Source organism: Siniperca chuatsi, linkage group LG16 (genome assembly GCF_020085105.1).
Source record: "Siniperca chuatsi isolate FFG_IHB_CAS linkage group LG16, ASM2008510v1, whole genome shotgun sequence".
NCBI lineage: Eukaryota > Metazoa > Chordata > Actinopteri > Centrarchiformes > Sinipercidae > Siniperca > Siniperca chuatsi.
Genome location: NC_058057.1, coordinates 20,055,211 through 20,292,697, shown reverse-complemented (window position 1 = coordinate 20,292,697; position 237,487 = coordinate 20,055,211). Strand labels below are relative to the sequence as shown.

Here is a 237,487-nt window from a genome sequence, read left to right as displayed (position 1 = left end):
ACCAGGGCCATGAAACACCAAGAAGGCCAGAGGGACATCATATACAGCAGATCATGTTTTTACTTAATAATTGTTCACTTAATTTATTTAAATCATCACACTAAAAGCCAATATTGTAATAAAAAGCATCTTTCCATTTATTATTAAATAGACCCGCATAGAGGATAAATAGCACTTTATTTGGGTTCCCCATAAACAACCCTGCCTTTGAGCTAAAGTCCCACATGACTTTTCTACGTTGTGGTACAGCTGCATCACTGCACCCCGGTACTTAAAGAGAAAAATTAAAGCGCTCTCTCACATCCATGCTGTTTTCTTCAAAAAGTTTAATTTGCATAATTATTTACAACAGATGGTTGATAGCAGTACTTTGAAGAGGCAAAATATACTGAACCACATTGATAAAGCAGGAAAATAATAAAATTATATAAATTGTTGAAACCATTTCAAAATCTTGCATTTAGAAAAGAAAGTTTACAATTCATTTATAGATAAACAAATCTAGAAATGAAATATTCAGCTTAAATTAATCTTACAAACACAAACTGATCTGTAGAATGCTGTAATACTGAGCAGCAATGAAACACTAAATAATACATTCATTTTCACTATCCTGCATGCTATCTGAAGATCTTATAAAATAATGTTGACAAAGGAACGTTAAACAACAAAAACATGGTCAAGAGCGGAAAATAGTTCCATTTAAATTAGGCATATATTATATATTTATATATGTATATTTCTGTACAAATACTGAATATTTGGCATTATATTTATCCTCATTATTGATATATCTAACAATTCAAAATAGTTTTAAGCTAACCACAAACCTTTTATACTATCAAAATTTTCTCATGTCACATTCAAAAACCCATAAGAGGCCTTCTGTTATTTCTACCCACAGCCACAACACAAGACATTTCTCCACCAAAGGCAAACAAAATTGTGACTGCTCTCTCCCCTCATAAAACATTGAAACATAAAGAACAGCACAGAAACATTTTTCCTCCCAGTTATACAGTAGCACGCAATTCAAAATAAATATGCAAATGTGGACAACATATGCCTGTATATTCTGGTTGAACTGTGATCCTATGTCCAAGAATTGGTGCAGAGATGAGCAGTGGTATTCTTCAGAGGAAATGTAGATTGATCACACTGACACAGACCCATAACACTGTAGATGGGTACTGAGTTCAAAATTAAAAAAAATAAAAAATCATAAAATCAACCTTAATAATTTACTTACAGAGGACTTACAGAAATCAAGTATGAGAAAATGTTAGATGTAAGCATCTACATTGTCTAAACAAATTCTCATTTAACGTCACCTAAGCAAAACGTTCGCCTGTTTAAAGGAATAATTTGACTTTTTGGGAAATATGCTTATTTGCTTTCTTGGAGAGATGAAAAGATTGATACTACTCTCATGTCTGTACAATAAATATGAAACTACATACAGGTGAGGGTTAGCTTAGCTCAGCATAAAGACTGGAACTGGGGAAACAGCTAGCCTGGTAACAAAATCTGCCTACCAGCATCTCTAAAGCTCCCTAATTAACATGTTATGTCCTGTTTGTTTATTCCATACAAAAATCCAGGAAAAGCACAGGTGCCAACCTGTAACCAATAACATTAAAGATGGCTAAAGTTCCACTGAAGTGTCCCAAGAAGCAATACCAGTGCCCTGAACAATTTGTGGTTTTATGATGGTCTATTTGGCAGACCAGCGTTTTCACTCTGGATAGCTAGGCTAGGCAATTAGAGGTGCTTTTAGGCAGGTTTTGTTACCTTTGGACTGAGCCAAGCTAGCTGTTTCTCCCTGCCTTCATGCTCAGTTACACTAGTCGACTGCTGGCTGTACCTTCATGTTTAACGTGAAGAAATGAGAATGGTATCGATCGACTTAGGTAACTCTCACCAAGAAAGCAAATATGCCTATTTCCCAAAATATCAGACTGTTACTTTAAGTAGCTCAACAACCACCTAAACAGTACTGTAACATCCCTCAGATTTAGGTTTGTCACAAGTCTAAAGATCAGGATGAAAGCCAACCTCAATATCTAAATTAGGCTTATTGCTTGAGGAGCAGATACACTCTCATACAGCCCAGCATTAATGCAAGCATGACATCAAAAATATGGACCATAATTACTCACTTGACTGCTGTTTGGCCTGACAACAGGCGGAACTCTGATCTATGGCATCAAAAGTCACATGATTTATGAGAAGAGAGAGCAAGCAATAGAAAGACATCTTTGCAGTGCATTTGTATCAGAACCAAGGAGAAAAGCTTTCAATGAAAACTGAATGGAGCCTCACTTGAAAAGACTGTAAAGCGTTCCTCAAGATGGTATAAGGGAAACTCAGGGCTCTTTCTTGAGGATATGACACTGCTGTTGTTGTGTGTATGTGTGTGCATTTGATGCTTTTGGTGTGTGCTGATTGTCAGAATAAACAAAAGAAAGCTAATTTAGGAAAAGTACAAGGAGAGAAGTTGGTTGATTCAGCACCTATACAGACTTCTCTGAGGTTTATCTTCAGGACAACTATTAAACGATATTAGTCTAAAATAAGGTGCGAACTGTGTTGTACAAAGCAATAAGATGTCTTGAGCAGTGACTTAACAGGGCAAAGTGACCCTGGCAAAGGAACTCTAACTTATCACATTCATGTGATCATTTTAGAGTATTACTGACAGTTAGCTGACTTTTTCTATACACTAGATATCTTGTTTTTTAAATCAGCACAAAGTAAATTGTAACTAAGTGATCATGGATGAGCTGTATAGGACTGAGTGCTGGATGACAATGACAGCACACGTTTTTGCTCCTGTAAGTGTGTAGCACAATGGACTGCGTGCTTGCAGGAGTGAAAGGTGATCTGCATCGGGGCCTGCAAGCTCTGCCGCCCCACAGAAGTACTGCTGCATAGTACACAGGCATGACAAAATGTTCCTGTGGAGATCACAACTACTCCTAATATACCATGTTCGCTAAAAACACTTAACCGTGAGGTAAATAGCTGTAGGTGAGCCTGCCCGTCGTTGTATGAAAACACTATTGCACTTTTTGGCTGGTCAAGTTTTGTCAGTCTCTAGATTCTGTAGATGTAGACGCCAAAAAAGGCAAAAACATCATAAGATTACAATATCACAGCTAGGAGAAAAAATAGAGAAACACCTTTAAATAAATGATCTTTTAAGATTTGCTGAAATGGATGTGACATCCACTCTGAGATGTTTACACCGTCATTTCCACTCACAGAAATCCAATGATTTCCTACAATTCACTTTGTTTTCAATGGATCTTTATCCGCTGTCATAACATCTAAATTCAGTTCTAAAAATGTAACTGCATCATGGTGAATCATAGCAGAACCTCTATGTGATCTAAACCAAATATAAAAAAAAAAGAAGAGGAAAACAAATGTTAGCAAATCCTCCTTTGATATCCTCTAGACCGCATTGTGCTGAAGTTTATTACAGTAGGACGTTTGGATTAGTCAAATATAAATGTAAATTAGTTTTAAATTCTGCAGTACGACCCAGCCCAGTTTCCAGCCCTTTGTTAATGGTATTACGGACAAACCTGCACTTTAAGAGGTGTTGCAGTCCTTTCATGTATCTCGACCCAAAACATTCACCCACAGAGTCCTATGAGAATCAAACTGTAAGGCACCTGAGGATTTGTAATGTACATAATTGCCACACTCCTAAGCCCCTCATAGCATGGTGGGTAAAAATATGTGACACAGACGCAAAAAAAAATGTGCGTTTCATCAGAGATGACGAGTGATATACAGCAACAGGAAAATGGTACCATGATTATAGAATAGCCCCGCATGATACCACAAAAACACATATGCTTAGTATCTATAATTCTGTCATCATGTGTATTTCATGTCACACATACTGTAATAGTGTATATCACTCGCAGCAGCTGGTGTCCCTGTGACTTTTGAGGACATCTTTGTGTCTGATATCAGTCTTACTGATAGGTGATTGGTGCAAAAACAGCTGAAGTGACATCATTTTTCACTCAAGCCAGTGACGGTGAGGTCGGGAGGTCTGGTTCCTGTTAATCTTCGCCCCTGTTCTGTCCCTTTTACTCTCTCCCACTTGGTTTGACAAGCTGATCAAGCAGGAAAGGTAATTTAGTTTTCTATGTGCTAAACCAACCTCATTACCTACTATCAACACTTTGACTTTGTAGATTTTACTCATGCCTACTGGTTGGAAAGTGAAATTGATTCAAACAATTTGCAAGGAAATTCCAGAAATTACGAACCTGAAGCTACAAAAAGACAAAAAGCTCTGTTTGAACAGTTTTTGTTTGTTTTAAAGGAAACCCTGTAATGATGATAATGAGTACCAGATCATCAAGTACTACACATGATGGAATCACAGTATGCAGTCTGCAGGAAGTAGACTTGATTTGCATGACTTTCAGTCAGGTGGAAGAGCAGTTGGATTGTTAAAGTAGCCCATCAGCTGTAATGTCATAATTAAAAGAGGCTGTTGTTAGTCCCTCTGAGGGCAAAACTTAGGTGAAATAAATGAGGACTTTAATATTTCAAAGCTAACAGTATCCTACATCAAGCCAAAAGATGAGTGAATATGCTGATATTTATAGACTTACAAGGGAGATAGAAGATAGCATGACAAAGATAGCCAAAGAAAACAGACGTTTGTTCTTGTCAACCAAAACAGTGGCACTACACATTCTACTCTGGTTAACATCTGTTTAATGACTACCACAGTGGCTATATATCAGTGTTTAGCAAAGCCAGCCTTGATTTACTCTTAACCATGTTTAGCTGGATTAGATAATAATGTATAAACTTCCGTTTATCAGTCCTCTCTAAGCCTTTCATATATTAGTTCCCCTTTAAAATTTGCATGGGCACAATAGAAGAATAAATTATTATTTATTTATAAATAATAATATAAAAAAACCTCTCCCTCCTAGTTAGAGGTATTCCAAATAATCTAATTGTGACTAGTTGACCAAGCAGGGCCAAGAGAAGGTTAGCAGGTAAATTCTATGTTGTAGAAAAAGTACTGAATGTGTTACTTCCCTATACTCTATCTCTACACCAAATTGTAATGGAATAAGTGGGCATCCTTGGTATCTTGACACATTTTGAGAGGAGAGAAATAGACTGAAACACTGACACAGACACTCATAGGAAATGAATTGCCAATTTGTTCTTCAGAGTGAATTTGAACAGGAAAAGGCTTAATACGATGAAATGACATCAAACAATTTTGGTTCCTGTTTAAAGAGGGTAATTAAACGGAATCAGCCACAATCTGTGGGGTCCTCCTTTGAAATACTCTATGAATGGTGTGTTAATGTTGGAGGTAAAGCCCCTTAATGGAAGAAGATTCTGTATTTTTAAACAAATTAGAGAATTCATTGAACTTAAAAGTAAGCCCTTGTCATCTTATCAGCTTCTGTAATTATATAATGCACTTGATTTTTCGAGCAAATTATTCTTCCCTTCACTTGCTAGTCCTTCAGTCTATACTGGGGCACAGTGTATATACAGTACAGAGATATACAGTTAAACTAAATTACTCGACTTGAATATGGTTTAAAGAATGTGAGTTACAAAGGAAGCTGGAAAATGTCTTGTAAATATATTTATTGATGTATATAAATCTAAACTAAGAAAATTAGTGAATTTACTAATTCTTACAGTCTATAGACCTCTCTGTGTAAACGTATCAGGAAATATGGTTCATAGTTTATACACTGCATGAGGACCTTCGCACAGCCTATTCTTTTATCTGTACTTGAATTGTGACTACAAGGACTTGTAAATATAAATGGGCCAGCACTGCCTTTTTTAATTATAATCAATTTATTGTATTATTTCTTGGAAGCTGCACGAATTGATCCTACTAGGACTCCAGTTTTTATATGTGTTGAAACGAGAGAATCTATTCTGAGAGATACATGTTTGTGTTTGTGTACTTCCTGTGAAAATCGGAGAGATAACTTTTAAGATGCAGTGAACCTGAAATCAGTGTGAAATGATGTATTGCCCTTGGTGACCTGGCATTTCGTCTTCTATTATTTTTGTGCCCTTTCATATGTCATCTTAAAACCAATCAAATAAATTAGAAAAAAAAGTTAATTGAGTTTAATAAAAAATTAAATAAAAAGTTTGGGAGTGACTTCTCTCCTGATTTTCCAGTATCTGCTCATCTCCTGGGTCATTTTTTTGCATCGTTAGGGGCTCTACATTCATGAGTGTTTTAGTTAAGGCCGTCTGGTAAGGTAAGGGTTTCAGATTTAGCACTGATGTAGACATGTCACGACGTAAACTACTTCCGCTATTGGTCAGACAAATGCAAGCAAAATATACCCCATTATAATCCCTCCCGACAAATACGACTCACTGCCTCACACAGTATTTACAGTACACAGACTGTTCTCCCCTTCTGAGTGCTATTCTCATTACAATAAAATGGGACACATTAAACACTGTACTGCAGCATAATTCTAGTGGCCCTATATTGACATTTGTTTTAATTATCTGGGGTTACATTGGCAAATGAGGATGAATGGGCATGTATTGCAAAATGTTAGGGAAACATTGTTGGTGTTTTATAAAATATGGACGGGTACAATACAGTATGTTCAGCTAGCCATAGCAGTATGCCCTTGGCTCAGGGTGGGCATAATAGATTTTACTTTAAGGTTGGTGGAATGTCAAAGCCTGTAATCTCTCCCATCTGATAAATAAATATCCCTGACCTCTTTGCATGTTAGAAAGGAAGTTAAACCATAAAACCTTCTCCTCATTTACATCACTGAGGGCAAGAGCATTGCAAAGATGATCTTTTCTAAAGTCACAATCTACCACAAGTCATCGGAGAGACAACGGGCACCATATTAATAAATCTCTGTTTAAAAAGTCCTTGAGTGTGTGTGTGCGTGCACATAGGACTGGGTAAAGGACAACAGTTTTAGAGTAAAAAGCAGCACCATTTACTATAGTAACTGAATATTGTTAAAGTGTCATTTGCACCTGTCTTTCCTAGACTACATGAGCAGATCAAAATTACAACAGAAGTGTTTTCATTATGCCCCACTTGGAACAAAAGGTTGGATGCAGTGTGTTATGAGATATGGTTTCTGTTAGCTGAGAAACACCCCTTAATAAGCAAGACAAACGCACTGTCAAATCAACCCACAACTGTTTCAACTATAAATACTAAATGTATACTGTAGATTGTGATGTTGGTCATATGATAGATACTGTAAGTATAATTAAGTGTTAGAATCACAATATTGTAGTTACGAGAGGCCTGAATGCCATCAGAAAGAAATGAAACCAAAACAACACAAGGTGCAGTTTATATGACCTATAGAGTAACATGAAATTCTGTAGTAAATTTTCCATATCTGTCCTTGCAATTCAACTGCAACAATATCACATGAGCTTCATAAACTACATTTCCCTTGGAAATACAAACATGAATATTATAAGGTGCAAAATGCATTGTTTGATACAGTCACCTCTTCCAGGCTGCGCAAAACTGTCTTTTGTTAATAATTCATATTTGTTCTGCAATGGAAATGCATCCAGCAGCAAATAACGTACATAGCTTAAAATTGTCTAGTCCTAAGAGGGGATGGTATTACATGAGTGAAAATGAATAATTGCTGAAGTGATGGTCTAGGAGTTTTAGCCTTATTTTCAGATCTCATTCAGCAACACTGGTCAACAGCTGCAGCATGCCTGGTTAAAGATGGATAGATGATACATAGCTAGAAAGATAGTATAGAGTACAGCTGTGCAGCACCTCAGACATGCTGTCGAACATTTTTAACACCGTTCTATTTTGACTTTTTGAGAAATCGATCAACCAAGGTACCAGGTTTTACCCACCTACGTATAAAAGGCTGGGTGTGAAGTTTAAACCTCATCAAAAAGAATCTTATTTGCATTCTTTTCAGCAGTTCCACAATAATCTACATATTTTTTAAGGCCTTTTCACCTTGCTGAGACACATCACTGTGGGAAACATCAATCTCTGCTGCCGCTGTTCCTTCACACAGGGTGCTTTAGCCCAAGACCATTGTTGCTGGTGAGAAACTCTAGAAAAGTTGCACTTTGTGTTTCCCTTTGAATGTGGCAAGTATAGCATTACTCTTACTCACAGCGGGGCAATGGCAACAATGGAGAAGACTGGAGATTTAACAATAATGGCTATGACCAAATAAATCACTTGACTTAATGTTGCTCAAAAAAATACCCTTGTGGGTTTAAAGCTACACTAGGCAACTTCATATGTTAGTGGCTCATGTTTACAAATCTAGTTGGCCTGTGTTCAGTTTTAACCAAAGAATACCAAAACGTCAAGAACGTCAAATGGTCTAACGCTGGTGTGTCCAGATTTCTCAGTTTCATTTGAAATGTTTAATTTATTACTTTCTGTGGGAAAAGACCGTCCACACCTGACTCAACTGATTCACCTGACTTCTCACTCAGGGAAGATGGGGCGTTCTTCCCTTTGGCAGTGCCACATTGTCAATTAAGCTGATAAAAAAAAGGATGTATTTCAACTGAAATCTTGCCTAGTGTAGCTTCAGTAAGTGAATGGCAACAGATGATGAAAAAGTGTGCGAGCAGTGATAGATGATGACAGCAGGAGGAGGCTGGATGTGACGCAACGAGCTGGTGTTGGGTGGAGGTGGACAAGGGGAGCTGAGGATGAATCCGTGGACCTCAAAGCCGTGTCTGGGCTTCAGGGATGTAGATCTCGATGCTGTCTGCCCTCTCTGTGGCTGAGTTCTGTCTGAAAGAAGCTGCTCGTTTGGCAGCCATGAGGCGTCTGCGGGCTTCCTGTCGCTGGCGGTCCTGAAGGTCCAGAGAGCGTTCTCGCATCATACCGCCACGTCCCTTGGCCGGCCGCTTTGGCATAGGTGGTGGCCACTTCCGTTCCTAAGGATACAGAATGACATGATTAAACAAGGTAAAGGCTTATTACAATAGCAATGTGTGTAAAACAATGTATCTAATGTATGTTAGGAGTGTCGATGGATGCTGGATAATATAAATTATAGACCAATTTTTTTGAAAGCCCTTAAACCTTAAACCTCCTAAATGGATTATGAATAGTCAATGGACAACCGGAATATTTTTTTCATTCTAGTGATGGTAATTTTATATTGCTTTATTAAGTTTGGTCATTGTAGATCATCTCTTTATGGAAAAACAAGAGAAACTATTTATTCAGCTCAGTACAAGAACTCATAATTGAGGGTTATGAGGAAAAAAAGCAATATTAACCAGCAGACGAAACACTGCCAGAGTGGCTTTTCATAAGGAATAATTTCATGAGGAAATCGGGCAGAAAATGCTAAATGTTTAATCAGTGCAGATAAATTAAATGCTAATAGGAGCTTTATTCACTATTGAGTGTGTGGTTTTGGATAAATTTGGCTATAAGCCTTCAATATATGGACTCTTGGTATCTTGGGTACACGTGTGTATCATGGACAGACCCAGATCCAACTTTGTTATCAGAGGTTGTGAGAACAGAAATGGCTAAAAGATATTTCCACCAGCAGCAGAGGCCACAATATGAGAAATCAGAATTCTCACTGTTGCTGAGGTGCTGTATATTTATGCAGCAGAAAGACATTGTATGAACAAAACCTGCCTTATGTGATCCAGAAGCTGTTTGCTTAGCAACTAGAAACACTACAGAAACTGCTGTTATTGATTATGTAGCCAGAACATTAACCTTACAAAACCTGTTTGCAAATGGTACAACATTTACTGGTGAAGGCCATAAATCTGAACACACTAATCTACAATAACTTTTGAATGCAAGGCAACCTTTTCTGACTGCTTGGCAAGCTGGTGTTGATGTAAAACTGTGCCTGCCTTGAAGGAGAGAAGCCCAATAGAGAGCATCTGTGTCACTGTTAGGGCTCGGCTTCATGGAGCTTGCAATGTGCCCATTAACTGCTGGAGGTAAATAACTCCCTTACAACTACAACTGTAGCATGAAGATAATTATCCAAGTGCCCTGAAGGATCTTGTCTATCTCTAAAAACACATAACCATCTAAATGTGCTTCTTACAAATTCAGCTCCCTTATCTATAAGCACCACTCTTACAAATGTGCTTTTATTTCAGCTCTTGGGTATTGGATCTTTTATTTTCTGATTATTAATATTTGTACATTTCATCTAACAATAATCTAATCATGTTTTTAATTTTTACTTTGTACAGTGACATACTTTGAAGAATTCCAAGTATGTCAAAAGTTACTGAACTTTCATGTATAACTGCCTTTTTGACATAACATTGAATGTTTCAAGCCAGCAAATAGCACAAATAGCCAGTGCAAATGTAGTGTAACAATTAAAGGCAAGGTTTTGTATATGTTTAAACGCTGTGCAAAAATGTATTATCGCTGCAAAGATAGTCCCCTGTTTTTTTCTTTTTCTTCACCCATTAGTTAGTCTGTTAACAAGGAATCTCAAAATAATACTGTGCATGAATTTCCATTAAGTACAATTGGTTTGACATCACTTGATGCTGGTACAAAGCAGGCTTAAACACCATTGTTCACTACTTTACCTTACAGTACCGCAGACCAAAAGCAGGTGATGAGTTACGATGACAATATGGATCAGACAGATAAAACAAGTCCCACATTATTCTATAGACTCAACTGATGATTTTAACAGGAAAACATTTTAGAGGATGCTACTAGCTGTTTACGCTGAACTGATGTTGCCTCCTAACATTGTCCCTGCAGTGTTCTGATAAGAATGATTAACCTCCTGCTGGTCACAAGCTTAAAAAAGGAAGGCAAATGTTGTCACTGTGTTAAAAGCTGAGCAAGTTCATCTGGAACCCATTAAGACTAATTATTATGAGTGTGTGGATCCCTGGGCAAACAGCTACCAGTTTTACCTTCTTCTCTGGGCTCTCCACCAGCTGCCACTGGTTGCTCTTGATCTGCTGCAGCTCATCAAACTTGGCAGTGACGTCATCGATGGAAAGCTGCAAGAGGTCCCAGAATCCAGCCAGGTCCTGAGATGTGGGTCTGGGCATGGCACTGGGGTCCTGTAGAGACAGTGGAGTACAAAATATAGTGGGTTTTTTGTATTTAAGTGAACTGATTTGAAATAAGAACATATTTCAGTACAACTATCAAATCTATGTTCGCAACTACAACTTACTTTCCGGACATATTGCTACTCATAGCCACCACTGTGTGGCAGTACAGCACCAACATTGGTTCATAACCTCAACTGACAGTCCCTAGGAACATGCCTCTATTTGCATCTTTTCAACAGCAGAGTTGGTCTTATGTGTGCTGTAGCAACTACGATGATTAATGATTATCAAAGGTTACTTTTATCAATTTCGCTCAAATCAAGCATCATATGTACTGTATGTGCCCTCTTAAGAATTTTCTTTCTTTTCCAACACGTGTGCTCAAATTACTGTCAGCACAGGTGTTTTAGCAGAATAAAAAAAATATTATTCTACTGTAATTTTTGCGAAATTATCACTATTCTGTGAAATTGAAATTGAAAAATCTGGTGCTCATTGTTTCTGCATTTCTGTGGTGCATTGCTGTTGATGATACCTAATGTGTCTACTGCAACTCAATCAGGCAGCCACATACAGCCATGTGCTCATTACCACAGACAGCAAACACAGAATGAGTGTGATCTCAGACCAAGGAAAGGTCAAGTCAAGGTATTAAGTCAAAATTGAAAGCATGTTCAGAGCTTTTCATAGGCACATTGTGCAGTTCCTCCTTCGTCCAGCAGGGAAACGGAGTCGTTGTCTCATTCAGACCATAGATTCAGACACGTCTGAAAGCTCAGGGCAATCTAAGGCTTGTCACTACCAATGTTAGACTTAATTCATCATCCCATTATCTTTCGGGAGAGAGGGAGAGAGCATGGCCCAAAACCATCCAAAAGAGAGCAACACACCGAGTTAAGACACACACAAACGCACAAAAAATAAAATAACACAAGGCAGTGAGAAAGCAGGCAGATTTCAACCACCTCCACAAGGTTTTGCATTTCATTAAAAAATGTAGCTACGCTTTAGTAAGGTGTGATTAAGTGCCTGCCTGCCTCTTTCACTGTCTCTCTCTACTATATCTGTAGAAACATTCCCACTTATGACACTATCATCTTCTAATATATGCTGACTCTGTGGATAGTTAGCATTAGAAAAGGTATGAGTTTCCAGTCGACGTGACATGAGGGCTAAACAGTGAGACAGTGTGGCAGTCCATTATTCAAACTCTGAGATCCCATTCAAACTGCTGCCTCTGTGCTGTAATGGATCGCCTCAACACAGGTGCTGCTTCCTATTGGAATTCCCCTTTCGTTTCCTGTAGGATCAATAGCGGCAAAGGGACTGCTTCACTATTGATCTCTGTGTTCCATTTCTGGAAGGCGCACAAGTGCAGCGTCAGGCCGAACACCTTCAAGACAAGCCTATCAACAATTTTCCTCTTGATCTTTTGTGTTGTTCTATGTAACAGATTAACAGTATGTAGGTCGATACACTGTTCTTGTTCACAAACACATACTACTCACCAGATTCTGCTGACATAGCCAGTAAAACTGCTGAAACTTTTGAGACATTAGTAGCTGAGCACTTCCTACTGCACTCCGGATTTTTCCTAGGACTGATGGACACACACACACACACACACACACATACATACACAGAGAGAGAAAGAGAGAGATTCTGGTTTTATCACTGACATGTTGGCAAAGGCCAATATCTTTCAGGCAGTCATTCACAAGGATCCAATCTGCTCACAAAACGCCAATCACGATTCTGTGTTTTCATAGTCAACATGACAGCTAATACTGTGAATGTTCACTTTGGTTATATTCATACTGCAAAACAAGCGTGAATTCACAATAGCTGCGATCATGTACGTGCATGCATCCACGCTCACGTTCATGCATTCACACACACACACACAACCTCACGAGTGTACCACAAACAGTTCATGAGTTATGAAAGGGGGTGTGGCTAACATGTAGGGGCGGGGCAAACCATCACCAATGAAAACGGAACTCTGTTTAGTCCAATGATGCTTCCCACAAGTGTCTACGACAACCAGTTCCTGAGTTATGAAAGGGAACGTTGCAAAATGGTGTGTGTATTTGTATGTCTGTCTATCTGTGTGTGTGTGTGTGTTGTATAAAGACACACACACACACACACACACACACAGATAAACAGACGTACAAATACACACAAGTTTGGTCATGTTACGTGAATCCGTTTAGAAGTTATGCGCCTTTTTGTTATAGGCCACTCCCACTGCCACACCCCCTTTTTGCTAATTGCTGGCGTAAACAGGTGCAAGCAGAGCCCCACACACACACACACACACACACACACACACTTGACCTCCATGCCAAATTTCAGCCTAGGGCGAAAACTGTGTGTGGGGAAATTTTTGTGGACCGACCGACAGACTGTTATAGAGCTGCTGGTCGCAGCTAAAAAGAATAGAGCACATATCATGAAAGCATTAACCTCAGACAACAAAAACAGCACCTGCTTTGACAAGAATGTAGCTTCCCTCAGGACACTCACTCTCCTCTGACAGGTCATGCTCCTCTGCTTCTCTCTCCATCTCTTTGCACCATCCCTCCAGCCGCTTGGTTTCATTGTGAAGGAGCTGCATAAACCAGCTGCCGTCCCTGCGAAGGGGGGACACTCGGCCTGCGTCGGTGCTCTCCAGACTGGGTTCAACCAGCCAAGGTTCAGGCTGCGGGCTGGAGGGCCCACTGGAAGGCCTGTAGTCCTCCCTGTAACTGAACAGACCCTGTGTGCGCACCGTACGGATGGCCCCATACTGCGTGGGTGTGCTGGGCTCAGAGTGGCGACCGAAGCCACCACCAAACTGCAGGCCCTTGTCCTCCATGGAGGGAAAGCCCTCCAACTCCATGTCTGCTTGTACTGCAGTGGTCACGCTGTTGGAGCGCTTGAACCTCCCATGCCTAAAAATGCATGAGTTACAAGAACAATGCTTGCAAATGCAACTTTAAATGTACTAAACTTTGACTATGGACACTGTTTCTTCTGTCTGAGCCACATACCGTTTTTGATCCTCCACCTGGATCCCTATTGAATGGAACTGAGGAAGGCCTTTACTTTCAGTCTCAGAGTCTGTCACAGTTTCCACCTGGTAAATACAGACAATCATCATTCACAGCTGAAATGTGCAGACACACCAAAGTACATACACACGCAAAAGGACAGCTTCACATTTAGACAATTCTTACTTATTACTGTACAGGTGTCTTTTTGGTGCTAAACAAGAACCATAAGATGCTCAGCAGAAGGAGGTGGTGAACATATAGCCAGGGCAACTGTAGGAAACCAGCACTTGTAAGTGAGAATCACAGACAAGACCATTCTGTAATGATACACAATGATACATGGTCTGGAGGATAAAATGTAGTGCTCTCCAAGGTTCTCAAAAAAATGAAAAAGTAACATCATGTACAATTGTAGTGTGGCTACTTGCATGGATGTCACCAGAATAAGTTCAGCTTCATCCAGGATTTTGGTACTAAGGAAACTGAAAATAGAAAGTTGGCAATGGAATCATCAACTAGCTGAAATCTGGGTCAGGACTGGCACAGTGTCCACTCTAAACAGCTACATTTGCCAGAGGACCATCAATTGTTTTGGACAACATACTCAGTATTGCCCACAAGAAACGTCTGTGGGCAACATGCAGGTACAACATGGTCCATGCAGACAGCCACCTCCAAAGTTAGAGCTAACAACTGAGGACACTTGCCTCCAGGACATGCAGCGGCTACTTAAGTTAGTCAGACAGTTAGCACATAAAGCAGAATCTTGAGGTGGAACTACTTGTTCAGGTATGGGCTATTATATGATCTGGCCAATGCAATCAGCTAGCTCAAGAAGAACTTAACAGGTTAAGAACCCAAATCACAAACTAGAACAAAGAGAGTAAGAGAGATCCTCAATGTGCTCTTATTATCTCATTAGTGCTGCCTTTGAATAAGCCCTGTCCATGTAATTGTACAGCCTGACACGTGTAAAGGTCAACAAGACTCCAAAACCTTATGGAGTACTTCACACAGATTGGTACATTTGGGAATTTGTAATATGCAAAAAAATGACAAGATTGACTAATTTGCATGTGTAGTTTTATTACCAGTTTGAAGTCTGCCTGGAGATGTGGACATAGAGTAAGTCTTCAATAAAGAAACCAAATTCTCTTGCCATGTAATAATCCAGTGGTGCAATGCTGCAATGCAACTGAAACAACTACCTACAGTACATAAAAAATGTGCCTGTTGTGTTCTTCTTTGGTAATAAAAAAAGTGTATTTGGTTGATTTAAGTGATTTTACTGAGAACCCTGAGAGATGGTTTTACTGTGACTGGATTTTACAGGACAGCTCTCGTACATATTAACACTGAATATCAAAATGACAAAAAAAGGAATTGTCCTTTCAGCCAGGACTAGATAGAAGAAGACAGATGAGATTGGTGTAATTAGCATGAAGGCTGGATAGTGAGTGTGGTGGCTGAGAAGAGAGCCGAGTGACATCGTCAGATACCTGTATCCCAATAGAGGAACGTGGGGTTTTGAGGTACTCCTCGGCCTTGGACACCAGCACTGCTTTGTCACACGTCTGGACAGAGCTGTGGCTGCCCAAAGATGCATGCCTCTTGCCTGCTGCTGACTCCATGGCCATGGTGACTGCCTTGGTGCTGTCCAGGCTGTCCGTGGAGCTGTAGATGGGACGACCAAGGCTATCTGTGGTCCACAGACCGCCCCGTGGATGCCTGCCCTCATGGTAGGCATCTTGAGTGGACTCTGTACTGCTCTGGGCTGTCACAGAGATAAGAGGCTTGGTGGTGGTGCGCGGGGGCACAGGAGGTGGAGTCTTCTTGTAACTGGGAGGGTATGATACCGCTGGATAGCACAAGCAGGATGAGAGGACGAGGACAAGGCAAGACAAGGGTAGAGGATAAAATAAAACATGAGAATGAAAAATGTGGCCAAAAGCTGACAAGGGCCAAGTGCTGCAGTTCACCTGTATCACACAGTGTGTGATAGAAGAGCGTCATAGCATGATGGGAGATTAGGCATCAGGGCACTTAAAGCAAGTGAAATGTCAGTAAGGTGAAAAGCAACAGCAGCTTTGTAATATGTCTGTGTTTACTGGGGATATGCAATGAAGGATTACAGGGGAAATTAGCTCTTTCAAGTGCAAATGAGAATCTGATGGTAATCCATCCAGATGGACCTCACAGCAGAGTTGGAAATGTACCAACTTCACTTGCTGGATATTTTTTCAAAGCTATGATAAAATACTGACTTAATATGTAGTTGATCAGCATACACATTTTCAAAATAATTTTCATGGATTTTTTTTATTTTTATGGAAAAGATAATCACATTCTAGGAAATCCGTGGGTAAATAAGTCATGGAAAAACCTACTGAACTTTGTTAGATTTTGAGTAGGGTGTTTATTTTATTTGGTGCACAAAGCAAGAATGAACTGAACTGGCTATGAACTGGATATATCTTGTTTGTTTTTCTGACTATTAAGTTATGAAAGGTTACCAAACCTCCTAGATTATGGGAGGAACTACTGAATGAGCGGCGCTTGTACAGTAGATGATTCCATTGTATGAATGTGGATAATAAGGTGCTTGAAACTCAATGAGTGCAGACACGATGGATCCATTTGCAGACAGTACTTTGACTGACATGAGACTTATTTTTGAAAAGAACTTGACTGTTAAACTAGTTTAGCTGAATTTATGAGTAAATGCAAATATTTCTCTTTTAAGAGATTGCAATACATAAAGTAAATTTGCTCCATTCATTTTAAAGAAAATAGCATCCATTTTCATTCCAAACAATGTTCCTTCACATCTTGAGCATAATCGCTAATGTCCAACATGAGGGTGAATATCCATAATCCCCATTCAAGAGTTTATGTCAAATTTTAACCTTAAAAAAATCTGCATGAATCTCAGACAAGAATGATACTGTTAGAAACATAATAGGTCACACTTTCTTTACAAGTATAAGCTGAATCAAGACGCACCTATAATGGCCCTGATGAGGAGTCACTCATTCACCCCTACAGTGCTTCTGATCAGTTAATTTAGTCATCCACTTGTGATGTCTCCTATTCTCATTTATTATTTACATAAGTTTATATAGTAAAATATTCAGCATACTGAGTTCATTACTTGATACTGCAAGATTGTTGTGCTTTGCCTACTCAAACACATGCTGTATGCTGGCGTAAACAGGTGCAGGCAGAGCCCCACACACACACAAACCATTTTGGATTACAGGTAATTAAGTGCAATAAGAAATAAGAAACCACAGGGAACTCTGTTAAGCTAAATCCAGTCACAGACTTGACTTCCTTCCAACTTGAACGGGCTGCAGTTCTGCAAGACACAGTGGGTGGATACCAAAATGAAAAGAGCACAGTGACTCAGGCAGCATGCAACTCCACACATTCTATTTTTACACGTTCTACCCATTTGACTCATTTTCAAAACTGAAAATGTTACAGATTGCTTGGTACCAGATACAAATTGAGTGACATAAACCTCTGCATTTCCCGTAAATTCAGGATCTGTATTCCTTGTGGTTAGGCTGCATTTCTCTGCCAATACAACACATTAAAATCACTAATTAGATTTTTGTCATAATTATCATGTGTAGGACAACCATCAACATGTTATAAGTCTATTTCCATGTCCACGGCTTTTCTATAACATGCTCACTTATCGGGTTTTTAAATATTTTTAACAAATAACAAATTAGCATGATCTGATTTGAATCTGAAAAATATGGTCATAAAATGTAGTAGTACTGTAGCAGTAAATGAAATGATATTAACATTAGCTTAAACTCTCACTTCCTCATAATCGTTTTAAAGACTTCCCTCCTGGTCCTCAGTTAAAATATATATTACATATACAGTACAGTATATTCATTCCGATATTTTATCTATAAAGTATGGCTGAGTTGCTCCCCCTGGCAGTTCAAATGAAAGTGATGAATTGAGTTTCTTGTATACTTAGGAGAGATGAAACACTGTACAGTAGGAAAAGCTAATGTGTCAATGAAAATCTTACAGTAAAGTTTGAACTTTTGTTGGCACTATAGTTGAAAACTCATGGGGTCACCAAACAACAAGGTTTCTCCCCTGGACAGCAAATACTGTGTGTTTACAACCAGTGAGTCAGGAGATGTAATTGTTTCAGAACTGCAAATTTGATACGAAAGGTCATATGGTCTCCCACATTCTCTTGATAGCAGGAATGTGCACTAAGTTGGTAAGAAACAAATAAACAATTGAACAGTCATACAACCTCCTTTACAGAAGTAGGCCTAATGAATGTGACTGTACTCCTCAATAGGGTAATGATAATTAGCCTAAATTAGCCTATCATCAGACGAGTTGAGTCATCGCTACACCACTCTTCTGCAGTTCATTGATATACTTTATGCTTGCTTAAATGGACTGACATTTGGAAACACATTTGTTGCCTTATACGCCTACATTTATGTGCTGGGCATAATTATACGATTATTTGCTTAGGTTAATGTTGTTTAGTGAAGGCATTTAATTTGCTGACTCCTCCTGGGCTGGCATATCATCACATAACAGGCGTCTGAGAGAATTGCCCTACTCAATCTGAAAAAAAAAAAAAAGACAAATCACAATGTCTTGCAATAACATTGACTGGACAGCAGATGTCCTCCTATAGACTGTACATAGTCCCCTTAAAGATCTGCCTGGGCAATGGTGGATTTTGTCAGTGGATTAAGATAAGGAATTTCACTACAACTGTTCAGGGTGTCTTCACATGTGTCTATGCCATTTGTGTATTAACATCCTTATATCTATTGTAGTTTATAATATCAGGATCTTAAACTGAAACAGCTGAGGGAAAAGGAAGAATCCATTGAGCAGGAATTGTACAGGGTAAAGGGTCAAAAGTATGTCTATTGAAGTTGATTTGAGCAGTGGTTGAATGTATCTCGGTACATTTACTCAAGCACCATACTTAGTATGGTACTTGTATTTGAGTATTACGATTTTATGTTTCTCTATATTTCTACTTGATTACATTTTAAAGGAAAATATTGTACTTTTTACTCTACGTCATTTATTTGACGGCTACAGTTACCAGTGAATTTGAAGATTTAGATTTTACATACAAAACCTATGATCATCTTAATTAATATATTGCAGGGTTATAGATTAAACTACCAAACATTTTCTAAAGTGGTTCAAAGGGAAGTTTTGCATCTTAACAAGCTACAATGCTGCTTACACAATTATAGAGCAGTAATAATAGTAATAATAGTGATCCAATGATATGTAATAATAAAAAACTCAGCAGGGCCATTCTGCTGGGCATTTCACTGATAATTATAGTGTACTACTACGTTTGTACAAATTTGAATTCAGGACCTTTATTTGAAACTGAGTATTTTAACATAGTGGCATTGCTACCTTTTAAGAGGTCTTCATCCACTACTGAATTTGGGATCTTCAACAGAAAGTGTTCTAGTGCAAATAGTCCCAGACAAAAATATATTAACATATATATATATATATATTAATAATAGACAAGTTAGCGAGCAAATGTACTGGAACAAATGTCAGACTACAGTGGCCAGTCACTGTGTACTATGTGACAAAGCTGCGACTGCGCTGAATAAAGGAACCTCTGCAATTGTCTTAACTTCTCCTACACAAGTGTCGGGCATGGACTGAGGAGTGTCTCGAGCTTCCAATAAGAATCTAATTCAAATCAGAGTCAAAAATCTTATTTAGTACAAATCTTGTGTTTGCCTCAAAGAAAAAAACCTTTCCCAATTCACTTTAACACTGTTTAAACAACAGATACTATGAATGGGGTTTACATGTCTGGGTCCAGGCAAGATATTGTAAAATTATGTTGCGATATTTCCAGAACAGTCACTGTCCTGAAGGTGGTGTGACTCATTAACAGCCAGGAAAGAACAGCCTAAAGCCTTAAAACGTTGTGGTAAAGAGTATCAGTTCCTTAGGATCAAAGTTTGAGGTATTTTGTCTAGACTTAACATTTTGCACTGACATTCAAAGTATTGAGACAGTACAACATCAATAAACGATAATGCCATGCAGTTACAAGACCTGTCCCACTCTCTCCACCTACACTCACAGTTTAAGCAGATGCTAAATGATGTTCAGCATACACTAGGAGCCCTTGAACACAATAAATCGCTAACTGAGAAGATGTAGAAAAGGCAAGTTGGGGAAAAATGTTTATCAACAGACTAAATTTGCAGAGCTACTGTACAGCACATTTTCCTTTTAAGTACTACAGCCTTAGTTGAAAGTTTGGCTAATATAGTCCAGGGAAGCATCCTGTCCTTTGTGTAGTCAGTTGTGCCTGGCTGTGTTTGAATTTGATTGTTTGGCTTAGCACTGCTGCACTGGGCAGTTCAGTAAACAGACCCACACACTGGAGGCGCAGCCAAGACTAAATGGATCTGAATGTCATGCTATAAAATTGCATTGCTGCTCTGCTTAAATGTATTTGTAGTATTAAAAGTAAACAGTTAGGACCTGAGTAGTTTATGCCTTCTAAATGTTTGACATATTGACATATCGTGAGCCCCATGCAGTTAGAAGCAGGCTATGTTCAATTTATCCTCATGTGATCTCCTTCCTGTCCTGACTATCCAGTCTAATTACTTTGTGTTAAACAATTAGTCTAATTTATCGATTGGTTGGAAGTTGGTAATTGACAACATTTTTGATAATCAATGAATAGTTTAAGTTAGGCTATATGAAGTACAAATGTCTAACATACTTTGGATCAAAATGTGAGGATTTGCAGCTTTTCTCTGTTTTATATCATTGTAAGTTGAATATATTTGAGCTTTGGACTGTCAGTTGGACAAAACAAGACATTTGAAGATGTCACCTTGGGCTCTGGGATCTTGTGATGTGTTATTTTTTAATCATTTTCTGATGTTTCATACACTACACAATGAAAGATTTTGAATCAATTACTCGAAAAAAAAAATATGGTCAGATTAATCCAAGGAAAATAAAACCATTATTCGGGGGTGGAAGTAACAAATTAGATTTACTCTCGTTACTGTTTTTTGAGCTGTAAACTAAATTATATGACTGTACTGTGGTGAAACAGTGCTGGTGTTAATACTGACATTCTTACCAAATTTATAAAAATCTGCATTTCATGGGTTGAAAATGGCTCAACACACCATCTACTGTTTTATATCACCCTGAACCTTGCAAGGCCAATGCTGACACAGAGTCGACCGTTTGGCACTAATTTACGTCATCACACGTGGACACGGAGAGTCTGACAGCAGCCGCTCATCATGGCTGGTTGGCTGTCTGTCGCTCACTCTGGTCAGTGTCTCCTTACCTGCCGCGACAACACGAGGCCACGCCCCCTACAGTGTTGCCCTGCAGTCCTCTGCTGCATTTTTAAAAAATATGCTGGGAGGGAGGGAGGCAGCTGGCAGAATTTGGGGGTGAAGTTACACTTTAAGTATTTTTTTATTTCAAAGATTGTACTTGGCTACTTTTCAAGTCGCATCCGTCCAAGAGTGAGAACAAAAGTCACATGATAAAGTCATAATGAACTGAATGTCCAGAGAGGTGACACTGGAAAACGCACATATTCCCTGGCCGAGTGTCAGATTTGGGGCTGGGCTTAGCAGTTTGTGAACAGTACAAAAAATGCACAACAATGCAATAAAATTAAGGATGGCGTCATTGTGGGTTATCTAAAGATTAGCATTACCTCTGCATAGGTTAAAAAAAAAGGTTAATGCACCACCCAGCGATCATGCTTAGTGACCCAAATCAAACACACCCACAATGTTGCATGATCAACAGGTGCATGCTCGGTCTAGCTAAAATACTAGATGCTAATATGTTAACGGTGGATCCTCCAGAAGTGACTGAGAAACATCTACTTTCGGAGCGGTGTGTGTGAGGTCTTTCTGCTGTTTTTGTCTGTTAATCCCGGTCACAGTTGTGACTGCGGAGCGCTCATTCGTCTTAAAACTGTTTTGGGAGTGGGACTAGAGAGTTGACTGGTTATATTATGCTTTGAGAATGAATGAGCAGAGAAGTTGAACCTAGAGCCGATTGTGGAGGACACAAGACTCACAGAATGCCGTTTAGACAGGTGAGCACAACAACAAACTCTGTTAATATGTTACAAATACACTCATATTTTCACGATATGTACATATGGCTAAATACACAGCTTCCGGTCAACCGGCGGTCTTTGGCGCTCGTGACCAACGTCAAGCCAACGGTTGCAGACAACAAAACGACGTTAGCGGTGCTGAAGAGTAGCGAGCACATCCATACAAGCGGTAATCAATATCAGCGACAAACAGAAGCTGCATTTTGTAATATTGGACGAAATACGAGTGTTTGGAACATACCGAGCTTAGAAATGGGCAGAGAAGTGCCGCTGGAGTGTTTTTTATGTATGTTTTGATATATTAACATTCTAACTGTAAAACCGTTAAAATCCGAAACGACGCAAATAACTGCGCAAAGTTAACATACGTTAGCGACAAACATAACCTGTGTATTTTAGCTCTATTTTGTAGTATTGTAGAAAACATCTGTTTGAAATGTACCGAGGTTATAGGAACGGACAGAGAAATGTTGCTGACGTGGTTTGAAAAGTTTTATGGACGTTTCGATAAATCTTTTTGGGACGGTTAAACTATCATAGGTATCCATTTTTAACATTGACTAGCTGCGAATCAAGTTGACAGGTACAACTGCCATCCTACCTCCACAAACGACTTTGATTTTCATAGCCACCTGTCAAGGGTGTCACCTCATACAGGGTGAGTGTTTCATTTTCACAGCATAGGTTTTCGGAATAGCCCATTTTCAGTTCATTTTTGAAGGAGGCAATATGAAAAGAAAAGTGAAACGTTAAAAATGCATAAACAAAAGCCTTTGTGAAAAAAGCCCTTGCATTAACATTAGCTTATTAAAGTTGTATAGCCCAACTATTTATCAGGATTCATTTGATATACTTTCTTTATTTCTTTTTTGTTAGCACAAATAGCAGGACCCCCTTAGCTACACCCATGGATGTATGACTGCAACTGAAACGTAGTTTGCAAAGATAAGTGCTAGTATGGAGGAAGGGAGAAGAGATGGAGACAGACTGGTACCTGGAGGTGGCTGAGCACGGTCCACACTGCAGGAAGTAGGGAGACGAAACTGAATCCCTGCAAGGAGCAAGCAACACCAGTTAGAAAGGACAGATGCAGGTATTGAACACACTAATGCACACCTACAGAAAATACCTACCACAACTAACTCCAAGAGGTCTAAAGCTCATTAAAAATATTTACAGGGTTTTTTTCCTTTGCTTATCCAGTTAAGTCGGTCAGTAACAGGCAAGGAGAGAGAGAAACACGGATATGCTCAATTTACAGTGTTTAGAAATGGGTCATGTTGAATGTGCACAGCTGACTGCATTTGGAGAAAGAGCATTTGGACTATAATGATTTCATATGAGTGAGTTACATTTACAGTCCTACTGTAACAAATACTGCTTGACCACATAAAGAAAAAAAATCAGGGGAAATACTGATTTCTGGGTACCACACATTATCCAGCATTTGCTGTGTTTCTGTCTCAAAATGCAGATGGGCAATGCTCATAGGCAACAGTTCTTCAGGAGGTACCTCAACTTTGTTTAAGTGTCTGATAACAAGGTTCTTAATGCCAGGGACATTTGTATATGTATTTGTCTAGGCTTTGTACTTGATCCCATTTGCCTCTGTTGCAGCTGCCAGTATTGTCCAAAAATGTCTTATTGCATTATAAAACCAACAACAGGCTCACAATAAAAACAAATGGCAAAAGATGATCCAAAGTGGACCAAACTATATTGTCATTAGCAAAAATAAAGGCTAAAACCTTTTGAAGAATCAATGTTTGTCAAGTTTGTCAGGAATTTTGCCCATCTGCATTGCCCTAATATGTTGACCATGTAACATGATCTGAAGATCAGTCTCTACTTATCAGGCTTGGCTCAATTGGTAAGCCAGTAATACACTAAAACATACAGCATAAAATAACATACCTCAACTGAATCTGAAAACAGACAACTACACCTTTTATCATATATTATCTATCTATCTATCTATCTATCTATCTATCTATCTATCTATCTATCTATCTATCTATCTATCTATCTAACTATCTAACTATATATATATATATATATATATATATGTGTGTATATATATGTATGTATATATATATATATATATATATATATATATATATATATATATATATATATATATATATATATATATATATATATATGACACAAAGCACAAATCATTAAAACATAAATATGAAAATAAAGTAACATTTTAAAATTCAGGATTTAATAGAACCTATTTAAATTATTCCAATTAACAGTTATAAATGGCGAGATTGTTAATTTTTTCCCGATCTTTGGATATTAGACAAAACAAAAAAACTAAATTGAACTTGGTTTATTAGCAGCACAGTGAGTCTCTTGAGAGAAGCACAGAACATTGCAGTTTTTGGAGTATAAGGCCAACAAAAAACGTCATGTACAGACAAAGACTTGAGAAGAAAAGACGAACATTATAATCAACTACTGAATTAGCCAATCCACAAGTGTAGGAAAATGCCACAAACATGAGCTTGAATTGGAAAATTTCAGTCTCTGTCAAGTGGCATTTTTGTAGAGCTAACAAATAAGGTTTAGGCAGTAAGGAAAAAACAGAAAAGCAGACAAAATGTTCTGAGAATCCCAGACAAAGAATGTTTTTTTTTTTTTAACTGAAAGCAAGACAGTCTATTTTTCTCTCTTTTTTTAATTTCTGGACTGCCTCTGGTGATGCAACAATATAGTATATTGAAAAGCGTTGCATGCTGTACTGCAGCATGTGGAGCTTCTTGAAGTTTCACTTTTTATATTCCCATTTTCCAAATGTTATACTGAATGTGTATGACCACCCCACTTAATATCTCTCACCAGTTTACTGCATTTAAATCCCTGTGTATTTTGTTGCATGAGCTTAAGCCATACTTTACATGAAGTGCAAGTACACGGCTGTACTTATATATTTACAATATGGGTAATTACTTAAAAATGAAATTGCAATCACTTATTGTGTTCACACATTGCCGTTTACAGCTGACAATCCAGATTGATTACGTAGGTACTATTAAAAACTATGGTACTTACATGGACTTTATGTAAAGTGTGACCTCATATCATTTCATAATAGTTTTGGTGCAGAGAATATGTAACAGACCTTCACTCTCGTGCTTTTTCAACAAAGCCCCTCAAACCTTTTGCTCCTTTGTGGTCAACACTTAAATTTCAGAAAAGTTCTCACAGCGTCTCCTCTCCGTCCGACTCCCTCCATTTGTGCCAGAGCCCGTTCTTGCCATAGTTGTGGACTCAGACTGGCAAAGAGGCTGGTGATATGCTGTTCTTACTCAGATCAGGGTAGATTGTGGCTTAATGGCGTGCAATGACTGACGAGCTGCGTACATGAGCATGGGGGCTGAAGATGTAACGAAGTGAATGTGAACTCTCTCAGATCTTAATGTAACGCTATGTTTTGTTTGACTCTAGACTGTATTAACCATGGAAACGTTGTTACTATCTAGTTTCATTCCATTTTAGCAAGGGCACAGAAAAAAACATGTATTTCTTTTATCTGAGTAATTATATTGCAAAATCATTGTAGTCCAAAGCCTAAAAATGACAGCTTTAACTAGTTGCAGTATAATCATTATCTCTCTCTTTAACAATTTGCTGTACTGGCTGTCTGAACAGTGGGTGCATAGTGTATATGGACAAACAAGTTGAAAGCATTACTTCTATTTTACATAATTGCATAAATGTAGCATGTAGCCTACTCCAACTTGAAGCCATGTAGTTTGTTTATTGCTATGTAAAAATAACTGAGAAAGAACGTATACACTAGATGATTACTGTACATATTACACTGCATTGGTAAAAATGTAAAGTATTAAGGACAAAGTAAATTTTAATTTACTACAGAAATAGTCTTAAATAGCCTTTTATTTTGAAAATCTTTTGTTCAAAGAAATCCCTCCTGTAAATTAGTATTTTCCTGCTCATCTAAATGTGTGCATAAAAGACACATATTGCCACTGGCAAAATAAATGTGTTTAATAAAAAGAACTGTGTGCTTTGCAAAAAAGAGCATTGACTAAGAGGTATTTATTAATTTTTTTCTGTCAATATTGCTATACCTGACCCAACCATTCTGAAGATATTTCCCTGGCCTAGGACTGAGGTTGAGTATGGCAGTGGTGGTTTGCGAAGATGGATGAGTGAATGGATCAATGAATGAATGGATTGACGATTTGACATAGGACGACTAGCAGGACTTTAGGGTGTGTATAGGTCAGTAATTCCAGCTGATTCTGCTGGATTTGCACAATTTAAAAAGAAGGTTTGTGTAGCCCTTTTTTTAAGAGCTATACAATAAAACAAGCATGTTGTTCATAGCCACATACATATATACATACAGTGGTGATGCCCCCATGGATGCAAGGTGGATTAACCTTTTTTATGTATGATATATCACAACAAACCAATACAAATCAATGGCAGTATCATTTCATCATACTCTCTTTTCATTGCCTTTGCCCCAGTGATGAGGTAGTGGTTAGTGTCCCAAATACATCCGCGAAAAAGTTAACCCTCTCCAGCCTTCACAGATTAAAAAAAAAAAAAAAAAAGTTAAAGTAACTTAAAAAAAAAGCCCCACTAGCAGCCCCACAGAAGCTGTAAAGTTCATTGTACCCTATAATCACAAGTGTTGGACAAAACAAAGAACATATTGACCGTTTTGCTATTGTTACAGCTTTACCAGTAGTACAGGTTAAAAAGATAAGTTTTTCTTGAATGTGGCACTACAAGAAAAACTAATACTAATTTTAAAAAGTTAAAATTATTAAACAAGGAGATTCCCTCTTGAAAAATTGAATCTACTGAGCAAATTTGAGTGTAAGCTGCCTGTTAGATTAAAATATTTTGTGTTTGCACAGTTCATTCAATTGTGGAGTGTGCATGTGCTCAGACAATTTCAAGCAAATCTGCTCATTCCAGGTGTACACATGGAAACTTTGGCCTGATGGTGGCACTAGAGGAAAGGTCATGGGTTCACCAAAAACTTTAGGATTCATCCTTTGGGGATGTGAATCTCAACAAATCTTTAATATGTTGCTTTAAACTAAGGTATTGGACAGACAAAACAACTGACCGACCATTGGATATCACCATTCATGGGCTCTGCTGCTAGTGGGGCTATTAAATTGGGTTTGCTACAGTACAGCAGTGGCAGCTGAACTTTGCCACCAAATTTAAACATTTCATTAGACCCTTTTTAAATATAATTTTAGCCCACACAAAGCAATGTAGTTTGTGAGAAGATTGAATTTAAGACAAGCTGTGTAAGACCTCTCATGGAACCAATAACTGCCATATATAATACTTTACCTACTCAATATATCTGACTACAAGTATAATACTATATGTAGGATTTTGCGTAGACTGCATGAAAAGTTTCACTTTTCAATGACTTTAAACATAGAGATAACACTTTCCAGTATGCCAGAATCTGCAACCATGTGATAATTTTGAATATTAAATCCATCACACGCCACCTTTTTAAAATTAAGTTTGAGTATTATTAGTACCTATCCTTCCCTTAAAACTGTTAGAAGAGTAAACTGAATCAGTGTCAAAACCACAACTACTAAAAGCAACTGACTTACACAGATCAGAAAAGGTCTTTTTATACATGAACAACTGTAGCTTGTCTACAATTTGAGTATGAAAACTCTTTTGATATCAACTAAATGCAGCATTGATTTGTGCTGGTTTGTAGAACAAAGCTGTTATGTTGGTCATAACCTGCCTTGCTGCGTGCCAGGACAATTAAATTAAAGACACACTACTGTGTGCTGATTTTATTCCCCTCTGTTCGCTTAAAGAAAATGTCTACAATGGTTAAAGCAAGAGGGTGAATCACTGCTAATACCAATGAATTTGAACAGAACTGTAATATTAAAACATAACAAATAAAAATAAACCAAATAAATAATTTAATGGATTGTGTAAAAGGCTTCATGCACATCTCAGTTAAGGTATGTTCCAATTGTGCAGAAGAGATTTTAAGTGGAACTGTTATGTCTCACTCTGTTCAAATGCAGTAGCTATTGTACAAAAATTCCAGTGTGCTAACACAAGGCCAACATGTAGGACAGTAGTCAGCAGTTTTGTTAGCTTTGTTGATTTGGTTTGTTGAACTTTATCCAGTACTAGTACATAATCTGGAAAATTCCACTGGATTCAATGTGGAAAGAGATGAAAACATTTAAATGTATTATACATACTTAGTGAGTATGACGGCATTTTCAACTTATGATATATCTTATTTTAGTGAAAAATGTTAATGAGTGAGACAAAATGTATGAAAAACTGTATTAACAACATATAAAAAAAGAGATAAAGCGTTTCCCTACCAGACCTACCGTACTCTCTACGCCCCCCAGCTAAGCTACGGGCGCCTAAAATGGGGGGGGGGGAAAGGAAAAGAAAACAAACAAACAAAAACAAAAGGTGATAGCTTAGTAGAAAAGCAGTGCATATTGAGAGGGTCAACGTAAAAGACACTGTGCCTGGCCCATGCTGTGTATTCGTGGTGTGTTAAAGTGTGTAGACTACTCACTATGGTCACAAAAATGACTATGCTATGAATCAGTTTCATCTTTTGATGCCATTGTAAAGCTATGACCCCCATTTTGCCATTTAAATTAACATAAACATCAAACATTTTAATCCATTGTTTTATATCAATTTATGAAAAATACATAAGGCCAATAAAAGTTGTAAATGAAAATTCACAAGAAACACCACAATAATCAAAAAGAAAACAAAAGTATCACATACTGGTTTCATTCTTTAACAAAATAAGCAAAAGCTAACAAATGCAGGCTAAAGGTTTTCAAAAGGATGTTTTTATAAGTTTGACAAAATCTGATTCACTAAACAATGCAGTCTGAGATCCCTGAAAATTGCAACATGATTGATGCAAAACAGAGTAGCATGTTTTCTCCAAGAAACCTTGAATAAATGCAGGAAGAGAACACGGGGGTAGAAAAGGATTTATATTCAAGCAGTGTTACAGGTTCAGGTGAGATCAGTTTCAATCCAAAAACCTTTGTCCTAATAGCTGGACGTCACAGAGTTGGCACAGTTGTTGCATCAGATCTCTGGATGACAACAAAATGTAAACAAAAACTGATGGGGTAATTGACTACATACTGTAACATATTAGATAGACGATTCAGAATTTCTTACAAATAATTATATACTTCATTACACAAAATATGGTTGCATGGTTAGAAAATAATTGTAAATACCCTTTGTCTATTTCGTCTTCAGTCTCTGTTAAATGTACATATTTCATGTATATATTTTTAAAATAATATTTAGATCAATATCTGTATTTTTGCTACATTTCAACTTGTTTTAAGGAAAGGGTCATTTCTTTGGGCTAAATGATGAAATGATAATGAAACACTGGATTAAACCTATTTATAGCATGGGTGAGTTCCCTGGTATCAATCAATCACCAGTTAGCAGTTCAATTGGATATAAATTTAGAAGAATGTTAAGCATTTGTACAGCATTTCCAATTATATTATCACAGGCTTTGTTTTCTAATTTTGCTGTTGTGCGTAAATAGATTGTCAACGTGTGATGCACTTATGATTGTTCATTTCTTATGATGTTACAAAGCACACGGACGCTACTACTAAGCAGGAATCTCACCAACAAAGTCTTTGATTCTAGTACACATATGAGCTAAAACTGGTGAAATGTGAATGGAACAACTGTTTTGCAGGAAACACTAAAACAACCTTTAGTGTGGCTCATGCAGAAATAACTAAATAAAATATATATTTATATATATATTGTTTTTTTTTTAAAGAGCCACCAATATTTTCTGAAAACATCATTCCATTCCCAGCATTGATGACTTGCATGGAGGCATAACATAAACACCTAATATCTATAACCGCAAATATTTAGATGACGTATAAATACAACAAAGGACTTGCATAGAATGAATGAATGTAGATTGGAGACATCATGATTGGCCAGTCTTCAGCACCGTTTAAATTAGTTTGCATTCCCCAAATAATGGGAAAATATATAAGTAAGGAATGCCACTGCAATCCCTCTCAATCATTCAAAAAGCAAAAATATGAATACAAGCCTTTCCAAAGTTTTTTTTAAATATAATGTGTATATATGTATATATTAAAATGGTTATAGACCAAAAGTTGTCACAGTCATATGCCTTTCACTGAAATAATTTATGATTTATGCTAACCCTGCCTTCAGCCGGTTTGTAATGAACAACTCAAAATTCTTTTGTTTGGGTTTATAACAACAATAAATAGGCTATAAGCTTTTATAAATTCTTATTCTGTATTGCAAATAGTTGAGAATGGCAACAATACATTTTAACTTATTCTTTACCTATTATCCTTTGTAGCAAAACATGAAATTTCGAGTTATGGAGTTGCTGCTAAAAATTTCCAGAAAAACATGCCTTAATATAGTGTTCCTTTTGTAACACATATTAGATTATGAAGGCAAATGAATATTTTAGCTGGGCATTTAAGCTCAGGTTTAACGAGTTACTGTAACAGGTATGTGGGGTGGAGCTACTGCAATAACTCAAAAGGAAATGTCTGCCTTTTTTTCTTTTGTGGCTTCAACTTTAATTTTGATCTTACTTCTAGTACAACCTTTGTATAAGTATCATCTTTTCAAAATGCCACTTTTTCTGCAAGTATTGTCTTTTGGTCGTGCAAAGGGGGAAGAAGATCCACTCTCCTTATAAAGTGAGAGATGATGCCTCTCTTTAAGTCCTTTTTTTGAAAGGTTCACATTTCAGTCAGGGGTCTGATACATACAGGCTTCCATGGTCCTGTGCTGCAGTGGTCGTCCAAAGATAAGTGCTGTCAAGCTTGGAGTTGTTTGTTGTTGGCCTCAGTTCCATGGGCCTCAGTATTGACTTTGGTACGCCATGTTGATACAGTGGGACAATGGAGTAGATGAGTGGTTGAGGGGAATGCCAGTGGCAAATGAGCAACTATTTTTTTATGAGTAACAGACAAAATGAGCAATTAGCCAAATATAGCAGATGATTCAGGGCTCCTACCCATTAAGGTTTGACAGGAGCCCAGCTAAGCCATCACTAGTGAGGCGGTATATGTACATTCAGTGGTACTATACTGCACCTCTGGGGACATGTTGGAGAGGTAGAGGCCCTCAGCGGTTCTGATTGTCTACTTATAAGGACCAATGTTTCTCTGTTATCTTTCAGCAGTGATGAACCACTCCCGCATGAAAAACTCCACCATTACTAGAGAAATGTGGCATTTAAAAAAGGTGAATATGGTAGAATTTAGTCCAAATCTCTGAACATAATTTACCAAAACAATAAATCCAATTTAGTATTTGTTGGACACTTTCCCCTAAAATAAAAATGAATGGATAGGTAAGAAACTTAACCAAACATTTAAGAACCTCCAGTCACCACTGCACAAAAAACAATAGGCAATACACTGGTAGGAACTATCAACTTCATTATGAGGTGCACAAACAGCTGGATAATGAACATGATGAAATAAATGGAGACAGACCTCGAAGACTGGAAAAAGTGCTGTGTTTGGTTTAGAACCACAATTACTACTATACCCCCTCTCAGCGCTGTCAGAAACCGGTATGTTTATAACTGCAAACAGTACAAGTACAAGTTTGTCTATATACAAAATGGTACATTTATATACATATAGAGTTTGAACATGAATGCAGTTTGTGCAGGAATTAACTAAAGCCAATACATTCATACTTCATGATCACTGGGAATCTCCCTTTCTGTTTTCCTCTCCATGAATCATGAATTCATCGTAAACAATTTTAGCCAGGGACTAAGTCCACAAAGCCTTGAGACAGTGTCATCCATACAGTATTCCAGAGAATTAGGCTTTTACAAATGTTATAGGGATTATTATAAGTTGTTGTCAGCACTATCTACTGTTTATTAAATGATTACAGTTACTTCTTTACGCTGTATGGTTCGCCATTGAGAAAAATTTTGTAAGGTGGAAATTTTCTAAATGCCCATTTCAACTGGAACTGGCTACAAAATGGATGAAGGCCATGGCAAGGGAATGCTTTGATTTAAATAACTAATAAGTAAATCATATATCAATATATTCATAAATGTATTCATCTTTGATGGATTGATTTAAAAAAACTAGGGTTTATAAAGTTATTCACAGTATTTTTTCAGTATACTCAGGTGCTTAAGAGAATGTTTCTACATGAAGAGAAACTGGAATGAACATGAGCTATTCAGATTCATTTGCAGAAGCAGACCAACTTATGCCTCACCTCACAATAGCTGATTAATGAGTTTTATCATTAAATGACCCTCAGATTTCCAATTTACTTACTGAATTAACTTTTTCTCTGAAGGTTGGGTATTTAAGACAGCGGAGGGAAGATGATGCTGCACTTGTTGGCACTTGAGGATCAGAACATCAGCCGCATTCTCTCTCTCACATTCTTGTCACCTCATTCAGGTGTAAAACAAAATCATTCTCTTATTCCATGGCTAAGCAAGACACTTGTTAAAAGATTGCTTGAACAACATTGTAACCTGTTCAAGAGATGACAGACTCTGTGTCTGTATAGAGTAAAGGGACTTCTAACAACAGCACTGCCCTGCCTTTCTTGGTAAATGTCAGGTTTTTACCCTGGCTTCCTCATCTCATTTTACAGTATGCGTAGAATGGGAATGATTAGAATGACATAGACAGATATGACATGGGTCCACTGGTGTACTTCCTGCTCCACAGTTCTAGACTGGCGCTTCTGTGACCACCTGTGTGGCCACCTATGTCTGGCTGCTTATGAGCCTTTTGCTTTTTGTTGATCTCCCATGGGAAGTCCTCTATTGGAAGTGGGCTGGCAGGGCTGCCTGACCCCTCTGGCGTGCTCTCAGGGGTTCCCTCTATAATTTCAATTCGGGGTGGGTCCATGAAATCCATAATGCTGAATGGTGCTGGCTCTGGTTGGCACATCACTGACTTGTCCTCTGTATTCTGTCGAACGGACCAACTTGAGCCTGCTTGAATTCCTATGGACACTCTGTCATCTGTTTGTGTGGTGCTGTCGCTGCAAGGCTCCCGGCACAAAGTCCACATGTTGTAGCACTGAGTAAAGTTGAAGAAGTTGCTGTTGAAAGTCTTTAATTCCCCACAGACATCTCTACGCAGCTCCGCCAGCTCATAGCGCATTGCCGATATTTCATCCTTCCACTGCATGTTGAAGGCAGCAACCATGTTAGCAGACTCTTTAAAGGCCTGAATGGCCTGAGGGACCGGCGGCTCAGAAGTAGCTATAGGTGAGGCAGAAGGGACCCTGTATGAAGGTGGGGATGCCGGTGGAACAGAGATTGCTGTTACGGTGGAGCTAGTACTGTGGTGGCTGCGAGCTGCAGCAGTCTCTCTCTCCAGCCTCTCCAGCTCTGCATAGGCAGAGGAGCTAGCACCGTCATCATCCTCTATCATGTCGTCATTTAGTAAAGAGGTTCCATCCACAACATCATATCCCTCTGGAAGAAAAATTTGAATATGCAAACAGAAGGACATTCAAAGTGAAAGGAACAGCTGGAGTGTGATTTGATTTGGATTCTGAACTAGAAAATAAACACATATCTATGGAAAACATACAGTATGTGAGTGGCAAGTAATTCCAAAGACAGAAGATCAGACCCAATGATTTCCCATTTGGTTCTAAAGATTAAAGGGTTAAATCAGGGATGAGCACCCACCATAGGCTGGTGTGCTGTTAAAATGTGACTATGTCGGCACCAAAGTTGTATAAAACCAAGAAGTAACTGAGTAGTGTCATAAAATCACAAAATTACAATTGTGAAGCAACCATCTGTCCATTTTTGATCAATGTATATGTATATTGTTAGTGGAATTCATAACGACATGTTTTTGGAAGTTGCACATCAGTAAAAGTTTCGGATAAATGCCTTTAATATGTTTACTTGAACTTTCTAGTGTTGAAGTATGGGTTTTTATGAAAAATGGCGTAGAGGATCAGCTCCAAGTAATAGAGCTACTTCCTGCCAAAGCTGGTACAGAATATGCAGCACTTTTTTTGGAAATGGGTTCTGAATGCCTTAACTAAGACAATAATGATTGTCATTAAACTCACATACTGTAGGCTTTTCACAATGTTTTTACACTGCCTTCTCAGTCATCTCAAGGCTTCTTTCCATCTTTTCACTGCACAGCACAGCAAAGAGTGGAATTAAACAAGAAATACATCAATCATTATCAAATCATGAATCCATTTTCTGGGAACCCTTTTCTTAAAACATATCAAAATGTTTCTGAGTGACTTGAAATTTGTGCCATTTTGTGCAAAAGAAAAGATGTAAAGGGAGTAGAAGAATCACAACCCACTGGGCCAAGAAGCAGATATGAACCCTATTGAACATATCAGGTCCAAGGTGGCTGATTAGACCATGTGGAGTAAGTAACCCAGTGAGGGGAGGGATCACTCCCCCCTTCAGGGCTTCACCTGGGAGAGGCCGCAATCCCACAGTCAAAGACAGCTGACAGACTCAATGCCAAGGGTTAGACTTTGCCACACGTGGCCTTTTTAAAAGAAGTCAGATTTTCATGGAAAGAAAAAATAAAGTTCACACATGTACAGCAGACAGATGCTGCTCATACAAATGATTGGAGACAGTGGCAATGCGATAACATTCAGTGCTATTTTTTTATGGTTACGATATGAAAACATTCGAAAAGTTTGGGAAGTACATCTCTCATACATTTACACTTAAAATGTGATCTAAGCACACTTAAAATAGAGACATGGTAAACAACTCGCAAAAGCCAGCATCACATTCATCACTGTAATCAATATTCAGAGGTATCAAGGTTTTAAGAATTCAAAGTGTCTGAGGTTTTGTGAGTTGTTTGGAACCGTGTTTACTATTTAGGATAACATAATGAGATAATGCTACCAACTATATATATATATAAACTCTATGTATCTATTATTTTTACTGAGAAGGCAGTGCAAAAACACACATATACATAGATATATGTATGCGTGTCAACATTAAAATACCTGCAACAATCATCACTGATGCCTCCAGTTGTTCTTTCCCCCTGGTTATCCTTCAAGAGATGGATGGTCAAATGGAGAGGGGTTTGCTGCTGGTCTGCCCTATGGAGCATCATGGGATCCCTTCCCCACTCAGGGGCCCACTAGCCTCACGCAGGGTTTGGTTCATAATCCGCTTACAATTCAATCATACACTAGTAATGAATACTAACATAAAAACATGATTCTAAGAATCGATGTTTTTCTTAGCCAAGATAGGCTGGATAAGTTACTTTTATTCAATTTTAAGGCCACTATTCCATCAGAACAGTGCAAAGAATACACCAAAGGAGAAATATTATTTACAGTATGGCTTAACTGGGAGGTGACAGTCCTGTATATAACTAATCACCATTCAGGGAACCCTTCCTCTGGGTTGCTATAACCTTATCTGATATTATAATTGATGCATCATGCCAGTCTTCAAAATGCAACTTCACAACATATTGTACAGTCAACTGCTTGTTTTAGTCCATATAAAGCTGACAGATTTGGAGCAGAGAGCTAAATGAATAGAGTTCAGCAATTAAGACAGTGGGATTGGAGAACACTCTTTTATCCTCAGTACTTGTGTCACATCGAAGAAATCGTGGATGGAAACCCAATTGAAGATGAAAGGATTCCAAAAACAAAAGTCCAGATTGCACAAGAAAACAAAGCCCACAAAATGAGTAAAAGTGCAAATGTCTCCAGTATTAAATTGACAGAAAAGTGTACAAAAACAATAAAAATCCAGGTCATAATAATTAAAAATGCACTTAATTAAAGAAAAATGTTTCAATAGGGTTCATAGCTTTACTCTTGCAGGTAAACACCAAATGCGCTTAGTGAGGGAGTTACTGCAAAGACTGCTTGCACAAAGAACCTGAAATGCTAATTTATATATAATATATTGCTCGCACGGTGTCGCACAAAACCTTGAAGTCTTTGTATGTTGTATTAAAAAAGCAGCATGTAGTATAAATAGATACGCGAGAGTCCATAAACAAAATGTGCTGTTTTCAGAAAATCTGTTTTAAAATGTGTCATATAGTAATTGTAGCTAACAATGAAATATGACCAATAAAATTAAGTTTGCTTAATTGGAAACTTGGAGTTGAAGACGACAGTGATTAAGAAACTTAAGGAAGTCCTGCAATAAACTTTACATACCATTCATTTATTATTTTGGCTGAGACTGCTGCTCAAAGGCTTGAGTTTCATGCAACACAATAGAACAATACTTCAAATAATCGAAGGTTGTACTTCTCAAACTGGATGAGTATACCATCAGGGGACAGTTCCTTTGTGCAACCAGCCTGTGTGTGTGTGTGTGTGTGTGTGTGTGTGTGCATGTGGTCTAGTCTCTAGAGGTTGTTGACTTACCTTAAATTGGTTACAAGATTAGGTTTTTTAATTTTATGAGGTCAATTACAATGTTGGTTACAAAGTATATGCTAATGTGTTGGTGCAACAGAGCAGGGGGAGGACAGGCGGAAGGCTTGTCCAGTGTATCCTTTCAACACAAATATGACAACAACGTACCGCTCCCCTACCCCTGGCCCGTTTTGGTCTTCACTCCTCCCTAAGTAACTCACACGCTTCGTACAACACATATATAACACCACAGTTGAACATGCTTAGGGTAGGGCCTGTTCCTCTTAGGCATGCCATGTAATGTGGCTGTGCTGTGTTGTGATATTGTGTACCGTGAGCGTGTGTTGCCATCTGAGTGTAAATGTGACCCTCCCACCCATATCCTAGTCTACAGCTTGGCAACACCACAAGTGACCAACTAGAAGCTTGGCTAATGATGCATGAATCGTGCAAAGTAACACACAAGCAAATCCATCTAAACAATCGGGAGTATGCAGAGGCAAAAACAAACACACGCACACCATAGCTTCCAAAAAAAAAAAAAAACTGAAATCATTCAGCCCGGCATCTCTGAAGCTCAAGGGTTCCCCACTGTACATATGTAGGTATGTCAAGTTTGTGCGCATGTATAGGATGCATGAGGATATGTAGTCTAAGCCCTCTCTCATTTAGGGGGGGAATTGTTTTACCTGTTGTGGATCTGAGAGTTGAAGTGACAGTGGAGGATGTCATTGAAGGCAAGCAGTCGTCATCTTGGGAATAACCAGCCTGAATAGCACGGAGGTAACTGTGGCTTCGAGTGCGGAACGAACCAGGCAGGTCCAAGGCCTCCATGGCCTGGGATTCTACTTCACTAAAAACGGACTCGCATACTGACTCAAACTGGCCATTGACCTCAGTCTCACTCACCTGAGAGACAAAAACAGGAATAGCAGTCCTTAATTTTTCCTCTTCCTTTCTCTTTCTCACTTTGATTCTTCCCCTTTGCACAGCAAATATGAAGGAGTGTTAGCATAAGGAAATGCCACTGTCAATTCCGACCTTAAACTGAATAAATGTCAAGATCAAATGAAAAAAAAAGCAGATGACAACAAAAAACAATCAGAAAAACATTCAGTTTGTGTTATAAAGCATTCTATCACCACATACCCCGAAACAAAGATGTACTGTAGCCTACTGTAAACTGTATGTTACTACATGGAAAACAAGAAAAACACACTGCAGTCTCAATTCTTTATCTTGTAGCTCTAGCAAGTATCTTATAAATATTCTAAATTCTTCTAGCTGACACAAGATGAATTCATTTGTTGTCAAGATCATGCAACACAATCATGTCACTATAAAAAGGAGCTATCTGTCCAATTATCTTCTATCCTGTCATGTCCCCTCCTGTCCTCTGTCCACATAATCTCTTGTCTTATTACTTCAGTGTTTAACATATTAAATTATATTACGCCAGAGAGCTGGGTTTTACTATTATTCAAGACCTTTTTCTGTTGTTATTATTATTTATTTATTATTATTAAACTGTATGTTAGCTCCTGTAGCAGAAAGCTGATTGTACAACCCTTCTTTTGGACAAAATCTCTTCTCTTGTTACTCCTTCTCCATATGGAGTCTTTCTTGCTGTGTCACAGATCTTCTCAGCAACCACGTCTTGTGCCACCATGGAGGTCCAAAACAGACTTGAACAATTGATCCAACTGTATAGATTCATAGCAGTGCATGAAAAAGGGAGAAACCTGAAAAGGTTGGTGTGTGATGTTAGGTTAGACCTTACGTTGCTGTGTCTCTAGCCCTAGTCTCTACTTCTAAACAGTAGTTGTAGTTTGAGAAAAATAAGTTAATCAAAACAAAGCTTTTGTCGTTGTTAGCTAGCTAAATAGCTGACATGCCACAACAACAGGAGAGTGATAAATTGTTTAAAAGTGACCTACTCCAGACGTCCTTGGGCCAAGTCAGGATACATGCTCTCTGATGTGAAACTGATGTCTTCTCAATTATGTACTCTATGTATTTCATGTTTCTTTATCACTCTAGACACTTGAAGAAAACAAACTGTAAACAAAATTAGACTGTATCTGGAGATTATTCAGAGCTTGTCCCTATCGGTTAGAGCATCAATTCCTAGTACAAAAACACAAATTAGTTAGCACAAATTAGTTATGCCTATTGACTTCATTTGAGACAGCCAAGGCTATGTCTACTAAACAATCAGCTGTGGACCTCCAATATGGACACCTGTGGATGTTTTTATGTCTCTGTAATGCCCTCTACACAACGCTACTTCATACAATAACATAGCATAAGCTCTAATTCATGTCTCCAGGTGTTGCCTCTGTGCCATGTATGTGTTTGAGACTCACCTGGCTGACGCAGCTAGCCTGACTGAGGGTGCTGACGGCGCGCATGTAGCTCTGGTTGCGAGAGCGGAAGGGTGGGGGATGAAAGGTGGCAGGGTCCAGCGTGACACTAGGGTGGGGCCGCATATCTCTTGTGGTTTGCAAGTGGTAGCCCTGGCTGAACAAGGACAGGGGGTAGGGATAGATACGATTGCACAGTTCAAAAGCCAAACATGGGACATCACTGGATGATAACAAATCTACTGGCTAGCATCTATAGGCATTGTGTCTTCTGTCTGGTATAATTCATGATTGAGTATTTCTATCCAAAATGAATATCAGCCACTTGAATGACTCATCTCCTCACAACAGTATCTGAACTGTTGGGATCAACATTGAGCTATTTTTAATGACTTGAGTTGTTAGCTTCTAGTCTATCTCCAAGTATCCTATGAGAAAACAGTAAGTCTTCCATCCCAAAACTATAGAGAGCATGTGTACGGCTTGTCTCTGGCTCTTATTAGAGAAACAATGAGAGGTAGGAGCTGCAATAATAAGAGATTATTACATTCTCCACCAGAGGCGAAAAAACGAGGGCTGATTTGTTTGTGGACAAAAGCTGAAGTGATCAGAACCCCGCTGAGATGTTGGTAACAAAAATAGCACAGAGCACTGAGTGGCAGTAGGGATGACGGATGCATGACGCCTCCCCAGGTTCACAGAATTTGGCTATATCTGAAAGCCTCACTGCCTGAAAACAAACAGTCACAGAGAACAATAAGCTGAGTTAATTAAGCTGAGCAACAATAAGCTTAGTAGGAATGTGAAGGTGAAGCAATAGCATCCTCTGGATTACAAATACACTTAATGCAATATTAGGTAGTTTGTGCTGGTTTACTTTAGATTTGATTAGGAAATGATTAAAGAGTAACTTAACACCCCCTGAAAATCTTGTCTTTGCTGACCTTCAGTGGTTTAACTTTTCACCTTGCTGCTGTGAAGTACAGGTGGACTCCACAAACCTGTGACTTTACTATTGTGTGTGGTTACAGGTTCAACAGAGCACACTAGGTGAAAAGTACTTGAAACTGTCAGCTGAAGCAGGCAGATAAACACTGCTTTTTAGCCTAATAACCCCAGTAAAGGTAGTGCAGAAGAAGTCAAATTTGTTTTTGAAAAACAGGAACTATTGATCTACAATGTGGTGGCCACCAACTGTCTATATTGTGACACTGTATTTAAGGCTTCTGAATAATTATTCCCTATTGTTTCACACTCTACTTGACTAGTGCAGAGACTCTTGCAACACATTATTTACACTGATTATTATTGATAAATAATGTACAACTCATTTATATAAATGACTGTAGAATATATATCAGCCCCACAAACTACAGCCTCCAAAACGACCATAACGTTGAATCAACACCTCTCTTAAACAGTTTCAACAAAAACTGAGTATTGTAATCTTCATAAAAGTAGGATTTATTGCAAGGCTGTTGTATTAAATTGCATTAGTTTTAGTTAGATGTACCTAATAAACTGGCGTTTATTTCCATGATTTCTTTTTTTAATGCAAAACAAACAAAAAAACATTTGTTTGGGAATAAGAAATATATTCAACACTTTGCTGTATTACCAATCTCTCCTACCTTAAGTTCCTCATTTTACAGTATACAGTACCTTAACACAATAGTCAGTAACTTTTGACATATACCTTTCTGTGTGTCAACGATTCCCCCATCCAGTAAGCCCAGGCAAATTTAAGCTTGCTCTCTTGACTCTGATATTGAATAAATTTGACACTTTTACTACAGACTTGTCAACAACACTGTGATAAGATGAGGCACATTGCCTGTGTAAGATGTTGAGCAAATATTGGAACTAGCAGACGACAAAGGTCATAAACACATAACCCATTTGGTACTGCAACATTCAGCAGAGCACTACTTTACCTGATCTCATGAAACAGTTGTGGATCAAATACTTATCCAACAATGCTCAAGAGCAAGTTAATAATGTGGTTATAAACCAAGCCAACAAGTAAGTACAGCCCAACTCTAAATAGCAGGCATGCATAAAATGATGTAAGAAACAATAACAAAAACCCATCCTCTCATTTTGTTGCCAAGAAACTTCACTTGAAATCACCAAAAAATGTAAAATGTCTTCAAATCTCTCAGGGACAGCTGAGCATAAAGCAGCATCAGCAAATAGTTTTACTTAGACAGCATATAGACAAAGCAGTGTATTTGTGTTTAGATGGTTCAGATTTATAGAAACAAAAAGGGAGAGGCTGTGAGTTAAAACATTTATTGAAAGCAAGGTTTAGAATTTATACAAACCAATTTGATTCTTGGAATCCCTACTTAAACATTCAATATGTTTTTACCACAGAGTTTTTGTTTCAGGGACACAGCAGCATGTAGTTAGCAGTTTAAGTACAAGTCAGTTGTGTATGAAACTCTCGTTTATTTCTCTCAAGTTTGCATTCTGGTCATTTCCCAAAAGTTGTTACTTATTCCTTAAAATACTACAGCTATAGAAGTGTATGGAGTAGTTTGCAAACAATGCTGAAAGAAAGGTTTTGTTGCAGTACTGACATGAACTATCATTGCTCACTATAATTATGGGTGCTTATCAAAGGCTCGGAAAATTTTGATGCAGCATTGGTGAAGTCACTCACAAGTTTCTGACTGTATTAAAGCTTGAGAAAGCCACAGCTGTGCCAACACCCTGCATGACCGCTCCACCACCATAACTTTTTGAGTGTGTGTTTGTGTGCATGGGTAAATGTGCCACACTGTGAAGTCTAACCCTAACCATTTGTACTCAACTCATGGTACAGTCTATGTACCGCTATCTTTGTCATTTACTGGAGTCAACAGTCCAGTTACTGCCTCTTCAGAGTTGAGAAGACACACACTGCAACACAGTCCAAGCCCTTGTATGTAATAATTAATAATACCCTAAAGCAACCACCAATTCTTGAGCTATTCCTCTTTATAATAATATATTTTAAATAATGCCAGTTTCATGAGGAAAATTTCTAAAACGTTGAGAGTGGAAAGCAAGGCATCCTTTTGCCTTATTTTCAGCATACCCTCTGAGCATCCATTAATCATTTTTAATGGTTCCATGAAAAGAATTGAAATACATTGAAATCAATGCATAGCTTTGGTATGGACATATTGGGCTAAGCAGCCAGGCCTACCTTTGGGAGTCTAAATGGGGTCTCTGCATGGCTGATTTGAGAACGAGAGCATCAGGACGAATGGCCTTCTGTGGGGAAGTCTTAGGGCTGGTGTCAGAGTCACCACTTTCATCATCCACCTCTCCCATTGCTTTGACATAGCTACTGCTGCGCATCCGCCGACATGGAATCTCGTCATCCTTCTCGCCTGGGTATCCACTCCACTCATCCTGGGGCACCTGTGGGAGATAACACATTTGTATTGAATGCTACAAACACATTCACGTCCATAAGGTTATAATACTCTAAGATATTACTTGTTTATTTGAGCCAGTATCTGTGCTGACTCATTAAACCATAGTGGAGTACAGATATAACAGTGAGTTGGCTTGCTCCGAGATGAAAGATCAGGCTAGTGCAGTGAACTACACCAGAAATATTATTTGCAAGTACAATGGGGCCCAATTAGCCAAACGAGTGTGAGAACTGTATCAGACAAGTCGTCGGATAAGCTCTGGCTGGTTTTTCCCTAAACTGTAAAAATTAAGCTGATTCACATCCCTGGTTTCAAGCTCCGCCTCCACTTCATTCCCTCAATGCTTAACTATACTCCACCCATGAGAATTAGATCCAGTGGGTTTGTCTAAGCTAAGTTCCTATCTGTAACCATGAACATTTGGTAACCATGAAATTAGCACTAAAACCAAAGTACAGCTGAAGCTAATGGGAAATGTGCTGACGTGCTGAGGTAAGCATATTGTCTCATTTCCGGTGTTTATTGGTAGCGTATTTTTGCTGCTCTAGCTCATTACAGTTAATTGTATTCGATTCTTCAGTACAGTGACTAATTATCTGCTATACATTTAAACGTACACTAGTTCTGCTCAAGCACTCATAGCTCTTTCCTTCTTTTAGTGACTTTCTCTCTAGTCCCACAGTTTACACGCTATTCAGTTTAGCTAGCTACCGTTCTTTAGCTTAGCAGCTAGCGATGCCTCGCTCCCTCTCCTGCTCTCTCTTGATCTGTGTGTCAAATTTGTTCAGTCTGCCGTGAACTGTCGAGGTGTCCAGCAAACGATGTGGGCTTAGTAGATAATTGGTGTACTCTCTGGGGATGACCTGGTCTGATTAGGAGAGACGGCATTCATCCCACTTTGGATGTAGCAGCTCTCATATCTAGAAATCTGGCCGAGTTTATTAGTGGACCAAAACCATGACAACCCAGAGTTGAGACCAGGAGGCAGAGTTGTAGTCCTACACTCTTCTCTGCGCTTCCATTAGAGCAGTTACTCACCCACAACTCCTTAGTGACGGTGTCTGCCCCTCGACCACTTAAATTAATCAAATCAAAAATTATACATACAAACAGAAGAGGAGTTATAAATAAAATCCTAAACAAAATTACCACAGCTGAAATAGCACAACAAAATAGGAGAATTAAATGTGGATTCTTAAACATCAGATCTCTGTCATCTAAAGCTTTACTAGTGAACGCTTTAATATCAGATTATTAAATTGACTTATTTTGTCTTACTGAAACCTGGCTGGGTGATGAAGAATATGTTGCACGTCCTGCCCTCAACAGGTACCGATTTATCTTCAAACACAGGAACCTTAGAAGCAGCTGTAAAGCCTGATATACATTTAGACTGCTTTGCTCCTATCGACCTTCTTCAACTAACTTCAACGATTTCTTCATCTAAGCCATCAACCTGTCTCTTAGACCCCATTCCAACTAGGCTGCTTGAAGACGTTTTACCCTTAGTTGGCACTTCTTTGCTAGATATGATCAATATCTCTTTATTAACAGGCTGTAATTAAACCTAAAAGCCCACTCTTTATCCAGGGGTTTTATCCAGCTATAGACCTATATTTAACCTTCCATTTCTCTTTAAGATCCTTGAGAAAGCAGTTGCCAATCATGTGTGTGACTTTCTAAATAACAATAGTTTAATAGGATTTTCAGTCAGGATTTAGAGTGCATCATAGCACACAGACAACACTGGTGAAAATTACAAACAACATTTTAATTGCATCAGAGAATGGACTTGTCTCTCTACTCGTCTTGTTAGATCTTAGTACTGCATTCGACACCATTGACCATCACATCCTATTACACAGACTGGAACATTTAATTGGAATTAAAGGAACTGCACTAAGCTGGTTTAGATTGATCTGAGTTTGTACATGTTAACGATGAATCCTCCGTGCACGCCAAAGTTAGCCACAGAGTTCCGCAAGGTTCTGTGCTTGGGCCGATTCTATTCACCTTTATATATGCTTCCTTTAGGCAGTATTATTAGGAAACACTCCATAAACTTTCATTGTTATGCGGATGATACCCAATTATATCTATCAAGACAGATGAAACTAATCCGTTAGCTATACTTCAAGTATGCTTTAAGGACATAAAAACCTGGATGACCTGCAATTTTCTCATCTTAAACTCTGACAAAACTGACACGTTAGTTATAGATATAGTTACTCTAGATGACATTGCCCTGGTCTCCAGCACCACTGTTATCTTTGATCAGGATTTATCCTTTAACTCCCACATGAAACAAACTTCAAGGACTGTCTTTTTTCACCTACATAACATTGCAAAAATCAGGCACATCCTGTCCCAAAATGATGTTACTTCTAGGCTGGATTATTGCAATTCCTTATCATCCTTATCAGGCTGCCTGAATAAGTCCCTTCAGACTCCGCTCTCAGAATGCAGTGTTACTTGTGGTTCCTAAAGTCTCCAAAAGTAGAATGGGAGCCAGAGCCTTCAGTTATCAAGCTCCTCTCCTGTGGAATCAGGTCCCAGTTTGGGTTCGGGAGGCAGACACCATCTCCACATTTAAGAGTAGGCTTTCTTCTTAAAGCTTATAGTTAGGGCTGGGTCAGGTGAGTCCTAAATCATCCTTTAGTTATGCTGCTATAGGCCTAGACTGCCGGGAGACTTCCCATGATGCACTGAGCTCCTTATTCCTCTCTCCTCCTGTCCCTCTCCATCTGTATGCATTCTTATCCCATTAACGCATGTTACTAACTTGACATCATCTTTCTCCCGTAGTTTTGTGCTTTCTCGTCTCTCTCTTCTCTCTTTCTGTCGCTTTCAGCAGATATGCAGATTTACACCTGCTGTTCCCCCGGTTGACAACCACTGCTACAATTATTATTATTAGGCTTATTACTATTATTATCATTATTGTTCCTATCACTATCATTCCTGTTATTATTATTATTTTATTAATATTACCACTACCATTACATTATTAAAAATTATATGAAAAACATTATGGTATGAAAAACATCAACTATTGTTGGCAAAATGGCTTAAACCAAAGCAACTATGGAACTTGACAACTAAAGTGGCTGATGTCTACAAGAGCCACAACATGTGTGCACCTCAAGTGTTGGAAGTAAAGCATTACAGAGTAACATGTTACTGTATTTATATTGCTTTTTCCAGCAATGCAGTAGTGAAACACACAACAGTTTAACTTTCAGTAATTACATTAAGCTTATTGGTGAAAATTGTAGATTTTAAAACTCGTTAAATACTTAGATTTAAAGCAATTGAACTTTATTACTTTAAATCAGATTCTTATATATTTTATGCTTTTTGAAAATAAAACATATATTTTTCTCTTAGTTTTATTCAAACAGAAGTGTTTTGCAGGAATAACGAAACAGGTAAACTTGAGAATAATTCTGTAATTGTTTGCCTGTCGATATTATTGTCATTACTGCATGTGGCCCCTGGATAGCCATAGTCATAATATATTAATATATTAACATAATATATTAATTACACTATATGTTGCAATACAATAACTGAAGATAAATCATAACATCTAAGTAACTAAAGGGAAAAATGTGTCCACAATGGCAAACAGGAATCTAACCTATAGTGTGTTTATTCACTGTATTTACTGACTTTTATCGACTGTTGAGATGAGTGTAATTAAGGCGTACAGAATCTCAACTTTTATAACACACATATAGTAACATTACAGTAACACATACACTGTCACTATACACATCATTTAAATACTAAACAGATATTAACTTAGAAAAGGCTAAAGTGCAAGAAGGCAGAGAGTTCGAATTTATGCAGCAAATGAAGAACCCTGATTTTAAATTGATTTTCAGGTTTGGCCGTTTCTATTTTCATATTGTTCAATCGTGGTTAGTCGAGATCGCTGATCCGATTGCTAGGGGGCGGAATGCCAGCATGGATGACTTTAGTGTCTTAGTGTCGAAGAAAAACTAACATCTTGTATTTGGAGATATTATGGGTTTTACCCAGATGCTAGAGGTGAGCCTAAGGATATTACACAGCCTATCTGAAAGCTTTGTAAAAGATATGTGCCAGTGAAGGACCATTTTAAAAGTCTGTGTGTCTGTACCTGTTGCGACACTATCACAGCATCATGTTTCTTTTAACATTATTCTCCGATTCTTACTTCGGGGCTAACACCCTTCACTTTTCCAGCAGTTGGGAAGCAACAGATGAGACTTTTCATGGTCTTGAGAAGCTGCAGCATTTATTAACTGACACACTGAACCTATACTGTACATTTACTGGCAGATTGACAACTTACTGCTAACCTTTTCCTCTCCTCCGCTCGCATTCACCTTCACTTTTTTGCCGCTGGCTCTCTCACTCGCTCAACTGCACACTTGCTATGCACACACCTTACGCACTGCCCTATTCCTTAAAGGAGCTACACTACTCTTATAACACTATGAAGAACGGAGATGTGCGATGTCAGATCCATGGAAAAGAGATGGCAAATTGATTTGTAATTGAGGATTTAAAATTCACTCATCACTCGTGCTGATTAATGTGGCTCAGCGGGCGGACATGCTGCTCCACCAGAAACATCTCTAAATGCACAGTAGGGCGCAGATTTTAAATTTGTCGATTATCGATCATCCCTTCAATCATCCCTTCAATCATATATATACGATCCGATCGCCAGTCAGCATAAGTCTATTTTAAACACCGCAATTGTTTGACTTTTTTTTAAAAATTACTTATTTTCAAGTTGCCTGAATGAAAAAGTCATTCGTATGTTAAGGCACAATTGACTTTATTGTTGTCATGAAGTGAAAACTAAAAGCAGAATTATGCAAATGTGGCTTCCCTTTTCTTCAAGAAGCTCTGAGTTTAATTTGCACCTGATATGTCAGCATTCAAATGCAATGCATTCTGGAACAAATTTGAAGCCTCTTAAGGGGGAAAAGAGTAAAATAATCGTTGGTAGATATTTTTGGCCTTGTTCAGACTGCCAGCCCAAATCTGTTTTTTGGCATATCTAGATTGTATCCAGATTGATTTTGTCTGGACAGCAAGAAACCACTTGAAATTTGATTTTTGCAAATCAGATTTCTACAGATGCGTCTGGATGCTCAAATCGGATTTCAGAGTGTCTTTTGCGCCACTCGCAACGTGACACACAAAGACGGTGTCAAATCCAGAGTGACGGAAGTGCATCAAAGTCGCTGAGCAGAATCCATGCTGCTACTGGCAGAGTAGTATGGACAGACCGCACCATGTCTTGACAGCGCGATTGTTTGGAGGGTGAGATGATGGATCACCATTTCTCGTGCTTCTGCGTTGGAAAGCTGCAACAGGTCAGAACTGCAGTCTGAACAAAGTTAGAATGTGCAGAATCTTCATGTGACAGTGATTGAAGCCAGCCCCAGTTCATTACAGCTCCTTCATTTGCTGTTCCAAACACATTTTGTCATCTAGGTCTTTCTCGGCAAAAACCTCTGCTACACTAAGAGCAGTGGGTTGTACACTTCCGACAGCAGCAACTGCAGTTTGTCTAGAATAAACACAAAAACTGGCTGGAAGTGTGTGGGGGAGTGTAAGTGAAGGCTCTGTCCCATCTGTATTCATTTGACTAGTGGGTGGTAATAACAAGGAGCACTGCATCCTGTGAGGGAATTGGTCATGCACTGTGGATTTAATATACACAGAGAGATGCAGTACATCGATATTGCTGTGGATTATAAGCAGGACCTTGGCAGCAAGGCATATGTTATATGTATGTTTTTGCTATGTTTGCATGTTTCCCCCAGATGTTCAGGTTTCTTTGCACAGTCCAAACATCTTGGTAACTGTCAAAGTAGACCCACTGGTGGATCCATCATTTAAATGCATTGTAGTAAGTAAAATGTCAGTAAGTGTAGTAAGTCAGAGCATTTATTAGATTCTAATCAATATCAAGTTGTCCAGTTTTACCAATTGCTGTATGTCAGCAGTGTGTCAGCATTTCAACAACTATGTAAATTTAATAATGTCCACAATCTACTCTTCCATTAATTAATAATAAATAACACAAACCATGTTTGTGGTTTGGAAGAAAATGTATCTAAAGTACCAGGTGAGATTCATCAGCACATTTCTAGAAGGAGCTCGAATGCTACTTTACATCTGCAGGATCATCAAACCAGTTGAATTGGAAGGGTAAAACAACCTTTGAGAATAGCACTTATATTGCAAATGAAAACATGGGCATACTTAATTCAAGAAGTTGTAGAAAAAGATTAATTGAATTTGCTGCACACTCTTGGTGATGATGTAGTTTCTGTAGTTTTATGCTTACACAGCAAATGCTGACAATCATACCCCTGAGGCTAGGGCTGTAACTTTTAAATCAGCACACTGTCATTAATGGCACAGCATCATTGCTAATACAAAAAACATATGAGCTCTTCACTTAGCTTTGACTGACAGCACAACATATGTTTTTGACATACTGTGGCTTGAAATCAATTTGTAAGGAGAATGTGATCAAAAACTTCAGAAATCAACATTAAAATACATATGATCACAGCCATGACTAGGCCTATCACAATTATTACATAATCTCCTGATTGTGATTATTTGAGATGACTGCAATCATTTTTCATTATCGTTAGAATTGTTTCCATTCACCTATAAAAACAGCTGAATGAAACTAACAGAAATGTCATATTTCCATCACGTGTCGTTTTCCACCATTTGAGGTTTGACTGGCGCACTTTTGATGACGTCATCTTGTTGCACCCCCTTCTTCTGCTATGGCACTTAAGTGGAGAATTAGCACCACCAACTGTTTATTTCACGGTGCTTAACTTATAATATTCGCATAATGGTAGTGGATGGAAACACACATTACTTTGCATTTTCTTTCGGTGCCAATAACGGGTCTCTTTCATCATTGATCACTTCCATACTGTCCTCTGCTGCTTAATTTCAGTGTGTTTAAACCCAGTTTAGAATTGTTGTGCAATGTAATCGGACCAAACAGCTGATCTGTCATGTATTCACTACATCATTATTTATTCTCTTTATCGACTTTATTAACAGTTTAAAGCCTTTTTAGCTATATATATTGTAGTCGTTTTGACTAATTTTGTAGCTTCCATCCAGCTTTTCTAATTAAATAATTAGCATTAAAATGGTTATATGCTTGCATATTAACTTCTGAAAATAAAACCAGCTCTTCTTCATAAGGTGTATATATTTTTTATATTTATATACTATTAGGCTTATACGATAATAGTGACATAAAGAGAAAAAGACAATTAAATCGAAATTATTTGTAAACAATTAATCGTCAACTAAAATTGCCTGATTGAGACAGCCCTAGCCAAGACATCATGTAGCATAAATAGCTTTTCTTGTTTAGTCTTGATAACTGTAAACAGTGACTGTTCTTAACATCACAGCATCAGGATTAACATAGTGATTAAGTGAATGTGTGCTAATTACTGTATACTGTGTGGTGTTCTACAACAACGTCTACACATACCCAAGGTACTCATGTACTGAAAAGCAGTAGGTTTTGACTAGATTTTGATGCGATAGAAACCAAGGAGAGAGTACATCCAGTTTGACTCTTAAAAAGCAATTACCCTTAATATTTTTGATTGTCATATTGAATATACCATTTACATTTTAGCTCACCTGGTGTTCCTGAAGATGGCGATTTATGATACTGTAGCAATGTGTCACACACTACATGCTCCGGCACAATATTGATCAGGCATGTGCTAAGTACAGTACTGTGTCAGTGTGTGGTGCAGCTGTAGTGGTTGTGTCAGTGCACAGGACAGCTATTAAAATAACAGCCCCAGGCGCAGGGCTGTCCCTAATGATCTGCCTGTTACTCACTTTACCCAATCATATAACTGTTACTCTGCCACAATCGCTGAACTGTTCTCACAGAAAGAGTGGCTGAGAACCCCCTTTTAACCCTTTCTCTGTCACTTCTGTTCTCACTTTCTGTTCTTTTTGGCCATCTGTCCCCCTCTCAGTCTTTCCTTTAACACCAATATCCTCTCTGACTTGACGGCCCAATTCAGCAGGACAGACAGGTAAAGGGCTAGACAGCATAAGGCACTTACGTGAAAGTTCTGAACATTTTTCTCCTCTATGGTAGGTGGCAAATGGGAAAACGTAGAAAAATTTAGAGATGCTAAAATAGCCCCCATTGCTTTTCACCATCATTAATCTAGCATATTTATCTCAGATTTTTCCCCCCAATTTTTTTGTAGTCAAGATAAAAAGGGTTCTGAAGCATTTAGACCATATGCTACTAAAACTCTCCTTTGAATCCAAAACAAATGGACTTCTTTTGGGGAGCATGGCTCACTGCCTCAGCACTGAACACCACATTTCAGTATGCAACAGCAGAGTAGGAAAACTAATGATTATAAATTACTTTGTTAATATTGTGATAGTAGGCACCATCTTTGTGTGTCATCTGCTTAAAAAGTACTTTCCAAGCCTGTCTAACTTGGGAAGGTAACGTGAAAATTAGCTGACCTGCTTCTGTCTTCCTTCAAAGACCTATCCGTAAAATTATCATGCACACTAATCTGCTATGCATACATTGATCCTCTCCCATATGAGTGGAATAAAATGCAGCAATTGTCTGGAAACTAAATTAATCAGGGTTAAAGACAGCAATAAAGTAAAAGAATAATTTTCCTCTTAATGCACGACCATTGATCGTCTGGGGCTGTGGTTAACAAGGCAGCCATCACTCATGGAAGCATTGCGCTAGCTCATTAGCGTTACCTTATTTCTGTGCTCATTTGATGCTACACCTGAAAGAGCATGTTCAGCTGTGCCTCTGAGGCAGCTAGACAGGCAAGCTGCTTTACACCATCATTAGTTACTACTAAACACTGAGAATACTTTGTATAAAAATAACCTTGGGATAAAACATCTACTCTTTGCAGAGGGTGATTTTGTAAGACCACCTAGTAGACATTAACGTGTGTCTAGCACAAAAAACACTGACCTGTAAGAACTGAACAATTTGTAAAGTGTATGAGTCTTTCTTCCCACAGTGTGCTGGTTAGTAATGGGTTGTTGGTAAGATATTTGATTTGTGACAGTGAATGCAATCTACTGAATTCTGAAGTAAGGTTTTGACAGCTTAGTCACCTGCTTGCTGTAACTGCAGTAAGTAAGTACAGGATGTCAAACTCCCTTTGACAGGAGTGCAGAGCGCAGACTATCACCCAAATCTGTCTCCATAATTTTACCTGGAGCATGCACTTAAAGGTAAATGTGCTGTTGGTTTATTTGGGCATACAGTACCACACTCTGTAAATGCAGGGTGCCCCAAGAGACATCATATGTTGCAATGGCCACTGTCTATCATAAGGAGGACACCAGCTCAACCTTTAGGGATGTTACAGTAGATAATCTAATAGAGACATCAAGAAGAGACAAAGTTCCTCCCCAGATAATCTTTTCAAATTCCCTGCCATCGGCTGAGAGATTTCATTGTTGCACTAAAGCACTGCACTGACTACATTTCAGACGAGGAAGGGCAAGAACATGTGATTGATTAAAGCCAGATGATTGATAGAGTACTGCAGAAACCTTGTACAGTTTGCCTTTACTGCACATTAAATACTGTTTCTCACCTTCAAAACATGCTTCAAGATCTTGGGACCAGGCCAAACCGTTTTTGTAAACCATTTATTTACACTTTGTTTACCCAGCTTAATCTGGTTAAAATTAAGTATTTGTCTTACATGGGAGACCTGGCCAAGTTAGTGATAGAAGACATCTCATAATTAGTAAAAGCCAGTCTTAGAAATGTTGAATAAAATTACTTGAAAGTAAGTAATACAAATACAAAAAGAGAGTAGAAAGAAAATGTTTTCTCATGTCTGCTTTTTAGACTCCAAGTGATTGATAGCAGGCATGCCAATTTCATAATTTTATTCAGTCTACTTATGAAGTCAGTTATCAGTTTTTGAACACAATAGTTCAAATACTAATTTGTAAAATCACTATAGAGCATTGTCACAATGCACAGTATCACTGCATTGAGCCTCATTTAGAGCTTACAAATTATGCTTTATTGCTGTAAATTATTACAGAATTATTTATCCTTCACTGGAAGGCTAATTTATGTACCTTTTCTGATGATTGTCTGTTGATGTTTCATGATGATCTTTAAGATTTTCACAATAATCTTTAGTTATTTTTTATTCACCATATTAACAGTAATTTTGTTTCACATAAGCTTAACCCTACAACAAGGGTTATTAGTTTAGGAGACTAGCCTAAGGACTTGGCGCCTGCTGAAACAAGATTATGTCAACAACTTGCCCAAAGCAGACCTGTCCTCCTCATCACAAGTGAACGCAGACCCAAAGGATCCAGACACATCAAACAGATAAAAGCCGATGAGCACACAGAGTGTTGACCACGACGCCTGTGTACAGATCTCCCCTCACTTATTCCACTAAATAAGGCTCTCAATGGGGACATGCTCAGTGCAGAATGTGCCCATGTGGCAGCTGCAGGGTCTCTGCCTGCTGACACATAAGCTTGTCAAATACTAGTGAGAGCCTCTGTATGACAGTCTTTCGGTCTCCATGTAACCCAAACAACTGCAGTTTGTGTCTTTGTGTAATTGTGCACTCCACATAGCATCAAAGTGCATGCACTGGGCCAAGATTCAACCTCTTCTCCCTCTCCAAACATAAACAGGAATCTAGAACCTAAGAAAACTATTTATGGGTTTATATGAGTGCAGCACCGTTCAAATCCACTGTCATTAGTAAAAAGTAAACAGACAGTAAAAGTTGATTACATTGCATGCATATAACTGTTTTAAATTTTCCTGAAATTAGGTGCAAGTTTGGCCAAGAGTGATGCACGGTTCGGCCCACAACTCGTGGGTTGACCTGCGGATCGGGCAGGTTTGGGTAAGCTTACTAGAAAATATCATGGTTCGGGCGAGTGGACGGGTCAAAAAATGACAAAGCAGCGTTCTGAGTAAGTTATTAATAACTTAGAGAAACATTGCATGCAATAGTTCACCTTCCACCTTCTCGTCCCCTCTCTCTGTCACTCTTTCTCAAATACACACACACACACCCACCCTCCCTTTTGGAGGTATCACCGTTACACATAACCTCTTCTCTCCATGCTGGCTATGGCGGTGCTGTGCATTCCAGCAACAAGCCCATCCAGTAAGTTTACTTTCAGCTCAGTTGGTTGCATGTTCAAAGCACCTCGAAATAGGTTAAATCCTGGAACTGTGGACTCCATTCTTTTTCTACACAGTGCAGCCAAACGCTAGGCTAAAAAAAGACAGTATAGACCTACACATGTAGGCTACTATTTTGTTAAAATTCACTGTTAAGATATGAAGAATGCATTGTGTGTGTGTGTGTGTGTGTGTGTGTGTGTGTGTGTGTGTGTGTGTGTGAGAGAGAGAAAGAGACAGAGTTCTTGTCTTGAAGGGTTACTTGTATTTAGGGCTGTAACAATTCCTCAAGTAATTCGATTACTAAAAATCATTGATTCAAATCGCAAAACACGCTTACGCTGTGTGTGATCAGAGACGGTTCAGAGCGTCTTTGGTGTGATTTGACAGTGGATTACAAAGAGGAAGAAGAGAGAGAAAATAGCGAAGGGTGCAAAGAGGAGACAGGCCAGAGAAAGCGACAGAAAGTGTCCACGAAATGGTGAACTAGCCTACCACAATAGCACAACGTCTTTGCTTTAGCTTCTCAGCAGAAAGCATAACGTTATAGTCTCTACATCAAGTCCACAGAGCAGACCTGACACAAGGTATATGAAGGCTAGTAAAGAATGTAGGCTAAGTTAATTATGGCTATACTGTATGTAATGGCTAGTTAACGTAAATCAATGTCGTGTCTAGTTATGATGTCCCTAAGTTAGCTACGTTTTGTTCATGATATTAACCACAGAAAATAAAATGCTACAGTCAATTTGTGCCTGCAGCCTGAGCTTCATTCATGTTATTTCCTCCTACAAATGCCACAAAGAAGACAGTAAAGGCTTACGATATGCCTGAGCTGTAGCTAGGTTGAAACTTGTAGTTCTGAAACTTATATATATATATATATACCTTTTTTTCCCCCTTTTTTTTAAAGCAAAGGTGTTTGTTTTTGCATTTCAGAACATGTTTTCTTTAAAACCCAGAATGAAATATGGGACTTTAATGCACTAAATGGTAGTATGCAATTTAAGCAATAAAAATGTAGATTTTTCTAAAAAGGAAACCAGTTAGTTGTTCATTTTAGGAGATCTGTCTTATTTTTTCTTCTGCATACTTACTATTGCTCTTTAATAAAGCAAAAGTATTTCTTATCCGATTACTTGATTAATTGATGGAATAATCAGTAGAATACTCGATTAGTAAAATAATTGATAGATGCAGCCCTGCTTGTTTTGCTGCTATTCAAAAATAAAGAACGTTGTTTAGAACAATTTGTCTGTTTATTTATCCTAGATCTTCCCACTACTGTGGGTGGGGGAGAAAGAGAGCACTCCCAGCTCCCAGCAGCAGGATCAGCAACTTGAAGAACACTGCAGCGCTCAGTCATGACATTGTGGAACTATTAAGCATAAAGTTGGCGGTTTGCGGGTCGGGTTTGAGTTGTTGATTAATGCATATTTTTGCGGGTTGGCTCTCATAACGGGTCGGGTGGGTGTGAATATTAAAAAACCCTGACCCGAGCATCACTAGTGGCCGACAAATTTTTGCATATTTGGTAATTGTTTGAGTCCAGACCAACTTCTCCTAAGAGAAACCTGTTCTTGGGAGGTTGTTCCAAAGCACAAATATACAGCTAGCCCCCTAAATATGTTATTTAGGCCTGATGATGCCCATTTTTTTAGTTGAATTCACATTTCAGAAGGCCCTGAAATCCCTGTCACCATGTTGCCATTATTTGTACATCTTAAATCACCTTCATGTTAAGCTATTTGAAACTGGAATTTAAGCTTACAGTATACAATGCTGCACTCACTGTTGACTCATGATAACTGCAATATTGCAGTACCGTGGTAATTACAAGCCAACCACAGGGTATGGCAAGCGACCGCCACAACTGCTATGTTTAATGCGTGTGTATTGAGAACAAGAGTTAAGAGTGCTGCTGAGTTTCGGTCTTTGTATTTTAAGATGGGAATAGCAGCTGCTCTGGTCACAAAACCAAATTTAACTTCACCAGTTTGGGAACATTTCTGCTTTCAACCGAATGAAAAGAGATAGCCAGCCAATTTAGACTAGGTGATATGCACAATCTGCACTAGGTCCCTGTAAAATGGGGAAATACATAGAAGCACCAAGTCGCAGAGCAGCTGGGCATCTCAGGCTAGTGCCAGCCGACAGGAGTGGCTGAAGCCTTTGCGCGAGTTGCCAAATACAGCCGTGAAAGTAACAGGCATAAATGCCTTACAGCTGCTGTTACGCAATATCTGGTTGAGTTCCATTTAGCAAGGTGAAGAAACCTGCATTCAAGTCAATGCTTCAAAAATTTGACAAGCAATACGAGTTGCCCTGCAAAAACTACTTCTCAGAGACTGCTGTCCTGAAAATGTACAACACAGTAAAGGCATCGGTCAAAAGCGAGCTCAAGAATGTTGACTGCTTCTCTGCCACAACTGATAAGCGGTCAAGTGTCAGTGTGACTCCTTACCTGCGTCTAACGGTGCATTATCAGACCATGGACTAGGCTCTTAAATCATGTTGCCACAAAACAGTGTTTATGCCCCAGAACCACAAGTTTCTCGGAAGCTCTCTGCAGTGACAGTTAATATGGCATTGCAGTCTCTAAGCTATATGCCTATATACTATTGCTGGCTTGCTGGGATGATTTACGTGTATTTTTTTGTTTAATAAAAAAATATGCAAGTACATGTGCATTTGTGCAACAAGCACACCATCAGAGTTTTTAATGCAGCCAGGAACATTGTTACCCCTCTCCAATCCTCTCTGAAACCACAAACGGTGAACATGTTGGTTTTCTCTAACGTGCAACAAGGACATGACAGTCCAGGTCTAAATTTTATAGACTTTATTCTTTATGCTAAAGGAAAGGAATAATTCCTTTTCTACATTTATATGTAGCCTAGGTTAGAGGCTAGGCTTAATCCTTTTTTTCCTTCATAAATGAGAAAAGGCGTGTAGCCTACCTTGCATTCTTATTGCGCCTCATTGCCCTTCTGTGTTCTGCATTTAACAATAAACAAGTATTTAATTTGTTTTAAAACTGCCATTTTTGTCATTTAAAAAGCAACAATATAACTAATAATAGCCTAACAATAAAACGTATTTATATAGCAATAAAAAGGATAAATGAAGTAATTTGCAAAAAAAGCCACCCTAAATCACAGCAGGGGAAATTCCTTCACCATGACAGCCCTACTCACTGTAAGTCTCTCTGGATGAGAGCATTTTCTAAGTGCTGAATATTAAAAAGAAAAGAAATTGAATCATATAGCCAAAACCCCAAACACTTGGCTTTTGACTATATTTTTGAAGCCAGTACCTGTGGCTAAACTAGTTAAGTCTCTTCATGTGTCAGTGGGATAGCAAAGACAGAGGCCTAAAAAGCTCTGTATAACATCATTTATTTCTATTTTAGTGCGCAACCTCCTACATTAGCTCTGACTGAACAATATATATATTTTGTAAAGATGCCAAACCTGTGTGTGTTTTCTACATTGCAGCTAGACTGCAGTGTAATGTGTGTATTCTCAGCAATGTGTGTATTCTCAGTGTCTTCCACCATGACATTGATTCACTCAATTGATCTCTACATCTTAATAGACAATAGCTCCCTGAGGTGACTGACTACACAAAGGGGAATCCTGGTTAAAAATATTGGCTTCTCACACTGGACACTGTAATTGCCCTCAGGAGAGTAACAGGAAGAAATGTGGAATCTGAAAGACCTCCCTGGCAGGATTTCTAATCAATACATCAATCACTGCATTTTACTCAGACGGGCCTCTATGGGGATGGATGGATATTGATCTCAATTAATGTTTGTGATATTTTCAGATAGGTGATGTACAGGTTTTCTATGCATTCACTGCCCTCTCAAAAACCACTAAAATTCAGCCTTGAAATACTGTCTGTTAGCTCTTTCAAAAGTGATCGATATTCAACAATGTCAAGAATGCCAGTTAATGGCTTGGAAGAAGGCTACATATTTTAACTTTCGAACAAAGAGCTGCACCATTACTGTATCTGTATGTTAAGGTTGCATTGACAATAAAGTGCATATAGTAATTGGAATAACTAAAATCAACGTTCCAAAGTCCGTCTTTCATTTCTTAAACTGCTTAAATGGTCATAAATGAAACCAAGATTTTTATACCTAGTTATTGTATTCACTTATTGTATACTAGTGCTTTTTTTGATTTTATGATGTCTTGATAGATTGCTGCTTCTTAACTCCTTGAATTCTTTGAAAGGCACCTTTTAAATAAAATGCATTATTATTACATGGACTCAATGATATCCCCATTAACAGTAAATATGATTGACAGGTTGTCAAACACAGACAGGTGCTCCCTCTCAAATTAAGTAAAAAAGAATAATAACAAGCTGTTAATTTTATTACCAAAATCCTAATTTAATGTGAAATAAATAACCAGTGTTTAAGATCTATACCAGGAGTAGCATATAAACAGATGCACACATAAACATTAATTTCAGTAGCTTCAGACACTAAGCCTACCATCCACATACAGTATAACATATTAAGCTTTTGATATATTAATATTTTAATATATTAATATTCAATCTTTCTTCTGTCTTTTCTATTTTGGTCCATTTCTGTCCCTTTAAAACATAAATTAAGTAAAGTACCACTCACCTGCAGGTAGTGACATGTCCGCGATGAAGGCTTGAGGTCCGTGTGCATCATGGGTTTCTCTAGATTAAGCGATGACTTCCTATAGGCCTCCTTGGCCTGGCTGACTGTCAGTGTCGACCAGGAGCTCCTCTTCATGAATTTGCCCTCGGGCGCCATGGCCATGGTCTCACAGGCTGAGCACTTGACATCATTGTTACTATTAGATGTCTTGAGTGACAGGTCTCCAAAGTGGTGGCTGTGCATGGAATCTGGGTAGCAGTGGCTGACATGTTCCCCGTGGTGCCGCGACATGACACTGGGTGTGCGGTAGGTGCTGTCACTATCCAGGTTGTCGTCGGAGCTCCACCAGCCGCCAGAGCGGTGCTTACGTTCTTTGCTCTTGCTCCTCTTGCTACCATGTTTGGTGGAGTGGTGGCCATGATGGTGATAACCTCCTCCTCCTCCACCTCCTACAATATCACCTTTTGTGCCATTCATCTTGGATGATCCCTCCAGGGAGTGGGACTTGGTGAAGAGCTTCTGGACAGAATGAACAAGGTGTCTGATGCGGCCAGGACTCTCGCTGCGTTGCTCAGTGGTGGTGGAGGTGCGCTGGTACTGTAATGTGTGGAAGCCATCGCGGTGTAGTGGCAGTTGTTTCTCAAACTGGTCTAGTAGGTTAGCAGGAAGGCGGTTGCTCTTAGTGCCGGCGAGATGGGAGGAGGCGGCTGCCGCTGCTGCTGCAGCAGCAACAGCTGGGGAGGTGGCAGAGGCTGTGATGGCAGCGCAGTCGTCCCGTGTGGCTGAGTCATAATACTGAGAGCTGTAGTGCATTCTGGGGAAGGTGCTGCTGGAGATGTGGTCAGGCGCAGCAGCTGGGGGCATCATGACGGGGGACATCATCATGCAATCAGAGTGGATGGAGCTGCGCGGCGAGTAGCGGTGGTGGAAGTCCATGGGACAGCTCTCTGTGGGGCTGAGCAGGTAGGACGAGTGGCGGGAATCAGAGCCATGGTGAGCGTGGAGGTCATGGACATGGGGGTCATAGTCCAAGCCATAGGGTAAAGGGATCTGGTGCTGGGAGTGGCTGCCCGATAAGCCCTTCATGTTCCTGGCTGGAGGGAGGCGTCTGCCTTCATTGAACTTTCGAGAAGGGGACCAAGGTGAAAACTTCTGGTCTGTTTCAGAGATGGGGAAAGACAGAAGAAAAGAGAGAAATAAGACACAAGCGACTTGGAGAGAGAATTGCTCTAAACAATTATGATATTCTGTTTTCAGTTCAAATCCCCAAATAAGTTGAAATTGCTATTGTGGTTCTCCTTACAATTACAAGCAAGAACATGACAGATAAATATGCATTCATCCAACATTCTCAATGACAAGAAATCTCTTTACCTCAGAGACACTGACATCTTATGTGCATGTACATGTGAGTGTATGTAAATATTTCATTCTCCCACTTTATGCTGTTTCCAGCACAGTATACACGAAAGGACATATAATGCGAGTGAACACTCTTGCAAAGGAGAGACCATGTTAAGCGTGAAGTTATTACAGTATTACAGTACATATGGAAGTATAATGATTTCTAACTGAGAATGACAATTCCTAATTACAGAGCTTTAAAGTTAACTTAAGTTGTTAACCTCTAATGAAGTCAGAAATATTAGTTAACCTGCAGTATAAAAAAGACAAACACAACAACAATCTTTTGTGTACAATATAGTACAGAGGCACAGATATATTTGTCAAGAGATATATTTCTCTTGAGTCAGGTAGAAATCCTTTCTCTTCTACAGGCAAAGGTACTTTTATTTAATGGCACACTGTCAAATCTCATCTGAAAAGAAGTAGTTCTACTTCTGCCCTCAATACAGCTTGAAGGTTTTAAAGCTCAGTGAGATCGATCTTACAACTAATGTATAATTTGTCATAGATTACTGATTATCTCCTTCAAGCTACTTGAATAATCTATTGGAATATTGTTTTTGCACACAACTGATTTTATTGTTTTCTGTAAGGGTAGAAGATTGCTGGAGAGTTTCTTCTCTATATGCATAGGCCAATAAAGAGAACACTATACAGGAGAAAAATACAGGAAGACAACAGGTATATACTGTAGATATTTATTAGTAAGACACTAATGAGCATGAATGAAAAATGCTATTAATATTTGCATATTGATAGATTGCCCTAGTTGAGATAAATTGTCGATAACAAAGAAGAACAGGAATGAGTTGACAAAATGATCAAAGTAGATGAGAATGGTGAGTCAGTTGCTAACAATGGAGGCTGGATGAAATTTGTTTCTGAGTACAGAAGTAAGGCTGCATCAAAAGGCTTTACTTTTATGACTTTAATAATCAACTTTTCTGGCAGCAAAATTCCAAAATTACAGAACATAGGAGTCTCACCTGGTGCCCGCAAACACTGTGCCAACTAGCTGTATTGGACCAGTCACACTTATTAGGCTACCCCTTTTAAAAAGCAAAACTCCAGTTTGCTTTAATTCATCCAAAATATTTCTTCATAGGAAGACCAGGTTCCTAAACCTATCCCACAGCAATCTTGTAAGTAGGGAGCTGATTCTCAACAAATTGAGCTAACTCTTCTGGAATCTGTGATAAAAGTATTATTTCTCAAGCCCTGCGGTGGTGAACCAGTTGTTATTAGCTGTATGCCTAATTATTTTGAGAAGAGCTGCGCACATCACTGGGCGGTGATCACAAATAGCAACAAATTTTGTACTACTTCAAAGAGACTTTAGGATGAGAGAATTTAGTAGCTTCTATTTGAGGGGTTAAAAAGTTCAGCATAAACTTATTATTTTGCTCTGCCAATCTCTGGAAGGCGCTCAATGATAAATGCTGTTCAGGCTCCAATGAGTTTTTCTATATTATGTTCATACAATGCTGAAACAGTATGCACATAGCAAGCTCATAGTTTGTTATATCCAACATTTATTCTACTCAACATTAAAAAATGAAAAGAATATATGTTAAAAATGCAAACACTTTCACAAATTCCCTTCCATTCATTCCACTCCTCATTATATTATGATATCATTTCTAATTGTGTTACCACTGAAGGAGGAGACTATATAGTTGTATAGAATGGGAGTACAATTCTCCAATTTCTCTGATTAATACTGTGGGCACTATAATCTGTGATAAATGAACAGACCTGCACTTCCAGTTACAAAGCTTTGAGCACACAGTGTCTGCATGTTTTATAATTAGTATTTGAGAGATACTGTGAGTCAATAGGATCAGTTCTTTGTTTCTGCTTCGGCTGGTAATACCTCATTGGTAATATTCTGAAACTCAAACTACTAATGAATAAGTAAGCTCATTGGAGTGTTCTGTTTGAATACAAGCAAAATCTGTCTTTAATTGTAATTTACAGATTTATTGAAGTTAGCACTGCAGGTGCTGTATTTGTGACCTTAACCACAGGAAACCACTTTATTGGATGGCGGTGTAGTCCCTCATTCGTCCAGGAGTGTTCTATCGTAGAAAAGGTTTCAGTCGTAGTCATCTGGACACTGTTTTCAGAATCAAGAAGTTTCGGCTTTATTGACATTCTTAAAAACTGAGGTTAAAGATGTTTCCAATTTTAAGTAAAAAAAAAGATTACTTCCAAAAACAAAATACACATTTTGACAAGTTTTTTCTAAATTAGATGATCTTGAAATGGAATTGTGTAATCAAGTGTAAATTATGTTTGACTATACTTGGATAAGGGCATTTGATTATCCGACAAGTGATTAGCTACTTATTTAAATCCCAACTTGATGCCACAGTTGCCAGTTAGTCCTGTAATCCCATTAAAGTGAATCCATTATTCCCCAGCCCTGTTTTTTTAAATAAATGTACCATAGTCAAAGGCACTTCCCATATTTATTATTATTTTCCTCCCCCTCTGACTGATGCACAAGTCTTGATCATGATTTCTGTTCTTCTTTGATGAAGATCTTCCACACTATACAACATCTAAAACAGACAGAACTTTTCAACAAAATGTGTCAAAACGAGCAGCGTTATTAAAAACATCTGTCATCATGATTATCCTCCTGCATAACAATTACAGCCTACATCTTGCCAGTATGTGATAAAAGCTATAAGGTAAACAGGGAGACAGTGCTGAAGCGCCTTGAGTGTCTGCCATTCCCCTGTAATTAATTACTTTAAGTTCTCTGCAGCAGGAAACCCCAGTCTGGAACAGTGCACATCGCCTTACATAACATTTAGGATGTCTGATCTCACACACCATTTCAAAGGAGCCAGAAATAAAATGCACAGTTGTCATGGCAACCACTGCTGAAAACCCAGGAACTGTAATAGGATTTTCAAGGTTGTTTGGGGTGGATCCCGGTCTCAAAAAAGGGGGAAAAAAGAAATACAGTATGTAATTGATACAGACACTTGAGCTTGATTTGCAATATGGGCTGTTGTGTTTGGTGCAGCATTATAAATTATGCTGCATTTTGTAGAGTTCAAACGAATTATGAATTTAAGCACCGGCTTGGCGACACACAACGAACTCAGACTTAACTGCACATTTGATCATTTTAAATATGTCTTATAATATGGCTTTCAGCATTTAAATGTCTCTCAACCAGGGATACCCAGACTCACATGACCTCCCTTTTGAAATTAATACAAATTGCGCTAAAAAAAAACTCACAACCCTTAAAATCCACCATCAGTGGGATTTGTTGTGCTGCAGGTTTTTACCAACAGCTTTCTTTGAACATCACTGAGTGAATGTAATTATTGTTTTCACTTGATTTATGTCCTTGCCCTGCTTTGATTTTTGGTTTAACTATAGTAGAAGAATATTAAAACCCACTTTTACTCATTAGAGGGTGTGATGAACCATATTATGTGAATCCTTTTCACATTTAATTTCTTCCTTATTGTAGCAGAGGTTGTACATTTTTGGTTAATATTAAAACACTGTGTGTGACTGTAGGAAGCACTAGATGTAGTGTAGTGAGCTTAATTTTAATAACTGTACAGTGAATATAGTACCATCCTTCTGTGTTAATCCCTTTATCTCGTTTCTATCATCATATTGAAGTAGATGACATTGACCGGTTGCTTAGGCAACAAAAATACATACATTCACATGACAGGTTATGTGCAGTATAATGTAGACCAAATGTGTACGTCTAAACATACAGTGATTCGGTCATCAGCCAATGTGTCAGTATGCTTGTGGAAACATACAATATATGCTCCATTCACCGGAGCAGCTGAGCATCCCTCAACATATTGTTCAAATGCAGTTTCACTGATACAGTGAGGTCAGAACCAATTAAAAATGTATCATGTTGCTTATAGTTAACAATAACTAGAGCTGACCAATTTTATGTTTAGCATTTCGCATTATCTGGTTGGATGAAGCTGTGTAATTTTGATAATTCACAATACAGTTAGACATTAAAGACATAAGCTTTAAACCCTGGGTTTCCAGTTAGGGGATGCTCTTAATATTTCAATACCTGATTGAGACCCATTCTTTTTTCTCTCAAGACAATAATCTGTCTTTCCTCCCTCTATATTAAATAATTTGGGTAGTACTAGATGTTACTGGGTTAGAGAATTGTAATTGAAATTGGTTGTTCGAGTGACTCTTCGCACAGTCTTCAGTCTTCTCCAGCAGTTTCGTCTGAATGCCATGGCCCGCTCAGTAGTCCAGCCACCATGCCTGCTCATCTAACTCCACTAGTCTTACAAATAGCCAACATTAAATCAGAAACTTCTCCACCCCATTCTCTGACCTAATGCACCTTTAAACTTTAATCATAATCTCGCCCAAGAACAGATACAGTTCTCAGCTGTTTAATCAGGCCTTATATCTACATTGTATCTGCTTAAGCCAAACTACATTGACATGGCTGGCCCAACTGGCTTGGTAGGCAGTTTCATCTGAATGCCATTGCCTGCTAAATTGTCCAGCCACCATCACTGTATAACTGGTTCCACAGTCTTACAAATAGTTCCTAATTAGCAACCCCATTAGTATGAGAAACTTTTCTATGCATGAATCAGGTCCCTTGATCGATCTTACCAAACAAAAAAGAAAATGATAGATAGAAATTAAAAATTATACAGTCTAATATAATCCAATACAATAATCCTGAAATAAATACAGTATCGCCCTTTTGTGAAGCATGTTTAACTTTTAGAAACTTTCAGAGGTGATGGTGTGGAACGTTTTGAGGCCACAGGGATTTAGCTTGCACAATATTGTACAGATGCTCACCTTATAGTATCAATCCCCTGTTTATACCAGTCGGAATCAGACAAATTCAGTGGTCGTGTATTGCTACATGGCAACATGAATATTATGAAATCCGAAGTACACATTCAGAAGACACAAAACATCTGTTTGCTCCCACAGAGTAATGTCTGTATCACTGTCAGCCTGATCTGCATTTTCTCTACAATCACCCCAGCATTCTGATTACATACACTCTCTTGAGGTGGTTTGATTACCCCAAAATCAGCTGTTTAGAGACTAATCTTTCAACCCAGATTGGTCTCTTTAGCTATCAACCAATTAATTTCAAGTAGAGTCAATTTTACATTAATCATTTTCCAGAGAGATACAGAAGGAAGAAAATAAACTGCCAAGAAGGTGCTAAAATGGTTTCATGTTATGAATCAATCATTAAGCAGAGGTAGATTATAGCTGCAGTGTAATTATCTACGGATACTTTAGCATTGCAGATACACCCAGCCACTGCTGCAAAAAAATACCTTTATTACTTATCTTTAGTATCATACATATTTGGTATTATTAGAATGAAAACATTGATTTTCTAACAATTTTGCCTCATGAACACAATTTCGAAAACCAGCACAACTTACCTAATGTCAAGGATATCAAAAAATTTACATTGAGGTTTCTTTCACCAACAATCAAAGCAAAATCTGGGGTTTGGTTGTATGTGTGTACTTAATTTAAATGGAAAGTTTGTCTCTGTGTTTTCACATGGTGACTTCAAAGGGGAAGGTGAAGGGAGCTAAATAAAGTAGAAGGTGAGCACATCCAAAACACTTTTACAGGTGCTTAATCAAAAACTCAAACTAAAAGCACAAACCAGACAAAGGATCTATATACCGTGATAATAGCACTCAATAGATTTAGAGCAACATTTTGAGATATTAATCAGGCTTTGTCAACACTTGGCAAATTGATTGATGCTTTATACCTGAGAACATTCTGACTGGCTACTTCCCTAACATTTTAAGATAACTTAACCTCTGGGGGCAATTTCATCCCCAAGGTGAATGTGAATGAGCCTGAGCTGAGTTGACAACTCCTCTGTAGTTTTAATTCTCTGCATTGTAGAACAAAAATGCACCATAAAATGTTGTGTTTAAACTCAATCTCATGTCAAGCCACTTTAAACTGTATTGAACACTACTCTTCATATTGAATGTTAGTGAAATGAAGTAGCCTGTAGCAGATTTCCCCAGCAGAGCAGGAGGCCAGTGACACCTGTCACCAATCCATAGTGAGGATCTGAAGGTGGTGCAGTCAAGGTATGGGAGTTCATATCATATAACAACTCGATCCGGTATGACACACTGAGTGTCTGCCCGAGGAGGCTTGTGTCATCCAATATTTGCAACAGACTGCTCTGTAACTTCTACTAATACATAGTGGCCAGTGCACTCTCTGTGTGCGGAGGAGGTGACATCAAGGCAGGGAATGCCGGCAGGCACAACAAACAGGTCAAAAAAAAAAAATGCTGTGTCATAGGGCTTAGTCTGGATACCCTGCAGGCAGCAGCAGTGTTCCTTAGCTCTATCTTGGACAATACCACCCACTCTCCTTACGATGAGCTGATGCAACTATGGAGCACCTTTAACCTCCAGCTCATCTGCCTGAGGTGAACCATTGAGTATTTCAAGTGCTTATTTGAACAGACTTCCATGTGGCCACACAACTCTTACGTCTGATTCTACAATAGCACCAGTCAGCAGAGGAGTGCTGAAGCCTGGTCGCCGGCAAAACTCCATGAGCTTACCTGGACTGGACTAATTGGCACATCTTCTGTCAGCCAGTAGTTTTGAACACATTTCTGCACTGATTTCATCTGTAAATCTGCAGTAACGCCAGTTCAAAACCTGGAAGAATAAGTCTGTCACTACCACCACTGAGGTGCCTTTGAGCAAACACTTAACCCCAAACTGCTCAGTGGCCAACAGATTGTTGTACTTGGCAGCTCCAGGTGTGAGTGTGTGAATGTGAAGCGGGGCATTTGTTGAAAAGAGCAGTTGTGCTCAGATAAATATAGGTTAAAAAAGCGAATCATGCACATCTGTGAGCACGTGCATCTACTGACAATATAATCTGATTAACTTGCAAGATGAGAGGAGAGCTAAAACTAGAAGAAAAGGAGAAAAAAAGGACATGGAGTGGGAGAGATTGATGGACCTCGGAGGGGAGAGAATTAAGCTCTTTTGAGAAAAGCAAGCTTGCTTGTTTCCATTCTAGGGTAAAGGGAACATTTCAGACGATTACATTTATAGTTGAAGATTACATGCAGCCATGGTGTGAATGTAAATAAAACTGTGTAAGTTGATATACTGTAGGCAAAAATTAGAGATTTTACAAAACATTTTTATTAAGGTGACAATCAATGCTGTAGATAACATACTGAATGAAAATGCTTTTAGTTGCCATGATTGATTTTTATTTTTCTTCAACCAGACAATAGGTTCTATGAATGCAAATACTCCCTCTTGGCTCTGTAAGACCTCATATTGCAAGTCCATGAAACATTGATGAGAGCTTTCCTGTATCACAGCTTATGCAACAGCTATTGTGGTGCATGATCAACAGGCTGTTTCCTCTCTACCTTAAATGTGCTTCTGTCAGCACCTGATGCAGCCTGTAAAACCTTTTTTCCTGACAAAGATGCCACACACTGAGGGGGGAGAGATTAGGGCTAGTGCGGCAGAGAAAAAAAGACAGAGGGGAAAGCCTCTCTGCTTGCTCTGCTCTCTGGGAAACCAGTGTGCTGTTGGCGCTAAGTTAAAGCTCTGCCGCTATGCTACAATCAGCGCCTGGCCAGCATTTCCCAAGATGGTTGCATAACTTGGAATAAATGAGGCCTTCCTCCTCCACACCAATGCACAGCTAGCTAATGCCACAGGGAAGAACGGAGCAACAGGCAGCCAAACTGTAGAGCATGAATCACACTGTTGAAAAGTAACATCCTTGAGATAATTTATCAATCACTGTTGAGCAAAAACATCAGTTCTTAATCAATCGGTATTAGTCGCCCGGATTGTTTCCTAGCCCTGACCTCTAAACTAAAGATTGAACTCAGATGTTTGGTGAGAAAAACAAGCCACCATTCACTTGGAAACAAACCAAATCAAATCAGTTCAGTTACAGAGTTGTCAGATGATTCACTTTCAAACTGTCTAAAGGTTTACAATGATACTGAAGGGCCAAAACAAGCAGGGAGCTGATAAGAATATAATGAGCAGGGGCTGCCAGCTTTTATCATCCTCATTCTCTCACAGTCTTGAATAGTAAAACCAAGCAAAGTAATTTTGTGTTGAATATGTATTGAGTAAAGTAACTGGTACTGGCCAAGAGTGTATTGTTATCATTGATGGCTTAATCAGAAAAAAAAACAAAGCTGGTGATAAACCAACCTCAAAATGGAAATGTGAAGGGAGCTTTAGGGTTACTAGCCAACCACCTTAAAAGAGTAAACATAATTTACGACAATGTGAGAAGTGAAACACAGATGAAGTGTAGTACTAACATAGTTGGCTACCTTTACAAGCACAGAGTAACACTGCTGTTGGCCACACTCCATTTAATGTCTTATTCAAGTTAAGCTGTTTATATGTTATTTTCATAGCCTGTTATTTTGGTCTCCCTGTTGCCATAAATAAATCTAATTAACAAAATATTCCTGTATACCTGAGGTGTCCTGCCCAAGGCTAAAACAACCTGTCAAAAAGAAATCATGAAGGCATTCAACACCCTCTTCTTTTTTGACAAAATAATAGTATTCAGCAATTTTCTTTGCCCACTAATTGTTAGTCAGGGTCACAGGAGTCTAGATCATATCCCAGCGTGCACTGGATGGAAGGCAGGCAGACACTTTTGTACAGGTAGCCTGTGCATTGGTACAGTCACTCACTGACATTTAAACCTGTAGTCAATTTAGAGTGTAGGGATTGTGGGAGGAAACTGCACGTCCTGAAGACTGAACTGATGAAGCCTCTTAGATTAGTGGTGATGTACAGTATTGTCTAAAAATAAAACAGAAATTCAGGTTGCCTTCAGCATTGAAGGTGTGACTTCTAGATATGAGAAGGAACTGAAGATCCCACCAGCAGGAATGACACACAGTGGCCGCTCCCAACCGAAGGCCTCTTGGCTGCCAACTGACTGGGAACCAGTTCCCAGCCAACTCCCAGCCATTGGGAGTCTCCTCCCCTCCTGTTTCCTGACCCGGCATGTCTAGATTCCACCGTAAACACGCCCATTCATTCAATTGCAGGGTGTCACCAGAAACCTTTTCTACATTATACCAATATAATATAATATATACCAATGTGTGACGACCCACAGTACACTGCAGTCACTTTTCTTTGTTTAGGCCATAGTTTGTACACTATGTTCTCCAGACTTACTGTTTACTGACTATCTCGTTGTCAATAATTTTATTATTCACATTATTAACAGCATAAACTGTGATTTTACCCTCACATTTCAAGTTAATGACTTTGAAGTTCAGTGCATCATTTTAGACACACTTCCCCAAAATTCAGCAATATTATCATCAATATTATTCCCAACTCCCAGTATTTTTTTTTTTTTGAGTGAAGATCACATTGAATTGTTGTATTTTGTCATTTATATTGTATTAACATTGGCAGTGAAATGTTTGTGTATCTGCTTGGGCTAAGAGGTTGGCTGTGGCTCTGAAATATTCTGAATACCATTATGTTTGGGGGGTTTAGATTTTATGTTTGATTTTAAGGTCATGTTTTGATGTGCCTTCAAAGTCAGGTGACGTAGTATAAATGGTGAGAAAATTCCTCTCAGGGACGAGGTTGGGGTGGTGGGATGGGTTAAACACAGGACTTTCACCCCGGAGACTGCTGTTTCCCATGTGAAACCAATAGTCAACTTCTTTTTAACTAACGTACTTATTTTAACCCAAACCATGACATTTTCCTAAACGTAACCAAATAGTTTTGGTGCCTAAACCTAACCAAACTGTGACCAATTTGCAATGTTAACTATGTGTTTATTATTGTTACCATAACGACGAAGGTCACCTGACTTCATCCTTTCCTGCACGTCCAAAACTCATAAAATGTGAAATGTTTCTGGGTTACTTACTGTTTATCAGTGGTAATAATAGATTATATGCACCTTCTGGCCTACTGGTAAGTGTAGTTTGCACCGTCTGAAGCATTATAATGGTTGTGGTAACAACTGATAAATAACTGTGTGGTGTGCACAGCACAGAATCTGTCCAGCTGACTTTATGTGCTGCTATGTGGGCAGCATTTCACAAAGTTTAGAGTATGTCTGTATAGAGTATGTTTACATGTGCATGAGTATCCTGGTTATGATCAGGTTTTTGGAATATCCTGGCTATGCGTTGCACATGTAAATGCCATATCCTGCTTTTGAGAAACCTGAATATACTAGCAGGAGTATTCCGCTAGAAACTAGAAAACACCCTGAATGGCCAGGTGTGTGGATGTGAGAAACTAGCCACACTTTGATCAAGCGTTTTTTATTCTTGGCACAACTATTTCCTTATCACTTTTTGTGGTAAAAACACCATAAATGTCTTTAAGGAAAGTGTGATAATTATCTCTATTTGAATAATTATTGCGTCTCCCCCCTCTCTACGATGACAGGCTCTTCAACCCATCTTTAAGCGTTACTGTTCAGAACAGCTATAAACATGGACAGCAGTGAACATTATATAAGTGGAAAGCATGTTAGACCTTGCAACTGAGACACAATCATATTCAATTGTATGTAGCTTTGCAGCAGAGGCTGCATTTCACCTTTTGATATATCCGCCCACTCCCTCCCACTGCTGCTGCTCTCTCCTCTGCAGGCAGACACTGGCTGATGTTGTAGTGATGCCACACACCCTGGACACAGCCTCAGTCTTTTCTCTACGGCCTTCAGTGGAAGAAAACGCCAAATAGGGAGCTTATGGTCCATCAATGATCAATGTGCAGCAGCCTGTAAGGCCTTTCACACTACATTGATTTAACACAAAAGATAAGGTCCTATAGTTGTAACATACGATTCCCTCAGGGTTTATGTGTATCTCTGTATACATGTATAGATGTGTATAAATATTACATAATTTAAGTTACATTGCAGAACATTCAAAACAAGAGCAAAATTATCAAATTGGGTGTAAAATAAGTTATAAGGACCTCATGATCTTAGGTCAGATGCACAGACAATGTCCCCCTTTGAGTCTGTGAGCTCCAGTTTAAATCTAAGTCAGCCATGTGAGATGATCACAAATGGTGTAATCCCTTCCACATTAAGTCTGCCCCTTTTCATCAAGCACTAATCCTAACCGTCCTGTAGTTTCAGGCAGTATACTGAAGTATATCACTGCTGATGATACAATATGGAAGAGAAAAAAAAGCTAAAATCCAGGTTTAGACAGCTTAAGTTTGGCATCTTGCCTCTCCTCATTCATGTCTTGCAGCAAATGTTGATACATTTCCATGGAAACAGTTCATATGTACAGTATTTAGCCATCGCAGAAGTTTTTAGCCTTCTTAGTTGAGTAGGATGTTTAAGCCTCTGCCTACAAAATGTTTACCTCAACATATTGCTCTGAAACACTGACACATGGAGAATATTGCTTTATTCTTCATGTGTTGTGTTGGCTACAATGAATAACAGACAGTTTAACTACTGACCCATGTGCTTGTTTGGTGTTCAAAGTATTAAACTGTAGGTAACAGCAGCTGAGTTTGTGTTGTACACATTTAGTTTTTGTATTTTAAAAAAGTAGACACATATCCTAATTAGAACTACACACATTTAATTGCAAACCGCTGGGAAAGGAAAAACTGTCCGCTTTGTGTCGGGTGGTTTTCTGCCTCTACATCATGTATTACAATCGTTGAATATACACCTCATCTGCAGTTATAGCAAACCAAATACACAAACACACACAGTCCAGATGGACCTTTTGTGAGAGTTATGGTGAATTACAGGCAGTAAGGGACTCCATGGTTCACCAGAGTTAGCAAGTTTAAAATTCTGCTGGTAGTAGTTGCAATATACTTACATCACTTTTAAATCTGCAAAATGTATCTCTGCAATTTCTCAATAATATAGTAAATAAATGCATGTATTTCTGCATTATCAGTCTGTGTTTGAATTCCCCAGCGTACATAAAACTGTTATGGCTTTCAGGACATTTCAGAGAATATACCATCTGTTGTGGCTAGAGACACTAGCTCAGATGTGGATATCAAGTGCAGGGAAGTCGCACTGTAGCAACAACAACACTGACAGAAAATAGCCAGAAAAGCACAAACAGTCAAGATAGATGTGTGTCAGACAAGACACATTAAAAACTGAAGTTGGGAAACAGCATTGCTATTTGCATTACAGGTTAAATGTGTTGATGTTGTCCATATAATATAACAAATGTATCCTCACATATTTAAAATTGTTGCTAATGCTAAACAAAAACTGATGGGGAAACAATGGCAGCAAAAAATTTACATTGGTGGTTGGCTATTGTTAGCACCCTTGTTTGTAAATTTATTGAAACACAATTTAATTTAATATACTGTATAAACTTACAGTAAGACACAGACACAAATGTACCATAATGAGCAGTATAAATGTAATACAATATCTTTCTAAATGTGTAGAAAGTGTTATTAAGCCTGTAATTAATACTATTGACTAATACTATTTGGGCAGACTGACTGTAATAATGTTTTGTTTGATGCAATACATTATGCCATTGATCGCTAGTTATTACAATAAAAGTGATGTAACATCTTTCTGTGCACAGAGAGAAAAGTACAAAAAGAAAAAAATCACATAAAAGCAAAGGTCATTCCAAATGTATTGTACTATTTGATGATTTTTTTAGTATGAGGAAACAATATGAAATGAAAAATAAGTGTCTTCCAAAAACTGTCCTAATATCTGCACATCTACAACAATCATGTTTTAACTGATGTTTAATTCAGAATGCCTGCTTTGACCCAATACTTTGTTAGGCTTAATTACAGCAATAGAAAAGCCATGCTCTTGCAATATATCTCATACATACAGCTTAACTAAGAAGAATCTGTTAAAGTGATAGACATATCACTTTAGATAGATAGTATGTGGAAAGACATCAGCATGGTGCAACTTGCTCTGGCCTGCAGTGAGTACCTCTGCACAAAAACACACTACCCCCTGTGTGTTGCACGCTGGCCTTTATAGCCACACACAAGGACTAAAGTGAAACAATCCCTGTAACGCTCTGCAAGCCTTTTGCATTTAGTCTAGCAGCAACATCATCACTGACAATGACTGACTGACATTCCCACACATATGGCACAGACATACAACGTGACACTTTAACTATTATTTTTATCATTGTTATATTTTAACCCTTAATAATATGATTTTTTTTATAATACTCATAGATGTTATTATAGTATCTAACAACTCTAATTGTTTGGAGCTAATTGTATCATTAAACCCCTACAGGAAGACATATTATTACTTTGACAAATTATCATCCCACAGTTTACTTACTACATTATCAGTTGCTAGATAGTCTTTGGCAAAATTGTGTTTTTAGTAGTACGTTTTATTTGACCATAAAAATGCATGTCTATATACCTTACAAAACAGCTGCTTAGTGTTTGTGTCTATGGAACTACTTCACTATATTTGAGGCTTTCTCCACTCTTATTTTTCTTCACTAAAAGGACGTTTTTCTTATTGGACACAGGCATTAGTCGCTAATGCATACAGTACAGGGCATAATACAAAATACACAGGGGGGTATTTAAATACAAGTTTCACACAGCATTGCATAGAGCGCTTCCTTACAACATCACAGATATTAGTGCTGTGAGAGTAATACAGATACTATGTGTACACTAGAATTTGGTGTTTTCTTCTACAATAACTGGAGACAGCCAACCCTTAAATATAAACACTGAAGATATTATTAGGTTATTGGGTTTAAAGTGTCCTCCAGATTGTTTAATATTTGTCTGTGTGAATATTGCCGTAAGGAAAACAGAGATCTATTTAAAGCTTTTGAGCTGCTGACTTTTGGCATCAACATTAAAATTGAACAAAATGCTTACTAGAGTGATACAAAATAGCCGGAATAGCAGAGCGGCTTCAGATGGAATGTGTCACATCAAGCAATGGTAAGAAGTAGCTTTACCAAGTATTCTAAATAAAACTGGAACATTTTCACTTTACATTTTTATTGATTGCACACTCGTGTAGGGCTGCAACTAATTACTATTTTCATTAACGATCACGCTGACAAATGTTTTCTCGATTAATTGATTAAGCATATAAAATATCTGTCTCAATATTCCAGAGCCAAAGGGGACATCTTCAGATTGCTTTGTCTGACCAAAAGCCCAGGGATATCCAATTTACTCTAATGCAAGACAAGAAAACCTCACATTTGTGGAAGCTGAATGATCACATATTTGGCATTCTTGCATGAAAAATTACTTAAATTATGAATTGACTTTTGAAATAGTTGCAAATTAAATTTCTGTCGATTGACTAATTAATCAGTCGACTAATTGTTACAGCTCTACACTCATACCTTATTTCAGTGGCAAAGACGAAGGTATATATTATATCTAGTGAAGTCAAAGTGAGCAGCTTTTTAATCCATTAACTAAAGTACCAGGAGCTGTATTTTTTTCCCAAGCTGCCCAAATAAGCGATATATCTTCAGCGGGGACCTCCATGTCAAAGAAAGACTACAACTCTCTTGGCGTGAAGGTCTAACAATTTGCCATTTTTTGATCCATGTCTAAATCATCTTCATCTCGTAAATGTATTCAGCCATGTAGCTCATTATTTTTCATTTATTTTCATGTTGTCATTCTATGTTGACTGCAGGTGACGTGCCATAGAAACTGCACATTTTAATGGACTATTTGTTACACGCTCTTTTGCGAGGCTTCCAGGTAGTAAAAGCATAGCACTTTGAGGACAAAGATGGATGATGCAAATTGAAATATGGTTTTCTTCTTTCCTTGCTGCCAACATGTTCTGTCACGGTACTGGAGAGTGTTTCCACGTGTGGGAATTGAGAGGTGTAGCACTCTCTTAATTAGGCTGTTTTGTCATGTACCGCTCCATCTGTCTTGAGCCTACTGCAGCAGAGAGAGAGAGGAAGAGAGAGACAGAGAAAGGATGAAGGGTGGGGTGGAGAACAACTCCTCCCACAATACCTGTACAGCCTGCACCAGATTGTCAAAAGGCCAGTGTGAAAAGTTGAGCTTTAATGATGGCTAACCAAATGCGAAGCACATGAAATATAGAGGACAGGCCCTCCCTGTGATGGCTGCGCTGAAGACAGATTAAAAGATCCTGCATGTTGCTCAAGCAGAGGCAGAGAGACTCTGCCATGAGAGGAGACTATATAAATAAGCTATATAAATGAGGGTAATACTTGGCAGCAAACCTAAACAGCAGGATTGCCCCACCCAGCAATGCTTGTGAAGGTAAACAATAGAAAAGGAGTCTTCTGAAATTTAAAATCATTTCCTAAAAGGAAAGCCTGTTTACAGGAGAGTAAGATTATTGCAGTTTTTACTCAATTATTTGTAAATTAGTCCCAAACAGTCAACATTGGCCTTGCAAGGTTCAGGGTGATTTAAAACAGTAGATGGCGTGTTGAGCCATTTTCAACCCATGAAATGCAATTTTCATAAATTTGGTAAGAATGTCAGTATTAACACCAGCATTGATATGTTTCATCACAGTACAGTCATATAATTTAGTTTACAGCTCAAAAAACACATTTAAGTGTGCAGTACCTCTTACATTTTCAATGCAGGGCTTTAATTGTACCAGAGTATTTTTACAGTGTGGTATTAGTACTTTTACTTGAGTAAAGGTCTGAATACTTCCTCCACCTGTTCACAGGTATCATAAATAAAAATAAGTGAATAATGTGTGCTCTCACACTAGGCTTAATTTAGTTAAAATACTTTGTTCTTATTAGTGTAAATTATTCAGAATCATTGAAGTTGCAGCAGGGCGTTGAGATGTCCAGGCCAAGTCACGCCATTTGTCTAACACTCAAGAGATAGTATAGGGTAAAGGCTTGTTGCTGTGGCAACCATCTATCTCTTGACACATGGATGAAAGGCTGCTTTGTGAAGCCAAACACAATGACAAAAAAAAGAATTCCGACATGTTAACATGACAAATTAAGTTCAAAGCTTCACTGTAAGTGTAATCTTAGAGTATTTCTTTTCATTTCATTTAAGAGTTTGCCAGGGATCATGCCCACTAATCAACAGAAAAAACTGTCAAGAAGCCAGGCTAATTTTCATCTGTAAAGACTGACTAAATAATGTAAATCAGTTACCACTTTTCTGAAAGAAAGAGAAAAAATTCCCTGGATCAGTTTTGACCCAGTTTTGATCTGTCTGTCATATGCAATATCAGATATCATCCAGCACATTTTTGACACAGCTTGGGGGAATGATGCATCTCGCTAGGCAAAGTTTTTCGGCCATTGTAGGAATAAGTCATGTTGTCAGTTGTGTCGTGAGAGTTGTCTTATTTTCAAATCCTTGATTTAATTTTTGGGTAAAGTGTTCTTGCATATTTTTGCAGATTTTGGTTTGCTAAGCTCCCAAGACAAAAAAGGAATTAACGTGGGGTGTATTGGTCATAAAACTATTGATGTGTGACACACATGTCTGTCAATCAGTAAATCTGAATTGACACGTTTGTTGAAGTAGAAACTGATCTGTTCAGTGACTCTAATTGCTGTACAGTGTTTGCACTGTGGCTGACTGGATCTAGCTCTCAAAAGTGTGGCTAAGCTTTAAAAGAGAGTAGTGATGAAAAAAAGATGTAATCACTGTGCCAAAATAATTTCATGCAAGGCAAGTCTGTCTTACATGAAGATGCTTTTCCTGCAGCTTGGTATAAGAATGCAGATTTTTGATGTCTGCTGTTATAATTCTTCAAAATCCGTTAATACTAGTGCTTCCAATTTTAATAAAGTGTAAAACAGTAAACATTGAAGTTATGCATGGCAAGACAGAGAATATTTGTCAGGGTTCGACAGGGTTTGATTGTTCCCCCTCAGCTTGTCCCTCCAACCTAAATCTCAGGCAATAAATAATCACCACTTGCTACAAGTCTTTCAGTATCCAGTAAACAATAACAACTCCAGGTCTCTTGACGCAAACTGTGCCAAGCAGCAAGAAAATTAACTGTTCTGTGTTGTTGTTGTCTATTAATTTATTTAGTCTGTTAAATTATTCACATATCCATTCATTGATTTGTTAATTCATTGTTTCACATTTAATGTGGGGTTGAATTATGAGCTCAGTCTAACAGCCAAATAAGTAAACTTCTTTTCTGGGTATTTTTATTTTACAGAATAGTTCCTTATTAACCTTAGGGTAATATTACATTATGCCGTATGCCCAGCAAGCCAAATATCTCTGCTACTGTGTCAGTGTCTGCAGTCCTTAGCATCACTGTGCACCGCCTGCCAGTAGAAAATCTCATTTATTGATTGGCAGTGTCGTCTTAAGACAGGCTGGGGTATAAATATGCATTCTCTGTAGGAGGCAGAGCTCATACATTGATTGAATTTACCTGGGATCTAAATAAAAATACAGGCTACAGTCCAGAGCCCACTTCAAAGAGGTAACTGAGTTCATGTCCATCTATGATGAAGAGTGATTTTTGATGTGGTGTCACTTGTCAAACAGTATTGTGACATTCTCAGTATTGTAATGTTAGTTAGTGATTAACAGTTGTGAAACCCAGTTGACAAACGAATCTAAATGTCTGTGTGAGACAAACTCTTGTAAAAGTTCAAACCTAAAAAAGAAAGAAAAAAACAATCTTTAACCTGCAATCCAAAGATGTCCATCCATGTGTCACAAAATCTCTCACATCGAGTTCAAGTTTAGCCTCAAGGCTCCTTAAACTTGACAATATTTCTAGAAATATTCACTGCAGATTAATTGTATCCTATTTAGTAATTAATGAGGGTTAATGAGAGTTTAGAAGAACATTAATTATGACTACAAGTTGCAAACCCCAGTGCCCATCTCTCTGCTTATGTAAGTGATTATAGCTGAAGTCTCAACCTGCCAGTGGTGAGAGAAAAAACACTGAAATACTGGAAATCCCCTTTGGACTTTCTTCCTTTGACTACAGAAACACCTGCATGACTGTCAGCGAGGTGCCTTTTAAATCTTCAGACAGCTGTTAACAACTCTGAGAGGTTCCTTGTGAGGCTTACTGCATTAGACAATTACACGGTACATGCTAACTTCTACCACCCAAATGTAAAAGAGAATGTCAGATGAGTCATACTGTAACTATAGAGTACTTTACCATACAAATTTGAATAAAAATGTCTGTCTTGTGGCAAAAACTTCAATAACTGCACAATAATGATTCATTAATAATGATTGTCTGAAGCCTTATTCACTTGGAAATAGTATTTGTGTAACTGATGAATTATCCCTCAAATGGTAAATGGCTACATTTATATAGCGCTTTTATCCAAAGCGCTTTACAAGGTTTTTGCCACTCATCAGAACCAGAATCAGAAATACTTTATTGATCCCCGAGGGGAAACTCTTTCGTTACAGCTGCTCACTATCACGTCAGTGCACACTTGAGAATAGAAGGAATAGAAGTACTAAGCAAATCAAAATATAATACACTATAATACAGGTTAGATAAATTAAGTACAAAGTGGATATAAAGTATAAAAGCTAAAATAAGTGTAAGTACCAAAGTGGATTTAGATGTTGATAAGTATGTACGGTATAATAAAATGTAATAATTATTATGTAATAATAAATAAGTAATAAGTAATAGTGCAATAATGAGCACTGTCAAGTTAAGTGTAGCTTATTAGATGATTATGAGATGGTGGATATTACACAGTAGTAATAGAAGTATGAAAAAATATCAATAAATTCAACTGAAAACAGAATATATTGCACCGGATTATTAAACAGAGAATATTGCACAATTATTACAAGTATTACAGTGATGTTAATGATCCAATGTCCAGTTTACTGACCTAGGGCCACACTTAGAGGGAGGAGTTAAAGAGTTTGATGGCCACACGCAGGAATGACTTCCTGTGACGCTCTGTGGTGCATTTTAGGGGGATGAGTCTTTCGCTGAAGGTACTCCCATTCATCCATTCACGCACACCCTCACACGCCGATGGCAGCGAGCTACCACGCAGGGTGCTGGCCAACAATCGGGAGCAATTTGGAGTTCAGTGTCTTGACCAAGGACACTTCCACATGTGGACAGGAGGAGGTGGTGATTGAACCGCCAAACCTGTGATCAGTGGATGACCCGCTATACCTCCTGAGCCGCCCCAAAGGCAACAAAGACATTAGAGCTGTAATGATTAGTTGATTAATCGATTAGTTGATCTACAGAAATAATCTGCAACTATTTTGATAATCGAGTAATTGTTTAATTCAAAAACAAAAAAACATCTGTGGTGCTTTTGTTTGTGTTATATAGTATATATAGATAGTAAAATTGTGGTCATTTTTTTTTCTTTTCACTAATTTGTGATATTTTATTGCCAAATGATTAATTGATGAATTACAGAAGATCAGCAGATTACTCAATAATGGAAGTTAGTTAGTTGCAGCCTAAAAAAAAAGATTTACATAAGGTAATTAAATTTGCAAAAATCACAAATCCCCTGGAGAGGTCAAAATTACACACCTGTCACGTTTTGGTTAATCAAACCACAAATTGAAGCTTGTACTTTAAAATGCACTCAAAAATAGAATATGGTACACTACTGCCTCTATGTTACATGACATGCATGAAAATTAAAAAGAGGAGAAAGAAATTGCATGCCAAATACAAATAATGACTGCTATTATTAAGAATGTAATCAACAAGTTACTTTTCAAATTATATTTACAAGGGATTTAAATTGCCAGTAATATATGTACTGTATGGTCACAAATCCCTGAAGTCCCAGGTTAATATTGGTCCTGTGCAAGGACATTAGTTACACAGAGTAACATGAGACTAAAGCTGATAGCTGCCAAAATGTGAAGGATTTTGCTTGCTTTCCTTTTATGGTGCTAGTTTTCACTCAATTTCCCAGGGACCCTATAACCAGGAAGGAAGCCTTGAGCTTCTTTGCTAATTAGGTTCAGTTACCTCTAATTAATCAAAAGGGTATATAGTCTTTCCGCTCAACTATGTTACTTTTTCTTATGAATGCCCCCCCCCCATTTTTTCATTTTGTGTGTGTGTGTGTGTGTGTGTGTGTGTGTGTGTGTTTTTCCCATAACCATTTGGTATGGGAAACGTTCAAAATGGTGCAAAAGAAAAATAATCTGGAGGTAGCACTACATCCATTATTGATTTTTTTTTTCTTTGCAATCTCTTTCCAGTAAGCTTACAAAGAAAGCTTGTAGATTATTTATTAGCATTATCTATTTGTCATGAAACTATTCCCAGTTGTGCCTGAAATAATGGCGACAGAAATACTGCAAATGTGACAAATGCAAAGAAAAGCTCTTAGAGGGGGTTTCACTCTCAGTTCATTTGATGACATTTTTTTTTTGTCTGTGTTGACTTCTCAAGGCTGTGAGTGACGCAAGAGAATGGAAAAACATTTTTTGTTAGTGAGTGGGAGGGGGTGTGGTCAGTTTTTAAGGAGCGGGGGTTTAAACATCTCCTCATGTTGCATTATAGGTGATGACAATGTGATGCTGCATAGTGTGATGCTGAGATGTTGGGGAGTCCCCTGGATAACAGTTTCACCACTGTGGTGCAGTGGAGTCAACAAGAGCAGATCCTTGAGGAGAGAAACAGTATGTTTTATTAGCAGACTACTGTGTGTGGCATTTACTTTTAATGTTTTACTGTCCCTTCTCACTCATGTTTCCTGATATTCTGTACTGTGCTATCCAATAACACTGGGATATTTTGAATTAAAGCATGTGCAAATTTGGTTATTAATTTATGCATAAATTAGCAAGTATCTCTGTCATCATACTCATTGTCACATAAAAGTGGGCAGTAATAATATAACCACTTTACAACTATCCTAAAGGATAAAGGAATTACTGTAGGGTAGGGTTTTTTTTATATTAACATGTAAAAGTACATTTATTTGCATAATTTTCATTAATCAAGGCGCATGGAGAAAAGTACACAAATCTCAGTACACACAGGGCGTGGCAGCTGACATTTTGCATATCAAATAAGCACCCTGACTATAAATTTAGTCCTCGCCACCACAATGTCCTGACAGTTTTGCAGTGGAGAGGAGAGTGAAGATGCTTCTCCTAAAAGTGTCTTTACAGTGTGCGATTTTGGGCTGTCCTAGACAAAAGGTCACAAATATGAGAGAAACGTGGTGAAAAGACACAGACTACACTGGTGAGCTAGTGTAATATTTGACCTCAAACTCAGATTTGGCATTCCATGTAGCCCCCCCTTCCGTGGCCACAACCGGCTCCTCAGCGCTATGTACTACGGCTATGGCCAAAACTTTTATTGTTTTGCTGCATTTTTAAAACATGAGAACGATTGATGACATGTTTTGATCTGTTTTTTTTTTCTATGTACATTGTAGTGCTATAATTCAACAGCCTACACCTGACTACCACTCATCATTACACCATCTCACATGCCTTAAAATATCATATAGTCTGAGACTTTATTAGACCCATCTCATCAAATGCATTTTCCCACATAACCCTAGTGGTATCTAGCAATGCAAACATTTGAGTTTCATGTACAGATTTTCGTCAGCCATGGGGTGGATGGAATGTAATCAATGTGTCCAGAAACAATGCCCAGGTTCCCAACAAAACAATTTTTATTGAATCTATTTTTCATTGATGTAATAGATTACAAAAAAGTATCTGAAGCAGCATTAAAATATTGTCAAGTGCAGCTTTAAACTGTTTCTCAGGTGTCATGGCATTTTCTTGTTTAATTACAACTGAAAATTGTTTCAAATCCCCTGATGCAATTTGTCCCTACAGTCTCACATGCTGACCTAAGTCAGCTAGAATCTCATGTTCTGTTTAATGATTAATTGACGCCAAAGTGTGAGGTTAGGACTAACTTAATTACAGAAATAAACAAACAACCTGTAACATCTTGTGCATTATTGATACTGTGCATTTCGGTCTTTGAGAGGGAAAACACAGCTTCTATATCTGGGGCATTATCTTGGTTTGTTTTGGACTGAAGTGTTGTGTGTGCCACACATTGATTTTACCGCAGAGAAAGTGATTTATCAGAATTACTCAAGGATGCTGGACACCATGTGCATAAATTATAAGGCAATGCAGCCCTCATTTAATCCGGCAGATCTCCTCTCTTTGCCTTTAAGACTGCATATACACTCACTCATTTACAGACAAGTATCAGTAAGTGATTCCTCTCGTGTCCTCCCCTCTTGTCCCTTCACTCTTTCTTTCACACACGTATAGCTTCTACTCTAGGGATGAGTGGATTTGCACAACCCATTTGTGATAAAGAACTCCGGAAATAAAACCGAATGAAGAGAGGATCAAGATGGCTGAAAAATGACTGAGACTGATGCCATAAAGTACCTGCAGTATGTGAATAATCCTCACAGGAAACTAAATGTAGAAAGATTGAACATAAGAAAAAAAGCCAAAAAGTCCATACAATGATGAACAAATGCCCTAGGTTCTTTTAAATGTCTTTCATTTTTTAAACAAAAAACATTAATGGTTTCATAATTAAGACAAATTAGTTCTCTGCAGTGGCAAACCCAGGTCTCATAGTTCAAGTCCAAAAAAATGTCAACTATTCCTCCATAATTACGTCATTAGATAAACAATGTCCCTGCAAATGGTGAGTTTTACAGGCTATGAAAGGTAATGAGCTGCTGGAAAAAATATTTCACATATTGTAGTAATGGAGCCACCTTGAATTTAGTCCAAGTTTGTTTTCTTTCATGCCCTTTTAATTAAGCTGCTAACTGAGTGGGATGTTGCACACATGTTTCAATGGTATTTAGCTTGTTTCAAGACCAAAGCAGTGATTCACAATAATGTCTTTTATATTCCTAAACCAAGACAAAAATTAAATTAAACAAGCAACATTTGCTGACATTATATATTTTATCTTGTCTGTCAATGGATCTTGCAATGCACAGTATGAGATTCTACCAAAAACCTCAGATTAAAGGATTCCCATATCTTGTCTTTCAATACTCTCCTCCAGAGAAAAGACACACAACACAGTTTTCACTATTTTTTCACTATTTCAGTTGTTGGGCTTTTCCATAATAAACTGGATATTTCTCTCCAGGAGAGTTGGGACAGTTCCAGAGTCTTAATTTGTTCTCATTTGCCTGTCTCACAGTTAGTGCGCTATGGAGGCAGGCCGCTAATGAAATTAAAAGCAGGATGTGGAGATAATTACAGTTACAGGCAGATCAGCTGCTGTTCTGAATCCATTACCATGTCATTTGGCTGTGATGGTGACTTTTTGCAAATTTTCCTCATGACAAATAACGAAGTTATCAATATGGCAGCCATATGTTATCCACAGTGCTGTGTACTGTAGGTGTTCTTACTTTGGTTGCATAAAATAGTTTTTAACAATGACTGTAAGTCAATGGGCCAATAGACAAACACAAACAATAGACTGCACTACAAAAATGTCTGATATATTTGAATTAATTCAGAAATAGTGTTTCCATTACAGTTGACAAGTTTATTTTTTTATTACTGTAAAATGTCATGCCCTTTTAAAAAAACTAATTTAAAGGTTCTGTATATGAGATTCTGAACATTGATATAGCAGCAAATGACTATTTGCTATGTAAAGATATAGTGGAGTAATGGTATCCTGAGCAGAGCATGACATCACACTCTCTCTGTGCGTGTTGAGCTTCTCTGTTCTTTGTTTTGGTAACCTGTCCAGCTGCGTGCATGTTAGTGCATGTGAGTCCCTCCATGTGAAACTGTTGGCTTTGAGGAGAGCGATATAAAAGCTGTTTCTTTTCTCATCTAACCCAGTGAATTAAGTTTTTATTTCGACCAAACCAGAGCTGGTGATTGTTGGAACATTGGAAAGACTAACACTCCAACTAACTTGGAAAGGTTTTGGTGAGTTTTATTTTGTTTCTGTCCAGTTTGAATGAAGTGTGTTTAACGAAGATCTGCAAGGTAAAATTATTGTTTTGAGTCTGGTGGGCAGTAGCCCCCATTTGTTTTGAGATCAGATGCTGGTGCTCTAGTGTGACATTTAGTGGCAGTGAATGTCGCATACAGCTCCTTTAAGAGATACTTATCAAAAATGTTTATGTGTTAAAAAATAATAATAGTATATCAGCCTACACATCTTTAACTCTAATATTGATATCGTAAACTCTTTTTGAGATTAATTTCCGTTAAATGTTATTTAAATTGCTATTTTCACTACCGATTACCGATTAATGTGAAATCAATCTGTGCCAAATTTGGGTACATGATTGCACATCTGGGTGAGAGAGAAAGAGAGAGAGCAAGACTATGTCACCCCTGCTGCTTGTTCAAGTCACAGGGACACACATATGTGCATAGTGAGTGTGTGGTTGGACAAAAAAGAGCAAGCGGCAGAGAGTGATGGTAAATGCGAGCGGTGCAGAGGAAAAGGTGAGCAGTGAAGCTGTCAATCTGGCTGCAGCTTCTCAAGACCAAAGTAAAGCTCCCGTGTGTTGTTTCCCAACTGCTGGCAGCATTGCGGGATCTCTGTGTTAAAAAAAACACAGAGAAAAAAAAGGGCTACTGAGTCAGAGCAATGGTGAGCTAAAAGCAGTCGCAAGTGTGGTAACACTTTTCAAAACTCGAGGAGGACAATACTCACTGCATAAGCTGGCCAGGGCAACACATCTAACCTGAGGAAACACCTGGTCAAACACAAAATATATCTAAATGCTGAAGAGGGTGCCGTGTTTGATAGTATGAAAGCCAAGTACCCCGCAGCAGCTGCAGCTAATGTTAGAATGCCTGCAGCCAGCAGGAAGAAGTTAACCTAACCCTCCATGGATGACTAAACTTTAAGTGAGGCAGTAAGGTAAAATATTCTAAATTCTAACAATGTTGAAATTGAGAAGTTTGGACTTAATTTTTACAACTGAAATTACGTTTTTGTTATTACAGATTGAGTAAAGTACCGAAAAAAGGTACTGTTGGGTACTGGTACTGAATTCCAGGTACCGGTACCCAACCCTATATGTGCTTCCTGCATACTTTAGAGATAAAACCTGTGTTCTAACCTGCAGCGATTCCAACAAGCTCTTGCAAGCAACAATGCAAGCCAAGACAGCAAATGACCTTTCAGTTACACAGCATCCATTTGATTCCATTTAACTATGCACTCTATTTTCAAGCCACCCTTAAGGCATTATAGCCTATTGATCTCACACACAAAGTTTAACTATAACTCTAACTGTGTGTAATCTCTTGCTGTACTTTTGCTTTTTCTCTGCAGCCAATGAGAAAAAAAGTTTGCAGCCTTCTTGAAAACTCCGGTGCCAGGATGTTGGCTCAAGAATAGCACTGCGATGCTCCTCCTGGTGTTTGGTGAGAAACATAATGTATTCAGTATTCAAACACCCACAGTAGGAGTTCAAGGAACTTAGCCTTCACTGTGCCTTTTTTTGAATACGGGTATAAGGGTATCCTTGACAAAAATGCTAAGTGGTTGCCAGGCAACACTAGATATGTCAGTGGGAGATGGTTTGCAAGGTAGGGCTCACTTACAACTTTGCATTTATCCTAATAGGAGAACGATGCACCCATAAATTAAGAAGAGAGTGAAAGAGATACATACAACTCAAAGCATATTAGAGCAATACATTAACTGTAAATTTTACAGCTTGCAAAAACAAAATATATCCAGTAAGAGGAGCACATGTCCAAATCAGTCATCTTGACAGATTACCCAGTTCCTCCTGATAATTAAACCACATGCTGCTGCGGTGTTCACTGAGCCGTCTGGCACATTAATGAGCCATAAGAAGAAGCTAAATGCGCCATAAAGGGTGACACAGACGTTTATGATCAAACACACCTCACTGTACATCATATCTTCATTCATTCTTACAACTGCCTTTAACTTTTGACATCCACATTTCGTGCATGCTCTCCATCCTGGTTAGGATTTGTCAGAAGAACTAAGCATTAGTTCTTTTTTCCCCCAAACATCAAACAGCATCTCCTTTTGGATTTGGGATTTGATTGTCGGTACCTCAAACCCAACGGTGTGTCTTTTTGCTCTCGCTGTAAGTTACTCTACAGGCCTCGTTTTCAGGATTTTTGAAAGTACAAGCATGTGACAGCACTAGCCCAGACAAAAACAAGTGCGGTGACCTCGGCTGTCAGCTGAGCAGCCCTCCTCTCCCCCCGAGAAGGGAAAAATAGACACTGTGGAAGCTCACAGACAGCAGCAATGGACACTAGGATTACTCACAGCACTATCAAAACACCTTAGATGTAATGCAGCTGTTTGCTAAGGTGACACCAATTTTTTTAAGGTGTTTCTGCTTTATTAGACAGTACAGTGAGGAGAAAGAGAGGAGATGGAAAGGGATGATATATAACTGTTTGTGTGGGCCTGGAGTATCAATACAGCAATGTGCGTGACTGCCTAAAAAAACCTCAAGTGTCTCTGCTTCCACAGTATAAAATGTGCCTTCAGGCACTGTGTTATGTGAGACTTTTACCCCAGGCAGTAAATAAATCAAAAGACACACACACACACAGTCACACATATATACAGACTGTACATACAACCATAGGCCTGTACACTTGCTCATAAATGCGACAATACACAACCACATATGTATGGTAGTTTGCTCAAAAACAAATCTCATAGTGATCAGAAGCAAATGTCATCTTTCGAGGTGACATTCAGCCGTCTCATGACAACATTTCTACCATTTGAAAGGGAAGCTAAAAAAGAATTTGCGCCCTTTACCCCTAATTCCCCTGTCTATACTGGGTTTTTAACTGCTCACCTATGACTAAGTGACCACCATCGCAACACAGCTGCAATGGCTAATAATTCAAGCAAAAGCAACTGTCAGAGCACTTTAATTATTCCTGTATTTAGCATGGTGATATATTACCTTTTCAGTGGTTTCTGTTGGATCTCTGCTGTAATTAGCTACCTTACCCACCTCTATTGTGCAAATGTGACTTGACTTTATTGTTAGTGTCAAGCACAGGACACTCTGGCTGAAGAGAATGGGAGCAGAGGAAGAGGCTTTTTCAGAGACTAGTCCAGGAGAAGTAATGTTCTGCCAGCGCTGTCGCAATTCCCACAGGTCTAATCGAGGTAGCTAGATTAGATAATGTCCCTCTAAACTGTCCATCTTTGAATAACATTCAAGACTTAATTGCACCTCCAGTGTGTCAAGGCAGAAGCCCTGTGCGATCAATCAGCTACACCTGTGTAAACATAATGTGATACGAATCAATCAATCAATCAGTGCAATGTTATGTGGTATTTTAAGAGCCATGCTGGCAGTAGGAGGGTAGCTTTATGATTTTAAATGTAAAATGAGACGTGGAGCCCCTCACACTAACCATCATCTTCAACGATGATTGCAGTTTGCAATAAATGTGTGTAACAGGCTCTACTTTTAGTTTGGAAACCAGCACAGATCCTCCGAACATGACAGTGTCAAAAATGTCAGACTTTACTGCCGTCACATTGAAAATGGCTAAATTTAAAGTCTACTGGAGACTCAGAGGACTGAGCCATCAATTGTGCCTTTTTAACATTGCAGCTAATCTGCTCCATCTCTTGTTCTCTGTGCCACACACTGCCTAATGAGGCAGAAACCAGTTAAAATGCTTTTTTAGCAACGAAAATGCATGATAGCCAATCTAGCAGCCAAATCTACAGTAGATGCAGCATAAGCAAGGCATCACTGACTCATCACAGTGTTTCTCCAGAAATAATGGACAGCTGGCAGCAAGAGACCATGTCATGCAGACAGGCCCAGCCAGTCCGGCCTCCCCCCAAGGTCACAGCCAGTCTCTCGCAGAGCACTGGCATCAGAGCAGCAGATGGTGGTGAAATGATCAAATCACATCAATATTTTTTACAAAGCACATTTAAAAACAACCAGAGCTAAAAAAAAAATTTAAAAAAAGTGCTGTACAATAGAAAACATAGAAAGAATAAAATCACATAACGTGGAAGCATAGAAACCCTATCGCATTCACAAAATAAATTGGGGAATTTTTTAAAACATAGAGGACTAAAAGTGATGCATAAAACTATTAAGGGCATTCAAAGGCCTGAGAAAACAAGTGGGTCGTAAGTTTAGCCTTAAAAGTGTCTACAGAGGAGGAACACTTAATTGAAAATAGTAAATTGTTCCAAAGCTTTGGGGGCGGGTACTGCAAACGCACAATCACCCTTACACCTTAGCCTTGAACGTGGGACAGTCAAGAGCAGCTGGTCTGAGGAAATGATGGCCTATCATTACTCATCCAGCAGAGAAGATGGCTGTCCTGTCTGCGGGTTTTGGGAATTCTGCTATTTGCTGGTATAAGGTAATACTTGTTTTATCTCAAAGGTCCATTTAAGTTTTGACAACATATGGGATAAGGAGGTATTACATATGGAAATATATTAGATAAGATAAAAACAAGATAGAATGGTATTACAATAAAAATTGAATAAGATAAGTAGGTATTATCATTATTATTTAAAAGGGAATAATATGATAAAAATATTGATTCTATGATTAAAAATGTACCCATTAACCACACATGTTTTACTTGTTAACCACACACTTTAAACCTAACTAAAAGCTTGCAAAAAAAGCTATGTTTTTAGTCTGCTTTTGAAGGAAGATACTGTTGTAGCAGACCTTTGTTCATGTGGTAGAGAATTCCAGAGAGTAGGACCATAATGACTGAAGGCACCATAAGCTGATTTAGAATTGATTCTAGGTATAGTGAGGAGACCTTTACTTGATGATCTAAGGGATCTGATCGGTGTGTATTTAGTGAGCATGTCAGCGACGTAGGAAGGAGCTAAGCAATTCATAGCTTTAAAAAAAAATAAGAAGAATTTTAAAATCAATTCTTTGTTTTACTGGAAGCCAGTGAAGAAAAGTTAAAATAGGAGTAATATGTTCAAACCTTTTGGTTTTAGATAAAAATCTGGCTGTAGCATTTTGAATAAGCTGGACAGTCCAGCAAAAAGTGTATTACAGTAATCACGTCTACTGGAAATAAAAGCATGAACCAGCTTTTCAGAATCTGATTGTGACAGGAAGCATCTAACTTTAGATATATTTCTAAGATGATAAAAGGCAGTCTTGGAGATATTAGATATGTGCTTCACGAAGTTAACATCAGCATCTAAACTTGCATGTGAGCATGCCAAAGTTTTTGGCATGCTCACATGCAACCAACAGAGGAGATAACAAAAAGCGAATCTGGTGCCTCAAAGCCTTGGGACCTACTAAATAAATCTCTTATCTTTCTTTGTTCTTATTTAGTTGTAAAAGGTTTTTGGCCATCCAATACTTGATATCAGCAATGCACTGGATGAGGTCATTCACTTGGCTAAGGTAGATAAACAGATATGTATAACTGTATATCATCAGCATATAAGTGATATGAAATTATATGGACCCAAGTGGGACCCAAGTTAAACAGCTGTGGACCTAGAATTGACCCTTGTGAGACTCCATATGGAATGCCAACTTCATCTGATTCAAAGTTGCCAATAGATATAGAGAACGTTCTACAAGTATGGTAAGAAATAAGCCAGTTCAGAACTGTGCCTCTCAGGCTTAAACAGTGTTCAACACGCTGAAGGAGAATTAAATGGTCAACAGTATCGAAGGCTGCACTGAGGTCAACAAGTACGAGAATAGAGACTTTATGGTTGTCTGAGCTAATTTTAAGGTCATTAACAACTCTGACCAGGGCAGTCTCTGTACTGTGGTTAACTCTAAAACCAGATTGGTAAACATTAAATAAATTGTTAAATGACAGATACATATGTAATTGTTGGTAAACAACCACTTCAAGGAATGGAAAGTTTGAGATTGGTCTATAGTTCTCAAAAACAAGATTACTCTTTTTCAACAGTGGTGTAACAATAGCATGTTTGAAGACTCCAGAGAGTAGGGAGGCATTAACAAAATGAAGGACATCATCAACCAAAGGGCTGAGAACAGTCTTTTCTCCCAGGATGACCATGGACGCTGAAGCCTTGACTGGCTGGTCTTGCCCGACTAGCAGGTCCTCACATCTTCGAAAATGTCGTAGCAAATTTTCAAGTACTATTATTTTTAAATAGACCACATATTCTAAACAGTTAATTTCCTGCATAAAAAAACCTACAAACTCAGTTTGGTGAAACCGTAACCGCTGTAGAACGAAAATTATATCAGTTGTGAGTCTGGCTCATATCATCCGCCATCACCGCTGGTTGGTTAAATTGGTAGAGCAGGAAAATTTCCGTTGAACATACTTGGCTAAATGCAGACTGTGAATCAGAACAGTACTTGGGTTTGTGACCGAAGTCCACAAGAGCACAAGTACAGACAAGGACGCAGATTGAGAACTCCCCTCAGAGTACAAGGCCCTTTTCAGTTGTCATCCATGGCATCCATGCAGTTTAAAGGCACAAAAAGTTTCAGTTTTAAGAACTGTATTGCTATAGCAACCAGTGGATTGAATTTGGCTATGTTGGGCTAAAAACAGAATGGAGATGCACTTAATGCAACACTGTTACAGAAGCAGAGGCTTAGTCATCACCTCCCTCCCTAGTGCGTGCGCACACAAACACATACACACAGACAAACATAGTGACCTGCATCTCAGCAGGCGATTGGAGTTCCCTTTCTAGCTGTAGGAAGTCTGTGCGAGTGAAGGGCGGAAGGAGAACAAGAGGAATACAGAAGTGTGTGAAGGGTTAATGAGTTTGTTGCTAGTGGATATTTTGCATCCTTAAAGTGCTAATGTTATGTACAAAGATGAGGCATAACAAGTTTAAGCAACAACACCCCGGGGGGCATCCAAGAAAATGATATAATGAGAGAATCTCTTTTTTTAACAGACTAGACAGTGAGTGTGTACTGTATGGAGTCATTAAATGTTTGATGCTTTTAGATGTAATGTGTTTGAGGCAGACGCTTACAGAGATTTGAATTTTTTTTAAAGTTACGATAATGTCTTTTTCATTTTGTAGTTTTTTTGGGGGGACACACTGGCTCCAAAAGTGAACAGCAGCGAGGCCAAAACCCTTTTGCTCTGACTGACTCAAACAGTCCGGAGGGTCTTGGTGACAGAGACAGCAAGACCTGGCTGAGTGTTTTCTCTGCTGTCTCCCTGTATCTAGGCAACAGCAAACCACCACGATTATTACATCATCTGGCAGAGTGGGCCTCCCATGTATTAATCTCAAAGCAACACTTAGCTGAGCTTAGTGAGCGGTGAGCGAGAGCAAAGGGTGCTTCACATGTAGAGAGGGAAGGATGGAGAACAGGGCAGAGGGTTGTGGCACGAAAAGGTTTGTTGTGTGTGTGTGTGTGTGTGTGTGTGTGTGTGTGTGTGTGTGTTGAGGCCATCCACATCTTCATCTGAGGCATTTCACACAGTAGCACCAGGGAGATATTATACTTCACATGCTTTTGCAGAATAGTGACGGAAACAGTACTGCTTCAATGGTTTATGACCTCTACCGGGGACCTGTAGTAACTGCAACAACATTGGCCAAACTGGGTAGAGTGGGTTTTTGTTCCAAAACACAGCATGAGCCAGGGAGTGAGTTTTGAAGGCCAGAGATCTCAGTACTGAGTATGTAATCGTTGAGTCAGTGGTGCAGATCAACATCTTGTCAAGAGTTATTTTTGTGCTATATGGCATTTAAACTCTTACTCACCACCCCTTTAAAGCAAAAGCGATATTGTATATTTTTCAACAAATCTAATTAATAGACCAAAACCAACAATGTATTGCCTGTGTAATATCGCTTATTCATTGTTGTCCAAAAACCACTACAAACATAGGCCACACTGTTGCACTGGGAAATATGTTCCTTCATTACCATGAACTTGGGCCTGTAGTTTATTTTGAACCAATCCCACATACGCAATCCTGCTGCCATGAATACTCACTAGAATACCAAATGTGTATTAATCTGCAGCTGAAAATTGCCCCCCCGAAAAGCACTATTTACTCGAGTAATGTTTGCCAAAAACTACAGTATGCAGTTGTTTAAGAAAATTACATAGCTTTTTTTTTAGCTCAATTATATATTTGTGCACTTTTTTCAAGATTCATGTCTTCAGTAGGAACGAATGAGCATGGGGCTCAGTGCCACAGACATTGTAGGAAGTCAGAAAATACTGAAAGATGGAAAAATGTATTGTTGGTTTTGGTCTTCTCATGGGATTTGTTGAATATAGAATAACACCATATATTATATGACAAAACCTCTTCAAAAAAAGCAAATTATTTAGGGGACTGGTTCTGTAGCAACATTGTGTGCAAACAAACAGGATGCCATACTCTCTCCTCCTACTTGCTTGCACCCGCACACCACACTGTATGAATAATACATTTAATGCATCAAACAGGCTAATAACTAATACAGTTTGTCATGCCACCAAATGACTATTAGCTGTGTTTACTAACTTCTTAATCAGTTTCCAGAAACAAGTGTCTTATCATATGCACAAGATGTCTTCTTCAGCCACCCTTGGCCTCTTGAAGTAACCAGATGTCTACATTATGTAGCCAATCAGTGCTCAAGTTTTAAAGTGTGTCTGTATGGCTGTATGTGTGGGTATTGTTTAAGCCCACATGGAGCTTTGACCATGCAGTTTTATTTGTACTGAAATCAATAATACTGATAATCATTAGGTATAACAACATGCTTCTGAGCTGCTGAGTCATTCATCTTAGCTGCTGTATTAGTGGGAAAATGACAAAAACAAGTATAGTAATATATAGTCTACAAAACATGTAATAGTGATATGTTTGTAGGTCATGTGATTTCACTGTACAGTTCACAGTGTCCTGTTCTGCGTTTTACTGAACTCTGTCCCCCTCAACTTTTAAAAGGGCAATAAGGAAGATTTGTGCTGTCCTATATTGCACAAAATCACCTTAATATATCTGTGGGAGGTTGATAGGATTATTGATAAATACCAATGACTCAGAGGTTACTTGGTCAGGTGCTGAGATTTGTAGCTTTCAAAACTTTCTGGCTTGTGCTTTGTGTTGGAGGAAATCCTCCTTACTTGGCTAATATACAGTATTTTTACATTTCTTTACTAGATTGCCACTCAAAGGCATTTTATTTATTTTTTTAATGGATGAGCACACTGGCGTTTTGTTCTGTACATTGTGTCATTCTCTTAGCATGTCCCTAACTCTTGGAAAGCAATCCTACAGCAGAAAGTACATTTATATAATACTAATTGTTTTTGTCAATTGCCTGGATTATATTACCTGGCAGAGTTTTTCACAGGGAGGTGGTCGAGGTGGGTGCTGAGCATACAAAGCTCAGGACTTTGCGAATGAATCATGACGTAGATGAAACATGTGACTTAAATGTCCACTGAAGTGTACGCTCTACTGAAGAGATGAAATATGTCAGCAGACGAAAACATCAGAGTTGTGTGGAGCGATGAGTATACTTTAAAGCTCCTCAGATTAATACATGAAACAAACATAAATGCCAAATGCCATACATTTTTCACCCCACCATTTGAGGTTTGATTGGTGCTGTTTTAATTACATCATCTCGTTGCACCCGCTTCTTCTACAATGGTATAATGGCACCTAACTGCAGCATTAGCGCCACCTACTGCTTATCTCGATGAACCAGCGCCTAATATTCATATAATGGTAGTGGATGGAAACACGCATAAATTCGCAATGTCTGTCTGTTTGGATGGAAACCTGGCTAGTGGCCGGGGTTCACATCCTGAGCCCAGCATGTAGTTAGGTTTAAGCAAAAAATAACCACTATGATTAAGGTTATGAAAAGATTGTGGTTTTGGTGTTTAAATGTTTAATGTTCAAAAAGTTGTATCTCGTGCTTCAAGTCACTTTTGACTTTTGCAATATTAAACCAAAACTACCATCTTTCCCTAACCTTAACCAAGGGCTGGGAGCGGCTAAACATAACCATAAAAAAGTTTAATCATGTTTTAGTGGCTGCAAGTGGATACTATAGTTCACAAGGTTGCACTGAGTAAATGTGTTTTTATAGTCAAGATTCTTACCAGAAATGCAGTAAAGAAATTGAAACTATAGTCTTGTCTTAACAACTAAAATAATTTTCTTTTTCTGTCAAAAGTGAGTTTGTTTGTTTTTTGCATGGCTCCAGACTGCACAGGCTGAATTCTGCAGCCAGGTGACTGACAGACTGTTACCTGTTTTGCTTTCAGCTTAATATGGCTGCTGGCTACATCTCAGTATTTCCAACACTGTATGAGTAAGTCTACCTACAGATTCCCAGGTAGGAACCTGTAACTGGAAGAGAAGGTGCTTTGTCAATCAGATCAATCAGATGTTGAACTTTGAAATTTCCTGCTTGTTGTTTGTTTGTTTGTCTGTAATATCGATATTATTTATCAATGACTTGAGTTTAGTCAGTAAACTCAAGCCACCGTATCCTTTTATGGGCCAAAACACTGCTCTTCCTGATATAAACATTGAGATTTTGGATATAATTTTTCAAGTTCCCATTTACATTTAGTTGAAAGTTTTTAGCTCTTTGACCTCTTTTTAGTTTCTCTCACTTTGTTCTTAGATTTGTGACCATTTTGATGTCCTGCTGAGGTGTTTCCATCAGCTGTGTTTTGCTGCACACAAGCAGCAATGTGGCTCTCGCACTCGAGTGTGATTTGTCAAAGCAGTCTGACATTCAACAGAAGCTGTCTCTTCTTAAGACACCAAGAGACACACTGCAGTGACAGAATATTTTAATAAAGATGCTGCTGAGGGAGATTACACAAGCACAAACTGGGTATTTCACACAGCAATATTTCTTATTTTGCCCATCTGCAGTCACAATAGCAAGCTTTTGTCCTGGTTTCAGAGCGCCTTGGGTGGTAGCGTTGCTGTTGTGAAGGGTTTTGTGTGGGGATAACAGCCTAAATGGATAGCCGGTCCAGAGGCAAATATGATAGAACTAAAATCTAATCAGAGCCCTTCGGGGCATTAAGTGATTCATCTAAATTATTTTTTGCAAGTATAAGATACAAACTATTTGGTAATGTGATTTTCAGTAAAAGCATGCAAGGTAAAGCCACAGGGCTGGTTGCTTTTTTCATGCGAACAAAATTTAACAGCAGCTCATATGACAGATCCAGATAAGATTTTGTTAAGATCACCTGCTCAAGCATTTTCATTTCCCTTTTACAAACAAATACTACAATAGAAACTGAGCTTGAAATGTGGACCACCTCCAGTGAAGAGTATCTGACATCGATACAGTATGTCTACACATACAACTGTACCTTAATTGTGTTTCTAGGAGAGTGATTCATTACTGGAAAGCACTCAAGGAGCACCTACCTCCACCATGGCTGAGCAAACCTCCAGATGGCATGCTGATTGGCTGATGAGGGCCATGATCTTTTGACAATACTCAAATTCTGTCTATGAATATTGAGACTTTGTTAAGGAGGTATTGTATATTGTATTGTATATGTATTTGCAGCATCAGCTGGAGTCTATACATGCATGTTTTGTCTAAATTTGGTTGCAGTTGCATAGTGCATTAAAGGGTTATGGAAGCGTATCTCAAAAAGGCCATTTTATCATCAGTCATTCATCATAACATGTTATGTGCCACATTTTATGAGACCTGAATGGAACTTGAATGGAAAAATACACACTTAAATGGCAGAAAATCGCAATTTTGCTTCTGTGCCTATCTATTCAGGAGTAATGTTTAAACATGGAGTGCTTTGTAAATGGTAGAGATGCACCAATCCAACTCTCTCAATACTGATTCCTATACTTCAAGTCAGGGTATCTGTTGATACTGAGTTCCAATCTGATTTCAGTGCTCTCTTTTCACAAATTAAAAAATCTGTGTACCTCATTTGAATGTTTTTTTTATGTACTGTAAGGTAACATAAGGCCAGCGATTGCTGTGGCGCTAAAAACAACCAAAAGAAAATGTATTTTAAAGTGGTCGCCGCATGTCCGATACCCAGTCCATCAGCACCAGCGCTAATATCAAATGACATCGTATCAGATGAGTGTATACTGAACTGACTGCATGGTGGCGATCTCTACACCAAAAACATAGTAGTTATAGGAGGTAATAAACTGGATGCTTTCAAACTGGCTGGCTGTGTGTGACACTTCCCGACTCGACATGTTGCACTTGAGAATCCTGAATGGGACTGTGGGATATTGGTACTCTTCACCAAAACACCAATAGTTGATTCAAAAGCGCAGCGAGCTTTGATTTTTGGTTTTAATGGATTGGCAGAATAATGGCTTGGAGAGGAGAGGTGTGTGCTTTATTCTTCTTCTCAGCACACAGCACACACACATGCTCCACATACTTTACAGTGGTTAAAATCTGGTCAGTGATGATATGAATAAAGATTGTTCGACAGTACGAACCACTGAAAGGCGTATGTCAACACTTTTCACCTCATGCAGACTCCTTTTGAGGAAATCAAGACAAGCTCCAGAATTTTCCATAATTAGTTTTGAATTAAACTGTCACCATCAGCGGGGGGGCCAGACTGTGTTGTCACTGCTTTCACCTCTGTGTGCCATGACACATCAGGCCACAATCTTTAAGCCTCTTGTGTTTCTGGGGTGACAAACACAATCTATCTAATCCCACGTAATTAGAATGATTAGCGAATGCTGAGGCTGCTAAAAGGCCTCAAACTAAATGATTGGATTTCATTCATGTGCCAGAACACATCTGGAATTTAAGTTTGGGCATTTCAAACTAAAATTTACATCGCCACATTGCTGTAAAGTCCATTTTACCAAACCTCATCAGAGCAGCAAAAATGATACAGGAAAAGCAGTCCTGTATTTATTCAAATTGTTTTTTCTTAAAAGGATTACAGTTTGAAAATTAACCAAACTGCTAAATAGACTCAAAAGGGAACTCAAGACCATCCATGAGAGGCTTGATGGATCCCTATTGAGTGAAATATCCAACATTATTAATATTCCACTTCCATGCTCAAGTTGTGCTGATGAGCCAAGGGTTTGCTGTTCAGGCCAGGCTGAGGGTGCTGTATGCCAGCAGCCTGCTAGAGTTAAGTAAAAATCTCTTACACAGGCTGTTTCCAAGTAGGAAGAGCCTTCTGATTAGAAACTAGTTAGGGATTTGCCAAAATGATTTGAAAGTTGAAAGAAGGGTTGAAGAGTGGAAAGTCAATTTTTGTTTGAAATATAAAAGAAGTTGGAAACACTGTTAATGCAAGGCTGTTCTGTTCTTACTGTCAATGCAGGACAGCAACCTAGAATAAAGCTCCACCTTATCATTGAAGTGAAAAACTTTGGACAACAAAATACAGTTATTTTGATGAAAGCGAATGTCAAACCAGTTGTTGTTTGTTCTTTTCGAACACCTGCATTTCACAGGTGTTTTGACTGAACACCTACAAAGTGCTTTCCTGGAGACGACTTTCTGTCTGTCGCTGTGCATGTGTGCTCACATGTTTACGTACATGATACAGAGCATGTGAGCTTCCAGCGGAGTAAACCAGCTAAGCGGTGCCCCCTGCTTTGCCCTGCTGGTGTTTCATCCTGTCGGTGGAGCACAGGCTTCCCCCCCTTTGTCTGACTGGACACTGGTTTAACACATTAGCATTAGCACTCTGAATTCCCCGTGTGGACATGTACCACCTGGCAGGCATCGCTGCCCTACGTGAGTCAGAACACCCTGGCCATTAACGCACGGCAGGTACCATGGCACTGGCGAAGGATCAAGCCCATGTGGTAATGTTAACCTTAGTGTCCACACACACACAAACACAGCTTTTATTCGGCCCCAACTCGTACTGATCCTATAAGTGCTCCCCAGAGTGCGATAGACTGAGATGACTGCTACCACCCAGCTTCTTTACAGGCTAACTCTGCACACAGATTATCCTATTATCAGCTATGGAGATGTTCACTATGGATGCTGCCAGGGAGAACACACACACAAATCAATTTCACGCATGATGGCATACCGATTAAAACTACATAGGTCGATGAAGCTGATTCTGATCTCTCTTTTTTTTTTTTTCTTATGGTATGAATTTCAAATGTAAAATCAAAGACCAAATCAAGAACATATTTGTTTCATGTATCCATTTTCTGTTTTTATGTCATATCTGCTTTTTTATTTGTTTGGGGATGTTTGTTTATTGTAGGCAGGGCCTGTTGCCACAGTTTTAATACTGAGGTCATTCACCTAGATGCACATCCACCTAAAATCTTTTTTAACAAGCCACCAACCAAACTCTGATGGATTTGTAAATAGGCAACTGTTTACTAACATGTAGAGCTAAAACAATCAGTCAATTCATCAATTAGTCAAGCGTCAGAAAATTAATCAGAAACTATTTTGATTTCATTAATTTTTTTAAGCAAAACTGCCAAAAATTCACTGGCTCGAGCTTCCACTATGTGAATATTTTAGGTTCTCTTAGTCCTTTATGAAAGTAAAGTATCTTTGGGTTTTAGCAGCAGTTTGGACAAGCAATTTAAGTAAGTAACCAAATTAAAATTCATCTGAAGAGCTTACACAGGGTATAGTTTAATTACATGCCCTTCTGACAAAACCAGGCAGCACCCAAAAAACTACCAGATTCGGTTGATGAATCAAAGGGCGGATCTTCCCTTCAAACAGATGCAGGCTGCATATTGACAGGGCAGAGCTTCAGGATTAGAAGTGCTACAGGGATTGCCCTGGCCTTCATACAGCAGGGACCCTCTGTTCAGGTCTGCATTGCATCATTCTGCCCAGACAGAAAGATCCTTTTCGATGCTATTTTCGACACGCTCCGTCCCCCTGGTGGCCTCTTTGTCTGGCCAGGAATCACTTGTCACCTTTGTCACCTTGTAAGTAAGAACCACAGAAGCCGGAGAAGGCTTTACAGCCCTAAGGGGTTACATATACAGTGACTACACACAAAACGGCACACATGTGGCTGTCAGTGCAGCAGGATTTTTTTTTCAATGAGATTACATTGTTCACGGTTTACAGAACCATCATTTTCTGCATTTGTTAGATCATCATGTCTTTTCACCTTCTGTTTCTCTCCCCCTCTCACTCTCCTGATATCACTCTTCTCTCCCACTTTTTCTGTAACTCTGACTCACTATTTCATGTACACAACGTGCACACTCACACGGGGACACACACACTCTGTCAATGACCACTCAGAGTATCACGCACGCCTGATAATTCAGCCTCCGTAACACACTATGACATACGCGAACACATTCACACTTGGACATTCGCTACAGCAGAGCTTCAGGATTAGCAGCTACTACTAGCATGACACACCAGGAGAGAGAGTACAACACACAGACATACACTGTGCAGTCACACTACTGGAGGTACTGAGCTGCAACACACACACTTGCACATTCACTGCCTAGAGAGCTTAATACTACCACAATAGCATAAGCATATCCGTCAATGGCACGATACGTGTTTGTGTGGCTGTTAACACACCGTTATATCTCACACACACACATGCACACCCTGGCCCAGATCCCTCTCATGAAGCAGCACGGTTTGGTAGAATGTACAGCAGAAGGGACGGGGGGCGCTACAGCTCCTGAGTATCTCCATGGAAACAGGCTGGAGAGCAGCATATTCCACTCGGCGTACTGTCAGAGACTGAGGATGAATCCAGTCCTCATTAGGGAAGCCACACCACACACCAGGCGGTTGATTCCATTATTAATTGCAACAGATTTTTCACCCAAAAAACAAAACACACACACACACCTGGATGAGGGGTTTCCTCATGCTCAGAGTAGTCGATACACTCCAACCAGCTTATTGGACTTTGACAAAAGATTCTCTCCTCAGGCTGATCAATGCAGATTGTATGATTTACACGCACGCTAATGCAGTCTCGTCCTTGCTTGAGTTTCCTGCAAACACCTCACATCTATTTTACCTCCTGGATTTTGTACAGTAACTGACAGCTTACATGGAAAGTGGAAATGATTCTTGACTCAGAAGCGTTGATGGCACACTGATAAAAATACACAAAAACAGGGGGAATGGATTTAAAAAAAAACTCCCTGAATTTCTAAGAATTTGTTGTTGATGCTGCTTCAAAATCCCACAGAGCTAAAAAGCTTGAGAGTAGGCCAGAGTGGCTCTCACTGTAGGTCATGTGCTACAAGATGTAGTGTAGTGCGGAGAAGCCTTTCACTGCTTCAAACCGATATTTAGTGACAATGAGTGCGCTCACATTTGCCATGAAATTAACAGTGCAGAGAGAAATTCAAGGTTGACACTCACCATTCAACTTCATCTCCTGATATTTATGTAATTCACAGTTATCAACTTAGATCAAATGTGAACAGGAGAGTGCGTGTTTCTACATGTTCTTAGTATAAAACAATAAATTGTATCAATTGTGCTTTCTGCTGCCAATATCCGGCTCACTCCTCTGAATGCTCTCTATATACAAACTCATATTCACTCTTCCACTCACCCATACACCCACACAGCTTTTCTCGCTACCTAACATGGTATTGTACCAAGCACCACTAGGAAGGATCAAAACAGGCAACTAGGATTCTGGTTATTTCCATCCAGCTTCTCTTAGTTTTTTGCTACAGGACTGAACATCAGGTGCCCAGGAAACATTAAGATAACAGAACTGAGATGAAACTTTAATGATTCCTCTGGGGGGTCTCAGGTCATTGCAGCAGCAAAAGATTAAGAGTATATTCTGTAGACAAGAATACAACAGATGCTGAGTTAAAATTGGATATCTGATTAAGTCACTTTTCAAGCAAACGTGCCAGATATCCCTGTGGTTCCAGCTTCTCAAATGTGAGGATTTGCTGCTTTTCTCTGTTTTATATAATTGCAAATAGAATATTCTTGGGTTTTGGACCATCTGTTGGACAAAGGCATGACATTTTTCACAATATACTGACATTTTATAGACCAAATGATTAGTCATGAATTGAGAAAATAATCAGGTAATTAATTGATAATGAAAAGTGAACACGAATGAAAATAGCAGTCCAAACAATAACAGTTTACAGTGAGAGTAAGTACGTGTGTGTTATGTGCAAATATTGGCTATACATTGAAGATATGCAGGTGTGCATTGTTAACTGTTAATATGATATGCCATATTTACAGTCAAATGTCAAGATAGAAATGTGTCAGACAAACTGACATACTGTTTTTAAACTGAAACTATAGTATTTTCTGTTTGCATTTTATCTTGAACTGGAAGTATATCAGCTGCTCGTTTTTTTAAAGGGCTGAATAAAATGTCTGTCAAATTTTACCTTTTGCATTGTAGACACTGACATGAAGCAGAAGAAAAGGCCAAGGTGTCACTAGCAAGATGCAAGATGGTGACAAGACAGAGAAAAGATGTGTAAGTTGTAACAGTTTGAGATCTAAATAGGTAAGCTGCTAAAAGAAACTTAAATCATTAAAATGTAGTTAATTGCAGGAAAGTGTCTTTCCCTGACGTGGTTGTCATCAACACCCTAACTTGTTATTGTTATAGAAAAACTCTTACTGATTTATTTCCAATGTTGCAAGCGAGTAAAAGTCAAGGGGGAAACAGTAATTTTGTGCAGCTCAGTAGACAGACTCACGTAATAATCTGCCAAATTTTGCAGTTTGGAATTAATACTAGGTTCTGTGGTTAACATGCACAGTCATCACCATCATGAATGAAGAGACAAAGAAAATGGTGCCACCCACAGAAAATCAAGCTTCAACAGAAAATATGAGTAAGAGGTCATTCCAGTAGTGCCAGTGTGACTTTCAGGTGATGTCTTGATCATGCAGTGCAGCTGCACCGCTGCAATGACTCTTTAACGCCGTGGATAAGACAACATAAAAGCTATATTAAAAATGATCCTGTGGATTATAACTTAAAATTCAACAGAACTCACTGGTATTTCTATTGTCGTCGCTCTGCACCCAGCAATGAATCAGCTCAGTTAATGGCTGGTTAATCATTCCATCCTGACCTCCAAACCCCCGCAGCAAACAAAGACAAAATATGCCATGAACAGCCAGATGTACTGCAGCTTTTAATCCTAAAAACAAACACACACACATACTCTGTGAGTAAAACTAAGAGCGTATATGAACAAATTAGCCATTTTATAAACTGTGTCAAATGACTGATTCGCCCATTCTCAAAGGACACAAAAAGCAAACCCGTGGTGTCCTACGGAGGTTCTTGAACATGACATCTAAAATAATCTCCGTCATGCAGAGGATGTTTCATCCAACCTGAACCACCGTCAAATCCACTGCCAAGTGTCAGCAATGAAGGAGGAGTCTGGCTCTTTGGCCCAGAGCTCAACAACTCCTGGCCAGATTGCCACATTTGATTAGGATATTCATGGTCCTCAGAGGATGACCCCATTGTACTGTAGATATTAATGTGCTGCAGAGGATGAATCTCAATGTTTTTGACCGTTTGACCTTTCTTCTTCTACTATCCTCAGGCAAAAACTTTGCATCAACTTGGGATATCTCATAATGTAACAGGCAGATTACCATGAAATTTGATAAACACATTCATGCTCCCAAATGAATAAACTATTTTAAAGTCATTGACCAGATTATCATTTCCTTGACTAACCCCTTCATGTTTTTAAAGAAATAGTTTGACATTTGGGGAAATTAGTTTAGCATAGCTTAGTAGAAAGACTGGAAACAGGGGGAAACAGCGAGCCTGGCTCTGTCCAAAGGTAACAAAATCCGCCTACCAGCATCTCTAAAACTCACTATTTAACACGTTATATTGTTTGTTTAATCTGTACAAAAACCAAAGTGTTGCCAGGCAACCAGCAAAGACTCCTGGAAGTCACTGGTCCCAGCCAAGAAATAGGCACATAACCCCCAGTAAAACGGCAAGTTGTCGTTTCTACATTTGGTTCCAGCCTTTGTACTAAGCTAAGCTAACCGGCTGCTGGTTCCAGCTACATATTTACTGTACAGACAGGAGAGTGGCATCAATCTTCTCATGTAACTCTTGGCAAGAAAGCGAATACAAGCATATTTCCCAAAATATTGAACTATTCTTTAACCATCGTAGCAGTAAGCCTCCAGCAAAATCAGTCAGTCAGTATCTTGGCCATTTCGTCCAACATTTCCGTGTTGTTGTGTGTAATAAACATTGCAGCCTCTAGGGGCTGCTGGCGGGGTTGCTACTCTTATTCTTTTTGGGAGCTCCAAGCTTTTTGCAGGGAACTGCTTAAATTAGGCATTTCAGGATGTCATTGTATCTGCTGGAGAATCAGAGCAGTACAAAAAGCAGCCTGGGAGATGTGAGGAGCTGAGACTGCTCCTCTGAGACCCTCCTCTGCATCCTAATGCCACATTTGACAAACGACCACCTCAGCCAGACACATTGCTACACATGAAAGCAGACTGATTCAGTCTACACAGCTGTACTAGTGTGCCTGTATGTATGAATATAGGTGTGCCTTGAGCTCACTGTATGTACAGTGAATTAAGAGATGGAGCTTGTTGCAAGGGGAAACGCTGTATGTACAGTTTGTGTGTGTGCCTGCATGTGTCAAGACACAAGGATAGTGATAAATAGTATCTGTCAATCCTCTGCTGCATCACAGGACAGTTATGAAAGAGCCTAGCCTACTATCTGATCTGTATGCAAACGTGAATGAACGCGAATGTACGTAAAATTTTAAGCCAAAACAGGTTTATGGTGGTGTTTTTTTTTTCTTTTTCAGGTCATAACCAACACATTTGTGCTTTTCTGGGCAAATGAATACAGGAGCTACAAGGAGCGCAAGACACTGTCAAAGGTTTCAACTCACACACACACACACACACATGAAAAAGCCCTAAAGCCCTGTCAAACAGCAGAATGCAGGATTTGGATATTGCTGCAGCACCAGCTAGTCTCCATCTCTTATTATGGCATTAGGAAGAGTGTGTGTGTGTGTGGAGGGTGAAAGCGATGAACCCTCATTAGGTCACTTACAGGTTCAGGCTTTGAGGCTTCAGACCCAATATGTGATTGAGAGATTGAAGGATTTAAGAGGGATCGCAGTGTTCAGCTGTTGGCCAGCAGGTTTTACGAAATCACAGAGTGATGGAGTAAGTTCTCCTACAACCCCCCTCCTCATGCCCCTGTCCCCATCTACCTGCTGTCGTTATCCTTATCTCCACCTTTGTTTCCTCTCTTCAACTTGATTTCCCTCTGTCTATGACAAATATGGCATGAAGACAAACACATAAATTGTCAAGAAGAGGGTTTTTTCTCTCTACAACCAAACAGAATTGATAAAAATGATTACATAATGATTAACTACTGGTTCCATTAAAGAAGACAGCCTGCCAGTTATTTTGAAGCCAGAGATTCTGCCGACGTCAGTGGCCATGAGAAGATTGATAGAAGGCTGTTTGGTCACATTGTCAAAATGAAAATCCCCTTGTTGCCCATCGAGAAGCCCGGTGAGGAGCAATCCCTCCCACCCTGCTGGATTCTGTTACACACACATACATATGAACACACACACACACCTGCACGGATCGCTGTGTTTGAGGGGGAGAAGAGATGCTTGTCCTCCAAAACCGAAGACAGATGTATTTTGTCATATCCAACAAAAGATCTATCTCTGAGAGCTTTTTTCAATTTCTATCCATTGCAAGGAATACTAATTACGTGATCTACTGTGGCAACTTCTTATCTACCTGTTAAATTCACACACACACACACACACAAGGCTGTAACAGTTCCACAGAAAATGTCTCAAGAAAAAAGAAAAAAAAAAGCTGAATGCTAGAAATGTTTTTCTGGATAAGTCCAAGTCTTCTTACCTTGCAGCGAGTCTATGTTCCGGAGACATTGGAGCACATATGCGGCGCGTCTTCACACGATGACAGGGAAGCGGTGGACAGTCATGCAGAGGTGTTTCACATCTGAGAACGGAGGGGGAAAGCAGGATTTCTCCTTTGTTTTTCTGTTCTTTTCTTGTAATTTTTTTCAAAGCCCTCAGAGGAATGGAGCACTGACAGAGGAGGACGAGGAGGAGGAGGAAGAGGAGGAGGTGGAGGAGGAAGAGGAGGAGGTGGAGGAGGAGGAGGAGGAGGAGGAGGAGAGGGAAGGCTAAGGAGGGAGCAGTCTGTCGGGCTGGGCTGCTGTGGATCACCTGGAGCAGTGTTGGGCTCCGCATTTACTCCTCCACTGCAGCAGTGCAAGGCAGCGGCACAAGCTGCATGTTGCTCCCACAGATCACTGCAAAACAAGGACACGGAGTCTCCATCTGCTGGATTCAGGATTCTGCAGCTCTGTAGCTCCACACGCTCCTATCCCCATCAGCATGCACACTCATGCTGTCCCTCTTCCCCTCTGGGTTTCTATCTCCATCTCTGTCTCTCCGTGTGCCTTTGCCTCACACTCCTTTTCCCTCTCAGGGGGGTTTATAACAAGTCACAAACGTGTTCCCATGTTATTTGGCGCTCACTTTTCCTGGTCGTGTGTCCTCGTACTGACTGGTACATGTGGTCATACGTCTGGCGCTCTTGGTAAGAAAACGTCAAGCTCAATAAAGCCTCAGCCAACCTCACGCTCTCCCTGCGATGACATCACTCCTCCAACCGAAAAAGGAGGGAGTCGTTTCCTGGTCTTGTCGGGACCCTGCTGACGTCACAGAGATCAGACACGTTGCTCAGGCCATGTGCAGGTGTTTAAATGGCATACAATCCATAAAGAAAGTTACACAAAACTGAACAACAGGATGCACAGAGAAGCACGCCAAAGGTGATGGTTCCACTTCAGGTACACACCGCACCAGATCCACGCAAATTACATCACAAGACTTAAACACATTTCCTGTCTCTCAAAGTCCTGAGACTACCTCTAACCCAAACTGGAACCGCAAATTCCATCAAACAGCAGAACACTTGATCTCCAAGTCCGACCGCCCTCACATTCCCCTCACCTCCTCCCTCCTTCACCAGCCTCTTCTCTGTCCTACAGCACAGCAGAGCTTCTAAGGTTGAGAGACAATCTGAGAGAGGAATAAATACAGATTTGGAAAGGATCATATTGATTTTAAGCCTAATGTAAGACTTATTGGTATTCTGAAGAAGAAGAGGGGCTACTCAAGAGAAATATGAGTGCTCCACTAGATGAAAGACATATCAGCAATAGCTGATGCAGATGGAAAAGAAGGGCCGCTTAAATAAGGAAACGGAAACACAAAGATGTAAAACCTTGTGTGTGTAAGAGCTCAAACCTAGATGCCTTGATAAGTGGAAAAAGAAAGATTTTCTACACTTCTTCTGTGCAGGTGAATGTTTGGAAAGAGACAAAGGTTTTCAACCCACAATCCTCTTTTGCCAACTGTTAAACGGTCGTGATGGATCTGTAATACTTTGAGTTCTTGTGTTGTGGGAGTCATTACATGTGTAGACAATGTTGCAGTTAAAGAATATGAGGACCAGGTGTGCCCTAAAGAACAATCATTGTTTTCTTGAAAAACTGTACCAGCATTTCAAGGTAATGTCTCCATTGTCTCTCCAACCAAAAGAACTGCTGGTTTTCTATTATTCCACTATGTACAGTTGTGTATGACAGAAGATCAAAGGGGACTGAAACCAGCCCTCTTTAGGTGGTTGATTACAGTATATATTGTTGTTAGATGTTCCAATGTTATTTAGTCAAACTCCTCCAGATTTTAATAGGCACCAAGATACATTTTAAAGTTTTGAAATAAGTCGCCTTCTTTGAAACTGTTACAAGACCTCTGTTCCCATTCTCTAAACTGCCCAGTCTCAAATAAAACCAAAACAATAATTATATATATATATCACTGTCTCACTTTGGTAAAACATTGTGGACTAGATTAACTAGAATTATAGGGGAGGCATAGATGCAACAGTGAGAAAATGATTTAAATATAAAGACCAAAGCTCTCTAGATTACAAGTGATCCCACACTTTGAGCTTTTACCCTCAGGGAGACACTATAGACACGTAAAAGCCATCAGAAATGTGTGCAGCGAGTCACTCTTGCGAAATGCAATTAGAATACAATACTGAATGCAGCCTCCTTATGATGTGAGAAACACTTTCATTTTAAGAGCATAATATAAAAATGAAAATGGGAAGATATTTAATTCTATAGTGGGATATAACACTTCTCCGGTAGTTATTTCACCTAATAGCCATCATGAATAATGAGACTGTAGGGCCAACACAAGAGCTGCTACTGTACTGAAATTATTGTGATAGTTTGCATATAACTATAAAAAGATTTCTTATATAAAGCCTTTCATTTTATTGAGGAAATTTCCAACAGCAGAGAGACACAATATAATATGTGTACTGTTGTGATTCTTTTGCATTTAGTCCTAACAAATTTGCCATTTCACTGCTGCTGACACAAACTGTTGAGCAGCATAAGAAAGCCTAACTAAGTAAATACATTTTTCCAAAGTAACACAGCACACAGTCTGCAGTGGATTCTCAAATGGCCAGTTTTTAAAATACACCAGCGTCATGGCAGCATTTCGATGTTACCAAGTAAACAGTCCCACCTAGTGGTGTAAAACTGATCTGAAGTGCTTCAGGAAATTTGAAAGATTTACACATTTGTGCTATAATTCTGTTCTAGATTAAAAACCATAGAACAGAAATGACAAATCGTCATCGTGCTCATTTTTAAAGCTTAAGCTCTTGCACACAAAGTCATAAACAGCATCACTGCTCCTTCTACGTGGCCTGCTTGCTTTATATTCCCTAAAATGATCCAGTCCACACAGTCATTAACATTCTGCCTCAACCTTGAGAAAGTGATGAGTAAGGTATGATCAAGAGCAAGTTCTGCGGATGGCTGATAAAGAAAGAAAAAAACTCGAACAATTCTTTAGGTTATGCACATCAAACAAGCAGAGATGTTCCCGTATCCACGTTCACTTCATCTGGAGCCTTTGTGCTGACAAAGCCTGTAAAAGTACAGTAGGACCCTACACACGATTAACTCACAGATAATCTCTGATGTGTGGTTGGGCTGAAACTCCACTGTCAGCCCATTCGTAAAGCTTAAAAAGACATTTTCAGAATGCAATTAACACATATATGACCATTTGAGCACAGCAAATGCTGTCAAACTTGAGTTTAGTCAGTCTTTATCTAAGGATGGTGTTATGATTTATAACGATACTGCAACACTTCAGACACAAGCTAAAAATTAGTGTTGGGCTAAATGTGCAAACTGTAGCTGAGATATTAATGAGCAGAACAAAAAGGTGAAGCAAACCTGACCTCAAAATGTTTGTTCATTTGTGAATTATACACCAACAAGTCATGGGAATCATGAGAAGACTTGCTTTTGTGTCTGTGGTATTTGTAACCTAGTGAATTAAAATTTACAAAATAAGAATTTAAGATTACTCGTTCATGATCTTGTCTTGGCCTTTGGCTTCAAAAGCAATCATAGTGATAGTGATAGTATTTGAGGTTTGTGCTGATGCGAGCCAGCATTTGATCAACTATGATGCCCAAAAAATGCCAAGAGAAAGGCAGCGGACCCCTGCAGTGCTTTTTCCTTGGATGGTTCTCAGTGCTCTGACCTCTGCTGAGAGAAGGAGTCATGCAGAGTTTAACTAATTAACAACTATCTCCTTTATGCTCTGTGCCCAAATTCTCCACACATCACAAGAGCCAATACCTCCACCTCAGAGGCTGATTTGCTGTCTTTACCTGCGTGGTCTGTCTTTTTAAGGGTCTTGGTATAGGGTCAAGCCTTTCCCATCATGCACTAGGCAGATGGATCTCTCAGATCACATGTAGCATGAACTTACACAGAAAGAAAAGTAGGAGTCTTTCTTTGTCACTGTGAGGGGAGAGTGCAAACTTATCCAAAGGCCAGTTGACTTGCACTAATTTAACAATGGATGAAATGACTATGTGTATGTGAAAGGTGTGAATTATCACCCAACTCCGCAGTTCTCCTCAAATCTGCGGAGCATTTTAGCATCTTAGAGCTTGATGTTTACGACCCGTAACTTAACTGTTTTGGTTCTGATTCACTGCTCTTATCAGCGTAGTTTCCAACCTCAATAGGCAGCGGTTTACAGTGAAAAAAGCTCTGATAGACCCGCTGTACACTTCCTGCACAGCACCAAATGGCAGGTTAGCAACTAGCTGGTCAACATAGTGGAGAATTTAGCAACTAAAGAGCCAGATAGTTCTCTCAGGAGTTGGTGGAGAGAAAAACTAAAATTAGCTAAAAGTTGGACTCAAACACAACTCCAAAGGAATGCTAATGTTTCTCCGTGTCTGCTGGTTGTGTAAATAGGCAACTGTCTGCTAACATGTTCGCCATATCAACTTAATAGGTGATAATATGTCAGTGTTTACAGCTTGTTGTACTATTGCCACCAAGTGGCCAAAAACATCTATTAAAGCAAATTCAAGTTTCAGTTGAAACACATCTAAAGTAATAATAAGGCTGGAATTATTCTATATTTTTCTTATTGTCGACAAGTCCCATGAAAAGACCAAAACCAACAATGTGTTTCTTAATACTCTTTGACTTCCCAAGCCCATTGGTTCCTACTGAAGAAGTAAACAGGTCACAAATATATAGTTGTTGTTTTTTAAGGCTATATTATTTCATAAAACAGCTGGAAACTGTAGTATTTAGCAAAAATTATTCAAAAATGATTTGTATGATTGTTGGGAACTATATTCAGCTGCTGACTTTATGGCACCGGGATGGTGTATGTAGGATTGACTCAAATTAAACTGTGTTATCACATCTTATGTGTTCTGATATCACTGAAGTTCCTACAATAGTTGTATGTATATTTTAAATAGTGAATTATATGTGGACTGTGCTAAAGTTATGTTTATATTTAGTATTATTTCCTTGTGTGCTAGAATATGGGTACATATATTTTTGTTGGACAGGTGATAGTGCTGTAAGGTGGTCTAGTGCACATGTGTACATACAAGTATAGGAAAAACATGGTGCTAGTTAAGATGTAGAAAAGTCTGCAATTTTGAAACAAGCTTTTGACTGTTTAATAGCTTGAATACAGAATAGAACATAAAGTTGGTAAAGGATCGGTCTGAGGTGTAACGTCTTGTTTGGATAGATTCACCTGCCCTGATGTTGTGGCTCATTAATGTGTTTTTAATCATTTTTGAACAGATATTGAGGTCTATGGCAGGTAGCAATGAGATATATACCAGGCTTTGGCTACAAAGGCAAAACTTATTATGAGCAGTCTGGTCTTTTTGTGGGATTTGTTGACAATAAGAAAATTATAGAATATCACCAGACGTATCTCTTGTGGTTTCTGAATAAAGTTTACACTATTACCAAACACCAAGTATGCAAACATGGTCAACAGGCCAAAATGGTCTGATCCTACTCGTGAAAACTCATCTCTTAAAAAGAACGAGTAAGCTGCCACCACTAACACGTCATTCCTTCAGATGCCTGCTACCATAAAGCCATTATATAAACAAAACAACTGCCTGTTAGCTGAATGACATCTCCTCATTAAGTTTGAATTAATCACCCCTCCCACCTCTTACCTGAGTCCTTCTCAAAGAAAAGACAGCAGTGAGTCTGTAGTAGCCATGGTAACACCTGTGACAGATGAAAAGATGGATGACAGATATACACTAGTACAATACAGCTGAGTCACTCCAGACACACAAACACACACACACATATATTGACTGAATGGAGGGGAGCAGCACAATGGGAACATGTGGGCATTTAGAGACAGAAGAAACTTGAGGGAGAAGCTGTGGGTCCCCTCCATTCACAATGGCTTTTTCCCCAAGGGAAAAAAAAAATCCCACATACACCTCCACCCTCCCTCCACCTCCAAACACGTACTCTAACTCTCACCTCACCCACACATCATGCATCATTCAGTGTAATTGATTGATGGGTGCAGGAAACACCCCGACAAGTGAAAAATAATTCAGTGAGTGACTCATTCGTGCTCTGCAGAACTTCTGGCAGTTTCTGACATTTACACTTTCACTCTGACCAGGTGCGATGCCCTGGCTCCAGCCGGTCAAGCCTCCGTCAGACCTCATGTAGGTGCACCTGAGATATAACAGTCAATAATAACAATAACAGGCTGCGCTGCAGGCTCGGTTCATACACAAGTACGACACTGTGCATCCTTCCTTCCAGTTCCTACCTTTTTCAGCGCTGACATCTTCCTCCTCAGAGCAGGTCACTTCTTCTAAGATAGTAAACGGGCGATAAATAAGTGAAAGGCGATCATGTCCCCTGGTATCCGTGAAAATGTTCATTGCGTTGTTCGTTAGAAACATCTGCAGCAAAGCGGCCGTAGTTTCCCATGATGACGGCGGCTTGTATGTGTTTTCTTGTCCATCGCAAGTCGTGATGCAGCGGCAGACTCCATTCTCTGGAGATGAATTATAATGCACTGATGTTGTTGTGGTCACTGATAGCACAGCTCCTCTTATGAAGGCAGCCAATATCAGACGCCATTTTCACAAAGTCCGCACCTACAGTAGCCTACTTGTATTGATATAATCGAACAGAAATAACGTAACTTCTCAACACCCTAACACACAGACTTAAACAGAAAAAAATATATTTAAAAGTAAAAGCACACCTTTCTAATTGATGTTAGTTTACATTAGATAATGATGACGTAGGCTACATAATTCAAAGTGAAAATACTGAAAATAAAGGACAGTTATGTCAATTTATTTATATTTCCCAATATCACAAACCATCAGTGATGTGTGGTTGAATTACTGGTGAATAATAATAAACGTGGCTTTTTCAATGAAAAACAAAACACCAAGCTTTATCTTATGAGCTAAACTTGAAAAACAGGCAACAAAAAATAGTAACATAACAGTAACATCATTTTCATTTTTCATATCATTTCATATGGTCTTTACCCTGTCAGTTTATTTCATTTTCCTTATTATTCAGTATTGATAATAATAACTTTGTTTACATTGCACTTTTCATAAACAAAGTTACAAAGTGCTTTACAGTAAAACAAGGAGTAAAAAGTAAATAAAATAAGATTAAAATGATAATTAAAACAATTGTAATAATTTATAATTAATTAAGAGAAAGCTTAAGATTAAAAGATTAAAAATTAGTTTTAAGAAGGGATTTATTACCGACTTTGCTTGTGCAGCCTGATGATTAAAATAACAGAAAATGTACCTGTGAAGCTCTTACTGAAATAACTTTTGAAGGATGTAATTGAATGAAAAACACTGTGCTGTCCTGGGCAGGGCACTTTACTCCAGCACAGCTTCATGACAGGCCAGTGCTGGTTGACTGCTGTGTCTCTGGGCAGCTCCTGCAGGGTTTGGTGTCAGCAGTGTCATCAAAGCACAAGCTCAGCATATATTTCCTCAAAAAGAGTCCTCATAATTGACATCCAGGATGGACGTTACACTTAAGAGGCACCTTTACAGCCAATCTCCTCCTATACACTCTAATCCCCTGTACCCCTGTTTTGGTCTTTTACTTGCACACAGAGGAGTAAGACTTCAGCCCAGAACTCAGAGCCAAAGACTCTTTTTTTTGTGAAGGTTTCTACTTGTGAAACACAGTTTGCAACTAGTTTTGTTTTGAAGAGCCTTAAGCTTTGGAGACAAAGTTTATGTAAATAAAAGTCAGTGGAATTAGTGTGAAGAAACATGGTGAGATTGATTTCTAATGCTAGGAAACTGATTTTGCAGCGTGGTGTGTAGGTCACTGAGAAATCATGTGGGTACAGTGCATAAAACAGCCAGAAGCTGAAAACATCTCTTAACCTTTGCTCACTCTGCAGAGACAGAGAGAGATTTTACACAGTGCAAATCAGTCTGCACTTACAACATTACCAAACAATGATAACATAACCTTGGCAACAATAAACCACACACATACACAGTGTTCACTGTTATGGATAACCTCAGTCAAAAAATGTCAAGTTTCTGCAAGTAGATTTTAGTTAAATGGAAGGAAAATGATATCTGTCTGGAAGATAAAAGAAACAAAGTCAAAAATCTGCAACATGTGTTGAAAAACAGCAATATGTTTTGTATAAATAGGAAAATAACTCACCAAAACACTGTTATTGTGCATGAAGCTTACAAAACTCACACAAAGTTGTGATTTTGAAGTTCTACTGTATGCAGTATTAAAAATCCCAATGACACAACTCCCCGTTGACCCACAGAGAATAACGTCAAAGAGTTAAGAAAAATGCTCAAACTCAAACCTTTAAAGCCCCACAATGTATACTTACACTAAGTAACAAAAGCCTCTTTGTTTTATTAGCATACAATTTAGATTGTATGTTCTTGTTTTATTATTTATTGATTTAGAATTACCTAATGGTTCTTGTATTTTACAGAAATAATGAGACAGACAGACTTAAGAATAAATCTGAATATTATTGCCTCTTTCATTATTCCTGTCAGTACTGGGTTTGGTCACTGGAGGGCGCCAGAGACAGTCTTCTTCACTGTGCTCTGTCCATGGTGCTGAACCATTCTAATTACATGCTGCATAATAATAATGATAATAAACAACATTGTGCAGTCTCACTCTGTCCCTCTCCATGGTGCTGAAACAGCACAGACTATAGCTGTTGAAACGCACATATATAGTGTTAGATATAGCTGTTTTCACTGCACCCTTTTAATGTGTTTGTATTCAAATTGTATTGGTCAGAATATGACAAATAAGCCAAGACCTAATCTGAATATCTTTATATTATTTTTTTTACCATGCTTCCTTGGCAGCATACAGTACACTTCTATCATCTCTCTATTACAGCTTTCCCCACATAGTATTTCCTCCATCCTCTTTATCTTTGTCCTGACACTTTTTCATTTGATGACTCATCCAGCAGTTTTCCTGCCCTACTATGCTGTCGTCAACTTGTACAGTAATTATTTGACTTAACTGTGTGACGTGTCAAAAGCAAATAAAAGGAAAACTATATCTCAGGAAAGATTTTAACTTTACTTTAACACTTGTTTTCTTCACACCATTGCCTCTTAAAGTGTTCCCTATGTATTTAAATATATTTAATGAAGGGTCTGAGACCATTTGCACTGCTGAAAGGCAGGCTACTGTGTGAGTGCGCTAAAGGGGTAAAGGCCCATTGTCAGTCTCATCTGTAATGTGGATAAATTCCTTTGAATTGCGATGTTAAAAGTACCCAACTCTTTATACAGTTTATGACAAGGATGAACACCAATGCTAGACTTCTATGTCTCCCTTGTGTGATTTTATTAGTTTAAAGTTTGGTATACTTGCTTGTTTAATTTTGTAGCTGTATTTGGATTTCCATTCAAGGTGTCATTATGAAATTCAGTGATTAAATGATCTTCTTGCTTCAGTGATATTAGCTCTGGCTGTGCAAAATTATAAAACAGAGAGGATATCTGTCAGCCTTAGTGATGCTCTTCAGCCTGTGAAACCTGTTGCGTACATCTAATTTCCACTCCAGACTTAATATTACTTTGCTTTGCATTCAGTATTGGTGTAGTTAGAGCTTCTGACCAGTATGAACCAGGACAATACAGGTGGATCCACTGGAACCTCTTCAATGACTCTTGGAAATCCCAGACTCAAACTTTTGGACCTGTTTACCGGGATTTAGTGAAGTTATGTCTGCTGAAGATTACTCGGGTTGTTTAGCTTTTTTATTTTCACATCTTGTGAACTATGACAGATGCAATGTGACGTAATGCATCTCCAGACCGTGTGAAGCTGTAACCTGTTACCTGCGTGCCACCACACCTGCATTTAAAGATAATTAGCTTACAGCCGGTCTAACTGCTTCCTTGTGCTGCTTTCCCAGCATTTGATTCTATAGACTACACATTATTTCTTCTTTTGAACCGTTACTTTGCGTGAAAACATTTTCAAACGTTGCTCTAAACAATGTCATTAACATCACTCATGTCGTCGATTCAACGTGCAGCTGCTACGCAATCAGTTTGTTTCTGCCTCCTCTGTTTTTTTTGTCGCATTGGATTTAAAGGCGAAGCAGAGTTGGATATTTCTGGGAATTGGACCCAAGTTATAGATGGTGGCTGTCTTGCTACAGCTGTGTGGTGAATATGGGATATCGGGAAAACATGACTGTCAGTGACACGAACAGTGGCCTCCGGTGAATTTGGGAGACGGGACGCAGAAAACCCCGACAGGGAGATCGAGATACCCGGAGAAGAAACCTGCCGGACAGCCGGGGACACAAACTGGAAGGCGTCCAGCTGGCAGGCTGAGCAGGTAGGATGAATGAAACTGGAGGGTAACGGTGTATGCAGTGTCGTTGGTTGGATGCAACGTATGTCACAGCCAAAATAGTGTCACAAAATAACATCACCTGCCCCGATACGGATTGTTCTTTTTGAACAAACGTGACTCCAAACTTCATTCACCAACCGGGCAGTTTAATGTTGCGTGCCTCATTTGGAAACGGGACTGTGTAGCACAGCAAATTTTCAAGATAGTTTAGAGATTGATAGAAAGGACTCGTTAATACGGCATACAATTAACTAAGCAACAGTTTGATTTAGTCATAGTTTTGTTTTTAGAGGTAGTTCTCCTGGTAGCCTAATCAACTCCGTTAAATTATCTGTGGAGGCCAGAAGTCAGCAGTGTGTATAAAAAAAAAATAAATGAAATTATTTTTAGATTTAGTGCTTTGTAGAAAACCATGAGCATGCCGAATTTCCCTGGGGATTCTCCCAATATCTTACAGAGGTTATTTATGACGTTTAATGGATATGTCTTTTCTCAATAACCATGGAAACCTTAAATCACTAGATTATTCAATGGAGTTTGGTTAATTCTTCATAGAGAGTCGGCCATGTGTTACACACGATATAACTCAACAGCACTGCAGAGGAGCCTGTGTATACGTTGTTAGAAAGGATGTTCTCATTTTAACACATCTGTGGCGCTTTGTTGCTCAACACATTTGTTACTTTATGTGAAATGTATGTAACCCTTTATAACTGTCAGCTCTTAATTCTTGAGGCTTATCAGACAGCTATTGTGAGCTGGTCAAACTGCAGACAGGTGACACACTTGACACTGTCTTTTTTATATTGTCCAAAACCCATTGGTAGTAGTATGTTCTATAATGAGAAAAAACAATTTTATAAAACCCCATTGTCATATTATGTAAAATGTTTGGGCTCCAACCTCCAAGCTTAGAAGATTCTGCATTTCTAAAGTCTTGTATGGCTGTTTTCTTGACATGTTGCACTTGGCAGTGAGTTGTACTCATTGAAAGATTTATATTTATTCCCTTCCATCCTGACAGCAGTGGGCCTCACAATACAGAGGACGCAGTGAAGGACACTGGGGTAGCCTATCCAGACACCCACCCCTGCTGGATCATGGGTAACCATACTGGCAAAGACAGCCATGGCACTACAGGTACCTGAGGTCAAAGGCAAACAACACAAGCAATGGTTTTGTCTTGAAACACTATGTAAAATTTCTTATTTTTTTAATTATTTAATTTTATAATTTTTTTTTTTTTTTTTTTTTTTTTTTTTTTTTACTGTTTTCAAAATAAAAGTGATTTGAGAAGTTGCTGCACTGCACCTGGCCAGTTTTCTCACACATACTTGAACTGACACCTTTCTTCTGGTCATTATACTGTAAGACTGACTGTACTTAGACTATTGTCTTCAGTGTTTGTCCAGCCTCTCCCCCCCCCCGCAGAGGAGTAACAGTTGCCTGTAAACTCAAGGAAGACATCAGCTTTCTGCTTGTTACTCTTCTGCATTACGAAAGAATAAAAATGCAGAAAACAGACAGAAAATTAGAAGAGGACTATTGTGTTAACCAGTTTATTTACAGTTGGAATAGCAGATTTTGCTGGCTTTAACACACCAGGTAAACAAGGATGAGCGCTGTAATTCTTCGTTAAATCCCCCTAATTCCTAGTCCATTCATCATATCCTTTTGTTTACCCAAAGCACACTGATATAGTGCAAAGGCAGCACAAAGCATGGTTTCAGCATCTGAACTGAAGTATGCCACTAAACATAATAAGAAAATACTGATATAAGAAAGCCAAAATGTTTAATTCAACCAAGTCAAACAAAATTCTTTTTACAAGATTTTTGTGTAAATGTATGGCTGCTGTAGAAGTGAGCATCACATTTCCACTGATTGTCACTCTATAGATGTACTCTGTCTAAATGAAATTCTGGTTTCAGAGAATTTCTTGGCACACGGGAAGTGATGAATCAGAAGTTTGCAGTGAAATACAAACTGTATCCCAGAGGATTTGGCGAAAGTTGGATTCAGCAACGTCAGATCTTTTAGCCTCTCTCATGCCTTCAGTATCCTTCAGTTCAAAGCCAGCTGTCATTTGGCTCAGCTAATGTGTGAAATTGCCTCGTGCCGCCTTACACGTCTTGTTTTCTAACTGAAGACACTGAGCCGGCCGCTCGCTCGGTTTAATTCTCACTTACAGCTGTTTAAAATGCTGCTCCTTGTTCTGCTCTCTTGGCTGTCAGTATGCAGAAAGTAGGCTCAGGCTAGAGGATGAGAATAACTCCCCAGCTGTAGCTGAGCAGACTACATCACGCTGCTACCAGCAAAATGATGAGTCTGCAGAATCCTGCAGTACAACACAAGGACAAGGAGGGGAAGCAGGAAAAGATCTGAGTCAAAGCAGGTGGAGATCCCTGTAGCCTGCCAAAATCTCCACAAGTTTATAACCAATGCACACTGTAAACAGCATACAATCACATAGCTCTAACATTATTTCTCAGTGACAGGTGACACTTTTTAAATGATGTTTCATAATAAACCAAGACAAACTGCTAAAAAAATATATGAATTCACTCTAAATTCCTTGAAAAAAGGAAGGTGCATGGTTTATGCAGAATGCCAGCAGCATTAATGATGGATGTAATCGCAGTGAGAGCAGCTGTTAGATAGTAGATCAGGATAAAATCGCCTCTCTTCCTGCATCTTGCCACATGGGGGAACAGTGTGTAAGTGTTTGCCTGCCAAGACATTGGCAGGAGAGGCTTTTTGCTGCATCAGTCAGCCCGGGACAGTAAATAAAGGAGCGGACACTGGGTGCTTACATCTGCATCGAGGAAAAGACGAAAGGGGCTTTGCATTCAGCACACTTTTCATCTTATATTAGATGATTTTAAGGTTCAGGACAGTTCTCTGATGTTCTCTTCTTTTGCTCCCCATCTGATATACAATTTATTTCTCCCTTTTTTTTAGGTTCTCCTTTAGATTTCTTCCACACGCCTCCTACCACGCCCTCAGAGGCAGATCTGACTGCCATGGCCTTATCCTCCTCAGCTTCCTCTAATAAGGCACAGACGCCATCACCAGTCGGCAGCACCACCCCCTCCACCGTCTCTCCAATCGCAGAGTGGACACAGAAGCTGTCTGCTCCCTCAGAATGGGCTGTGATAAGCGTAGACAGCATCGGCTACTCAGAGACAAATGTGAGCGATGCAGCAGCGAGGCACGGGCAGGAGGAGCTCAGCCCGGGCAGCCCGGCGTCCCTGCCTTCAGAGCAGAGCTGGCAGGAGCGGGATAGTGGATTAGAGCCGCAGGCTGCCGCAGAGAGAGCGGGAGAGGAGATGAACCTGGTTTTACTCAGTCTGATGGAGCACTACAGGGCCTCACTAGGCCTGACCCCCAACACTGACGTTACCACAGGTGCAGTGGGTAGGTCCTTGTTTTGTTTTCTTAAACACACTTTAAGTAAACTGTTGTCGACAGTTTTGCACTACTGAATTACTTCAGCATATGGATAAAGTAAATGGACAAGATGGAGGGAAAAAAACCTAGAGGTACTTCAGTGATTTAGTATTTTCCTTTTGCAAGAGACAAATTAAGGAAAGAATGGTCAAAATTTTCCCATAATGCAACTCAATAGCATCTTTTGTAATACCACCCTGACCTGGTAAATGCCTACATCTTTCCAATGTCAATGCCTAATCTAGTCTTCAAACCCATAACGAGATAACTCTGATGACATCACTATGACATCATAAAGGTTACTTTATCAGACTTTAGAAAGCTCCTCCAGAGCCACAGAATGAGTTCCCCCTTTTAAGCACAAAAAAACACTTTTTGTGATTTAACTGGCAAGTAAAATTATTACTTCATTTTCCTTCACTATAAAGTCAAGACTGTTCTCACAGATGACATTTTTACTTTTCAACCAATAATGCTGACAATTACCGCATACAATTTAGCTATACCAGTGCCAGGGCCCTTGAATATAGCATACTGGCTCATTTGGATGGCGAAATGCAACAGAGCCACTATTAATGTTATGAGTTTTGTCCTTTTTCCTATTTTGTGAAAAAGTTCATGAAACTGTGCTATATGTTGCTCTCAAATAAATAATGAATGAATAACCCATCCTGATTGCAGTTGTCAGACTTTTAAATATATTTTAAAAACTTTTTTTTTTGTTCAACCCGTCTGTCAGAGCTGCTCAGGCGCTTGATAACAGAGAAAGATGAGCTGCTTGAGGAGGTGGACACACTGAGGGAGACACTGAGGGTGAGTTGGAACTGCATGACACCCTTAGGCCATAAAAATGTCCTGAAACCTCATAAACATTTGCTGTGAAATAGAGACTTTTGGACACTTGTATGTATGTATATATATATATATATATATATATATATATATATATACACACAATCTTTTTTTTTGGAATCTTGAAAAATCTTAATTTAATTTACTTTTTCTTTGGTATTTTAGTCTTATGATTATAATGTCATGTGACATCACTGCAGCATACATATTCCAATAGCCCAGGTGGAAAAAGTTATTACTTGCCTTAGAGTACTGAATTTATTAAATATTTTATATGGTAAGAGATCAGAGGCCATAGTAATATCCAGAACTCCAGAAGACACTAAGAGCCTTATGGAGAACAAGATTACACTGTTTCTTTTCCATTTGGTCCTCTTTCTTTTGTCCTCCATGGCAGACAGAGAGGTTGGAGTGGCATCAGTTCCAGTGTGACCTGCAGGTCGCGGTGTCTGTGGCCGACCGGCTGCGGGTCGAGTCGGAGCAGGCTCTGGGTTTGCTCCAGGAGAGCCACAGGGCTGTGGAGGCGCAGTTGGCTCAGTCCCTCAGCAGACAGAAGGAGAAGGACGGAGAGCTGGAGAGTCTGAGAGCCGAGCACAGAGACGTCTGCCTCAAACTAGCTGAACTCACTCTGCAGCAGCAGCAGGAGCGGGCCGAGCTGGACGCTCTGAGGACGGCATGCAGGGTGAAAGACATAACAGATTGTGATGAAAAGGCAGATAGACAAGACTCTGAGGAGGGGCAGGGGGAGGAAATACCCAGGGAAGTTGAAGCTGACACTGAAGCTAAAAATATTGAAAAGGATGAGAATGAAACAAATCAAGACGTGGATGCTGAAGTTGTGGTTCACAATCCTGAAGAGGCAAATGGATCAGGGAGCATGCAGCTGACAGGGAAAGGGGTGGCGGAGGGATACCTTCGCAGTTTGGCTGCCCTGGAGAAGAAGAAAGAAGGGGGACGTGGGCAGAGAGATCCAAGGAGGATTGTGATGCTGTCTGAAAGATCTTGGTGAGTCTACGTGAACGCTCACAACATAGTCACCCCTATCAATAGAAGACAGTTTTATAAAACGTGTAAAAACATGTCTTTTAGGAGTCTCTCTCGTCTCCCACTCCCAACTGACTCCTCTGGTGAAAATGGGACCTCAAAAAACGTGAGCACAACATTGCCGCTATGCAAGGTATAAATAACACTTGTTGAATTGAAATGAAATGTTCTTTAAACTATCATGATTATACAGATGAATATCTGAATGATTAGGGGGTGGGAAACACTTTGTAATGGCATTTGTAGAATAAGTCCATGGTGTCATCTCGAAACTTTTCCAGAAAGAAGAGCCACCAAAACAGAGAAGGATGGACCGTATTTTACAGCGGCAGGACAGCTGGTCCAGCTTTTATACAGGTGAACTTAAATCTACAGTACTAAACCAAAAAATGTTCTTTTAGACAGATTAGTAAGTGTACAGCTGTATGATGGAGGCTACATTTGTGCCTTTCAGGAAAACAGGATGAGGACCAAAGCTCTGATTCCATCAAGTAAGTAATGATTAGGCCCTCTTCTTGGTTGACACCGACATCTCAACCGACACTGACGTTTGTGTGTAAAAGAGACGGAGAGGCTGATAAATGTTCAGCATTAAATGAGTCATTTTCAAATCAACTATGATGTCACAATCTCGGGTTGAACCTTTTGCACACTTGAATCTGCAGAAAAAGCTCTTCTTGCAGTTCCCAAGACTCGATTTGACACACAAACTGTAGACAATTTGCACCGCTGCTTCTGGTTTTTTTTGGTTTTTTTTAAATGTCAGCTAAAAACGCAACTGTTAAAATTGACTTGAAACTGACTATTTTTTTATTACTGTGGCTAATGTTCTTTGTTTAAGCATTGTGTAACTATGTTAAGAAAAAGGCAACAAGTTATTCTTAAAACTGTGGTGAAATGTTTTCTTGCCTTCCTCAGACCTCAGGATGGTTTCAGTGCTCTGCTGAGGCGTCATGGTGGCTCCAGAAGAAACTCCCTGCTGCGTTGGTGCCAGAGTCGTACCCAAGGTTATAAGGTTAGAGAGGAGACTGTCACCATTATTGAAATATTTTGAAATTCGTCACAATCTGTAAAATTAAGAGGAATTCAGGGTGTGCATCAAAAATACCTTTTTACCAGTTATATATATCTTGTCTTCATCGAGTATGTTTTGTGGCAGAATATTGAGATCACAAACTTCAGCAGCAGCTGGGAGGACGGCTTGGCGTTCTGTGCTGTTTATCACACATATTTACCGACTTACATCCCGTACGAGACCCTCTACCCGGCAGACAAGGTAAAACTATTGCTGTTGATTCTCAAAACAAAAGAAATGCATGCACTAAGCTGATTATGTAATAGCCGCAATTAAATTCTAATTATTTCAAAAGCCTTTACAGAGACAGATATCAGCTATCCAGTCACAAATATTGATAATCTGTTTTATGATTTTAGAGATTAACTATCAAGTCCACGGCAACTTCATAACTCACTGCAAGATTCTTGCACACTGTCGATCACTTGTACTCTCTTTATTAACAAAGGTCTGAGGACCAAAACATCGTTAATAGTGAGTACAAGTGAACGTGATTTTTTTTTTTTTTCTTTTACAAGAACCCATGACTGAAAGGTATGTCTGTGAAACTGTGTACTTGATTTTTTTTATAAAAGCTGCGTCTGACTCAAATGTTTTTACAGAAGGAAAATCTGGACCTTGCTTTTAAGACAGGCGAGAGTGTGGGAATCACAGCCACACTGGTGAGACATTTTACACAGTGCACTTCTGATGTTGGGTACAGGTTGTTACAAAACATATTTGGAAAGTTACTTAAAACTAACCGTGTCCACTACTCTTACATGCTCTTACATGTTGTGACAGACAGCGGAGGAGATGCTGAAGGCAGAAGGCCCGGACTGGCAGAAGGTCCTGGGTTATGTCGAAAGCATTTTCCGTCATTTTGAGATGTGAAGTCGTTTTCTCTCGTCTTGCTTCTCTGCCTGGTTCTTTTCCATTGTTGTGACTGGAGCTGAAGGACTTAAACACTGCTCACCACAAGAGGAAGCTCTAGTCACAATGAACTTGCCAGCCAGGATTTAAAAAGTGTCAGCAATATTAGACTGTATGACCATGTATGATTTTATGTATCCGTACAATGTCCTTCACACAGAAACGATTGTTTGCTGACACCCAGATGGAAGAAACTAAACCTGGGAGTATTTTTATATTTCTACATACCATCTATTCAGATCCAAATAGCTGCTGGGTGATTAATGCACAAGACACAAAAAGAATCAGTACGGTCACTAAGTCCATAATATAAACACCTGCTCAGTAATTACTTTCACATTTGTTACTGGGTGCTGGGCGCACTGGGTTTGCACAGTTTGCCTTTTTAAAAATATTGAGCACTTTATGATTAAACTTGTGTTGTATTTGTTAAGTGGATGGTTTCAGAATCTGGGGCACTTTAGTTTTATTTATCTCTGCTAATAGTTATTTTTTATCATGAACCTCTCCGGCCACGATAGTGTTATCATGTCTGCATGCACCCAAACCTAAAACAAAGGAAGGGCGCAGACATGAACCCAGATTTTATGTTGGAATAGTGATGTTTTAACCTTAAATACTACAGTGTCTGTTTAAAGGAAAGTTGCCTTGGAGGAAATGTATATATGTAAATGTGTGTAAGCACTTTACTATGTTTTTGAAAAATACTGAACATATAAAGATGTTGTTGTCTAAGCCTTATTACAATAATAAAGTTATGTATATGGAAGTTATCGTTTCCCCCCCAACATTTTTTCCATTAATACCACACAGATTCACAGAAAGCATTTTAATATATAACAAAAGAATGACATTTGATACATCCGACAGCATATAAAAATGGTATAGTTAAAATGATTAAAAAAAAGATGGCATTAAGGAAATGTTTAAGGATCAATGACAAGAAAATGGTCATAGTGTAACATGTAACAAATACTGAAACATTTGAAAAGCAATAATTTAACATGTTTTTGCAAGGATGCTTTATATGAAACCATAATGTAGATAAGATTTGAGTTTCATCTTTGTTGGAATGTATTTTTTGTATTATTTCACAAGAAAAAGTAGATGATAGACAAGATCTTGGAATTAGAGTATGTTCATGTTGCTCCAAAGCATTAGATGAAAGTAACCTTGCAGTCGAAATAACTCCTATGAAGCTGGAATGGCGCCTCCTATAGGTGGTGTTGACAGTGGTGGCAGGAGGAGAGACTTCAGCTTAACTGACATGGCTGCAATTTCAGGGTCCTGGGTTTCATACATCTTCACCAATCTGGCAAATTTTAGGACACCTGAAAGTGAAGCAGAGCCAAGATCAATGTGATGAAATGTGTCATCTACCCTGAAGCACATACCGCCTTTGTGGGTAGAAAAGTATGGAAATTATGACAAAATACAGAACCTAAATATCTATATTGTTGGGTTGACTCTTGTCACTTTCAGATGATATTCATGCACACTAACATTTAGAGAAATTAAATGACTAGTAATTATCAAATAACATTACAATAACCAAATCTCAGACGATATTACATTTCAAATCATGACATGAATGTAATATCAATATATGGCCCAGCTCTCGTGAATACCATGATGAATTCTGGTCTGAAGAGTTCAAAAAAAGTTCAATCCTGTGGTGCAATGTTCCCCTTTACAGGACAGTGCTTTGGCTCTGAATTTATGAATTATCTTGTTTGGTGCCAGAGTTTATTGATCCAATGCACACAGAGTACATCTGTATGGCTCTCACCAGTAAAATCCAGGAAACTGTCAACTATATGCATATACAGTGTATTTGTGCTCAAAGGTCCTTTCTGCATGACACAGCAGCACCTAGTCAAAGAACTTTAGGGCTAGAAAATGCTGCCTAATGCTCACCCTCTCCTTCATTGTTGAAGCCGTAGGCTTTGATGACCTCTTGTTGAATCATTGTGGCCACAGGGAGCACAAGCTGCAGCATCTTGCCCATGTCGTTGCAGGCACTTTCTCGAGCCTCCTCCATCCTCGCAGCGTTTTCTGGTACTGAGAAGGCCTGGATCACCTCGCTCAGTACCACTGTGAAAAAAGCAAAACATCAGTAATATATATGACTGTAAGGTGAGTAGATATATATTTATACAGCACATAACGATGGGATCTTGTCATTTACAAGATCCCATCGTTATGTAAACTAAACGCGCTTTTCATTACAATACATGTGTTACAAACATGGACAGACACAAACAAACACACAGTAACTAACTATATAACCCTGAGGAAATGGAAAAGTGTCCAGCGTGCGTTTAAACGTGGACACAGTTGTGACAGATCTCAGGTCATCAGGCAGTGTGACACACTGGAAGTGTTTGTCTGCTATTTATTTAGCATTAATGATGTAGGGCAACTAATGAAAGGCCAGAAAATACAAACTTTATAGAAAATAAGCTCCTCTCACCTCTGGTCTGCTCAACAGTGAGGGTGGGCTGCTGTGCCGGAGCTGAGGCCATGTCTGGAGAGGAAAGAGAGAACAGCCTATACTCTGATATTTACAGTGAACAAAACCAACAGGAAAGAAAGAAACTAGACGGTTTTACTTTTCCAGACGCAATTCAATACTTTAAGTAATTATAACACAATGGCATCACCTTCTGGGTAGCTTAAAGAAAATGAAGTAACCTTGTTTGTAGATCTGAATCGTTTAATCGATAGACATATCTTTTCATCTTTTAATCGTGTTACATGATTATATCTTTGGGTTTTAGACTGTTAGTCGGACAATACAAGCAATCTTAAGACGTCTGAGAAATTGTAATTGACACGATTTAAAAAATAATAATTTCTAAATTAAACGATTAATGATTAATCGAGAATGAAATTGATTGCATCCCTACTTGGTTGTTTTATTCACGAGACTGAAAGCGAGATGATAGAAATCAAGACGTTTATCCTGATGTAACACAAATTGACCATATACCAATAAATGTCTGTTTCTAACGTTGGATTTATAAACAGTGATGTAAGACAGTGAGGTAGGTGTTGGCATAATGGTCCTAAACTTAAATACAATACGTAAACCTGCTGCTGTAAGACGATGCTTTCTTTATCGTTTAAGTCTCACTACAGTTAGTTAACCTAACGCTAACTTCCACAATGACACGCCAACATGAAGACAGCTTAAACTGGACGTCGGCTAAATGTCGGAACCACCGACCGTTTAGTTTCTCTCTATCGATAGCTTAGGAGGCAACGTAAGCTACCGTTAGCTCAGGAGAAGGTCGCCAATAGCAACAACAGCTAAAACACATATATTCACGAAAGGATTAACCACTGAACATTAAAGTGCTTACGTTTGGAAACTCACCACTAATAAAAACAACCTAGCTTGTAGCAGACCTGCGAAAAGTTGCCAAAAAACGACACCTTTTACGACAATTGACTGCTTTTTTTTTACGACATGACTTACGTCTTTCAGATAGACGCGGATGTAAAAGGTAAACAAACGTCTTGCTAAGCTAGTAGCATGGTGAAATCTCTAAAATGTAGTTAAAGTGGAAGTTGAAGTGAATGACAGTCGACATAATTGTATCGGACGTTGTATGAAGCTTTATTGAAACAAAGTTTTGAATGAGCTGTACTAGCAGCTGTTTTGCCACGTACACCTAATAACGTTAGTGCAAAGGAGCTGGTTGCGTGTGTCGATGGAGCAGAAGCTTGCAGAGTTCAGAGCCAGGCGACAGGCTGAAAATGCTGTTAAAAAGGATGAGAGTGCTGGCCCGCAGTGCAGAGCACAGACAGTAGCGGACACAGCTGCTCAGACCGATACAACATCAACAGCTGACGGTCAACAGACAGAGGAGAGGACAGGAACAAGCAGAGATTCAACCCAGAGCTCTGAAAGGAAGGTGAGACATCACTCAAGTTGCTGTGACAGCTGGATTTCTGTTTAGACTATGAATCAAGTCAGAAATGCATTAACTTTCCGATTAAATGTTTTCTGAATTATTGCTTATTTGAGTTTTCACTGCAGCTGGCTGTGTCAAATGTTTTCTGAATTTTATTTTATTTATGGATCACATGATGCCAAATCCAAGATACGTGAACCACATGTCCCAAATATGTTAAAAGACAGACACAAAACATGTCACTTAGGCTACAACTAACTAACGAATATTGTCATTATCGAGTCATCTGTTTTTGGTATTATTCTTTTAACTGATCAATCATTTGGTCTATAAAATGTCAGAAAATGGCCATCATAATTACCCAGAACCCAAAGTGATATCTTCAATTTGTTTGTTTTGTCTGACCAACACTCCAAAAACCACATGTATTACATTTAAAGTAATATAACACATAGAAAAGCAGAAAATCCTCGCATTTGAGAAGCTGTGAATGTTTTTGCTTGATAAATGATTAATCGATTATTGATTTGACTATAGGTTATAAGTTGCTAACAATTAATCATTTCAGTAACTTCTTCTTTCAGCTCTACATGTAACAAGATTAACCAATAATGCCTTTAAATGCCAATTTATATAAGTACTAACTAAACCAGAAAATAAACATCCACAATAAATCCACATTGAAATACAACAGTATAAAAAAAGTAGCATCTGGCCAGACTGCAGTGCTTCTGGAGAGCTCTTCTAAATACTAGTCTGTCTATAATGGGTGTAGTTTGAAGTGTATCAAACTACAGTACTCTAGTAAGTAACAAGTCATCTGCTCTTAACTGAAAATGCCTAAATGCTCCTATCATGTGGACACCCAGCAGGTAGAGGCCTATTTTGTGCCCAGACCCACTGTAAGCCGTATACATGGTGGTGTTGAAAATGCATTGAACCTCCCGTTGTGTCTTCTCTGCAGGACCAGCGTGACTGGCTGCTGGACAGCGCTCTTGGAAGATGGCTGGCTTCAAGACAATTTGTCTTCTCAAACCTTACTTTGCTTAAAGTGCTGCTGTGGCTGGTGCTGCTTGGTCTGTTTGTAGAACTGGGGTTTGGCCTGCCTTTCTTCCTCATCTCCCTCTTCTACTGGCTCTATGAAGGACTCCGTAGCCCAGCTGCCCGCGAGCCTGGAGAACTGAGCGCCTATTCTGTCTTCAATCCAGACTGTCAGCCTCTGCTGGGCTCTCTCACTGCAGAGCAGCTGGAGGGAGAGATGGGTTACAGACCTCTGGCTAACAGATGAATTGCTTGTGATTTACATTTATATCAAATAATCTGATCTTTTTGTCTGTTCAAAAATGTTAATTATAATATTCAGGAATATGCAGGGATACAATAGTAATTTAGATTTAATATTTCTGTATACCACATTAAATTGAGATTGGTCTACTTAACAGTTTTATTCCTGTTTCTGTCTCTTCTTTGAAGCAGTTTAATGGTGTCACATATACTGGCCATCACTTAAGGTTGTGGAAGAGGCAAATGCCATATCAAATAATCATCACCATTTCTTAGTACACAGTAAAATGAGGAGTGAAATGGGGGAGAAAACAAAGGGGCAAGCTGCTTTTAATTTATATGAGAATAATTTTGTTCAATCTAAATAAATGGCTTACATTTAATAAAGAATGTAGAAGCATGTCAAGCAGCATTGCATCTTGTCTCTGGGCCTTGATATCACAAATTACAAAGCTTTGCAACACAGGATGCTGCAGATTTTGTTTTGGTAGTGTTTTTTTTTTAACAATCTTTTATACAATTTGAGTTGGATTTAAGAATTGTTAATATAAAATTGGCAAAGGGACTTTTTTTTTTTTTTTACTAAAAGTAATGAGATTTGAGCGCAAGAGGAAAGCTTGTCAGACAAAATGTCAAGCAAGTATCTCTATAAGGATGTTTGGAGCCCTCAGTCCTTCTCTTTCCCTCATATGAAACATGGCGGACACTTGGACCCATCACTGACATCACGACTTTTACCAAAGCGAGATGCTGCACTCTTATCTGCTTCCGTATTTGCTTAAAAAGACGTTAAGCCAACGGCAGATTTGATCGTTTCTGTGTTCAGCTAGGACCAAAACGACTGACACACCCTCTTTTTTTTTTTTTTTTTTTTTTAGATCACTACTATATTTAAGTCGGTATTAGCGTCCTCTTTATGCGTGTGAAACGTATCATTAGTTAGCAGATGTTACGGAACGTCATGACAAGTTAGCTTGCTAGCTGCGATAGCTCACTATGTGTCTCTTGGGTGGCCGGGTAATTATCTTGACACATCTTTGGGTCGAAGGTCTTCCTATATCTCCCAGGTTGTCGAAGCCGTGAAACTGTGGCTACCTGTCTGTGTTCGCATCAGTAAGTATTAACATCACTACTGGATATTTAACTTGATATTCTTGTATTAATATATCTGATATAGCTAGCTATCAACTGTAGCATGTTAGCTAATGAGCCGAACTTGCAGGGGTTTACTGCTTATTCTGACTGTGTACAAGCTCTTTTTAGTTAGCTAGCTAACCTAATTGCTCTAAAAAAATAAATATAAAAATAAAAGGCGATGAGTATGAAAGTAGAAAATATTATGTTAGTTAATGAGAAAACTAGCGCCGAGATCGAAAACTGGCTGATGGTAGTGGTTCAGTCGCTGGGCTGGTTTAAAGTGGCATGCCGCTTGAAAGTGGTAGGCCACTGTCACATCAAATCAATATATATATATTTTTTCTGTCTTTATTGACAATGTATATATCTCAGTTTTGGTCTTGCCTGTTGTTGAAGCCACAATCAGCAGTTGGATGCAACAGACAACACAACCTCTCTGTGTTTACCCAAAGCCAGTAAATTCCAGCAAACCCAAAGTTTTCACTGAAATGGAGGAAGTACTCAGAAGTATTACCAGCAAAATGTACCTAAAGTATCAAAAGTAAAAGTACTCATTATACAGACTGGCCCATTTCAGAGAGTAAAATGATTGAGCCCCAAAGGTCGTGTGTGTGTGTGTGTGTGTGTGTGTGTGTGTGTGTGTCTACCTGCAGGAGATGTGCTTTCCTTTACAGGTAATATCTTCCACATCTCCTGAGGCAGCATTTAAAACCACACCCTCAGTCTCCTACATCCTTGCTTTCAGGTGTCTCCGGGAGATTCACTGTAGACAGTGATGCATCTAAGAATCACAGATTTCTCTTCCCTCGTTCCTTTAGCCTTTTCTTAATTTTCATAGGCAAGTAAAATTAATAGAACTGTTAAAAGACTTTCTGATTTGCTGTCACCAGGACTCTTGATGATGGCATTAGGCTATCTGGTGCCAGCTCTTGCAGTTTGTAATCTCCTTGAGCCTCTTTGCCTGGCTGGAGTTACTGCACATTCTGTGCAGAGGCAGACAGAGTGAAGACGCACCTGCCGTTAGGAAACGTATGTGCAGGTGGAACACGAGTGGCATACCATCAGCCCCTTTCCGATCTCCGCGTCAATGAGAAGGGGCTGCATATCAATTTTTTGAATATGTCCTCAGCATTTTGGACATAGTGTATGCTCATCATCTCCGCTTCATGCTTAAGTCTAGAGGCTATAGATTTAGGTATTGGTCATGATTTTGAATGTGTCCACTAACAAAGATGTGCTGTCTGCTCTGTCTACCAGCAATGTCTCGAAGTCCTGCTGTGGTCATGCGGCTGGTGGCCTCTGCCCACACTGTGGCTGAAAAGGCCGGGGCCATTGTGAGGAAGGTCCTTCACAGTGGTGAACTTGGCATTGTGGAAAAAGTGGGACCAATTTATTTTTGGTATTTAAATCCCAGAACAAGTAAAAATGCTAATATCTTGTCAAAGATGGACATGGGAATAGACTGAGATGAATTGTTTTAATCTTTTCTGCTTCCTCCATGTATCCCCGCACAGACCGGAGCTAATGATCTGCAGACACTGGCAGACAGACTGGCACAGCAGAGCATTTGCGCATCACTGTCCAGATGTTTCCCCAAAATCACCATCATTGGAGAGGAGGTGAGCACATTAGAGACTTTGTTTAGTGTGTTGGTAAAGTGAGGTCCATGGACACACACCCCTACGTGATTATTTTAGTATTAGGCTTTATAAAAGATGATCATGAGTATCACTTGTTTATTAGGAGCTTCCAGAGGAGGAGATAAGGGAAGATCTGATTGAGAATGGCCACTCAGAGGAAATCCTTCAGAAGACATGTCCTGCAGAATATAGGGGGCTGAAAGAGGAGGAGGTAACTATCAATAGAATCAGAAATACAATTAATAGTTATTAGGTTTCTCTTACTGATGGCACATATTTCTTCAGAGTGTTTCTTTCTGTATCTCAGCTAGTTGTGTGGGTTGACCCCCTCGATGGCACAAAGGAGTATACTGAAGGTAAGCTCTTCAAATATGCTTCTTTAAAAAATCTGCCTCCACTTATTCATATTGAAATGGTGTGCGCTACAAATGCTTTTGCCTTCAGTGCAATGCAGGCTGAGACATTATTGTGAGCTATCCAGTTCTTGGTCAAGAAACACACTAAACAAATACATTTATCACTAAAGTGACTGCACGTGCATGTACTGAAGGCATTAAAGAACACATGCAGCAGCTAACACATTCTGGCTTTGCAGCATGTTGCAACCTGAACCTTGCTTATTAAAGGTTCTGTATGTAACTTTCAGAAAACCCTTGTTAATAATGACGCCTTTGGCCATTAAACAATGTTTGTTCCTGAAATACAAATTTACAGGCAGCTGCTAAACAAGCAGAAAGTATCTTCTGTGGCCATTGTAGAATGTGATGAAAGTAAGCAGTGAACATAACCACTGTTGCTATAATTGAAATCTTTGTTTTAATTTTATTCAATTTTGTTCTTCTTCCTTATTTGGCTGTAAAATGCTTTCTGTGCACCACCTTTGTTGGGTTGCTTTCTTGCTCTCGGCTCTGAGCTTCACTATCACTTTTCCCTTTTTCTTTTCCTTCCCTGTGTATCCCTGCTTCTGCTGTTTACCTGTCTCTCTCTCTGCTGACCCCAGCGTCAAAGTGTCTCCGTCACCAAACTGAGGCCCAGATACCACACAAAGGGTCGGACACCTCTCAGCCTCACAGCACAGCTCTCTGTATGGGAAGGCAACAGCAGGAAACTGATAGAAAGATTCACTCTGGCAGTGAATAATATAAATTATTCTGCACCAACACTGAAGCGATCTTTCATTATTAAAAATTCTCAATAACATACTGTCCTCTTCTTTCTGTACAGTATTTAATTGCCATAATGACACTTACATGTAACTGGCCATATCACAAATATTTGCTTATGAGTTCAAGTGCAGTAAAACTGATGGCTTTAAGACGCCTCTAGCTAACATCCTGCTATTTTCTGATTTAAGGGCTCCTGGATAATGTGACGGTGCTTATTGGTATTGCATATGGAGGCAGAGCTATTGCAGGTGTCATCAACCAGCCTTTCTACAACTACCAGGTACAGATCACACTAAATGATCTTATGTCCTAAAAGCTGTCACTCTGATTAATTTAAACTTTTTCCACGTCAGCTCGGCGCAGGAGCAGATTTAGGAAGAACCATGTGGGGAATGCTGGGATTGGGTGCCTTTGGATTTCAGCTGCAGGAAGTTCCAGGTGATAGGCGTATCATCACCACCACACGTTCCCACAGCAACAAGCTGGTAACGGATTGTGTAGATGCCATGGAGCCTCATGAAGTTATAAGAGTGGGTGGCGCTGGAAACAAGGTGAGATGGATTTAGAATTAACACAGTGAGATTGTTAAACTGTAAACTGGGATTTTACTTCTCCTTTACAGTCTGTGTAGGGACAACTTGTACATAAAGCACCAAGCCTTGCCATGTTGTCTGATCCTGATCTGAAATTATTGAAAGCTAACTTTAAGCTGAAAGTTGAACTTTTACTACTCCCAACATCTGAAAGCTTTAGATCAGTATGTGCTGGTAAAGTAAGACCCTGTGTTTTGTGGCAAACTTTCTGCCAAATTTGACCCATGCAAAGTAAAATGCAGCGTAGAGACGGGCAGATGCTGCCAATCTTCTCCTTGATGTTCTTTCTGTGTTTATAGTAACCACGGCATCTTATTGCCTCAAAATCAATGCGGTGATGGTGTAAAATGTCACTTGTAGCTCTTAGGTGATTGAATAAACAAGTGTGCCATCATTCTTATTCCCTCAGTGATAAACATTAGTTAGACCAACACAAAGGATGTAAGTCATCTGAACAGTTTGGGGTTTTTTTTTTTTTTTTTTGGACATCTTAAATGTTTAAAAACCTTATCCAGAGCGTTGATAGAAAATGTATTGTGTCCTATTTGGCTTCTCACTGACCATTAACCCACAGCTAAGTGACCTTTGTCCTATGGCTGCAAATGTTAAATGCCTAGCTAGCTAGGGGATTTAGTGTTTTTATTGAGCCCAAACTGTCAGCCAAAGTGGGCTGGGAATGTGGAGTGCATGACAAGAAATAGATGTTTTAGCTTTGACACTACCAGCACATCAGTAAAAGAGCCTGTTGATGTGTAAAGAGTGTTTGTTTATCGAATTATCTCTCTGCAGATAATCCAGCTTGTTGAAGGAAAGGCTTCTGCTTATGTCTTCGCCAGTCCAGGGTGCAAGAAGTGGGACACCTGCGCTCCTGAAGCCATTCTGCATGCTGTTGGAGGTAAAAACCATCAATTCTGCAGAGGATGTTTGGAGTATTAAAATGCTAAATAATTGTCTCCCTGTGAATTTTTAAACCAAAGTAGCAGTATATTATTTAGCCATACATCTTTAGGTTAACATTTTAAATAGTTTTCTAGTCTTTGAATCAGTGTTTAAAATGTTTAATTTTTTTTTTTACTCATTTATTCCTTTTCTCGTGCAGGTAAACTGACTGACATGCATGGGAATGCATACCGCTATAATGCTAATGTAAAGCACATGAATTCTGCTGGCGTTCTTGCTACACTACGCAACCACGAGTACTACGTCAGCAGAGTACCACAGTCAGTGCTGCAAGCCCTCAAGTCACATTGAGGTTTGTCTTTATCAGACTTCACACTAATGTCCCTCTGTGGATCAGAGATTCAACACTTAAAATCCACAGAGTTCCTGGACACACATGCAGGAACCTTCTGTGTGTGAAAATGTTGTAAAATCTATGTTGTACAAAGTCACATTGGACCTACTGATCTACCATGGTTACCATGGTCATTCAGCATTACTCACCACTCAGTTAACCCGAAACAAACAGAGAGCAGGCTCAACAGCACTTCCATTTATTTCAGTCGTTTTGAAAGAAACTTGTACAAATCTCAGAACGTCTTAACATACTGTTTCCAACTTGAAGACCAATAGATTTACAAGGCGAAAGGCAAGATTGAAATAAAAATAAATCAGTTAAATGTTCATTAGTGAGTTGGAAATGATTTACTTCATTCAATAACCACTAAGTGGGAACAATGTTATATAACTAGCATAATGCCAACAACAAAAAAACGCCATTGTCTCCACTTGATGATTTTGACCTCTTTACAATGTCATGCAATGACTGGAAGTTCAACGATGTTCAGTGTGGGAGGTCGACATCTACTGCTGTGAACAATAAACAGCTTTTTTCGAGCTGCAACAACTTAACAAAAAATTAATCTACTGTTAACTATTTTTTTTAATCCTGTCCTGTATGTCTGTTTCTGCCGTGGTGTTCACATTTCTTTTCTACACCTTTTGTCTTCCACCGGCATATCCGTGTCTACTTTTCTACACATCTACTGTACTTACCAGAATAATGGACACAAACTCAACGTGCTCACTGATGTTTGGTTCCCACATTCCACATACACTGAATTTACGTCAGAAGTGAAAATGAAACTTTTACGCTATTGCATTACTCAATGCCTTCAGTGATGTGAGAGACACAAAAGTTTCAGAGTTTGGTGTTTGCATCTAATGTATATCAATGCCCTAGTACAGCATAGTTTGGCTGTGTTCTTTATTAAAGTTCAAATAGGCTTTAATGGCCTTTACAAATGTTAATACTTGCATATGGCAAGATTTTAGCAATACTGATTGCACTGATATAATCAAACATGGGGAGAAAAACATTCGCGTCGAAAGGGAAAGTCAGCAATGTCTAACGGGCGATTCTTAAAGTAAAAATTCAACATTTTGGGACATATGCTTAGTTGCTTTCTTTCCGAGAGTTAGATGTGAAGATCGATACTTCATGTCTGTCTGTTTAAATATGATGCTACAGCCAGCAGCCTGTTAACTTAGCTTAGCATAAAGACTGGAAACAGGAAATGGGTAACCTGGCTCTGTCCAAAGATAACAAAATCCACCTACCAGAACTTCTAAAGCTCATTAATTAACACATTATAACTTGTTTGTTTAATCCATACAAAACAAAGTGTAAAAACAACAGTTTTACAGAGGTTATGTGCCTGACTATTTCTTGGTTGGGACCGGTAACTTCTTGGAGTTTCTGCTGGTTGCCTTGCAATGGGTCCTGGGTCGGAACACAAAAACGCCTGTAAAATGTAGGCTTGTTGTTTTTACACTTTGTTTAATCCATAAAAAAAAAAAAATTAAACAAGATACTTCATATTAATGAAAGAGCCAGTAGGTGGATTTTGTTACCGTTGAACCAGGCAAGCTGTTTCCCCCGTTTCCAGTCTTTGTGCTAAGCTAAGTTAGCCGGCTGCTGGTGGTAGTTGCATATTTGACAGACATGAGTGGTATTCTCATCTAACTCCCAGAATGTCTAACTATTCCTTTAAGCAGGGTACTACTTCAGCCTATATAGAAGGGGGGCAATGGCAGTAATTAGGTTAATTACATGAACATTAGACAAATCAAGGTGAGACAAGAAACAATTGGCCCTGTTGTCTGGGAGAATTTATGGATTTTACATTGGCTTGTGTGTCTCAATCTCACCAGCGTGCATGCATTCACTATGGAAATTGTTAATCTGAAGGCAGAGAAGCATCTTTTCTTAACATCCACAAGAGTTTGGTTTTAATATTAGTAGAAGTGAGGGCTGAGTTAATACATACCATAGCATAAAAAAAAGAGGAAAAAATACCACTCACATGTTCATAAAAAATACCCACAGAACAAGCAAAAAACACTCCTGGAGTTTTTGTTTACACATGAACAAGCTGACTGAGAGAAGGCTGGAGTGTTTGAGGCAGCCTGCAGGGACGTGGGCCAGCCGGGGGGGAGGAGAGTCAGGGCCAGCCGCTCACCTCTTTTTCGGTGCCTGAGTGGTGCGAGGCGGAGTGACAGGGCGTCCTGCATTCACCCCTCCATACTGGTACTTTGCTTTTTTTTCTGACGGCTTCAGGATCTGAAAGACAGGACAATGGTAGTGATAAATCCGTCTAAAAGCACATAAATCGGAATTCATGTTACGATACAACAACAAGTTTGTTTCAGTTCTGCACCTGAAAGGAGCACATAAGGGACTCGTCCACACTCATCATGCCGCCTGCGTTGTCAAACTCCCCGCAGTAGTTGGGGGCGGAAAACAGCGTCACCAGTTGTCGTTTGGCAAAGAACTCATAGCCGTCTTCAACAACCTGTAAGGTAGCAGGATTAGAGCTGAAACAATTAGTCGATCGACAGAAAACTATAGTGGAGTGGAAGTCAGCTCTGTTATAGGTGATTTAAAGGGTTGATTCTTAATGTAAACATTAATATTTTTAATAATGCACCAGGTTAGAAGGTTTCTTATACAATTTACAGCATTAGTTCTGAGAATCTCAAATCAGTGGTGATACCCAGCTCTAAGTATAAGTAGTAAATGTACTTAGTTACATTCCACTGCTCTCTACTAAACCACATATTCTCTAACTTACTCTATCAAGCCATAAGATTCATGCTACAGCTTTGTTGCAGTTCTGGACCGTTATTTCTACGGATTGAACTCCAATCAGAAACGCTGTTTATTTGCTAATCAAAACATGTCATCTGTAGTAATATTTTGTTGCTAATATAACGGTCACAAACATTAACTCATGGTTCACTGCTGCCAAGGCAAGAGATAAACAAACAGCACCTCTGCTATAAATGTTTAATCCGGTGAAAAAAAACAGGCTTCTGACGTTATTTATTTACTTTCCAGGATTGCATCTCACCAACTCGGTAACAACGTAGCGTGAAGTCAACACTCAACAGACTCAAACCACCACCGCACCATCGTCTGCTGAGCTGCAGAATGATGACGACGATTTCCTTTCAATCTGCTACTGACTGACAAACTATAGCTGGCAAGCTACCTCGCTAACCTAAACAGTTGTGATAAGCATGCGTGTCGTGACGGTTGTCAGGGACAGGGTTATACTGAAAGGGGAAAATGATGGGTTTATTGTTTAACTTTCCTGGAATGTATTTCACAAACTAGCTAGTGAACACTGTGACTCCACTATGTCTGCTCAGCTGTGCACACGGCACTCTACTACCTGTGCTGCACGTTGCTGAGAGTACTGTAGCCATAGCAACGGCCCACATTTCCCAACATGCACTGCCTAGTGCTGAAAGCAGTTAAGTTAGCTGCCTACTGTTCCAAAATGCAAATGTTTGAACCATTAGTCAGGTGGCTGTTACATACACTGTGTGCCATTATAGTGACAGTGCACTCTGCTGGATAAACATTGTAGTGAGCTTTTCTTTCTGCCTAATATACTGAAAAGCAAACAGTTTTATTTCAGCTCATGTCGGATAACGTATACACGGATATATCTGCAATAGGCCAATATCGGGCTCTAATTGTGACATTTTAAACATTCTCTGCACAGTCCTGTGAATTTGTAAAATAAAGTTGTTCCAGTTTATTTGCCATAATAAAGTTTAAGTCTTCATGGTAATAAGACGGCGTAGTCCCTCATTCGTCCAGGAGTGTTCTATCGTAGAAAAGGTTTCAGTTGTAGTCATCTGGACACTGTTTTCAGAATCACAGAATCACTGTTGATTCTGAAAACAGTGTCCAGATGACTGAAACCTTTTCTACGTCTTCATGGTAATATTTTGAATGTAGCCCTTAATCACAAAGCAGCATAAGTGTTACCTGATGTGCCCGGCAGATGAGATCCAGGTCGTGACGGTTGAGAAACTTGCTGACCACATCGGCCCCAAAGGTGAAGGAAACTCCTCGATCATTCTCCCCCCAGCCCTGGACGTCTTTGTCTGGGTCGGACCACAGCAGGTCACACAGCAAGCCTGGCACACAAAAAAAGCATTAAGCAGCCAGAAACACAAGCAGTGAAGTCAAGCAGTCAGTCACTAATGAAAGTGTATTAAGACCATGTTCTGGTAATACTCATAGACCCACTTGTGAACCTGCTACACGCCAAAGTATCTTGGTAGGGAATAGTATAGAGCAGGCCTAATCAATTGGCGGCCCGCGGGCCACATCCAGCCCAGAAGCAACCTCCGAGTGGCCCAGCATACATAAATCGGATGTATGACAAAATAAGTAAACTACATATATAGTGTATGGAAGTAGCTAATGAGTGAGCCATCTCGCTTCCCTCTCATCTCTGTTGAGAGTTCCACATGCGCAGTACCGTTCGGGCAGGATGTTTACAGATGTAGTGACACTACCAATCATATCTTTCACAAATCAATGTTTTCTCGTTTGAGTTCCGACCACGCTTAGTAGCTTTTCAAAACATCTGGCTAACGACAGTCACAAGTAGGGAAGTGCTTTACTGAAAATGTGTCTCTGTCAACCCTGAAATGTAAATTTGACAATGAAAACCGTCAGTTTAACCCTGCCTGGACTGGCAAGTATTTGTTTATTTTACTGCCATCTCCAAACGCCTGCTATTTTTCATTACATCAATTTGCATATTTAAAAAATTGGTCATTACCAAAAACTTTTAAAAAAAAAAGAAAAAAAAAGAAGGTTTTAAATAGGCTGCTGAAAATGTCTGTCCCATCTACATTTCCTGGTCATTTTCATTTATTTTATACTGTAGGTCTTGTGAAGCCCCGAGACTACAGAATGGTCAAGGAGTACAGACAAAACAAATATATTAAAAATATGTCTGAATTACCAGCTATATCAGTTTAGGTCTAGAAAAAGGATTGATTTTATTTTTACCAAAACTAATAGTTTAACTATTTCATAGAAATAATGCTAATTATTTTTCATTCCACTTTTTAAGTATGGTTCTCTCCAATAATTAACTGGCACATTTGGTACATTGGTACATTTTTCCCATTGGCACTAATTATAAGCAGTTAATGAACAATTAGCATTATAGTTGAGCAGTGCAGATATACAGTATATGCATAAACATCTAGTGCTTTTCCAAAGACAGCTTGTGAGAGATGCAATAAGTTGATCAAGATTTTTTCTTCTTTTGGTTCAGTAACACAAACACATACTGTAGGACAACAGACCTGTGTCTGGGACATCAGTGGGTCTCATAATGCGGCGAATTTGTTCCATGGACTGTAGATCAGGTGAGAGCCCTGAGAAGAACAGATGATTGTATTATAAGTGACACACACTACAAGAAATCCTATGTGAATCAGAATGTACATGGAAAAAAAATCAAGTTGACTTTTATTCATCCTAAAGCAAAATGACAATGTGTTGACTTACAGGTAATGTACTGATGAGATACAATTGTCCTGAATTGATTGAAAAGTACATTTCCAATAGGACCACAATGTAATGAATGGTTAAATGCTGATAAATGTATAATTTTTATGTTACATAATCAGCTACTTTAAACCCATGTACAAGCACAGTGAAATTACACAGGCACAAGTGTATATCCAATGAGTATCCATCATTCAGTGGTACATTACTGGCTGCTACATAACAGAGATGCTTCACAAACCTCCATGGCAGCAGAAAATCTTCTCGTCAATAATCGCAGCAATGGGCAGACAATTAAAACAGTCGGTAAAGGTCTTCCAGAGCTTTATGTTGAACCTGCGCTTGCCTGAAGAAAAAATTAATGTAGCAAACAAAGAATAAATCAGGCAAGGAAGAATTGTAAATGAGGCTTTTAACTAAATAATACTGGATTTCTACATCCTCTGCTTTGTCAAACATAAACTAAAGGCTGTAAATATAAATCATAAGAGTCTTGAATCTCAGTTTTAGAACTGAGGAAGAGTTGTTCATGTTTGCAAAAAGCTCTCTTTGGCCAAATACAAAACATGCAGTAGGCCAACTCACAATTAACACAACATACAGTGAACAGTATGCACATGTAGCCAGTGCACAACAAACAGGTGTGTTTTCCAACTTACACTCATCATAGAATCCGTAGATGCGATTGATGGAGGCACACTCGTGGTTCCCCCTGAGCAAGAAGAAGTTTTCTGGGTATTTGATCTTGTAGGCGAGCAGCAGGCAGATGGTCTCCAGCGACTGCTTCCCTCTGTCCACGTAATCCCCCAGGAACAGATAGTTGGCCTCTGGAGGAAAGCCTCCATACTCGAATAGCCTCAGCAAGTCTGTATACTGTCCATGGATATCACCTGGAAGTAAATGTTCATCTCATTTTTCATTGGTATCACAATATTGTAATTAACATCACAATCTCAATTAATAATGTGCAATTAATGAACAGATTATATAAAGTTGGATTAAATATAGAATATCTTTAAAATTGCTTTGTAATAGGGCCCTGGTAGAAATTGATGAGCTTTTAGTTTATATTTGCACATGGCTCTGACAGAAACCACAAGTGCATTTTTTCAGCTCCAGTATGTAAACTGTGACTCTTTAGCTGCACAATTGTGTAGTAATTGAGTCTAGAGAGCAGCTTCATTCAACATTAATTATTTGGTGAAAACATTTATTCAAAGCACCTTACAGTGCAGTGATTGTGTGTGTTTTTACGATGTAGAAAAATGGTGAACCCCAGCCAAGAGTAAGGGACGTATCCTGGTGGGCTCACGGGGCTTAAGAAACCATGTACACTTTGTATATACAAAACAAAAAGAAAGTGGTGGCTGTTGATAGGTGCTGTTCTCACCGCAGATTTTGAGTGGAGCCTCTAGTTCTAGCAGGATCGGCTGACTGAGGAAAATCTCTCTGGACTTGATGCAGAGCCCCCGCACCTCCGCCTCTGTCATCTGTACGACCTTCCCTGGACGACATCCTCGCACTGCATGTCAAAAAGAGGTACGGTCAACATGGGCTGATCCTTAAACAGGGATGAATAAGTATTAGACACACCAGATATTAGGACAATTAAGCATTAAGTAACTTGACACAGTGATCAGAACTAATATGCATCACATTAAACATAATGATAATGGGCCGGGTAGCTAAATTTTCAAATTGTAGGCTAAATCAGTACTGTTCTGTCCATAAAAAATTGTCAGTACATATAGCTAAAAATAAACATTATCTGTGTTTCAGGCCTGTTTCACACTTATGTTTACAAGCATTACAAACAAATGTGTTTAATAAATCTCAAAATCTTACAAAGACTTAGATTTAGCTTTAAAGTCTAAGTATTAAAATGGCTACCAATTACTCTGAGAGTGATAGCATGTTTCAATCACGTGTTTTTCTTTCTGCAGTGGGGTTAGCTACCTTTTTGTTTACATTTGCATCACAGTGTGCCATTAAAGACAGCTGACCATGGCATTTGCTTTGCTACTGGCCAGACATGCCATTTACTCCAGTCAACACAGGTTGTTATGACCTGGCAAGTACAGGAATGAACAGCTTGTTGGCTCAGCTGGAAGTGTGTGAGTGAGTGAGTGAGTGAGTGAGTGAGTGAGGGTGGTGTGGTCCAGCTTCATGTATAAAGAATAAACAACATGCTTCTTTAGTAATGTCTTACAATTGGCTATATCTGCATGTTGGTGGCTGAAGTTGTTTAGTTTTTTTTACACACAGCAATTCAGTATCACCATGGCAGACCTTTGACAAAAAAATAAACAACAAAACAAAAACATTCAAGAAGAAAATTATTAATTTCAAAGAAGTAAATTAAATACATAAACTAATACTAACAATATATACAGTACAACACAATACAATAATAATATTCAAAATAAATAAAAGTAAATTGGTCTTCAATTTAAAATGAAAAGGGCTAGTATGCTCAGGCTCTGTTGATTTGTAAAGTTTTGTACATCTTTCAGGGGTTTGCAGTACAACAGGAATTCGTTATGAAAAGCATTAAAAATAGGTGGTGTTTTCATAAATTTGGTTTTGTGCAAATTATATATTCCCATTATCATAATTGTGTTAATGAGCAAATGTTCCATTTTATCATTTATTACCAGTCCAAACATTACACGCATGCGATTTGAGTCTTCCATTTGCTTCCAAAATAGTTAGTTCGGGAGCAACAAGAAAAGAAATATGTTCGTGGCTTTAATTAGCCTGGGAACCAGACGAATCAGTGAGCTTATGTTATATTTGCTCTGGCAGATGCCAAATCTCATTCGCATTTGCGAATTGGTCTGGCGATGTCAGGCTGTGTTTTAACATCTGTTTTAAGAACAAACTTTAGTGCCAAAACTGAATCGTAGTCTAAGAAGTTCGCCGGATGGGTACATATTATAGATGAATCTGAAATAGCAGGCTGAAGTGATTGCCTACGTGAGGGGGCGGGGTGTGTCCGGGAGGTAGCCGACTTGCTAGCTACCTTCCTTGCCAACGAGAACACTTAACGTTACTTAGCAACCACGTAATTACACGGTTCTTTCTCGTTCCACTGCATTCCGTGAGAAAATACGTACTTTCCCTTACTCTGCTGCTCGGCTAGTTTAGCTGTTACCACGTCAAGTTATATCACTAGTTAACATAGTTAGCTCTCTATCTGGCTGAATTGTTCCCTTTTTAATCAGACCAACATTAACTAACAATCCAACATTAGCGATTAGTTAGCTACTAGGGACTGTGACATCATAATAACGTTTACATTACTCCTGGAGCTTTAAACCCACTCGTTAGCTTACGGGTTGCCGATGAACAACACAGATAGCTAAGGCTGCAAGACGATAAAATTATTATTAACATATTTGTGAAGTTACTGGTTACAAACAAGACAGTCATTTTCTTGATAAAAGGACGCAGAAAGACAACATATCACAGTGCTAACCTACCTTCCAGTAATCGAGAGATGATGCTGTCAACGTTCAACTCGCTTTCCGCCATGTTTCTGATACTCACACAGACAGAGTCCTGGGTAAAATTGGCCCTGAATACTGACTTGCAGGCTCAAACCAGTACAACCCTTCCCAGGCATGCACACAGATATTATGGATAACTTATCAGCAGTTGTGGAATGTAACTGAGTACATTTCCTCGAGCATTGCACTTTAGTACAGTTTGGATGTACTAGTTTTTATAGCAATGCTTCCATTTTATGTTACTTATACTTCTACTCCACTACATTTTTGAGGAATATGTTGTAGGTAGTTATAGTTACTAATTATAATATCTAATAGTTTATCATTCAGTCATTCAGTGTTGATAGTTAGGGAAATGCAATTTCCAGAAAGAGTTTAAAGAATAACTCTGGTGTTATTCTATATTTTTCTTATTTCCCATGAAATCCCATGAAAAGACCAAAACCAACCAATATGTTTGTCTTTCGCTCAATACTTTCTGTCTTTCCCTGTCTGTGGCACTCAGCACCAAGCCCATTTGTTCCTACTGAAGAAATAAATCTTGGGTCACAGATCTTCAGTTTAGACTTAGAGTCTATAGCCACGCTATGTAAGGCTGTACTTTTGCACACCAGTGTTTGAGCTAAATGCTAACGTCAACATGCTAACGTGCTGATGTTTAGCAGGTATAACATTCCTGAACCATCGTCACCATATTAGTTTAGCTTGTTAGCATGCTAACATTGTCTAAATACTACTAAACACAAAGCACAGCTGAGGACAAATTAAAATCATCACCTGATGATGGTGCTGGATGAGTTATTATTAAGTTATTACAATTCCTCCTGAGAGGAACATGAATGTCCAAAATAAAAATGTAATGGCAATCCATCCAATAGTTTTCAAGACATTTAACTCAAAATCACAAATGTCAACCTCATGGTGGCGCTATAAGAAAAGTCAGGGGATCACCAAAGTCACATTGTGTGGGAACCACAAATGTCTGTACAAAATGTGATGGAAATCCATCACTCCGCTGCTAGCAGAGTTTATTTAGATGGGAGACATCAGAGATCAGGAAACACCTGATAGTGCAGGACTTCTGGACGTTTCAGTGGTATGGAACTATTGTTTGCAAAGTACATCAACTATGACTCGAATATTGTAGGAATTTTATTTCATCAATAAATAAAGTAAATGTACAAAACTTCTGGATTTAACGAGGTCAGTCAGTTACATGTGGAATATTTTGCTATTTCTGTATAGTATAAAAATTTGAAATATTTTACATACTTGTAGCACCATTAAGTAATAAGAGTATTAAGTAATTGATACTAACATTTAATCATCTCTAAACGTAAACAGGCTACTAGTACTGCAACTCCAACTGAGGATCTACATCTCAGTCTGCAGGTGTATACAGCTCTCAGCTCATTATTTAGTTTTTTTGGTCCTAGAGGCACATGATTTTGTCAAGACCCTCAAATAAAATGGTAATCAGCTGCTGTTTACAACTGCTTACTTACTGTTTACTACCTTCCTCAAATGAAACAGCAGAAAGTCAAACACCTCACAAAACAAACAGACCCAGATAGAATTGACGGATTAAACAGGGCTACAATGCAATTGAATATTGAACTTGCATTCAACAGGTTGTTGTTTCTACTGGATGTTTCTTCTGGAGTCTACTTTCTGCCCTCTAGTGGCCAACAATTGCTTGATTCTGCTTTAAGACTTAAATATACTGTTGAAAATAAACAAAGCTTGATAAGAACAACTGCATTAAAAAACAGTTCCTTTCATTTCTACTGCTTTCTCCACTTTGTTTTTCCGACGCTGACTGCAAGAGAGAATTAGCCAGGCAACAGTAATGCCAGCCAGTAAACTGAAGAGTCCCACAATCACTGGCACCCACACAGGTACAGAGGAGGGACACTTGGGCAGAGGGATGGTTGGTGCAGGACTGGAGCTGCTGGTAGTAGTGGTGGTGGTGTTGATGGTGGAGCCTGAGACAGTTGCACCAGTCGTGGTGGTCACTAGTGGACTTGGTAGGCTGTTGATCTTAGTGAAGATGAAGGGATTGACCTATAGGAAACATAAAATAGCTCAGAGCAGAAATTTAAGAAATTAAGAAAGAATCTTTGAGCAGTTGTGCCCAAATATACTCAAGACCCACATTTCTATTCAGGGATTATGAGTTGAGTTGAGTAATATGGAGACCTAAAATGTTCAATATTAAATAAATAAGACATTTATGAAATAGATAATCGTATGAATAAAAATAGACATAATATAAAACCATAAAATTGTGGAATGATCCTATACATTTTAAAAATGTCATTATTATAAAAATGTCATTTCATCCTGCTTTTTCCCCAATAACAGAGTAAAGTCATTTTTATTTCACTTCAGTAGTTTTTAGTTCAAGCCATTTTCCCCAGTGACCTTCCTAAAAATGACCTTCTATAAACTCTGTTATTGGGAAAAGAAGCAGAATGAAAGTAGTCATAATATCTTAGAATGGTTTGGTTTTATTCTGTCATAAAACAACATTCACATTACGCACTTTTCCACATATTCACCAAACAAACAAAAGCATACAGATTCACTCTAACGTAAAACATGGACATGAAGAAACATAAAACAAACAAACTATAAACGACATATAAAATAAGTGTTTTGCATAAAATTGAAGCATGACACATGATACACTAAAAGTTAAAATAACTTATTTTCATAATGGTCCCATTATATATTTCATAATATTTCAGCTTATTTTAAAAAAGGTATTGGATTATTTTACAAGTTAATGGTTATATTATATTTTTTGTCTGTATGTAGTTATATAGAGTATTTATTTCATTATGTCTCAATTATTTATTTTATATTGGACACTTTTGGTGACTGAACGATTAGAACGTTAAAATTAAACTCTAATTGATAAATAAATACATATAGTTTGGTGATACAATAATAACATGAGTTTTGAGCAGTGGGATTTCTCTCCAGAAATCTCCACACATACCTCAGAGGGACAGTGAATCTTAGAGCGGTCATATGTGAAGTTGTTGTAGGCCTGCTTTCTGCCTACGGGCTCCAACTGTCAACACAGAAAGAGAAATTCTGTAAGACCTAAAAACACTTGGAAACACTAGTTATTCTGCTGCAGTTTGATCCATTATTGCTCCTTGCTCACCATGTTATTCCACAGTGCAATGGCCATCTCAGCATGAGCTCGCTCACTGATGTGGAAACAGTCCACAGAGAAGAAACTCGAGTCAGCCTCACCCACCTGGTGAAAAGATTAGATTTTCAGCTTGGGTACATTTCATTCATTTTGTGTGGATGCCTGTTTGGATACATTTGTATATCTCTGTAACTTACTCCAATATGAGGGATGAAGGAATTGTGTAAAAAGGGTTGAAGGACGACAGCAAAGTCTTCTCTTCTGTCATAGCGATTTCCAGAAATAAGATACTGGATCTCAGCCTGGGAGGAAAAAAGAAAATTGGAGGAATGGCAGAGGGAACCCCATTTTTTGAAAATATTTAAATGGCTAAAAGAGCTTTTTGCTTTTACCTGATACTCGTGATTGATTCGTTTCATCTCTTCAAGCTCTGGGGAGTTTTCAGCTGGGTTGATAACACAGGGACAGCTGGTCCTGTAAAAAACAGATTCCCGTTTATTCTCCTTTTGCTAAAATGAGGAAGGAGCTGATCCCAAATCAAAGAATCTTTGCACTGAGTCATCGATTTGGGATCAGATCCTTCCATTTCCATGCCAAAATCCTTGAATTCCAAATTAAATCCTTGACTGATCAAGTGAAAATAGATGGTTCTAGAGGTTTGCAGTTGTAAGGACTGTAATTGTAACAAAACAACTCAAATGTTCCCAGAAACACCAGGGACATCTGCTTTATGTAAAGCTCTTGTGTTAGCTTCAAGTGGACATGAAAAATATTAGGCTATGATTTCGTGTTAATTCCAAAATAACGATACGTCTGAGTACCAAGAGATCAACACAAATATCGCTGAATAATCTAATCTGTAGCGCTTTACTAACTTCTGTTTTTCCAATTTGGAAAACTTGTCTCTTTTAATTCTCACATCTGCTTTTATAAAATCTTCATATTACTAACATGCTTAATGAATAATCTTTGTCTTGACTAGATTTTAATCTTTCAGGGGAAACTACACCACTGGAATGACCAACCTTAATTTTTGGAGGTTTAAACCTGCATCGACTGATTATTTATTTTTTTTGGACCAGTTGGGGGCAGCAGAAACAAGCTTTAAACAAAGCGCTGACACCTTTTAAGTTGATACTGCAAACCTGTTAACAGTTGCTTATTTAAACATCCAGTAGACACAAACCAACATTATCATTCATTTTGAGTCTTGTTTCTGTCCACTTGTCAAATGTAAATCCATGGTGCTGAGCAGTTAACGTACAATGGGTTTTTAGAGCTTTTTCACTAAAAACAGCTACCTGCTGCGGCTGAAAACAACACTTATGGAAGCAGAGTGAAGCAAAACAGTAAAGTTTCAGGCCAAAAAACCAAAACAATGAGCTGATACGGTCTGTAGAGCTGAGGGGAACTGCGGAGTCTGGTGATAAATCTCTGCAGGTTCATTACTATGAGCGACACCTTTTACATTACACGTAGTCATGTGTTTGTTAATATGAAAATATTGATTAAAGGCACTTTAAAATCATGTGACTTCTAATGTTCTACATGACATCTGAGAAGATGATGAAACAGACAGAAAAACAGACTAGAAACAACAAAACAAACCTCTGCAAGAAGGTACAGCCAAGCGTGTTCCTCTTAACAGATTTCAATGGATTTATCTGCAAGAGCTCCACAACATTAACCAACAGCCTTGGTACCTAAAGATGCAAAGAGAGAGAAGAGCAGGGCAGAATAAACATGACCTACTTGTACTCACGAGAACAGCAGATGACAATAACGTGTAGCTGTTAATATCTCACCTCTTTGTAAAACATGTCCAAACTCAGCATAAGATTGTGGCTATAGTTCTTGGGTGACAGATTATTCTGCAGAGATATGTAAAGCATGGCTTTTACTGCAGTTCCATAACATACACAAATGCATCCTTATTTACAGTATGTATAATGCATGAATTTTGAGGAACACTTACTTGGTCTGTGCAGTAATTGCAAAGATCATTTCCCCCAACAAATATTGTCACAAGTTTCCAGTCCTTTTCAAAATTCACCTCCTGTGTAGCATATGTACAGAACATGAGCATGAAAGTGGTAGACACTATTAGAGCCACCATATTAATTACTTAGTTTTGGGGAAGTCTTACCTTATTTTCTCTCATGGCCTTGATGAGAGCTTGGACTTGCCCCGGGATATCTCTGGAACAGAACAAATACAGGCAGTATGCGTTAGAGAGATGACAATGGGTTGTTCAAAAGTTTTACTCAGGTGGAGATACTAAGCAAATATGCACATACGAGGTCTTAGCTCCAGCTACAGCCATGTTGAAGCCCTTCTGTCTTGAGCCCTGGCCTCTGGAGAAGCCCTTTAAGGAGGGGTTGAACTTCTTCAAGATGTCTGAGGAGATACAGAGGGAAAATGATTGAGTACCAGCTGAGAAGTAGTGCACTGCTGGTTTCTTTCACTCTAGCAGCTGGGTAAAAAAGTGAATGAGTAAAAGCCTGCTACATTACAGCTCTTCAACCGGTCAACTGACAACCAGTGAAGGCTGTGGTTATAGTAGCTCCCAGTTAGGAATGTCACACTGTATGTGTGTCTAAGAAACAGCAGACATCAGGCCTCATGCAAGAACATTTTCTATTCTTATCTTAAACTTCTGCTTGTACAAGCCAGTTCACCAAACCCTCTTTACTACACAACCTTGTTTCAACCTGATGAATGCCACCTGAACATGAGTAGGTGCAACGTTAGTGAGATTCAAGCATTAGCAAATCAGTGCCCCCACATTGCTTTATAAGGCTACCTGTTCCAATCCATTTGTGGGCAAGTGTCATTCATAAAAATGTCACCTAAGAGCTGAGCTTTAAATCCTGATGTCAGAAATCAGCAGCCCAAAACAGAAATTTAGCAGTGTCTGCAGTCATATTAGAGGACCTGAAACAATTGGAAAATATGAATAATTAACAGCTTCCAACTGTTGTGTCATCAGACATGAAGTTATGTAAACCCCAAATTCATTCAGATTAAGGCATTATAATTCTTAAGTCCAACAAGTGTTTTCCACCCGTGGAGAAAGGCAGACTGTACATGACTTGTATGACAGATCTGGACCTAAAAGAAAATCCTATAAATTAGGAAATTGGTGAATGCAACAAATTCTTATAAATCACTCCTTCATGCCACTTAAGAACGAATCTGTTTGTGCAAGTGGTTCTTGCATGAGACCCATCATTTAGAAACTGCCCCACAGTAAGGTTAAAAATGTTTCCAATACTAAAAAGACTGCTCCTCTGCAGATTACAAACACACATTCCCAGCATTAAGTTGGAGATATTGTCATTCCTGTCAGATATAGATAGAGAAACAATTTTTTGCCAAACAAGTGGTATAAACTCACTTGGTAGTGTTGTGACAGACTCCAGAGTCTTATCCCCTCCAATGCTGCAAGAAAAAGCCCACATACATCAGCGTGGTTCATAAAATATGATGGTTAATGTAAACCTCATTAACACAGGAGGCATATCGTACCTCCATGACACTCCTGTATAGTCTGTATTGAGGCCAAACAGGTTCTTTGCTTTGGCACCAGTGCCTGCCTGTGAACAGAGAACACACAAGCCACATATATAAAGACACCGGAACATAAAAGGGAGTATCATCACCAGGGCAAGCTATCTGGCTGATAACAAATTGATTAGAGAGTTCATAGTTCAATAATACTAAATAGCTGATATCAACAGGTTCACAGTTGGTGCTAAATTACAATTGAATATTTCCCTTCAACACACACACGCACACACAAGACAAATGAAAACATAATATGGTATTTATGTAAAAAAAAAAAAAAAAAAAATCATTACCTGTCAAATACTTATTGTCTGTTGCTGCTTAAGTTTGGTAATAAATGTGTGATTTTCTAATATGTGTCCAGCTGTTTTGTACATTATATCTCCTTCTTTGTACTTTCTCATTGAAAAGAATAAACTGGATATCATTGTGTTGTGACACTAACCGTTGAAGAGTCTCCCAGTGCTGCCACCACCTTAATGTCTGCTGGTCTCAGCATGTGAACTACAGATAAAAGACATAAAAGAGATTCAACCTACTGACATCAAGATAAACCACAAACATCCCTGTGCATGTAATATTTAGCACTTAATCAGCTCCTATTTTCAGCATTTGAAGAACTTTTCTTTTGTCTCTGCTTCCTGCAGCCATTTTCCTCTCAGTTTAAAGCCACTATGTGTATAAGTTATCTGTGATTAGATTAGATTTAATTTATCTTGACAGCACACGTTTTTGTTCGTAGAAATTTGAAATGATCCAAGTGACAATTGGTGCAGTTTATTTCAGCCCTTTCATTCTCAGTGTCACTGGTGGTGTGCCTAGCTTTACACCACAGTGTCTTTGTTTCAGTTTATTAATTGTAGATAAAAGAGGAATCTCACATCAACTGTCTGCTGATAATCCAGAGACAACTGTCCATCTCACCTGAAGTTGGCACAGTGTCAGATGGAGCAAGGTCCACACAGGAGAAGTCACTTCCCCAGTTCTGGGGAAAAAGAAACATCAAAATGTGTAAAATGACTTCATCCTGAAATGTTGCTTGATTATGTTTTCCTCGACTGTGTCTGTTCTTTACCCTGGAGAAATTTGGTTTAGGCAGTAATTTCATTAAATGGATGAAGGTTCTTTATAATTGTCCGATGGCAGCACTCTTGACCAATGGGGTTAGATCGGGAAATTTTGAGGTTCTGAGAGTGAACAGGTAGGGGTGTTCACTGTCCCCACTGCTATTTGCGTTGGTGATTGAGCCGTTATTGAAGGGAATTTGGACGACCCTGGAATATCTGCACTGGTTGTTGGACAGATACTGTATCTCGTAAAATTGCTTTATATGCTGATGATGTTTTATTATTTATGTCTAACCCTGCTGTATCAGTTCACCGCCTAATACAAAATATCACTCAATTTAGTGCTTTCTCTGGATAAAAAATACATTTTTTCAAATCTGACGCTATGCCTCTAGGTGATCGGCTTCAGGTCACTAGTTCTCCTTTTCCCTCTCCTTTTAGATGGTCCCCTACAGGATTTGTGTATTTGGCAATTACGTTTGAACTCTCTCCCTAGATCCTGGCTAGGCAGAGTTTCACTTCTGAAAATGAATGTTCTCCCTCCTTTGCTTTATCCAATGAGAATTATTCCCATTTAATTCACGCATAAAATAATTACAAAGATAAATGGATGGTTTGGCTCTTTTATTTGGCGTAGACCTCACATAATGATGAAGTTTTTCTTGTTTCTTCTATTTTTCTTTATTGTCTATGCGGAGCTGAACAGTGTTACGTTTTAGGTTGTTGTTATCCCTTTCTGTCTTTCTTTTGTGAAATGGAAAACGGAAAACGCATTTGGGAAAGCAAGTCTCAAAATAGAGAAAAATGCCCATAACAAGTTCCCAGAGCCCAATGTGATGTCTTTATACTGCTTATTTTGAACTGCTTATTTTGTACAACAAAATACAAAACCCAAAGATGTTCAATTTATGATCAGAGAAAACCAGCAAACCGAGAATTTTCCTTGATAAATTACTTAAAAAATATTAATCAATTATCAAATTAGTTGATGATTTCTTTTCCATTGATAAACTTATCAATTAATCAACTAATTGTTTCAACACCATTTTAGTTTCTGTGAAATGTTAGCCTTATTCAGGTCTTTAGTTGTTAGACATTACATATTTTATTTGTACTAGATGTCACTTCTCAGCCTCTCAGACTGAGATTACTTCCTTACTGTGATAGGTCCAGGTGTTGGAGAGACACCAGCATATATGTAATCGCTGTTGTTATATGTCCGGATGTATGGTGAAGTCTGCAGACAAAGGAAAGATTGTGCATTACATGACGGCAGTCAGTGACTTTGCAGCCTCTAAATTCAGAAAAATGACATACATTTAAAAACATTATATACTTTTATAACAGAAGCTTGGGGAATTAATTTAGAGCATTTTGTTTCCTCACAGGATTGAGCCATCTCAGAATTTACAAAAAAAAACACATTCACCAGCATTTATAGCACTGACTCTCTATTTAAACACAATTTCCTACCTTGGTTGGACATTTCAGGTTAATGTCTGCAGTAAAATCCTGTGTGGAAGTCTTATTGCCCAGTGGTTCCAGCTGGAAAACAGAGTCAGAGTGACAGCTGAGTATCATTCAGTACATCACTCAGTTTGAAATACACAGTTACATTAAAGGTCATATCATAACAAAAGCACTTCATCATGTTTATAGTCTCTGTGTTTTAAGGTGGTAGTGAGTTGTGTTACTATTCTGCCACCAGCAGTTGGTTTCAGTTAAACATTCTGTTGCTACCGGCAACCACCACTGACAGATCCATAGCAGTTTAACTGACATTGTTACATCCGCCATTTTGTGAGATCTGTGACCAAGCAGGCATCTTTTATCAACTCCCCAAATGCCTGTTTGAAGCTAACGTGTTGCTAATACAACATTCTAGCTAAGTTTAAATTTACTGTTGAGCTAGCTGTTCAGTATTTTAGTCTTTACTGTTACTCTTGTGTACTCTATGCATATGTTTATTAGATTAATTAGTCTGTTGTACTTCTTATGGGGACTTAATGTTGATCTTTCATTGGTGATACCTATTTTCTTCCATGGGTCCACAGTTATGCCGCGTTCATGTCATATGGGCAGGATGGTAAAGAAGTAATTACATTGAACTACGGTCTTTGGCATCCATATTTGTTTGGTTTTCAGGCACTTTCGTGTTAGTAAGTGCCAAGTCGGATATAGTCAGAGCTATCAGAAAAATCTTAGTTTCCCAGTTGCAATTACGACTTGGAAGTTGACGTGGACGCTGTTTACAAATCAGAAACTTCTAATTACAATTACTCTGTATGACATGAACATGGCATTCTATACTTTTGTGCATCAAGTTTCCTTGTTACTAGACCAGTTAATTTTTACAATACCTATGTCTAACTCTTGTTAATGGTGGCTTAGCTTTATCTGATTTGTAATCACTATGCTTGAATTTGTTATTTTCACCGTTTCACAGTTGCTTCCAATGAAAACATCGAAGGCCCACTCCTGTCTTCAACCTTTATTGGAAATATGTTGAGCTTACTGGATTACAGTGCACCTATACGCATAGTGAGGGCAAAAGAGTGACAGTTGTGGTGATCTTGAACTAACACCTCCATTAATAATTTCATGATGCAGACCAATATCCCCTGGGAGATAGTAATTTACTGACAATTCATTCAGTTATATGCATCCACAAAAATGACACAAAACACTCTAAAAGCTTCTTCTTGCCTGTCAGATACTTACCATGTTGTTCCAGAGGGAGCGAGCCATCTGCGTCTGGGCCTTCTGGCTGAGATGGAAGCAGTCAGCACTGAAGAAGGAGCGATCAGCACGGCCATCCTGTGGAAAAGGTAAGGTAAACTTATGAACTTGACTATTTTTTATCGATCAGAGCAGTAAAATATAGGACTACCACTATTCGGTTTGGCCAATGCAATTTGATGCAGGCTACAGAAAAAGTAACTACTAGAAAATGTTTAAAAGAGAGCAAATTAAAATCGGTAGTTGATATAAGCCTGGATGACTGTGTGGCAATCACTACACAACTTTTAAAGCTTGTGACCTAAAATCCAGTTCTTCATAATAGCTTTTATGCTGATCCCCGAAACATCTGTAACTGCATGACCACAAAGGGGAAAAAAAGCTATCTTCTCCCAAGAAATACAAAGTAAATAGATTTTTTTTTCATAGGAAGTTAGGCTCTCAAATTTAACATTTGTTTATATTGACTAGTTAATGTCGAAGGAATAGTTCAACATTTTGAGAAATACAGAACTAATATATTCGCTTTCTTGCATAGAGTTAGATAAGAGGGTTGAAACCACTCTTATGTCTGTATGTAAATATGAAGCTTCTGCCAGCAGCCAGTTAGCTTAGCATAAAGACTGGAAACGGGGAAAATAGTTAGCCTGAAACAGAGCTTTGTTACTGACTGGCAGTCTGGGGACGATGACTTCTCTGAAGAAAGGCTGGATGACCACAGTGAAGTCTGAGCGAGTGTCATACCGGCTTGACTCCACAACCTCATGCAGTAAACGCTTAAAGAAAGAAAGAGAAGGTGTCAGTGCCTGAGGATGAACTGGACTGTTATTTTAATCATAGGACGGTTTCTTTGGTCTTTCCTACCTGATAGCTTCTATTGAGGTCCTCCAACATTTGAAGAGCTTCAGAGTTGGCCTTTGGCAAGATAACGCAAGGACACAGAATACTGGCAAAGGAGAGATAACAAGGTACCACTGTTTGATTTTATTTTTTAAAATGATAATTCTGGGGAAATGGAGTCATGAGCACATGAGCTGGAATCAAAGTTCATGGCCCACATCACATCACATAACTGCTGTGCAATAATAAAACTTCTAAGTGAGAATAAAGTGGAGAGAAAAGTGATACTCACTTTACCAGCCAAGTTGGGCATTTAAGTGAAGTGTCCATGTGCATTTCTCTCAGTGGGGTAATATGGAGAGGCTCTATTAAGTTCACCAGAGCGCGGGGCACCTGACAGAGACAAGCTCAATTAATGCTAACAAACAATCAATCAGACCAACATATATTTGGAAATGTAGCAGCATGTCGTAAGCATGTCTGTTGATTTTACCTCTTTGTGTAGATAATCCAGGCTGTCGCGAACATTACGAACATAATTCTCCGCAGAATACAGCAGCTGTAAAGAAAAGGAAAACATTTTCAAGTTGTGTCTTTAAAGTGTGACTTTTAGCCCCTCCAAGAAATGACTTGTGAATTGTTACTCCACATTAGTACTCACAGAATTGTAGCAGTGTTCACAGATATCATTTCCACCAATAAAAACGGTGATCATCTTCCAGTCAGATTCAAAATTGATTCTCTGTACAAGAAAGAAGAATGTGAGGGAACGTAAGTAGTATGTAGTGGTGTTTTTTGTCCCAGTCTATGTAACATCTTATATATACATATATATATATACATATATACATATATACATATGTATATATGTTTGTAAGTGCAAGAGGATTTTATAGTGGAGTTGGTAAATTTAATAGGTCAAGAATAAATATGAACTTATAAACTTACAGAGTCATTCTTCATCCTTGCCACCAGGGCTCGCACCTGTGATGGTATGTTCCTTAATACAAACAAAATAAAATATCAAAATGGATGCACTTATGTATATGACAGTTTTCATCATTTTATAAAGCTTTCTTTTCCTTTTTATGTTAAAACAAAAGTATATGTAAATATGATAAAATTGCAGAAATAATGCAATGTAAAGAATCGGAAATTTCTCTTGCAATTAAATATAAAAAAAGGAATGAACTTTCACACTCAATTAATAGTATACTTCCTTTAGATCGTAAGGTGTGTCTTTTTAAAAATAATTTAATCATTTCATTAAGCTGTATTTAAAAATACAAGTTTCTTAAGTCAGCTTAATTCTTATAACATAAGCAGGTATTCTGTGATTAAAAACTGGCGAGAGGCTGCTGAAAAGGCCTCTGACTCACTTGCTCTTAGCTCCTGCTACAGCCTGGTTGAGGAAAGCCTGAGGAGTCTGCTGCTTGCCCATGCCAACAGAGTAGCCCGTCAGGTTGTGGTTAAAATGTTTTAAGATGTCTGTTATAAGAAAGGGATAAAAGAAAGATTTCAGTGTGAACAGTGGCAATGCCCATCCCACAACAACAAAAACTGTCTTTAACATTTTATTTGAACTATATATAAGTCAGGAAGACTCACTGGGCAGCGTGGTGACAGTCGTGAGGTTTTCATCTCCACCAATACTGCAAAAAAACAAAACAAACACATAATATGGTGTTAAAATAATAATCTAAAATTGCTTTCCAACTAAAGAAATAGATGGTCATAGAACAACATTTATACCAACACTGCAACACATATAACATATTCTTTATGCTGCAATGTGATAGTTATGTTGAAAAGTCTTGACTTACCTCCAGGACAAACCTCTGTACTGACTCAGGACGTCCAGGACGTTGCCAGGGCTGGATGCAATACCGTTCCCTGCCTGACAATTAGAATAGGACAGTGTTTCAGTAACATGATGAAAAAAGACAGAAGTTCTCAATATTTTATAATGTTTATATGACCTTACCCAAATATACACCAGTATATCAGGCTCTTTCTCTACTGCAGATATTAAAAATGTGATTCCATTATACTGTTATACCACTGTCCTTTGGTCATCTTTCCATTTCTCTAATGTAAGTATCCTATATAAGTACATGGTCTAAATGATGGAGATCTTTGGACTGTTCACAGTGGAGGCAAAGACTTACTGTTATGTAATTAAGTCTGACTATTTTCATATTGATTAATCTACTGATTATCTTTTCAGTTAATCAAATAAAGGTCTGTCTTAATAAATCTAACAAATTGCAGTAACTAGAAATTCAAATTTTATCCTGCAGCATCTGGTTCAGAAATAAATGTCAGGTCATTCAGGTAACTGTAATGTTTATAAACATTCATACATATCATCTATTAAATTACAAATCCATCTGTATCTTTGCAATTCTATCTGCTATTCTTACTATTCTCTTCATTTACCTCTTCTTGTGGGTGTAAATAAATCTTACGTACAGTTCTATTTTAATATCCAAGCACAATCCTTCATCTTACTGTACAGAATATAACGTTAAGAGCTACTAATGTACAGTATTTTACTGAGCACTGTCATTGTATAGTGTATATTTAGTTTATGTTAGAGTTAAAGATTACGGTCCTATTTTAGGATCTATTCTTTTTATTTATTATATTAAATTCTATTTGATATTTTAAATTATACGGATTGTCTTTTTGTTCAGATCTTTGTCTTTGTTGTTCTATCTACTTAAAAGAATGACAAAATGACTCACTGTCAGAGAGTCGCCCACAGCAGCCACCACTTTGATATCTCCAGGCCTGAGTTCATGGACTTGAGAAACACAGAAGACACAAAACTTAATTAATTACACAGCACAGGACTTTCAGAGAGACTGTACAGTAATATAATACTCATAATACATGTAATTATAATAATATAGCAATAAAACTAGCTATAAATACTTTATAGTAGGATTCAAATAAAGTACTATTTGAAAGAATTTTAATGATACAAAGATGAGTCAAATAAAAATAAACAATATAAAATGTGTTAGTTTATGAGCTGAAGTCTGTACAATATCAGATTAAATATTTTGTATGTCAATGTGGCACTGTAGTTTTGTATTTTGTGTTCATGTGTGTCATATACATTGATATTTGAAGTCAAAAAGAAAGACAATATCTCATCAATCAACTTCAATATGCTGGTTTTGCAACATAAAAAGAGCCTAAACATGAAAAACAACACATGAATATATGAATAAAATCTGCCTGACCTTTATTGTGAGAAGTCCCAGAAAAGCATTATTTGACTAGTCAACTGAAAGGCACCCTGGTGCCTGATAAATGCCTAACATGTAAGTGTAAACCATCTTACCTGAGGTGGGTGTGGAGGCCGAGGGGCTGAGGTCCTCACAGGGCATCTCTGTGCCTGTAAACTGACCGGACACACAGAGCACATCCACAGTCAGGACTAAACAGGAGACGTACAACGCTACCACAACCTCCATTTGGCTCAGCACACAGACAGTACTCACTGAGTGAAGGAGAGGAGAGGCATCGCTGTGGTGATATGAAGGAGAGTTTCCCTCCGTCCTCAGGAAGGGTCGGTCCTTGGGGAGGGAGGCAGATAGCCGGAGAGGGGAGGAGGAATAAGAAAAAAGAGGTGGGTGGGGAAAGAAGAAGGGTAGAATATTAATATGGCACACAGAAACCTATTTTCAAGTACAGTGCGTCTAATGACACACTTTAACATGCTGATTTAACTGCACGTGTGTGAACTTTTAGCTCAGTTGCTCACCTCAGTTGGACATGGCAATGTGATAATCTTTCCATTGTCTTCTGTGTCATGTTGGTCACTTGTGGGCTGAAGCTGAAAGACAGAAAACTCATTGTCTTCATGTTTGCGACACAGAGAACAACGACTTGTTTGATGTTTGTGTATATGTGTGTCTGCATGATTTAAAGAGATTGCTTAGATTGCGTTTTGGCCTCACCAGGTTTGTCCACATCTGCACCATCAGTTTATCAGTTTGTTGTGATGCTTGTGACTCGGAGAGAGGCTTTCCTCTCTGTTCAAAAAGAGAACATCAACAACATTGTGCTGTATGTTAGATACAGAAAGTACATATTCAGTTCCTCCTGCGCTAAGATAACCAGGACTCTCTATCTGTTACTGTCACAAACAGACATGGACTATCATCATCTCACAAAATAAAGACTTTTGGTCTTGAATTTGACATCTATATTTTTTTCTTTTTTGGCATTTAAGCTTTTAATTTTACTTTATTGTCTTTATTCATTTTAAAGAATATGTTTGGTACATAGTAACTTCACAGGAGAAGATACTACTAAAAGACATGTAGAAAACAGACTCGTCAGTGGCTCTGGGACTGGGCAGGATTATTAGATTATTTTGTTACACACATACTGAGCACCATTACAAGTAAGAACTGGGTGTTGTTAGCACAGTAGGTATATGAGTGGTTGCTTCCTTTATTTGGTTTTGTTTTAATTTTAGTTTTGATTAGCCAGCATGGTAGTTGCTGTGATCCTGAGTTAATAGGAAGTTAGTTTTGTTATATTTATTTCTTTGATTTCTTTTCTTTTGTTGTTTGCCTCAGTTCTATTTACCGGCATTTTTAAACCCAATCGTCTGCTTCTAAACAATAAATGCTGTTAAATGCCTTACAGTAGCGTTATATTGCTTCCCTGTCCCCTAGTTTTACTGGGTTGTACTACAAATAGATAAATAAAAAGAAAGTTATAAAAACTATAAACTAAGGAACTATAAGATTCAGCCTGTGACTTACAGCGACAGATGAAGGGTCTGTGATGAAAGGTGTGTCCTGCACAAGGACGGTGAAGTCTTCTCTGTCACCATACCAGCGCTTCTTTACCATGAGCTCATCCAAGGACTCCTGGTTGGTGAAACAGAGTTGAGAAAATGTAACCATAAAGAGGTCACATTAGCTTGTATTAACTGAGCAAACAGCAAACTCCACCACCTCAGGTCAGTTTCACAGCAGCTAAAACAACCATAGGACTGAATGTAGCTAATAGATATTTTGATATGAATAACAGACAAACCTGCAGAGCTTGACTCAGCATGGCCTTCAGAAGTCTGACTTCTCCTTCACTGTTTGTCTCCATGCATCGACACATTCTGTCAGCGAAAAAGATTTACAAATTAAAACTTAAAAGATTAGGGAGACGTTCTGCACTGTCATGCTGCTTCATCATCACTTCAGTTAAACTCGGTTTAACACAGTGTCTTACGCTTTATCACTAAATTGGATGGAATTCCATTGGCAAGAAGAAATAATCATGTCATGATATTGATCTATGATGCTCTACTATTAAACCACCTCACAGATCTTCTCTCAGTTAAATCTTGTAACTACAGTACTTAATCTAATAACTTCTTCACCTTCAATATCCCATATGTTGCGCTAGCCTTGGCAGAACTACTGTAGTTTCAGGTACTTTGGTAATGGTTTTTATTTTATTTGACACTTGATTGTCACTTGTCTGGCTTTATGTGTTTTTTTTTTTTGTATGCTGGTTGTGTAGTTGTTTGACTACGAATCTATCTTGTTCCCAGGTTTCCTCTTGAAGAGATTTTACCTCATTAAATGGATGCAATTACTAAACTACAGTTATTTTACAGACTCATAACACATGTAAAACATCTGTTTAGATGTCACAACATAAAAGTCTTGATGTGAGACATGTAAACATGTCACAATACATGTAACTGACATACTTTATACATTAAGGCAGAGATGAGGAAACAGTGTATCATCAGAAAAAGTGTAATTTTACATATGAACTTACTTGTTGTGGAAACTGTCATTCTCTCCATCCCACAATGCAACACTGACGATGGTCCGGTTCAGCTGCAACACAGTGAGGTGAAACAAAATGTAAAACCTGTGAATATTGTCAATACAGCAATAGAGACTGAATGGAAAATACTGTATATAATCTGAAATATACCTGAGAGTGCAGCAACTGCAGTGCATCATCCACCTCGTCAACCACTGCTTTGATGGCAGACTGAACCTGCACACAAACACAACAGTCTGAGACAACAATAACATTTTTATTCATCTCTCAAATGTTTTCTTACAAATGGAACAAATTGCCAACTTCTCCACAGTCAGTCTTGGTATTACTACTAATTGCTGTGAGGTACTAAGGATGCTCACAGTTTCAATGTCAGGTAATAATTTGTATATAAGAGAAAACATATAAGGAAGGTATAAGGAAGAAGTATTTCATTAATTACTTCCCTGCCTCTGCACAGTAGTTTTAGCTCTTATTGCCATTTTAGAAGCTGTTGGTCATTCTGTAAATCAAATTACAGCTAATGCTAAATACCTGAAATAAAATATAGAATGTAACTTTTTAATGGTTTAAAAGGTTTCTGTAGGACAAACTTCATCGGCTTGTATTGAGGAAAGTCTGTAGCGCATGAGTCTGACGCTAATAAGATTAAAATACTTGGACCCTGTAACTTCAGTTTTTGAGACAACAAAGTTTAAAGAAACAGAACGAGTGATTCAGCGTCTTGGTTTTTAACACACAATATATGTAGTTTTTCCTTAACAATAATTTCATTGATATTGAGGTCTATCGCTATTTACCTGCTGCTGCTCACAGGCACAGAGCTGATCCACCTGAACAAACAGTAGGACCAGCTTCCAATCTCTATCCACATCAATGACCTGTGAGGTCAGAAACACAATTAACCACTTTAAAGCTGAGATACAGATCTAGATGTAAAAGAGGCCAAGGTGAAAAGATAAATATCCTTTAACATGAGAGTGCAGACACTGGAGCACCTACCTGATTATTTTGGATGTAGAGGGACACTTCCTTTGCCTGCTCCACCAGTGTGCTACAAACCAAACAAAACAAGGAGACAACAACTTCAAAGCACTGGAAGCAGCCAGAGTGGTTGGTAGCATATTTCTCATGCGTCACAAAGTGCTGTCTGTACCTGTGTTGAACAAGCTGAGGGGCGTACAAGTTTGTTTCATCTGAGAGAAGACTGATCAGTGCAGGACTGAACAGGGTCATCAGCTCTGATGGAGGGATATTAACACAAGTTTAACACCAAAACCCAGAGCTTCTTTTCCCATGTGGCTTGTCGGTGTAAAAACAGTAGAGCTTAAATGACAATTGAATGAAAATTAATCTGCAACAATTTTGATATTTGATTAATCGTTTTACGTAAAATATACTGGTTCTAACTTCTCATATTTAAATATTTGCTGGTTTTCTTACTCTTATATGATAACAACAATAGAATATCTTCAGGGTTTGGACTGTTGGTCAGACAAAACAAGCATTTTGAATATGTGATCTTGGGCTTTAGGTAATTGTGTTGGACATTTTTTTTTACTATTTTATGACATTTCATAGACCAAACAATGAATGAATCAAGAAAAAATAATAATCAGCAGATTAATTGATAATGAAAATAACTAAAATAGTTGGATTTGACCGTGAAAGTAGTGTTTTTTTAGTTTCATAATAATTCAGAATACTTGTAGTACTTATAGCTTTCAAACATTAGCAACATCCAAACAATTTTAACACCCTTACATATGTAATAATTCATTATAAGCCACCACATAGTTAGTCTATTAATGAAATACTAATTTGACCATGAAATACAGTAAAGCAATGTTAAAGTACACTTCGATTAACAACTGTGACCTTCCTGCTTTGTGTCACTCAATATTTTATCTCTATTAAGTACTCGCAGTACTTATATTTCATGAATGGCTTTCAAAAAAGATAACAGACCACAGGCCAGGTACATGACAAGTGTATTGGGGTTCAGTATTTCAAATTATCACAGTTAGTGTAGATATCAGTGTAGTAAAGATAGCGCACGGTAGTGTAATAGAAGCTCATATCAACCTCTTCAGATTAATTACATTGTGTATTTAGACTGTAGGCCAGTTCTAGTGAAAGTTACATTTTTATTTATTTATTTAGCACCAGCAAAGATACTGGAGCTTTCACATCAAGTCTTTTTTATGGCAACGGGGAAAAAATAAGAGTGAAGAGTGAGGCATGCATGGACATCTCAAGAGTGCAGTAATTAACTTTTAAAAAGATTTATGTAAATTATTTAAGGCACATTTGGCTTTAGGCTCCGTAAACAACAAACAACAAAATAAAACTTGGAATCTTACCTCTGAGTCTTGATATCACTGTGGACAGCTCAGTGCTGCCGGAAAAGAAAAGACCACAGTGTGATTATGTCTCTACACTGTTGAATTTTAGACCTTGTGGTGCAAATATCACTTCATTGTGATCCTGTGCTCACCTATGCATGTGAAGTCCAATGGAGGACAGCACAGCTACATCTGAGGGCTTAACACTGTTAACTTGACAGAAAAAATAAGCATTTAAATTGAATCTCAGCACTGAGATACAGGAGGATGTGCGTTGTTGCAAATTAGAAATAAAATGCTTCGAGGGTAGATTAAAAAACGGCTGATATTTACTGTATGAATCAATCAGTGGTGAAAGAAGTATTCAGTAGAAATGTGTCATTAAGAAAATACTCCATTACAAGTAAAAGTCCTGCATTCATAATTTAACTTAAGTAAAAGAACAGAAGCATTATCAGTCCTGTACTTCAAGTATCAAACGAAAAAGTACTCATTTTGCAGAACGGCCTTTTTCAGAGTGATTTATTATTACTATTATATTACCGGATTCTTATTACTTAACATGTAAGCAGCATTTTAATGTTGGAGCTGGATTTAAGCTCTTTGTATACTGTGGGGTAGTTCAATCTATAACAATGCATCATATTTTATAAGCTGATTGCATGTTTTAAAAGAAAAGTTTGATCAGCAAGGTAACTAGTAACTAAACAGCAAAATATTACCCTCTGAAATGTAGTGCAGTTGAAGTGCAAAGTGGCATGAAAAGGAAATACTCAACTAAAGTAAAGTACTATCAAAAGTACCTCAAAATCAATAAAGAACATTTTGTAAATCAAATGTTGCATCATTTTTATATGATGTACACATTCCCATCAACAGTGACAGTTAAGGAAATCAATTGAACCTATAGCCATTAATGTAAGTCGGCTCTAATAAACTTGGTCTCTATCTGACTCACCATTTGAAGGGGTCGGCTGAGAGGGGAACATCTGAGTGCAAGGTAGTCCAGTTACTGAAACCAGAGATAGATAACAACAAATACACTATTATATATATATATATATATATATATATATATATATATATAGCACACAAATTACTATTCTGTATAGCTATTCTTCTTCTTCTGGTTCTTCCAACTTGACCATTGCACTTTTTGCAATGTAAAACACATCAAAACGTGTGTGTCTCCATGGGGATTGGTGTGTTTGTGGAAGTGATCTCACATACAATTTTCATACAAATTGTGAAAAAGTCATTGGAAATCTTTAGAGGCACACCAATATGTTACACTATGATATTAGTATGCTACATTAGTGGATCAAATATCACTCAAAGCTCACTCGTCACTTTTAACAACATGAGGAGCCATGCAGAATTTTTTAATTCATACCTTTTTGTTGTCATAGAATTTGTGGAGTAGCAAAGGCACACAGCAGAAAGAAGATCTATACATTCAATAATGGTTCTGTCAAATCAAAAAGGGATTCCAAAAAATAAAAACTAAATATGATTCTAAATTTCATGAGTTAAATACAAAACAACCATGGGTGTAAGCCGAAAAAACATATTTTTCTGAATGTATTTTAATATACTTGTCTTTACTCTGCTGATGAGATGTGATGTCAAATGTTATCCAGAACCATACAATCCAACTTCATCCCACAAAAATGAGGATCCTTCACAAGTTTACTACACGATTTATAATGTTTATACCCTCTATGGCAGTTAAAAACAGTGAGTATCAGTTTCTCCTATGTAAGATTTTAAAAAACGGTAGCATTAAATTAAGCAAACGGTGGAAACCTGTCGTCCATGTGAGCCCCAGGACTGTGATCACAACCAGCTGTGGAAGCATCATCTCTCTGATTTTCTCTGATTTTGTCCTCATGGATCTTTTCTGCAGCCTTCCTTCCTCTCTGCTCTCTGTGTTTGGCGGTCAGTCGTCTTTCTATGTCATTATCAGTTACACCTGTCCAGTAAACTATACGCATCATAAATATGAACAGAGGGGAGGGGCTGGCCTACTTGTCCAAAGGACACGGCCATAAGGTTTTATAATGAAACAATGACACAAATTAAACTTTTATTGTAATAGTGAGTGCAAGTGAACTTCAGGGTGTTAATGTGATTCTATCTAAATCTCTTTGCTAAATTTATTTTCGCTTTATACTTTATTGTTCATTTGGTTACCATAAATAAAAACGACTATATATATCAGAATCTAAGATATGATAAAACATTATAACATTACTGAAACATGACTCTATGTTCTTCTTTAACTACAGAAAATCTGCAGTTAGACTGTAATATACTACTACTACTGGACTGGGATGACAGTCATAATCAAAACATTTAGAGTTGCAAAAGGAAGTAACTTCAAGGTTCTCGCATTTCTCTGATAAAAGAGCAATACATTATCTGTTCTGCAGTTAGATAAGAGAAGAGGTTAATGTCTTTCTCTATTAGTTTAACAAGCTACATAAAACACAATCACACTATTAATCTGTTTGTAGTCATGATAAAAATCTGCACATCTGCAGCTACACAGCATGACTTTAGTTATATAAGCCTTGTTTTGTCTTCTGTGTCAGAACTGTGTAATTGTGACAATGATTTGAGTCACACATTTTTTTATATCAAGAGGCCGTGCATCTAGTTTATTCTATGGATGCTGAAACAGGGTAATCAGCTACGGATGCTTAGATTGTTTTGCTCAATATATCACCATCTTGAAGGCGGGCAGATTAACTGCAGTCAAACATGTGATTGAAGATTGCTTTAAAGCTTAATGAAAATTTCAATCAGATTATTTCTGCTAATTTAGGCTCGACACACATTTCACACATCCACTCTCACATCTGTACAGTAAAGATGTAGCTGGAGCAAGCAGCCGGTTAGCTTATTTATTTATTGGTTTATTTAACAGGAACATTGCACATTAATAAACATTGCTGTAAATGCGGCAGAGTTACCCAAAAGGCTATTTTTCATCTGTAGTCCCTGGACAGATGTTATAAAGTCACCCTGCCATCATCTTGCCTCGAGTCGGCTAGAACACCTACTCAGTGCTTTTAATGCTTTGATGCTAAGATTAGCTTAGCATAAAGATTGGTAACAGCTAGCCTGGCTCTGTAACAAAATCCGCCTACCAGCATATTCTTTGGATACCATCCGAACAAAAACTGAAGTTGTTTTACGTGTTACGTGTTTTTTTACTGGACTGTTTCTTCCTGCTGGTTGCCTGTCAACCTCACAGTGACAAGACGACTCCAGGAAGTCACTTTGGGGGTGCTGGTGGCTTGTAGGCACATTTTGTTACTTTTGGGCAGAGCCAGGTTAGCTGTAATCCTTCAGTCTTTATGCAAAGTGCATTTCCCAAAATTATAAGTTATTCCTTGGCATTTAAATTTGACCTCTCCACTACAATATAAGGTCAGGAATGACGCCACTTTGTAGGCTGGCTGTTTAACTGTGTTACCCTGTAACCACAGATATATGGTGTGACAGGGCAAAACGCCCCCGCTGCAAGGGGGAAAAGATTATCTTGGTTATTATCACAAATAGTTGTAGCTGTCTCCTTTTTATCTATAGATTTTATGAGTATAATGAGGAAAAACAACAATCTTTCCACTGATCATGCTTGGCTTCATGTCAGATGAGTTACATACATTTGGAATAAATGGACTAAAGTTTACACACTTTGATTTTTGAAGAGAAGGGCCTGCCAGGACCAGTGACAGGATTAGAAAAAAGCATTTAGTGTAATGTTGGGAACAAAGTTGAGTTTATGAGTACAGTATATTTCAGAAGAGGGTGGAGAGTGGGTGTCCAGTGAGCTGCTTTTGTGACTCCTTTCTGAACCTTCTGGGGGTTGTTTCAATGAAACATTTGTATTTACGTCCACTTAATTATTTGGAAACAGTGGAGGAGACCTGAAAAACTTCTGCTCAAAGTGTTACTGTGCATGGAGATGATGTATTGCTTAATATCTTTATATTGTCATCACGACAACATAGGTAGAGAACTGTGTTCTTTTTTACACAACAGTGATGCATCAGTGTTGTAATGCTTGACTATCTCTTATCTCTCCTCTGATTAGAGATGTGATAGATGGCCAGAAGGGCAAAGAAGTTCAGAAACTAACTAAACAGATTTTTTTCTACTACTGTCCTTATGCCGTGATTTACAGACACTAATACTGCCTCTAATCCTGCCTACATTAGTACTGTATTAAATCACTTGGGCAGTTGTACACATACACATAGAAACACATACACATTTAGATGAGGTTCATTCTGTTCTGAAAAATGTACAGTCATGATCTCTCTATTGTGTCCTTCCAGCAGATCTTGAATGCTGCAGAATTATGAACAATGTCATCATGATTTCCATAATCCAGATATGAGGTCAAACTGCCTTTACAGTCTGTTATCTTCCGTCAAGGACATTAACTCTGCTGATGCATGGCTTTTATCGCCCCGATTTATGCTAATCTTTGAACAGGCTTAGTTGGGCAGAACAGTTTGTCCTGCAGTTACACTTCTGCATATGCAACAACACCATGATAGTCATCCTCACTGTCTGTACAAACAATTAAAAACTGACTTGACGTGGGATTAAAGCACAATCTCCCTTCTTTGTCTCAAGAAAAGGTGCAACAGACAGGATTTCATTAAAGATCTTAAAACATTTGACCACAAACAAGGCTGGTACTTGTTTAGAAGCCTGAAACAGAGAAAAATATTTTTCATGTAAGCTCCTGTAGCTGGAAAAGGGTGAGGAGAAGATGCATGAGAAAAGTGCTCAGCTATTTATCAAACTGCTAAAAGTAAAGTCCTTCACTTGTATTCCTTCTCCCAAACTTAAGAATCAAAGCTATTTATCAAATTTCTTACAACTTAAAAATGCTCTGAAATTTAAGAAAATTTTCAATTTCATCCCTATTTTTAAATGTATATACTATAAATATATTAGAGATATTTTAAGGATTTAACAAAAATTAAATGTTACATATGTTTTTGCTGATTTCTTTCAAAGAATGAATAATATGGCAGATGAGGGGAAATCCTTGTATGTGATGGAAAGAGTACTCCACTGATTTAGCATTGCACTTCTGTAACGGAGTCACAATGGACAGGTTAAAGAAAGTACCAGAATCAAAATCGATGCAGCAAAACCAGAGATATCGTCTTTTTTATTCCACACATTCATCCTTGTCAAAACCTGGTGCAGACATTACCCACAATGCAACTTGACTGCTGTCATTGCTAGTAACGGCTAACATAGCCTCGAGCTGCTAGCCTCAAACAGATATGAGGAGCTATAGAGGGGTGGTGAGCTAACATCTTTCTAACTCCAAACCTCCAGATTTTTTTTCAAACTTGTAGTCTTCAGACACAACCGACACTGACTTAAGTGACATCACTTGAGGCAATTTATCAGATTTAGCGGCAATTCCTCTGAAGCCACAAAAGGCTTCATATAACTTTTTTCACACACAGTAGTACACCCAAAGACCTGTGAACTGACTTTAATGTGTAAAATCAGTGGAGTTCCCCTTTAAAAGTTACTCTTACACATTGCTGTAAGTAGGATTAAGTTGCTTGATAAGTGTGTCTTATTTTTCACACCCAGTAAAGAATTGTTTTTGCTCTAAATTGGCACTTTGGAGCATTCTTAAGTGAATTCTTGGAAGTTTGATCAATTTGGTCCCTGGAGTAAAATGGCTAGTGGAAGGAGTGAATGAGATGCTTCAGTAATAAATCTGACAGGGAGACGTCAAAAAAAGATGCTTAATAATCAGTTACATTTAGAAAGCAGGAGGAGATTGTCAGACTTATGAAGTAATGGAGAAAGCAGTCAAGACTTTGAAGGAGCCTCTGCATGGAAATGTGAAGAATCAACTGGCAGCTTTGAGAAGAGCAGGAAGTCTTCTGAAAAACAGCAGAATTAAAGAAAGAGTTGGCGTAGCTTTCTACAAAGATTGACTGAGGTTCATCCCTCAGTCAGTCTTAGTGGCCCCTCTTTATTAAAGTGAAGTATCAAAGGGGGAAATAGAAGAAACAAGAAGAAAGGGTGTAGGGAGAGAGCACTGCCTTCATATCCCACCAACTGGAGCAATAGACCACCAGATGGATGTAACTGATCACTGCTTTTCTGGCTGCTCAGCGCGCACAAAGAGAGATCTCTATGTGGTATTTTGGGACATTGCTAATGCCTTTGGCTCACTGTCACATAACTTAAGGTGGGAGGATTTGAGGGTTTTGAGCAATCTGGTGAAGACATATTGTACGCCATGGGAGGATACAGTGTATGAGGCATTCAGTATGAAGGCAGAAAGCTTACTGAGCTGGTAGAGGTGGAGAAGGACATTATGTGAGTTTGGATTAAAAGGGTTTGTCGTCAAGCCTTTAGGATTTTCTAGTACACCTGTCTTTTATTTGGATACATGCCAAATATCACCAGGTAAATCACAATCTTGATTTTGTTAATCTTATCCGCAAGGTTAATCTGTTACTTGATTGTAGCATTTTTTATAGGACATGATGATAAGTACCTGACTGTATATTGATGTCTGGGTAGCACAACTGAAAGTGTGGCCTCTGGTAGCCTTGATCAATGCTAAATTGGTCTATAATATTTGATAACTAGCGCAGTATGTGCGCTTTCTCCTGCTTTCTTTCTCTTCTTCCCAACAGGCTGTTGAATCTGGAGAAGTCACCATGGCTGTAATGTGTTTATCTCTCTGCAACATTAAATTAATTAAACACACATGAATATTCAACATCTGACAAACCAGGGACTGATCTTAAAGGATAAGGCTGGCATTGTTCCATATATATTCCTATTGACAAGAAATCCCATAAAAAAGACCAAAACCAACAATGTGTTGGTCCATCTCTCAGTACTCTCTGACATCCAAAACTTTTTCTTCTCTTCTTTAGGGTGGTTCCATACCGAAATCTCAGTCAACAGGTCAGTTCAAATCAACTGACTTATTTTATCAGGAAATTCCACTCATTGCTTTCAAGGGAGTCCTGGGTGCATAATGAGGGTATCTTGGAATTAATTTAACAATACAGGTGCATGTATGATGAGAGGTAACCATCCTGGGAATTATAAATCCACCATTTGTGAGTTAGTACACCAATGTTTTTAAAAAATAAGCACAAAGTTATTGCAACATCTAGTCCTATGGATCAACTCCTTGGTGTGTGTACGGGCGTGCTCTGCTGCTCTCTTGTGGTCATTTAGAGCTGCATTAAGCTACCAGAGATACACGGAAATACTGGGGAGACTCAGTATTCAAAATAAAAGCAGACTTTGTAATTGAAAAGAAAAGCTGGTTGCAAGCATGTAGGTGTGGACTCTAGTCTTCAGTACAGACTCTACAAGTTTAAGATGATGACCATTATGATTATAATAATTATTATTAGGTTGTTAACATTTAAAACGGCCTTGACGCAATAAATGTTTATAGCGGAGATTTACTTTGAAGGTTTCAAGCGGAAGATGTCGTTCTCATTGTCGCTAGCTTGATTAAAGCAAACGCCATTGTAACAGGCTGCATCGACTGCTCTCCTCTGAGTCGAGTTTAACAACAATAACAGAGGAAACGGGGAGCTAATCACTCGAGAGTAAAGACATACTGGTGAATAAAGACACCTCAAAGAGAAAAATCTACGTTTCTTCTCCGAACTGCTGTTCCGCTAGCTAGCTAACGGTATTACGAGGTGAGAAATTTGGCTAGGACTAAGCCGTTATTTGGCCTATTAAGTTAGCTGTTATGGATACCTTTGACATTTTTCCTAACAGAGCTTTTGTTTTCTGACAGGCTATCAAGCAGACTAGTGTTGCTTTTTTGATTTCATAAAACTTACAGCTTTTGCTAGTTTATGACAGGAAGCTATCCCACAGTGACATTTTGTCGTTGTCTTTTGTTTAACCTCGTTATTGACATACCTGGCCTTAGTTAATGATGCCTATAAATCCCAGTTATTTGAGTGTGAAAGTCTTAAATGGTACTATTTTCTTTATAGCAAAATTAATGTATGGTTAGTTTGTGTTGCAGAGGCAATATGACATGCATTTCTGAACAGATAATGGCTGTAAATACCTAACATTTCAACAATGAATGCAAATAAAACAGTACCCTCAACAATAATTATTTAGCATTACATAGAATGCAAAATCATTATAATACATTACTTTGACTATACATTTTTTACAAGCTGACATGGTCTGTCTCGTTTTTTTCCCTCACTCCTTAAATGTCACACTTTTTAGAAATTGGGTGTCATAGAAAAAAAGAAGTGGATATGGATAAAATCCTGTGTCACGGTGTATGTAATTTTATGTCCCTATATCGATATATATTTGGATGTTATTAACTTTCTGGAAAACCAATTGAGATTTTGTTAAAAGGGTTAATGGAAAAAATTATCAGACTGGAATGTCTTTGGCAAATCCAGCAAATTAGATACCTGAAAAAACAAGGTACTTTATCACAATGATGCAAAACGCATGTAAAAATTCAATATTACCATAAATCAGCCCTGGTAATTGATTTTGCAACATGGCTCAAAATGGACTAATACAACCAGAGATATTAAAGGGAGAGCTAACACAGTATAAATGATCTAGCAAAGTCATCTCACAGTATACATCATCGTATTGCTCACCCATAAAAAGAAAATACAATTTTCTGTTTTTGTATTTACTTGGTTGGGTCGTACAGTGCCTTCAGTTGCTTCAGAAATGTGTGTTACATCATCTAGCAAGGCTAAACCTGCTGGTGGTTAAGACGAAATGGGGCGGATCTTCTTGGATCACATTGGTGGGACTCGCCTCTTCTCCTGTGCCAACTGTGACACGATCCTGACTAACCGGGCTGAACTCATCTCCACACGCTTCACTGGAGCCACCGGCCGAGCTTTCCTGTTTAACAAGGTACCTGCACATCACTTCCTTCACCTGGATCATGGATAACAACAGTGTTGCACGTGTTAGTTTAACTGATCGGATCATGGTTAAAATACTTTAACAGACATCTCAGGATGATAAAGGATCACCCAGAGTCAGATAGCAATTTCCACTGTAGTAACACTGTGATGTATGTATAGCTCTGCTGATATTAACCAAATTGTGTTATCCACATAGTGATCAGTTTCTCATTAACAGATAGTAAGACATTTCCTCATTTGCTGTTCTGTGCTAGTAAGCATTTCAAAAGCAAGTGGCCAAGTTTCATGCCAACACAGACAAGCACACAATAGTCCTGATTAATGATTGATGATGTTATTGGATTTAAGAATTAGCATTAACATAACTTTGGAAAATGTTTTAAACAAAAATAAGAGAGATAAATTGGTCCTAATTTCAACAATACAAATAGCATTTATGGATGGATGACTGTGGACGTCATTAGAGCTGATACAATTAATATATTAATCGATTAGTTCATTGATTATTTTGATAGTAGATTAATAGTTGCAGTAATTTTTCAAGCATTGAATTTCTTTGGGTACATTTCAGACTAAACAATTATCAATATATCAATAAATGTAAATAATTGTAGTTGCTGCCCTAAATGTCATTTAAATTAATTCATTTTGTAACTACTGGGCCTCACCTATCAGACTTTGAAATGTTTTCTAAAATGTGCTTCTAAAATGCTAAAACTTGCTGAAATTTGCTTGGAAAAACCTAAAAATCCTAAATCCTAGAAAAGCAACTAACTGTTACGGTGACAGATATGTGACTGCTGCCCTCCAGGTTGTGAATCTGCAGCACAGCGAGGTGCAAGACAGAGTCATGCTGACGGGAAGACACATGGTGCGGGACGTCAGCTGCAAGAACTGCAACAGCAAGCTAGGTTGGATGTACGAGTTCGCAACGGAGGAAAGCCAGCGCTACAAGGAGGGCCGTGTCATCCTGGAGAGGGCGCTGGTGAGGGAGAGCGAAGGCTTCGAGCACCTTCCCTCTGACAACTCCTGAGTTCACTTCTGTTGCCGTTACGATGCTCAACCCGTGCATACTACAGCTTTTCCTCCAGCAGCAGTGCATGGACTTGCATGGACAGTGTGCCATTTGTGAGTAGACCTACACCAAAATAATATCACAGGATGGGTCTTTGTGGGAAGTTTAAACAAGAAGTGGTGGACATTTTCCCATAACTTTAAACATCTAAGAATTTCTTCTATGATGGGTAATAATACCATTGCTTCTCTACCCATTTAAAATCGCCAGCAGTTTCAATATGTGCCCAGCAGGCTGTGATGTCCGTAAAAATGTGTTGGTGTGGTGGGATTTTGGCTGCTGTCAGAGGGAGAGAGGATTCACTCCTGCTGCCCAACAAGAAGCTCAGACAGATAAACAGATTGTTACGTAGAGGTTCGAATAGTCATTAACGGCATTGGTGAATTCTGACCAGTTAAGACTGTTGATTCTGATTTAGTGAAATTAAATCTGTTTGCATAAAGAGTTAGTCACTAAGCAGTATGCTGCAATACGTTCCTGTCCTGATAAGTGTTCAGTGTGACACTATGCCAGAAATCCTTTATTTCAAATAAGTATTAAGTTACTTTTCTTTAATGTTAGATGCACCGAAGTATTCCCTAGAATAAAAGAGCATTATCAAAGTAAAAAATCCTGTAATATTAATGTTTATCATCTTGATCATTTTCTTGATGTTATTATCACTGAACCAGGTATCAGTTTTGACCTGTTTTGATATATGATGATAAAGGTGATCAGAACATGTTTCACAGTGATGGGAAAAAAGGCAACTTTTGTCTTTCGCATTTCAATACACTGTTGCTGCAAAAGTTCATTTTTAGCCATTTAATTTAACAGATTCACAGTGATTTCTTCTCAATTACTCAAATATTGAAATTGACTGGTGGCAATTGGAAAATTATTTGAACGAAACAAATTATTTGAACATGTTGATTTGTTTTCTGTCAAAAATAAATACATTCAAAGAGTATTTATTCATTTAATCTGTTTTCTTGCTGTATATGTCTGTCCATATTCAGATTTAAATACTGTGTGCTGCCTGAACTATTGCAAAATATATATTTTTATTTATTAGTTGATTTTTCAGTGCATGTTAAAGGAATGTGAGATCTGATGAGTCTGCCTTACTTCTATGCCGCTCACCAGTATTTGTATTGTTAGCCTATTTATTTGTTGGTACTACTGGCCTATACTGTGTTTTTATTAAAGACCTAACCCGTATCATGGACCTCCGGTGTCAGGGAGGTCACACCGTTCTAGTGATGGGAATTACAGCTTTTTGAAGGAAGCCGGATCTTATGGCTCTGTTCCTTTCCGAGAGCCGGCTCTTTCGGCTCCCAAACGGCTCCTCATTTAGTACCACTTCTGCAGGTCACTGCCTAAGTTACTTTCTTATTTATTGCAAGAAATAAATGTGCATGATTCTTCATTTGCAATACATTGAAACATTCTGTCATATTGATGGTTAAAAAGTGGGAAAGACTATTTATTGTAGCCTATAACAAAAATAATACCCTACTAATGAAATAGTATGGTTAATAAATAATTACACAACTCTATATAGACACAGACAGTATACTTCAATTTAATTTGGATGATATAATATGAAACAAAAAATATATAATACAAATGTAATTTGTTCATCTTTATCACAGTCTATTGTCTTCATGCATTTCTTTTCCCGCAATTTAAATGTGCTCCAAGGTTGGGGGGGCTGGCTCCCATCGTTCACCAAACCAAAAACGCTACCTGTGATTAAGTAGAGGATTACATCTTCAATGGTGTTTTTAGTGACCTACAGATGTCTACCATCTGTCCGGGATGGTAAAACGTTTGCAAAACTAATGTTAAAATCCAACATTTCCGCCGAATGTGCCGCTCCACGCAAACATTTTATCATTCCGGGCAAACGTTTTATCATTCGGGGCAAACAGTTATCATTCCAGATAAATAGTAGATATATGTGGGACCACTTGACTTTTAAAATACAACTCGCTGTTTGATATCAAGTAAAACTAATGTTTTCATTCTTCCCCTAAAGTTTGCGTGGGGAACGTTATGTGACCGAATCGTAGAGTAACATGCAGAGTGGTGATGTCACAATAGACATTCAGCAAACCGACGGAATTTTGAGGCGCTGAAAACAAACACACAGTCCGAGAGGATCTTTTGGTTAAGGTTAATATGGTCTTATTAAATCTACAGCAACTAGGTATAGATGTTAATTTCTGCTGGATAACCAGCACATGTTGGAATAGAGGAGAATGAGATTGCAGATAGGCTTGCTAAAAATGCATTGAACAAAAATGATAACGACATTTTGGAAATTTGTTTTGGGAGATCCAAAGCAAAATCTCTAACTCATCAGGGAATAATGACATCTTGGCAGGAAATCTGGAATAATGACATTATGGGTAGAGAAAACTATAAAATCTGTCAGTCAGAAATAATCAAGGTAAATGTAGGAAAGATGTTGTGTTTTCTAGGTTAAGATTAGGACATACAGGACTCAATGCTACCTTGAAAATGTAAGTGCAAGGAAACTGAAGGGCAGAGAGTGGAGCATCAAAGGTCTGTTAGAGACAGGGGAGAAACAGGTTCAGACGGCTTTATTCAAATATTTAAAAGAAACAGGTTCAATATCTAGAATATAAATTCTTTATAGTAGATTTTGGGTAAAGTCGTGACGTCAAACACTCCGATACAGTAGGTGGCGGCAGGCACCTTTAATGTTGGTTTGTAGCCCGCCAGTAAATCAAACCAGCAGCAGCAGCAGCAGAAGAAGAAGAAGAAGAAGAAGGAGGAGGAGGAGGAGGAGGAAGAGGAGAAGAAGAAGAAGAAGAAGAAGAAGAAGAGGATAGGACCGGACCGTGTAGCCAGACCAGACTCGTTTTTTAATGTGTCGCTGGTCGGGCAGCATTCCTTAATCCACAATGGATACGCCTGTTAGTTTTGATGGCATGTAACGTAAGCAGGATACTACTTCCTTGCCAATCGGACGGACACAAACCAGAGCAGCGATGGCCGGCGGTGAGTTTAACCAGTGGATACAAAAGCTAGCATGGTAGGCTAATGTTAGCTGTCGGTTAGAGGACCACCAGTAACGTTTGTTGAAAGGAGCAGAAATCAAAACTGAGCTGTTTTAAAGACTAGTTATAGTGTCGTTTTCAGCTAACAGAAGTGGCAACACGTGTTGTGACTGCTAAGTAGCTAATAAAGTTGCCTATTTCATGTGTAGCGTTATACTTACCACTGGACATGTAAGGCGATGACAGTTTGCTACATCAATAATTATAATAATAACAACTTTATCTATACAGCGCCTTTCCAAACAGAGTTACAAAGTGCTTTACAGACAGGGTATACGGTTAAAACAGTAAGAGAAAGCAGGGTCACACAGTGCATTTATATAGCAATAGGGGAATAAAGTAAAAACTAGTGGAAAAGAAATAGACAGAATACATAGATATGATATGTTCACTATAAGACGGCTTTCACTTAAAAAATAAGCTTTAAGTTGCTATTGTCACTACATTTTCTCCCTTCTCTCTCATCAGAAAATGTGAGTGTGATTTTCAAAGTGTACTGCCTGACAGTGATGACACTGGTGGCAGCTACATACACGGTGGCACTACGGTACACAAGGACCATCTCAACAGGAGATCTGTACTTCTCCACAACTGCAGTGTGTATCACTGAGGTCATTAAATTAATACTGAGTCTGGGGATGCTTTCAAAGTAAGTGTGTGTCACCGCTACCTGCTCTATTACATGTCTGACCACAGGAGTATACATGAACATATTACCTGCTACTGCCAGCAAACTTAATGCTGTGTAACTAACATTAATGAGTACATTTGATGACTTAACAACTCTTCTCTATTTGTGCTCCTTTTTACATGACATTTTAACATGTCACAGATAAACATGATGTCTTTGAACAGTTAATCAACTATCAAAATAGCTGCTGTCAAAATTCTGTCATTTCAGCTCTACACTGTTGACCACAGGACTCTTAATTGATTTGTTTGAAAGTAATTTTCAAGCAAAAATGCCAAGGTTTCCTCAGTTACTGATTCTAAATTGGGAGGACTTGTTGCTTTTCTTTGTTTTATGTGATAGTAAACCAAATATCTTTGGTGTTTGGAGTGTCTGTCGGACAAAACGAGCAATACGAAGAAGTCACCTTGGGCTTAAGGAAATTGTGGCTGGCACATTTCACTATTTTCTTGCATTTTATAGACCAAATGATTAATCCATTAAGAATAATTGGCAGATGAATTGATAATTTACACATATCACATAAGACAGGCAGGAGGTAGAGGGATGTAATTTGTTCTCAATGAGAGCAAGTATTATTGGTCAGGTGGGATGTAACAACAGGGACCAGAATCACATGAATTGCTTCTATTCCCCTAAACCTATAATTAAAATAACATAAACAAGGCTTTAAAACATCAAAGACAAGAGGTAAGTTTTAAGTATCCATTTGAAAATGTCAACAGTTTCAGCAATTCTCAGATATTTGGGAAAGAAAGCAGCCTTGCTTTTTTTTTGTAACTTTGGAATAACAACAAAATTTGGGTCAGAGGGCCTGAGCTTTGCAAGCATGCCAGACAGTGTTCTCAGTCGTCTGTGCTTCAGATTCAAGAACAGTGAGTCAACGACTTGGAGTGGAATTCATGTATATTTAAGTGAATCATCCAAAGTATTTACACTTTTTTCTCCTCTCCCAGAGAAACAGGAAGCCCTGTCAGACTGAAGAACGTCATAGTGGAACATATATTCTGCAGCCCAAAAGAGCTGCTGAAGCTGAGCGTGCCCTCGGTAGTGTATGCAGTTCAGAATAACATGGCCTTTCTTGCCTTGAGTAACCTCGATGCAGCCGTTTATCAGGTATGAATCCTGTTTTTTTTTCCTTATGTTCAAACACAATACTTGGTTGTGGATTGTTGGTAAACCTGTTGTCTGCTGCACCCACAACTAAATACTAGAGGTGAAATTAACGAATATTTTCATTATCAGTTAAACTGCTGATTTATTTATTTTAATCATTTAGTCTGTAAAATGCCAGAAAATGTTGGAAATGTTCACACAATGCTAACAATATAGAGCACATTTACAGAAACTAAACTTCCAATACAGGAACATTGACCCCTCCAATGTGTGAAAGTTCATTGTGAAAACAAATAGTTGCCCAGTGTCTAATAGTAGTGGTTATTTTCAGCAGTTCCCCTAATATCTACAGTATGTGGGGAGCTGTATCATTGTGAAAAGGAATGCTCCGTCCACCTTTCCTCTATAAATAGGGGGGGAAAAATCAATAGATATTAGACCTAACTTGTGTTTTCCTGTGTAGGTGACCTATCAGCTGAAGATCCCGTGCACGGCCTTGTGTACAGTCCTCATGCTGAGCCGCTCTCTCAGCCGGCTGCAGTGGTTCTCTGTCTTCACACTCTGCGGGGGCGTAACACTCGTCCAATGGAAGTCTGCAGAGGCCACTAAAATTCAGGTGGGGGTGGCACAAGTTAGACTTTAAATGTTGTAACCGTCCTGGTGACTCAGTTATAATCCATGTCCCGACTCACTATCATGGAATGTGCTTTTTATTACCTGCATCTAGTCAGACTACAGGTGCTATATACCATCTGTCTGGTTGCTCATACCATTTCCTTTTTTTCCAGATTGAGCAAAATCCTTTTGTCGGGTTCATGGCCATTGCTATTGCTGTCCTTTGCTCTGGATTTGCAGGTAAAATTTGCACAGGATTCAGTGGAAACGACTGGTAGTGGCTTCACCTTTTTGTCCTTTATTGAATTAAGCTATCACACATAATACAAATGCTTTCAGTAACTAAACAAACACTGTGCCAAGTAAACACATTATGTGCACTTAAACATAAAACTGATACCAACTAATGTCTTTTGCTTAAAAGTAAAGTATTTTATTTGCTTTGCTGTTGTTGTGGAGGAGTCAGAGCAATATTTACTTATAACAGTTTTGTGTCTACTTTCTGATTAAGGTGTGTACTTTGAGAAGGTGTTGAAGAGCTCAGACACGTCTCTGTGGGTGAGAAACATCCAGATGTACCTCTCCGGCATTGTGGTCACCCTAATCGGCGTTTACATGAACGATGGCAATAATGTCCTGGAGAAAGGCTTCTTCTTCGGTTACACACCCTGGGTGTGCTTTGTAATATGTAAGTACGACTAAACCTGGGGAAGCTTTCTATTTGATTTAACTTTGCTTCACAGTATTTTAGCTGACATTGCTCTTTGTGGTTCTAGTCTTGGCAAGTGTGGGTGGTCTGTACACGTCGGTGGTGGTGAAGTACACAGACAACATAATGAAGGGCTTCTCTGCTGCAGCCGCCATTGTTCTCTCAACTGTGGCGTCTGTCATCTTGTTTGGACTACAGATAAGTACGTTACTTTGTCATAACCACATTGTTGATCTACTGATGATTGAGAAATAGATTTTTAAAGATTTTGCAGTCCTTCTGGCTCGTCAGACGAGGGTGTGTGTTTTGTACTTGTAGGCTTGTGGCTCATAACTTGTATGTTTGCACATTTTTAATAAAAGAAGCCACCTTCTTAACATTTAGTATAGTAGTAACTAAAAAGTAGCTTAACTGAAAGTTCAATTGATACACTTTCAGTTAATTAATTTCAATTAATTGCTGATGAAACACTCTTGTAGTCAGTGCAGCAGGTCAGCTGAACATGCAAACATGTAAAATGTGTTACTGGGAAGCATACAATTCAGCAAATGTGGAGAATAGAGTTTCCAATAATGACTGTATGAATATTTTTCTTGGATTTAAAAGGAGCTTTTCCTCTGGAAGTCAACAACTGCTTATAAAGGCAACACAACTAACTAAACTCAAATAACTCTTGAAGGACTTTGTCTCTATTTCCCCTATACTTATGAGCAAATCACATAGTTCAGGGCCTTTCAATTTTAAATTCAATTGGGCCAAATTAAAAAAACAGGAACTGTAGATGGGACAGACATTTTCAGCAGCCTATTTGAAACCTTATTTTTTAGTTTATGGTAATGACAAATTTTAAACAAATGCAAATGAATGTAATAAAAAATAGCAGGCGTTTGGAGATGGCAGTAAAATAAACAAATACTTGCCAGTCCAGGCAGGGTTAAACTGACGGTTTTCATTGTCAAATTTACATTTCAGGGTTGACAGAGACATATTTTCAGTAGAGCACTTCCCTACTTGTGACTGTCGTTAGCCAGGTGTTTTGAAAAGCTACTTAGCGTGGTCGGAACTCAAACGAGAAAACGTTGATTTGTGAAAGATATGATAGTGGCAGTAGTGTCACTACATCTGTAAACATCCTGCCCGATCGGTACTGCGCATGTGGAACTCTCAACAGAGATGAGAGGGAAGCGAGATGGCTCACTCGTTAGCTACTTCCATACACTATATATGTAGTTTACTTATTTTGTCATACATCAGATTTATGTATGCTGGGCCACTCGGAGGTTACTTTATTAGAAGATTATTAGGAAATTTCAGGATGTGTAAAATAATTAGTTCTCCCATTCATGTCCATGCTTCTTTCAAAGCATATTCAGAAACACAAGACTGCAGATTATTTTATACAAAATCTTTGTATGTTTTTTTCAAAACTGTTACCATTCTGTAAATGTCTTTTTTAAATTATGGAAATGTCTCATTTTGCTTTTCTTTCCCTCTTGTGCAGCGATCCCGTTTGCCACTGGAGCCATCCTGGTGTGTGTTTCCATCTACCTATACGGACTTCCAAAGCAAGACACATCCAAGCTGAGCCGGCAAGACACAGACAAGGAATCCAAACAGAGACTGATCAATGTGTGAGTCACCGACCTGCAGCAGAGGAGTCTCTCTTGCTGGTGGACCAGGTCTGTGTTTTTTTTTTTTGGGAGTGGGGGTCCCCTTTTCTAGGGACCTAAAAGAGCTTCTGCACCTGGGAGACTTTGGAGCCACTAAAGTAGGTCTGCTCCCTCAATCAGCCCACTTCCACCCACATGGGACTGGTGACAGTACTATGAATTTCCAGATAATTTGAAAAAATCTTTTTATTGCCAGATTCAATCCATCTTTCAGTTTATATGAAAAAAATAACAACACATCAGACTTTTTTTTAAACTGGCCCTTATAGCTGCTTTTCAAATTTGTAAATAATCTGAAGCAATGGCGAAGTCTTGTATTTCACCATGCTGGAGCGATAAGTAGTAACAGGACATTATTTTTATTTTGATGCCTCCATATATCTGTTATATGGGACGTATAAATATCACTGTTAGTGTCTTATGTCCATATCACATAGTGCTGATTCTGAATGTGCCCAGCTCACAGGAAAACGTACTTGAAAGAAGGATGATGACAGGCTGCATGTGTGATTATGTTTATAATGTCGTCTCTCCAGTGTCTTGTAATCTTTTTTTATCTGTGTCACCTTCTATTTTGAAAGTCACTTTAAAACTTTGATTAAAACTGAAAGGAAATATGGTAACAGTGACTCTCTTTGCTCAGAATGTATGCAACCCTACCAATGTACTTTCAATTGATCGTTCGCTTAACTCCTCCCCTGAACAATCATAACTTGGCAACTGTAACTAAGCATGGCAAGCCTTCAGGTGAAATTCAGCTGAACAAGTTGTACCAGTCTAACTTTGATATAACCTGGCATAATTATCAAGTTACCTACTGACATTTACGTCAGCAGTGCATCAACCGTGTGTATAAAAGGAGATGAGTTACATCACTCAACTCTGGTTTTACATGTTTCCAACTGTCAAAAACAGTCTATAAAGCCAAAGTGACTATCTGTGTGAGTGTAAAATTCCTGAGACAATTACAGGAAAAGCAAATTCTTCTGTGGGTTCAATTAAGGAACATGATTTTATTTAGAAAATATAATTATTTATATACAGAACAAATTTACTATAGCAGTGTGATACCTATATACAGCAGTGAAATTAGACGGATAAAGTAAAAACAAACTTTGAGTTTCACATTTTATCAACCGGTGTGATGCCCAGGATCCTCATGCCGTTGGCCAGGACTGAGCAGGCTCCGCTGAACAGTCGTAACCTTGCCTGTTGACATTCAGCAAATGAGATAACACTTTTAACATATATTTAATATTTGCAATTAAGAGCATTTTCATTTGTAACCAGTTCATGAACTGACAATCATGGATGTTAGCTAGAGACGAGAATTTAGTATCTGTGTTCAGGCTTTTTCTCAGCGCGATTTTTCTGTGCTATGAGGCAGACGTTGGGCTGAATGATTAATCGTTTTATACTGACATCAAGATCTGAAAGAGTGCCATTATCAAATAGCAAGACTACCAATTTTAATAACATTATTAGCAATGTCTTGAACTGTAAAAACATTTAATGAAAGTACAACCTCTGACTGTATGTAAATATAACAAATTTATTCAGTTGCAGCTACTTAACATTAATTGCGTGAGCTGAACTACAAAATGAAAATCTTTGCTATTGTCGGGTTAATGTGTTCGCTCGGCCAAAGATGGCTTCCTTGATAAAGAAGCACCATTCTGTATCTATAAAATGTAACTTTACCTTTCTCTAACTGGCTGGTTTAAACCCCTTAATAACAAGCACCTGCATCATCTGATCAGATTATTTACTTTAATAAGTTATTATTCTCGGTACACAGCTACTGTGTATCACTGTATATTTAAAGCAAGACTATGTAACCTTCGTAAGAAGAACTAATCCCTTTCTTACAAATGAACAGTAGAATTCAATAGCAATAAAACACAATTTTAATACAAACTCACTTGGTCTGGTATGATCAGTAGCTTATGGTGACTAATGTTAGCAAACTTAAGATTTCTGCAGTGTAACTGACATTACTGAGTCAATTTGCTTGCTTGATGACTCTTCTCTACTTGTACAGCAGTTAAATGTTTTGCTAAAATACTACGCAGATCATCAATACAGAACCAGAGTTTAAGTAATACAATAATAATAATAATCACATTTTCAATTGCAACATTGGTCAGAAAACTATTTCCTTCAAATTTGTAGGCTTTAACAGAAAAATGATCATCATAGTATACTGTTGTACTGTATGTTATGCTATCACAAAAATCTCCATTTGTACCACAAAATTATCTCTGTGTGTCATAATGTAACCAAACCTGTGGCAGAAAATGTTTAATTCACTGCTGATAACTCTAACCAAATTGGAAATAGTTTATTTATGGTAATTACTCTAATGTCTTTAGGGCGGTAAGAATTTACTGATCGTGTAATGTTGCATGATGGTGTATTTAAAACGAAAAACCATAGGTATGTACATAAGTAAGTTTTCTCTCTACCTGTGCTACGTCTTGGGAGCTTCCTTTGACCGGCAGCTCTCTGTGTGCTGAGGCGATCAGGTGGCTAGAAGAGAAAGGAGACACGAATACAGTTTAATTTCCACAACTGCAAACACCTTTTATGGTTACAGCAGCTGAAATGAACCCGGTTAACACTGAGTAGCCAAAGTTCACAGCATGATGATCATCTGCTCAGGACTAACATCCTGTTCCTTACCACAGCTTCAATAAGAAGTTGACGATATGCTTGGGTTGCAGATCCTGGGCAGACTGATATAACACCTCATCATAGCTACAAACAAACAAAGGGTTGAATAATTTGTGAACTTTGGAGCAAATATCCGTTCATTGTCACATATTTGACAACATGCAGAGGGATAACAGGTTTTAGGGCGTAGTTTGTTTACCGAAGAAGGTGCTGCAGGATGGTGATACTCGGCTGCTCGAGTAGAAGGGCTGGATCAAATATGGCTGCCTCTACACCTTCATTCCTCCGTATTAAACTGCAGTTAGAACACAGCAGTAAAAGGTGTAAATAAGCAACTTTATAAGTCAGCATCTTGTTGGCTCTCGTTTTTTTCTAGATGTGTTTGGAGGGTATTTGTATCCCAAACCATACATACTGTATATCGATGTATATTTATAGATTAATATCTTGTTTTAATGCATTTTATATCCTTAACACACATTAACTATTGTGTATTTTATATTGCAAACAAACACTAAACCAATATTGGTGGACAAGTACAAATTTGAGGTACTTGTACTTAATTATTAAAATTTTATGCCACCATATTCTTATATTCCACTACATTTCAGAGGCAAATATTATATAATTTTATGTTAGCGATTAAACAATCCAGCAGGGTAGGTTAAAATAGGTTCACAAAAGTCTGTCTTAAAACAATAGTCAGGTGCCCATACTGTATGTGCACTTGTACTAAAAAGACTGAAACTTTGGACGACATCCACTTGATTTGTCCAATCTCCATATTATCTTTAGATAAACTGTGGAATATACAGTATTTTTGCACAGAACGAAGGCTGTGTATTTTGTCCCCCCATCTCTTATATGAATGAACAGGAGGAATGACCACAGCAAGCAAAACCTGTACAAGTACTTAGATTTAGCGCCACCTCCATCAGCTACAACAAAATGTAGCTTATATATGTTAATGCATCATTAGGAATAATCCAATATAGAAAATGACTCTAAAAAGGTGTCATTAGTACATTTTGCTGATTTATACTTGTACATTTACTTAAGTACAACTTTGAATGCAGGATTTTCACCACCTAGATTGGTCAATTTTAATTAATGTAATGTGGTAGATGATTAACACATTAAACTAAGTATGATACAGAATTTAAAGCTAACCAACATAACATAAAATATTACCTCAAATAAAAACAGTCGATTAATTGATTAGTTAATCAGAAGGAAATTAATTAACAATACAAAAGTAATTTATGTAGCAAAAACACCAAATGTGAGGATCTGCTTTCCTCTGTTTTAAATTCTTACTGTTGGTCAGAATAAAACAAGATTTGTCCAACAAATCTTTAAATGTCAAAAAAAAGTCACATTGTGACTATAAATTAATTAATTATTCATAAAAAAAGAATAATTTGTTGCAGCCCTACTGTAATGGCTACACTACAAAGATTCACATCATTATCACCAAAATGGCCAAGTGACTACAGAACTACTACAATTCCTGAAATAGAGTTTTGTTTTTTGTTTTGTTTTCAGCGGCTGATGAATACAGACCTGCAGAGTCGAGCATGTGAGTACTGGAGGAAGACTCCTGTGTCTCCCTGAGCCTGCAGCATCCTGTCCCAGTCAAACGAGTAGTCTGACTGCAGTGAACCTTTGAAGTCCTGAAACAAAGTAAATGAAAAATAGAGTCAGAGTCTCTCTTATCACATTGCGCAGACAAATCAAATGAAACAGGTTGTAGTTAAAAGCTGTGGCCTAGAGGTGACGTTTAAAACCAATTCACCTGGACTATTAGTGCGCTGATTCCCACTTTCTCTGCTGTGTCCCCTGGGTCATCCATTTCCTTTGTTGCTGTGGAAAGAGCCAAATACTGTACAGGTTCATTATTCCCACATTGGGCAGTTTTCTTAGCACAATCATGCATATTGAGATGGGTAATGTTGGTTTGCTTCCCTTACTAGGACAACAGTAGTTTGTCGATCAATATCCTGGCTGAAGGAATTTCTAATGTGACATTACTAAAATTATCCAGATATAATGGAAAAATTAATTATCCTAAATTACAATGTGTTTGAGACAACTGTTTGTCAAAATTAAGACAGTGTGTCCCAATTCCATACTACATACTGACTACAGTTTGCACCATATACTAATCTTTATAGTTTACTGTATTAGCACTTAGTACACGAGAAATCAACACACTTTACAGTTGTATACTGACTGATACAGGAAAAAAGACTTTAAGCACCGTTAAACATTAATCGAACTGCAACTTTACAATTAAACTTCCCAAAGAGACAGCAAAATGTTTTTTCCATAATGTAATTGTTATTTTTTGTTTTCTAAGGTGTATCACCACCATCCATTACGTTTTCATTTCTTCCAACGGTGAGCAGCGCCTCCATTTCATTTGTGCAATTGCATTGTGGGAGAATAGTGTCCATCACCAGCACACTCAAAAATCAAGGTGTTTTTTTTAGTATACAAAATGACTCTTTAAGGTCTAGTTTATTTTGTCACTCATTCTGTGTAGCGCATTCACACTGGAAGAGTATGTAGTACGTATTTCATGATGATCAAATCTCTCTCTACTACTGGAAGAAATGCTGCGCTGGAAGAACAGTGCCTTCTTCCTGTTGTGTGATGCAATCAGATAATCCCACTGGCACACATTGTGACTGAGTGACACTCTGTAAAATGCAGTGCGGGGAAAGGTAAAGACAGTGATGCTCTCATTCCAGAAGACAATTGTGGAGATGTGTCAAAGTTACATTTCAATACAATATTTACACTGTACACACCAGTTGCTTGAGCAATTAAGTACTGATTGCATAGGGACATTATTATACTACGACACATGCAAATATACTTTTGGGGAAGAGTCATGTGTGCTCTGCGTTGTTAAATATGCCTAATGTGTGACAAGCTTTACTTTTTGACTGGCTCATGTTGTGTAGCATCCTGGCCCGAGCTTCGTCTAGCACATCCTCCAGAAACACCACCTCACCGCTCCGGGTCTTCATGCCCCGCACCAGGCCGAAGGGCACATGCTGACACCTGCAACCAGTGATGGAAAATGTATTTAAATCCTTTACTTCAGTAAAAGCAATATCTATATATAAAAATTACAAGTAAACCAGCTGGACTGAATGACAACATGACCAATCGACACCATGACTCCTAAACTCTGAAATATAAACCTTTTGACAAGTAAAAGTCCTGTATTCAAAATGTTACCTAGGTAAAAATGCAGAAGTAAGATCAGCAAAAATGTACTTAAAGTATTAAAAGTGAAAGTACTAATTATGCAGAATGGCACTTTTCATTGTTAATGATATTATTATTACTGATGGTTTAATGTGTACGCAGCAATTTAATGTTGAAATTGGTGAAGGAGGAGCTCATTTTAAATATTTTGTTTGAGTATTTTGATATATACCAATTTATCATATTTTAAAAGTTTATTATGTTTTGAAAGAAAATGTTTACAGTAACTAGTAACTAAGCTGTCAGGTAAAAGTAATGTAGTGGAGTAGCGGTATAAGTAGCATGAAATGTATACAAAACATATATAAAATGTACATAAAATACTCAAAGCACCTCAAAGTTGTATTTAAGTAAATGAGGAAATGGACTTGGTTACCTGCGATAGCACCAACACTTCATAGGAGACAATAGGCCAATGTTTCTTATTAAAACAGCTGTCTGTGGTGTGTGGGGTGCTGATTACATAAAGTATTGCTAAATCCCACTAGATTCACTTACAATGTTTTTAAACTTGGTTTCAATTATAAAGAAAAGTTACTTATCAAAGATATTTTACAATACTACTCTTTGATCTCTCATTAACAACTATCGTTAACTAACATCAGTTAACAGCTTCCATTAAACCTGTTTATGTCATGTGTGTGGTTGTGTTCAGGTATTTTTCCTGCTACCTGTCGGCCCATGAATGTCCCATAGCGAGCAGGATCTGGAACAACTGGTGAAAGTGATTCGCTTGACTTTTATCTGTCTTAAAAAGAAAAAGAAATACAGTGAACTGATAAATATGCCGCAACAAAGGGCATGGATAGAATATAAAAAGGAACAAGGTAGGAATTCAAGAGTAGTAGTAGTAGTAGTTCAAGAGGACAATCTGGATCAAGCACTGAATACATCATCATAGACATTCAAATCAGTGACAGTGACTGTTGGTAAAACAAATATCCAAACATCCATTTTGCATTGGTTTGTTTGGCATCATGATGTTATTCATAATGTTTGAGAGAAACCATCACAATTTTCTAAAGCCCAAGGTGTCATCATCATATGTGTTGTTTTTCCAAAGATATTTAGTTTACTATAACATAAGACAGAGAAAAGCAGCAAATCCTCACAATTTAGAGCCTGGAACTTGGGAATGTTTGCGACTGTTTCCTTGAAAAATGACTTAAATGATAAATCAACTGTAAATAGCTGACAATTAATTTTCTGTCGATTGACTAATCGACTAATTGTTTCAGCTCTATAGAGTGCAAAAAACTTTGTTTAAGATTACTGAAGCTTCATCATTAAATTCCATTACGTTCTTATGACTGCAATTAAATGTGCTTTTTCCATGTTGTAGATAAATGTGTCTTGTATATGTGAAGTTACCCCAACATGTCTTTAAAGTACAGCAATGTAACAGTTTAAAAAAAGTGAATGCTTGAGTGCACCAGTTTCCTTACCACATAAATCATCTCATCAAAATGGTATTTTTCAGTTCGGTCGATAGCTGCAGCAAGATCTCTGAAATGCAGAATAAGGTATTATTGTCACTTCCACTTTCAAAAGTCATGGCTTATGTATTATACAGTTACCATCTGATAACTCAGCTTTGATCTGTCATTTTAAATAATCTAAATATCTCCATTTTGCAGCTTCACCTACTTGTATTGCACGCTTGTCTACATTTTAGGCAAGTAAAATTCGACCATTATTTTTATTGTACATGTTTAATGTTCTTTCAGAATGGGCTTTTTAAACACTTCTATGAGATTTTCTAAACTCTGAACCTGTGGACCGCTTCACTATTTTCTCCAGAACAGCACAGATTGTAAAATTCAACATTTTAATTGTTCTTGTATTTTAATTGACCATTTACACAAGTACTGACCTGGTGATGTAGAGAGTTGTGCCGTCACTGCGGAGCACTGTACAGACGCTGCTCATGTCTCCAGCAGGGGAGAGATCCACTACACCTGTTCCTCTCCTGTAAATACAACAATTTCCATGAATTCAAGTCCATGTAAGCTCAGGATCAGCTGCCACTGATTTAATAAAACATCGTTCTCAACTGAAGAAAAAAAAAAAAAGCATTCATACAAAAAAGGTTTAAGTAGTGATAACGTAGGTAGGCAACCGTTGGAAAACTCACAGTTCTTCACATATTTCTCCATATTGTTCATAACTGACCAGCAACTGGGTTTGTTTTAACAATATATCAACTGATACATTTTTGATAATAATCTCTTCAATTCGTTTTTTAAAGAATTGTGATAAAGATATGTAGTGAGCAGACATTTTACAGTTGAAAAACCAACTTGTCAATGCTCTCTGGTGCACAAACGATGTAGTCAAACATGGCTTTGGTATTTCTGTGCTGCAACACATATGCCAATAAGGATATATCTGACATAAGCAAAAATCAGCTGATAATGTAGGCTTGGCTGATTTATTTAATATAATTATATTATCTAATAATAATTATTTATTTTTTCCAATAACTTCAGTGTACACTTCCAACACAAAATATACGATGTGGTGTGTAACAAAGTAATGTGAACTCCATAATAAAAAAGGATCAGGGACAAGAAAAATATATATATTACCTATATTACCTGCCCCTCTTTTGAAAATCAATAAATAATAAATACATACATGGTCTGCCAATACTTTCAACACCCAATAAGACAAAACACACACATACAAAATCAATGACAGCCAACTAAAGAGTCACACTTTATCGGCAACCCAGTAAATAAACCAACTGGGAGCAGGTAGCTGGCCTACTGGCCTCCTAACAGATGTTCACTTGGAGTCTGTCATGTCAGTTACTGATTAAAGGCCATCACATATGTCACATACTCAGAGGTTTTCAACAGGCCTTGGCTCTGCAGCTGCTGCATCACCTCCTGGGCTTGATCTTGGTGAAAGGACTCCCCGGAGTAAATATCAAAGTGGACCCCTAACCGCTGAAAAGATGTGAAATGAATCATTCATTATAACAGACTTCTACTGATATTTTCTTTCCTTCGATCAAAAGGTTTATATTTCAGAGTTTAGGAGTCATGGTGTCGATTGGTCATGTTGTCATTCAGTCCGGCTGGTTCTACCTTGTAAACGTGTTGATACTCATCCACTGTGATCTCTCTAAACTGTTGCCATAACGACATAGCCTCGCTCTCATGCTGCTCCAGCTGTCTAAAGAAGTCTCTGGCAGCCTGTTTCATATCCTCATTGTGCTCTGCTTCCTTGTTCACTTGAACATAAACCTGCAAGACAAAAACACCAAATACTGCCAAACCGCCATGATAATGTTGAAGAAAAGCCTTTTTAACAGCATTTAGACCATGTAACACCAAAACTGTTGTGTCTGTTGATGGTGGGATGGCAGTTCACCTGGCATGTCAGCCAAATGTTTGAGCAAACGATTAACACTTTTTTATGAAACTCATTCTACTTGCCAGACTGTTTGTGGCTGTGTGTCTTTATCCAAACTTGCAAACTCACCTCAAACAAATGCTGCAAGGGATTCTGTTTCAATTTCTCCTGACATCCAAATTGGCCAAACCCAGCTCCTAGCAAACCTGAAAGGAAACTGGTTTCGTCAATAATATTCACTCAAAGAGTAGCATTTGGGACTTTATGAGACCAGAGGGCACCTGCTGAATATTTTGCACATTATTTACTCACCAAATTGCATACCCCAGTCTCCGAGGTAGTTCATTCGAATAACATTGTTTCCAAGGCACTGCTTTAGGTTAGCGATGAAGTTACCTGGAGATGGAGATTATATGTTTTAGTCAAGTTGACTGACTTTACAATCAGTTTCATGTTTCATGTTAAAAAATCCAATAATGATACATCGGCCAATATTAATTGTCTTTACACCACCTATAAAATAAATAAGTATTTTTGATAAGCCTCCCTTAAATGTGTTTTTGTAACAAATATGACCAAGAAATGTACTGGGCAAGGCATTTCACAATTGAAAAATAAACATTGTCTCTGGTGGACAAACTATAGAAGGGTGACAACGGTTTCAAAACATATCTTTGGCTTTTCTGTAATTCAATTTCTTGCATTTTATTGGCTGACATACACGCTGATACCCATAAATCTGCAATTAGCTAATATCGGCCGATGTATTAGCCTGGCTCTAGTGTACAGTACAATCCACATGCATATTACTCAATAAAACTATTTTGGCTTTAGTTACTGAATAAATTAACTCAAAAGCCAAAACTCACCAATAATTGTAGATCGCAAGTGTCCAGCATGGAATTTTTTGGCAATATTTGGAGAGCTGCAACATAAAAACGCATTTATTGTGTCTGATGACAATCTACAAGGGGAAGACATAGCTTGTAGTGTTAAAGAAGATATACAAACATACCTATATTCAACTAATGTTGTTCCTCTCTTGAGAGTATTGAAAAGTTCACTATTTAACCCAAATTTATCATCCTCCTCCTTTCCAAATGGCTCCAACATTTTCTAAAATAGAAGATTACACAGATTATAATCACAGTAGAAGCAGTCAAGACTGTTGTTTGCACCACAGTGGAAAAGAAAACTGACAAACCTGGACAAGAAGTTTGCGATTAACTTTAAAGTTGATCACTCCACATCCAGCAGATATGTCTTCCACCACACTGTCCTGCTTCAACTGAAAAATACAAAGCAGATTTCAAGGAAAATACAAGGACCTTGTCTTTCAGAATTATATTGAGCAGAATAGACTTGGAGTGTATCTACAAAAATAAAGTAAGAGGAATATTCAATTAACTTTGTGATTTTGGTTCCAGGTGAAATGGCAAGGCAAACTTTATATTACACATTTCATTCACATGGCGAACTCAGTGGTCTTAAATAGATTTTAAGCATGTCTAAACATATACGGTGGAGCCTTCAGAGCTTTATAGACAAGACAACAATTTAAAGTAAATTCTAGTGCATTGTGGAAGCCAGTGCAGTAATTTGAGGACAGATGTACAGTGAAATGCTCTCTTTTTGTAGTCCCTGTTATTGTGTGGCTGCAGCTTTCTGACTGATCTGCAATTACCCCACAATCGTCTGAGAAATACTAGAAGAAAGGTCATTATAAAAGTCTGTTTTCTAAATTACAAAAGCATGTTCAAATCTCTCTATATCTGTTTTTGGTAAGTATCCTCTTTTCTGATATTCTAAGTGGTAATAAGCTGATCTTGAAACACTGTTGATATGTTTGTGGAGCTCGGCGTCGAAAAGGATACAGAGATTTCTAACAGCTTTAGATTTAAGGAGACAAGGAATCAAGATGGCCAGGGCGGCTGCAGCTCAGCTGGTAGAGCAGGTTGGCGGTTCAATCCCTGAGTTCCTCTGGTCCACATGTTGAAGTGTCACGGAGCTAAACATTGAGCCCCAAAGTGCTACCAATGTATGTGCATGCGAAAAAATGTAAATCGCTTTGGACAAAAGCTGTAAGCTGCTAAAGAATGTAATGAAAGATGAGCCTTAATTTGTTGATTCTTTGCCTTGTCACCAAAAAAAAGTAAAAAAAATTGTGCCTCTATTTGTGAGATTACAATAGCATGGTGACAAAATAAAAACATGTCAACATGTTAGATCTGGGGTAGCCTTTACCCATGCCTTCTCTAAAATGTATCTTACCTGAGTGGCCAAATATTCTGTCTGCAGTTGAATGTCACCACTGGATGGTAAAATCCCACTGATTCGTAATGTGCTGATTGGCAGTTTGAAGTCAGCAGTCTGCCTGAGGAGTACAAGGTTCAGGGAGCTTTAACAGACACGTATAAAGCATCTGACTCAAACAGAATTAATGTTAAACACAATCACACTTAACTGTTTCTTAAAAACTGGAACTGCTGACAGAGCTGGTATGAAGGCATCCTCAGACTGCTGCAGCGTCTTTCCCAGCTAAACATCAAAACACATAAAGAGGTATAAGATTTCAATAAACACCAGTATGAGGTGAGCTTAAAGAGCATAGGCAAACTGTTATGTGCAAGACAATCCTGCCTCCCTCTTGTTTTTACTTGCTTCAGGGTCAAGGCATGCTGCTAGGTTTGCATTAGCATACAGTATCATCTTTCAAGACTTTCAGCTTCATTACCTTTGCTGCAATACTTCTTCTGAAAAAACAAGCCATGTCTCTTAACCGTGCAAACACAATATAATGATAAACTTGTTGCAAAATGAGCTACAATCAAATGCTGTATGATCTGTTCACATTGACATAGCTAACGTTACTGTACTTCCTCCTTATCCATACCGCTTCCTCTAAGCTCGTCCAATCACAGGCTTCGTTCGCTAACAACGTCAGCAACTAGAAAAGGTTTGTTCGTTTATATTTTCCGTTGCTTCCGACATCGCATCGCCTATCCGGTCCCTTTATCACCTGAAAACCAGGTTTCAAACCTTAAATATTTTGCTAGAACAGCAAATATTCATGACTAAATAAGTAACCATCGAAGTTAAAGTTTGGAAGAAAAAAACATATTTACTTATTATTCATTAGGGGTTTAACAACTCAAACTCAGCAGCAAAACCGCTTCATCAGGAGTGCGGTTTGAACTAATTTGATGGCGTTTCCTTGGCAACATAAGAACACAAAAACATAACACGTTCGAAATCTCCGAAATAAATTCTGATTGGTGCAGGGAAATACGTGCGTTTCATTTTATATTGTTACGCAGTCGAACACTTCCTGTAAGCTGCAAAGTATACAACCAACCACTATTACTAGTATTTTAGGTTTTAAAAGCCCACCTAGTGTATAAGAGGTACATTTTCCTTTTAGGTGGATTTGGAAACCATAATAGTCTTAAAGTTTAGCTCTTGAATTAGGAGGCCCTGATGGTTTAAGTAGTTTCTACATAAGAAACAGAACAAATAATTGTTGGCATGAAGGGTCTGGGATTGATCCCAAATAATGGAGACACAGTTTCTGTAAAGACACTTTGTTGTTGGAACATGTCATTTTTTTCATGTTTTGAGCACCACAAACTAAATTCCACTCACCTTTGTAGCACGGAGGGTGCTGGTGTAGAAAACTAAAACTTTTTGATTTGTTTTATCCCTTCAAAAGATGGTGTCAACTGTGGTGACTCAAACAGAATCATCGCAAATTGAAAATCCATGGCATACCAAACATTTGTGTAAACACTTTATTAATTCGCTTTTCTTGAATCAAAGCCCCTTAATACCTACAGCAAATAAAATCATGAAATTTTGATACAATGAACAAAAGTCAAGCAAAAAAAAAATAAAAATACAGTGTACACAAATGTAATAGCAGTAATTGCCAGAACAGTTTAAAACAATGCTGAAAATAGCCAAGATGCCTGTTCCTGGAGTCCAGTCTGAAGGCGGCCCTGGTTTGTCCACTCGTCAATGTTCAATCCCTTTTTCAAAATACACATATAGAGAAGCTGCACAACTAACATCCTCTCTGTGAAATAACTAAATTTGACAAAAATAAAATCAAAAGGCTAAGTGTGTGGTGGCAGTCAGCCTTTTACGAAGGCATCAGAACAAAGCCAAATAAATATTGACACGGTGTTTAAGAGGCCACTGGTTGAGTCACACAGAGTCCTTGAACAGGTTGGCAGCAGGAAGCCCTCCTAACTCTGCAGACACAGCAAACGTAGATGCCACTAACTGATGCCTGAGGCAGTGAGTCCACATAGAAGCGATATGGCACAGCTAGGAGAAAAGTCCAACTAGACCCACTGAGTCCCTGGAGTAGCTTGCAGAAAATGGTATTCCTCGATACAAGATGCCAATACTCACGAAACATCTGGAGGACAAACAAGGTGACATGGCGAAAAGGGCATGAGGACACTTCAATATTAAACACGTCATCTCATCAAGAGATGGTTTTAGAGCTCATCACTGTAAATGTTACACCCTTCTAGAAAAACAGCCTATACACACACACACACCTTTCATCTGTACAGTATACACTAACTCACTACTTACTAGATCTCAGTGTCTCATTCTTGAGGTTCCCAAATTCAAAAACAGAGCATGGTAAAAAATAAAGCCACTAAATGTTTTGCTCATCTCAGATGTAATATACTGCAGCAGGAAGTGAAATTGGATGACCTGATTTCTTTGGCATTTTGTAAAATTTTGAGTCCACCATTGACTATTCTCCTGTACCTGCAATGGTTACTTCTGAGTGAAGAGTAGTTCTTTAAGGTTAACTAGGTCTTTGTGTAAATGTTGTATTTTTGTCTTCTATGTTTGGATATTGTCCTTGTGTACACAGGGCACCCATGGAAGAGAGAGTGAACTGCTCTCATTGGACCATCCTGTATAAATAATGGTTGAATTAATTCATTTTAGAAGCCTGTTCTACTTACTACAGTCCGCAGTGCAAAATGTAAACACTAAACACATGCATAAAAATTTTAAAAAATAAATCAAATAAAAATCAAACACGTTTCTTAAATGTCCAGTTTATAAATTTGGAATCTGACTAATTCACAACTGGTATTAAAACTAAACTTTATTCTTAAATGTCTTCAGCAAATGTTGTCTCAGGCTTTTAAATCAGCATGAAAATGTGATTCTCTTCACATTTTACAATTCATTATTAAAAATGTGACAAACCCACAGAGGCAAGTTATGAGACCATTAATGGGCTTCAAGTGTTTGGCAGTAATAAATATACTCACAGCTAGCAGGCTGCTCTCCGAACCGTCGCATCAGTTGATCATGCGTGAACTTGACAAACGCATCATATTGCTCTGTTGGCAGAATAAACATTTATTGGCACTCAGTATGGATCACACTACAAATTGTTCTCTATTCCATTTTAAAACAAAATCATACCTGCAAGCTTTGTTGTCAGTATCTCATCGTACTCCTCACGGATTTTGTCCTCTCGCTCTTTCAGTAGTCTCTCACAAATCATCCCAACCTGTCTGAGGGAAAATAAAGGCTGCTCTTTCCTGGTGGGAGATGAGGCACCCGAGGACGTACCTGTTAGGAGAGTTAATATCACAAAATTAATACAAGACAGATGGCATTAAACCCTGTAACCTGGTCAGTCTCATATTACAGTAGATATTACACTGAAATCTCCCAGCTTTAATGCCAAGCTGGTATGAAAGCATATTTATGGACAACAATGTGTACTATAAAGTGGTGACAAATAACTATTTAGTCTGAATATCAGGCTTTTAACCATGTGCCGTGGTCAGCTAGAAATATCCATGTTATCATCCTAACCAAGAACTAAACCAACCAGTTCGCAACTTATCTGGTGAGCTGATCAGTAAAATGGTTGGTATATAAACTGTATTCTTAAGGTTCGTAGACTTCAGTTACATCACCCTTTGAATTCTGTAGCTACGTACCTGGTAGGACGGCTCCACTCTGAATGTTCTGCAGGTCCAGAGGACAGCAGCCGTCTGCCTGCTGGAAACCACTGTCCAAGTGTCGTCGTTTCTGCAGCCGCTTGTACTCCTGTTTGATGTTGTGTAGAATTTGCTCTGAAACAGAAAGAAAAACATTTGCTCCATTATATAAAGTACATACAGACGGGGGACAAATTAAAAAGGAAAAATCTGAATAAAAAGAGTTGCGTAAACATATCAAACGCAGTTGCTGCCAGATTTCAACCCAGTTAAACACCTATGGAAGATTTTGGACCAACGTGTAAGACAATGCTCTCCATCACCATCTCCATAAGACCAAATGATACAATATAAACTTTCATCTTCAAATCTATTTAGTGACGTCTGTGACCGTCTCTGATGCTACATGCCCTTTTGTTAAGTCTGGCTGTGTTTGTTTTTCTTTCTGTCTGCTGTAGTCAGGTCTCTCTTGCAAAAGACATCTTGAGATCAGTGAGATTACCTGATTAAATAAAAGGATGTATATATAAATGAGGGAATATCCTGTGGAGGAATGATGTTCATCCCACTGACCAAGAGTATTATTTTCTAGAGCCTTTAAAGCTGACAAAGCCATTGCAGAATTCACAAATTGATAATTTCATGTGGCCTTACTGGTGTATCCATGTACTGTACATCATGCATTACAGTATAAAATCATTCTCCATTTCAGTGAGCATCAAATACTGCAAGCAGCACAACATCCACCCATAAATTACACAGCAGCGACACAAACCTTAAAGAAATGTTTCTTGTTATTCCCACACTTTACTTCCCCAAAGCACAGTAAACTACTAACCTTACTAAAACTCAAACATTCATTCATAAAGACTGCTATACAGTGTATGTGGATTTACAACGGGACAATAAAGACTCAGATCACATTGTCTACAATATGTGTTTACCGACAAGCAGCATTAACAACAACACTCATTTAACTTGACAAAATGCGTCTGGAGTTGTTTCATCCACACGACAGACACCGGCACAGCCTTGGGAAATGCTAATGGCGTAAATGCTAACCTAGCCCAGTTAGGAATGGTTTTACCATACTAAGCTTGGGATTACATTGAAATATAAAATGTGGATTTAAATTCATACCTGTGGTGAGTCTGGACGACACTTCCCCGAACGGTGAGGGCTCCATACGCAAATATTTCTGTGGTGAAGAGACTGTAGGCATGATCGGGGCGCACCTCCTTCTTTTAGGGGAAGCCTGGCTCATTAGCGGATCAAAGTCCAGAGTCCTCTTCAGAGTAGCCCCACAAGCCATCTCGCTGAAATGTGTCTAAAAAAATCTAAAATAGAAAACCTCAAATTCCCTTTTATCTTGGAAAGCCGCCGACCTGGGCCCCGGTCTGTGCTGCTAATGCTAGCTCACGTTAGCTAGTTCAAACGGCAGAAGCGATTCCGGACTGGAGACAAATATACACTATTTTCGTCTCTCGTTGCCTTCTGCTGATAAATCTCATATAGTTTAAGTTACCGAATATATCTTGAAATAATATGGATAAAATAAATTAAGATAAATTTGGTATAAAATCAGATGAGTTCAGATTTTGCTGCATTAATTTCGAGTACTAAGTAATACAACGGCTCAGACTAGCTTACCTTTTATTCCGTTCAATTTTATCGGTTCTGACCATGCGCAAGAAAACGGTCTCATGCTGGTACTTGTAGTTTTTATTCCCTATCGCGCCGATTCTTTTCTTAGCTTGAATACTACATTTCCCGAAAACCTTGAAAATGTGCTTTTTTCAAATTTGTTTTGTTTGCTAACAAAACCACCCAAACCACGGCGAAGTTTCAGTTTCACTTAAAACATAAAGTTTGAGCTGCACTTCTTGTTCGAAAGATGCTATACAAATAAAGTTTATTATTATTATTAAAACGTTTACATACAAACAGTAAAAAGGCATTTTTAACCTATTTATACAAAAGACTCATAATACTTACACTTTGTTTTTTAGACAGAAATCTATTGCACTATAAGAGCATTAAAATATTTTTACTAGGATTTACTTAATATGAGGATTTGAGGAAACAATTACCATCTCAATTCATCCTATCTAATTTGATTCATATCAAAATGCATTTAAGTAAATTAAGTTAATTGGAAACCCAGGCCAGCTTGGCTTAAATGTAACTACAAAGAAGAATTAATCCAATGTTTAGCTATTAAACATTATTTCTCAGCAGTATTTATGAGTACAGAATCAAGGACTACATGTGAACCCATGGTCTTGAATTAAGAACATATTTCTGGTTCAGAAGAAATAATAATAATGCGGCCTGAGAATGAAATAATTTGAAATTAAAAATAAAACTGTAGGTAGGTCTGTAAAATTTGTATCAAGTGTCTGTGGATCATGTTCAGATTTGAAGAGAGAAATTAATTAAATTGTAAAAAGATAAATCGTTTTGCAGTGGGGGTGATCAGGGTATGATTAAGTATGAAGTATGATGATTGATCAAAAGAAATGACTAAATAGACATGCACTTGGACCTCTTAAAGCTTACTCCAGTTGCGAAACTCCCTGTCTGGCTTGTAGTTTTTGATTTGAAACAACCCCCATCCCTTTCACATACAAGTTTGAGACATTTCCCTTCCATCACTACCACTTCCTCAACCACCGCTGTACACACACATATTCTGAACTGTACAGAAATGGAGGAGGATGTGTGAGCCACTGGTATTTCAACACTTCAGCCACCTAGGCCTGCAACAAGATTATTTTCATCATTGATTAATCTGCCAGTTGTTTTCTCAATTATTAGTTTGGTATATAAAATGTCAGAAAATGGTGAAAAATTCACAGTTTCATAATTTCCTAGAGCCCAAGGTGATGTCTTCAGATGGTTTGTTTAGTTTGACCAACAGTCCAAAACCCCAAAGTTTTCAGTTTACCATCACATAAGACAAAGAAAACTAGGTAATGTTTGGTCAATTTTGCTTGAAAAATAAATTGAACTACTATAAAAAATAGTTGCTGATTAATCTTCTGTCAATCAACTAATCTATGAATCGACTGACCATATTGGCTCTAGTCCCAACCCATGTTTATTTATTTATTTAGATGTTGTATTTAACCCCCTAAATGCAGCCTTTCACACATGGTAGAGTAAACCCACCTTGTGGCTTTTAATAGATAGGAGTATTTGGTAGATGAACGAACAAAACCCTGTTGACATCTGTGTGAACAGATGTTGCAATTTTCCTATTCCTCGAAGCCAAGTGATGAAAAGGACAGAGCAGATGTTGCCGTCAGAGGATGTTGTGGCAGCCATTTTCTTGCAATTTGTCACTTTCAGGGTTACAAGAAGTAACCACAGTAATACTAACAAAGCCTAAAATCAATGTGTAGAAATGTTCCCTTTCTTCAGAAAGGCTGCCACTATTGACAAGAGATCTTCCTCAAGGGGGCACTCAAACATCACTGATGCCATCAGCTCAGGGCTTGGCTTCCTGTCTGTGTATCTGTTCCTCTTGAATCAGAGATTGTTGGATGAATTAAACAAAATGTGTTGTGACCTTCTGTTTCCCATCATCAAATAATCAATCGAATAACTGCAGGCGAAATGACAACCAGCTGCGACTTTATTCAAAAGTTTGAAAACAGCAATACTAAAAACACTTGACTGAATGTGATTTTTAAGTCATAGATTTCTCATTATGCCAACACTGTACAGAAGCCACTTGACAGTTGACATTTTGATCTTCAATACCCAATAATACAAGAGGCAGCAAAGCATACTGATAAACAGCTGTCTGGATAACTTTACACCAAGATAAATGTCTACAGAACAATTGTGCTGTGAGATTTCTAGATTAAAAGTACTACATCACATCTTCTCAAATTCTTTTGTAAGGTCTGTTGTCGATTCTCCACACAATGCATACACACAGACTTCCATTCAAGTTACCAGCTAATGAAAAGACCCTTGTTTATTTGTTTAGATAAGTAAAAAAAAACAAACAGCAGACATATTTTTATTTAGAGTTACGCCAAAAGTACTTCACTAGGTCGGTGCATGGGTTACTTTTATTTTCCGAAATGATGCCCCGCTGCAACAGTAGCACTAAAACAACTCACTGCAATGATCAAAAGGCTTGGGGTTGGAAATATATCACCAAGTCACAAGGTATCACACACATACACACTGAATCCAGTAAAATCATACATTTGTTGAAAGCAGCTGTAGTCAGAAACCACTTCAGTTTGTTACAGTAGTGACCAGCACACTGGGTCCAAATTCAGTTTGATGAGTTCAAGCTTTTGCCAGAAGTTTGCTGTTGTTGTGTTGGCTGTACAGCTGAACAAGTCGATTTGAACATTTTATTTTGCAAGAAAGCACTGTACAGTTGTTAGGTATACATTTGAACAAAGACACGTTACTCTAAAGGTCTAACAGCTAGCGAGTAAAGAAATGGACAACAGGGACGATCGTCACTCTGCCACAGAAAATGCCATTTCAGATTTGACGTACTCAAAAGCCGTGAATCCGTTTACCTCCATCTCATTAGAGTTTATTTGTGATGGTGATAAAAATGTTTTGTGTTTTTTTATCTTGAGCATGAATCACCTCTCATTTCTCAAAATCTCTTCACACATTTGCCACTCACTGAGTGTTGTCAGATGAAGTACAAAAGTGACAAGTTTAATGGCTATTTTGGAAATAAACAATCAGAGTCATTTGAACTTTTTTTTTATCATTTCCTCATAGAAATGTCTATATGCAACATGTACACGAAGCCTGTCAAGGCGCGGAATTTGTTATATTTATGCTGCAAGACACACATTAAAGTCTAAATGACACAATAAAACATCTCGAATTAAAAATGTCAGTAGCCCCTTATCCCATAAATGAAGATAAATTGGTTTCAAAACCTGAATTCACAGTACAAAAATATAATATGACTTCACTAACTGGATATCATGAAGTCTATGGTAAACAGCAGACTTATGATAGTCTTTGATAATCCTTTCAAATTGTGTGTCCTTTCTATGAACTTTGCAATACCATTTGGCACTTTGGCACACTATGTACTCACACACTGACATAAAATAATGCAACCACTAAAGCGTCTATGTGAGGATGTAAGTCAATACTTTCAGGAGATTATTTTTTTTCTCTGGAATATCTAACTTCTGCGTTATTTTGTTGAATGGCATTCTTTGGGGGAGGATGACATTTACAGTTTCCCCCCCTGACGGCCAATTAGACAGCCTCAGCAGAAGTTTCAGTTGACACAGACATTGTTACTTTGGCTATTTTCACAGTGGTCTTCACGCAGCTCTCTGCAGCCCTGTTGGCAGAAATGTTGGCATTTCTGCTCTGGCAGTCTGACTCGAGGCTATTGTCCAACTGCTGGGCACTGCCCCTGCAGGCATGGCAGGAGCTGAGGAAGGCGTGCCGCAGGTCCTTGCTCCTCAAGGCGTAGATGATTGGGTTGACAGTGGAGTTGAGCAGGCAAAGCATGCTGCAGAATGCAAATACTGTCTTGATGTCATCGTCCATCCTCCAGAAGAGGTCATAGACCATGATGGCGAGCACTGGGCCCCAGCAGATGACCAGCACCACCAGGATAAGCACCAGGGTCTTGGCCAGACGGATGTCCATGCGTGTCTGCTCAGGGCGTGTGGTCTGCACTTTAGTCCCATCTGCTGAGTAAACAACAAGGCTCTTCTGGGAGGTGCGGCTCAGCATTCGCACAGCGTGGTGGTGGGCTTTCCACAGGATGTATATGTAGGCATAGATAATGAAAAGAACCAGCACACTGGTTACACCGATCCAGAACAACAGGTAGTTCTCATCGATCAGAGGGAATATATCTGAGCAAACAGAATTGAGACGCTTACAGTTCCAGCCCAGCAGAGGTAGCACTGCGATGACAATGGAGATGGTCCACATCACACAAAAGGCAATGACAGCCTTGGTCCGTGTCACGATCCGTCTGTAGGAGAGAGGCCGGTGTATGGAGATGTAGCGGTCAATAGCAGTGAGGAAAAGGCTCCCTACGGATGCAGTGAACGACGCCGTGACTCCACCCAGCTTGAAGAGAAAAACATTGGGGCTGTCCTTCCTGTGGAAAACATGGAAGTCCAGAAAGCTGTAGACATATATGACACTTCCCAGCAGGTCAGCCACAGCCAGACTGCCAATGAAGTGGTAGGACGGCCTGCAGCGGAGGGTGCGGGACTGAAAGATGACGCAGAGCACCACCAGGTTCTCCAGCACCGTGAAGGTACCCAGAGTTAGAGACAACACAGCCACAGCCAGCTGCTGACTGGGGGTCAGGATCATGAAGCACTCCATGTCCATAAAGTTCTCCCCACATTGTATATTGTTAGTCTCATCTCTGAATGTGCTCCTGTTGCCAAACAAATCTGTGGCATTGGTGGGGTAGAAGGGGATGCCCTTGAGGATGAGCTCCTCGTCTGCAGGTACCTTGTTTGGGAAGGAGTTGCTGCGGAAAGCAGATAAGGGCTTCTGCAGAGAGAAACTGCCCTTGAAGTCTACATCATTGAGGGGGTCGTCATAGTTGGCATCGTTGGAGCCCAGATACTGTAAACCAGATGTAATTGTCCGGAAGGTGGTGTCCGCCACACCGTCCAGCACAGATTTCATGGCTGTGTCTGAGGGTAATACTGCAGTCTAAGATGCCTGGACAACCTACAAATTGATGACAAACATTTCAGACATGTTTGAAAAACCTAAAAAAGAATCCCATGCATATTATGACAGGAAAATTTGCAGCAGCGCAATGTTTGCGTCCACACCTTTGATATAAAAATGCACGTGAACATTAACATGAGAAAACCTTTTAACCACCACATTATGGAAATATTTCTCATTGCAAATATTTTGAAATATTTCGATTCTTTGATAGTTTTGTGGATGTTTGTTTGTACATTTTATAGAGTTCCTGGATTTGGGCATAAACCACATCTGATTTCTGAGAGCTGGTGTACTTATAAATACTGTATCATGCACCGTGTACTTACCAACACGCATAAAATTATTAATCACTGTGCGCTTACTTTTCCAAAACAAAAACCTACTTAGAAAAACAGAATACATGAGGCTGAAAATAAAAACGCCTCTTTTTTTCTATGCAGACAAACAATGCAATTGATCTACACCTGTACAGACTGGAACACCATGGCAAAAGAGATACATAAGCTAATGACCTCTATGTAAAACAATGTACAGTATGCTCAAATTTCCGTAGTCTAATTTGCTTTAACAGTAAAGAGGTATACAACAGCGTGATGACTGCTGTTACATAATATAGATATATGCAGAATTTACAAAGTTATTTTAATATTAAGCTCTTTAGAAAGTCTTATAGGCCAAATCAGTGCAGGAGTGTAGATGTATCGTTAATCTGCTGCAAGAAGCAAAAATGCATTCAGGAATCCGCACAATAAAAAAAGAAGAAACACTGATACTTTCATGCTGGGCCAAACAACACAAAGCATTTAAAGTACTAATATAAGCGGGAGATCAATATTGAAAGCCGTAGTTAAACATTTAAAAGAATAAAAGTGCTTCTTTACCTTACATAATTTTTCCAAGTGCGCAGAATCGCCCTTTATCACCGCGCGTTAATCCAAGTCAGAAGCGCATCATCCAACCTAACAAAGATCTTACATAAAATGAGAGACAGCCAGCGTGCATGTGTTAGAATGAAACCCCCATTCTCATCATAATTATTAGTTTCTTTTTAAAATTCTATATGTGACATAAGTTTATCAGATGTCTGTAGAAGTGTCTTGTCGCTCTTGGAGTGCGCTCCTGCGTTGTGGATGCTGGCTGCTGCTGCTGCTGCTGCTGGCTCCAGCGGCTCTCCACTCTTTTTCTCTGTGTCTTCACATTTATGAAGCGTCGCTCCTACAAGCCCTGTGACGTGTATAGCTTTATGTGCCCAACCCATGAAGCTGTCAAGTGCGCTGCATAGGAACAAGGGAGACGACAGCGGTGGTGGTGGTGGTGGTGGAGGCTTACAAAAGGATCTGATTTGACTTCCCAAAGCTCCTCTCAGCAGACGATGTGCTCGGACAAAGAACCAGCATGAGCACAGCACAAAGCACACAAAAAATAGATTAAAAACAGTTTAGAAGAACCCGTCTTATCTTCCTTATTCACGAGGTAATTGTGAACACTATTTCTACAGTTTGCAGGAACAAAAAGCTGTATTTCTTCTACAAAATCTCCACACTTTTTAATGGCACTGAGTACACATTCAAAGGCAGATAGAGGTTGCAGACTCCATTGATAGTCAGTGCATGCCTGTTTATTGTGTGAATAATTAACCAGAATTGAGAATCTCAAAGAACAGAAAGCAGATTTCATTGTGTTGTCCTCATCCTCACGTCCCCGTCGCCCCCCCATAACAGTTTTTTTCTTTTGCACCTATCAAGGTGTTTACTTTCCTGATATTTTACAACTATTTTGAGTAGTTAAAAGTGAGCTAGTGTTTGTATTTGGATGGAAATGCAAAAGAAATGTACATCTCAGGAGCCAAATACTTAATTTACACGCTCAATAGCATTTCCATTCAGTGTTGTTTTTCCCATCCATCCAAAGATGCACTTTATGGTTTCTTCTATGGATCAGCATTGACTAAATATCTAACCAAGCTTAGTAATAGTGTTCAAATTCAGACCTGACTTCTTTTTAGTTTAGAGAGGTTTGGAGTATGATTTATATTTTGTTTCATATTTATTCTCATTGTCATCTACCCAAGACATCCCTCTTTGTCAGTGTTTTGGTTTATTTTGTAAAGAGAAAAAAAGAAGCGTTTAATGAAATCTTAAGAGGTTACAATGAAACATCAAAGTATGGTTTACATGTTGTATTACCTTGTCATTTGCAAGTGCCTTCATCATTTCAAGTGTTAATTGTTTAAAAAACAAACAAACAGTAATATAAAACTCAGAGGGGCTGACTGGTGATGTGACAACTTAAGATGATTCATACACATTTTATTATGTTTTTTTGTACACTTCACAGTCACGCTGATGTCCCTTTTCCTCGGGATCAACCAGCTAGTTATTAACACATTCAATCAGATTACACATAGCCAAATTAACAAGTCAGATCCTGCTATGAATCACAATAGCAAAGATGAGGCCTTTGCTTGGCCTTAATAAAAACAGACTCAATTCACTTATTATGAATGATTTAATTTCCATTTATTCATTTGGCCATATCCATGCAAACATTTTAGAGTTGAGTGGTTACATTGTCTTAGATAAAATCAGAATAGATACATTAATGGGACATTTTGTGGCCACAGATTGTCTCAGCAGACAGAACATGAAAACCATCATCACAGGTGTAATTATTAATATCGCTCAGCCATGGCTGCCATCTCGGTCTGAAATGAACAAAATGTTCTACTTCACAAAATGAGAAGACATTTATGACCAGCAAATGACAGAAATATTTTAAAGAAATTGATGAATTTATTTCTCTTTTTTGGCAAATCTGACTTCTGACAGGTTGTCAGTGTAAGCAGCTGAGTTACTTGTAAATCTTCTCCGAGCTGATTCTCATCAAGCTTTAGGCAAACTGACAAAGAACACATTATTTACAATCATGATCTGCTGGAGTAGATAGATAAAAGCCGAGCTCAGCACACTGATTCAAACCTTAGAGCAGCTCAAAATAAAAGCCCTCATCCTCGTTGATAACTGATTAGCTCTAGCAGAGTAACTGGCAGAAAAATGCCTTTTTCTAGGAAACATCAAAGGACTGAGAGGAGAGAAACATTGGTTCACTTCCTCTGCTCAGGGTTTCTCGGATTGCATAGAAGCTTGAAGTAATGATCTTCCAGTTTTCCTCTTAAACCCTGGAAGGAAAACATTACCCTTAGATGCAGTTTCACTGTTGGAGAGCATCCGTCTGAGATGTTTCAGTGCATTCTGGGAGTAATGTTTTGATCATGTCTTGTAGTTCACCTTTTCATTGTTTGTACCTTCAAGGCTGCATGTCGACTTCTGGGTTTTCTTTCCTACATTTCTGTAGGCATACAGGTTTAGTCTAGCCAGTAAGCCAAACAACTATATCTATGATTGCTGCTATGTTTATGGAGGGTATTTTTTTTACGAAGAAATCCATATCTCTGCCACCTCTAGGATGGATTTCTCTGTGTAGTGTTCACTGTGTCAGTGTCCTTGTAAAATTGCTGGATTATAGAAAAAAAACAGTTTTATTGAGGGACTGACACCAAAATTTGTTGTTTATCATTTAAGTTTTAGATCACTGAAAATATAGAATGTAATTCCTCTATATGACATTTGGCTAGTTATTGGTGGTGAATACCAAACAAGACTAAGAGTCTACAGCCGTGCTGGCAGCTGTTGACTCTGTAAGCCTACCAGGCACAGTGATGCTTTGAGCTAAATGCTAATACCAGCATGCTAACACACTCACAGTGACAATGCTACCATGTTGATGTTTAGCAGGTATAATGTTTACAATGTTCACCTTCATAGTGTAGCATGTTAGCATGCTAACATTTGCTAATTAGCACTAAACACAAATTACAGCTGAGGCTGATGGGAATGTAATATGTTTTGCATAAATCATGTTGGACAAATTGAAATGTTGATCTGATGATGGTGCTAGATGAAAGCTCAGGGCATTCGCCAAAAATGCATAATACATCCTGAGGGAGATGTGAATGTCTGTATCAGATTTTGTGCCAATTCATCGAGTAAATGTTGAGATAACCTGCTGGAAAAGTGAATATTTTGACCTGCTGGATGAAAAGTCAGGGGATCACCACAGTTATTAGGAATCATCATCTGGGGACCATGAATGTCTGTACAAAATTTCATGGCAATCCATCCTGTAGTTGTTGAGATATTTCAGTCTGGACCAAAGTGGTGGACCGAACGACAGACCAACTGACTAACAGTTGTCATCCCAGAAATGTTAAGTACATCAGCAATAACAGTTCTTGTAACAACTATATTTTTTTTAAATGGTAGATTTCACTTAAAGGTGGGGTATGCGATTCTGGAGAAATCCAATACCATGACAAATACCCTGATATAGAGCGAACAGCAAGTAATGTAACTAACATTAGCTAGGTTGTGGGTTTGCAAACTGTCGCTACAGTTGCTGCTGCAAAGCTAACAGCCAGAGAGGGTGAGACGTTTCCCAGAGCCAGCACACCAGCTCCAAACAGCAATACTCACAACTCTCCTGCTGCTATAGCTAACATCACAACAACAGCATATCTTGGCAAACTAGAAAGTAAGCTGAATGTCCGTGTGCAAGTCATTTAATGTTACCTGACACACAAATCATGGCTGGAATAGTGCTGTGTGGCCGGGTCTGAGCCACTTTGTTTGTTTCCTATTTACAATTTTTTTTTTCAGCGCACACACAGAACGGACAACTAGCAGACCGTGAGGAGATATTCGCTGAATTTGACAAAAAGACGTGTATTGGATTAGAATCGCTTACCCAACCTTGAAGTTGATTTATAATTATATACAGCATGCCGAAAGGTGCAGTTTTTCCTTACATCTACATATAATTTCTGCAGAATGCACGATTAAGAATTCACATCCATTTGATTGACAACTGGCAGCAGCTAAATATGTCTCTGTGAGACAGATGTCACTGAAGTCTGGTTACCCACAATCCTCCCTGTCACCCGTGTGCAAAGTAATTGACTGTCTTTTATGTCTGCTTAGACATACAGCACCTGCAAATATAACTTACATCTACCATAAAAAAGCTACAAGCATGGTGTAGAATAAGCATCAGTCTTACTCTAAACATAAAAAAAACCTGATATATGAAATCCTAAATGTTCCAGCAAAAATGTTGAACATAATTTGAATTTCAACAGCTTATTTTTCTGATCCCAGCTACCGAGACTTTGTAATATCCACCACATGGAGCGGTTGACTTTAGGCAGCAGGGTGGTTTGCCAAACTGACTGGTGTTCTGTGACAGTTTTCTCTGACTTGGTTGGCATGCTAACCTGTGAGTGAGCAATGAGTGATGGCTCAAGCAAAGCTTACGGCCATCTGCGTTTCAGTTGTGGCACATAACATTTTGTCCTTCAGTGACTCACTTTGAGTCCATTGATCACAGAAAAGATCTCAGGGGGAAAACAAAACTGCAGTCAGAGGAAGGAAGTCTTAGATCTCTATTCCAGTTGCAATTCGACTAATTGATTGCTATTCAGTGCAAAATGTCAGACTCCCCAATTTAGGTCTGTTCGGTACACTTTATTGCCATTTGAGCATATTATAGATACAAAATAACCTCCATAATGAAACAAAATGAATTTCTGAACACGTCACCAACATCACTGTGTAAGATAACATTAAGTTGCAGGAGCCGTAGCACCAGCTGTTTGTAAGTTCAAACATAGCCTAGTTATAACGTAAGTGTTACTAAGTGAATATTCATGCATCATTAAATTGAAATGCGTTGCACCACACAAACTACTTCTTATGTAGATGTTAATTGTTACTAAATATTTATACCCAATAACTGCCAGATGTAACTGTTGCCTAGCTACAGTAATTGAACTAGCAACTGACAGAATTAATGTTAGCTTGCTATAGTTTTTATAGTTTAGTTGTTACAAAATATTTACACTATTAACTGCCAGGTGTAACTGTTGCCTAGCTAATTGAACTAGCTAACTGACAGAATTAACGTTACAGAGGTAGTATGGAATATGGTTGCTCATATCTGACCTGACACTTGATCAAAATGCTGTTTCATAGTGATGCTAACTGGGAAGACTTTAAATTACATTTCACAAAAAAACAAAATATACGTCAAATTACAAAAAGTTAATAATGTTAGCCTAAATGACCAAATAATGTCGATCAAGGTTAGGTTAGCGTATCCCACTCATTCCAAACTGCATGAATACTACTAACTCAAACTAACTAACTTTGAAACGCACAGATTTCTCCGTGTATACGAATAAAGCAAAGTCAAAGGACTGGCAGTTATTTTTGAAGGTTTTGTTGCTGCAGTGACTTGCTTTTTCTTAGCAACAACTTAGGACTTTACACACAAATTTAGTGAAGGATTTCCGAATAGCTAGTGGAACCCAATCCAGGAGTGCAACAGGTTACACCCATAAAGTGCTAAGTGCTTTCTTGCCTCACATAGTTCACATTACAGTGATGCTGGATGAGCGGCAGATAGTAGTTCACTCAGGACTCATAATGCATTTTGCTCCAGCCTAATATCCTCCCTCTTTCCTGCTAGGTTGTTCCACATTCAAGGCTTTTTCAGGAAGGAGCTCTGGTTCACAGAATCGGAGCCAGAATTTCCCAGATAGGCCTATACCTCGCTAATGCATCAGTAACAACCTCATCATAATGGAGAGGCCAACTATGGTCGAATAAACAAAACCTCTCTTGGATTTCTGCGTTCATCTAAGCTTTGGTTCCCACCGGTATTCCCCTGATCTGAATCTTGAAATCGCTGCTGTCCTTGAGAAACATGAGAGTTCAGTTGCTCATGCTTTTACTAAATAGGCTAAACTAGTGATTAAGGTTATCACATGGCCTCTGCATGAGTCAGCTCCATCTGAATATAGGCCACATATACTGTAAGCAGATACTTTTGTCTTTTTGCCAGTAAGCAGTTCAACTAACTTAGAGCTCATTTTTCACATGTGGCACTTGCTCATAATTCTGTGTGAAATGCTGAGAAAACTATAGAGACAGATGAGCTGTTGTCTGGTGCCTCCATAAATAGACACAATACAGTTATAAAGTTTGTGTGTTTATGTTACAGAGCTGCAGCTGCACCATCGGTTCATGATAAATTAAAGTTCTACTACGACTATACTGAACTTTTTCTCAACTATGCTAAACAATTAATAATCATAAGCAATTTTGATGAATAGATTTGATTAGTTTCAAAACAGTAGTTAGCGTTCATCGGATCAATCTCATCTGTGTCTATTGTGGCTGGAGAAGAGGTGGTAGCACATTTTGTATCAAATTATTGGTAGATGGATTTCCATTGTTAGCCCTTCAACCTTGAAAGCCTCTGTAATTTCAGAAGGGCACCCCATATTGAAATACTGTCAGTGAAATACTGGGTTTGTTTATGCTTTTATTGATTTATTATTTTGTGTTTGAATACACATTTTCATGTACAAATCAAAAGACCTTGCTTCAAAAAAAGAAACAAAAACAGACAGAACATAACAGAAAGGTTGATAGGTAACAGAAAAGCATTTAATGACAAAGACTTTAAATGTTTCTTAAAGGGGCAGTTTGATCACTAGGGACTACTGTATCTCCTCCTACATGTTTCTCTTGGTAAAGGTAGACATGATAAATTGCCAATGACAGATGTTAAAGAAAAATCTGGTAATGCACTGTTACTATCCTGTATGTAGTATGTTTACATAGTACACTGGAATTATTCTGTTTCTTAAAACAATATTGCACATTATTAACTACTTGTTATTACCACTGTCTTATTTTTAGCCATGTTTGTGGCGTCGCGCTGTCTGACGGTTGGTCCACCACTTCAGTATGAATCCTAATGACTTTGATGAGCTCATGACTTTTCCTCTAGTGCCACCAACAGGCCAAAGTAATATACGTATAATAATATATCAACGTCTACAGGACGGCACAAAATTAGACTAAGATTGTGAACATGGTCAACATTATAGCCTCTAAACTTCAGCGTATTAACATGTCAGTGAGCACGTTAGCATGCTGATGTTAGCATGCTGATGTTAGCATTTAGTTCAGCCTGACAGAAATGCTAGCATGGATGTAGACTCTTGGTCTTGTTGCAATCACAAATGTCCTATTTTTTCTCTTTCTAAGTTTTTCTCTATTTTTAGCAAGTTGCACTATCTTGGAATGAGAAGAGTATGTTTTGTTGTATGCAAGTATAATGACAATAAAGTATAAAATATGTTCAATTTGTCAGTACACAATATATGTCTGTGAATATACTGCATGGTGTTTCATTTGTCATAAACTAATACGTCAAAGTGGATGTTGGAAGAGAGGCATTTTGGTAGTGAAATAGGAAACAAAATGTACTGCAAGCAGGAAAAAAGGCAAATCAGCATTTGTTTATCTCCCTCTTCTTGCTAAACTTATGCGAAATGCAATAAAGTTGGTACGTCTCACATGGCTGAACACCACAGCTCTCTGCTGCTGTATGTGCACTGATGATACTGCCTTTGCAAGCGTTCTCATACACATTTCATGAATCATAAGTCAGAACGACTAATGTGGGTGAACACGCTGCACTCTAAGCTGAAAATCACAAAAAGTCACAAAAAAGGTTCATACCTACTTCACCTTATCACATGCAGGCCTCCATCAACTGTTTGTATATGCTATAATCCTAATGAAAGAAGCATGAATCTTATCTTGTGATCTGACTGGTCACCGCTGAGGATCACCGCCTCTCGGAGTCGGAGTTCACACTCCTCCCAGAACAAAGAGGCTTGTCTCAGACTGACTGCCTATCATGCAGGCTTTGTGTCAGACTGTGGCTGTGAACAGATATGAGCAGGGCAGCTGGTGAGGATGCCTGCAGGGTGCCTCCCGTCTGAAGGTGCTCCGGGTAAGACTGACTGGAAGGAGACCTTGGGGCCAACCCAGTACACACCGGAGTACTACGTATTCCATCTGGACTGGGAATGCCTGAGGCTCCAACTCATTAAATCTTACTACACACAATAACTGCATGTGAATCAGAATTTTTTAAAAGTATCACATTTAAGAACTGATGTTTAATCCAGGGATATAGGACAAAATTAATTAGTAATCAGTCAAATGTACTGCCAGGAGACTTGTACTGGCTAATATTGATTCATCTTTATTCTTCAAAACACCGTGAGACATCTTGGGATCTTTGTTGTCATTATATCTGGATCTAATAGACACCAGTTACTTGCACTGTGTATTCACAGGTGATGAAAAATTACCCCTGAGATACATCTTGGGTCACGACTAACTTTTAGTGGCAGACGAAACAAAAAGGTATGTGAATGAAATAATGACCAACCATCGGAAAGTGATAAAAACATTGATAGCGGCAATATTAAATCCAGTAACTTTTTTTAATATGAAATTATATTACCTCTATGAGACTTTTTGCTGCAGGATGGTACCAGACTGAAGCAAGCATAAAAGAATTTACTTTAGTTTAATTTGATTTGAATGTTTGTTTGCAAAATATTCAAAATCACCACAGAGGGGCAAACAAAAATGAAAAGTATCCAAATAAAACAGTGTTTAAGTGCTTTAAAATGCATCATTAATTTAAAACACTGGTTCCCAACCTTTTTGTGACACTTTATAACCAAGCAATGTCCCTTCATCACAGGCTGCATATGAGTTGTGAGCAGCTCACCCCATTGATCTTTATTTTAATGTAATTTTAAATTCTAGTGGAGATCCCAAAGTTTCCAAAGACAGAAAATATGTCAGGCTGAACATTCTTGGGTTTAAAATATGCCACTCATTGTAAACACCATAAAGCTTCAGTGAAAAGATGGGGCTCATATATTGGACTATAACAGAGTGTGGAATAAGAGGGTTTTAGTAACCTTAAAGGCCCTGGAAACGTATTTCCTTAATCAGCTTTTTACTTTGAGCAATGGGGTCCTACATGAGCACACATTTCTGCCAAAGTTAGACCAGTTTTTGTAATTTCACATGAGAGATTTCTGTTTTTGTGTTTGTCTCTGTGCTCTTCTCACTGGTTTGAAGTGGGCGGGGTTCTGTTAGAAAAAGGTGATGTCATATAATCCCATGCACCAATCAGGATTTCTCAACAGTTGACTCAAAATCACTGTCAGCACTGTCAATCAAATCAGATCAAATGAAACCCACGCAGATTATCTGAGTCTTTGATTGTTAAATTCTTGATAATTAATACAATATGTTTAGTTTTTTTTCTTTGAACATTAACTTTTAGTTATGAATATTTTATTTCAAAGAGAAATACTTTTTAAGATAAGAGAAGAGGTAAAACTCAAAGCAAATATTTGAGAAAAGTAAACATAAAAATAAACAGAATTTTGCATGGAATGCATTTCTTACATAGAGATAACATTGCAACAAGGAAAAGAATTATGATTACAAGGTGAATTAGAAACTGGGAAAAATGTTGAAACCCATCACTTCCTGTGGGAATTATCAGAAAACTGAAAATAGAAACAGGATGTTTATTGGACAACCAGGAATACAAAAGAAGAATTTACAATTAACTGCATATTCAGCAACAGTCTGGACAGTAGGCCTGTAAATTTACACCAGATCATAAATAATGAAATATTTTGTATCATTAAATGTACTTTGAGAGTGTACCAGCCAAACCAAAGCTTACACTCTGACCTACTGTATGCACCTACCTGCCTGTCTGTGGAGTGCAAATATCCCATCTCTCCACTGAACTGGCACGACTGCCTTAGATATACTGTTGGCATGACAACCAGTGAGGATTGAAATGACTAGTCACATGACACAGCCAAGGTTGAGCACAGACAAAGCAAGAGAACGTGATAATTTTTTTCCACAGGGAAACGCTTCACATCAGCGTTGCGCCAACAAAGGGGCCAATAACAAGATGTTCTGTGGCAATTATCCAGTAGGTGCAAGGATGCCTCTGGTGCTGCACAACAGAGCTGAAGTGGGTGTATATTCCAGCCCGGCACATCTTGATCTGACAAGTGTTAGTGATCCACACACAAATGGTGCAATACAGCTCCTTGTGGAGAGATGAGGAGACGAAAGAACAAAAGAAAAATGAGTAGAAAATGGTAAACATCTGGTATCTGAAACAAGGCTAAGCTTGGGCGTCATGGCAACCGAGTCACTTTGAATGAGATGCTGGTGTTGCTAGAAGACACCCAAGCTTTACTAAGACAGGCCTAGAACATCAGTCAATAAAAGGCTTTGTTTAAACATGATTATTCCTACAGTGAATGTCCATCAGGTCACAATCCAGATTCGTCAACCAACTGAGTGGATGCTGACGCTGTAAAACAATAACTTTTATCATTATTTTATTCATTATAAGGCTAACTGATAATCAGAACTTATAGTAATGAATTGCAGTACATTAAATTTGATGCACCCTGGAGGAAAAGGTCTCTGTGTGGCAAAATGAGGTGTGGTATCTTTTTACAACATCTGGAAACTAGATGTTTTGATTTGTTTGTATTGATGAACAAGATTTGTCAGCTTAAGTGAAATAGAAATTGAAATCCATTTTGTTTTATATTGCCCTTCATGTCATGATCTAAGAAAGAGGTTATTTAGTAGAACTAAAAAAATACTTTTGTTGAATTGGTAGATGCTGAAATTACAAAAAGACTATAATGGACGGTAACTAAGAAAATTGAATATGAAGCTTTTAGATTGTGTTTCTATTCTGTTTCTGCATAAAACGTGTTTTACTTTTTTTTCTGTGGTCAAGGTACTGTATTTGGGGAGCAGCAAATTAGTTTTTCTTTGGAACATGAAAGTCAACTGCTGGTCTCTGTTCACTATAAATATGGTATTATCAAAACTCATTAATATAATTAATTGCATGTTTTTTAAACATGATAGTTAAAAATATCAAAATATCAGAATGAGCCTTAAAAAACCAACATGTGAAATATTTGAATTTAGAATGTAAACATGACCTTGATGCTGTCCAGAGTACTGGTCCAAATTTGGACATTACTCTGGTCAGGGTCAGTGTTGGCATTTATTTTATTTTTTAATTAATTTATTTCCATGCTGCTTGGTGTTTTTATTTATGCGTAACTAATTTTTTTGGTGCTTTAATTTTGAAGATTCAAATGACATTCTGAGTTATTGATTTACCTGTTCAGTTTAAACTTTAAATTGAATGAATCCCTCTCAACATTGATGCACATCACATTCAGCACTATTATGCCTCAATGGAAACTGGAGTCTGATGTCCTGTCTAGCTGTAGACAAGGACAGAGACTACAGTGTGTAAGTGGTGCAGTATACAGTAATACACATGCAAGACTTTAAAAGCCATCAGGTCTTAATATCCAATGAGAAAAGCAGGTATGTGTTGTTGACCCATCCATCCACCCCGACCTATTCCTTACGCGGACTTTGTTGCTCTATAACAATGTCATCTGTTGACTCGGGAGACACTAAAGCTAATTAATTTACACGTTATATATCATTTGTTTAATTTGTAAAAGTACAAAGTGTAAAAACAGCAGGTTGTGTTTTCACGGAGAGGTTTGTGCCGGACAATTTCTTGGCCAGAACCAGTAACTAACACGCCAAGAAACAGTCCGGTATATAATCCTTTTTATGGATTACACAAACAAGATAAGGTGTCAATTAGTTAACCTGTTTACAGTCTTTATGCTAAGCTAAGCTAACCAACTGCTAGCTTCATATTTACTGTACACACATAAGAGTGGTATCAATCTTCTCATCTAACTCTCTGCAAGAAAGCCAATAAGTGCATTTCCCAAAATGTCAAATTATTGCTTTAAATTCAATATTTTAGAGCAAGAATACTTTGTAGGCTTTATCTACATAAGAGCGTCTGTAGAAAAACTCCAGATGCATCTCTGTGATGATGAAAAGTATCAAGCTTTAAGGTGAAACTCTAAACTTCAGCAACATAAAGGCTCACTTCCACAGCTGTCATTAGTATTCACATTGCATCCACACTGCCCTGATATGATTTATGTAGGCAGATTGCATTTACTATCCACATTAACATCAAAATAAGATTTTTTTCAGCTGAAATACAGATGCAGATAAGATAGGAAGAAACTTTAATTACTCTTTGGGTGCAACTTGGATGCTGCAGCAGTCTTATTGTAAAAAGACACAATAAAGAAGAATCTAAAAAAGAACAGAGCAAATGGGTTTTTGAACTTGGACTATTGCAACAAAATTCTGGAGCACTTAATAGAAATACATTAATTCACTGAGGAACAATTATGCACAGCAGCATTTTAAGTAGCAACGAGAAGGTATTGAGAATGGAAAACGAATGAGTAAATAGTTGAACAATACTGCATTTAGTGAGTAAGTTATTTCATTCATGCACATACAAGTGCCCAGCCCACATGGAGTTATAAAACATCAAAAAATATCACTGCAGCAGTGAAACATGAATCAGACAAAAACACAACTTACATATAACATTACATTGCAATTGCAATGAAGAACTTTGTCTTCTGTCCCAAACTCTACAAATAAAATCTGCCTTTCTAAAACACAAGTTTTTTAAAATTTTGTAAACATCCAACCAGAAGAACTAATGAGCAATAAAGCATAAAATGGATTTCACCTAGGTCACATAAAAAAATTATTATTTTCTCTTCAGGGAAACCATTAAAAGAGTACTCCCCTGATTTAACATTGGACTTCTGTAACAACCAGAGATATCATATTTTTAATTCCACACATTCTTCTTCCTTGTCAAAACCTGGCGCCTACATTACCCACAATGCAACGCGACCACCGACAGTTTGGTCGGAGATTCGGGTGTGTTATGCTAGTAGCAGCTAATGTAGCAATGAGCTGCTAGCCTCAAGCAGAGATGAGGAGTGGGCTACAGAGGTCTGGTGAGCTCACTTCTTTCTAACTCCACCCCCCCATTTTGAAACTTGTAGTCTTCAGACCCAACCGACTCTGACTCAAGTGACATCACTAGAGGACATTTATCAGACCTCACACAGCTTCCTCTGGAGCCACAAAGGCTTTATGCAACGTACATATGCAGCAGTACTCCTCAAGACCTGTAAACAGAACGTGATGTGTAAAAGCGTTGGAGTTCCCCTTTAAACCTGCCTGTTTCTATAGCTGCTGGTAATGTACAAGAACATAACACATGCACATAGAGATCTTTCAGTTAAATTCTGCTTCACATAAGGCTCTACACTATCTGTTTTTTATTAGAGACAACATGTTCATAATTTATGGTTGTAACATTACAGTACAGTATTTAAACGTGATACATAACAAATGTTATGGTATATGAAGAAAATATGTGATGGGAAATGACAGCATATTAACAGGATATGAAAAAATGCGCACCATATTGAGATTACTTATCCATTCATATCTAGAGGTGTCTCTGTGTGTGGCTGTGCCTTCTACATTAGCAGACAGCTTGGCAAGTATGTATACGTCATGGATTTAGTACAAAATGTACAGATCTAAGTCTGTCGATCATTTCAACACCCAGGCGGGAAATACTGCACAATGTACTGTACAGAGAAAAACGACACTTTGAAGGTTCCTGTGCATGATTTTGTTCATAATCACGATAATAATTGTATTTCTATGGCACCTTTTATATACATTTAACAAATAAACTTAAAACTACAAAGGCAAAATGAGTATGGAGTGACACAGAAAAAAAACAATTTCAGAAAAGTCAAGTTTAACATAATGTATTTTTAACAGATTTGTTTAGAGTTGAGCGTTAATTTGTGTAAAAGTACAGAAAACATTAATTGATGGAGAAAAGGATTGTGCTGACAGATTTTTAAAAACCCCAAAATAAATTAAGAAATAAAAAATTACGACTAAAATTAGATCTGACCAATGAAACAAAAAACAATGAAATTGCTATAAAACACGTAACAAAATACATATAATACAATACATTACCGGCACCATAATATTTAGGTGAAGAGGTATCCACATAAATACAAACTCATGCACAGAGATCAGAAACTGGTCAGTCCTTTGGCTCATAGATGAACCCAGAACACTGAGCTGTGATGGCAGTGTGTGTGTGTGTGTGCAGTTAGTACAGACACAGTGCAGGCGGTGCAGCAGGAAACATTATGCAGCCTCAAAGGGTGGGAGGTGTTGTCTAAGATGGAGTTTAGGTTGAGTGATGGTGGAGGCTGGTGTGGGAAGAAGGCTGAGGATGTAACTGATGGAAAAGCTGGAGGAGGGGGGGGGACAGCTGTCATCTCCCCCTTGTGCTATTTATGTCTTTTACAGAATTTGTGCACACACACCATGTTGTCACAATATAGACACTTTTTCTTACTTTTTAAAATAGAGGAGGAGGAGGTTTGACACAATTTACAGAACTCAGGCTGAGCTGACAAGGAGAGAAAAGGTTCAAGGGTGCTCATTTGTCAGGACAGAAAATCAAGAAAAAGGAAATGCGAGGACATTATTAAGGCATATACTGTATTTACAATTTTCAAGCACCATGGTTTCTCCTCCTTCATTTTGTCTACAGAGAAAGATGCCATCTTTGTTATCTGAGGATCAGTAGTGAAAGGAAGTACCCAAACATGGGGAAGGCCCTCAAACAGTCTGGAATTAAAACAATATAAGAGTATCTGAAGGGTGCACATAGTTTAGTCCACTTCTGCAAGTAGGGTGGAAAAAAAATATTTCGTCTTCAAACTTTAATTGCTGAGGACTTCAGGGAAACTTTGAAGCAATTATTTTATTTCAAAAAAGTAAAAACAGGTTACCAAAAGAGAAAAGAAAGACAAGAGAAAAGAACTACAGGAGGTAAACAATCAAGTGGAAAGCAACTGTTGAAAAAAGAAATAATTTTGTGAACACAACTTGCTATCAGTGTTTCAGAAAGGTTTAATATTGGTATGTAAAGTCACTAGTTAGCTAATGCATTGCCTTCAGTTTGAGAACCTTTTTTTTACCTACCTTTTTTCTAAATATATGGACTGGGCCTTTAGGTTTCTAAAGTTTTATTATGCTACTTTTATGTTGCAACAGACAGGGGTAGCACTTCATATTCAGTTTTCTTGTAGTATGAAATATAGTAATACAGTAATCCTCTCAGTGTAGAGTAAGATGGCTTTGTATGTATATAATGTAGACCTAAAAACTGTGACAGAAATACTGTTGTATAATGTTGTAAAACCTTATAATGAAAGCTTCCCACAGTAATTACAGTATATTGAGAAAAATTACCGCTACAGACGCATGTGTTTACTTGTTAATTCAATTATTTGTACAGGTGTGATAATGGATTTATTAAAAAGGGAGGGGGGCCCACAGAGGCTGCATATGTACAGGGCCCAGATTTTTGTGCTATGGCCAGTGCTGAGGATAACACGGTTTTATGCTGCTGTTGTTTGCTCAAAGCTCAAAGCTCAAGTGATCAATTTGAGCCTTAAAAAATGTCTTTAGACTAACAGACTGATACCCAAACAAAGCCAGGAGTGAGGAGACTGTGTCACAGGTGGCACCGTACTTCAATTACAGATTTGGGGCTTTAAGTTAGACTAGATGGCAGCTCTGAGGTGTTTGTTATCTAAAGCACTGTCTAACTGAGGAAATAAAACATGGCGGTGTCAATACCTCATTATTCTTAGAGACTGGATTCTGTGTCTTAGCTGTTAAAACTACACAAGAAAAATACAAAGAAAATGATTATAAACTAAGTTCAGGAACAAAAACTAAGAATCATGTTTAATTTCCTGTCCCAACCAGCAGTATATAACTAACCCCATTTTTCTCCTGATTGTCTTCCCACATCATTCCCTCTTTAACCATTTTCCCTTTTTCTTCCCTCTCTCTCAGTACAGAACCTCAGGGGGGGAAAGATGTCGCCATGGCATGCCTAATCAGCAAAATGTTGCACCCACCCTGAGCGTCAACCCCCTCGGTTCCTCGACTTGACTTTCGTCTGATCTCAATCCCCAATCGACCGTCGTTTGATCCCCTCATGAGTGACCCTTTTTTTAATATCTCTCCAGACTTTCTTTGATCCCTCCATCCCTACACTTAATTTCAATAAGCTAATCAATTCATTCGTAAGTGCATTTAAGATGTTTGTTTTTTTCTAGTAGGGCCTGGTGGCACTACTTGCTGTTTTCCCATTAAATTAGTTTACTAAATTACAAGTTAAACTTGGTACTTCCACCTGACAGAAAAGAGTATACAAGTCGTTATTTTCAACATTATTTCCATATGCATCTCTTGCTTCCCTATATAGCATGACTAAGTGTTGATGCCATTTATTCGTTTTTTAAAACATAGAATCAACTCTGGAACGGTAGTTGTGATACGTGCTGAGGTGTGATACTCTGCTAGCATGTATATTTTTATGTAACACTGACTGTCCTTTGCTCGTTACTCCGGGCCAATCGGCTAGCCAGGCCAGTCAGTCTGGGCCTGTAACCCCTGCAGTGCTTCGCAACCTTGTTGGCTTATGACCCCTAATAATGAAGCAGTATCAACCTGTGACCCCTGATCATAGGTCATAGCTTTAATGTGGCCTAGTCCCGTTTGACTGTCTCATCCACTTGTTGTTCACATCTCTTTTGCTCATATCTCTTTTGTGCTCTTTATCGGAGGTGGCGAAGTTAACCAGACGCACATTTACCAAACTAACCAGTTAGTCCTTATCCCTGAAGCCTTCTCTCTTGTCAAAATGAAAATATTTTTTGAAAACACTTCCAATAAAGTTTTCAAGTGCAGCGTCTTCTGGTGCGCTAAGTCGTAATGGGCTCATTACTGTCCTTTAAACCAGCGAGTAGAAAACACCCACGGCAACTTCGGTCGGCGAGAACTACGAGTTGTAGTTATAGTTGTATGACACAGCATTTTGAGATCTGAGAGCATCACTCAGCTGGGAACAGAGCACACTGACTGTATAATATATGGCTCTTCATCTGAAGGATTTAGTTGTTGGTGGTAAGGTGGTAATCCCAAGATGTTCTGATAAAAGGAGACATTCATTAATGCTGTCCAAAAGTGAACCACCACGGATGCTGAACAACACAGAGCCTGTTTGTTCTGAGTTAGAGGGCACTCTTTGATGGAGCGGGGGCCAATATTGTCACAGAATCTAGGCTCTTAAATCCTTACAAAATAATGCTGTAACTCAGATCAGTGGTGCTTTGTGTTGCCTCTGCTCATATAGACAAAGGCTTTTCTCTGCTCTCCTTACTAAAGCTCTCATTTCAAAGCTCTTCCCCTAGCTCCATTATATCAATTACAAACACCCCCTCACACTACAATCCTGACTCGATTTTCTGCTCTTGGATTTCAAAAATGCATTATTACAAATAGCAGCTGGGGTGCAATTTCCAACATCTATTTTCTTTCCAGCCTCATGGCCAAATTGGCTGCCGGTCTGATTTGAAGCAGAAATGTCTTTTTGATGCACAGAATTTAGAAAAGCAATTTGTAATATATTTCTGACGTTGTGTGGGTTTTTTTGTGTGTGTGAATCATTCTTTACAATGTTCAACAGCGTGAAAAAAGGACTAATCATTTCTGTTTTCTCTAGCTAGAGAAATTACAGAATAAAGACACTGTTGTATATTTTCATTCACATGTCAATCACTCTGTTTTAGGCTTTTTGAAAAGTGTCAGAGTCTATAAGCTGGGTGTTGAAAACCACACCAACTGTTGTAGTGAGCACACTGTTGGCTAAATGAAGCTCGGAGTTTCCCCACTCTAAGTGTCTCATCCTCGGCTATCAAATACTTCGCCAATGACACTAAGTCATGTCATTAGTGTAGCTGGAAGCTGCTGAGAGGCGGAGCTCATAGAAATCAAATAGATCCCTGCGGTGACAGCTGTAGAGGCTGAACAGAGCTACACCAGCCTGCAAAACTTCTGCTGCTAAATTAAGAGGGTTTTCTTTTAAAGCAGCTGGGAGGGAGTACAGCAGGATTATCCAAAATTGCCCCTCACTTTCAGTTATATTGGCCTGTAATTGACTCCAGAAATAAAGTCATATTTTCAAATTAGAGGCAAGCAAGCTGGTTAGCTAGACAAGTTAGACAAAGTCTGTCAGGTTTGTCATTGGCTTTCTTGGCTTAAAGGATCAGTCTGGTCATACTCCATATTTTATTTTTATTGTTAACAAAACCCATAACTTGTCCGAAACCAACAATTAATTGATCCCACTAACAAGTATTGTCTGTGTAACCAAAACCTGATATATCTTATTCCTCTGTGCCACAGAGCTCCATTGTTGTCCAAAACACAGTTAGTCACACTGTTGAACTAGGTGACATGTTCCTTCATTATGATGAACATGGACACTGTCAAATGTGTATTAATTCGCCACTAAACAGTCCAACAAATACACTATTTATTTTGAGTGATGTTTGCTAAAAACTACAATGCCCAGCCAAGGAAATCACTTTGGCCTTTTTAGCCTTGCTAGAGGCATTGCTCTAGGTGTCTCCTTGTTCGATTGATCGGTCCACCACTTTGGCCCAGACAGAATGGATGGATTGTCATGAAATTTTGTGCAGACATTCGTGGTCCCTGGATGATGAATCATACTGACAAATTCCTGCAAAACAAATGATATTCTCATCAGCCTCAGTTGTACTGCAAATGTTAGCATGCTAACATGCTAAACCAAGATGGCGAACATGGTAAACGTTATACCTGATCAACATCAGCATGTTAGCAGTCACCGTGAACAAATTAGCATGCTGATGTTAGCATTTAGCCCAAGTTCAGCCTCTCAGAGTCCCTAGCATTGCTGTAGGCTCTTATTCTCGTTTAAAAATGAAACAATATATGTGTAACCCAATTTTAGATTTTTAAGTTGGAAAGTAGTGGAGGTGTTTTAGGCTTTGTAACTAAAATGTCTTGCATTGCTGTATTACACTGTCCTTTATCACTGAACTGGAGAGCAGACGGTTGGAAATTCCACTTGTTAAAATAAGATGTGTGTGTATAGTACATCTTCTGTATTCTGTATACAGAAGTTTTTAAAGGCAGAAATCTCTTGTAGAACCACTAGCATTGATGACAAACCTTATGAAACCCTGTAATATGGTCATTTTTATGTCCAAGGCCAAGGTCTGCCAAGAGTGTTGCTGTTACACAAGCCAGTAAAGACCTCCATAAAAATATGTGTTTCCTCTTACCTTGATCAGTCCCAGAGCTAAATGTACCACAGAATGAGTGATGCCTCATTCTTACAAGCATCACAAGCAGGCTTACAATTTGATCTGCTAACACTGGGAGTAATGATATGATAACACATGTGTCATGATATGACACTCAAGTCGACACACTCGTATTATTAAAGTCCTAAAGCCAGATATGACTCATTAGTTTTGCATTTTCACATCTCAATAAATTTAGCTGCAGGTTAATTTGCTCTGGCTGTAGACACATGTGGGTGATTATGGTGCTGTGATGGTTTGATAGAAGCAGGGAAGATTTAAAAGCAAAACAGCAATATATTAGCACTGTGTTGAATGACATGGAAAACATTTCAACTAAAGCAATTTGAAGCTCCACCACATTGTATCCTAAGTAGTTACTGGCAGAACTTAAACAGAACACATATGAAGTGATAATGATCAGTTTTCTTTATAACAAAGAGATAATCCCTCTGAGAACTGATGGCAGTGAAGTCTGTGGAGCCCAGTATCATTAAGAGTAATGTTCATAATGGATGTCAAGTGCCATCATTCACTACCAATGCATAACACACATTCTTCTCCCCCAGTTTCAACCAAGAGTTTTAGTTGCCTAACCACAGTCTTTTTCTAGTTCTATTGAAATATTGGCTATTTGTTGGTGATTTGGTGATGAGGCTCATTCACTGCTAAAGCACTGATGCTGAAACACCAGACAATTAGTTCTGCAGAGCTAGACAAATGTGCAATTTAATATTTGTATTCTAATCCTCTTTTTTTATTGTGCATCAGTGCAATGATTCAGACTGATCTGCATCAGCCAGTTGGTCAATGGATGTTTCAAATGGGGCTGTATTCAGCATCGTTTGTTCATAAAAAGGGAGCTTCAGAGAGAGAGATCGAAGGTAAAATGAGTGTTGAGAGCAGTAGAGACATATCAATAATGTAAAGATATTTCGTCAGTATTTTGTCTCAGGTTGGCAATGAGAGTTGCTTTACAGGGAGCACTTCGGTCCAAAATGACTTGACAGATTCTCCAAAGACAACAAAGTCTTTCTCCTGTGTCAGCTCTGTCATTAAGACTGCAGTCTTGTTCGCGGAGCCTTTGTGGAGTCCATTTCCTTTACGGCTCCTCATTGGACACACACCAACACTCCCTACACCTCACTGTCTCCGTTTCTCCTAACATAATGAGGCGTGGCAAGATGAGACTGTACCTTCTGGCATTTTTACGATGAAACTTTGTCAAGGAAAAAGTTAAGTCTATGGATATGCCCACTGAGCAAGGACTTGTGCTTTTTTTCCCCTCCATCATTTTCATTCACAGCAGCATCACACAGTCCTGCAGCAATACCGCATAAAAAATTACTTTTGCTGTAACAAAAGCTGCCCCCTCCTTCCTGGCTTCCACCAAATCCAATTTACTCGTCTCCAAACCACTCTGCCGCCTCTTCGACTGTGATAATCTGTTGATCTGCGAGATCCAGTCAAGGAGAGATTCTGGAGATCATGTTTTAGTATAATTATACAGAGAATTTAGGATGATTACATCTGGAAGTTGCACCAAAAAGAAAACAAAAAGCTATACAAATATATTCAGCAACAACAAACCTGGGAAGGGAAAAGTAGAGTTCTTTAATATATTATCGAGATAACTTTATGTGACAAAATACAGCATCTTGTATAATAATAGATTGGATGATATGGAGCCTCTCAAAGTCATTTACTGGATATTAAAGCTGCCACTTGCAACCTGATATGTTGATGACCCAAAATGGCAGCAGTTGGTAACTGGCTGAATCCAAAAGTGCAGACTTCTCCACACTTGTGGACTTAATGGCCACGTTGCTGGTGAATCAGAGGTCTGTCCAAATCTACAATATATCCAAGTCCACAAGAGGCCTCAGGCAGACTTTCTGTGGACTTCCAGAGAGTCTAATTGGGGTTTAGACTTTACAAGATTACTTATAATTGACAGCAATGTGGAAGTGAAGATGAATGTTGAGGGTACAGTCCAAAATTTACCATGCATGTATATATTTTTAAAGTTATAACGTACGTACACAATAAGTTATAAGTTATATGTATAAGTTAATCTATGTATAGAGGTTTAATATTGCATACATATAGAATATAGATATGACTAATGATTTTGATCTGTTTGTTATAATGTGCAGAGTTGGAAAGGAAAAGTTGGTTTGATGTGAGGATCCTCAGATTGAGGATTGACGTTAATATATTATTAGCAGTGATAAGGCTCATGTAAAGTTTTACTGTGCATAATTATGTATTTCTGTTGTATTATCTAAAGCAGCAGACCCTGCACATATTTTGCATAAACAGCCAATGTCAATATTAAGAATTGTTCACAAAGACAGCTTTGAGATGAACTTTCATTCATATCTATGGAGATGTGTGACATGTGAAGTCCCTCGTTGCCCAGTGCCCTTGCAGACTTGATTTGATGATGGACAGAGAATAAACATTTAGATTCAGCCTAAAGTGTTAAATGCATGCAGCAAACATTTAGCAACATAAATGGTTGCTGATGCTTTAGAGACAAAAGATGCACACAATCGGCTTCATCCAGCCTCCTCGGGACACAGCGCGACCTTGATTCAGTTTAACTGACAGATTTTATATTGATCTTAAGTTTAATTGTTTCCAGTGGGTGGAGATTTTCTCCCTGTGACTTAGAATTTCATATGTGCAACAAACACCATCTCAATTAGTGGAAAACTGCTGCTCTTTTCTGTCACAGCCTAACTTTGTGAGTCATGGTGATAAGATGGATGTAAAGGAAAAATCCTGCCAACTGCGGATTTAAACTTTAAAGAGCAAATCAACTGCATTGCAGCCTTGTTACCATATAGTAGTCATATTTTCGTTCTGTTTCCCCATCTCATGCAGCAGGCCAGTTTGAAGTTGATTAAAAATGTTACCGTCATAAGGGTTTGAAGCTCAGCAGTAAACTGGAGAAAAAGGATGGAAAAGATGATCACCAAGATTTTTTGAGTATGTGAGAATATTCTTTGCTCTGAACTGATATAATCAAAAACTACAAAAAAAAAGGTTTATTATCTGGACCTCCGTCCTCAAATTAAGTTTATTTCAAAATCAAATTCAAAATTGAGCTTTAAATAAGTAACCTCCTCTCATGTTACTAGAAATCCAGTCTGTGGTGTGGAGAGTGTCAATCCATGTTTGTGTCTCTGTTGTGTGACCCCTGTAATTAAGTGTCACTGTAAATCCTGTATTTGGTTTAATTCTGTATCATACAGAATCTTACTTGTTTGTGCTTTGTATGCACTGACAGTGGAAAATTATTTCCTTGAGGACAAATAACCCACCTATCTATCGATCTATCTATCGATCGATCTATCTATCTATCTTAGTCGCAAAGGGCTTCACAACACCCGTGTTGAGAAAATCAATGAGAACACAGAAGAGCTCAACAAAAGTCTCAATTTAGAGAATAAAATGAAAGAAGCCTCCTCAGTCAGAAGTGCAAAGGGACTGGAATAACAAATGAGTACATATTGACAACAAATTGAAGCATTCAGGAGAAATGTTTGCTGCAGGGCATCAACACAAACACTGTTAACATTGTTGTCTGCAAAATCAAGGTCACCATAGCAATGACACCCAGGAGGAGCATCAGCACCATGTTGGTTACCACGGGCAACAGATCCACTGAAGCAAGGCCGGTCAGGGGGTCAGGGGCCACTCGCCTGTCCAGCTGCAGACCCAAACCTGAAATCTCCTATTGATCATAAATGGAGCGCTATGGACTTCACATCAGTCCAGTGTTATCAATCAGAGCTGTTATTCTCTGCAGAGCTCTGAATTATTCATTTGAACAGGGTTCCCCTTTGAACTATTGAACTTCATACAGATTGAAAATATAAGAGCGTGAGGTTATGTCAAGGACTTCTGCTTTGAGAGAAAAAGATTCCGTGCTTTGTTATAGATGGAGCTGCACTATAAGGTAAAGTATGTTCAACTTGCTACTGTTAAGTACTCTCACAGCAGTGATTGATTCATCTTATGTCTCGAACAAAGGTAATGCTCTGTGAAGTGTGCTCCAAACAGAAAAATCACCCTTTTTCCATTTGCACTTCCATTAAATATAAAATTAAATAAATTAACTAGAAGAGTGCACTCAGTAGAGTGAAGATCTCCGCCAGGCCTGGTATCACCAAATGGTGTATGAATAACACGTTTCCATAAACTAATTTTATGCGCATTTTGAAGTATCGCATTAGAAAAGGTTGATGGAACCTGCAAAATTCGAAAAAACGTCCTCAATTTCGCAAAAAGGTTTTTACACTCGGTTGAGGTGGTTTTTGCCTTTTTCGTAAAAGAGTTAATGCGCTTAATGGGAGATGGAAACACCTTTTCCGAATAAGTTCTGACGTAGCAAACATTTAACTCACATGACTGATGAGCTGTTTCTGCTGTGAGAGAAGAAGAAGAAGAAGATTTCCACTCTCGGCATCTTCATGGATATTCCAATAATGTACAAAAGCAGTTGGCAAACATCTGGTTTTGTTTCCAGTTCGCGACCTCTACTTCTTCTAATCTGTTTATTACAGCCATGTGTAACGTAGCCTATACCGCCAACTTCTGATGAAATTACGTTTTGCGTAGCTTAGTTTATTTGCTCCAAACCAGTTGATAGAAACGCACCTAATTCGCATTTTCTTTTTTTGTGACATTTCAAAAAATCACTTCAAATTTGCTTGACAATTAGATGGAAAAAAGGCTAAAGTCATTTCACACCATTTAGTCTCCACTGACTTATATTGTGCAGAGACAATTTCAATTTCAAAGTGAAAATGCCAACAAAAGAAACTGCGAACACTAACATGACCGCCACATATGTTGTCCTTAGCGTAGAGATGGGTGGATGATACAGAAGCTCCAAAGCTTGTTTCATTCCTGTAAGTTTCAATACATTGTACGAGAGCTTGTGTCAAATGAGTATGCAGCATGCAGTCATAAATGTACACAAAAAATATTTGGCTTTGGTCCAGTAGTATGCAAGATTAGCTGCGGCCAGAGACACACACGCACACACACACGACAAGAGATAATGAATGAATCAACGTGATGCAGCAGAGGCTGAGATATCATGACTTTTAGTCTCTAGTATATGTCAGGTTTCAACAAGCAGCCAACCATGCTAGGAGCTCTGTGAGGCTTTATTTTTTGCACAGTGTTACTTTTGGGCATAATGCGAATGTCAGCATGCTAACATGCTCACAATGTCAATGCTAACACGCTGATGTTTAGAAGGTATAATGTTTAACATGTTCACCATCTTAGTTTAGCGTGTTAGCATGCCAACATTTAATATTCAGCACTAAACACAAAGTACAGCTGAGGCTGATGTTAATGTTAGTTTTGCAGGTATTTGGGTCATAAATTGAAGTGTTGGAGAATTCAAATTTTGACCTGATGATGTCACTAGATTAAAAATCAGAAGATCACCAAAATTACAATTCGTCCTGAGGGAGACATGAGTGTGTGTGTCAAATTTTATGGCAAGCCATCAAATTGTTGTTGAGACTTTTAACACAAAACCACAAATGTCAACCTCATGGTGGCGCTACAGGAAAAGTCAGAGGATCACCAAAGTCAGTAGGATTCATCATCTGGGAACCATGAAGGTGTATACAAAATTTCATGACAATCCATCCAATATTTGAATCGGTACACATGGACAATAAACTGGACCGGGCTAAGAACACTCAAGCTCTCTACAGGAAGGGCCAGAGCCGCCTCTATTTTCTGAGGAGGCCAAACTACACGCCATCTTGGACAGTGTCTCCCACCTGCTCCATGACATGCTGGTCAAACACAGTACCTTCAGCGAAAGACTCATGCCCCCAAAATGCACCACAGAGTGCCACAGGAAATCATTCCTGCCTGTGGCCATCAAACTCTTTAACTCCTCCCTCTAAGTGTCAGTCTATATGACCTTAAGGTGATAAACTGGACATTGGATCATTGACATCACTGTAATACTTGAAATAATTGTGCAATATAATCTGTTTTCAGATATTTATTTAATCATACTTCTATTACTGCTGTGCAATATCCGCCGCTCAAACTCATCTTAATAAGCTACACTTAACTTGACAGTACTCATTATTGCACAACAGATTCTGATTCTGATTTGTTGCATTCATTTAAAGGAGACCATGCTCCGGGAAAAAACAAAAACAAAAACTGCCATATCTGCACACCTGTCTTTTACAGCTGTAATCTAATAAATACACGTATCTCTATATCGGTGTCTCCTGCCTGTCTGTCCGTAACAATAGTATTGTAAACTTCTGTGCAGTGTTTGGACATCTAAGCCTTCAGATTCATGAATTTCATACTGGACTTCATTTCATCAACTCACCGGTACCTGAAGTAAAACTCCTGCACCAGTGCAGCCCCTTGCATTTTTTTAACATCTGTTTCCGATCTGAACGCCTAGTTAGATCCTCTTTGTCTGATAAAGGCCACATCTTTCAAACTCTACTGATCACCTGTGACAAAGACTTTTTTTTAATATATTACAAGTATTTTAACAGGCGGAGTAGTACTTTCCATGTCTATGTACTTAACTGACTTTGAGGTGTAAAATCAGTTCAATGTCCCTTTTTTAAGTTGCTCTGCAGAATTTTGAAGGGTGGTAGTTGCCACTTTTTCCCTGTTTGCATTCTTTACTCAGTGCCTGCTCTATCAAAGCACCAGTGACTGGATGCAGAGTGGGAGGGAATAAGCAGCAACGATTGCCTACATTTACACTGAAAAGGTCAGGCCATTTTTTATTGAATTTCCCCCTTTTTTCCAAAGATGTCTCCAGCGACTGTAACACACAGCTGCTCCAACATTTGCTGTAATCAACATCAAATCACTTTACCAATAAGTTTTCTGCAGTTCCACCAAGTTTGTATAAAGTCAATGATTTTTTCTCCCTGCTGGCTATTGAGGAGTAAAAACCCAGAAAATTAAAGAATGAGATTTGATTCATGCTTTTTCTTTACTCCATTAACTTTGGTGCATGTGAGAATGTCAGCAAGAGGTGGAGGGACACATTCACCCGGTAGGTGTAATTTTCTTTTTGTTTGGTGACTGACATTTTGTCTGTCTGCACCCGTGGATGCAAAATTTTACTACTGCCACTTAGTCGTTTTGATTCTTTTTGGACAAACGGGCATCTGTTTAAATATGATGGGCTTCATCTAAACAGGAAAGGAACTCAAAAATTAACATGGAATCTAATTAACTTTATTACTTTTAGCCTAAATTGATGGTTTCCCCAGCAAGACCTTGCCCAGCATCCTGGCTCTGTTTTTAATAGTCCTATCCCAGAGAGTGCGAGTCCTGCTGGTGCTGGTTCTGTTTCTCCTTCCTCTGCAAATTCATTAATTCCTGTTAGGATTACTGAAAGACTGTGCACATTACCTAAATCTACTCACAGTCTGCACAGAAACAACCTAATCACAGTTAAAACCACTTCTTCAATCTCTGTCATCCTTGCTACCTCACCTCATGCCTCCTTGGCTGGTCCTAGTTCATCTCCATCTCACATCCCTGTAGTGTTTGGGCTATTGAATGTTAGATCACTGGCAAATAAATCATTTTTCTGCAATGATTTCATTGTTTCCAAGCAGTTCGATTTCCTTCTGCTTACTGAGGTGTGGTTAAGTCCAGGTGACTGTGTTGCGCTGAAGGAAGCTTGTCCTCCAGGTTTTAATTATTTTCAGCAGCCTAGGCTTTCAGGTCGGGGAGGTGGACTGGGAGTGGTAGTGATTCACAGAAAGAATTGTAAATTTTTCCCTGTACTCATTTGGAAACTTCTCATTTGAATCACTTGGTTTTAAGATTAATGGCAAGAACCTGCTACTTTGTGTTTTAATCTACAGACCCCCAAAATCTACCTCTGGTTTTATTCAGGAATTCTCTGATCTTTCAGCTTTGATTATGCCTCATTTTGACAGTCTTGATTTCAGGTGATTTTAACATACATGTTTGCTGCCCCTCTGGTTCCTCTTTTACTATGGAGTTTATATGGACATTGTGAATTCCTTTAATCTTATTCAGGTGAGGGTCCCACCCACCTAAAGGGACACACCCTGGACATTGTTCTGTCCTCTGGTTCTAGTCTAGATAGTGTTGCTCTCTGTATTTTTAAGTCCCTGCTCCCACAGAGGCAACCTATGTCTCTTCTCGTGTTCTCAATACTTATTCTGCTGACAGATTCCATTAGGCCTTTACCACTACATCTATACATAGCAATAACAATATGTCTACAGAAGAATTACTAAACAACTTCAATGCCACTTGTAAAGCTGTACTTGGCTCCATTGCACCTGTAAAAATCCAGAAAGTCAAAGCATCTCACAGCACGCCATGGATAAATAAAGAGGAAATGCAGACAAGCAGAGCGTAAATGGACCATCTTAATGTTTCATATCAAAGTTTAAAATAACTAATGTCTATTTATCAGAAATCAGTAAATGAAGCCAGGTCCTCCTATTTCTCTACAACAAACCGTCATAACCCCAGAATTCTTTTCAAAACCACTGAATCCGTGATTAACCCTCCTCCTATCCGACTAACTAAAGCCACCCCAATGACCAATTTTTATTTCCTTCTTTACAACCAAAATCAATGAAATAAAACTCGGGATTGGTCTTGTCACCAGTGCCCCTTTTTTGCCACGCTGCAAACCTGCAAAATGACTTTCAGGTCATTTCACTGTGCAATCTAAAAGGACACAATGGACAAATTAAAGCCCTCATCGAATCCTTCAGATTCTATGCCTGCCAGATTTCTTTAAGAGGTTTTTAACAGTGTTGGGCCCACTATTTTATTGATTGTAAATAGTGCTCTGTCCACTGGCTGTGTTCCCTCTTGCCTTTTTATCAAAAGTTTTAGAGAAGACTGTTTACGTAGAGTTGACTTCTTTGATGGATACTTGTGATATCTTTGACAAATCAGGTTTCCGTTCACGTCATAGCACCAAATCTGCTCTTATTAAAGTGACAAAGAACCTTTTACTCACAGCTGATGCTGGTGATTGTTCAAATTTAATTCTTCTTGATTTGAGCTCGGCATTTGACACTGTGGATCACTCCATCCTACTGGACTGCCTTGAACAGGGAATTGGCATCAGGGACACTGCTCTAAAAAGGTTCCTATCCTATTTATCAAACAGGAGTTTCTCAGTGGTCATGGGTAATGCCTCCTCTTCTGTGGCCCCTCTGACCTGTGGTGTTCCCCAAGGGTCCATCCTTGGCCCCTTGTTATTCTGTATATACATGCTGCCACTGGGACAGATCACAAAATCCAGTACCATTGTTGACAGATGCAGATGACACACAAATCTATGTCCCATTAAAAACCAGCTAAATGAAAATAAATCTGAAATAATTCTCTTCGGTCCCCCAAAGTCCATCCCTATCATACAGAAACACCTTGGATCCCTGTCTTCAAATGTCAAACCTGCAGCCAGAAACCTGGGTGTGATATTTGACAGTGAACTTACACTTGAAAAGCAAATTCCAAATGTTGTTTGATCATGTTTTTATCAATTAAGGAGCATCTCAAAGATCAGTTGTTTTCTCTCTTGACCTGAGCTCGAGAAGGTCATTCATGCTTTTATTTCTTCTCGGTTAGACTATTGTAATTCATTGTATTCTGGTTTGAGCCAAAAAAAACATCTTACACCTTCAGCTGGTACAAAACACAGCCGCTCAGCTTTGAACAAGCACTAGAGGAAAAGATCATATCAGACCTGGTTTGGCTTCTCATCATTGGTTACCAGTTAGTTTTAGAATTGATTTTAAGATTTTACTGATCACCTTTAAAGCACTTCATGGTTCAGCTCCTAGCTACATTGCGGAACTGCTGCTTCACTATGAGCCAGGGCGCAGCCTCAGATCCTCAGGCAGGGCTCTGCTGGCTAAAGTAACTGCTGAGATCTTATATATTACTACGACATTGTGACAAACGTGAGCAGTCAGACAATCATACAGGTTGTAAAAAAGCCAGTTTTGCCAGATTAGCTACCATTTGATGCAAATGCAACAGCAGACAAAACTGCACTGTTTCTGTCCTCCTCAGACTTAACTTTGCGTCATGTTCATTGAAAATACTGAGCAGAGATCAGAGTTTACATTAAACATGACAATGACAGCCTCGCTGTGCTCCTGTTACAAATGATGCCAGCAGAATGGCTGTCTGCCGTCACAAACAACCACTTCCTGTTTGCTACTTCTGATGGAGATGGAGGACCAGCGCTGCAGCTTCATCGCCATTCCCCCCAAATAGGAATCATTTGTTACCACACGGCCTCGTGGCTGAGAAGAGCTTATGAGGAGGAGAATCTGCGATAACAGATTTGTGGCGCCATGCCTCCCGACTGCAGCAGCTGAAAAACGTATGCAATTAAATTTCTCATTTCAGTGGGGTAATCAGGTCAGACCAGTCTGACTTCATTATCAAGAGCAACACTTGCTATTAAAATCAGTCAGATGAAGACTTGATTCATAATCGTGACTTTGGCGTTCACTGGAGCTCTTTTCTGAGATTAGAGCAGTGGAAATTATCACTAGTTGTTAGCTTTTTTTAACCTCTGCAGAACCTTGAAATGAAATGCAACTAAATAAGAGTAGGAATAATTACCTTTAATTTAATGACCTAAAATATGGACTACAACACACTTTTTTTTACTATATGTTAAAAGTTAGGAGCTATTTACACAATCTTGAATTTAGAGGCACTGACTGTTGCAAATCCAATTAAAATCATAAACAAAATTTTAGAATAGTGACAAGATGAAGATGTTAACTAATCAGTAAAGGGGTGGAGATATGTAGAACACCACATACTACGACTATATCCAGTTTTGTTTTGGAGAGAATACACATGGAAAATACAGATATGCTGTTTTGCCACACTGATTCAACATGCTAAAAATTATTTATTAGCAACATCAAAATGCTGAAGTGGATGCGGTGAAGACCACACCACATTTCTCTGGTTTTGCCCAACGTCAGTGACATTCTGGGAAAAAATAATTATAATAATAAATTATAGAAATTGAAAAAATTATTGGAAAGCCTCTTAGTTTGGATGTAGCATTTGGTGGTGACTTGGTAGAATACCAACAAAAAGGCAGCAGTTTTAATTAAGTTGTATAATTAGTTCAAAGTCGTCTCATGAGCCAGTACGACGACAACAGGTGAGGCTGCTCCCAATAACTTGTTACAGTGTAATATGGTTGGGACTGATGTGGATACTAATCCTTCATCATGGTTTATATTGTTTTCATTATTATGAAAAGAAACAATGACAGAGCTTAAAGGTACCCTGTGGAGTTTTCTTGTAAAGATACAGAAGTTATGTTTACATTCAGCATTACTCACCAAAATACATTGTGTATATCCTTGAGCTTTAACAAACGTGTTGAATGCACTTTCTTCCTCATTAAATATTTAAAAAGGTGAATTTTTCAGCATTGTTTACATCCATGTTTACTTGCTAGCAGTCTTCCTCTTTTCTGCTGGCGCATTGCTGCATATCTTGTTGCGTTACTTCCACCTATTGATCAGTAGAATAGTGTGAAATCATTGGTAGGACTGCGTATTGCGTCCCGCCTGCGTTCACAAGATAAACAAAACGGTGACCTAGTCATAGAAAAACTGCTCCATAGTCCTACGAGAGGTCAAAAACTCCACAGGGAACCATCATATGTTTTCTTCAAACTACAAAAAAGGGTCTCTGGAGAGTTTTAACTCAAACAACTCTCAAACAATGCATGCTGGGAAGTCTGCTAATATGCTGTTTCTGTAAAAACTTAATTTGATGAGACTTCAGATCAAAGAAACTCATGTTATACGTTCTGAAAATAAAAACTGAAAATTTAAGTTGAATTAACTTAATGACAAAAGAAGATTATGGTTACAGAAATGATGTCCATGCATCCGTGACTGGAAAGAAATAATAGGGAAATTTCAAACCACAGAGCATATTACATTTAAGCTAAGTGGGAACTTACAAGTGAAGAAATGGTTTCATTATGAAAAAGAAACGTGTCTGAAGGTCTGAACTTATGTAACAGGTAGAATATTTTTGTCTTGAATAATAAATATGCATTGGACTTTTAGCATTGTGTTCAAGATGACAATAAAAAGGTCAAGCATAAAAAAAGTATGGTTTAAGTAGGCACAAACAAAACAATATGTCAGCACACAAGCTGGTTTGAGCTCCACAAAAAGCCCATCTCTGCACCTCCGATCGTAGAGACAGAGGGAACCACATAAATGCATTATTCAAAATGCAGATATTATTGAGATGGTAATGGCCTGCAAGTCGTCTCTGCTGATTTAATATCGCCGTGAAGCTCGGCGGCTTCCAGCCTCCCAACACCTGAGCCAGGAAAGAGTGACCGACATCATCTTTGCTGCACTACCTGTGCTCATGCAAAGACGAAGAGTGTGTTTACATTTCCAGATCCATACAGCCACAGTGCTCCCTCTTCGAGCCTCCTACACCACCGGGGTGCACAAACACACCCAGAGAAAACACATTATTGATGTTCCCGCATCTGCCTTTGATGTGTTTGTGTGTTTTCTCAAGCTTCCACCCTAGCAATGTTTTTACAAAGAGAATGATGCAGAAACCCCTGCAAAAGAGAGGACATTTTGCCAAAGGGGTTTGGAATAAAAATGGGTTTCTGATAATATTAGATCAGGCAGCTAGTAGCTCAGTTTGAGGATGGAGGATGAATTTAAGTGAATGGAATTTAAGAAGAGAAAAACGGGTATAAATGCATCTGCTGTTGCCGATCCTGCACCTGCTGCTGGAGCGGCGATGTCTCAGCGGCAGCAACCTCATGACAAAAAGGTGAGCGAGGCTTTGATGAGATTCAGCCAGCTTTCATGTGCCGCCAGAGGGGAAGAGAGCCCTGGGAGTACAGCTCATCTATCTACGTTATAAGGAGAACAGTCGCCTCAGGCACCAACAGACAGGAACTCAACACACACACACAGGCCTGATTTGTTACACCCTTGTGTGTTATACTCCACTGACTTACATTTATTCCCTAACTTCAGATCTAAATTCTCCGTGCTGCATGACTAACCACTGCCGTCATCCTAATCTTAAAATAAGCACAAATTCTGACACTCTGGCCTAAAAATAAGCGCTGCATGGGAGCGCAAAAACACAGATTTCAAACAAACTTCCACAACACAAATGTTCTGAAATGAAACACTTTTAGTCAGACAGAAATATAAATATTCCTCAAATGTTGAATCATTTCTGTAACGTCATCCACTCTTGGATGAGAGAGATTGTCCCTCAAGAAAAATAACACAACAAATAAATAAATAAAACTGATGGAGACATTATTTCACTCTGATTACACAGTCTAAACCAAACCAGGAATTCCAATACACCAGTCAACTTGTTACTAATGTGCTGTATGTGAAAGCTGCAGAGTAAATCATTTCTACAAACACTACAGTGGGTGATAAACAGTGCAGATGGGCAACACTCCTAGCAACAGGCAACAACGTGGGCAACAGGGTAAGATTTATTTTTTAAAAAATTCCCTGGCAACAAGGTTTTCCTATGGGATTAAAATAAAGGAGCAATGATGAGCATGTTTAAAACTCTGATGGGAAATTATCTTCATTTCCCTGCCCTCCACAGGGAGGTCAGACGTCAAGTACAAGACACGTTTAAGAGCTGGTGGAAATTGTTGCTAGAGGTAATGTGTTATTCCTGTGTCAGAAAGTGGACACATTTCCTTATATTTTAAGATGATGGGCTGAGCGCTTTCACCTCTGATTTTAATCAGGAGCTGTAGGTAAATATTTGTTTGTCTGGAGGCTGATGGATCCTCAGAAGTGAACTTAAATTTCACATTTAAAGTTCTGAAACTCAAATGTAACGAGTTTCATGACATCAGCAGTGACATGCTGTTAAGCTGCCAGACGCTGCGCTTTTTAATTCATCTTGTACATTGTGTTAACTCACACTACACGGTTCAATTCGGCCCAGTTCTAAAATTAGTCGGGGCCAACCAATTTAGGGCTAAAATTCAGGTTGAATCCATATAGTGTCTGCCCGCCTTTAGAGGGACAACCAATAAAGCTCATTATTTTTTAACAAGCCCCACCTTTAGTCTCATTACCGCCAGCTTTGCACATACTGCCACTGGTCTTTCTGCCAACACTGTGAAACTGGTGGCCAAAGAGTTTAAGTGGGTAAAACACACCAGCATAACACACAAACATGTTATCATAGCTTCTGATCAAGACCACAGATGTTTAGGTTGGTGAACCAGATCTGCACAAACCTGCCATTTTTGCTATGTATTACATTAAACATCCAAATTAGAGAGACAGGTGTTGACAAATTAAAAGAAAATCCTGAATAAAGGAGCGTAAAAGTATTACAAGTGCAGATGTTTCAATGCAGGTGTTACTTACATGACACATTTAAGTAATTAACATCATATAATAATTCATACTGAGTCCAGACCTCACATCTCAGATACCAATAGCTCTGGTTTTGTGCTCATTAGGTAGACAAACCAACTCCTAAGAATCGCATAACGGTAGGATTTGGAAACACGCATGAATTCACGTTTTCTTTTGCTGATTTTCTCAAAATGTGTTTAAAATGTACTCTGACTGCTGTTTCTCCCTGTTGGAGAAACAATCAACCAATTAGAGCTTAGTAGATGGGATTAGGAATGTGGACATCATCTTCCTACATAGTCTGAAAAATGGCGACCAGTGTGGATAAAATCAATGCAGGTGAACAAGTTGTTTTCATGTCCACGGCAATAACATTTCTTAAATCTACATATTTCTTTTATCAGTGCTGTTACTGCAGCTTCTGTGCTGATTGAAAATGACAGGACGGACACATTACTCACTGCTGATTTTTTGGGCAAAAACAAAACAAAATAAGACCCCCCTCTTGACAAGAAATCACTGACATGAACACAATGAAGGAAAATGAAATGGCAATTCATTGTGAACTAGATATCATTCACTGTGATGTGTAGCAACATGCTGAGCAGGATCAAGATGGCAAGAGGCAA

The 237,487-nt window shown here is 38.5% G+C and overlaps 12 protein-coding genes and 1 long non-coding RNA gene across 40 annotated transcripts; 5 read left to right on the top strand and 8 right to left on the bottom strand.

The window, feature by feature from the left end:
- Window positions 1–308: 308 nt before the first annotated feature.
- On the bottom strand, window positions 309–111,900 carry LOC122863714 (disks large-associated protein 2-like). 7 transcript variants are annotated; one of them, XM_044170456.1, is made up of 13 exons: window positions 111,171–111,899; window positions 58,498–59,654; window positions 42,355–42,572; window positions 39,165–39,318; window positions 37,488–37,707; window positions 28,689–28,733; window positions 23,300–23,356; window positions 15,635–15,993; window positions 14,133–14,218; window positions 13,588–14,033; window positions 12,606–12,697; window positions 10,951–11,103; window positions 309–8,961 (listed from the first exon to the last, which is right to left on the bottom strand). In XM_044170456.1, the coding sequence occupies exons 1-13, from the start codon at window positions 111,304–111,306 to the stop codon at window positions 8,746–8,748; spliced, it is 3,339 nt and encodes a 1,112-aa protein (XP_044026391.1). In that variant the 5' UTR covers window positions 111,307–111,899; the 3' UTR covers window positions 309–8,745. The 7 variants fall into 7 exon arrangements, with proteins under 7 accessions (XP_044026391.1, XP_044026392.1, XP_044026393.1 ...); XM_044170457.1 differs by having other exon boundaries at window positions 28,698–28,733; XM_044170458.1 differs by having other exon boundaries at window positions 13,627–14,033; window positions 111,171–111,898.
- On the top strand, window positions 21,849–123,378 carry LOC122863715 (cytospin-A-like). Of its 8 annotated transcripts, XM_044170469.1 has the most exons (16): window positions 22,364–22,963; window positions 23,182–23,398; window positions 80,482–80,600; window positions 85,255–85,346; window positions 101,300–101,377; window positions 103,722–103,796; window positions 118,238–118,693; window positions 119,466–119,539; window positions 119,976–120,583; window positions 120,668–120,755; window positions 120,904–120,979; window positions 121,077–121,113; window positions 121,541–121,637; window positions 121,782–121,898; window positions 122,300–122,359; window positions 122,481–123,378. In XM_044170469.1, exons 7-16 carry the CDS (start codon window positions 118,300–118,302, stop codon window positions 122,568–122,570), a joined length of 1,641 nt encoding a protein of 546 aa, XP_044026404.1. In that variant the 5' UTR covers window positions 22,364–22,963; window positions 23,182–23,398; window positions 80,482–80,600; window positions 85,255–85,346; window positions 101,300–101,377; window positions 103,722–103,796; window positions 118,238–118,299; the 3' UTR covers window positions 122,571–123,378. The 8 variants fall into 8 exon arrangements, with proteins under 8 accessions (XP_044026407.1, XP_044026406.1, XP_044026404.1 ...); XM_044170472.1 differs by lacking the exons at window positions 22,364–22,963; window positions 80,482–80,600 and adding an exon at window positions 21,849–22,076; XM_044170471.1 differs by lacking the exons at window positions 22,364–22,963; window positions 80,482–80,600 and adding an exon at window positions 21,849–22,281.
- Window positions 123,379–123,423: 45 nt separating this feature from the next.
- grcc10 (gene rich cluster, C10 gene) lies at window positions 123,424–126,094 on the bottom strand. Of its 3 annotated transcripts, none has more exons than XM_044170480.1 (4): window positions 125,989–126,094; window positions 125,083–125,136; window positions 124,527–124,703; window positions 123,424–123,940 (listed from the first exon to the last, which is right to left on the bottom strand). In XM_044170480.1, the coding sequence occupies exons 2-4, from the start codon at window positions 125,132–125,134 to the stop codon at window positions 123,801–123,803; spliced, it is 369 nt and encodes a 122-aa protein (XP_044026415.1). In that variant the 5' UTR covers window positions 125,135–125,136; window positions 125,989–126,094; the 3' UTR covers window positions 123,424–123,800. The 3 variants fall into 3 exon arrangements, with proteins under 3 accessions (XP_044026415.1, XP_044026416.1, XP_044026417.1); XM_044170481.1 differs by having other exon boundaries at window positions 125,975–126,049; XM_044170482.1 differs by lacking the exon at window positions 125,989–126,094 and adding an exon at window positions 125,885–125,906.
- A 6-nt stretch (window positions 126,095–126,100) lies between these two features.
- Window positions 126,101–127,976, top strand: saysd1 (SAYSVFN motif domain containing 1). The gene is made up of 2 exons (XM_044170478.1): window positions 126,101–126,529; window positions 127,494–127,976. The coding sequence occupies exons 1-2, from the start codon at window positions 126,326–126,328 to the stop codon at window positions 127,815–127,817; spliced, it is 528 nt and encodes a 175-aa protein (XP_044026413.1). The 5' UTR covers window positions 126,101–126,325; the 3' UTR covers window positions 127,818–127,976.
- Window positions 127,977–128,583: 607 nt separating this feature from the next.
- On the top strand, window positions 128,584–137,435 carry bpnt1 (bisphosphate nucleotidase 1). Of its 3 annotated transcripts, none has more exons than XM_044170473.1 (11): window positions 128,584–128,926; window positions 130,208–130,329; window positions 130,465–130,569; window positions 130,694–130,801; window positions 130,898–130,946; window positions 131,591–131,722; window positions 131,945–132,036; window positions 132,110–132,307; window positions 133,139–133,244; window positions 133,449–133,601; window positions 136,689–137,435. In XM_044170473.1, exons 2-10 carry the CDS (start codon window positions 130,210–130,212, stop codon window positions 133,598–133,600), a joined length of 1,062 nt encoding a protein of 353 aa, XP_044026408.1. In that variant the 5' UTR covers window positions 128,584–128,926; window positions 130,208–130,209; the 3' UTR covers window position 133,601; window positions 136,689–137,435. The 3 variants fall into 3 exon arrangements, with proteins under 3 accessions (XP_044026408.1, XP_044026409.1, XP_044026410.1); XM_044170474.1 differs by having other exon boundaries at window positions 128,587–128,926; window positions 131,591–131,674; XM_044170475.1 differs by lacking the exon at window positions 131,591–131,722 and having other exon boundaries at window positions 128,596–128,926.
- Window positions 133,827–142,814, bottom strand: LOC122863717 (serine/threonine-protein phosphatase PP1-beta catalytic subunit-like). Of its 2 annotated transcripts, XM_044170477.1 has the most exons (9): window positions 142,658–142,688; window positions 141,385–141,464; window positions 140,566–140,697; window positions 139,835–140,065; window positions 139,417–139,521; window positions 138,971–139,042; window positions 137,631–137,782; window positions 136,009–136,143; window positions 133,827–135,911 (listed from the first exon to the last, which is right to left on the bottom strand). In XM_044170477.1, the coding sequence occupies exons 3-9, from the start codon at window positions 140,663–140,665 to the stop codon at window positions 135,807–135,809; spliced, it is 900 nt and encodes a 299-aa protein (XP_044026412.1). In that variant the 5' UTR covers window positions 140,666–140,697; window positions 141,385–141,464; window positions 142,658–142,688; the 3' UTR covers window positions 133,827–135,806. The 2 variants fall into 2 exon arrangements, with proteins under 2 accessions (XP_044026412.1, XP_044026411.1); XM_044170476.1 differs by lacking the exon at window positions 141,385–141,464 and having other exon boundaries at window positions 142,658–142,814.
- A 1,004-nt stretch (window positions 142,815–143,818) lies between these two features.
- On the bottom strand, window positions 143,819–164,191 carry LOC122863713 (phospholipase B1, membrane-associated-like). The gene is made up of 42 exons (XM_044170455.1): window positions 164,038–164,191; window positions 163,190–163,243; window positions 162,384–162,444; window positions 162,250–162,284; window positions 161,043–161,127; window positions 160,889–160,940; window positions 160,687–160,767; window positions 160,037–160,102; window positions 159,875–159,936; window positions 159,128–159,203; window positions 158,851–158,958; window positions 158,035–158,109; window positions 157,839–157,910; window positions 157,576–157,650; window positions 157,416–157,476; window positions 156,811–156,869; window positions 155,887–155,960; window positions 155,672–155,715; window positions 155,443–155,551; window positions 155,012–155,063; window positions 154,725–154,805; window positions 154,557–154,622; window positions 154,356–154,456; window positions 154,088–154,169; window positions 153,895–153,999; window positions 153,206–153,301; window positions 151,958–152,029; window positions 151,644–151,721; window positions 150,342–150,402; window positions 149,863–149,921; window positions 149,379–149,446; window positions 149,248–149,291; window positions 148,148–148,247; window positions 147,997–148,048; window positions 147,826–147,906; window positions 147,656–147,721; window positions 147,459–147,553; window positions 146,243–146,324; window positions 146,048–146,152; window positions 145,860–145,955; window positions 145,689–145,763; window positions 143,819–144,748 (listed from the first exon to the last, which is right to left on the bottom strand). Exons 1-42 carry the CDS (start codon window positions 164,120–164,122, stop codon window positions 144,446–144,448), a joined length of 3,354 nt encoding a protein of 1,117 aa, XP_044026390.1. The 5' UTR covers window positions 164,123–164,191; the 3' UTR covers window positions 143,819–144,445.
- A 5,558-nt stretch (window positions 164,192–169,749) lies between these two features.
- Window positions 169,750–173,221, top strand: LOC122862768 (protein yippee-like 5). Of its 3 annotated transcripts, none has more exons than XM_044168416.1 (3): window positions 169,750–169,967; window positions 170,521–171,183; window positions 171,987–173,221. In XM_044168416.1, exons 2-3 carry the CDS (start codon window positions 171,043–171,045, stop codon window positions 172,218–172,220), a joined length of 375 nt encoding a protein of 124 aa, XP_044024351.1. In that variant the 5' UTR covers window positions 169,750–169,967; window positions 170,521–171,042; the 3' UTR covers window positions 172,221–173,221. The 3 variants fall into 3 exon arrangements, with proteins under 3 accessions (XP_044024351.1, XP_044024353.1, XP_044024352.1); XM_044168418.1 differs by having other exon boundaries at window positions 169,757–169,967; window positions 170,972–171,183; window positions 172,009–173,221; XM_044168417.1 differs by having other exon boundaries at window positions 169,759–169,967; window positions 171,012–171,183; window positions 172,009–173,221.
- Window positions 173,222–175,033: 1,812 nt separating this feature from the next.
- Window positions 175,034–187,427, top strand: slc35a1 (solute carrier family 35 member A1). 6 transcript variants are annotated; one of them, XR_006374843.1, is made up of 11 exons: window positions 175,065–175,281; window positions 175,809–175,989; window positions 176,988–177,147; window positions 177,611–177,763; window positions 177,936–178,002; window positions 178,274–178,450; window positions 178,539–178,673; window positions 179,973–180,102; window positions 184,360–185,214; window positions 185,784–185,904; window positions 186,749–187,427. XR_006374843.1 is itself a non-coding variant. In XM_044168413.1 (10 exons), the coding sequence occupies exons 1-9, from the start codon at window positions 175,272–175,274 to the stop codon at window positions 184,364–184,366; spliced, it is 1,020 nt and encodes a 339-aa protein (XP_044024348.1). In that variant the 5' UTR covers window positions 175,065–175,271; the 3' UTR covers window positions 184,367–184,393; window positions 186,749–187,427. The 6 variants fall into 6 exon arrangements, 3 of the variants coding, with proteins under 3 accessions (XP_044024349.1, XP_044024348.1, XP_044024347.1); XR_006374842.1 differs by lacking the exon at window positions 186,749–187,427 and having other exon boundaries at window positions 184,360–184,393; window positions 185,174–185,214; window positions 185,784–186,125; XR_006374841.1 differs by lacking the exon at window positions 186,749–187,427 and having other exon boundaries at window positions 185,784–186,125.
- On the bottom strand, window positions 181,135–192,340 carry rars2 (arginyl-tRNA synthetase 2, mitochondrial). Of its 2 annotated transcripts, none has more exons than XM_044168410.1 (20): window positions 192,188–192,340; window positions 191,918–191,991; window positions 191,725–191,827; window positions 190,658–190,741; window positions 190,469–190,569; window positions 190,323–190,378; window positions 189,766–189,849; window positions 189,583–189,659; window positions 189,186–189,344; window positions 188,938–189,044; window positions 187,967–188,062; window positions 187,539–187,599; window positions 186,765–186,841; window positions 185,759–185,883; window positions 184,610–184,677; window positions 184,378–184,487; window positions 183,014–183,109; window positions 182,824–182,898; window positions 182,607–182,670; window positions 181,135–181,350 (listed from the first exon to the last, which is right to left on the bottom strand). In XM_044168410.1, the coding sequence occupies exons 1-20, from the start codon at window positions 192,221–192,223 to the stop codon at window positions 181,264–181,266; spliced, it is 1,740 nt and encodes a 579-aa protein (XP_044024345.1). In that variant the 5' UTR covers window positions 192,224–192,340; the 3' UTR covers window positions 181,135–181,263. The 2 variants fall into 2 exon arrangements, with proteins under 2 accessions (XP_044024345.1, XP_044024346.1); XM_044168411.1 differs by having other exon boundaries at window positions 191,725–191,823; window positions 192,188–192,238.
- Window positions 192,341–193,227: 887 nt separating this feature from the next.
- On the bottom strand, window positions 193,228–197,116 carry akirin2 (akirin 2). The gene is made up of 5 exons (XM_044168415.1): window positions 196,581–197,116; window positions 195,441–195,575; window positions 194,914–195,063; window positions 194,757–194,828; window positions 193,228–193,873 (listed from the first exon to the last, which is right to left on the bottom strand). The coding sequence occupies exons 1-5, from the start codon at window positions 196,750–196,752 to the stop codon at window positions 193,863–193,865; spliced, it is 540 nt and encodes a 179-aa protein (XP_044024350.1). The 5' UTR covers window positions 196,753–197,116; the 3' UTR covers window positions 193,228–193,862.
- A 1,943-nt stretch (window positions 197,117–199,059) lies between these two features.
- On the bottom strand, window positions 199,060–203,528 carry cnr1 (cannabinoid receptor 1). 2 transcript variants are annotated; one of them, XM_044169866.1, is made up of 2 exons: window positions 203,047–203,528; window positions 199,060–202,154 (listed from the first exon to the last, which is right to left on the bottom strand). In XM_044169866.1, the coding sequence occupies exon 2, from the start codon at window positions 202,107–202,109 to the stop codon at window positions 200,700–200,702; it is 1,410 nt and encodes a 469-aa protein (XP_044025801.1). In that variant the 5' UTR covers window positions 202,110–202,154; window positions 203,047–203,528; the 3' UTR covers window positions 199,060–200,699. The 2 variants fall into 2 exon arrangements, with proteins under 2 accessions (XP_044025801.1, XP_044025800.1); XM_044169865.1 differs by having other exon boundaries at window positions 203,042–203,509.
- A 14,645-nt stretch (window positions 203,529–218,173) lies between these two features.
- LOC122863517 lies at window positions 218,174–232,216 on the bottom strand. Its single transcript, XR_006375024.1, has 2 exons — window positions 229,912–232,216; window positions 218,174–221,777 (listed from the first exon to the last, which is right to left on the bottom strand). It is a non-coding gene; the product is annotated as an uncharacterized LOC122863517 (long non-coding RNA).
- Between the last annotated feature and the right edge of the window lie 5,271 nt (window positions 232,217–237,487).

Excerpts from the sequence above, each read along its gene's own strand:
- LOC122863714 (XM_044170456.1), bottom strand. The coding sequence starts at position 111,306 with ATGTTTCTAACGAACAACGCAATGAACATTTTCACGGATACCAGGGGA. Across the intron at positions 28,734-37,487 it reads AACTCTCAGATCCACAACAG|GCGCCCGTAGCTTAGCTGGG; the intron begins GTAAAACAATTC and ends CCCCCATTTTAG. Across the intron at positions 14,219-15,634 it reads GTTCCTCTATTGGGATACAG|GTGGAAACTGTGACAGACTC; the intron begins GTATCTGACGAT and ends TGTATTTACCAG.
- rars2 (XM_044168410.1), bottom strand. The coding sequence starts at position 192,223 with ATGGCTTGTTTTTTCAGAAGAAGTATTGCAGCAAAG. Across the intron at positions 190,379-190,468 it reads ACAACATTAGTTGAATATAG|CTCTCCAAATATTGCCAAAA; the intron begins GTATGTTTGTAT and ends TTTATGTTGCAG. Across the intron at positions 182,899-183,013 it reads ATCCTGCAGCACCTTCTTCG|CTATGATGAGGTGTTATATC; the intron begins GTAAACAAACTA and ends GTTTGTTTGTAG.
- saysd1 (XM_044170478.1), top strand. The coding sequence starts at position 126,326 with ATGGAGCAGAAGCTTGCAGAGTTCAGAGCCAGGCGACAGGCTGAAAAT. Across the intron at positions 126,530-127,493 it reads CCCAGAGCTCTGAAAGGAAG|GACCAGCGTGACTGGCTGCT; the intron begins GTGAGACATCAC and ends TCTTCTCTGCAG.
- LOC122863713 (XM_044170455.1), bottom strand. The coding sequence starts at position 164,122 with ATGAGGACAAAATCAGAGAAAATCAGAGAGATGATGCTTCCACAGCTG. Across the intron at positions 160,103-160,686 it reads GTGCCTGTGAGCAGCAGCAG|GTTCAGTCTGCCATCAAAGC; the intron begins GTAAATAGCGAT and ends GTTTGTGTGCAG. Across the intron at positions 154,623-154,724 it reads GTGAACACTGCTACAATTCT|CTGCTGTATTCTGCGGAGAA; the intron begins GTGAGTACTAAT and ends TTTTCTTTACAG.
- LOC122863715 (XM_044170466.1), top strand. The coding sequence starts at position 116,377 with ATGGGTAACCATACTGGCAAAGACAGCCATGGCACTACAG. Across the intron at positions 119,540-119,975 it reads CACTGAGGGAGACACTGAGG|ACAGAGAGGTTGGAGTGGCA; the intron begins GTGAGTTGGAAC and ends CCTCCATGGCAG. Across the intron at positions 121,899-122,299 it reads CCCTCTACCCGGCAGACAAG|AAGGAAAATCTGGACCTTGC; the intron begins GTAAAACTATTG and ends ATGTTTTTACAG.
- cnr1 (XM_044169866.1), bottom strand. The coding sequence starts at position 202,109 with ATGAAATCTGTGCTGGACGGTGTGGCGGACACCACCTTCCGGACAATT.
- grcc10 (XM_044170480.1), bottom strand. The coding sequence starts at position 125,134 with ATGGCCTCAGCTCCGGCACAGCAGCCCACCCTCACTGTTGAGCAGACC. Across the intron at positions 124,704-125,082 it reads CACTGTTGAGCAGACCAGAG|TGGTACTGAGCGAGGTGATC; the intron begins GTGAGAGGAGCT and ends CTTTTTTCACAG. Across the intron at positions 123,941-124,526 it reads CTTCAACAATGAAGGAGAGG|GTGTCCTAAAATTTGCCAGA; the intron begins GTGAGCATTAGG and ends CTTCACTTTCAG.
- LOC122863717 (XM_044170476.1), bottom strand. The coding sequence starts at position 142,709 with ATGGCGGAAAGCGAGTTGAACGTTGACAGCATCATCTCTCGATTACTG. Across the intron at positions 140,698-142,657 it reads CATCTCTCGATTACTGGAAG|TGCGAGGATGTCGTCCAGGG; the intron begins GTAGGTTAGCAC and ends TTTGACATGCAG. Across the intron at positions 137,783-138,970 it reads CACTGATGTCCCAGACACAG|GCTTGCTGTGTGACCTGCTG; the intron begins GTCTGTTGTCCT and ends TTTGTGTGCCAG.
- bpnt1 (XM_044170473.1), top strand. The coding sequence starts at position 130,210 with ATGTCTCGAAGTCCTGCTGTGGTCATGCGGCTGGTGGCCTCTGCCCAC. Across the intron at positions 130,802-130,897 it reads GGGGGCTGAAAGAGGAGGAG|CTAGTTGTGTGGGTTGACCC; the intron begins GTAACTATCAAT and ends TCTGTATCTCAG. Across the intron at positions 130,947-131,590 it reads CACAAAGGAGTATACTGAAG|CGTCAAAGTGTCTCCGTCAC; the intron begins GTAAGCTCTTCA and ends TGCTGACCCCAG.
- LOC122862768 (XM_044168416.1), top strand. The coding sequence starts at position 171,043 with ATGGGGCGGATCTTCTTGGATCACATTGGTGGGACTCGCCTCTTCTCC. Across the intron at positions 171,184-171,986 it reads GAGCTTTCCTGTTTAACAAG|ATATGTGACTGCTGCCCTCC; the intron begins GTACCTGCACAT and ends TTACGGTGACAG.
- akirin2 (XM_044168415.1), bottom strand. The coding sequence starts at position 196,752 with ATGGCTTGTGGGGCTACTCTGAAGAGGACTCTGGACTTTGATCCGCTA. Across the intron at positions 195,064-195,440 it reads GAGTGGAGCCGTCCTACCAG|GTACGTCCTCGGGTGCCTCA; the intron begins GTACGTAGCTAC and ends CTCTCCTAACAG. Across the intron at positions 194,829-194,913 it reads ACTGACAACAAAGCTTGCAG|AGCAATATGATGCGTTTGTC; the intron begins GTATGATTTTGT and ends TTCTGCCAACAG.
- slc35a1 (XM_044168413.1), top strand. Across the intron at positions 177,764-177,935 it reads CAGAGGCCACTAAAATTCAG|ATTGAGCAAAATCCTTTTGT; the intron begins GTGGGGGTGGCA and ends CTTTTTTTCCAG. Across the intron at positions 178,674-179,972 it reads CTTGTTTGGACTACAGATAA|CGATCCCGTTTGCCACTGGA; the intron begins GTACGTTACTTT and ends CCTCTTGTGCAG.